Genomic DNA, 266,199 nt, shown 5'->3' on the forward strand with positions numbered 1-266,199 from the left:
TCACTCCATATGGGTGATGGCTACGCCAGGGATGTCCCACCAGTACCCAAGTCCCATGAAGAGGTCACTCCCCAAGGGCACTGGTGGGTGATGGCCACGACAGGGATGTCCCACCAGCCCTCTGATGGACGTGTCACTCCATATGGGTGATGGCTACGCCAGGGATGTCCCACCAGTACCCAAGGCCCATGAAGGGGTCATTCCCCAAAGACAGTGGTGGGTGATGGCCACACCAGGGATGGCCCACCAGCCCCCAAGCTCCATGAAGAGGTCACTCCCCAAGGGCACTGGTGGGTGATGGCCACACCAGGGATGTCCCACCAGCCCCCAAGCTCCATGAAGAGGTCACTCCCCAAGGGCACTGGTGGGTGATGGCCACGACAGGGATGGCCCACCAGCCCTCTGATGGACGTGTCACTCCATATGGGTGATGAGGGACATCACCAGTGTGGTCATCACCCACCAGTACCCAAGCTCCATGAAGAGGTCACTCCCCAAGGGCACTTGTGGGTGATGGCCACACCAGGGATGGCCCACCAGCCCCCAAGCTCCATGAAGAGGTCACTCCCCAAGGGCACTGGTGGGTGATGGCCACACCAGGGATGTCCCACCAGCCCTCCGATGGACGTGTCACTCCATATGGGTGACAACCACGCTGGGGTTGTCCCACCAATCCCTGACCCTGATGGAGGGGTCACTCCTTGAGGGCACTGGTGGGTGATGACCACACTGGTGATGTCCCTCCAGCCTCCAAGACCAGTGATGGGCTGACTTCCCAAGGGCACTGGGGAGGTGATGGCCACGTCAGGGATGTCCCACCAGCCCGTGAGTCACCCACATCCCCAGGGCCGGTTGGGGACGCCCTTGTGGCACCCCGGTGCTGGGGCTCAGCGCAGCCCCTTGGGACACAGCACCCAACTTCACCCATCATTTTATTGTCAAAAATGCGATAAATAGACCACGGCCGTGGCCCCGCCACCGCGCTCCCCGTCAAGCCAAGCCCGGCGCTGCCAACCCGAAGAAGAAGCAAGCAAACAGCAGCCGGGGGGCACCGGGGGACCCTCCGTCGCACCCCAAATCTTTGTTCATTCAGTTCTGTCATGCGCAAGTTCCAGCTGCTCCAGAACGTTCCGGCTCCCGCTGCCCGCGGCGAGGGGCCGAGCAACACCAGGGGACGCGCCTGGGGTGCTGCTCCCCTAGGAGTTGCCACGGTCACCTCGTCCCCACGGTGGTCGTCCTCCATCCCAAGGTGTCCCTCAGAGGTTGTCGGAGGCGGCAGCGGGGTTGGTGTAGGTGAAGGTGCCGCTCCCCGCGCCGTTGCTGCCGGCCACCTGGGGAGGGAGTGGGGGGCTTCAAAACGGGGGATGAGGTCCCTCCCGAGACCCTACCAGGTGTGGGGGCACCAGAAGAAGCCCTCTACCGTGGTGCCATGGACAACATGGTGCTCAGCCAAGAAATTCATCCCCATCTGCATGATGGGTATGGGAGTCACAGGCAACCTGAGCTCTCATGGACACCATGAGACCTCGAGCCTCCATGGACACCCTGAACCTCATGGACACCCTGCACTCCATGGGCACCTTGAGTCCCTATGGACATCCCAAACCCCATGGACACCCTGAACCTCATGGACACCCTGCACTCCATGGGCACCTTGAACCCCTATGGACACCCCAAACCCCATGGACACCCTGAACCTCATGGACACCCTGCACTCCATGGGCACCTTGAACCCCTATGGACATCCCAAACCCCATGGATACCCTGAACCTCATGGACACCCTGCACTCCATGGGCACCTTGAGCCCCTATGGACACCTCAAACCCCATGGACACCCTGAACCTCATGGACACTCTGCACTCCATGGGCACCTTGAGCCCCTATGGACACCTCAAACCCCATGGACACCCTGAGCCTCATGGACACTCTGCAGTCCATGGGCACCTTGAGTCCCTATGGACATCCCAAACCCCATGGACACCCTGAGCCTCATGGACACTCTGCACTCCATGGGCACCTTGAGTCCCTATGGACACCCCAAACCCCATGGACACCCTGAACCTCATGGACACTCTGCACTCCATGGGCACCTTGAGCCCCTATGGACACCCCAAACCCCATGGACACCTCGAACCCCCATGGACACTCTGCACTCCATGGGCACCTCGAGCCCCTATGGACACCCTGAACACCATGGGAACCACAGACCCCATGAACGTCCCAAACCCAATGAATACTTTGAGTCCCCACAGACACCCGGAACCTCATGGACACCCCAAATCCCATGGACACCTTGAACCCAATGGAAACTTCGAGCCCCCATGGACATCTCAAGCCCCCATGGACGCTGCAACCCATGGATGCCCTGCACCCTATGGACACCTTGAACCCTCATGGACACTGCAACCCATGGACACTCTGCACCCTATGGACACCTTGAGCCCTCATGGACACCTCGAACCCCCATGGACACCTCGAACCCCCATGGACACTGCAACCCATGGACACTCTGCACCCTATGGACACCTCGAATCCCCATGGACACTGCAACCCATGGACACTCTGCACCCTATGGACACCCTGAGGCCCCATGGATACCCTGCACCCTATGGACACCTTGGGGGCCCCCCAAGCGGCTCTGGGTGCAGGAGCTGGTGGAGGAGCCCAAGCAGCCCTTGCTACATTCCCTCTCTGCCGGAGAAGCCGGCCTGGCAAGAGCCAAGGTAAATATTTAGCCAGGCTCCGGTGTTTGAGCACGGAGCGCTGCTCGGAGCCCGGCGCTGGCATGCGGGGGGCCCAGAGCACCGGGGCAGCCCCCCCAAACCCCACAGCGCTTGGGGTGCCCTGTCCTGAGCGTGTGTGGGCAGAGCCTGAGGCTGCAGCGGCGGTTGCGGAGCTGCTGGTGGGGGATATGGGGTGCGGGATATGGGGTGTGGAATATGGGGTGTGGAATGTGGGGTGTGGGATATGGGGTGCGGGATATGGGGTGGAGAATATGGGGTGGGGGATATGGGGTGGAGAATATGGGGTGGGGGATGTGGGGTGAGGGATATGGGGTGCGGGATATGGAGTGTGGGATATGGGCTGAGGGATGTGGGGTGAGGGATATGAGGTGAGGGATATGGGGTGCGGGATATGGGGTGCGGGATATGGGGTGCGGGATATGGGGTGTGGAACATGGGGTGTGGGATATGGGGTGCGGGATATGGGGTGCGGGATATGGGGTGCGGGATGTGGGGTGTGAGATATGGGGTGTGGAATATGGGGTGTGGGATATGGGGTGCGGGATATGGGGTGCGGGATGTGGGGTGTGGGATATGGGGTGTGGAACATGGGGTGTGGGATATGGGGTGCGGGATATGGGATGCGATGCGGGATGTGGGTTGTGGGATATGGGGTGTGGAATATGGGGTGTGGGATATGGGGTGTGGGATACTGGATGGGGGATATGAGGTGCGGGATGTGGGGTGTGGGATATGGGGTGGAGGATATGGGGTGAGGGATATGGGGTGGGGATATGGGGTGGAGGATATTGGGTGCGGGATATGGGGTGTGGGATATGGGCTGAGGGATGTGGGGTGAGGGATATGGGGTGAGGGATATGGGGTGGAGGATATGGGGTACGGGATATGGGGTGCGGGATATGGGGTGTGGGATATGGGGTGAGGGATATGGGATGAGGGATATGGGGTGGAGGATATGGCGTGCGGGATATGGGGTGTGGGATACTGGATGGGGGATATGGGGTGGGGGATATGGGGTGGGGGATATGGGATGGGAGATATTGGGGCAGGATTTGGGGTGCAGGATATAGGGTGTGGGATATGGGGTGCAGGATATGGGGTGCAGCATCAGCCTCGGCCACACCTGCACTGCCACAGCCCCAATTCCACCCCCACCCCGTGTCCACGGTTGGAGGACACACCAACCCCAGCAGATGTTGGGGTCTCACTGGGGTGTGGCCGGTGTGGGTGGCAGCAGCCGCCCAAGGTCACGGGGAGCTCCCGGAGCTGGGCCAGGTCTGCCAGCACCGGCCGCGCGCTCAGCACCGCGGCTCCATCCAGGCGTGAAAGTTATGCTCACCTCACAGCCGGGAAGAGACCGGTGTGGGACAGGCTCCCAGGGCCACCTGTCCCCAAGGCCACCAGCTCCGTTAGCCATTAACCCAGCGGCCGAGGGACCTGCCCACCTCCCCGGCTGCACCAAAAGCACCTTCTCCTGCACCTTCAGCCCCAACAGTGGTGGTGGCACTTGGTTCTCACCTGGCTACAGGTGTTGAGTTTGCTGTTGGGTGACACGTAGCGCCCGTGGCTCTGGTACGGCGGGTACTCGGCCATGGGGTGGTAGGAGTCCTTCGTGCTGAACAGGTCCAGCTTCCCTCGGCTTTTCCGGCGACAGGCGCAGGTGATCTGGAGAAGGAGACGGAAGGGATAAGGTGCCTGATGGGGACATGGAGACAGGGGATCCACCAGCAGAAGGTAGGTGGGGACAGGGAACCCACCAGCAGAAGGCAGGTGAAGGCAGAGATGGGGCCAGGGAAGCCCCCAGTGAAGGGATGGGGCCAGAGAAGCCACCAGTGAAAGGATGGAGACAGGAGAGCCACCAGGAGAAGGTGGGTGGGGATAGGGATGGGGACAGCAGACCCACCAGTAGAAGAGATGGAGACAGGAACCCACCAGGAGAAAGTAGATGGGGCCAGGGAACCCACCAACAGAAGGCAGGTGAGGACAGGGATGGGGACAGGGTACTCACCAGCAGAAGGCAGGTGAGGATGCTCAGCAGCACCAGGATGCAGACCAGGACCAGAAGAGCAATGCCCCAACCTGGGACTGCAGGCGCTGCTCCCGAAGATGGTGTCTCCACAGTGCCTGGAAGAAGACCAGAGGCATGTGTGCCCCTCGGGGCTGGCCGGGACAAACAGCCCTGAGAGACCTCCAGGATGGGTCATGAGGAGATGAGCCCACCTCTACGGGGTCCATGTCTGCCATGGGCACTGGGAAACTGCGTTGGATCTGCTGACTTCAAGCCCTGAGCCTGTACCAGCACCAAGGAGCCTCCCTGACCCAGCCAGGATGGAGCAGGGTCTGTGGCCACCACAAAACACCCTCACACGGCTCCATCCACTCTCACACCCAAAGCTCCCACTCACTCTGGATGTCGGCGAGCTGCAGGTCCATGATTAAACCCTTTGGGTCCAGGCTGTTCCTCAGTTGCTCCTCGGCGAAGCTGCCGGTGATGGTGTCGTTGCCTTGCCCAAACACGAGGGTGGAATGGACCTTCACTGAGCCTTGGCTGCCCACAAGAGGAGGTGTTAGCACCCAGATTGCCACCCTTTGCAAGGAGCTCTGCACCATGGAGTTGGGATGCTCCAGATCCACCAACCCACTGACCTGAAACTGAGCTCGCTGCATCCCTTGTAAGTTTGCCTGCCCACGCACCTCGTGCAGCCGAAGACGGTTTTGAACTGGAAGAAAACATGGGGTGATGGCCACCTGCCCAGCAGAAACCACCTTTCTCCCATCTCCTCTGCCTCACGGAACCAGCCAAGGTTGCCAAAGTGAAGGGTGGAGAGATGGAGATGCTGGAGACATGGGCAACACGAAGGGTTTAGAGAAGAAGCCTTGTGAGGAGTCTGGAGGAAAGGAGACTGATTGGAGACATCACCACTCTCTGCAACTGCCTAAAGGGAGGTTGTGGTGAGGTGGGTGGTGGTCTCTTCTCCCTGGTAGCCAGGGAGAGGACAAAGAGAAACGGCCTCAAGATGCACCAGTGGGGATTGAGGTTGGATATTAGGAGGAATTTCTTCCCTGAAAGGGTTTTCAAGCGTTGGAAGAGGCTGCCCAGGGAGGTGGTGGAGTCACCGTCCCTGGAGGGGGTTAAAAGACGAGTAGATGTTGTACCTGGGGACATGGTCCAGTGGTAGACTTAGAAGGGGTGGATCAATGGTTGGACTCAATGATCTTAAGAGTCTTTTCCAATTGAAAGCATTCTGAGGGCACTTTCACGGGAAGCCCCCATGAGAGGCAGCTCCTTCCCAGCCCAGACTGGAGGGTCTTCGTTTGCCCAGAGCAGGGCTGGGGACTCACCATGGCCAAGACCGTGTGGCTCAGGCTCCTGTACTCCTCCGACGTGGGGTCACGCAGGCTCTCGTTGAAGCTCCTGTTGAGGATGCGGAAGGACAAGGGGACACGGAGGAGCAGCTGGACCGCGGTGGGAAGCAGGACCACCGTTTTGCTGGGGTTGGGTCCATCGCTGTTGTCCTGCACAACCGTGGGGGTCTGCCTAGGAGCCGTGTTGCCCTGAGAGGTGACTGACGTCTTCTCGGTGGGGTGGACCGAAGCACTGCTGCTCACATTGCCTTTGGTGTGGGGGATGACCATGCCACCATCCGTGGGCGAGGTGGGAATGATGGAGATGTTGTGCGTTGTGTTGGTACCAGAGGGGGAGACCCAGTTGCTGCTGTTCGTGGTGGCGTTGGCGTGGGAGATGGCGGTGCTGTTGGAGACGGGCACCGTGGTGCTGTTGGTCGTGGCACCTGCGGAGCTGTTGCTGGTGTGGAAGTTGGTGGTGTTGCCTGCGGTGGGGAAGATTGTGGCGTGGGAGGAGCCGGAGGTTGGGGTCTTGGTGCCATTGGTGGTTTTGGAGGCTGTGATGTTCGGAGCAGTGGTCAGGTGGGGTGCGGTGGTTGCCTTAGTGGTTGTCTCCATGGTGGTCGACTCCGTAGTGATGGTCTCTGTCGTCAGCTCAGTGGTTTCCGTGGGGGCCATGGTACACGTACCTGGGGGAAACGCCAGGAGTCAGCGGTGGGGATGGCAGCAACCATTTGGGAGGGTTTTACACCACAGAGCTCCTCATTTGGACGCTCCTCGAGGCCATGAGGTGCTGAGAAGCACCACGACCTCCAAGGAGCCAACCACCAGCAGCTCCCACTGACGATGAATCAGAATCATCGAATCGTGGAATGATTTGGGTTGGAAGGAACCATGAAGTTCATCCAATTCCACCTCCTGCCATGGGCAGGGACCCCTCCCACTGGCTCAGGGGCTCCAAGCCCCATCCAACCTCGCCTTGAACCCCTCCAGGGATGGGGCAGCCACCATCCCTCTGGGCAACCTCAGTGTCTCCCCATGTTCAGCATGAACGATTTCCTCTTGATATCCGTCTGAACCTCTCCCCTTTTAGTTTAAACTCATCCCCCCTCATCCCGTCGCTGCTAAAAAGGTTTTCCCCATCTTTTTTATCGCCCCCCCCCCCCCTTTAAGTATTAAAAAGCTGCAATAAAGTCTCCTCCGAGCCTTCTCCAAGCTGAACAACCCCAAGACAAGACCTTGAGGAGCACCCCACAACTGGGGTTTGGTTGGTGCCCCCCGGGCACTTCGTTCTCGGGGGATGCTGCGACGTTGAAGGGATGGACGCAGCCCCTCTGCCCCCAGAAACCTTCCTTTGCTGTGGGTTGGGAGGATGGGGTGCCACCAGCACCCCATCCTGAGCTGCCTGATGTGGCTGTTGGCCGGTGCCGGAGTCTTCCGGGTGGTTTCCATGTCAGTGCCGGTGGCACTGGAGGAGAGCCCGGGGTCCGGATGGGACACACCTTCATACCAGGCTGCGAGCCCCAGGCGTAGCCTGCTCCAGCTGGCCCAGGCACAGCCCAGCTCGACCAGGTTGGTCCTTTCTAGAAGAGGTCGCAGCCACAATGAGGTCCCCAGTTCCCAGTTTTACTGGGAACAACTGGTCCCAGGGGTGCTGCACCCTGGAGCCACACCGGGAGTGACGCTGATGACTCTACTGCTGTGGTGCCAAGAGCCACCAGCGCTGGTGGCCACCAGTTCCTGCTCAGAAAGCAGCCCAGGGGACCCCCCTCAGCACAGTCCAGGGGACCCCCAGTCCAGCTCAGGGAACCCCCAGCCCAACCCAGGGGACTCTCAGCCCAGGGGACCCTCAGCCCAGGGGACCCCCAGTCCAGCTCAGGGAACCCCCAGCCCAGCCCAGGAGACCCCCAGCCTAGTCCAGGGGACCCCCAGCCCAGGGGACCCCCAGCCCAGCTCAGGGGACCTCCAGCCCAACCCAGGGGACCCCCAGCCCAGCTCAGGGGACCTCCAGCCCAACCCAGCCCAGGGGACCTGTAGCTCAGCCTAGGGGACCCCCACCTCAGTCCAGGGAACCCCCAACCCCACCCAGGGGATCCTTAGCTCAGCTCAGAGGATCCTCACCCCAGCCGAGGGGACCTCCAGCCCAGCTCAGGGGACCCCCAGCCCAGTCCAGGGGAGCCTCACTCCAACCCAGGGGACCCCTAGCTTAGCCCAGGGGACCCCCAGCCCAGTCCAGGGGATCCCCAGCCCAGCTCAGGGGACCCTCACCCCAGCCCAGGGGACCCCTAGCTCAGCCCAGGGGACCCTCACCCCTACCTAGGGGACCCCTAGCCCAACTCAGGGGATCCTTAGCTCAGCCCAGGGAACCCTCACCCCACCCAGCCCAGGGGACCCCTAGCTCACCCCAGGGGACCCCCAGCCCAACTTAGGGGATCCTCACCCCAGCTCAGGGGACCCCCAGCCCAGGGGACCCTCACCCCAGTTCAGGGGAGCCCCAGCCCAGCTCAGGGGACCCTCACCCCAGCCCAGGGGACCCCTAGCTCAGCCCAGGGGACCCCCAGCCCAGGGGACCCTCACCCCAGCCCAGGGGACCCCCAGCCCAGGGGACCCTCACCCCAGTTCAGGGGACCCCCACTACCATCCCCGAGCGCCGTTCCTTCCCCGCGTGCCCGCGCCGCAGCCCAGCACCCTCCGCCTCGAGGCCCCCACTGGTGTCCCCCCCTCACCAGTGCTCAGCACCAGCAGCAGCAGAAGGGCGCTCAGCGCCATGGGGTTCATCCCGGTGGGTCCCAGTTCCTCTCGAGGCGGCGTCTCTCCCTCTCGAGGCGGCGTCTCTCCCGTTAGCCGTGCACCCCGCGATCCAACCAGCACCGAGTGGCGCCTCAACAGCGGCGGAAGCTTTATAGAACACCTGGAGCAGGTGAGGAGGCCCCACCCTACCTCTGCCCCACAGAGGGGGGGGTCCTTCTGCCCTGCTTGGCACAGGGGTGCCGCCTCGCCTATGGGGCCCCTGCGGCATCGCCCCCCCAAGCTGTGTCCCCCATACCCTCCTGACTCGGGGGACACCGCCAGCATCATTCCTTTGGGGGACACACACACACAGGCTTAGGTGGGGGAACAGGGAAAAAACAGTGGCTGGGGGACCCCAAAATAGGGCAGGGGGTGCTGAGCCATGATCCCCAGGACCTGATGGGGAGAATGGGGTGGGGGGAGTGTTAGACACCCCCCCCCCCCATCAAACCCCTTGTGCAGAGGGGGGGCCTCATCCTCTGGCTCAGCCTGGGGTTAATCATTACCGGCGGCCGCTGCCTCACCCTACGCTCAAATAAACACCGGCAATGCCCCCCCCTTCTCCGAAGTGCTTACGCAGGTGGGGCCCAGAGCCCCATGAAATCCCAGTATCTCCCAGTAACCTCCTCCCCACCCCCCAGCACCCCAGTGGGATTCCCTTCCCACTCAGGATGCAGCCCCCCCCCCCCATCCATCCTGATGCTCCGCACCGGATGCTGATGCTCTACCCCAGTGGTACCCGGTGCCACGCGTGCTCCGGGCACAGCGCCTCTGTCCCCCTCTCCGGTGACACCCGCTCTTGGTACAGCCTTTCTGGTCCCTCCCTGCCCTGTGCCAGATCTGGGGGGGGCCCCCGAGATCCTGGAGAGGGCTTGTTGGGGGGCCCTCACCCCTGGGCATCCTGCGTGGCATGGCACGGAGCTGCGACACCGCCCTGGCTGTGTGTTTCCGAGGTGTTGGTGAGAAGGGGAACAGAGAGGAGAAGACCCCACACGGTTGCGGTTAACGGTGGGGTCAGGGATGGGCGGCGTTGGCATCAGGATGGGTGCGATGGGACGCGGTTGCGCCCGTTGCCTTTGGTGCCAGGTGAGGGGGAATGCGGGAAGGAGAAGGGAGTGGGCAGCAAATTCCAGGCAAAAATCTCCCCAAGAATGTCTGCGCGGTGAGGAACGGCAGCTCCGCGTGTATTGATGCTTTCATGCATCCTGCGTGGAGCTGAGCCACCGCTCTGGGCATGGAACCTCATCATCCTGAAGGGTCCACAGCCTTAGTGCCAGGGAAAAGGAATGTGGGCAGGAGCGGGGAGTGGGCAATAAAACACTGGGCAAACATGACCTCCCCCGAGCCCTTCCACTGAGAGGAACCGCAGCTCCACGTGAAGTTCTTCACCCAAAGGGAGGTGGAGCGCTGGAACAGAATCATGGACTGGGTTGGGTTGGAAGGAACCTCAAAGCCCATCGTCCAGTTTCACCTCCTGCCATGGGCAGGGACACCTCCCGCTGGCTCAGGGGCTCCAAACCCCATCCAACCTGGCCTGGAACCCCTCCAGGGATGGGATCTGGGGGTTCTGGTGGACATCAAGTTGGAATCATGGAACCATGAGATGGTTTGAGTGGGAAGAGAGCTCAAAGATCATCCAGTTCCAACCTATGGGCAGGGACACCTCCCACTGGATCAGGGGCTCCAAAGCCCATCCAACCTGGCCTGGAACCCCTCCAGGGATGGGGCAGCTCTGGGCACCCTGGGCCAGGGCCTCCCCACCTTCATCGTGAAGAAGCCATCACAGCCCTGAGCCTGAGCACATTCCAGAAGCATTTGGCCAACACACCCCCCGCCCCACACCTGCCCCACGGCCCCATGCGAGCCCCGTTCCCCCCCCTTGCAGATGCAGCTCTGCCCCACATGCACCCCATGCTCCAAGTGTGCCCTGCCCGTGTGTCTATGCCCCACAGCTGAGCTGCTGGGTCGCCAGCCCCACACGCACCCCACAACCCCACATGACCCACGTGCCCCATAGCCCCACATGTGTGCCACAGCCCCACACACGCCCCATAGCCCCATGTGCCCCACAGCCCCACATGTGCCCCACAACCCCACGTGCCCCATAGCCCCATGTGCCCCATAGCCCCACATGTCCCCACAGCCCCACATGTGCCCCATAGCCCCACATGTGCCCCATAGCCCCGCGCATGTCCTCAGCCCCACATGTGCCTCTTAGCCCCACAGCCCCACATGCGCCCCACAGCCCCACATGTGCCCAACGCTTGTCCCCAGCCCCACAAGTGCCCCACAGCCCCACACGTGCCCCACAGCCCCACATGTGCCCCAAGCTTGTCCTCAGCCCCACACGTGCCCCACAGCCCCACATGTGCCCCACATGTGCCCCACACACGAGCACTGGCGCCCCCAGGCGGTCACAGCCCCACACAACACACGCCCCGGTGAGCGGGACCGGGACCTCTCGCAACCGGCGTGGGGACCCTTCGCCCCCCGGTGGGCGGTCGGTACCGGCGGCGGTCGGTACAGAGCAGTGATGTCCCTGTTGCCCCCCCCCGGGCAGCGCCTTTCCCGGTCCCGCTGCGGCCGCGGGGAGGGAACGGACACCGGGCGATACTCCCCCGGCACCGGGACCGACACCAGCACCGGCGGTGCAGCCCCGAACCCGCCGAGGGGCACCGGGACAGGGACAGGCACCGGTACCCGAGGGGCAGCTCCGAGCCCACCGACCGGGACCGGGCAGGGGATAGTGCTCACCAAGGCACCGGCACCGTCGGGGGAGCCTTGAGCCACCCACCGGGACCGGGCAGCGCACCGGTACCGGTAACGGCACAGGTACCGACATTGGCACAGATACCGCTGTTGTCACAGGTACCGGTATTGGCACGGGTACGGCTACCGGCAGCGGTACCGGTACCGGCGCTGCCGCCCCGCGTTGCCCTTTTAAGAGCGGGGACCGGCGGGGGGGGGGGGGGGGGGGGGGGGGCCGGTGCCGGGCCGGGGCGGGGCGGGAGGTGGCGGAGGTGGTGGTGGGGGGGTCACATTCCGCCGCGTTGCCGGGCCAGCGGTTGCCACGGTAACCGGGCAGTGCCGCCGGGGCTCGGCAGTTCCCACGGAGCGGCCCGAGCGGCGGCGGCGGCGGCTCCGTTCCCTCCGGGACCGGCGGGAGGGACGGGATGCGGTGCAGTGTTGTGCTCTCACTCTACCAATATTGCACTCGTCCCGGCCTCCCGCCGGTCCCGGGCTCCGCCGGTGGCACCGGGGAGGAGGAGGAGGGAGGGATGGGGAGGGATGCGGAGGAGGGGGGGGGGGCGATCGGTGAACCGGGACTCTCCGTCCCCGCGGGCAAAGGATCGGTCGCGTAGTATAGAAAACACTCCAAACTTTATGGCCGGATTTGAGGCGGGGACGGCAGCGCCCGGGGCTCCGCTCGCCCCGAGCTCCGGTACCGGCAGTGCAAAGTCCGCGAGGGGGAAAGGAAAGGGGGGAAAGGGGTCTGCGGAGCCCCCCCGGTGCCGTTGGCGGAGGGGAACCGGGGAGGGAGAGGGAGGTCACTCGCGTCCCTCCAGCAGGAACCGGCGGAAGGGCTCGAAATCGGCGGGGATCGTATCTGCGGGGAGAGAACGGGAGGGGGTGGCCGGTAAGGAGGGGGAGAGCCGGGAAAACGGGAGAGCCCCGGGGAAACGGGAGAGGGCCAGTAAGGCAGAAGAGCCCCGGTAAGGCGGGAGAGGTCCGGGAAAGTGAGAGAGCCCCGGGAAAACGGAAGACCCCCGGGAAAACGGGAGAGCGCCGGTAAAGGAAAAGAGCCCCGGGAAAACGGGAGAGCCCCGGGAAAACGGGAGAGCCCCGGGAAAACGGGAGAGCCCCGGTAAAGGAAAACAGCCCCGGGAAAACGGGAGAGCCCCGGGAAAACGGGAGAGCCCCGGTAAAGGAAAACAGCCCCGGGAAAACGGGAGAGCCCCGGGAAAATGGGAGAGCCCCGGTAAAGGAAAACAGCCCCGGGAAAACAGGAGAGCCCCGGGAAAACGGGAGAGCCCCTGGAAAGGAAGAGAGCCCCGGGAAAACGGGAGAGCCCCGGTAAAGGAAAACAGCCCCGGTAAAACGGGAGAGCCCCGGGAAAATGGGAGAGCCCCGGTAAAGGAAAAGAGCCCCGGGAAAACGGGAGAGCCCCGGGAAAATAGGAGAGCCCCGGTAAAGGAAGAGAGCCCCGGGAAAACGGGAGAGCCCCGGGAAAATGGGAGAGCCCCAGGAAAGGAAAACAGCCCCGGGAAAACGGGAGAGCCCCGGGAAAACGGGAGAGCCCCGGTAAAGGAAAAGAGCCCCGGGAAAACGGGAGAGCCCCGGGAAAACGGGAGAGGTCCGGTGAGGCAGAAGAGCCCCGGTAAGGCGGGAGAGGTCCGGGAAAGTGAAAGATCCCGGGGATGTCAGGAGAGCCCCGGGGAGGCGGAAAAGCCATAGGAAGGCAGGAGAGCCCTGGAAAGGTGGGGAGAGCTCCGGTGAGGCGAGAGAAACCCGGTACGGTGGAAAAAAAAACAGGAAGATGGAAGAGTTCTGGTCGGGGGAGAGAGCCCCGGTAATGTCCCCGGTGGGGCCCGGTGCTCACCGTTGCAGCGGTACTGCAGGTTGGACCAGATGATGTTCTCCTGGGAGAAGCAGAAGACCCCCAACCGCCCTCCACGCATGGTGGTGTCGATGACCACCCCAGAATCGGCCACCAGCCGCGGGCCCTCGAATAGCCGCACCCTTCCGGACAGGAACAACCCGACCCCCCAAGTCACTGGGGGACGGGGACCCCCCGACTGGGACCCCCCGACTGGGACTCCAACACCAGGAGCCCCACACTGCGACTCTCACATTGGGACCCCAACACTGGGACCCCAACACCAGGACTCCCACACTGTGACCGTCCTGTTGGGACCCCAACATTGGGACCCCAACACTGGGACCCCAACACCAGGACTCCCACACTGTGACCATCCTGTTGGGACCCCAACACTGGGACCCCAACACTGGGACCCCAACACCAGGACTCCCACGCTGTGACCATCCTGTTGGGACCCCAACACTGGGACCCCAACACCAGGACCCTCACACTTCGACAATTGGGACCCCAACACTGGGACCCCAACACCGGGATCCCAACACCAGGACTCCCATACTGTGACCCTCCCGTTGGGACCCCAACACTGTGACCCCAACACCAAGACCCTCACACTGCAACCACCTCATTGGGACCCCAACACTGGGACCCCAACACCAGGACTCCCACACTGCGACCCTCCCATTGGGACCCCAACACTGGGACCCCAACACTGGGACCCCAACACCAGGACCCTCAAACTTCGACAATTGGGACCCCAACACTGGGACCCCAACACTGGGACCCCAACACCAGGACCCCCACACTGTGACCCTCCCACTGGGACCCCAACACTGGGACCCCTACACCAGGACTCCCACACTGCGACCCTCCATTGGGACCCCAACACTGGGATCCCAACACCAGGACCCTCAAACTTCGACAATTGGGACCCCAACACTGGGACCCCAACACCAGGACTTCCACACTGCGACCATCCCGTTGGGACCCCAACACTGGGATCCCAACACCAGGACCCCACACTGCGACCCTCCATTGGGACCCCAACACTGGGACCCCAACATCGGGACCCCAACACCAGGACTCCCACACTGCAACCCTCCCGTTGGGACCCCAACACCAGGACCCTCACACTTCGACAATTGGGACCCCAACACCGGGACCCCAACACCAGGACTCCCACACTGTGACCCTCCATTGGGACCCCAACACCAAGACCCCCACACTGCGACCATCCCGTTTGAACCCCAACACTGGGACCCCAACACCAGCATGCCCCTATTGGCACCCCAACACCAGGACACCCCTACTGGGACCCCCATACCAGGACACCCATACTGGGACCTCCTCACCAAGATGCCCCCACCATATCTCCACCGAGACTTCTACTCTGGGACCCCACCACCAGAACCCCACCACTGGTATCCAGGATCCCCACAACAGGGGACCCCCACACTGGGAACCCCACATTGGAACCCCCACACCAGGACACCAATGCTGCGACCCCCAGATCCGGCATCCTGCCCCAGGGATGGAGGGCACAGAGATGGGGGGACCGGTTTGGTGGTGGGGTCACCGTGATGGGGATGGGGGATCCGAGTGGGGGCAACAGGGTGGGGCAAGGACACCAGACTGGGAATGGGAGTACTGGGATGGGGACGGGGGCACCAGGATGGAGACAGTGGCGCTGGGATTGGGCAGAGGGCACTGGGATGGGGACTGGGACACCAGTATGGGGATGGGGGCACTGGGATGGGGATGGAAGAACCGGGATGGGGGCACAGATGAGGATGGGAGCACTGGGATGAGGATGGGAGCACTGGGATGGGAGCACATATGAGGATGGAGGCACTGGGATGGGGGCACATATGAGGATGGGGGCACTGGGATGGGGGCACAGATGAGGATGGGAGCACTGGGATGGGGACACAGATGAGGATGGGGGCACTGGGATGGGAGCACATATGAGGATGGGGGCACTGGGATGAGGATGGAGGCACTGGGATGGGGGCACAGATGAGGATGGGGGCACTGGGATGGGGGCACAGATGAGGATGGGAGCATTGGGATGGGGGCACAGATGAGGATGGGAGCACTGGGATGGGGATGGGAGCACTGGGATGGGGATGGGAGCACTGGGATGGGGACACAGATGAGGATGGGGGCACTGGGATGGGGATGGGGGCACAGATGAGGATGGGAGCACTGGGATGGGGATGGGGGCACAGATGAGGATGGGAGCACTGGGATGGGGATGGGGGCACAGATGAGGATGGGGGCACATATGAGGATGGGGGCACAGATGAGGATGGGAGCACTGGGATGGGGATGGAGGCACTGGGATGGGGGCACAGATGAGGATGGGGGCACTGGGATGGGGATGGGGGTACAGATGAGGATGGGGGCACAGATGAGGATGGGGGCACTGGGATGGGGATGGAGGCACTGGGATGGGGGCACAGATGAGGATGGGGGCACTGGGATGGGGATGGGGGCACTGGGATGAGGATGGGGGCACAGATGAGGATGGGGGCACAGATGAGGATGGGGGCGCTGGTCAGGGGTACCAGGATGGGGCCGGGGCCGCTGGGCCGGGGTGGGGGCTCCGGTTGGGGCATCCCGGGGGCTCCTGGAGGCCGGGATGGAGCCCCCCCCGCCCGGCCCCGCCGCCTTTGTCGGGCGCTTTGCATCTGAAAGGCGCCGGCGGGGTCGCCATGGCGACGGGACAATGGCCACGGGGGCCCGGCGGGGCGAACGGGCCCGGGGAGCCCCCCCCGAGGCCGCCCCCACGGGGGCCTTAAAGGGGAAACGCGCCCCGGACCCTCCCGGTGACCACCATCCCCCCCAACCCCCGGCTGGACCCCTCCCCACAGCCACCATCCCCCCCACTGATGGGGTCCCACCAGGGCTGGACCCCTCCCCACAGCCGCCATCCTCCCCACTGATGGGGTCCCACCGGGGCTGGACCCCTCCCCACAGCCACCATCCCCCCCACTGATGGGGTCCCACCGGGGCTGGACCCCTCCCCACAGCCACCATCCTCCCCACTGATGGGGTCCCACCGGGGCTGGACCCCTCCCCACAGCCGCCATCCTCCCCACTGATGGGGTCCCACTGGATCTGGACCCCTCCCCACAGCGACCATCCTCTCCACTGATGGGGTCCCACCAGGGCTGGACCCCTCCCCACAGCCGCCATCCTCTCCACTGATGGGGTCCCACCGGGGTGGACCCCTCCCCACAGCCGCCATCCTCCCCACTGATGGGGTCCCACCGGGGTGGACCCCTCCCCACAGCCACCATCCCTCCCACTGATGGGGTCCCACTGCATCTGGACCCCTCCCCACAGCCACCGTCCTCCCCACTGATGAGGTCCCACCAGGGCTGGACCCCTCCCCACAGCCGCCATCCTCCCCACTGATGGGGTCCCACCAGGGCTGGACCCCTCCCCACAGCCACCATCCTCCCCTCTGATGGGGTCCCACCAGGGCTGGACCCCTCCCCACAGCCACCATCCTCCCCACTGATGGGGTCCCACCGGGGTGGACCCCTCCCCACAGCCACCATCCTCCTCACTGATGGGGTCCCACCGGGGTGGACCCCTCCCCACAGCCACCATCCTCCCCACTGATGGGGTCCCACCAGGGCTGGACTCCTCCCCACAGCCACCATCCTCCCCACTGATGGGGTCCCACCAGGGCTGGACCCCTCCCCACAGCCACCATCCTCCCCACTGATGGGGTCCCACCAGGGCTGGACCCCTCCCCACAGCCACCATCCTCCCCACTGATGGGGTCCCACTGGATCTGGACCCCTCCCCACAGCCACCATCCCCCCCACTGATGGGGTCCCACCAGGGCTGGACCCCTCCCCACAGCCACCATCCTCCCCACTGATGGGGTCCCACCAGGGCTGGACCCCTCCCCACAGCCACCATCCCCCCCACTGATGGAGTCCCACCGGGCTGGACCCCTCCCCACAGCCACCATCCCCCCCACTGATGGGGTCCCACCAGGGCTGGACCCCTCCCCACAGCCACCATCCTCCCCACTGATGGGGTCCCACCAGGGCTGGACCCCTCCCCACAGCCACCATCCTCCCCACTGATGGGGTCCCACCGGGGTGGACCCCTTCCCACAGCCACCATCCTCCCCTCTGATGGGGTCCCACCAGGGCTGGACCCCTCCCCACAGCCACCATCCTCCCCACTGATGGGGTCCCACCAGGGCTGCACCCCTCCCCACAGCCGCCATCCTCCCCACTGATGGGGTCCCACCGGGGTGGACCCCTCCCCACAGCCACCATCCTCCCCACTGATGGGGTCCCACCGGGGTGGACCCCTCCCCACAGCCACCACCCTCCCTCTGATGGGGTCCCACCAGGGCTGGACCCCTCCCCACAGCCACCATCCTCCCCACTGATGGGGTCCCACCAGGACTTGACCCCCTCGCAGCACTCAGCCTCCTGCCCTTAACGCCATGGCCAGAGCATCACCCAACCCAGAAGCCCGGTGGCCACCGGTGGCCGGTCCACACTCACCTGATGTAGCCCACCTGGGGCCTGTGCATCAACTGCCAACGGTAGGACGTCTTGTCCCGCCAGCCCACGTTGCGCGGATCCTTCCAGAGCAGGCGGACGTGGTCGGGCGTGTGGCCTGTGTGCCACAGCGCGTTGCGCAGATGCTCTCCAGGTCCCGTCGAGGACTTCACCGCCTGCCGGCGCATGGGATGTCAGGGAAGATCTGGCTCAGGTGGTGGCCAACGTAGCCCATGGGGTGGCCAGAACCCACCTTGAGCTGTAGCCCCGGTTCCGCCACGGCACGAAATGGGGTGGCTTGCCAATACGTCTGCTCCGTTTGCTTCCACATCACCACGTAGAAGCTGGCGCTGTCCTGGTAGCTGAAGATGAAGCCGGCGTAGTCATCGTCGGTGATGGTGTTGACGTGGAACGTGCCCTCGAAATCCACCCCGTTAAAGGCTGTGTAGCCTACAGGCGGGCAAACACTGCGAGGAGCCTTCTCGCCCAGCAAGGGTCCCCGGCTCCCAGCCCCTTCCAGCCCCTCTTTCACCCCTCAGTGGGGCAAAGAACCAGCCCCCACCCCACAGAGCAGGGGGCCAGGAGTAAGGGAGCTGCCCCATGGGGTCTACAGGTGGGAGAGCGTCCCTTACCAACAGCCAAGCCTGGGTCACTGTTCATGGTCTGCACAATCTCCATGCCCTGTGGGGGACAGCAGGGTGAGGGGCATCCCCAACAGTCCCTGGGGACCTCCCGGTCCACCTCTGCTCTCACCCAGTCCTCAGAAACACGGGGGGCAGCACCCACACCTGGTTGAGGACAACCCAGTTGGGATCAATCTGGGCATCTCCCTCAGGGTCGAGGATGACCGTCTGGTAGGCGCGGAAGTCAGTCAGCGTCACCTCGGCGCTCTCGGGGCACACATCCAGCTGGTCCACCACTGTGTCATTGTCAAAGTCCTCCTCGCACACATCACCTACGCCGTTGCCTGTGGTGGACACACACACCCTTGTCAGGGCAACCCAAGCCCAGGTGGCTCTGCCTCCTCCCATCCCACCTGTGCTCACCATCTGAGTCCTTCTGGTTGGGGTTGGGGATGAGACGGCAGTTGTCTGGGCCAGGCGGCACGTAGTCAGGGATGCCATCGTTGTCATCGTCATTGTCACAGTCATCCCCCAGCCCATCGTTGTCTGAGTCCAGCTGCGAGCTGTTGGGGATCTCAGCGCAGTTGTCCTTGGTGTCCTGATGCCCATCCCCGTCGCTGGGAGCAAGGATGAGGTCAGAGCAGCACCGCAAACCAGGGACGCTCCTCACCACCCCCAAAGACACCATCACCCCCCTTTGCAGGACCCCTGCTCTGCCCCCAGGGATGGGACAGGGACATGACCCCACCACAACGTGGTCCCTACCTGTCCTCGTTGGTGTCACAGGTGTCTCCTACCAGGTCACTGTCCACATCTGTCTGGAAGAGACCAGAGCCAGAGTTCAGACCCTGGGGCAAGGGGGCCCCCGGCCATGCTGCAGGAGACCCCCCCTCCACCCCAGGCATCCTCCCCAGACCCTCTGCCCCAGTCCACATCGTTTGGCCCCGGCCATACCTGAGTGGGGTTGCTCATTTCAGGGCAACTGTCACAGGCGTCCCCAACGCCGTCCTCGTCCCGGTCCGTCTGCAGGGGGTTGGGTACCTTGGGGCAGTTGTCCAGCATGTTGGGAATCCCTGCAGGGACAGCGCTAGGTTGATCATAGAATCGTAGAACCACGGAGTGGGTTGGGTTGGAAGGGACCTCAAAGCCCATCCAGTTGGAAGGGACCTCAAAGCCCATCCAGTCCCATCTCTGGATCATCTCCCACTGGCTCAGGGGCTCCAAGCCCCATCCAACCTGGCCTTGAACCCCTCCAGGGATGGGGCAGTCACCACTGCTCTGGACAACCTGGAAAGGGCCTCCCCACCCTCACAGGAGAACATTTCTCCCCAAGATCTCATCTCAATCTCCCCTCTTTCAGCTCAAAACCGTTCCCCTCATCCTGTCCCTGCACTCCCTGATCCAGAGCCCCTCCCCAGCTTTCCTGGAGCCCCTTTCAGCACTGGAAGCTGCTCTAAGGTCTCCTGGAGCCTTCTCCAGGCTGAACAACCCCAACTCTCCCAGCCTGGCCTCACAGCAGAGGTGCTCCAGCCCTCGGATCATCTCCGTGGCCTCCTCTGGACTCGCTCCAACAGCTCCACGTCCTTCCTGTGCTGAGGACTCCACAACTGGACTCAGGGCTCCAGGTGGAGCCTCACCAGAGTGGAACAGAGGGGCCGAATCCCCTCCCTCCCTGCTGATCCCACTGCTCTGGGTGCAGCCGAAGACACGGTTGGTTTCTGGGCTGCGAGTGCCCTTTGCCATCTCATGTTGAGCTGCTCACCCACCACCACCACCTCCACGTCCTTCTCTTCGGGGCTGCTCTCAATCCATTAATTTGGATCATTAATGATGCCCTCACCCTCCCAGCCCCCCGTGACAACATTGCAGCTCTGCAAGTATCCCCGGCCCCACGCATGAAGACCAGAGAGCCCCTCACCGTCCCCATCGATGTCGTTATCGCAAGCGTCCCCCTCGCCGTTGCTGTCCGTGTCCCGCTGGTCGTTGTTGGGCACATTGGGGCAGTTGTCACAGGCGTCCCCGAAGGAGTCGGTGTCTGAGTTCTGCTGGTCCTTGTTGGGGAAGAGCCGGCAGTTGTCCTGCGGGGAAGAGGACAGGAATGTCCACGCTGTAGTGGCTGATGGACAAGAGGCCGCAGTCCCGCACGAGTCAGGGCAGGAGGACATCTCTTCCAGAACACACAGTGAGACCACCCCAGAACCCGCTGAGCCCCAGGAGAACTGTCTTGAGGGACAAGTTCTAGGATTCTTAAGCGAGTCATTGAATCATGGAATCATTTGGTTGGAAAAGACCTTTGAGATCATTAGTCCAACCTTACCTGTCCACTACTGGACCTTCTCTGAGCACCTCATGTACCCTGCTTTGAAACGCCCCCAAGGACGGGGACTCCATCACGTCCCTGGGCAGCCTCTTCCAGTGCCTGACAACCCTTCCAGTGAAGAAATTTTTCCCAATATCCAATCTAAACTTGTCCTAGTGCAACTTGAGGCCATTTCCTCTTGTCCCACCACTTGTTACTTGGGAGAAGAGCCCAGCACCCACCTCACTACAACCTCCTTTCAGGCAGATGTAGACAAGCGATGAGGTCTCCCCTCAGCCTCCTCTTCTCCAAGCTAAACAATCTCAGTTCTCTCAGCTCCTCTTAAGACTTGTTCTCTAGACTCTTCCCCAGCTCTGTTCCCTTCTCCGGATGCGTTCCAGCCCCTCAAGGTCTTTCTTGGAGTGAGGGGCCCAAAACTGAACCCAAGATTCGAGGTGCAGCCTCCCCAATGCGGAGTAGAGGGGAAGGATGACTTCCCTGCTCCTGCTGACCACCCCATGGCTGATCCAAGCCAAGATGCTGGTGGCCTTTGTGGCCACTGCTGGCTCACATTCAGCTGCTGTCGCCCCCAGGGCCTTTTCCACCAGGCAGCTTTCCAGCTGCTCTTCTCCAAGCCTGGAGATGCACGGGGTTGTCGCGTCGCATGCGCAGGACCCAGCGCTTGGCCTTGTTGAACCTCATCCCGTTGGTCACAGCCCATGGATCCAACCCTCTGCAGAGCCTCCCTGCCCTCAGCACCAACCCAAAGGACGAAGCCCTCTGCCCAGCTTTGCCCTCAGAGCCACAGACACATCCCACCCGCCCAGTACAGCCACCTCCACATTCTTGATGCCATCACCATCGGCGTCATCATCACACTGGTCGCCAATACCATCGTTGTCGGCGTCCTCCTGCCCTGAATTCGGTGTCAGGCGGCAGTTATCCTGCAGGCACAGACAAGCGTTAAGGGTGGGGAGGAGATGAGGTTTGAAGCACAGCGTTGCCGTGGGCTCCCTGAGCCCCAACATCCCCTGCCCCACGGATGCTGCCCTCCCTCTCCAGGATCCGACCTGCTTGCAGTGCTTGTTATTGTCGATGCAGGGCAGGGGCTCATCCGGATAACCATCCAGGTCTGTGTCTTGCCCACACACGTTGCCGTTGCCAGCCCAGCCCACGTTGCACTGAAGGAAAAAGAAACCAAGAGGCTGGGAAGCAGGGAAGGGCCCTGGCAGGATCAACAGCTCCCCACGCTGATAACCCCCCCCTGTACCCCCCAACTTCGCTGCCCTCCTGCCCCCATCCTCCGCTCACCGCACAGGAAACTTCGCCGTTCCTCTCGAACACGCAGTAACCATTGATGTCGCAGGGGTTGGAGGTGGGAGTGCTGCAGGACCTCTGCAGGACGCAGCCCGATGTTTGATTCCCCGCGAACCCTGACTTGCAGGGACCACACTTGTAGGAGCCCTGGGCGAGAGAGGAAGAGGGTAGGAGCAAGGTTAGGGGAGCAGAGCAGCCCCGAAGACGAGGCAGGGCAGCGGGGCAGCTCTGCTCACCAGCGTGTTGGTGCAGATGGAGTTGGGGTCACAGCCCCCGTTGTTGCCGTCGTTGCATTCATCGATATCTGTGCAAACCTGCGAGCAGCGCGGGAGAAACCGGCACTGAGGACCTCTACCTGCTTGCAGCTCTGGCCGGGAGAGCTGCGTTCCACCGGCATACACAGCATCCTCCACCTCTCCCGGGGACCTGGTTGAGTCCCAACGGCTCCACGCTCACCTGCTTGCTGGCCCTCGCGTAGTCGGCCCCCACGCCAGAGATGATGTTGCCCCGATACCCACGGGGACAGGGCTCGCAGCGGAAGCCTGGGGCCGTGTTGATGCACTTGGAACCGGGGAAGCACGGGTTGGCATGAGCGCACTGCGGCAACGGGCAGAGAGAAAAGCTTCACCCTTGGGTGACCGCTGCCTTTGGGGCATCCCAGCAGGGCCCTTCCCTGGCTTGAAGATGCGTCCAGAGAGAAGCATCCTCTGCCCACCCTGCTCGAGGGTCACCTGCTGCCCTACCCCAGGCACGTGCCCACCTCATCGATGTCGGCGCAGTGCGTGCCGTTGCCCTCCAGCCCCGGCGGGCAGGGTCCACACCGGTACCCGGGGTACTCGTAGGTCTCCATGCAGTCCACACCGCTGAAGCAGGGGTTGGGGTTGCAGCGGGACCGGTGCTCGTGGAAGCCTGAGAAGAGGAAGGATGGGCAGGGGGTTGAGATGGGGCAGCCCTTTGCCCCCTGAGGTGGGAGCAGAGCTTTGCCAGCACTCACCGCAGACCTGGCACTCCATGATGGTGTTGCGGATCAGAGACATCTCCTTCACCTTAAAGGTGGCAGAGCACAGAAGGTCAGGTGGGTGCAGCATACCGGGTGGCGTCCTGCTCTTGGGCAAATCCAGCCCAGGGAGAGCCGGTATTGCCCCCTACCACCTCACCTGGTCTCTAATGTCTTCCCGCAGGTCAGTCAGGACTTGGTTAAAGAGGGTTAACTGAGTGACCAGCGCCTTTGTCTGCTCACCTGCCAGGAGCAGAAAGGACAGGATCAGCCCCAGGGCAGATGCAGCCTCCCAGGGCCACGGGCTGGGGACTGCTCTGCCCCCTGGCATCAAACTGGGAGGGCAAGACGGCTGACGGCCCTTCCTTCTCCTCCTCCGTGGACCCCTCTCCTTGTAGCACATCCCCTCTGATCCACCCCATCCTAGAATCATAGAATCATTTGGTTGGAAAAGACCTTTGAGATCATCGAGTTCAACCTTATCTGTCCACTACTGAACCATCTCTGAGCACCTCGTCCACCTCCAGGGATGGAGACTCCCTGGCCATCCTCTCCCGGTGCCTGAGAACCCTTCCAGTGAAGAACTATTTCCCTGTCGCAACTTGAGGCCATTTCCTCTTGTCCCATCACTTGTTACTTGGGAGAAGAGACCAGCATTGACCTCATTACACCCTTCTTTCAAGTAGTTGTATACAGCGATAAGATCTCCCCTCAAGCCTCCTCTTCTCTGGATTAACCAACCCTGAGTCTCTTAGCTACTCCTTTTAAGACTTCTTCTCCAGCCCCTTCCCAGCTCCGTTCCCTTCTCCAGACGCTCTCCAGCCCCTCAAGGTCTTTCTTGAAGGGCCCAAAACTGAACCCAGGATTGGAGTTGTGACCTCAGCAACGCTGAGTGCAGGGGAACGATGACTTCCCTTCTCCTGCTGGCCACCCCATGGCTGATCCGAGCAGGGATGCTGTTGGTCTTTTTGGCCAGGATGAAATGCCCTGCAGGCACTTGGGGTCCCAAACACCGTTCCCACCCTCACACCAGGGAACGGGAGAAGCAGAGCAGGGACTCACCCAGGATGGAGGCCAGCACGCTTGTCACTGCAAGGAGAGAGGTGAGATATTACCAAGCGCTGCCACCAAAGCCCAGCAATGTCACCTTGCATGGTTGCTCCTGATCAGTACACGCAACGCAGGAGCTCCCACCTGCGTGGGGACACCCGGACTGGGAAAGGCAGGAGCACCTGTGCGGCACAGTGTCACCTTCCACCTCCACGTGCCACAGCACGTAGCATGATGCACGGGTGACCCCCAGCTCGGTGCGCAGCGTGGACGTGCCGTTACCTGCACTGTGAATGGACTCATCTCCTTGGAAAGGGCACTCGCTCAGCGCCCCGACACGGCTCAGGGACCCTCCCAGGATCAGCTTCATCGATTCCACGAAGCCCTGACATATGAGGAGAGACTCAGGCTGGCTCTGCCTGTCCCCAAGGGGGAGGGGATGGGGGTCTCAACCCCCCGGGCACTCACCTGCATCCTCTGGTAAGCCTTTTGCCCCGTGCGCAACTCGATGGATTCCACCTCTGCCAGGGGGATCTCCGAGAGCTCGGGCAGCCCCACGCTGGAATCCATCTGCTTGCAGTCAACGTAGAGCTCCACGCTCAGCATGTCCGCGCGCAGCCCGCTCAAGCGCACGATGATGGTGTGGCTCTGCCCGTCCGCCACATGCGCGTGCTGCAGGTTGACCGAGTGCAGCTTGTTGTCTCCCCGCAGGTAGCGCACCAGGACTGTGGAGAAGCAGGATGAGACCATCAGCTCTTCCCCCACCAGCACCAGCAGCACTCTGGGACCCACACGCACGGTTTGGAACGGGATGGTGGGAACTCAGTTGCCATTTCTTCAAGCCATCAGGGCAAGACCAGGGCCACCGCATCCCTGAGCATCAAGAACCCACCTTTGTTGATCTTCCCCACCACGGAGACCTCCAGCCACCTTGTGTTGTCCTTCTTGGAGTAGAGGCCAAAGAGGGTCCCCCCCTGCTTAGGAGGCAGGCGGAAGGTGGAGAGGAGGTAAACGTCGTTAACGGTCAGGAACTCCATCCGGATCTTGTGCGTGACGCTGGCCATCTGCCGGGCCTCGCTCACCATCAGCAGGTCGATGACTGCGAGAGCCAAACACAGGGGTCACATCCTGACCAAGAGCCACAGGGAGCGCAGAGATGCCGGGTGAGCAGTGCTGGGGCCCGGCCAGACCCAGGGGATGGGGGGTGTCCCTGGACCACCAGCCTGCTGCAAGCCTGGCCGGGCTGAGGGGTGGGGATGAGGACTGGGGGTGTCCCTGGACCTCAGGGGATGGGAATGAGGACAGGGGGTGTCCCTGGACCACCAGCTCCCTGCAAGCCTGGCCGGGCTGAGGGATGGGGATGAGGACAGGGGGTGTCCCTGGACCTCAGGGGATGGGGACAAGGACAGAGGGCGTTCTTGGACCTCAGGGGATGAGGATAAGGACAGAGGGCGTTCTTGGACCTCAGGGGATGAGGATAAGGACAGGGGGTGTCCCTGGATCTCAGGGGATGGGGACAAGGACAGAGGGTGTTCTTGGACCTCAGGGGATGAGGATAAGGACATGGGGTGTCCCTGGACCCCAGGGTATGAGGACGAGGACAGGGGGTGTCTCTGGACCTCTGGCCCACTGCAAGCCCAGTCAGACCCAGGGGACAGGGGTGGGAACAAGGTATCCCTGGACTACCGGCCACCTGCAAGCCTGGCCAGGCTGAGGAGATGGGATGAGGACAGTGGGTGTCCCTGAACCCCAGGAGATGGGGACAAAGACAGAGGGAGCCCTGGATCTGATGGGATGGGGATGAGGACAGGGGGTGTTCTTGGACCTCAGGGAATGGGGATGAGGATAGGAGGTGTTCTTGGACCTCAGGGAATGAGGATGAGGACAGGGGGTGTCCCGAGACCTCAGGGGATGGGGATGAGGACAGGGGGTGTCCCAAGACCTCAGGGAATGGGGATGAAGACAGGAGGTGTTCTTGGACCTCAGGGATGGGGAGGAGGACAGGGGGTGTCCCCGGACCTCCAGCCCCCCGCAAGCCTGGCCAGAGCCAGGGGACAGGGCGCAGGGTTGTCCCCGGTGCCCGGGGGGGCTCCGGGCCCCGCCCAGCCCCGGCCCCGCGCGGTGGCGCTCCAGGACCGGTAGCCGCGAGGGACCCGCGGAGCCTCTACCGCACCGGGACCGGCGGCCCAGCGGGGTCCCCGGCCCCGTGCCCGCCCCCTTCCCTCCCCTCTGGGGTCGCCCCGAGCATCCCGCTACCGGCCCGGTTCCCGCGGGATCGCGGCCGCCCCGCCAAGACACAACGGGACCGGGAGCTCCGGTACCGCACCGGGGAAGCACGGAGAGTCCGGTGCCGCCGCTGCACGGCTGCCCGATTGCACCGTGCAACCGCACCGGGAGGAGCCCTGACCGCGGGGCGAAAGCCCGAGCGCCCACCGCGACCCCGGGAGCCCCCGGCGACCCCCCCGGCGGCACTGGAGCCCTCCCGCTGCACCGATACCGGCGTCTACGCGGGGACAGCGGCTCCGTTCGCCGCTGGAGCCGTTGCCAGGGTAAACCCCGAGCGCATCGTGGCCCCGGGAGCCCCCGCGGTGGCACCGGAACGCTCCCGCCGCACCGGTACCGGCATTCACGCCGGGAGAGCGCCTCCGTTCCCCGGCTTAGCCGGTCCCGTGGGGTGCCCCGAGCTCCGGGGATGGATGTCCCCTTCTGTCCCCGCTGCCGCCACACCGCCCAGGGCGAGCACAGCCGCTGTCACGGACCCCGGCACCGGACAGGGGTTCGCCTCGCCCCGTCGGTGCCCGGTAGCAACCGGCTTACCTTGCAGCCCGGTGCGAGCAGAGCCCGCGGCTCCCAGCAGGAGCAGCGCCAGCAGCGCGGCCAGCGCCGGTCCCCCCGGTGCCGCCGGTGCCGCTGCCCCCATACCGCCGGTAACCGCCGGTTCCCCCCGGTGCGGAGCGGAGCGCGGCGGGGCGGGGTGGCGCGGGCGGGGAGGGGCCCGAGGAGGAAACAAAGAGCCGTCAATCACGGGCGCGCATCCCGGGGATCCCGGTAGCGGCGGCCTCGGCCGTAAGCCACACCGGACGATGGGGCGGGGGGAAAAGGAACGGAACGGGGCAGGGAGCACCGGGAGACGCTGCCTGGCTCCGGTACAGCTCCCGGTCACAGAAATTGAGCGTGGCAGGCGCCGGTTCACCGGGAGGTCAAACAGTCTGGAGCCGCCTCCCTGCGAGCCAGAGCGGCCCCGGTCAGCGCCGGAGCATCCCAGCCCGGTTGAACCGGGGAGGGCGACCGGGGGAGAGGGGCTGCTTTAGCGGGGATGGCAGTCCCCGGGACAGGCGGAGAGAGGCCCCCCCCTCCCTCCCCATCCCCCGCGGTGCTCCCCGGGCGGGAGCGGAGCCAGCCCGGTTGGAGAGCGCTCAGCACCGGGATCCGACCCAACGCAATGAGCTCATCCCGGGAGCTCCTTCTCCTCCACCGCGGGCGTCGCGGAGAGGGACCTGAGGCTCAGGGGGTGCCGTGGGATCCCCTCCTTTACCCGTCGTGATTTCGGGCAGGGCAAAGCCCCGCTGGCACCGCCCGGGATGCCCGCGGCCACCGGAGCCCCCTCCCCGGGATGCTCGGGGCGGAGGAGCCGCTCCCCGCTGAGCTCCGGCCAAGGCTCGCGGATGTGTTTACTCCTGTTTCCCTCCGGTTCCATAACAACGGGGCCGAGCACAGCCCCGGGGCCGCCCCGGCCCCGCACCCCCGGCCCCAGCCCCGCGCCAGGGCTCAGAGCCCCCGGTGGCCCCGGGAAGGTGGGGGGGACGGGGGCTGATCCTGAGCCGCACACGGGGCGTTTTCCATCCCTCCCGCAGCTGTTGGGAAACGTGTGGGGTGATGCGGGGCGGGATGGAGCGGAGCGGGGCGGGGTGATGCGGGGCGGGATGGAGCGGAGAAGTGCGGGGTGATGCGGGGCGGGATGGAGCGGAGAAGTGCGGGGTGATGCGGGGCGGGATGGAGCGGAGCGGTGTGGGGTGATGCGGGGCGGGATGGAGAGGAGAAGTGCGGGGTGATGCGGGGCAGGATGGAGCGGAGCGGTGCGGGGTGATGCGGGCAGGATGGAGCGGAGCGGGGTGATGCGGGGCGGGATGGAGCGGAGCGGTGTGGGGTGATGCGGGGCGGGATGGAGAGGAGAAGTGCGGGGTGATGCGGGGCGGGATGGAGCGGAGAAGTGCGGGGTGATGCGGGGCGGGATGGAGCGGAGCGGTGCGGGTTGATGCGGGGCGGGATGGAGCGGAGCAGTATGGGATGGAGCAGGACAGGATGGAGCGGGGCGAGGTGATGCGGGGCGGGATGGAGCGGAGAAGTGCGGGGTGATGCGGGGCGGGATGGAGCGGAGCGGTGCGGGGTGATGCGGGGCGGGATGGAGCAGAGAAGTGCGGGGTGATGCGGGGCAGGATGGAGCGGAGCGGTGTGGGGTGTTGCGGGGCAGGATGGAGCGGAGCGGTGCGGGGTGATGCGGGGCGGGATGGAGTCGAGCAGTATGGGATGGAGCAGGACAGGATGGAGCGGGGCGAGGTGATGCGGGGCGAGTTGGTGCGGTGCAGGATGGAGCGGAGAAGACTGGGGTGATGCGGTGTGGCGTGATGAACCCGGGGTCGGTGCCGCCGGTGCTGCGGGAGCCGCCGGTGCTGCGGGAGCCCCGGGAGCCGCCGGTGGCGGTGCAGCCCGGAGTCGATGCTGCGGGAGCCCCGGGAGCCGCCGGTGCTGCGGGAGCCCCGGGAGCCGCCGGTGGCGGTGCAGCCCGGAGTCGGTGCTGCGGGAGCCGCCGGTGCTGCGGGAGCTGCCGGTGGCGGTGCAGCCCGGAGTCGGTGCTGCGGGAGCCGCCGGTGCTGCGGGAGCTGCCGGTGGCGGTGCAGCCCGGAGTCGATGCTGCGGGAGCCCCGGGAGCCGCCGGTGCTGCGGGAGCCCCGGGAGCCGCCGGTGGCGGTGCAGCCCGGAGTCGGTGCTGCGGGAGCCGCCGGTGCTGCGGGAGCTGCCGGTGGCGGTGCAGCCCGGAGTCGGTGCTGCGGGAGCCGCCGGTGCTGCGGGAGCCGCCGGTGGCGGTGCAGCCCGGAGTCGGTGCTGCGGGAGCCCCGGGAGCCGCCGGTGGCGGTGCAGCCCAGAGTCGGTGCCGCGGGAGCCGCCGGTGCCGCGGGAGCCCCGGGACGGGGCGGGGCTGCCCCGTGTGGTTCCGGGTCGCGTTGGCGATGGCGGCGCCCATGGAGCTGTTCTGCTGGGCGGGGGGCTGGGGGCTCCCCTCGGTGGACCCGGACTGTCTGGCCGTGCTGGTGAGCGCCGGGGAGGGCACCGGGACCGGGACCGGAGGGGAGGGGGGGGGATATCGCGGGGGGTCCCGTCGAGCTCCGCTGCCGCTCTCTCCCCCCGCAGACCTACGCGCGGTTCACGGGGGCGCCGCTCAAAGTGCACCGGGTCAGCAGCCCCTGGAGGAGCCCCTCCGGTAAGGGACCGCCACAACGGGACCCCATCCGCCGCCCCACTGCACCCCCTGCCCCGGTGCAGAGCCCCACCCCGCCCCATTGCACCCCCTGCCCCATTGCACCCCCTGCCCCATTGCACCCCCTGCCCCATTGCACCCTCTGCCCCATTGCACCCCCCCGCCCCATTGCACCCCCTGCCCCACTGCACCCCCCCGCCCCGGTGCAGAGCCCCACCCCGCCCCATTGCACCCCCCCGCCCCATTGCAGCCCCCCTTGTCCTATTGCCTCCCCCCTCACCCCATTGCCACCCCTGCCCCATTGCAGCCCCCCTTGTCCTATTGCCTCCCCCCCTGCCCCACTGCACCTTTTGCACCCCATTGCACCCCGTGCCCCATTGCATCCCATGCCCCATTGCCACCCCTGCCCCATTGCAACACCCCTTGTCCTATTGCCTCCCCCCCTGCCCCACTGCACCTTTTGCGCCCCATTGCACCCCGTGCCCCATTGCCACCCCTGCCCCATTGCAGCCCCCCTTGTCCTATTGCCTCCCCCCTCACCCCATTGCAACTCCTGCCCCATTGCACCCCGTGCCCCATTGCAACTCCTGCCCCATTGCACCCTGTGCCCCATTGCAACCCCATGCCCCATTGCACCCCGTGCCCCATTGCAACTCCTGCCCCATTGCAGCCCCCCTTGTCCAATTGCCTCCCACCCACCCCGCTGCACCCCCCTCACCCCATTGCACCCCTCTCACCCCATTGCAACCCCCCTCACCCCATTACAGTCCCCCTTTGCCTATCGCCTCCCCTCTCCGTGCCCACAGGGCACCTGCCCGCACTGAAGACGCGGGACGAGGGCACCATCTCCAAAACCCATCAGATCATAACACACCTCAGGAAACAGGTAGAGGGGAGAGAGGGGCACCCGCTGCCCCACGCTGGTGGGCGCTGGGGGGGGTCCCTTTGCCTTATTTGTGGTCATTCTGAGGGATGTGGGCAGGATTTGCCGCTTCCCTGCGGGGTCACAGCTGTTGCCTTTGCTCTGCAGAAGTATAACGCGGACTACGACCTCTCGCCCACGCAGGGAGCGGACACGCTGGCCTTCGTGTCCCTACTGGAAGAGAAACTGCTGCCGGTGTTGGTGAGTTGTGCTCTGGAAGCATCTCAGGGGGAACGCAGGGGGAGATGGGTCTCACCGAGGACTTCATTCGCTTCCTGGAGTCGTGTTGGTGGGCTCAGGTGTGTGCCCGCTGCCAGGAGAGCCAGGGAATCATGGAATGGCTTGGGTTGGGTTGGAAGGGACCTCAAAGCCCATCCAGTCTTACTTCTGCCATGGGCAGGGACACCTCCCACTGGATGAGGGGCTCCAAACCCCATCCAACCTGGCCTGGAACCCCTCTAGGGATGGAGCAGCCACCACTGCTCTGGGCAATCTGTTCCAGGGTCTTCCCATCCTCACAACAAAACATTTCTCCCTAAGATCTCATCTCAATCTCCCCTCTTTCAGCTCAAAACCATCCCTCTCATCCCGTCCCTGCGCTCCGTAATCCAGAGCCCCTCCCCGGCTTTCCTTTTAGCACTGGCAGCTGCTCTAAGTTCTCCCCAGGCTGAACAACCCACATTTCTCAGCCTATCCTCCTATGGAAGATGCTCGGATCATCTTCATGGCCTTATGTTGTAGGCAGCAAAATCGTGGGGGCCTGGAGCATCAGGGACCGGGATGTCAGGGGTCTGTGGGTTGCGCAGCCCGGGATGGGGTCTGATGCCCCCCGTGATGCCCCCTCATCCCCTTTGTGGTCTCTGGAGCAGCCGGTCCTTTGCCAGGCATGGGCTTTGCCATGGCCTGGGAACAGATTGTCCTCTTCTGCAGCTCCACACCTTCTGGGTGGACGCAAAGAACTACGTGGAGCACACGCGGAAATGGTACGCGGAAACCATTCCTTTCCCCCTCAACTTCTTCCTGCCCAACTGCATGCACAAGCGGCACCTGGAGCGGCTGCAGCTTCTGTGGGGGGACGGCTACATGGAGGATGAGGAGAAGCTGGAAAAGGAGGTGAGAAGACATGGTCTGGGCAAAGGGAGCCCTCGGTGGGTGCCCAGAGGGACCCACGCAGGGCCAAAATCTTAATTGGGGTGTGGGGTTCACCCCAGCTGAGCACCCCCTTCCCACTCCCCTTAGCACCGAGGCAGCCTGCTGCGGGCGTGACAACCCCTCTGTCCTCCTTCTCCAGCTCTACCGGGATGCTCGGGAATGCTTGACGCTCCTGTCCCAGCGCCTCGGCTCCCAGAAGTTTTTCTTCGGAGACTCGTAGGTGCCCACAAGGGGAAGGTGTTCCGGGGCCTGAGAGCCCCTCGTGCCCCGGCAGGGCTGAGACCCCGCGTCTCGCTGCCCGGCTGTGGAAGGGATGGACTCATCCTGCCCTCTCCATCCTCGCATTGGGGCTGGAAGCAGAGAGCCCTCGCGATGAGGAGGAGCTGCTTGCTGTCCCAGGGACAGGGGGTGGCTGATGGGTCTGGGTGGCTTTAAGTGGGGACGGTGGGAGAAAGCGGGAGGGACGGTGACCCACGTGCAGGTCTCTGTGCCCCCAGACCGGCCTCGCTCGACGCCTTCGTCTTCAGCCGCCTGGCGCCGCTCCTGAAGGCGAAGCTGCCCAACGGGAAACTGCAGCAGCACCTGAAATCCCTGCAGAATCTGTGCAACTACTGCACCTCCATCCTCAGCCTCTACTTCCCCTGGGACGGAGGTGAGCTGCATCACCCACCCCTCGCCTGGGGGGACTTGGGGTGACCCATCCCGCTCTTCACCCCCCCCGGCTCTGCTCCTCTAGGTGAGCCGCCAGCCAGCGCCCCACGGGCTGCGGGCGCCAGCAGCGGTGAGGTGGAGGAGGACCCCCACAAACGGCGTAAGCAGCTCCTCTCGGTGCTGGTGGGGCTGGTGGCCATGCTGGGCTACGCCTTCCTGAGCGGCATCGTCTCCATCCAACACGGCAGCGTGGAACCAGCTGCCCGCCAGCCCATCACCCTGGAGGACGAGGAAGAGGAGGAGGAAGAGTGAGGAGGAGCTGCGTGCTTGAGTAGCGGACAGGTATGGTAGGACTCAGTCTCAAAGTTCTTTTCCAATCGAGCGATTGTGATTCTCTGATCATTTCTCCTCCGATCCCTGGAACTGATGTTTTTTTCTGCCGGCAGCCTGGCAGCATCGCTCCCCGCAGGCGCTCTACTCTGTCTCCTGGTGGGAATCGCAGCCCTCTCCGCGGGGAGCGTGCCTGCCACGCCAATAAACCTCCCTCTCTTTGCCCTGTTGTCCTCTCAGCAAGCTCAAGGCCCTTCCCAGTTTCCCCAGTTGCACGGGCTGGGGTGTTGCAGTGGGCGCTGATGTGCTGCCCACCGTGCATCCTTCGCGCAGCTCTGCCTTCATCCCCAGTCTTGGGGGTCTTTGGGGGTGGAGTGAACGGGGAACGCAGGGTTTTTTAGCTTCTTAAAAGCATCTGTGGGTGCCTCAGCACCATCCCCCCTCCTTTCTCCAGCAGCCGTGGGGCTGAGCACTCCTCTCCCCCCATCACATCGCTGCCTTCCAGCTGTTGGGCACAGCTGGCACCGGGTCCTGTGGGCTTGTTGCCACGCGGCCACCAGCCCGGCTTCCCCGAGAGCCGCAGCACAGCAGAAACCAGCGGCAAAGGAACCCAGGCTCCTCAGCAGGATGTGACCCAGCCCTCATTCCCCACCTCAAGGCTCTTTGGAGATGGGATAAATATGGGACTTGAAGGTTTTTAGCTTCCTAAAAGCATCTGTGAGCATCTCAGCGGGGTCCCCTGTCCTTTCCTCAGCAGCCGTGGGGCTGAGCACCCCTCCTCTCCCCCCATCGCATCGCTGCCCTCCGGCCGCTGGGCAGAGCTCACACCGGGTCCCGTGGGCTTGTTGCCACATGGCCACCAGCCCGGCTTCCCTGAGAGCCGCGGCGTGGCGAGGAACCAGCCCTGTGCCGGCTGCCTGCCACAGCAGAAACCATCTGCAAGGGAGGCTCAGCTCCTCAGCAGGATTTGACCCCAATTCGGAGGGCGCGAGCCCTCCCCATCCCTCGGAGCCCAGCTCCCCGCTGCGGCGCGAGCAGGGTGGCGAGCGGTGGTGGCTGCAGCAGGAATCCTTCTGGCGCTGACAGCTCTGTTTGCGTTCCTCCACGCTTGCCAACAACAGGGAGTTCCTCGCAGCTGGCACTGCCAAAACCACGGAGCGCGGTGAGCTCCACGACCGGCATCTGAAGGTGTGTGGGCTGCAGAGCAGGGGCTGCCCAGCCCCGGGTGCCCCGGCGCAGCACCGCGGTGGTCCCGTGGGACATCTGGCATGGGGTTCAATCCTTGGCTCGGTTGCGCTGCTGTGGTTTCCTCTGGTTTACGAGCGCGCAAATGGAAAAGCGGCGTGCAGCCAGGCTCGCCTGCGTGCTTGCTGCCGGGCGACACAGCCTGTGCTTGTTCGGCTCTCACCGGTGTCCTGACACCGTGGCTGGGGCTGTGTCCGGTGTTCCCAGCCTGAGCTCCCCGGACACGCACCCCACGTGCCACCCGCATGGGGGTGATGGGTCCTGCGTTGTGCCGCGAGCGGAGCCGCTGCAGAGCCTCCCCCTATACTGGCCCAGTTGGAGGGGCCCCACTGGGATGGGGATGACTCAGTGCAACCCCCCCCGCCACCGCCCCATGCCCGCTCCCCCCATAACGTCACTCGGGAAGTATGTGCCCGACTTTCCCAGTTCCAATTAGGTGGGGGTTGTGGAGGGGTGGGGGGGTGGCTGCTCCGGCAGGAGAAACCGCAGCACGTGGCTGCCTGCTCCGACCGGGAGGAGAAGCTGGAGCTGCTGACGTCAGAGTGCGGTGCTTTAGCAGTCCCCAAAATCCCTGCCAGCTTCTGGTCCTCGTCCTGCTTGGAGGATGCTGCGAAGTGGAGGGAGATGCCACCACTTAGGGTGATGGCTCCTGCCTCCCTGCAGCACCGACCCAGTGCCCCAAGGAGCTCAGGCAGAGGCAGGATGGAGCCCCTGGGGCTCAGCAGGTACCTCCAGCCCCAGCCCTGCCTCCTCCTTTGGCTCCTTGCAAGGGTCGACAGGCGAGATTGTAGAAAACCTGTTTATTTTATGAAAACATCTAGAAAAGAACGGACATTGCAGCCCTCGGATCAAACAGGTCCCGTGGGGCATCGCGGGGCTCTGGTGCAGCTCCAGCCCTGCACAGGGACCCATCCCCAAGCCCTCCACCTGCACCGCGCTCCCGGTGCCACCACCTCCCTCCTGCAGCCGCCGTGGCCGCGCTAGGCTGGCTGCGTCCACAGGAACGTCTGGATGGAGTCACCGGGAGCGGTGGCCTCAATGGAGCCAACCTGTGGGTCCGAGACTCCGAAGGACACGTCCTCGGGGGAGCTATGGGGATGCGAGAAGGGATGCAGGTCAGAGGGGGCAGCTGGGCTTCGAGCCAGGGTGGAGGGCTGAGCCAACTCACCGGTTCAGGACCACCAGGACAACGGCACCATCCGGGCGCAGGAAAGCCGAGTGCTCCAGGTCACAGCGGTGACATTTCTTGGAGACAGAGAGCCCCACGCGCTGAGAGCCCTCGGGGATGAATTTGCTGCAAGGACAAGCGAGGTGTGAGCGTGGTGCCTGGGATGGGGCTGGAGCAGATGGTGGGAGCCGCTCGCCGGCCACCCCTGACCCACCTGAAGTGGCCCAAGTGGTAGAACATGGGCTGCTTGTAGAAGACATCCTTGCTGCTGTCCACGATGACGGGGCTGTCCACATAGTTCTTGCTCCAGTTGGGGCCCCCTTGCAAGTCCAGGGCCAGGTTCCAGTCGGTCCAGCCCGTCACGTAGTTATTGAGGTTCTGTGGGACAGGAGAAGGTGCTGAGCTGCCATCTGGTTGCAGGAGGTGGCTGGGACATCACCGGTCCCCACTCAACCCTACCGTCAAGATGCTATGGCTGTATTTGCTCCCTCGGTCCCAGCCACCCAGCACCACCCTGGGCTCCCAAAAGTAGGAGCCGGTGGAGGCTTCCGTGGAGAGGAGAAAATAGTCTGGGAAGAGGTGATGGGTGATGGAGAGCGTGAGGTCGATGGGCGCAAGGAAGTCCAGGTACCAGTGGATGCCGATGCCGCTGATGTAACCGGCAGCCACAGGGTCTTTCAGAACCTGGCAGGAGAAAAGAGTCACCAACGCCCAAGGCTGGGAGACCCAGCACAGGGCCAGGAGAGCTGCCGTGGGGTCAGGACAGCTGCTGTGGGAACCCACCACTTGGGCCCAGTAGGGCAGCATCACCCTCTGGTCATCCAGGATGATGAGCTGGACGTGGCGGTGGGAGCTGTTGGCCAGCGCGGGGCCCAAGTCCCGTGCGATGAAGTCCCGCTGGTGCTCCGGGGAGAAGCCCAGGCACTGGAAGGGGTAGAAGACAATCTCACCAGCCGTGGGCTCGTTCCCTGCTGTCACCGCCCAGAAGGTCAGGTTGTGTTTGGCGTATTCATCCAGGAACCTGAGTGCAGGGGAGACGGTGAATGGCTCAGTCACGGCAGCGCCAACCCTGGGCACGGCCACCCCGGTGCCCACCGCGCTCACACAGCCGCTCACCGGATGAAGTATTTGGCCCAGGTCTGGTGGTACTTGTCCCCAGGGCTGCCTTTCAGCGTCCCCCTCCCTGTCATCGCGCCGTTGGTCTTCATCCAAACCGGGGAGGTCCAAGGGCTTGCGTATAGCGACAGCGGCCGCTTGGCCACTGCCTGAGCCTCCCGGAGGATGGGGATCTGGGGACAACCAGGGTGGCAGTGACTTCTCTTGGTCTACCCCAGTGCTGGCGTTGGAGGCAGCAGGATGAAGTCCTCTCCCTCCCCACCAGCGAGGTGGTCCCCTTCCCCATCCCATCCTGTTCTGCTCCTCCGTGTCAAGGGACGTGAATCTGCCCCTCTGTTCCTCTCTTGTGAGACCTCATCTGGAAGATTTTGTCCAGATCTGGAATCCTCAATATAAAAAGGAGATGGAGCTGTTGGAACGGGTCCAGAGGAGGCTACGAGGATGATCTGAGGGCTGGAGAACCTCCCGTACAGGCTGAATGAGTTGGAGTTGTTCAGCCTGGAGAAGAGAAGGCTCCAAGGAGACCTTAGAGCAGCTTCCAGTGCTGAAAGGGGCTCCAAGAAAGCTGGAGAGGAACTTTGTATGAAGGCTTGTGGTGACAGGACGAGGGGCAGTGGCTACAAATTGGAGAGGGGCAGGTTTAGACCAGACATAAAGAGGAATTTCTTCACAATGAGAGTGGTGAAGCCCTGGAACAGGTTGCCCAGTGAAGTTGTGGCTTCCCCATCCCTGGAGGCATTCAAGGCCAGGTTGGATGGGGCTCGGTCAGCCTGATCCAGCGGGAGGTGTCCCTGGTCTTTAAGGTCCCTTCCAACCTGAACTATTCTATGATCCCACTCAGGCTGCAGCCTCAGCACCTCGGGCTCACCTTCATCCGCGTGTCCTCCTCCGTCAGGTTGAAATGCTTCAGCTCGAAGTCACCCTCCGAGTCAGCGTAGGTGTAGAGGCGGACGGAGAAGTCGGTGCTGGCCATGGGGACGCGCACCAGGTTGTACTCGATCCCTGGGGACAGGCAGGGATGGGCATCTCTGGGGTGGATTCAGGGACAGGAGCGCTCCCTGCTTCCAGCACCCTCCCAGCCCCTCAGCACCCAAACCCCAAGCAGGGAAGGCTGGATGGACCAGTCCTACCTCCCAGCGGCATCATCCTGTCCAGACTCACCTTCCTCGGAGAAATAGGAGCGGAGCAGATGGTTCTGAGCTTCCTTGGACAGGGACTGGATGTTGATGGCAGCTGAGTCGGTGACTGAGCCACCAAAGCCCTTCACTTTCTGGTACCGCTGCGCCGCGTTCAGGGTGAGGTGGAAATCTGCAGGGGATGAGCAGCATCACAGCCGCTGCGTGGGGACGCGCTCTGTTCCCCAGCGTGCCGGCAAGCATCCAGCCTTGGTGGGTACCTGGGGTTTTGGCGTTGCGTTGGAAGCTCCCTTGGCTGCGCTCGAGGCGTTTGCCAGCCTTGCTGCTCTCATACTTGATGTAGGTCCCCAGAGGCGGCAGGACCACAGGGTCCAGCGTGTCGCAGTACGCGGCGCTGCAGGCGCACACCAGCGAGCCGTGACCGAAGTCCTTGGCATCGCAGGGACGGCCACCTGCAGCAGGAGGAGACACCGGGCAGGCACAGAAGAGGGTTGTGGCAGGAGCCCAGCTCACCCCTTCACCCCAAACTCTGCCTGGGGACGTGGCACCAGTGCTTACCTGCTGCCTGCAAGGCTGCCTGTGCCAGCAGGAGCCAGCGCAGCGCGCCGGCACACCCGGACCCCATGGCACCTCCGCTCTGCGAGGTTCAAATGGGCGTTGATGGCACACACCGGTGCTGGGGGTAGGGCAGCAGACATCAGCAAGAGGCTCTCCTCACCCCATCCCAACCCTGCACAGGGGCAGAGACGCAGGGCAGGGACAGCCCTGGCATCTCCATGCTCAAGAGCCTTGAGGAACACCGGCATCCCTGCCAGGGCTGAGCCCCCACCACCCTGCCTGCTCCCCACGGCCCCAGGTGAGCCCTCACCTTCCCTTCCACCCAAGGGTGGCTCCAACCACATCCAGAGTGGGGCTGCAGGCGCATCGCTCTGCGCCGGTGCCACCCCGTGCCCACCAACCTGGCGTTCCCAGCCGCCCACACCAGCTGTACCCTGCAGCTCTGGTCCCTCCCATCCTCTCCCTCCCACTCCTTCTCCCTCCTTGCTTGTCCTACGGTCGTGCCGTGCCACTCCGCACCCCCTCCGGTGCCCCCTGAGATAAAACCAGGAGCAAAAAGCTCCTGAGGCGCAACTCTTTGGGAGCAGTGGGCAGCGTTTGCCCAGCCAGAGCGGTTTGGGGCTCAAGCTCCCAGTGCAGAGGGGTCCCCCCTTCCTCTCTGTAGGTGCTCCCACCCTCTCCAGTCCTTCCCACGACACCGGGCGAGGAGATTCTTGAGGAGGATACAGGAAAGGCTGTGCAGGCGAGAGTGGGACATCACCAACACCAGAGACCACGCAGGATGGTGACCAGGACCAGGTGGGTTGTCCTGTTCCCATCATCTCCTGCTCACTGCCCGTAGGCGATGCCCAACCAGCACAGTGGACATGGCCTCAGCGTGGTCGTCTTGTCCACACCCATCCCTATTCCCACCAGCTGATTAAACCACTCCGGACCCAGGGTACTCACCTGTGGCTGGAAAACCCTCTCGCGGCGTCTCTGCTGGGAGCAGGGCAGCAGGACCTGCTTTCTGGCTGTGCGTGGTAGGAGATGACAGCGGCGTCTGGTGGAGCAGGAAAGGTGAGTCCTGGAGAGGACATCTCGTGGGATTCTGTGCGCCTGACAAAGAGCCCGAGGATGATTTTGCAACCTTGCTCCAATAAGAGCTTTCAACACTCCCCACAGCATTTGCAAAGCTCTCCTGAAACCTGTCCCAGCAGCCAGAGGGAAGCCGGGGCAGGGGGTGGGATGCCCTCCACCCCCTTCAGCCACCTCCACCCAGCCCCAGTGCAGCCCCCCTCTTGCCAAGACCACCCCAGAAAGCATCTCAAGGGATGCCTTGCTGCAGGGGTGGGGTTGGCCATGACCACCCAGGTGTCCTTACTGGGGTGGCTTTGAGTCCCACCTGGTGGCAGCTCAGCTTTGTGACCAACACCTGGAGCCCCGTGTGCAGCTCTGGAGTCCTCAGCACAGGAAGGACGTGGAGCTGTTGGAATGAGTCCAGAGGAGGCCACGGAGATGATCCAAGAGCTGGAGAACCTCCTGTACGAAGACAGGCTGAGAGAGTTGGGGTTGTTTAGCCTGGAGGAGAGAAGGCTCTGAGGAGACCTTAGAGCAGCTTCCAGTGCTGAAAAGGGCTCCAGGAACGCTGGAGAGGGGCTCTGGATCAGGGAGAGAACAAGGGGAATGGTTTTGAGCTGCATGAGGGGAGATTGAGATGAGATTTTAGAAAGGAATTCTTCACAATGAAGGTGGGGAGCCCCTGGCCCAGGTTGCCCAGAGCAGTGGTGGCTGCCCCATCCCTGGAGGGGGGTTCCAGGCCAGGTTGGATGGGGTTTGGAGCCCCTGAGCCAGTGGGAGGTGTCCCTGCCCATGGCAGGAGGTGGAACTGGATGGGCTTTGAGGTCCCTTCCAACCCAACCCATTCCATGAAGAGCCACCTGCACCCTTTGCCGGGACCCATGCTCTGCTTGCGGCTGCAGCAGCGACTTTCCTGGCACGGGCGGAGGTGCTGCCGGGGCCGCGGGCCAAGCCACAAGCAAGCGGCTGCCGTTGGGATGCCTTCATCCGGTGACGGGCGCGGGGATGGGTACAACGGAGGGGCTGCAGTCGGTGCCCAACTCGTCCCTGTCGTCGGGCTGTGCCCCACGCCCGCAGCTGTGCCGGGTGGAGCAGGATACAGCAGTTTATCATCCGCAAAACAGGTCTGGGCTCAACACCTTCTAATTTAGGATCTGTAATTGCAGGCTTTTGCCTATCAGGAGAAACCGGGGCAAGGAGCAGAGCAACGGGAGAGGTTCCAGCCTGGCCCTGAGGTTCTTCCAGCACTGCTTGTGTGTGCAGCAGTGTTAACGTCTTTTGTCGCAGACACGGAGAGTGGGATTGAGGGCACTCTCAGTAAGTTTGGCGATGACACCAAGCTGCGTGGTGTGGCCAACGCACTGGAGAAAAGGGGGTGTCAACCAGAGGGACCTGAACAGGTTGGAGAGGTGGGACCATGCCGGTCTCAGGAGGGTCACCAAGGAGAAGGGCAAGGTCCTACACCTGGGTCCAGGCTGGGCAGAATGTGTGTTGGGAGCAGCCCTGAGGAGAAGGACTGGGGGTGCTGGAGGATGGGAAGCTCCACTTGAGCCGGCAACATGTGATAACAGCCCAGAAACCACTCGTGTCCTGGGATGCATCCGGAGCGGTGGGATCAGCAGGGAGGGAGAGGATTCAGCCCCTCTGCTCCACTCTGTGAGACCCAACGTGGAGCCCCGTGTCCAGCTCTGAAGTCCTCAGCACAGAAAGGATGTGGGGCTGTTGGAACGAGTCCAGAGGAGGCCATGGAGATGATCCAAGGGCTGGAGCACCTCCTGTAGGAGGACAGGCTGAGAGAGTTGGGGTTGTTCAGCCTGGAGAAGAGAAGGCTCTGGGGAGACCTTAGAGCAGCTTCCAGTGCTGAAAGGGGCTCCAGGAAAGCTGAGGAGGGGCTCTGAATCAGGGAGTGCGGGGAGAGGATGAGGAGAACTGTTTGAGCTGCACGAGGGGAGATTGAGATGGGATCTTAGAGAGAAATGTTTTGCTGTGAGCAGGGAGCCTGTCTGGAGGGGCTGAGCAGAGCCTTCTGGAGAAAAGGTCTCACAAGGAGCGGCTGAGGGACCTGGGGTTGTTCAACCTGGAGAAGAGGAAGCTGAGGGAGACCTCATTGGTCTCTACAACTGCCTGAAAGGAGGTTGGAGCAAGGTGGGTGTTGGACTCTTTACCGGAGTAACAAGCGATGGGTGCATCAAGCCTCAAGGTGCATCAGGGCAGGTTTAGATTGGATATTGGGAAAAATTCCTTTATGGACAGCGTGGTGAAGCCCTGGCAGTGGTGAAGTACTACCCCAGTGAAGCACAGGGCAGTGGTGGAGTCTCCATCCCTAGAGGGGTTCAAAACACGTGTATATGTGGTGCTTTGGGCCATGGGTTTAGTGGTCACAGTGGGGTTGGGCTGACGGTTGGACTGGATGAGCTTAGTGGTCTTTTCCAACCTTAATGATTCTACGATTCTATTTCCCTACACAGGCATTCCTGGAGGCACAGAGCTCTGTGTGCACCTTCCCTGTGTGGCAGAGCTTTGATGAACCTTGGGAAGCGCAGTCCTGGCCCAGCACGACCAAAGAACAGCGATAAAAACACAGAACCCCCCAATGTTCTCCGCGCACAGGGCTGAGACGGAGCCCAGTGCTGCCTTCATGCTTCACTCTGAGAAGACAGCTGTTAAACCTCTTTTTTTTTCTCCTTTTTTTTTCCCCCCACATCAGCAACTCTGCAGCTCACACACACCAGAGGCGTTTGCCAAGGAGTGCTCTGGCTTTCTCATTCCAGGACTTCAAAGATGCTAAGAACGTTCCCAAAGGTTGGAGCAAGCAAATACTGTAAACTGGTATTTAAAGAGAGCAAACAGGACAGCCAGGTAATTATGGGCTGCCAGCGTGATGTCAACCATGGCCAGAATAGAGGGGAGTCTGTCCGGAGGCCACAACGGCTGAGGGTGGTTGGATGCAGCCAGCAGCACAAGCTCTGGAAGAGATGGCATCAACCCAACTCATCCGCAAGGTCTGGTGGATGGGGACACTGATATCATTTACTCGGCTTTTTTCTACAGTCTCTGCCCTGGTGCAATGAGACATTTTGGTTAAAAAAGAAAGAAGCAAACTAGGGAAAACCAAGGGCACATCTGAAAGGAATCAAGAGCTGGCAAGCGGCTGAGCTTGCTCCAGCTGCAGCGATAAACAAGACCGCCACATGCGGACCACAGGGAGGGAGCCCTCCGGGGCACCCCTCGCCCTTCGCTGCCTCTCCAAGGAAAACCGAGCCATTTCCGAGAGCGTAGAGGAAACACTGACAGGGATGGTGCATACCGGAGGGAGCGCGTCACGGCTTTACTTGGCGCTCGAGACATATGTGAAGGTTTCGAGGGAGCCACGTGTGGAAGCGTGGTCCAGGAGACGGCGCAGCAGAAGCCTTCAAGGGGCTGAGGGCGCTTGGGAGGGAGAGAGGAGGTTGGGAGACCCCCAGTGCCGGGGCCACAGGCAACCCCTGGTCCATTCCATACTCCCAGCAGTGGGTCACCACCCCCTTCCATTATGGAAGGATGCTGGAAAGGGCAGGAGAGGAATTGACTGCCGGAGATCCCCCATCTCCACTGTGCCGTCCCCATCCCTGCCCTCGCCATCACTTCCAGCGCCACAAGTAGGTCTGGATGGAGTTGGCTGGAGCCACAGTCTCGATGAAACCAACAGCAGGGTCCCGGATCCCAAACGGCAAATCCTGGCAAGACCTGGAGGGCAAGAGGGGTTGAGCAGGTCAGCATAGCTTGGGCCAAGCATCCCTCACTCGCCCAAGTTGAATCACTGACCTGTTGAGGACCACCAGGACAAGGGCTCCGTCGGGGCGTAGGATGGCCACGTGCTCCAGGTGACTGGCGAGGCATTGGCGGCTGCAGCGCAGCCCCACACGACGAGAGCCCTCAGGGATGAACTTGCTGCGGGAAAAGAAGCAGGAGAGGCATCACGGACCGTGTCTCGGGGTGGGGGCAGCACCCGAGCTCCCCCAGCCCTGACCCACCTGAAGTGGCCCATGTGGTAGAACATGGGCTGCTTGTAGAAGATGTCTTTCTTGCTGTCCACGATGATGGGGCTGTCTACATAGTTCTTGACCCAGTTGGGGCCACCTTGCAGGTCCAGGGCAAGGTTCCAGTCAGTCCAGCCGGTCACAAAGTTGTTCAGGACCTGAGCAGGCAGGGAAGGGACTGAGCAGGGCTGAGCCGGACCCCCGGTCCCTGGTGGGCAGTGCCAGGAGCCGTACCGTCAGGATGCTGTGGCTGTAGTGGTTCCCTCGCTCCCAGCAGCCCAGGGAGACGGAGAAACGGAGGTTGAGGAAGCCGCTGCAGGCCTCCGTGTAGAGGAGAAAATGGTTGGGGAAGAGCTTGTGGGTGGCCCCCAGGCTGCGTTTGGCGGGGACGAGGCTGTCCAGGTACCAGTGGATCCCCACGCCGGCGGTGTAGCGGGCGGCAGTGGCATTGCCCAGCACCTACAGAGAGCAGAGGAGATGCCTCACACCAGGATCACCGGCACTCTGACCCCATGGAGATGGAAACACGGGACCCCACGTGCCTGTGGGGCCACCTGTGCCCCCTTTTGTCCCCTCTTGTGGGTACTACACGCTCCCCTCAGCGCTCACACCCCAAGCAGCCCCCTGACGTGGCTCCAGCACCCGCAGGGTACGGAGCGATGGGGTTGGTGGTAGGTGTCCCTTGGTGGGCTCCTCACCCTGCTATGGTCCCTGCTGCTGCCTGACCCTCCTCCACATCCTCTCGGAGGTGATCTTGCACCACAGCCCTGCCTTGTCCCCAGGTGCTGCCGGTTTGAGGCAAAGGAGGGACGCGCTGCACCCTCCCCTGCAGCTCCAACCTCGCTCCGGGCAGGGGCAAGAGCACAGTTTAGTTTCTTTCCTTTTCCTTGAAGGTCATTCCCATCAACAGCTCTTCAGCATCGCGATGGACAAACCCCATCAGCCAAACCAGAGCAGGAGCTGGTGTGCTGGGAATCTGGGACGTACATGCCACCTCCCGGCCCTGCTTCAGCCTGGCACACACGGAAGCGGTTGCTGCCAAACTAGCTGGCTCCGGCTCGTTCTCCAGCAGACCTGGTTTGGCTTCTGCTCTGTCTAAGACTGGGAGGAGCTGCTGGCTTAAATGTCAGCTAAAACCCCAAATCAGGGTGGGACACCGAGAGGAAGGAGCCAAGCAGGGCAGCAGGATTTGCTCCTCACCACTTTGGCCCAGAGCGGGAGATGGATGCGCTGGTCGTCCAGGATGATGAGCTGGGTGCGGTGGGAGCTGCGGGTGAGCGCGGGGCCCAGGTCACAGACGATGAAATCCCGCTGCTGCGCAGCCGTGAAAACGATGGTGGGGAACACGGGAGGTGTGAGGAGCGCCGCGAGGGGCTCGTTCTGAACCGTCACTGCCCAGAAGGTCACGTTGTGTTTGGCATATTCATCCAGAAACCTGGTGAAGGGAAGGAGAGGGGAGCAGCATCAGCCGTGTCTGCCCACCCTCTGCCCACCCAAACCCGCTCCCAGTGCTCCTCAAGCATTCCAGCCCCATGGGATGATACTTGATGAAGTAGTTGGCCCAGGTCTTGTGGTACTTGTCCCCTGCCTGCCCCTTCAGTGTCCCTTTCCCACAGACATCCTCGTTGCTCTTCAGCCAGGCTGGGGCCGTCCAGGGGCTGGCGTAGAGCGACAGCGGCCGCTTGGTCATAGCTGAGACTCGGTGCAGGATGGGGATCTGCAGAAAGGGGGAAGAGGGTCCAGCTCAGCTCCGCTGTAGCTCCCCAAAACCGTGACGCCCAGGGTGGGAGGAAGGGGAGTACTCAAGGGACCTCTGTAGGGAATCATAGAATCACCAGGTTGGAAAGGATCCACCGGATCAATGAGTCCCACGAGGGAACCTCAGCCTGCGAGCACCACCCTATGGCACAGTGCCGCGGGTCTGCACTCTGCCGGCAGCAGCCAAGGTGTGCCAGGACGTGCCACAAAGGAGGTGCCAGCTCCCACGGGCTGTCCCCACGCACCCTGCCACCCTGCGCAGGGCTCGGCAGCACCTGGTCACAGGGGTCCCGGCATGTACAGGAGCTCCAGCGCGACAGAGGACAGGCGCTGATGGCTTCTGCCTCCCACCTTCATCTTCACATCCTCCTCCGCCAGCTTGAAGTGCTTCAAGTCGTAGTCGTTGGGGACATCGTCGTAGCTGTAGGGGCGCACGGAGAAGTCGGTGGAAGCCATGGGGAGCCGAATGAGGTTGTACTCGATTCCTGTGGAGTGGGGAAATCATCAGGCAGCACTGGAGCAGGTTCCGAGGGATGTCCCTGCGGTGAGGACGGGCAGAGCTGCCTCCTGGGATGCCGTGAGCAGCTCCACGCTGCTGGTGCCCTCATTGCTCACCACTCTCAGAGAAGTAGGAGCGCAGCAGGTTGTCCTGAGCTGGTTGTGACAGAGCCAGGATGTTCAGAGCAGCAGCATCAGAGAGGGACCCACCGAAGCCTTTCACGTGTTGGTACAGCACAGAAACGTTGACTGTCAGCAGCGGCCCTGCAAATGAGACCTTCGCTCAGCTCGCAGCGCTGGCACCCACCGCCCTCCCGGCCGCAGCGGTACCTGCAGCACGCAGGCCGTGCTGGAAGCTCCCCTCGCTGCGCTCGAGGCGTTTGCCAGCCTTGCTGCTCTCGTACTTGATGAAGCTGCCCACGGGCGGTAAGACCACGGGGTCCAGCGTGTCGCAGTACGTGGCGTTGCAGACGCAAACCAAGGCACTGGGGCCAAAGTAATTGGGGCTGCAGGGATTGGCGCCTGGGGGACACGGGGAGGTTGGGGACTGCCGCCAGTGTGGGGACACAACCCTGACAGAGCTCTCCCACACACCCTGGGTGCTGCCTCGGTGCTCCACACTCTGTCCCTTCCCACGGCACCCCAGCTCCTGCGCTGCCACCCCTGTCCCATGGCACCCCAGCTCCTGCGCTGCCACCCCTGTCCCACAGCACCCCAGCTCCTGCGCTGCCACCCCTGTTCCATAGCACCCCAGCTCCTGCACTGCCACCCATGTCCCACGGCACCCCAGGTCCTGCGCTGCCACCCCTGTCCCACAGCACCCCAGCTCCTGCGCTGCCACCCCTGTCCCACAGCACCCCAGCTCCTGCGCTGCCACCCCTGTTCCATAGCACCCCAGCTCCTGCGCTGCCACCCCTGTCCCACAGCACCCCAGCTCCTGCGCTGCCACCCCTGTTCCATAGCACCCCAGCTCCTGCGCTGCCACCCCTGTCCCACAGCACCCCAGCTCCTGCGCTGCCACCCCTGTCCCACAGCCCCCCAGCTCCTGCGCTGCCACCCCTGTCCCACGGCACCCCAGCTCCTGCGCTGCCACCCCTGCCCCACGGCACCCCAGCTCCTGCGCTGCCACCCCTGTCCCACAGCACCCCAGGTCCTGCGCTGCCACCCCTGTCCCACAGCACCCCAGCTCCTGCGCTGCCACCCCTGTCCCACAGCACCCCAGCTCCTGCAGTGCCCCCCAATCCCACAGCACCTCAGCTCCTGTATGGCCTCTGGACTCTTGATCCCATCCCAGGACACACCGGTACCCCTCTGGCACCCCCATGCCATCCCCACGCTCACCTGCAGCCCGGGGCACGGCGCGCAGCAGCAGCAGCAGCAGCATGGGTAGCATCCAGCCCAGGACACCTGCAGCACCCATGGCCCCTCCACGTCCCCCCACTTTTGCTGAGTCTTGGGGTGCTGAGCCTGTGAGAGGGGACACCTTCAGCCGAGGCAGGCATGGGCACAGGACGGGGTGGCGGGGCAGGCTGTGCTCCCCGGGCAGGATCAGTGCCACCCCCTCTGCCCCTGCCACACACTCCATCCTCTCCCCTGACAAAGACCTTCACCTCGAAGGCAGATGATGCGAGTCCAGCTCTCCCAGGAGCCCACAGCCCACCTACCTCCGCTGCGCCCTGACCTGCGCTGCTGCCAGCCCTCCTCCTCCTCCTCCTCAGGCAGCTCCAGCCTCCCCACCTCACCTTTACTGGGAGCTGCTTGGAGACCTCCCTCCACAGCACACCCTCTCCCACCCCCACAGCTCCTCCTTATTCTCCTCCCGGCCTTTACTTACCTCTGGTCTTGGACCATTGTACGTCTCCTGATCCCTCCTCACCTCCTGCCGTCGCACAAAGGCTTCACCTCCCAGTGAGGACTGGGACATCATGCTGGGAGCTCCAGCTACACCAAATGCCCCACCAGCGTCGGGAGATGCAGCTCCAAAAACCCACTGCAATGCCTTGAAGGGAGATCTGAAGTCTTTCTGTTTTCAAGCAAGATCTGGATGAATTCTTGGAGGCAGAGCAGAACCCGTGGGTGCTCACAAACACCGTAGGTTAACGACCTTTATCCACCTTGAGCGATTTATCCATGCCTATTGCCCCAATTGACCTCCAAGAGCTGCCGTGGCTGCGTACCCAGCGTGGGGAGGGTCCAGGATCTCCAGGTGAGGATGGAACGTGTGGGCTGCAGAGTCCAGTGCAGCAAAAGGACCGTCCTGGTGCAGCCACACAGGACCTGGAGCCCCTGCCATGCCATGCCCAAGCTTTTTGCATTGCTCAGCACCCTGCAGCTTGCACTGCAAAAGGCAGCGCCGGCAGCAGTAGCAATAAACTGGCAAATACCCCATCCTGAGGAGCAACTGAGGGCCCTGGGGCTGCTTAGCCTGGAGAAAAGGAGGCTGAGGGGAGACCTCATCGCTCTCTGAAACTACCTGGTGTTAGCGAGGTGGGTGCCGGGCTCTTCTCCCAAGTAACAAGTGATGGGATGAAAAAAAAACAGCCTCAAGTTGCACCAGGGGGAGGTTTAGATTGGATATCAGGAAAAATTTCTTTACCGAAAGGGTTGTTAAGCATCGGTAGAGGCTGCGCAGGGCAATGGTGGCATCTCCATCTCTGGAGGGATTTAAAAGTTGGGTTGATGAGGTGTTCAGAGATGGTTCAGTTATGAACAAGGATGGTTTGACTTCATCTCAAAGGTCTTTCCAACCAAACAATTCTAGGAATCTGGCTCCTGCACAGCCAGGGCAGTGTTTTGGTGTCCAGCAGTGGCAGCCAGGGCTGCACTACCAATCCATAGAGGGGAACACGCTGCCCCGACACCGGCTGTTCCAGGAGCCAAGCTCTGCTCCTCTGTGCCTGGTGACAAAGTATTCCAGTTGCTCCCTGCTCCTCCAAGACAAACCCTCTCAGTCCACAGAGCCAGGGCTGAACCGGGCCAGCTCACCCAGACATAGACACAGTCTGATCCTGGTCACATCACCCAGGACATATCCACACTGCGGACACACGTGCACACACCCATCCCTGCAGGGATGCCCTCAGCATCTTCCCAGGAGGGTGGCCCTGGGGACCACTCTTCTCTGCCTGCCCAAAAGCATCAAACACTGGGGTTCTGTTCCCCTTCACAAGGTTAAACCACCCCGTTAGCTCTCCTTTTCCAGATGGAGACCAATTCATGGCTAGTTTTCTCCTTTTCTGGCATATCAGGTGCAGTTTTGGGGCAAGTCAAGTCATGGAGGTTCCTCCTACCCTCCAGCACTGCTCTGCAATGGTCCTGTGCCTCTGCCCTCCACGTGGGGCTGAGCCGTGGGGCACCCAGGCCACCAGAGAAAGGGCAGCTGGGGCCAGACAGCCCCCAGTTGCCATTCCCAGGGCAAAGAGGCAGCCCCAGAAGGAAGCTCCTGTGTCTCCCACCCTTGGCAGTGACTCACGTATCATCCGGGTGCTACACCCAGGCTAATAAGCCCCAATTTTGGGAAGAGGTTAATCAGTCAGCCCCTGCTGCCCCATGGTGATTAGCTGCCTCCTGACCGACTACCAGCCACCCGAGATGCCCCATAGCCTCCTTCCCACCTCATTTTGGGGTCCGTTTCTGCCTGTTCCCCCCCCCACTACCCCATCCAGCTGCAGCCCCACAGCTGGGTTGGGTCCCTACAGCTCCAGGAAACCAAAACACTGCGGAGGCTGCTGGAGCCCATCCTTATCAACGCTGGCTGATAAGAGCTTCCCGCTGAGCAGGAAAAGTGAGAGCCAGGGGAAAGGCAACGCCTTGTCATGAGAGATGCTGGGCAGCCCCACCAAATCCTCTCAAAGCCACTTCTTGCTGCCATTCCCAGGTTTCTCATGGTATTCCAGATCTGCCCTGCAGCCGGTGGAGAAGCCAGCGGGTAAATGTTATCCCTTCGCCAGGCCAGTGGGGATGGTTACGCTGGGAACACAGATTTAGGGCTGAGCTGCCTTTACAGGGGTCGCGACTCGGAAAACATCAACGCGAGAGGCAGGCACACAGAGCCTCCATGCTCAGGCTCCAAGGTCCAAGCTGCTGGTCCTCAGCCATGAGCATGGTGAGACTCAGCCCTTGGTGGTGGTCACTGGTTCCAGGTCAGCTGCTTGGGGTTCTCATCCTCCTGGTCCAAGTAGCCACCGCGCACCCCAAAACAAGCCAACGCTTAGCACAAGGATTCACAAGCCAAACTCAACGATGCTGGAGATTCACCCCCCTCACTGTTTAACCCGGAGCGAACTGGTCCTTCAGATCCGAGCAGGCGCTGGTGCGTGCCCTGGGATGATTCGGCATCCGGACATCGACTTTTATTACCAGGGCTGGTAAAATGGTAAAGGAAGATGGTGAGTAAAAACCTGGGAAAGAAGCAGCAAGGAGAGGAGCCATCCTGAACCGGGGAATGGGGATGCTGGGAGAGCAGGGCTCGTGGTTGCTGTGATCCTGGAGAAATATTTCCCTCTTGTGGACAAAGATAAACAGCCTCCAGGCAGAGGTGGGATGGTTGTGCCCCTGGGCACAGCCAGCTCGCCCTAAGACTCTGGCATGCCCAGGGTTTGTGGGGTCCCAGGGCTTCCCAAGGGCATCGCGGCACAGGTCGTGCCAAATTCCCCGGGGTGACCCTGCCACGCACTCCCCAGTCACCCCAGGTGCTGCCAGAGCTGGTGCTGGGCTGTGCTCAGCCTACGCAGCACCACTGCTGTCAGCCCCGACGGCTGCATCTCGCCTGCCTCAACCCGACTGACCCAAATTGGCCCAGCAGCCGCAATCACGACCTCCCTGCCCTATTTCTCCACCCAGCACGTGCTGTGAGCTCCCTTCCCTTGTTCTGGGTGTGCCTGCACCCATTCCCGGTCCCGTGCCCGCTTGCTCACGCTGCCTCAGCTCCGTGGTGGGTGCTGAGCCCACGGTGCAGCCCAAACCTTCTCGACACTCCGTCCCAGCTGCCCCATTGCTGGGGGGACAGAGCACCCCATCACAGAGCCACTGCAGCCTGGCCAGCATTCTTCTCCCTACAAAGCCCCCAGAGAAGCTTGCAGACACCCTGTCCCCATCCTGAGCTGGTTTGCGCCCTGAACCCACCATGCTCCGATGCTCCTGGAACTCAGACCTCCAGTCTGAGCCCCAGGAAGCAACCCAGCACCCTGAGCCGGGCAAGATCTTACCCTCCCCAGCCAAGCACCAGGCTGCAATTGGCTCCAGCTTGGCAGGAATAGCCCAGAAAGCTGAAATTTGGCCACAAAACCCACCCAGGGATTCCACCACTGTCTACTGGGCTCCTGAGGATCCTGAAAAGGCTGCAATTGGCTTCTGGGAGTGTCTACAGGACTCCTGGGGACCCTTATAAGCTCCTGGAGGACTCTACACGGCTCCTGGCGACACTGAGAGTCTCCTGGGAGTCTCTCCGGGGCTCCTGGGTCTCTCCACGGGGATCCTGAAAGGCCCCTGTGGGTCTCCGCATTATTCCAGGGGATCCTGGAATGCTCTTGGGAGTCTCTGCAGGGTTCCTGGGGACTCTGAAAGGCTCCTGTGCGTCTCTACAGGGGTCCTAGGGACCCTAAAGGCTCCTGGGTCTTTCTACGGGGCTCCTCTGGATTCTGAGGGGCTCCTGGGGATCCTCCAAGGCCCCTGGGGCTCTCTACGGGACTCTTGGGGATCCATAAAGACCCCTGGGGCTCTCTATGGGACTCCTGGGGATGCTGAAAGGCCCCTGGGGCTCTCTACGGGACTCCTGGGGATCCATAAAGACCCCTGGGGCTCTCTACGGGACTCCTGGGGATGCTGAAAGGCCCCTGCAGGTCTCTAAGCAGCCCCTGTGGGTCTCTACATTACTCCAGGGGATCCTGGAATGCTCCTGGGAGTCTCTGCAGGGTGTCTGGGGATCTTGAAAGGCTCCTGGGGCTCTCTACAGGGTTCCTGTGGATACGTAAAGGCCCCTGGGTCTCTCTACAGGGCTCCTGGGGACCCTTAAAAGCTCCTGGGGGACTCTACATGGTTCCTGGGGACACTGAGAGGCTCCTGGGGGTCTCTACGTGGATCCCTAAAGGCCAGTGGGGCTCTCTACGGGGTTCCTGAGGATCTGTAAAGGCCCCTGGGTCTCTCTACGGGGATCTTGGGGATCTTCAAAGGCCTCTGGGGCTCTCTCTGGGGCTCCTGGTTATCCTGAAAAGCCCCTGCGGGACTCCAAACGGCTCCTGGGGATCCTGAAAGGCCCTTGCTGGTCTCTAAGTGGACCCTGCGGGTCTCTAATTGGCCCCTGCGGGTCTCCACATTACTCCAGGGGATTCTGGAATACTCTTGGGAGTCTCTGCAGGGTTCCTGGGGATTCTGAAAGGCTTCTGTGCGTTTCTACACGGCTCCTAGGGACCCTAAAGGCTCCTGGGTCTCTCTACGGGGCTCCTGTGGATCCATAAAGATCCCTGGGGATGCTGAAAGGCCCCTGCAGGTCTCTAAGTGGCCCCTGTGGGTCTCTACATTACTCCAGGGGATCCTGGAATGCTCCTGGGAGTCTCTGGAGGGTGTCTGGGGATCTTGAAAGGCTCCTAGGTGTCTCTACAGGGTTCCTCAGGGTCTCCACGGGGTTCCTGAGGATCCTGAAAGACCCCTGGGGCTCTCTACGGGGCTCCTGGGGATCCCTAAAGGTACCTGGGTCTCTCTACAGGTCTCCTGGACATCCGTAAAGGCCTCTGGTCTCTCTACAGGGCTCCTGGGCATCCTGAAGAGCTCCTGGGAGTGTCTACAGGGCTCCTGAGGGGTTCTAGAAGGCACTAAAGAGGTCCTAGGGGGCTCTAGAGGGATCCTTGGGGTCCTAGAGGGGTCCTGGAAGGCCTTAAGGTCATCCCAGTGGGCCTAGAAGGGTACTGGAAGGCTTTAAAGTGGTTGCATGAGGCTCTAGAGGTGTCCTGGTGGTCTCAGATGGGTCCTAGAAGACATTAAAGCTGTCCCAGGGGGCACCAGATGGGTCCTGGGGGTCTTAAAATGGTCCCAGAGATCTCTAGAAGGGTCCTGGGAGCCTTAGAGTGGTCCTGTGGGGCCTTAGAAGGGTTCTGGGGCTCTTAAAGAGGTCCCGGAAGGCCTTGAAGGGGTCCCATAGACTTCTAGAAGGGTCCATAGGGTCTTAGATGGGTCCTAGAAGGCATGAAAGAGGTCCCAGGGGGCTCTAGAGGGGTCCTAGGGGGATCCTGGAAGGCCTTAAAGGGGTCGCATGGGCTGTAGAGGGGTCCCGAGGATCTTAGATGGGTCCTAGAAATTCTAATTTCTAATTACGAAAGGAGAACATAGAAAGACATCATTGACAGCAAACGCTTGTGGTAACGTTTCTCTGAAGTTGCCACGTTCCAAACCAATTTTGCTCCAAGACTAAAATACGCAAACCCACAACCGAAACCGCTAACCTGAAAGTCACAGAAGTTTCAATCGTTGCTTCAACGCCAGAAGGCTCAAACGCACCACGAAGAGAAGCGCACGACTGTTCAAAACCCAGCAAAGGAGGGGAAGGCTTTTGTGGCCCCTTCTTTCACGTCATGCTCTGGCGACAGGGGAGACTCATCTCTCGATCAAGAGGCCTTTTAAGGGGCAAACTCTTCACCTCTACCTCATTGCTGACCATGGGCTTAACCAACCCAACGAGTACCATCAGAGGTTTTTGGACAAGACCCACCTTTTTAACAGCCAAACCAGCGTCCCACCTAGGGTGGGGAATAAGAAATTACTCCTAAGTATAAAATGGTGGTGGTTTACTGAAAGTTCAGTGGATGACAGCAACGCCTGATTGAAATGATATAAAATTATCTATGTTATTGAGCCACTAAATGTCAATTATCCTTGTCAAAAACCTGTACGGATTAAAAGGTTCCTCCCATGTTCAGCCACTGAGATACAGTGCTTTGAAGCATATCGATAACACATCCCATATGCTTTACATAAGCGGATTCCCACCCACCATTTAAGTAGAAGTGAACTTCATTATTAAACTTCTTTGATCTGGCTCAGCATGGCGGCGCCCGTGTGAGGTTACTGCGCATGCGTTCCGTACAGTATGGCGGCGCCCGTGTGGCGCTACTGCGCATGCGTTCCATGCAGCATGGAGGAGCCTATGTTGCATTACTACGCATGCGTTCCGTATAGTATGGCGGCGCCCGGGTAAGCTAGCGCGCATGCGTTCCGTACAGCACGGCGGTGCCTGGGGCGGCTCCTTCCTGGTCCCGCCCCATGAGGGCTTTGCCGGCGCTGATTGGCTGTCGCGCTTTGCGCGCCGCTGAGCCAATGGGAGCGCTCTCCGCAGGGCCCGTCCCATTGGCAGTCTGCCGGCACCGAGCGGAGCCGAACGCAGCCTTAACTGAGCTGAGGAAGGCGGAGCCGAGCCGGGGCTCACGGGGCTGTCAGGGGACACAGGAAGACGTGAGGGACACAGTGAACGCGGGCACTCCCGGCAGGACAAGGAGGCTTCGCGGGGGACTGGGGGGTCCCAGCCCCAGCCTGCATCCCACTGGCCGCAGCCGGGGGCGGGTGGAATGGCCTTAAGAGCAGAGCCGAGCCGTGCCGAACCGTGCCGGGCGGAGCCGAGCCGAGCTATGAAATGCACCGCCCGCCCCCAAACTGCAGTACCGCTCTGCGGCCGCGGCACGGCAGCACTGAGTCCCCGCCCCATGCCTTCAATGGATTCTTTCAGGATCCCCAGGACCCCTCTAGAGACCCCCCAGGACCCTTTCAGGACCCCCAGGACCCCTCTAGAGACCCCCCGGGACCCTTTCAGGACCCCCAGGACCCCTCTAGAGACCCCCCGGGACCCTTTCAGGACCTCCAGGACCCCTCTAGAGACCCCCCGGGACCCTTTCAGGATCCCCAGGACCCCTCTAGAGACCCCCAGGACCCTTTCAGGATCCCCAGGACCCCTCTAGAGACCCCTCGGGACCCTTTCAGGACCCCCAGAACCCCTCTAGAGACCCCCCAGGACCCTTTCAGGATCCCCAGGACCCCTCTAGAGACCCCTCAGGACCCTTTCAGGACCCCCAGGACCCCTCTAGAGACCCCCCAGGACCCTTTCAGGACCCCCAGGACCCCTCTAGAGACCCCCCAGGACCCCTCTAGAGACCCCCCAGGACCCTTTCAGGACCCCCAGGACCCCTCTAGAGACCCCCCAGGACCCTTTCAGGACCCCCAGGACCCCTCTAGAGACCCTCCGGGACCCTTTCAGGATCCCCAGGACCCCTCTAGAGACCCCCCAGGACCCCTCTAGAGACCCCCCAGGACCCTTTCAGGACCCCCAGGACCCCTCTAGAGACCCCCCAGGACCACAGAGTCCTTAGATGGGACTTAGAAGGCACTAAAGGGGTCCCAAGGGGCTCTAGAGGGGTCCACAGAGATTATATAATATATATAATCATATATATATAATCATATATAGTATATTATAATACATTATAATAAGAGGAATATATAATGAGAGGAAGCTGAGAAGAAGAGTGCCTTCCTCCTTTCCCCCTGTAGAACCCCTAAAGGCTAATTAGGAGACGTCCAGAACCCTATTGTAGACCCCCAGAATCCCTCTTGGACTCCTAGCATCCTCCAGGACCCTTCTAGGACCCCCAGCAACGCTCTAGAGACCCCCCAGGACCCTTCTAGGACCTCCAGCAACCCTCTAGAGACCCCCCAGGACCCTTCTAGGACCCCCAGCAACCCTCTAGAGACCCCACAGGACCCTTCTAGGACCCCCAGCAACCCTCTAGAGACCCCCCAGGACCCTTCTAGGACCCCCAGCAACCCTCTAGAGACCCCCCAGGACCCTTTTAGGACCTCCAGCAACCCTCTAGAGACCCCCCAGGACCCTTCTAGGACCCCCAGCAACCCTCTAGACACCCCCCAGGACCCTTCTAGGACCAACAGGACCCCTCTAGAGCCCTCCCCAGGACCTCTTGAGGGAACCCCAGGACCCCGCTAGGACCTCGAAGAGCCCACTAGAGGGGTTCTGGGGGGTCTTAGATGGGTTCTCCAAGGCTTTAAAAGGGTCTCGGTGCTCTAGATGAAGTCCTGGGTGTCCTAGAGGTGTCCTAGGAGGCGTTAAAGGGGTCCAATGGTGCTCTAGAGGGGTCCAGGGGGTTCTGCAGGTCCAACAGTGGTCCTAGAAGGCTCTAAAGTGGTACCAGGGGGCTCCTGGGGACCCTAGAAGGCTTCTAGAGGGCTCTAGATGGGTGCTAAGGGTCCTTACAGGGGGTGCTAAGGGCCCTAGATGGCTTTTGGGGGGGCTCTAGATAGGTCCGGGGGCCTTTAAGTGGGTCTCTAGAGGGGTCCTATCAGTTTCTAGAAGGGTCCTGGGAATCCAGAAAGGGTTCTGGGGGGTCTCTAGAGCAGTCCAGAAGGTCCAAGAGGAGTTCTGTGTGTCTTGAAAGGGGTCCTGCAAGTCCAAGAGGGGCCCTAGAAGGCCCTAAAGGGGTCTCAGGGCACTATAGAGTGGTCCTGGGGGTTTTAGAGGGGTCCTAGGAGGCCTTAAAGAGGTTCCAGGGGGCTCTAGAAGGGTCCAGAGGGTCCTAGAGGGGTCCTGAAAGTCATTAAAGGGATCCAATGAAGATCTAGAGGGGTCGTGGAGGTCCTAGAGTGGTCCTGGAAGGCCTTAAAATGGACTCGGGGGCTCTAGATGGGTTCTGGCAGTATTAGAATGGTCCCATGGGGCTCTAGACGGGTCCAGAGGGTTCTAGAAGGATCCTGGAAGGGCTTAAAAAGGTCCCAGAGGTCTCTAGAGGGGTCCAGAGGGTCCTAGAGAGGTCCTAGAAGGCTGTAAAGGGGTACCAGGGGGCTCTAGAGGGGTCCAGAGGGTCCTAGAGAGGTCCTAGAAGGCTGTAAAGGGGCACCAGGGGGCTCTAGAGGGGTTCTGGGGGTCCTAGAGGGATTGTAGGATGCTCTAGGGAGGTCATGGGGGTCCTAGTAGGGCCCTAGGGGGTTCTAGAGAGGCCCTGGCAGTCCTAGAAGAGTCCTGGAAGGCCTTAAAGGGGTCCCAGGGTGCTCTAGAGGGGTTCTGTGGGTCAAGAGGGGTCCTGGAAAGCCTTAAAGAGGTCCTGGAAGGCCCTAAGGGGGTCCTGGGTGGCTCTAGAGGGGTTCTGAGGGTCTTTGAGTGGTCCTGTAGGTGTTGAGGGTCCATAAATGCGTCCGGGGGTCCTGGGAGTCTATTAAGGGATCTTTGGGGTCCCTAGAGGGGTCCTGTAGAGTGCTGAGACTGGGGGCAGTGGGACGGGGAATGGGGGATCTGGGGGCACTGGGAGAAGGACTGGAACCCATTCAAGCCCAGGACCCCTCCAGGAGAACTTTAGACCTCCATGATCTATCTCAGACCCCAAGGACCCCCCTAGGACCCCCAAGGACGCTATTAGAGACCATCAGGACCCCTTTAGGGACTTCCAGGACCCTTCTAGTTACTATCAGGATCCCTTTACGTATCCCCAGGACAACTTTTGGACTCCCAGAAGCCCTTTAGGGACCTTCGTGGTCCATCTCGGACCCCAAGGACCTCTCTAGGACCTGTGGGACCCCATTAGGTACAACCAGGATCCATCTAGGACTCCCAGAACCCCTCTAGAGAGCACCAGGAACACTCTAGGACCCCCCAGGACCCATTTAGGGACACCCAGGACCACTCTAGGAATCCAGGAACCCTTTAAGGACCCTCAGGAGACATCTAGGACCCTCAGGGCTATTTTAGGGACCCCCCAGGACACCTCTAGAGCCCCCAAGACCTATCTAGTTGCCCAGGATCCATTTAGGGAACCCCAAGACCCTTCTAAGGACCCCATTTGGGACCTCTAGGACTCCTGGGACGGCTTTAGGGAACCCCAGTACCTGTCTAGGGCACTGAGAACCCCTTTAGCAACCACCAGGGTCCACCTGGACCTCTTTAGAGAGCACCGGGACCCTTCTAGGACCCCCAGGATCCTTCTGGGGACCCCAAGGACTGTGGCATTGAGGGAACCCTCAACAAGTTTACTGCTGGCACTGAGCTGCGTGCCGCGGCTGATGCGCTGGAGGGAAGGGCTGCCAGCTGAAGGAAGACGGACAGGCTGGAGACTTGGGGAGATGTGAACCTCATGAGGTTCAACAAGGCCAAGGGCAAGGACCTGCATCTGGGTCAAGGCAATCTCAAGCCCAAATCCAAGCTGGGGAGAGAATGGATGGGGAGCAGCCCTGAGAAGAAGGACTTGGGGTGTTGAGAAGCCAGCCACGAGTTGGCAAATCTCCACCGTGTCCTGGGCTGCATCCAGAGCATCGGGACCAGCAGGGAGCGAGAGCCCTGTGTCTGGTTCTGAAGTCCTCAGCACAGGAAGGACATGGAGCTGTTGGAGAGCGGCCAGAGGAAGCCACAGAGATGATCCGAGGGCTGGAGCACCTCCCGTATGAGGAGAGTTTGGGTTGATCAGCCTGGAGAAAAGATGGCTCTGGGGAAACCTCAGAGCAGCTACCAGGACTGAGGAGGGGCTCCAGGAAAGCTGAGGAGGGGCTCTTGATCAGGGAGAGAAGTGAGAGGATGAGAGGGAATGGTTTTCAGCTGAAAGAGGGGAGATTGAGATGAGATTTTGGGGAGAAATGTTTTGCTGCGAGGGTGGGGAGGACCTGGAAGAGGTTGCCCAGAGCAGTGGTGGCTGCCCCATCCCTGGAGGGGTTCCAGGCCAGGTTGGATGGGGTTTGGAGCCCCTGATCCATGGGAGGTGTCCCTGCCCATGGCAGAGGTGGGACTGGATGGGCTTTGAGGTCCCTTTCAACCCAACCCATTCCAAGATCCTGTGATCGCCAGGCTTCTTGGCTGGGAATCAAACACCTTGAGCAGGACGGGGTTTGCATCCGCTGCTGGTTGGGCTGTGGGACAGTGATGTAGGGATAAGTCAGCCCGGCATCCTCCAGCAGTGTTGCCCTTGACCTCACGTGTACCGGATCCTACATACACGGTTTGGGTCGTGGCTGTGCCTGGGGTTGGCAGCACGGCCAGCGTGGCATCCCACCACGCCGAGCTGGCGTTGGCCACACGCTCTCTGGTCCGTGCAGCAGTGAGGAGAGGGGTCTGGGTGCAATGCTCCCCATCCCCTTTGCCGCCTGAGCACCCCTGAGCCCCCATCTGCTCCTGGCGGGGGACGGACGGACGGATGGACGCATCCTCCGCCCGCTGTCCCCGACCTTGGTGTCTCCCGGCCGCAGGGTCCATCAGCACCAGCCTGGCTCTGCGTATCGACAGGACCCAGGGGCTGCGAGGATGGCACCCCCCGCCCGTGGCCCCTCATTAGCTCAGCTGTCGGCTCGGATCACATCAGCCCCCACTCCGTGCTGCCATGTGTGTGTCCCCGCTGTCCCCACCGCCTGTCTCCCCGCTGCCCCCGCTGCCCCTATAGCTGGAGCCCCTGTCCCCAGCAAGCAGTGGGGGCTCTGTCCCTCTACCCCTGTGGCACTCGGGGCTGTCCCTGCCCCACATCCCTCCTCGTTTCCCCTGCGGAGCCCCCAGTGCTGTTCTCAAGGTCGGAGTGTCTCATGGGGGCAAAGGACAGAGCGGAGTGGGGAGAGCGCCTGGAGAGTCCTCGCGTCTACTCATGGCTGGGTGCCACCAGCCGGGTGCCAACAGCCACCCCGCAGTGGGGCTGCGGTCCTGTCCTCGTCACCTGCTGTCCCCAGTGCAGTGAGGGCACATTTGTGCCATGCTGTGCCGTTCTGTGTTGTGCCACGCAGTGCCATGCCAGGCTGCGTAGTGCCATGCCATGCCAAGCTCTGCCATGCCAAGCTCTGCCATGCCATGCTATGCCATGCTATGCTGTGCCATGCTCTGCCATGTCATGCTATGCTGTGCCATGCTCTGCCATGCCATGCTCTGCCATGCTATGCTATGCTGTGCCATGCTCTGCCATGCCATGCCAAGCTCTGCCATGCTATGCTACGCTGTGCCATGCTCTGCCATGCCAAGCTCTGCCATGCCATGCTATGCCATGCTATGCTGTGCCATGCTCTGCCATGTCATGCTATGCTGCGCCATGCCATGCTATGCCGTGCCATACTATGCTGTGCCATGCTATGCTGTGCCATGCTCTGCCATGCCATGCCATGCTATGCTCTGCTGTGCCATGCTATGCTGTGCCATGCTGTGCCATGCCATGCCATGCTGTGCCATGCCATGCTCTGCCATGCTCTGCCATGTCATGCTATGCCGTGCCATGCCATGCTGTGCCATGCTCTGCCATGCCATGCTATGCTGTGCCATGCCATGCCAAGCTGTGCCATGCTCTGCCATGCCATGCTCTGCTGTGCCATGCTGTGCCACGCCACGCCAAGAGGCCGTGCCTGCACTGTCCTGCTCTGGCTTGATCCCCGCTGAAGGACGCCTTCTGTCTGGTCACCACATCCCAGAGCATCCCAACACTGGTGCAGGCGACAGGGAGTTACCTTCTCCGGTCCCCACATGGAGGGGACGCTCCTGGGGATAGGGGTCCCCTCCAAAGCAGGGGGACGGGACAGCAGAGGAGGGCACAGGGGCACAGCCCTTCCCAGTGCCCGCCGTGCTTGTCCTTGGCCAGGGTCACCGTGGCCCCCCGCCCCAGAGCCTGCGGGATGTGGCTGCTCCCCGGTATTGACGCCCCGTTAATGATGAGGAGCATGGCCTGGGGTAGAGCAGGCGTGAGGGACCATCGACCCGCATCGACCAGAGCACACGGTGGCGGAGAGCTGCGAGGGGGCAGGGGACACGGATGGGGGAATCGATGGGAACACGGCCACGTGTGCGGGTCAGGGCTGCCGCCGGGTGCATCTGAGCGCAGCTATAAAGGTGGCCGACGGCCCCTGAGCTGGAGCAGCGAGGAGACCCCCGCGCTGGGCAGGTAAGGATGGGACAGACCGCGGTCCCCTTGGCCCCGGGCGCGCAGGGACGCGTGGGCACCGCTGCTTGCCGTGCCACGCTGTGCCATGCCACGTCGCACCGTGCCATGCCAGTCCACGCCGTGCCGTGCCGTGCCAATCCATGACACTCTGTGTCACGTCGTGCCGTGCTGTGCCATGGCGTGCTGTGCCATGCCACTCTACGCCACGCTGCACCACATGGTGCTGTGCCGTGCCAGGAGGCTGTGCCCGCACTGCCCTGCTTTGGTTTCATCCCTCTTTCAGGACGCTTCCTGCTCGGGTACCAAACCCCAGAGCATCCCAACACCGTCTTTGGACGCCGAGGCCAGGCTTCTGCCTACGTAGTGCCCTGGGACAGATCCTGCCTGGGTGAACCACGCTGGGCTTTCCCCGCTGCTGCGCTCAGCCTCTCTTCACCTTCTCTCACAGGGAGCCGAGCCTGGTCCGACCGCGCCGCCTGCCTCTGTCTGATATGTTTGATATTCGGTTGTTTGATTGGAAACCCAACTAAATATCAAACATATTCTTACAGCGCCAGGGATGCTCAGCACCAACCTGGCAAGACCCTTCCTGTGCCTTCCCGGGGACAGGGGGGGTCCTTCCTGCCCCTTTCTGCGCCCCTTCTTCCTGTGACAACCCCTTTCTGCCCACTCCGCGTTCCCGTCTTTGCAGGGCTGGAGAGGGGGAGCCGGGAGCTGCCATCCCAGGGAGGTTTGGGATGGTGGTGGGGTCAGCGCTCAGCACCTGTCCCTGTGCCTGGATGAGCACAGCACAAAGGCGCGTGGCCCTGTGCCCACCACCGGCTCTGCTGGGATGTGGGGTTATTTATGGATCCCAGGGCACAGAGACACTCGGGGCCCTACGTGGGCATCGGGATCGGGATCGGTCACCCTGTGTGACGATCCCTGCATCCCCAACCCAAAACTTGTCTCAGGGTTATTTGTGGATCCTGCCCTGGGATGGGAACAGTGGGAATCCCTGGGGGATATCCAAACCCAGCTGGTGGGACCAAGGAGGCTGTTGATCTCCAGCTGCATCAGAAGAGCCACCCCCTTCCCCTGCCAATTCCTCCCTGCTCCTGGGAGTTTGCTCCTCTGTCTGCCACCAGCATCTTCCACCTGGGTACCAAGCACCAGCACAGCCGGAGCCGGGAGTGGGGCTCCGCGTGCTCCCGGACGGCTCATCTTGGGTATGGGGCTTTGCTCCCCTGCGCTGCTCCCTGTTGGAGCCGGACACTCTGTATTCAGAGTGGCTGCTAAGCTCCTGCTCCTAAAATAGCCTGGCTGAGCTCGGCCGCCCACGGGCACAGGGATGATGCCAGCCCGGGGGCCACCGAAACATTCCGAGCCCCAGTGGGGTGTAAAGTGGGGCAGCATCACTGCTGGAGACACACGGACCCATCACGATGCCTGCCCGGTGTGGGAATGCCAGGTGGGAGCACAATGTCCATTCCAGGAGGGGGTGTGGGTGGCAGAGACAATGCCAGACCCCCAGTCTGCGCACCCACCACTGCTTTTTATAACCATTCCAGCTGTCCCCAAGAGCCCAAATATGGATGCAGCCACTGGACCCCCTGGCACAGACAATGGATCCTGAGAAGAGACTTTTTGGGAAGGTGGGGAGGCGGCGCGGGCCAAGAAAGGCGAAGCCCCTGCGGTGGCAGTGGGAGATAAAGGGGACAGCGGGTGTGGGGTGGCACAGCCGCTCTGCCCATCCTGCTCATCCCACCGCCCGCATCCACGTCCCACCAAGGATGGAGGCCATCAAGAAGAAGATGCAGATGCTGAAGCTGGACAAGGAGAATGCCCTGGACCGGGCAGAGCAGGCGGAGGCTGAGCAGAAGCAGGCGGAGGAGCGGAGCAAGCAGGTAGGGTGGGTGCAGAGCCCCCAACCCGGGGACGTGCCCGGGGGGGTCCTGATACCCAGACTGGACCATGCTGAGCCGGCTACCAAGTCTGAGAAGGGAGACAAGGGCGTGGGAGAGGCCACTGCCCCACAGCTCCATGGGGCATCCTGAGGGCTGCCCGGGGCTCAGCCTCTGCCAGCTGGGGTTGTGTGGGGCAGGGATGGACGCTGTGGGGCAGAGCTGAGCTGGGGATGGGGCAAGAGGGATGCTATGGGGCAGGAGGGATGCTGTGGGGTGACAGCTGCTGCCGTTGCAGCTGGAGGATGAGCTGGCGGCGATGCAGAAGAAGCTGAAGGGGACGGAGGATGAGCTGGACAAATACTCAGAGGCGCTGAAGGACGCGCAGGAGAAGCTGGAGCTGGCAGAGAAGAAGGCGGCCGACGTACGTACGGGGTTGGGGGGGGGACGACAGAGTGCATGCCCTCCCCTCAGAGAATTCCTGGTGGGAATGCTGCCCTTCCTGCAGCCTTGGGATGGAGGAAAGGGCCCACTGAGCTCCTGGGAAAGCTGTCTGGGAGCAGAGGGACCCCGGGACAGATGGACACGTCCAGCCGTGGCCACACAAAGGACACAGATGCTGGTCCCAGCTCTTTCCTGGGCAGTAGGGGTGTAGGGACAGAGCACCTGGGACCCTCAGCTTGGAGTCCAGGGTGTCCAGGAGCAGAGAGGGACTCCGGGATGGATGGACATGCGTCCTCCCCCCAGACACAGAGGGGACAGAAGAACACTTTCCCTGGTGAGGACATCCCAGGCAGCCTGGGGACAAAGCAGGATTCCCAAATCAGGGCATGGTGTGTCTGGGAGCAGAGAGGGACAGATGGACATGTCCATGTAGGGGACAGAGGAACGCTGGTGGGTGCTGGTCCCAGCTCCTTCCTGGGCCAGGACATCCTGGGAATGGGGCTGGAGCAGCCAGAATCCCTGACTCAGGGCACAGAGTATCTGAGAGCAGAGGGGGACCCCGGGAAGGACAGACACGGCCACCCAAGGCCATGCAGGGGACACAAGGATGCTGGTCCCAGCTCCTTCCTGGGCGAGGACATCCTGGGAACAGGGATGGAGCAGCCAGGATCCCCAACTCAAGGCATGGGGTGTCCAGGAGCAGAGAAGGACTCCAGGAAAGACAGACGTGGCCACACAGGGGGGACAGGGACACCAGTGGGGGCTGCTCCCAGCCTCTTCCTGGGCAAGGATAACCCAGGCAGCCCGGGAATGGGAACGGAACAGCTGAGATCTCCGAATCAGGGCACCAGCAGCCCTTGGAATGCAGGCCAGGGGTTTCATTCATGGCCCTGAGATACTCCGGGGCCTCACTGCTGCTGGAGGAGCTGAGCTCCAGCGGAGGACAGGGTCCTGGCAGCGGGATGTTGGCACAGCGCCGGCACAGCCTGGCTGTTGTTGGCTTCCCGGAAAACAACGACGCACACGGTGTTGGGTTTCCCATCTGGCTGTTCTCCCAGCTGGCACCTGGGCCCACTCATCCTGCCAGTGGCCGGAGGAGCTGGCACCCATGGGGCCACCATGGCTCCGCGATGCTGCCATTCCCTCCTGCTTTCTCCTGGCTCCTTTCCCTCACCGGGCCAAGCTCTGATGTCCGTCCTGGACACTGGAGCCTTCCCATCCCACATCGCCCATGGATGCTGGGCCATCAGGAAGAGCCAGGCTTTTGCCAGCACATCCTGGCTCTGATCTGGATCCAGGGCGGCACTGCGAACGGGGACCCGGGTGGCATCGGGAACTCCCAGTTCCTCCTTGAGTCCTGGGAATTTCACAGCCCCGCAGCTTCAATCCCAGCCTCCGTCTCCAGCTGAGCGTGGCAGCGGCATCAGAGCTTGGAATGTGCTGGAAATCGCAGAGTCTCAGGGAGCTCTTTCTCTCTCTCACACCCTGCCCTCCCTTCCCTCTCTGCTGCCATTCCCACACTCTCCCTACTGTCCCACCTCATCCCCACTCACTTCCAGTCTTCTCCATCCTCTCCTGTCCCTTTAGAGCCCTCCTTACCCAACTCCTGAGGTTCTCCCGGTTTCACTCCGGCTCTGGGAAGCAGAGGGGCAGGAGGAGAGTTTTTGCACCCCACAGCACTGGATGCACAGAGCCACCTCCAGGATCAGCATCTTCGCTTGTGGCTCAAATCCAAGGCTTGTGTTGAGTGCATCCAGCCAGCCAAGCGCATCCCAACACTTCCAATCCCAGCTAACTCATTCCTAGGACCTGCATCTCCCCGGTGCCAAGATTTGTAGGTGGCGGAGTAGGGTTGGCAGCTGGGAGCCCTGTTCCCATTTACCAGCGTGCCCCAAGCGCTGCTGAGCAGGATTGGTGCGGAGCGTGGGCATCACCGTCACACTCGTGGCACAGCAGAACAATGCTCCCGGTGGCGCGCTTGGCTCTGACCAGCGCTGGGGACAATGAGGAACGGTGAGATTGTGCGCAAGGGCAGAACGGGGCACAGGATGGGATTTGGCACAGGGTAGGATTTGGCACAAGGTGGATTTGGCACAGGGCGGGATTTGGCACTTGATGGGAATTAGCACAGGGTGGAATTTGTCACGTGGTGGGATGTCACAGGGTGGATTTGGTACTGGGTGAGATTTGGCACAGGGTGGAATCTGTCACATAGTGGGATTTGGCACAGGGTGGATTTGGCTCTGGGTGGGATTCGGCACAGGGTGGGATTCGGCTCATGCCAGCAGAGCGGGAGCCCAGCAGCAGCGCTCAGCCTCATCCCTGGGGAGGAAGAAAAGGAGCTGGATCTGCCATGGCATCCAGGGCCTCATCCCATCCCCATGGAGCAGGGCCTGGTGACCCCACTCTCCCATGGGGCAGGGTCTGACGTCCCTACACAGAATTCGGTGTCCCCATACCCATGGGGCAGGACCTGGCATCCCCACAGCCCCACGGGACAGAATCTGGTGACCCCACAGCCCCGTGGGGCAGATCTCGGTGTCCCCACATACCATGAGGCAGGGCCCAGTGTCCTCATGTCCCCGTGGGGCAGATTCCAGTGTCCCCACATGCACCTGATGTCCCCACACTGGACCCAGTGTCCCCATAAAGGGCAAATCCTGACGTCCCCACACAGGACCCGGTGTCTCCACATGGGTCAAATCCCTGTGTCCTCACATAGGACCCAGCGTCCCCAACATGGAGCAGATCTCGATGTCCCCACAAAGGGCAGATCCCAGTGTCCCTACACAGGGTAGATCCCAATGCCTCCACATGGGCCAAATCCCTGTGTCCTCCCATGGAACCTGATGTCCCCACAAGGGGCAGATCCCAATGTCCTCCCATGCGACAGGACCCAGTGACCCCCATGGGATCCATTTCAGAGGAAGCGCGGCCAGCAGGTCGAGGGAGGGGATTCTGCCCCTCTGTTCCTCCCTTGTCCTGGAGGATTGTGTCCAGTTCTGGAATCCTCAGTATAAGAAGGAGATGGAGCTGTTGGAACGGGTTCAAGGGAGGCTACGAAGATGATCCGAGGGCTGGGGCACCTTCCATACGAGGCCAGGCTGAAAGAGTTGGGGTTGTTCAGCCTGAAGAAGGCTACCAGGAGAACTTAAAGCAGCTTCCAGTATCTGAAGAGGCTACAAGAAAGCTGGGGAAGGGCTGTTCACAAAGGCTTGTGGGGATAGAATGAGAGGGAACGGGGATGAACTGGAAAGAGGCAGCATTAGGCTTGACATAACGGAGAAACTCTTCGAAATGAGTGGGGAGGCACTGGCACGGGGAAGTGGTGGCTGCCCCACCCCTAGAGGTGCCCAAGGCCAGCTGAGATGTGCCTGCGGCAGTCTGACCCACTGGGAGGAGGTGGAACCACACAGGCCTAAAGCTCCCATCGAGCCTCAACCACCCTCTGCTTTCACTGCCCTCCCCTCCGTCTCCACCACCACGTGGGCGGGGCGCGTGCGGAAGTGACGTCACTTTACGTCTGTCGGGCGCGGCGCTTCCGGTGTCTCAGGGCGGGGCCGGAGCGGGAAGGGAGCGGCAGCGGCGGGTGCGGGAGCGGGAGGATGGCGGGGGCCACCACGATCGAGGCGGTGAAGCGTAAGATCCAGGTGCTGCAGCAACAGGCAGACGATGCTGAGGAGCGGGCGGATCGTCTGCAGCGCGAGGTGGAGGCCGAGCGGCGCAACCGCGAGCAGGTACCGGCACCGGGGGGGACAGGGACTGCGGGGGCCCGGCTCGCAGCGATCGAGCCCTGCCGGTACCGGGGGATCGAGAGGAGCCACGGCAGGCGGGGCTGTGGGGTCCTGGCTCGCAGCGGTCGCGCCCAGCCGGTGCCGAGGGCTGCGGGGTCCTGGAGTCCCGGTTCCTGCGGGGTCTCCGTTCCCAGCGATCGAGCCCTGACGGTGCCGCGGGTTGAGGGAAGCCCGAGTGGGTGGAGCTGCGGGGTTCCCGTTCGCAGCCATCGCACCTTTCCGGTACCGAGGGCTACAGGGTGCCGGGGTCCCCGTTCCCCCGTGGCCCCGGCTCGCAGAGATCGCGCGCTGCCGGTACCGGGGGTCTGGCAGTCCGAGGGTTACGGGGTCCGAGTTCCTGTGTGGACCTGGATCTCAACGACCACATCCAGCCGGTACCGGAGGTCAGGGAGTAGTTGGGGGAGAAGCGGGGCAGGCAGGGCTGCGGGGTCCTGGCCCAGCGTGGCCCTGGCTTACGACGACTGCACCTTTCCGGTACCGGAGGTCTGGGGGAGCCGGGTCTGCGGGGTCCTGGTTCCTCTGTGGTCCCAGCTTGCAGCGATCGAGCCCTGCCGGTAGCGGGGGTGCGGGTCTCTGCTGGGTCTCTGCCCGGTTCTCTCCGTTCCTGCACAGCCCCGGTTCACACCGATTGTGCCTCTGTTAGTACGGGGGGTCCCGGGGCTGCAGGGTCTCTGCCCGGTTCTCCCCATTCTTGTGCCGCCCTGGCTCACGGCGATCACTCTCTGCCGGGACAGGGAGTCGCTCCTCGCCGGGCCAATGCTCTGCATCCCACAGCGGCTCCCGCTGGGATCCCCAGGCCCCTGCCCGAGATCCATAGGGAGCTGGGGGAGGCAATGCGGAGATTTCCATCATGATTATCAGTGTCCCGAAGGGCCGGAGGACCCAGTGCTCCCTGGGTCAGGGTCCTCCTGGCCACCTGGTGCTCCTCTCCAGCTCGGGGTCATGTCCATCCCCCCAACACCCCGCGCCCCCTCCCCGCGTAGTGGTGCCCCAGTCTGGGTTGGGATCTGCGCAGCTACCAGAGAGGAGGAGGAGGGGGGGTAGGCAGCCATTTGCCTTGGCCTCACGTTTGGAGCAGAAAGGTGAAGCGGCTTCGGTGGATGGAGTGACCTCACTCAAGATGCTGGGACAACTCCGTGTCCTGCCCGCATCCCAGGGGGAGCGTGTGGAACAGGCAGGGATGGGCTCGGGCTGGCCGGGAAGGGACACAGAACAGGGCAGGGACCATAGCCCGTGACATGGAACAGGGTGACTGCTCGCATCCTAGCACTGCTGTCTGCCAATTGTGTTTGAAACGTGGAGTGGAAGCTTTTCCAGCCCACCTCCCAGGTCCTGTGGCTGTGGGATGGATCAGGTCCCACTCCCGAGGCCAATGGCAGCAGCTTCTCCCGCTGCGAGGCTGCTCCTAGACCTCAGCCAGGCTCTTCGCTTGCAGCCACATAAGGAATTCTCTTGCCATAGCGGTGTTGTCATGGGAACATGTGTGTTTCTGCCAGCTTGCTGGAGAGAATCTCGCTGCAGGGAGAGAACCAGTGCTCCCAGTGCATCCATGTCTGGTATCGGCCCTTGGCTCCTGGGGAACATCCGTGTGGGATCTGTGTGGCTTGAGGAAGGGGTGGTGAGCCCAAAGGCCGAGACAAGCTCTGCTCTTGGCTTTGCAGGGGCTCCTGGTAGTTCCCTGACTCCAGGCTGCTTTCCGGAAGGAAGCACAGAGTAATGGGAATGTGCTGTCACCCCTGCACTCCTGGGAAGCCTGGCAGTTTCAGCCGTATCCTGTGAGGAGGAGCAAAAAGGGAGGCGTAAGGGCCCTTCTCAGGAGGGAGGGAGGCTGTTCTGTAAGAGCAGGGGTGGTTTTGGGCAGATTAGGGGCTCCTCGCAGGAAATGGGGACTGAGCACTGCGAGTCGGGGGCAGGAAATATCCTGGGCTGCACCCAGAGCAGTGGGACCAGCAGGGAGGGAGGGGATTCTGCCCCTCTGCTCAGCTCTGGTGAGACCCCACCTGGAGCCCCATGTTCAGTTCTGGAGTCCTCAGCACAGGAAGGACATGGAGCTGTTGGAGAGAAGCCAGAGGAGGCCCCGGAGATGATGCAAGGCCGGAGCATCTCCTGTATGAGCACAGGCTGAGAGAGTTGAGCTTGTCCAGCATAGAGAAGAGACGGCTGTTGGGAGACCTTAGAGCAGCTTCCAGTACTGAAAGGAGCTCCGGGAAAGCTGGAGAGAGGCTCTAGGGATCAGGGAGTGCAGGGATAGGATGAGGGGAACAGTTTGAAGCTGGAAGAGGGGAGATTGGGATGAGATCTTAGGGAGAAATATTTTGCTGTGAGGGCAGGGAGGCCCTGGCCCAGGCTGCCCAGAGCAGTGGTGGCTGCCCCATCCCTGGAGGGGTTCCAGGCCAGGTTGGATGGGGCTTGGAGCCCCTGATCCAGTGGGAGGTGTCCCTGCCCATGGCAGGGGGTGGGGCCGGATGGGCTTTGAGGTCTCTTCCAACCCAAACCATTCCATGATTCTGTGAAATGGAGGCTCCATCCTCAGGGAGAAGGAGACAGCTCTCCACCTCAATAGCTCACCATGTCTAACAGGCAAACAATGTGTGTGTGTGCCAAGTGACTCCTTCCCGGTTCTGTTTAATGTCTCAGTCTGTTCCTCTTTGTGCAACCCACTTCCTCCTCCTCTGGAGGAACGTGCCCGCGGGGCTGGCTCGGGGGCGGCTGCCCTTGTGGATCACCAAAGCGGTGTGAGTTTCCCCAGTGGAGAGCAGGGAGTGCTGGCATGGCAGCTTCCCTTTTGCTTCTGCTCCCACAACCTGATGAGGAACCGTGCAGGGAGGTGCCTCGCGCCTCGCTGCTGGCTGTCGGGAAGAGCTTGGACAGCCTCTCCCGGGAACTGAGCGGGATTTGTATCGGGCCTTGCTCTAACACTGGCTCCTTTCATGGCTCCGCTCCTCCCTCCTTGGGAATGATCCGGAGCAGTGTGTCCTTGCAGACTGTTTCGTTACGAGGCACTGGGATGTTCCGTGTGTGTGGGGCTCCGTAGAAGGTCCCTGCAGCCCTGAAATGGTTGCAGCCCTGTCCATCTTTATTCCAGCTCAGTAATCCTGCTGGGAGTGGAGTGCTGGGCTCCCCTGGGGTGGCTCAGGTCTGGTGCTGGTGTCCCCAGCATCCTGTCTTCCCCATAGGCTCCAGCTGGGGCTGGCACAGGCTGGGATGTGAGCAGAGCCGCTGTAACCAGCGTGGCTGAGGTGGTGGTGACCCCTGAGCTTTGCTGCTCCATTGAAGCCTTGGTCTCTGTTGTAGTTGTGCCTCTGTGGCACCTGTGAGATCTCGGGATTGTCACCGGTTCCTGGTGTGGGTCACGAAGCGGAGGCGACTGGGGAAGCATCCTCAGCTTGTCCCAGTCAAATGAGGCCTTTGCTCTTTCTCAGGGTTATGTTGGTTACTCAGGTGAGGCTGCACCTCGAATCCTGGGTTCAGTTCTGGGCCTCTCACTCCACAAAGGACCTTGATGGGCTGGAGCATGTCCAGAGAAGGGACCAGAGCTGGGGAAGAGTCTGGAGCCCTGGGATTGTGGGAGAAGCTGAGGGACCTGGGGTTGTTTAGCCTGGAGAAAAGGAGGCTGAGGGGAGACCTCATTGCTCTCTGCAGCTCCTGGAAAGGAGGTTGTGGTGAGGTAGGTGCTGGGCTCTGCTTCCAAGGAGTAAGTAATAAGATGAGAGGAAACGGCCTCAAGTTGCTCCAAGGGAGGCTGAGATTGGATACTGGGAAAAATTCCTTTACTGAGAGAGTGGTGAAGCCCTGGTAGAGGCTGAGCAGGGCAATGGTGGAATCCCCATCCCTGGAGAGGTTCAAAAACTGTATGGCTGTGGCGCTTTGGGACGTGGTTTGGTCAGCACAGTGGGGTTGGGCTGACATTTGGTCTGGATGAATTTGGAGAGCTTTTCCAACCTTAATGATTCCATGATGGCAGAATCGCTGGGAGGAAGGAAGCTGAGGGCACAGCTGGCTCTCTGGGGCTGCAGGTGCTGCAGCAATTTGCTGAGCACCTCTGCTGCCCCAGCTCGGACGCCCGGACTGCCAGTGCCTTGGCCGAGCGCTGAACCCGGAGCTGATAATCTTTCTCACGTTGCTGAGGAGAGGGCTTGTTTTAAGCAATGCTGATGTGCAGATCAGAGGAGTAAACTGACTCTGTGCTAAATGGTGGCTGTCAAGGAGCTGTGTGGTGGGTAAATCCGCTGAGATTGATGGTCTGGCAGGGTGACAGCAGCTGCAGGGACAATCTGTTTGTGTAAGTCATCTCCTTAGCGTTCATGGCTTCAAATGTCCCTTCAGCTTGAGCCGCCAGGGAGAAGCCAGCAGGATGACAAGCACGTGTGTGTGAAACACTGCGAAGCTTAACACGCGTGTGGCCTCTGGAAGGAAGTGAACGGAGTGCCCTGGCTTTGTTTTGGCTTCCCCTGTGCTGCTGGCCTGTGGGCAGAGCTTAGCTGCTCAGCACCTGCTCAGCAGAACCTGACCGAGCACCCTTGTCTCCTCCTCTAGGCTGAGGCAGAGGTGGCATCTCTGAACCGCCGCATCCAGCTGGTAGAGGAGGAGCTGGACCGAGCCCAGGAGCGCCTCGCCACAGCCCTGCAGAAGCTGGAAGAGGCAGAGAAGGCTGCAGATGAAAGCGAAAGGTGAGCAAGGGCTGCTCTCACTACCTCAGATGCGTTCCTGGCTGAAGGCCCTGTGCCATCAGCCTCTTGGGCTTCCTGGAGGGTGGGAAGTAACTACCACATCAAGGCTGGCTGTGGGAGTTGGTACCTGCTTCTGTGAAGCCGCACAAACAATGCCGTTGGCCTTGAGGGAATATCTGAGAACCTGAGGCTAAGGAGCTGTGTTGTACCACATATCCTCACCTCCAAGGGAGAAGGAATATGTGGGTTCTGGAAGACTGTTAACTGATAAAGGTGGGGAAGCCTCTCTTCCTGCTGCCTTTCCCTGCTGGCAGGCGTCCCCTGAGCTGGTGGTGGGGTCCAGAGGGGAGTGGTCCGCTTCCAGCTGGCTGAGGGGCTTCACCCACTGTAGAGAGCAGCCTGACCCAGCTGAGGTCCTGCCATAAAGATGGACTTGGTTCTTCCTGCATTCCGGCCTGGAACGTGCTTGGCTCAGCCGTGTGGAGTCCCTAAGACAGCCTGGCATGTTCCTCTCGGCAGCATCACATTTCCTGTGGTCTGTGGGCCCAATGAGGTGCTGGAGGAACGCTCCAAGGAACAGTTAATTCTGAGGGATCGAGGCTGCTGTGTTCACACTGACCCAGCAGTCTCTGCCTTCTCTCTGCATTTGGAGGTGTCGTGGCTCCTCAGGAAGCAGCGTGGTCCTGGGGGAGCACTCCTAAAGCTCTGAAAATCATTACACTGCTGGCTCATACAGAATTGTTTTATGCTTCTTCCCTCCCTGTGCTTTCTTTTGGGCAGAGGCATGAAAGTCATTGAGAACAGAGCTCTAAAGGATGAGGAGAAGATGGAACTGCAGGAGATCCAGCTCAAGGAAGCCAAGCACATTGCCGAGGAGGCGGACAGGAAGTATGAGGAGGTGAGGGCCTTGAATGCTGCAGCAGAGCTGACCCTGGCCAGGAGAGGCAGCTCCTCTTCCTGCTGGCAGGGCTTTCCTCAGCAAACCTGGGAAGGAGCCTGGCTCTCGACAGAGCTGCATCAGTGTTCTCCGCAGCCAAGAAACTCTGGCAGCTCCAGTGGCTCCTGCAGACGTTCCCTTCACAGCCTACATCATCTTCCTCTTATTTCTGATTCTTCCTTCCAGGTTGCTCGGAAACTGGTGATCATAGAAGGTGATCTGGAGCGTACTGAGGAGAGAGCTGAGCTTGCAGAGTCGTGAGTAAAATCTGCTCGCTTTAACTGGCACATCCACCTCTGCATGGAACTAACACAGCATTCCTAACCTTGTTACACAAGGCCTGAAACACAGGGTGGGCTGAGATCCTCCGATGAATGAGCTGGAAGCACTCTCCTGCTTGGAACAGCATTAGGGCCAGTGAGGATGCGGAGTTTGCCTTGGGGTGGAGATGCTCTGCCCCTTTACATGGAGGGACTCCCAGGTGGGGAGCCAGGGAATTCTTCTCCACTCGGGATTCACCAGTGCTACTTTATACGTGTGGGCACTGCATCCTTACACGTTGTTAAGGGGCACGGGAGTGCACAGTGCTTGTCCTGAGGCAGCAGAGGCATTCTGGGCCAGGAGCCGGAGTGGCACGTGGGCTGTCTGAGGGCTGAACTGCATCTGAAGCATCTCTGTGGCCTCATCCAGTATTTGCAACAAGCACTACCAACCCATGCACTGCTGAGCAGCGAGCTGGCCTTCCCTCTGCTCGGAGGAGACCTGCAGACTGTGGTGTCTGGGCTCCTTTCACATGTCTGGATGTTTGAGCTGGCCCTGGAGGAGCTGCTCAGGACCCTTCTGTGCTCTGAGCCTTGTCTAACAAAGCTGGTGTGTTGGCAGCAGCCGTGCTCTGCTTCCTGCCTGGACTTGCATGTCGTGACCATGACTTCTTTGTGTTTTTCCCTGCCCCTTTCCTTTGGTGGTGTTGTGTTCTTGGTGCTCCCTTTGACCCTTGCCCCTACCTGGCTTGTGCCGTCGTGTGACCGTCACTAACAGGCGTTGCCGGAAGCTGCGGGATCAGATGCGAGTGATGGACCAGAACTTGAAGTGTCTGGCTGTTGCTGAAGAAAAGGTACTAACCCTTCCCTCCTCAAACTATTAAACCAGAACTCTTGTGGTCTTCTTGCTGCGCTCCTTCCCTCTGCTTAACTGCACCTTTCTCTCTCCTGGAATGTTCTGTCCTCTCTGCCCATACGTATTCCCTGCTGAGGTGGTCTGTCCGTTGGAACAGCTTCCTTCCTGACAGCAAACGAAACGTGCAGTTTCTACATGAAGACGCCAGGTCTGGCAGAAATCTGTGTCCACTTCTCAACTGCTCAGCTCCATGCCCTGCACGTGTGCTGGCGGAAAACTTAAAACATGAACTCGGAGGCGGGAAGGGAACTTGTGTTTCACACAAGTGCCTCAAAGCAGGGTCCCATCCAGCCTGATCCCAGACCACCTCCTAAAGAACTTCCCGGTCTTCCCTGCCCATGGACTCACTCTTTGTCTTTCCTGTCTTTCTCTCCCATTTCTTCTTTTCCTTTTTTTCTCTCCCCTTCCTTTACGAAACCTTGCAGTAAATGTTCCGAGCTGGAGGAAGAGCTGAAGAATGTCACCAACAATCTCAAGTCTCTTGAGGCTCAGGCTGAGAAGGTAGGGCTGCTTCTCCAAGGGCCAGAAACACTTCGGTGTTGCTAGGAGGGGGTGTGACAGCGGAGCACCCACTGGGATGGAAATGATGCAACTACAGCCCTAAGCAAGCAGGGAGAGCAGTGATTGCTCTCCCGGGAGAGCTAATGGGTTTCATGCAGGACTGATGGAGATGTTGAAGCCAGGAGTGTGGGAATTCTGGCTGCACTTCCCTGCCCAGGACAGACTCCATCAGCCAAAGGGTTGATGCTGCTGGGAGGAGAATTTTTCTGCGCCCAAGTCTGTGTTCCATGCATGGTGTGGGATTTGCTGCCTGACCCAGTTCTGTTGGATGAGGGCAGGGATGTGAATGACTCCCAGTTGGAAGTTTCTGTGGACATGTGTGCTGCAGTGAGGAGTTCACCTCCGTCGGGAGCTGTGGGTTCTCTGGAGTGGGAGATCCCTGTGGCTGCTGGTTGCTGACTCCTCTCCTTTTCCACAGTACTCCCAAAAAGAGGATAAATATGAAGAGGAGATCAAGATCCTGACTGATAAACTCAAAGAGGTGAGTGGCCGTGTTGGGATGGCCTCAGCTTGACTGGGGAGATACTGGGAGAGTGGAAGACTCTGTGTCACCAGGCTGATGCTTCTGTAATCCTTTGTATCCTGGAGCTGTTGTGCTGACTGTCTCGCTTCTGTCTGGCAGGCGGAGACCCGTGCTGAATTCGCCGAGCGGTCTGTGGCCAAGCTGGAGAAGACCATTGATGATTTGGAAGGTACATTCTGGGGAAAGAAAGCCAAAGAATACGACGTGAGGAGTGGGGAGCTGAGGAAGGCTATCTCCCAGATAGCTGGAGTGGAGACACGGCTCTGCTCCTCAATACTTGGAGCATGACCTAACGGCCTCATGGTGAGGCTTGGTGACTCTAGGCTCCAGAGTCATGGCAGCAAACTGTTCCCTGACTATACCGGGAAGGTCTCAAGCTCTTGATCCAAACACCTTGCCATATCTGACAATGACAGCCAGCGCAGATGCTGTGTCTTGGTTGTGATGTCCTCAGGAATGTAATTGGATTCCTATACTCCAGCTTCACCCAGTTTAAGGAGTGGTATAGGAAAAAAACTGACTGATCTCAGCAGGAATTGGTTACAATCACATTCCTGTGAGCAGAATCTCATGCATATGGCTGTCTGCCACAGGTAGCATTAATCGGGGGTCAGTGAGTCTTGAAATAGGCCCTGTGAGGACTCAGGCTCCCCAGTGGTCGTTCTCGTTCAGGATTAAATTGCCTGAAGCTCCATCCCTGTTGGCCAGTGCTGGGTTCCATTCTTCCTCCTGTTACTGGGTGCCCAGTATTACAGGAGCACTCCTAGAGTCAGCAGAATCCTACCTTTCCCCAAGCCATGGAAGGAGAAGGTTCCAACTCACTCCTTTAAATCTGCGCCTGTGGCCGGATTCTGCTGAGGCTGGAGTGGTGCTGGTAAAGCAGAACTTCTCCAGGCCTCCTCCTTGTTCATGGCGTGTGCCTTTGTGGTCCTTTAGTGCCAAGTCTTGGAGATACAAAGCCACATCCTCCAGTGTGGAGTCCCTAGAGAGGTTCTTAATCTAGAAATAGCAATAGTGTCAGCTGAGCTGTTCCAGAACCACGGCCAAGCAGGAATCTGAGCCACCTCATCATCCAGGGCAGGCTTTTATGGGAACGGCAGAGACTCCTCCAAGTCCCTGCGTGCTCCCTTTGACACATGTTGATGGAGAGTTGGCTCTGGTCTCCAGCCTTGCTGCTGAAGTGACCTAGTTTATGACAACTGACAAAGTTCTCTGGGCCCCGTGAAGCCGTTAACAACATTCCCAGCTGTACTGCAGCCTCGGCAGCCAGAGCCGGGAGCAGGCTGTGCCAGCTCCGTGCAGGAGCAGGAGTTTCAGGGCCTCCTCCACTCCTGAAGGTGGGGGAGCTGCCCAACCGCTCCATTATCTGATGGAGAACATGGGTGAGGCCTCACCCTGCCTCACTGTGTGCCACAGAACGGGAATTCTCTCCAGCACCCAGCACTGTTCCATGACTGACTGCTCCCGAGCAGGTTTTTGTATTGAGACAGAAGGTGAGAGTGAATCAGCTCTGTCCTCATGCAGCAATCTCCCCAGGTGGATGGAGTTGCCCTTCCCTGCCCTTCCTCTTTCCAGCGGTTCTTGCTGTCCCATCTGGGCAGCTCGTTCATGCAAGCCGATGTGGTTTGAGTTTCTGGCTCTGCTCTCCTCTGAGCTGGCCTGTAATCTTGGAAGGCCCTTGCTGGTCAGATGGTCCTTGGGCATTTGGAACCAACACAGTCGTGATGTCTCCACATCTAATCTCATTTTCTTCTGTTCCTGAATCCCATCGTGCTTTCCCTGCCCCAGGCTGTTGGAAGAACTCCTCTGCCTTCCCTCATTGTTTCCCTTTTGTTCTCCTCCTAAACCTCTTCTAGATGAGCTCTATGCCCAGAAACTGAAGTACAAAGCAATTAGTGAGGAGCTGGACCACGCCCTGAATGACATGACTTCCATGTAAATATGAGCTGGCTGGTGTTCGCCTCTCGCTTCAGCAGACTAGGCTGCCAGAGCTTGCTTGGTTTGCTGTGATTTCCATAGTTGGAGAATCCCTGGCACTGTGATTTCAAGGTTACTTCTACAGATCTTTGCCTTGTGGAGGCTTCTCTGCTGCATGCCGTTCCCTAACTCTAGGTCCTTGTGATCTGCATGTGTAACTCTGGACTGGCCTGAAAGGATTCCCACTTGAACTCTGCAATTCCCAGTCCTGCTGGGAAAGGCTTCCTAAGGTCATGTGGCGTAGTTGCCTGCTGGAGCCGCTGGGTCACGGCCTCAGGATTCCTCCTGGAAGAGGCTGTGGATAGCGCTCCAGTGGATTCCTTAGGAGCTGCCATAACAATGGACTGGATCATGAACTGATCTGTGGAAGTAGCTGATAACCGTGTGTTTCTGCCCCTTCGCTACTCGGCTTTTTGTTCGGGATCGCGTTGGATTCTAACAGCTGCTCTGCACAGCTCTTACCACTAACAAGGAGAGGCCAGGCCCAGGCGCTCCAGAGGAGCTGTAACGCTCGCCTCCGACAGCTCCGTGAGCAGTTTGCTGTGCACAAACACTTAAGCTTCTCTTAAAATTAGTGTCTCCTTCTGTCTCACACAGATAAGTTTTGCGATTCCAAACTCCACCTGGATTTGTCTCTCTGCTTGGTGGCTTGTTCTGCATCTGCACCCCTGCATTCATACTCTCGTCATCTCACTCTGAATTCCAGTACCTTTTTCCAGTTACTGTGCCCAGGGCATCCCTGGAACGAGCGCTGTAAAAGATGCTGAAGCTTCACAGCAGCAGCCGCTTCCCAATTTTGCTGCACTTGCTCCTAAACAAAGCTCCCTTTGTCAGACCCGATGTGCCAGACACTGCTAGGCTCGGAGGGGCTGCCCTTTCCATGTCTGGGGTAGCTGGGAGTGTGTTGTTCTCATCTGCATATCTCATGTAGAGCTATAAAGCTCCTTTTGTATTCCTCTCGCTTGAGCATGATGTCACTTTGAAGGAAAACAGCTCCTGTATGGATTGAATGGAGTGGCTGGTGCTTTCAGAAACGGGTTTGCCGCAGCCACTCACTGCTTTAGAGTAACCGTTGCAGTGCTGCCTTCAAACCCTCCTCACTGTTGGTGGAATACACAGACTCCTTTAATGCACCGGATTATTCCCTCTGTGTCTCCCTGGCTCACGGCTGTGAATTGCAGGCACTGCCTCAGCACACAGCGTGCTCTGTAGGTTCAAATGGGAGGTTGGGGGTTATAGTGGGAAGCCCTTGGGCTGTGTTGGCTTCAGCCTGGCTGAAGATGTTCCTCATGCCTGCCAGCTCAGTACCATTTACCGGCATTGGTTGCTTGCGGTGGGAATTCACCACACCTGATAGGCACTAGGTCACTGGCAGGGTGTGAAAGCTAATAAATACCAGTGAGCGCTGGCTGGTTTCCAGTCGGACAGGACTGGTTGGGTGTGCGGAGCTGCCTGTGCCTGGGGCGGGATGCACGGACCCTTGGTTCAGGAATGGGAATGCATTGCAGCGGGGCTGTGGGCTTCCCAGCCAGGGAATCCCTGTTTTGTGGAGTCCTCCCTTCCCTGTCAGGGTGCTGAGATCCTCCTGGGAGCACAGCGCGGAGCTTTACACCAAGCACTGCGGCACGTGGTGGGGCTGCAAACACTTGATGTGGTCACTGCTGTTCTGTTGCCGAGTGCTGTGGTATCACAAACACCAATCGGCCTTGTGTAAGTGCATGCGCTGCCTCGTGGCAGCTCCTCAAATAGTTTTTTCCTTTCTGGATCGGTTCTTCTGCCACAGTGCCCGGAGAGCCCTCCAGGAGCAGAATTTTGCAGAAATGGGACACCTCCCGTGGTTTCCGCAGGTTTGTCTCGCTCCCTTCTCCGCATGGATGGCACCAGCAGTACGGATAGTCTGAACACACCGAACCACCCCAGACTCTTCTCACTGTGTCTAAGGGCCATCCCCTCTCTCCTGGGTCTGGGTGGGAAGCAGGGAGCATTCCCATAAGGAATTTCAAAGCTTGGAGAGCTCTGGTGAATGGTTGAGCTGACTCTCCTGGAGTATAGGGCGATAATCTGTTCCCTGGAAGCACAAAGCAAGAACCCGTAGCTCCCGAGGAACCCACCCTGCAGCTGGAGACGGGGGTCTGAATCCAGTGGGATGGGCAGGGCTTCTGTCACAAGGAGGCTTCCAGCCCAGGGTTGGGTTTGCAAGCTTTTAGGCAGCGGGAGGTGGCACCATGCCTTTCTGGAAGGGCTTCTCTCCTCACGGGGAGGTCCTGTTGGCTGCAGGTTTATTACAACCTCGCTCTGCGTGGAGCCAGTGATTCTGCTGTTGTGCAGCGGTGTTGCAAGCGATGTTATCAAAAGCTGGGCTGTGGCAGTCTCTTTCCCTGCTCCTCGTGATGGAACTCCACGCTGGGTGGTAAATGGGTGGGTGGGTGATGCAACTTCTGCCCTAGGAGGTGTTGAGAGGCTTCTGGTCCGACTGGATTGCTGGGCTTGTGCTGGCTGGTTACTGGGAGCTGGACTGGTGACTCTGGGGAACTGCAAATGCCAATGAGCTGATCTGGAGGTCCTGGGGTTGCCTGGGTTGCGAGGATGGCCACTAGGGCTGCCCTGCAGGCTGGGTGGAGAAGGGAGTGGGACAAGCACTGGAGAAGCAGCCCTGGGCAAGCATTCCATGGTGAGAAGCTGTTCCTGAGGTCTTGGAAGGGTCGTACTGACCCTTGTGAGAGCTCACCTGGAGCCCTGCATTCAGTTCTGGAGTCCTTAGCACAGGAAGGACAGGGAGCTGTTGGAGGGAGTCCAGAGGAGGCCACGGAGATGATCCAAGGGCTGGAGCACCTCCCGTATGAGGACAGGCTGTGGGAGAGTTGGGGTTGTCCAGCCTGGAGAAGAGAAGGCTGCAGAGAGACCTTAGAGCAGCTTCCAGGACTGAAAGGGGCTCCAGGAAAGCTGTAGAGAGGCTCTTGATCAGAGCGTGCAGGAAGAGGACTGGGGGGGGGAACGATTTTGAGCTGAAAGAGGGGAGATTGAGATGAAATCTTAAGGAGAAATATTTTGCTGTGAGGGTGGGGAGGCCCTGGCCCAGGTTGCCCAGAGCAGTTGCTGCCCCATCCCTGGAGGTGTTCAAGGCCAGGTTGGATGGAGCTTGCAGCCAGTAGTGGCCCAAGTGGCCAGGAAGGCCACTAGCATCCTGGCTTGCATTAGCCATGGGGTGGTCAGCAGGAGCAGGGATGGAATCGTCCCCCTGCACTCAGTGCTGATGAGGCCACACCTTGAATCCTGGGTTCAATTTTGGGCCCCTCACTTCAGGAAAGTCCTTGAGGGGCTGGAGTGCGTCTGGAGAACGGAGCGGAGCTGGGGAAGAATCTGGAGCCCAGGGGTTGTGGGAGCAGCTGAGGGCCCTGGGGCTGTCTAGTCTGGAGAAAAGGAGGTTGAGGGGAGACGTTATCGCTCTGCATAGCTCCTGGAAAGGAGGTTGGAGCCAGGTGGGTGCTGGGCTCTTCTCACAGGGAACTAGTGATGGGACGAGAGGAAACTGCCTCAAGTTGTGCCAAGGGAGGTTTAGAGAGGATATGGGGAACCCCATCCCAGCAGAGGTTCAAAAGCCGTGTGGCCATGGCACTTAGGGACATGGTTTGGTTGTCACGGTGAGGTTGGACTGGCTGAGCTGAGAGATCTTTTCCGACTGTAACGATTCCATGTTTCTATTGGGTTTTGTCATTGCCTGGAGTTCCTCCAAATGCAGGAATTGGAGCTGTTGGGTCAGAAGGACCTTGCCTGTGTTGGCAGGCAGATATAGGTTCTGAGTTGGCGCTTTGCAGTGGCCGGTTGTGGCTGAAAGTGGCCATCCAGCCCTGAGAGGTGACCTGTCCTGGGCGAGTACAGACTGGTTGTCCCTTTCCCTGAAACTGCTGACGAGCCCATGTGCATGGCACCAGCCCTGGGGACACGTGCGGCCCTATGAGACCGTGAGGATAGGACTGTTAAGAAGGTGAGGGCTGTCGGGTGCCGTGGCACTTTGTGCCGCACTCCTGTAGCTGTTCTGGGGCAGACAGAAACAGGAGCCTGTGCTCGAGAGCTTCCTCTGTCCCGTATAGAAGTGGGTCCTGCTGTCAGTCCCGTCTAGGTGAGTTGTTAGCACAGCACAAAGCAATGTCCTTGGAGCAGTGTCCTCCAGGTCAGGCAGGAGATGCTGTTCTTCTGGTGTCCCTGTCCCACTGTTAACCCCCCATCACTCCCGCTTCTGTGCGGTGTGGCTCACTCTGGAAGGTGCTCCCAGCTCAGCTGGGGTAGGATTGCTCCTGCACAGTGCTCCACAGGCATCCCAAGTTTCTCCTTACCTGGATACAGCCCAGCCTGTGGGCTCCTCTTTCCAAAGGGTTCCTCTTCCTTTCTTTGCCTCCGCAAGCCCTTGGCAGCACTTCCATTTCTGCTTTCCTCTGTGATCTTTCTGAGCTGAAACACAAGCTGGAGTGACAGAGCTTTCTTCTCCCAGACTCAGTCCCGAGGCACACATGACAGAGACGGCTGATGTGACGTGCTCATTCTCTACTCTACTAACCTGCCCTTTCTCTCTTTTTCTCTCTTCCTCTTCTTTCCCCTAATCCTGCTGCCACTGCAGAGCACCTGTACAGCCAACTTGAGAAAAACCGCCTGCTCGCTAATGAGCTGAAGTTAACGCTGCATGATCTGTGTGACTGAGAATGGGGCACTAATGCCATTAAACGAGCTTGTTGCAACCACCAGTGCCGTCACCACAGTGAAATCCCATCGTTCTTAACACTGGCAGACTTGCAAACTTGATGCAATGACTGCTGTTTAATGGGGCACTTGAATTTATCCTCTAATTTATTTAAGTTTGGAGGGGTTTTTATAAAGGTAACCTCAATTTTTGGTGAAATAACCCTCAGACTTGGCTGGTTTTTGGGCAGCCCTGTTCACTCGTCCAGGGGGTCCGGCCTGGCTCCCCCGTGGAACCGGAATGGCTGTACCCACCGAGAGACGGGTGGGCTGGAATTAGGCTTACGGCTGCTAGGTGCCTGTCCAATGCTACGGCTTAATTTACTCTTAGCTGACCGACTGTAGGATTTCCTGCTGCATGGAATGATGGCTTCTAACAATAAAGGATGGACCTTGTGGTCTGTGAGACGCTGCACACCTGTAGTGCTTTCCTGTGTAGTTGGGTCCTAACCTGGAAGGGCTGGGGGAAGTGGTTGTTCCCAGTGGAGCTGCAGAGCCCTGGAACACGCTGGTGAGGCTCACGGACACCTTGAAAGTGAAGCCCAAGATCCACAGCACAAAGCTGTGTCTTGAGTGCCTGCAGGGAATCTTGGAAGGCTACAGTTCCCGTGCTCTAGGCAGGCTGGTTCTCACTCTGTGTGCGGTTTCTGACCCAGGGGAGGTTGGGGAGCGGCGTTGGGAACACCTTGTACCTAAAGGCCATCTTTCTGCAGCCTGTCTGTCCGGTGCCCCGGCGTGTGGAGGTCCTCAGTGATATGGGCGGGCTCAGCTTCGGAGTAAAGCCTACCTAGAGCGCTAGACGCTGCTCTGAGCTCTCCTCCTGGCTTAAGAAACATGTGAGAACTGCCTGTAGTCCTGGGCAGAGTTGCGGCACCCTTGCTCCTGCTTCCTGTCTGCCCTTCACTGGAAACCGCCTCTTCCCTGCTGTCCTTGGTCCCCTGCTCCCTGCTGCTGGGTAGTCACGCTCCTGGGGACCAGCTTGGCATCTCTGTCCTGTGCTGGGGGAAGGAGGGGGGCACGACCAACTGTAATTCCGAGTGAGTTCCAAGTGTGTGTTCCCTCTGTGTTGCTCTTGGGTGGCTTTGCTGGGCCACAGGGCTCTGCTGTCTGGAGTGTTGAAGCTCTGGGGAAAGCTGGAGGCACCTGCATGCAAACCACTGCCTAGAGCACCGCCTAAAGGTCCATCCCAACTGGGAACGCGAGAGGCAAGGGCTACACACAAGCCAGGTAACTCCAGCGCTTCCAGCTGCAACTGGCCAGGCACCTCGGTCCGAAGACTCGCTGTGGCGGCGCGCGGGGAAGGGGCTGGTGCAAGCTTTTCATTGTCGATGGATTCTGGGTTGTCTTGACGCTGACTTGTAACTCTTTGCTTCTTGCTTCCTGCCAGATAAACTGAAATCCACCAAAGAGGAGCATCTCTGCACGCAACGGATGCTGGACCAGACCCTGCTAGACCTGAACGAGATGTAAGGGCTCCCTGCCACCGCCTCTGCCACGCGATGCCAGGCCAGCCCAGTGCCGCTGGCCTCTAACCCTTGGGGATCCAGAGTTTACGTCCTATTGCCAATTTGACCAAACACAAACCTTCTCCTTTGCTTCAGGGTTAAAGGCCACCAGGTTGGGCAGAGCTTCAAACAGCGTCATTAAGGGAAATCAAACAATGCAATAATGTTTGGGGAGCACGTTTGAGGTGTACACATTTTGTAACTACCTGTTTTTTGTAGCAACCATTGTAAACATTCCAAATAACTGAGGCTGGTGAGCTACACTTCAGAGCTCTTGGCTTTAAAATTCGGTATTAACTTTCTTTAATCGGCTCTGGGCCACCCTGCTTGGGCAGGGGAGGAAGGAGGGTGTGATGGTTCCTGGCTGTGGGCCACTGAATTGGAGTAGCTGGGCTAGGCATGGAAGCCTGTTGGGAAAACTTCCTTTCCAGGAGCTGTTTGCCAGAAGAGCAGTTCAGTTTCTCAGCTCTGAGGTTAACTCTGTTGTTGTGGAGAAACAACTTGGGGAAAAAGGAGACTTCTTTTTGTTAAAGCCAAGCCTGTTATCTTAACAATTGAACCTTCCTGGGGTTGTTTCCCTTCTCCCCTTCCCTGTTGGCCAATTCCTTTGCTGGTGGGCTTAGAGAAGCTGTGGCCCCTCTAACCCGTTGCTACACAGGGGTTGAATTTGCCTTCACTAAGTGCTGGTGCACCAAGCTTTATCGCTCATCGCTGGGTTACACTTAACAGCTTCAGTTCAACAACTTTGTTTCCTCGGAGAAGTATTTTTGCCTTCCCTGCGGGAGGGAGCCGAGGCCTCCCCTCCCAGACAGGTTGTTCCTTGTGTTTTCGTGAGGCACAAGCCCTCTCGCTGCGCATTGCTGCTGTCTCGGTGTTGTGAGGAGCGTGGAGACGCCACGCTGGTGACCTGTCGCTTGTGCTCGAGCATGCTGCTTGGTTGTAGCAGTTCTAGGGGCCAATCTGGAGAAAAGAAACCCTGTTGAGTGTTTTGATACTAAATTGAAAAGTTGTCTTACTGTCTTTTGAAATAAAACCCGATTCCCCCCATGCTTCTGTGGAGCTTTTACTGGGGGCCAGCATGGAGCTTTACTGGGGCGAGCTGCTCCTTCAGGGCTTGGGGCAAGGGTGGAGGTCGGGGATAAGGTAAGGCTGGGCTCCCTGCTTCTTCTCCGAGCTGGGGCAGGACTGTGGGGCTGAGTTATAGAATCATGGGATGGTTTGGGTCCCATTCAGTCCCACCCCCTGGCTCAGGGGCTCCAAGCCCCATCCAACCTGGCCTGGAACCCCTCCAGGGATGGGGCAGCCACCACTGCTCTGGGCAACCTGTTCCAGGGCCTCCTCATCCTCGCAGGAAAACATTTCTCCCTAAGATCTCATCTCAATCTCCCCTCTTTCAGCTCAAAACTGTTCCCCTCATCCTATCCCTGCAATCCCTGATCAAAAGCGGAAACAAAGGTGGCTCCAGCACAAAGAAATTCCTCACCAAAGAACTTTTAGACCAATGGTGTTGCTTTCTGGAATGACCTCTATTTTCTGTTCTTTGAAACGGGAAATGCTGAAATGCTAAAAAAGAAGGAAAAATGTGCAGCCCCACCTGACTGAAACTATTTTATTGTTGATTTTTTTATAACACCAGTGCACAAATGTTAAAATGTAACCCAGCGGTGGAAGTGTGTGATTTTAATGCGGTGGCTGCTGTAAAGTGCTGATTACTTTATGAGCAAATTAAGCTTTGCAGGGACGGGACACTCCTGGGAATGCATCCTTCGCATGGAGTTATTTGGGATCAGCTTTTCCATCAACAAATTGTGCCAAGGCAAAGTGGGCACCAAACAATGCAAACAGCCCTGAAAAGACTGGGGACCTTGGCCTTGAAACCTACAGCCAGCGGTGACGAGACAGGACCTTCCGAAAGGGGACGGAAGAGCGAAAATGAGATGGATATTATGTTTCAGAGAGATTCACTTGGCTGCCTCAAAATGAGAAGAGAGCAGAGCTTTGGTGGCTCACCAGAATAGAAGGCAAAATTTAGAGAGCAGCAAAATTCCAGCTGAGCCAATTCACCCATCAGGAGGGCGGGGAGAAAAAGGGAAAAAAGAGAAAGGAACAAAAAGGAAATAGCTCCATCCAACGATTAGATCCAGATATCAGAGGTGCAGTCTCCGCCAGGGTAACGGATCTCATGTGCAAGGACCGGCCCATCAGGCTCCTTCCCAAAATCCACTAGGAAGTTTTTATTCGCTTTCAAACCACCTTTTTCAGTATCCACGTCAATCTGCAGCATAACAGAGCCTTCCCTGGAAAAGGGACAAGAAAGCAGATATGGGGAAAAGGATTTGTGTTTGTTGTTTTTCTCTTCCATATTCGGCAGGATTTGTCTTTGTGTAATATAAAACAGAAATAATCTCAGGTTCAAGTGGGAGTTAGGCTGCCTCGGTGAAACCTGCAACCTCTGAGTCCAAATCGAGAGCTGCTGTTAGGAAGGAAGGAGCAGAGCAGCCGGACTCTGCCCTCCTGTGGCCGCCTGCAAGATCATCTCCTTCCTTTAATAAGGAAAAGTAAAAGCGATGCTGATACACCCAGAGGCAGTGTGGAAACACCACGGCTCGCAGAAGGCTCGGACACATTCCCTGGTTTCTTTCCATTCTCATCACCTGTCGAACTTTTGTAGTGTGGGCATCCCCCGGTGGTTTGTGCCTGCTGAGCTGGGACAGATTCTGACAGGGGGGTGGTCGGCTGTCTATAAAGAGTTACTGGGTTCTGTCTCCCGGCGTGGGGACTTTGCTCTGTACGAGCTGGGATACTCATTAAGAGAGAAATGAGCTTGTACCAACACCCTTGTTGACCAAAGTTTTCTTACTTGACAAGATCTGGGTAGAACTGCTTGTCCCATCCGCTGTAAAGAGAGGTACTGACGTACAACCGCTTCCCATCCAGGCTGAGCTGGATCATCTGAGGTCCACCTGCCACCTTCTTGCCCTAAAATGATAACAGAGAGCAAGGTACTCAAGACAAGCTGCCACAGAGGCTGATCAAAAGAAATGCATCAGCAAGGAGAAACGGCACAGTGTGGCAGTTCTGCTACTTAGGGACCATCCAGCACTCTGGGATCCTTGACACAGGAGCATCAAACCCCCTACTGTGGAGAGAGAACAGTTTTTAGTGGGAGTCTCACTCCTTGCTACCAGGGAGCCTCAACACCGTTTCAGAAGAGTTCCATTCAATTCATAGAACCAGCAATAAAGAAGGTGAGGGCTGAGGGTTCTGGTTGTGTGCTGGGATGGGAACATCAAGAATCGAGCAGGAGGTGGTGGCACAGCAGTGTCAAACAACAACACGTCCACACTGCAGCGAGGTCACACCTCACACTGTGAAGAAAAGGAGCAGACGGAACTTCCTGAGTCCCTTCCATGGCCAACAGATCAGTGTCACAGCCACATTTGGTTCCTGCATGTCCCATCAGACTTTGCATAGAGCGCTGCCTTCATGACAATAATATTGATACACATTAATGAAGTCCAGAGACAATTAATGCTCTTCCATTGTTCTGTCACGATGCTGCGTGCCATCGAACTCCTTACACACACACATACGCTGCACAGTGAGCTGATTTAGTGATACGACCATCAAAGCTGCAACCATTGGTTGTTGAACAACTACCAGCAGCAATAACGGCAGCGTGATGAACACAGACTCATTAGCTTTACATTAGCAAGCTCACAACAGCAGGGAAGATGTAATTACACAGGCTTGGGTACACTTGAACAGCTTGTCCGATTCCACCAGGGACCCAGAACACTTCCAAGGATTTACCAGCTCCAGCTCGTGCTGAAATGGGATCCTGGCCGGATCAGCCGGCTCAGGTATGGCTTTGGATGTTCTACCTACAACTGAGGTTTAGAGATATTTCCGAACGGAGCACAATTAGCAGAGCACTGGCAACGCGCATGTTAGAACTTACTTTGATCACAAAGGGGTCTGGCTGACACTGCAGCTCCTTGTCTTCCACTACAGTTACAGGCCCTCCTTTGGTGATGCTGCCTCCCAGGAACACCTGTATCCCAGGGAATGGGAGAGAACGGGCGTCAGGTATGAGGAATGTGAGAGCAATACAATGAGAATTCCAAAGCAGCAATAAGTTTTCGCTTTTCCCTTTTAAAAGAGAAGGAAACAAGAGGACTGCACCGCACTTGTACAAGACAACTTTTCCGATGCTGCCTTACCTGCCCCACCAGCTTGGGCTTGCGGGTGTTGGAGATGTCGTACTGGCGAATGTCTCCGTGCAGCCAGTTGCTGAAGTAGAGGAACCGGTCGTCCAGTGAGATGAGGATGTCCGTGATGAGACCTTCAAGAAAACATTCAGTAGCGGGAAATTCAGTCAGGAAATGCACAGCACCAGCAACAAACGAGACCACAATCTATTGTCTCTCAAAATCCTTGTCTAGTGGCCTCAGAAACATATGCTAAGACATGGGTTAGACAAACACGGTCATCCTTGGAAGCCCAGTGCCTGCCTAAAGGCAGTTCAGGGTCTACTAGCATTCCCAGGACCTTTCCTGGATGCTGAGAGTTCACAGTGAAAGACTGAAACTCCAGATATCTTTCTAGAGGAGCTGACCCAGGCATCGTGCAGTGCAAGAGCAGAGGTCTGGCAGCCTCCTACCTGGTGGCTCATAAGCAAGGTTGATCTGATTACAAAGGACGTGTCACCCAAAGAACCTGAACAGGAATCTCGTGCTTTACAAAGGAAGCGTTTATCACTTAAGGGTAATATTCTGCAAAAAGCTACACTGCACCAGGGCATTGAAGAGGACCACACAGCACCTTCCAGTACTGAAAGGGGCTCCAGGAAAGCTGGGGAGGGGCTCTTGGTCAGGGAGCGCGGGGATAGGACAAGGGGAACAGTTTTGAGCTGAAAGAGGGGAGATTGAGATGAGATCTTAGAAAGAAAAGTTTTGCTGTGAGGGTGGGGAGGCCCTGGAACAGGTCACCCAGAGCAGTGGGGGCTGCCCCATCCCTGGAGGGGTTCCAGGCCAGGTTGGATGGGGCTTGGAGCCCCTGATCCAGTGGGAGGTGTCCCTGCCCGTGGCAGGGGGTGGGACTGGATGGGCTTTGAGGTCCCTTCCCACACAAACTGTTCCATGATTCTATGATTCTAACACCCCCTTTCTTTTGCAAACCTGCTCACACTCACTAGGCATGTCAGGCAGCAGCCATCCTTGCACCTTCTTGCTGGGTACTTCAATCACCTTCTCTGCCGCCCAGTCTCCTTTCTGCAGAAGGCACAAGAGAGAACACAGCAGTGTTATGGCCTTGACATTCGCCGGGAGGGCTCAGCCGAGTGTGACAAAGGGAGGAGAAGCAAACAGTGCGATTCATTTAACAGGTCCTGTACAGAGGTGATACGCACCCTGCAAATAAGTACTACCAGGGGTGAGGATGGGAACTGTAGCGCCAGCAAGAATGTTAATGATTACACCGTCCAACATCTCAAACAGAACGCTGTAACAGAACTGCTGATCTGCAGCTTGGTGTGCTGTTATCACTGAGGACAGGAGAGCTGGACGCAGGGCTGACAGGCCAGCCCTGTGATCTCTTGAGCTCTGCTTCCTTTCAGGATCAGGCTGCTGAGGATTTGCCTGCTGGACAACAGCAATTCGGCTGCAGAGATGCCCAAACCAACTGCAGTCGCTCAAAGGTGAGGGGCTGCACAGCAGCTTCAAGAAGCCATAGCATAGCTTGCAGGTTCACTGCTGCCACAAGGTCTGCTCTCGGACACAGAATTAGGAGCCACCTCTTTTTTTAATCCGAATTCTATCTCCTGAATGGTCAGTGGAGTTTTGACACAACTGGGTTTGAGCTTCTCTGCTTGTCATGGCTTTCGTGACTCACCTCTGTCTTGTAGAACCGATGCACTGTACCGCTCAGAGCACACCCCACAAATCCTTCTGCAGCATCCGGATTGTGGAGGAATCGGATTTCCAAAGGTATGGAGCCCTTCCCCAAGTCAATTTTCTGGATGCAGGTGCGAGTGCTCCAGTCCCACACGTTAACATGGCGGCCATAGTGCCCTAATGGGTCAGGTCGGAAAGAAAGAAGCACAGAGATATTATTTTAACAAAGAACCACTTTGACTTTTGAAAGTTTAAACAAACACTCCCTCACCTCTTTCTACGTCGGCTGGGTTGAACCCATTGGCCAAGACTTTTGGGACTCCCCACTCAGTGCTCATCAGGACGTTGTGTCGTGGCTGGTACCAAAAGTCGTAGCCCAGGGAGGGCACCTTTTCCCCGTTCCCCCAGTTTCCCTTCACTTCGAAGGTCTCTCCATCCAGCAAAACAAAGCTGCCTGATAGAAAACCAGAAAAGACTGTTGGAAAATATTCACACGGATTCACAGCTTTGAATTAGATAAATAATACAGCAAATATTTAAATGTCTATTTTCTAAACACTCTGCAAAATGCAACCTTGTGCTCATAAACACGAGAGGCAATTGTCTTTAGTGATAGATTTGAGAGACTGAGGCATGGAGGCTGAACTCATCAGCAGAGGCTCCACACCAGACCTGAACTGCTGTGCCAGGACAACGTCCGTGCAGCTCCCTGTGACTGAAATGTCTATTCTATCATTACAGAAATGACTGCTGGAACAGATTTATGCACAAAAGCACTGTACACCCCTTAACAATACTTCTGGCTTTGAGCCTGTACTTTGGAAGCACAACATTTCTACACGATGGACACTTTTCCAGAGTACTGAAGGGGATCGATACCTTTTCCATTGCCAGAAGGTTCTCCAAGGCAGCTGATTAAGATGTCACCACTGCCCAGACAGTGCGAGGTGTGAGGATTTGCCACATTGACCTTCCAGAACAGCTCTGTTGGTTCAACAATCTAAAATGAATGCACACACAGCACAGTCACCTTCACTGCCGTTGCTACAGAATACAGTTCCACCCCTATGAATTCAAGTTTCAGAGAATGAGGAAGTGGTGCGAATGGCATTTGTGGAGGAGGATTGTACAAAGAAACCCGCTTCGGTTTTCAAGTACCTGCCATCTCCAGCTCTCCACTCTGCCCGATAACACAGCACCACCCAAGACATGTATTTGTTCTTCTCACAAACACAAAACAGCAAGAGGAGAGTGGTCAGAGTCGTTCCCGCTCGTGCATCAGGGAAGCACTGACATCTGCGTTCGTTTTAATTCCTATCAGTGGCAGAAACACCGCTCATGCAACACTCGGACCTCAGCTCTCAGTGGAACAACAGCAGTTCCGAGGGGAAAACCAAATCTCTGGGGCTTGCCAGCAACTCAGTGTGAAGCAAACTTCACCATGCAAGAAGAGCCCCTCGGGGGTTTTATTCCACTGCGTTAACAGTTAAAGGCTGGCAAGGTTCTACAGAACTAGAAAGTGAACAACTGTGAATGGGAGTGTTTGCAGGCAGGAGAGTGGAAAAATGACCACTTGAAAGTTTCCTTATATTTGACATCACGACTCATATTTCACATTTATTCCTATGACCACTTGAAAGTTTCCTTATATTTGACATCACGACTCGTATTTCACATTTATTCCGATTTCTTTAGTGCAATATTTTTGTGTGTAGTTTATCAATAAACTGTAAGAGTTTCAAAACTCACACGAGTTCCTAATGCTTCACAAAAGTTTCCATAACTGCGCTGCCTCTCCTGTTGCAGTGAAGTTGGAATCCATAAAATCCCCGTTTCTTGGTCAAAATGTAAGAAATAAACCCCCCCAGCTTAAAGTCACCAAAACGCACCTTATGGATTCTAGGAGCTCGCATGTCTGTTCCCACATCCACCACGTAAATTCGAGAAGAGATCAGACTTGGCAGAATCAGACGATTTCTTCTCTTTGTGGCATCCCCAAAGCAGCTGCTACAGGCATTCCACCCGGAATGATGGAGCTCATCCTTAAGGTTCGGCATGGGCAGGCGGTGGATCACCTACACAGTCAGAGAGGGAGAGCTAAGAGTCAGCCTGGTACAGTTTTTCCCCCCGGCAAAGAAATGAGTCCTTATGTAAAAGCATAAATTAATAAAGAGCAGAAGGAAGCTGCTGGTTGTTATTCAGGAAGTGGCTTCAGCCTGAGATACACAGAGCTGAAGTTGTGAAGCGGAGGAAGAAAGCTGGACATCGCGAGCGGAGCAGTTGTTCAATGCAGTGCGCTATTAAATGAATCCAGTTCTTTGAAAGACTCTCTCATTAAGGAGAAACAATACAAAAGCAATCAGTTGTGATGTGCTCCAAGTCTCTGGCTTTACAAGATCAACCTGATCACCCCTGGGCTGCAGCAAACGGACCTGACAGCTTGCACTCTTGCTTCGCATTGTCACTTTTCTTCTGCTTAACCGAGAGCAGCTGACAGGTTACAGCTAAGTTTTGTCAAAGTTCAAGGAGCTTTTTTTCCTTCACAATAAAACCTAAAGCAGCAGCTATTTAAAAAAAGCACAAATTATGAAAATCTTTGATGTCAGACCAGATTTCCTACTCTTTAAAGATGTGAAGATGGAAGGTCAGAGTACCGTCAGTAATTTGAGTCACATAAGCACTGCGTGTCTAAACGCAGTTGCAGGTTCACTGTTTGCAGTAACAGAGCAGCTTAAGGATGTTTTACTAATGTTTTGGTCCTGGTATGTTGGAAGGTACCTCCCTACATCTTTCAGTTTATAAAGGAAATGAATTAGATTTGTAATGCGTGGGATTTCCTGGGGTATGGGACATCCTATGTTACGAACTCTGTAATCCTGACCACCCTGAGGAAACCTCACCTTCTCGAGCTTAACCTGGACAGTCGGTATAAATCAGCAGTGGGGTTACAAAAAGAACCATCAAGGTACTGCTCACAAACACGGTCTGAAGTGCCTTGAGACCATCCAGATCAGTGTTAGCTCTGAGCAACCCAACAGCATAAACAGCAGCAGATTTGATAGGTTCTGCTAGATCTACAAATAATGGCTTGGAAACGATAATGGCCACCCTCGGAAATGGAGCGCGGGAGCCGCTCTGCACGCAGGTACCTGGCAATAGTGCGGAGACTCGGGGTTGACATCCACAGTGGCCAGGAAGTCAGGCTTCTCTATCCCAGTGTTTCTGTAGATACAAGGCAGGTACACGATCTCCTCCCGGGGACCTTTCCAGGCAGAAGTCGGTTCATGCACCAAAAGAAAACATTTGTACAAAAAATCTGTGATTAACTTCAAGAGAATCTTCTCTGGATTTCATCTCTCCCTCCGTAAACTGTGACTCTCCCTGGGCAGCTGCGCCTCGGCATTTCCATTTCAAGAAGGAGCACCAGCGGTGTATGGTGCGAGTGGCCAGACGCTGCTTATTCCCACGATGGCCTGAGTTTAAGCGAAGGTGTTGCAATACTTGCCTTTCATGGCATCCAGAGGACTTGCGTAGCCCGGACCACATCCCCCGCATTTGGCTATTGGGAGAAAAGAAGTGATTTTAATTTCCATATCATTTCAGAGCATTTCTCTAAGAGGACATTGCATTCCAAGACCCTTGTGAGACCTCATCTGAAGCATTGTGTCCAATTCTGGAATCTTCAACATAAGAAGGAGATGGAGCTGTTGGAACGGGTCCAGAGGAGGCTACAAAGATTATATCCTTTTGCTCCTGTTCTCCACAGTGACGCTGTCTGGTGGAGAGCAAAGGAATGGAAATCTGACTGTGCTGAAAGGCTGAAATCCACACACCCAGGAACACCTGAACAGTTCCATCCATAGGACAAGACCCAGAGCAGCAGAGATGCCGGCTGCGCATCCTGCCTGGAGCACAAAGCTTTTCCCAGCTCACAAATTATGCAAGCAGACTTTACCGATCTGATAAATATTGAAGAGCAGTTCAGGACTCGCCCACCCAAGAGCGAACGTCTCCAACCCTGCGCCTCGTTCCTCACCACTGCACTCTGCGAGCAGTACAGTGCAGCTTGCACTGACTCGTTACGACCTCTTCCAGCCTGCCAAGACCCTTCAGATATAGCCAACGTTATCTTGGGTTACAAACTGAAACTCAGGGCTCGTTAGAAAGCGAAGCAGAACAAACACAACTGCACTTTTAGTACCAACATAGGCACGAGAAGTGAAATGTACACTCTGACAGACACTTTGGCTAAGCCCAAATCAATAGTTTTGTCTGTGTATTAATAGCTTTCCCCCCCTGCAAGATCTATGCTTATACACTGCGTGTGAGGTCGCAGGGTAACAGTTTCCCCTTGCAAATCACACAATAATAGATTCACGTGCAAGAAACCTGCCATCTGTTTTAGTGCACCCCGCTGTTTCCTGCCCCTGTATCAAAAAATGAAAGTCCGTACAAAATATATGGTCTATAAAAAAAAACCAAACCCAAGCAAACAGTTAAATTCCAGTCCTCGGTTTCCCAACAATCTTCCCAAGAGTCATTCATGCTCTCAGCGAACCGAAGCAGTAAGTCCAAACCCTGATTTCAGTTCCCAGACGCTGAAGAATGAAAAAGAGACATTTAATGGTGGCACAAAAGGTGTTTACAGAGAGCTTACAGCTCCGTATTTGAAACGCCACGAGTTCAACAGCATAAAGAACCTTTCGGTAGCTGGAGGAAACACTGAACTTCAGCCCCACGTCTCTGCTCACCGGTCCGCTGTACTAACGAACCTGTGAGTGCTAATGAACCCACAGACCCCTGCAGACGAGTTTCCCAGCGCAGAGTTGTAGCCAAAGTAGCAAATCCCGGTGGGATCCACAAGCTGGATCTCTTACCCATGTTGGATCGGGTGTTCCGGGCTGCTTGGTGCGCGCGAGCGGAAGAACGGCTGCCTGGGCTGGATTCTGTGAGGCAAGAGCTGCCTGGAGAGGGTCAGATATAGAGGAGTAAAAGGGGCGGGCAGGAGCAGGGAGGGAGACAGCCAAGGGGAGGATCCAGTGGATGGGGAGACAAATCCAGCTTCTCCTTCTTGGGAGAGCAAAGGAGGCTGCCAAAGTTCTGCTTGGCCCCCATCCTTTGCTGCTGTGCTTCCCACCTGCTCCGTTTTCCATTCCAGAGATGGGTATCTGGGGATTTCCCACCCGAGCAGCCACCGAACACTTTCCAGCAGCAAAGGGGAATCCGTTGGGCTGAAAAACCTCTTGCTCTGGGCAATGTTTCACGTTCTCCCAGTGCCAGCACATGCCAAACCAGCTCCAGCTCCCAGAGTGGCTGATTTGGCAGGCAGTAGTGGTTTTAACACTTCATGGCCCTTGGCAGCTGCCCTGAATATTGGAAAACCTGGATTTCACTCTTTATTCCATCTGGCATTCTGCGAAACTGTCCCTAATAAGAACCAGTCTATTATTTCCCACTGATTTTTTACAGCACAGCCCTTTTTTCCCAGGCAAAGTCACCTCTGCCACCTCTAAAACGTCCTCAAGAGAGGGCAGCACCTTTTACAACCTTTGCCCTTTATATTAAAGCCACCGGAAACAGCAGAAAAAACGAAACGCTGGAGCTATTTCAGCAATCCCCTCACTAAGCCAAAAGTGCCAGGAGAGCTGAGAAACCACCTCTAACCAACCAGTTACTTTGATTTCTGTAGTGAATGGAGTCTTTTCTTCCTGAACACGAACCAGAGGGTAACTTGTTCACCACTCCAGGCTGCCAGCGCAAGATTTTGTGCAAACAAATGACCGCTCCAAAATGCTTTTCTCTAAATTTGGGGCTCACTCCTCCAGGGCTGCAGTCTGGTCGCCTGATGGGCCACCCCAGTCACGTCTCTGATCTCATCTGAGGGATTAACGGCTTCAAAACAAACATTTGCAAGATAATTTCTTCTAAAAAAAAAAGGTATTTTTATTTTTTTCTGCCCACAACTCCTTCATGTCAGTTGGACTATTCTTCTTTGATTAAGTGTCTCACGCGTATCTACCCCTCTTTCTGGTCTTTCCCTCCTCAGGTACAGCCTTGTCTGTCCCACAGTTCCTCCCCTTCTCAAGATTTCATTTTAAAACACCGCTACACCTGAGCCTGAGCCTGTGGGTTTTTAAGCTATTATTAAAAAACATGAGTAATTTATTTCATAGACTCGGGAGACTCTGCTCTCAGGAGATCCTGTGAAACAATAACCGAAGAGCCCCCTCAGTGTTGGAGAGAGAGTTGGGGAGCTCTGATCCCTCACTCGGACCTGTGCATCTGAGAACTCCACGGATGCCAAAGGGACCCCAAGGCCAAAGAGGAGCTCACAGACATCACTTCAGTCTCAGGATCTACGGCTTGAATTCGAGGCAGGGTGGGTGGGAATTCAGCCATTCCCAGCAGTGACCTCCTGCTGCTGCCACCGAAATCACCATGAGTTTCAGCTCTCGAGGTCAGCGCAACAGTCAGGCCTGTCTGCATCTGCTGAGGTCCCGTGCAAGGAATAAGGCAGAGCAGGGGAAGCACATAGTGCCAACAGCACAAGGATGTGCAATAGTTACTTCTGTTTAAGTTATCTGATCAGACAAGGAACGCGCGCTATTGCTCGGGATGGAAATCACATTATATTAATCCATCAATACCCCTGGCTCACACCTCCAGTCAGCGTGGAGGCAGCGGGATTCACCGCACCGCTTGGGATGTGCCCAGCACAAACACAAACCCAGAGAGGCCAAGGTGAGTTTGGGCACACCCGGTGGCTTTGGAACAGCTCTCGGAGGCAGCCGGAAGCTGGGATGTTGCAGAAGCAGTGCTTGAGGTCAAAAGAACTGTTTGCCAAAGGGAACCATTGGGGAAGAGCCTGGTGGAAATGTGACATAGGACTGCATCAAAACCCCTGACTAGCAGCCACAAAGACCTTCTCCTCACTCTTCGTGGGCTGACTTGCACCCTTCAGCACCTTTCATACAGCTCTTCCTGCCGTGACTCCCAAGCTGCGGCTCAGCCTCCTGCAACACCCCGGGCAAATGTGAGCCTGGGTTTGTACCCTGCATCTCACTAAAGGGTCATCACTGAGACTGGCAAACATACTTTGTCAAAGCAGAATGCTTTTATCAGCCCATTGGCGTGCCCTGTCTTGCAAGATGGTTAAGAATCCCTCGCTGGATCTATCATGGCACAAGACGAATACGTAGGGAGGGCCAAGTACATGTGTTCCTGGCCCGTACCTTTTGATGGGATCCAAACTCCAAATTATGCTCCAGGTGAATTCTGATTTGGATCAAAACAACCCGAGTAGATGTTTTATCTTGTCTGTTGCTTCACTCGCCAAGGATTCCCCAAGAGCCTCACTCCTCTGTTCCACGTGATGTTCCTTAAGGGCTGCATGGGACAGAGAACTCGGCTTTCGCCTCACAGCAAGCATGGAAACACATGATTACACAATTTTTGTCCCATCCCAACTTCTCATTACATTTCATGGGCAATGTGGAATGAGTCCAGGTGTCAAAGCCAGGATTTTAAATGCCATTACTTTTCTTTCTCTTTGTGAGGTTCTGTAACATCCTTTCCCAGCAATCCCCCAGCTCTTTAGAGATTTGATTCAGACTCTTCCAAGGTGGATAGAACAGGAAAAGTCATTCTTTTCAATCTCTAGAATCTACACTGGATCTACCAAGTATTATAACAACTGTTTCAGTGACAAGTAGAACAGAACAATAACCTGTAAGCTCTCTGGTTTGACTGCTGTCGTGTATCTCCATTATGGACAGCATGTGGAATATCGTGTCCTTCATCCATTAGTGAGAGCCCTTCTACAAAACCACTACAAAAAGAACAAATGTGTATTAACCATTATAAACTGGATTGGGCATTATCAAAAAGTTCATGTAAAACAACATGAAAAGAGAGTCAGAAATTATTTCTTCACTGCCCTGGACAAATTTCAAGCTTCCATCTGTCAGCCCTTCCGTCTGCCTCACACTTCTTGAACTCAGTAACATGTTTACAGAATTAAGCAACCCAAAGTTATGTGTTTGTACAGTTTGTCCTGCAAAACCTCTTCAGGAGTAGGATAAGGACCTTTACATTGCACTCATATTTCCATCTGCGGCACTGAACAAACACAAATAACATCCCAGCCCTCTCGCCAAAACAAGAACAACAATCTAAATGTCATTGTCAAAGAGCACAGCAACCAGGAATCCCCTGGAGGGCATAGGGCTTGGTTGGTAGTTTGATACCAAGGTTTGATCCCTTTAATGTTTATGAAAACCTTGTGTCAGTTTAAATTAATCTTTACAAAACAGGCAAAACCTTGCAAACCTCAGGCAGAAAAGTCACAAAGGACATTGCCCACGTGCAGGCGATCGCATTTACAACAGCAACGTTATTGCTTTCTTCTCCTGATTGTGCAGAATGCGTCGAAGCAAAGGAAAAAGGAAATGCAAACAAACGCCACAAGTAAAGAAACCAACAAACCAAAAAGCCCAAGAGCGATCCACTGGGACAGATTCCTTCACCTCTGAGGAGGACGAGGAAGGAAAACCCCACACCAGTATGGACACAGGTCTGGATGCTTTAATGCTTTAATCAGGTTGGCAAAGCAATCACCTGCAGCACAAATGCTAAGAGTCACCTTCCACTGTCACTGGTATTTGCAAACCACATCATTGCTCTCAACTGTGAGATAAAATACAGCATCTGTGGAGCAATTCAGCTGGCAACGAGAGTTAAATATTTCCACGTGTAATGACAAATGCTGCTTTTGACAACTTTCAAATGTTCTCACACTCTTACTGCAGAGATTTCTGTGAAACCCACAGCCCTGCCATCCAAAGGGATCGATGTTTCTGTTTGAGAGGCGATGCGCCGAGCCTCATGGTTATGGAGACCTCGTAGCTGGAAGCTGAAATGAATACAAAATCATTTTTAATAATTCCATATTGTTTAAAGAAATTGTGTCATCTTGGAGACCCCGATCTTTTACTTCAGGGTTGATAATAAGGAAATGACAACAACCAGATGTTCAGCAAAGCTGCAAAGGGAAATCTCAGCTGGGACTTGACAAGACAAACAAAACCAGCAATTAAAGAGACAGACATTTTTATAGCCACAACAGCTTCCTGCGGAGAAACATCTTGATTCCAGGCCAAATCCCAGACTTTTGTAGGCTCAAGGGCCCTGACTCTGGTTTTATTAAGCCCTCCCTTGAGTAGGTTTCTTCAGCAGTGCAAGTTATTTGCCTAAAGCTCGCAGTTAGTAGGTAATACTGTCATCCTTTCAGGACCATAATATCAGCTGTCAGTACAATTTGCCATGTCTTAACAGCTTTTGAAGGAAAGGAATCCCATCCCTATTTGTGCCTTGGTTGCTCAGTTGGGCTCTCGCAAGAATAGAGCCCTGTATCCGCCAATGAGCTGGGCTGTGCATTAGCAAACCTCAAATACTTGATGCCCTCTGAAATGAAACGTTTAGGTTCAATCTATCTTGTTATTTACTCCCGTTACACAAAGATACACTGAAATAACAGCCTATAGTTGCAATAATTCCATGACCAAACGGCTCCAAATCTTGCATGTGAACTATGGGATTTCTTTGCTCACAGGGCAGCTGCTTTCCAAAAGGGAAAACAGAACCGCCAGCGCATACCTCTAAGAGTTACCAAAGTCCCCAGGACACTGTAACAGCTCATTTCAGGACATAAGGAAAGGGGAAAAAAAAAAAGGGTGGGGAAAAAAAGACTTAAAAGCTCCCTTGGTGCCCAAACAACAAACAAACAAGTACTGCTTACCTCTCCGCAAGATGTTCAAACAGCTCAAGAGGTTTTTTACCCTAAAAATTGGAAACCTAAGGGGATTTAATGATTCTTAGCCATCGTTTCAAAGACAGGAGCGATGTCTGAGGCTCACACATTAGGTAGCTGTGTGGTTTAACCGTAATCAGTAACTCCTGGTCACCCGTTTCTGTCTGACAGTGTCTACTAGTGTACAGGAACAGCATCAGGCAGGGTGAGAAACTTCCTACGCATCCTATTATCACAGAACAATTTTGGAGAGAAGGGAGAAATTTACAGCCATAAACTAATGAAAATCCATGCTCTGTGTTACACCTTGTAAATGCAAGCCAGTTACCACATATATGAGAATTAAATTGAGCATGGAATCAAGTAAGAAGCATCCTCGGGCATCGCAGTGACCCATTTGTATAAAGCATTAAACATTTAATGTCAGATTGCCCAACCCCAGGTGTTTGAGGTGAAATACCACCCGGATTTGGCTGCAGGAGGAGGTTGGGGAAATAATTTTGGGAAGAGCTGGAGCCATTCACTTCAATGGGTACTGAAAAAGATGAAATACAAAGTTCAGTCAGTCAAATGAAACTTTGACGGTAAATACTCACCACTGTCAACATCCAAATTCCATTTACAAATTTCATTCATAGAATTATGGAATAGTTTGGGTTGGAGGTGACCTCAAAGCCCATCCAGTCCCACTTTTGCCATGGGCAGGGACACCTCCCACTGGCTCAGGGGCTCCAAACCCCATCCAACCTGGCCTGGAACCCCTCCAGGGATGGGGCAGCCACCACTGCTCTGGGCAGTCTGAGCCAGGGCCTCCCCGCCCTCAGAAAGAAGAAATTCCTCCTTATGTCTACTCTGGGGTGGGGGACACACACTCAGGGGAGCACTGAGGGGTTGGGGGGCACTGAGGGATGAAGGGCACTGGGGGACAGCACTGAGGGGTTGGGGGACACTGAGGGATGAGGGGCACTGGGGGACAGCACTGAGGAGTTGGGGGGCACTGAGGGATGAGGGGCACTGGGGGACAGCACTGAGGGGTTGGGGGGCACTGAGGGATGAAGGGCACTGGGGGACAGCACTGAGGGGTTGGGGGATGAGGGGCACTGGGGGACAGCACTGAGGGGTTGGGGGGCACTGAGGGATGAGGGGCACTGGGGGACAGCACTGAGGGGTTGGGGGGCACTGAGGGATGAGGGGCACTGGGGGACAGCACTGAGGGGTTGGGGGGCACTGAGGGATGAGGGGCACTGGGGGACAGCACTGAGGGATGAAGGGTACTGGGGGACAGCCCTGAGGGGTTGGGGGGCACTGAGGGATGAGGAGCACTGGGAGACAGCACTGCGGGGCAGCGGTGGACACTGAGAGGACACTGTGGGGAGGACACTGTGGGGGTGGCACTGTGAGGGGCTGGGGGAGCACTGTGAGGGAGCACTGCAGCCACACCAGGGCTGTCAGGCGCCATTCCCGCCCGCCTTCCCTCACCCCGAACCCCACCGCTCGCACTCCTGCGCCCGCCCCTTCCCCCCTCCCACCCCGGCGGTGACGTCACGGCCCGCGCGCCAATCCCCGCGGCGTTCAGCGAGCCAGAAGGAAATGACGTCACCGTATCCCTCCGCCGGCCGGGCCCCCGTTTTTTGTGTGTGTGTGTATATGTGTGTGGGCGCCTCGCGCGTGTATCAGCCCGCCGGGCGCTCTTTTTTCTCTCCCACGGGGTCGGGGGGTGGGGGGGGAGGCGCACGCAGAGAGGGGACGGGCATCCATCCCTCCTCCTCGTCCGCTGATGCCACCTGCCCTCCCCTGCCGGCGGCCTCGCCCGCAGCGCGGCGGGACCCGTTAGGAGCGAGCGGCGGCGGCAGGAACAGCGCGGCAGAGGCGGCAGGTGAGGCGGCTCGGGGGTGACGGGGGGCGGGTGGAGAAGAAGGAGGAAGGGGGGGGGGTGTGGGTGTGTGGAACCGGATCGAACCAGCGGAGAAAGGGAGTGGGGGCTGCGCGCGGTGGACACAAAGCGGCGGCGGCGGCGGCGGGGGAGGAGGAGGCGGGGGATGGGGAGGAGCCGCGGCGGCCGCGCTGCGCGGGCGGAGGGATACGCTGTCGGGGCGGGCGGAGGGATACGGCAGAGAGGGCAGATCACACAGCGCGTGCCCGCCCCCCTGTCGCCGGGCGGAGGGATTCGTGCGCGCCCCTTTGCGCACGGGTGAGCGGAGGGATCCGCGCGCCCCCCCTCCCCTTTCAGTTTAGGGGCGCCTGTGAGGCGGCACCGACTGCTCCCTCCGCCCGCCAAAGAAGTCCCCTCCCAATACAACCACCACCACCGCTCCGCTGCACATCCCTGGGGAGGGGGCGGCCGCCTCGCCCCGCCGCGCCTCCCCCTCCGCCTGCGCTGGGTGGGCGGCCATGTTAGGCACGGGGATTATTTTCCCTCTCTCTTTCTTAGGCACCACAATGGGGGGGGAAGGGCTTCAGGGGCTGCTGTGGACAAACGGCCCCCTCTCCCCGTTTTGGAGGCATTTAATGCTGAGGGGGGTGTTCCTGGAGCTTCTGTGGGAAAAAAAAAACACCTGCCTCTTTTTGGGGGCAGTTCAGGCTGGGGGGGGGTTGAGGGAGGGGAGATTCCAGGGGTTATTGTGGCAAAATTTGGCCCCTCTTTTTGAGACCTCATCTGAAGGATTGGGTCCAGTTCTGGAATCCTCAACAGAAGGAGGAGATGGAACTGTTGGAACGGGTCCAGAGGAGGCTCCGAGGATGCTGCGAGGGCTGAAGCACCTCCCGTCCGAGGACAGGCTGAGAGAGTTGGGGTTGTGGAGAAGAGAAGGCTCTGAGGAGACCTTAGAGTGACCTTCCAGTACCTGAAGGGGCTCCAGGAGAGGGGCTGTTCATAAAGGCTGTGAGGATGGGACGAGGGGGAATGGGGATAAACTGGAGAGGGGCAGAGTTAGACTGGACATGAGGAGGAATTTCTCCATGATAAGAGTGGTGAAGCCTTGGAACACGTTGCCCACGGAAGCTGTGGCTGCCCCATCCCTGGAGGGGTTCAAGGCCAGGTTGGATGGGCCTTGGGCAGCCTGAGCCAGTGGGATGTCCCTGCCCATGGCAGGAGGTTGGAACTGGATGATCTTTAAGGTCCCTTCCAACCCAAAATGTTCTATGATTCTATGGAAATGCCTGCCCTACCCCGTTTTTAGGGGGTTAACACTGAGGTAGGGGGTGTTCAGGGGCTCCTAGGGAGAAATGCTCTTTGTGCCCCTTTTCAGGGCAGTGAGGGCTGAGCGGGGATCTCCTTCACCGCTGTGGAGAGTGAGGAACCCCCCCTTGTCCTGCTCGCTTCCCACCTTCCCAGCGTGGCTCCCCCTCTCCAGGGCTTTAGTGGCTCCCCTGGGTGGGGGGCTGCTCACCTGCCCTCCTCTCAGTGTCTTCTGGGGAGGAGGGGTCCCTCCTGCCAGCCCCATAGAGGGGCTCTTCCAGCATAGCTGAGCAGATGTAGAGGGGAGCCGCTCACTCCCATTTGTTTCTCTGAGCCTGCAGGCCCTCTCTTTTGGATTCCCATGCCTCTCGCTCGGTTTCGCATCCCTCTGCTTCTGCTTCCTGGCCTGCCCATCCTCTTGCGATGACAAGGAATCTTGGATTGCTCGCTCCCTTGGTCGGAGCGCTCCCCAGTAAGCGGCGTGTTCCCGCTCGCCTGCCCCATTGCCGAGTCAGGAATTCGGTGTAGCAGGCTCTTCTGGAGCAGGGCTGGGTTCCATGAAAGACTTCATGCAGGAAGCCCATGGCTGGTGTTCCTGCCTAGATGCGTCCAAAATCAGATGCGTGGTATCATTGAGACGTTTGCCTGGCCCTTGCGGTGGTCTTGCTCTTCTGAGTATTTGGGGAGCCCAGGCTGCTCTTTTGGGATATCCCTGCTCCCTGCAGCTTCTTCTTGGCTGGGATGTGGCCTAAAGCATGTGTGGAGATGGAGAGGCACGGATCCTGCTGCCCAGCACCCTTCCAGAACACACGCAACCCATGACAACATGCACAGCTTTGTTTTTATTGACTTGGCAGCAGTTGTGGCTGTCACCCAAGATGCCAACTGGGGCAGGAGTGAGGGATCGGGGGGGATCTGTTGCTCCTTTGAGGGAATGCTTTGCCAGGATATGGGAATTGCACATCTTCCCTACTCTGTGTAGACTCATAGCTTCAGGTTGCTGCAATTCTTACCCTTGAGTGTGGAGCCAAGCTGGCTGCATGCACATCTTTTTCAGTTGTCTTTATCTGTGTGTGTAAGGCCATCCTGCAGGGCTGCCTGTCTGGAATGCTCACTCTCTGCTGCGGCTTTAAGCTCCATCCGGGTGCAGGGTTCCATGGATGTCCCTTATGCTTCCTTTGGTCTTTGTGGGTACGTACGGTTATGCTTTTGGTGTACACCATCCCTTGGAGACCAGAGAACCTCCAGCTGTCTCTATGCGAGCAGACTTGCACCCACACTGGCACAAGCAGAGCGCTCAATGCTGTCTCCTCACCAAAGAGCTGGTGGTGGAAGCGTGGTTCTGGATGCACTCCTGCCCTCTAGAAGCTTCACCGCAGCCCCATGCCCACAAAATGCACCAGAAGCATTAACACCACGCTGCAGAGACTCAGAAAGCGGTTTGTTTTCATCGCTCTGCAGCTCAAACTTTAAGGTAGATAACGATCATCATAATTGAGTGTGTAATAATTAGCAGGCATCACGCACTTCAAAGACTTTATTAAAATATGTAGGACTTAAACCGATGGCATTTGTAGGAAAGGTATTGTGCCCTGGAAACGAGCTCAGTGCCCAGCAAAGCCAAGCCAACCACGTCCATCAATAAGGAGTAAATTTACCTTGCCCTGAAGGATGCAACTGTTGAACCCTGGCATTCGCCTGCGCGGTGCTTTTGCCTCCTCTCTTCCGGAAGCGTCGCTCCTGGTGGATCACCATGTAAACAGTGATGAAACCATCATCCAGCGTGTGTTTCATCGCTCAGATTGTATCAGCTTTTGGCTGTGCCAACTTGTTAAAAGCTGCTGAAGAGTATTCTTTCTCTCTCAGGGCATGGATTGCCGCGCGTCTGACAGCGGGAACCTTGATCGTAGGATTCATTTGCATTTAATGGCACCTCGTCAGGTCTCTGGGTTCTGAAAGTTGGCATCTGCCCCTTGCTGTTGAGTACACATTATCGAAAATAAGCGAGAAAATAAGTAATGAGACGGCAGTTGTGTTGAGGCTGCACGTTCACCCTTGGAAGATGGAATGGAGAAAAGTCACCATTCAGAGGGAGAACTCCGATGAGAGAATTTGATTTATGCATTGATTTCGGTCCTGGAGTACATGTTGAATCATCTCTTGGGCTTGTTTGTTGGTCTTCTAAAGACAGACCCTCGGTCTTAGAGCTCAGTTTTCTCTTCTGGACTGTCGGGAGGGTAGGAGGTTGACCATGTTTCTGTAGCAGTGAAGAACATGTCATGGTCAATTAATTAGGAATACGTACTTTTGGATAGGACTGGGGTGTGGATAGCATTGTAACCGTGCTGAAACTGCATCCACAGCAGCAAATCTAGCCTGACGCTAACAGCTGACAGACCTGGCTCAGGAAGGGTAAGGGAAGTTGATACACTTGGTGCTGAAGACGTAATCTGGGCTGTAGTCTGTGCACAACTCTTGCTGCCTTTGCCACAGGATGGAATGACCACGTTCTCGGTGTTTCAGGGAGTTGGGAGGATGCGTTTTACCCTGGTTGTGTTTCTTCCTACCTCCAACATCATCTCTCGTGGAGCTGTTGTGGAGATTCCAACGCGGATGTGTTGCAGGGTTTCACTCCTTGTCCTCTGTGCTTTGTACCGGCTCTGTCCCAAACTGCTCTGTCCCTGCTGCCGGGGGTGGCACCGGGGATAAGGCAGGAACGCTGTGCGAGGGCTTGCAGAAGCCACCCCTGTGCTAAATCCTTGGAGAGATGCAAGGCCCACCTTTAGAGTTAGTGAACTGTTTCCTCACCTTCTTCACTAGTGGTTGTCTGGGAGCGCGGGTGGGAGGCTTTCCTTTAGAAAAGAGAGAATCCTGTGAGTTAACGTCCTGTGCTGGTACTGGGTTTGGTTCTCACTGTGGAGTCACTTGGGGTGTACACTGTGGACTCACACGGAGACGCATATTCTCTCTTGGAAAGGGAATAAGGCTTTAATTGGGGATTTGTGAGGACTTGGTGAGATCCTTTAGGATTAGGGTGCCTGTTATTGAAGGTGACTGAATTTGTGATGGTCAGAGCGTGAATGTGTTTGCTCTGGAGTTCCTTCCTATCCAGGGAAAGGCAAGAGAAGGAGCTGAAGGGGAGCAGGAGGTGGGGAGCGGAGGTTGCTGGGTACTGCATAGTGCTGTCACAGCTTCTGCATTTCATCCATGCAAGGCTGATGAATTCCTTGTTTGCCTGTCAGTGAGGTCAGTGGCTTTATCCATACTGCTGGAGGGAGAGCGTTATGAGGTTCGGGGTGATGGTCCCTGTCCCTACCAGACAATGCTCTGTGGTCCCCATCCTTGTCAGATGGTGCTCTCTGGTCCCTGTCCCTTCTCTTGGTTCCATCTTGGAGCAGAAGTCTGCTGTGTGCTGTACCAAGCTGGCAGAATCTCGGGGTGCCCGTTTATTCGTGCCCTGCTTGTGTGCCTTCAAGACTGAGCGCAGTGCTAGCAATTTCACCCAGAAGGCAGAATCTGGACCGCTGGCAGTGCCCTGATGAGTACCAATGTATTTATACTTTATTTTAATTAAAAACCTTAAAGTGAAGCTTCTCTAGCAAGGGCAGTACATCCCATCATGTGAGTTTTGAGAAACACTGAACGAGTCGTTAATTTGAAGTCCTTTTTCCAGAGAAGTGTGTGTACAGCGTGCGTGTCGGAAATTGTTTGCTTGGTGTCAAACAATACCAAGCTGGGAATGAAACCAAATACACAGCCTGGAGATCCCGCCGGGAGCCACAGCTGCCGTGGGCTGCAGCTGGCCTGGAAAACCTGCCATCCACAAGTGCCTCGGGTAATGCGAAACACACGGGGCCGGTTCCTTTCCGCTTGCATCGCTGAGGCAGTGGGGTCGCTGGTTAAAACTTGTGTTGTGGTAGCGAGTCTGTTGACAAGAGACAGGGGACAGGACAAGAGGGAATGGCCTGAAGCTCCATCAGGGGAGGTTCAGGTTGGATATCAGAAAAAAAATCTTCACAGTAAGAGTCATTGGGCACTGGAACAGCTGCCCAGGGAGGGGGTCGAGTCGCCTTCCCTGGAGGTGTTTAAGGAACGGGTGGATGAAGTGCTGAGGGACATGGTTTAAGGGAGTGTTAGGAATGGTTGGACTCGGTGATCCAATGGGTCTTTTCCAACCTTGTGATTCTGTGTTGTTGGCCACCTCACTTCGGCAGGGAAACCGGGCTGAGTGTGAGGACTGACAGTGCTCGTGGTCTTCCAAAGCAGAGATGTGAGGGGTTCATCCTTCCGACCTGTTCGGTCTTCTCTGGAGGAGTCACAGCAGCCCACAGCGTTTAGATTTGCCCTCTACATGGAAGTGGCTCGTTGCTAAAAGAACGCAATCGGATTGGAGATTCCAGATTTCCATTGGGATTACAAGGGAGAGTTTATTTTGTTGGCAGTAACGCGCAGGGGAGGACTGGGTTTCTCCTCTTCTCCTGACGACCCCATCAAATAAAACCTCCTTGCTGCTGGCTTTGCAGTAGAAGTGGCCGTCCTGTTGGTTAGGGAGTGTAACCGTGTGGTCAGTCGCCTTTGCCGGCTTCTGGTAGCCAATACTGGTGTCTGGTGGCCGATACCAGCGTCTGACGGCTGTTGGCTCTTCCCTTGTACGGCAGTGGTGAGCATGAACCACATTGGCTGACAGAAGATCCAGGGGTTGCGTCCTGCAGCTGTGCCGTTGGTTGTTCAAGGCCGATGAATCCTGGCTCTTCACAGAGGGTCCTGTCCCATTTCCAGCTGAAGGCTTTCTCTCCACGGGGCTCATTTCTCGCCGTGTCTCTGGAACACTTTGTCATTTATTTTGTAAATCATTTGGCATCCATATTCTCCACCAGGCATCTGCCAGCCCCACACTGAAGAGCTAAATGCGGAGTGTTTATCAGCGGGATTCATCATTTTATTGAGCAAAGGCTCCTTACGCACAAAAATATTCAAGATCAAAGCTTGGAAAAACAAAGCTGTTACACTCTAGATACGAGGAGACATTTTCTCCATGCGGCTGATAGGAGAGATGAAATGCTCTGCGCATAATGCGAGCGGGTGTTGGAGGAGGCTTGTAACTACCGACTCCTCAGCGTTTTGTCTTCCCATCTCCTGAATAATCAGGAGGTGGTGAATAATATATATTTTTTTTTTACAATGAATGCAGACTTCCCCATCTCTAGCCCCCGGGCAGGCCCGTGTGTGCTCTGTAATTAATAGAGCAGGTTATTTATCCTGGCTATTTATAGCCCGCCCATCGCTGCAGCGGGAAGGCGCTGCTCCTTGTCCGGCGCGGAGTAATATGATTCCAGACAAATAGTTTCTGCTGTCGGCGTCAGAGCAGCTTTGTCCGAGAGGCTTCAGGGGGGTTCTTTTCTAGATGTTTCCTTGAAGGATGAATGTTGGAAATTATAAATCTGCAAGTATTGGTCAGCCGTGACAGAGATCCTTTCAAGCTCTTGGTGTATCCCACGTCGGATTTTGCTGCTTTTCACTAAGATCTTGTAATTATAAAAAAGTTAACAGGTAGAGAAAATAACCTTTAAGGCTTTTGGATTCCTGCCTTCCTCTGCTGAGCAGATCCCAAGCGTCAGCCTGTACCTTACAGCTCTGTTTCTAGGAATCTGTTTGCTTCCCATTTGCCCTTCAGGAATGACTTTGTCATCTTTTATTTTTTTTTTTTATAACAGGATAGGGAGGAAATGTTAGTTTGTGCTCAAATCTGGGCACCTCCGTGTTTATTCCTGCCCGAGCTCCTTTGCTGCTCCTGGAAGCTTTGCCCTCACTGGATTTCACCACGCTCCCTTTCCCACCTCTGAGAGGAGGTTAATAAAATTCCTTCCACGCTGCAGGTTTTATGGGAATGAAGAAGTGGTGAGGCCTTTGAAGCATGCGGGCGGTGGTGCCATGGAGAATGGGAGCTTTGCCACGCTTAATGCAACACACTTGGTTAATTGCTTATTAAGATTACTACAATACTCTGCTTTTTTTTTTTTTAAATATACGCATGTAATTCGACAACAGGCTTGATTTATTGATTTTTTTCTTTGCCAGCTGTTTTTTCTCATTGATTATGAGATATTTGGCTATAAATCAGCCAAGTTTTAGGTCTGCGTCTCTGAGAACATCAGTGGGGATGTTTAAACAGCTGCTGCTTGGTGCAGTGTTCAGGAGCAAGAATTTGGATGGGGTATTGGGGTGATTTGGTTTAGGCTGTGTTTATCAGTGGTGGTTTGTGTGTTCAGCAAGGTTAAGCCTTCCAGGAGTATTTAATGACCTCGTTGTCAACAACTACGATGCGCTTGCTGGTTTGGAGTGGTGAAGGCGTACCTGGTTGTGTGTGTTCGGTTCCTGGATCACACGATGCTGTAGGAGATGGAACCTGGGCTGTTCCTGGCAGGACAGGCAATCCACCTGGCCTCCCTCCGCTATCCGTGCCCACTCACAGACTCGCCTGTCCCAGAGCATCTGGAGCTGGAGTTCCACGTGTTCTCGGAGCCAGCGGTTGTGATGCAGCAGAGCTGCTCCCATCAGCCCTATTGGTTAAAGACTCTTAAATATATTGTTAAGGATAATCAAAAATTTCCATCAGCATCACTTGTGAGTGAAGCTTGGAAACAGCCGGATCCTGAAACGGAGCAAACAGAGGTCTGGGAGAAAGCTCTTGCCAGGCTGGCGAGCTGTTGGAGTGTGGTTGGCAATGTCTGACTGCTGGTCCGACCCCAGTGATCCCAGTGACCATCAGCTTTTTGCAGCCTTTGGTGGCTGCTTCCCAGCCTCCCGGATCTCCTGTAGGACCTCCAAGGCTGTGGTAATTGTGAATGATCCTCGGTTTAATTCTGGCTTGATGGATTGAGTGTTTAATTGAACTCAACTTCAGCACACGCATACTTGTACATCCCGGAGGTCTGGGTTAGAGCCAGCCCCGGGAGAAAAAACACCTGACTGTCACTGTGGGTAACGCCGTAAAACCGTTCGGGATCAGTAGTGCTCAGAAAAGCAAACAAAGAGGGAAGAGATCTAAAGAGTGGAACAAAAAGTAACACTGCAGGTTGTAGGGTTAAATGTCATTCTACCAGCAGGGATGCACCCCATCCTTACGGAATTACCTGTATTCCCGCTTCCCTGTTTCACACGCATGTTGTTGAAATAGGAATTTTAGCAATGGCTGGCAAGAATGGGAGAGGCTTACTAGAGGAGAGGAAAGAAGCTGGAATTGTCTGATGTCTTTTTTCTTAGTTGAGAAAGGCAGTGGTGGCTGCCCCATCCCTGGAGGGGTTCAAGGCCAGGTTGGATGGGGCTCGGAGCCCCCTGATCCAGCCCCCGCCCCGCTCCTCAAGGGAGGTGTCCCTTCTCATGGCAGGGAGTGGAACTGAATAGGCTTTGAGGTCTCTTCCAACCCAACCTGCTCCATGACTATGAATCTATGATGGTGGTTTTCCACAGCACTGGGTGTGGTGGGACAGGTGAATTGGGTGCTCTGGTCCAGAGATCACAAGAACGTTTGGTTGGTTTGAAAGCCAATAACTGTGGATCTCATCACAGAAACCCCCTTCACTTTTTATTCCTTCGAGCTGATTGGTGATTGATTGTCACATTCCCTGCTCCAGGAAGGTGAGGATATGGAGTCCTTTTTTTACCTTTGGGATACCAGGAGATAAAAGTGTTCATATTTCCGGGTGAATTTTTCTTATCATGAGACTTTTGCCACCTGACAAGACACGGTTTTCCAATAAAGGTTTCTTTTTTTTCCTTTGCAGGATGGCGGACACGGACCTATTTATGGAATGTGAGGAGGAGGAGCTGGAGCCATGGCAGAAAATCAGTGATGTGATTGAAGATTCTGTTGTTGAGGATTATAATTCAGTTGATAAAACTGCTACGGGTAACGAGCTGATTTAGTTTTGAATTATTCCTGTTACTGGTGTTAAAATGGAAGGGAAATGGCAGAGGTTGGTTCTGTCCTATCCAGTTGTAGTTGATAGCGAAAACCTGTTAATGAGTGATGTGAGAAACTCTGGTGTCTGAAGTTGTGGATGGAGCTCTCGAGTGCCAGGCAGAGTGCCGGGAACCTGGGAATCGGAATTTGGGAGGTGAACTCTGTGCAGGAGAAGTGAATGATTCCTGATGCTGGAAAGGGTGGCCTGTTTGAAAACGAGAAGGGAGCTCTGTTGGGCTTCGTCATGTCCTACAGCTGAGGCAGGAGTTTCCTGAAAGCAGAGAATTGGTGGTTTATGTGGTAGGTGATGTATGTTCTCTGACAAGGTGCTTCAGCGCATCTCGGCACTCCGTGGTGACAGGCTCTGGGTCTTTCTGACAGTTTGAAATGAGTGAGGAGCCAGGTATTGGGTTGGGGAGTTGCATTTCCTGCGACTTACCTGACATCCAGGGAGACTGAACGCTGGTTTATCGTTACTTCTTCAGCCCATCATGTGCTAGAACCAGTTTCAGTTGATTTTTTTTCTTGTGCCTATTTTCTGCAAATGGAATGTGCTGACGGGTGACGGTTGGACTGAATGATCTTAGAGGGCTTTTCCAACCTTAATGATTCCATGATTCTTCTCTTGTGCTGCTTGTCGGGAGTGGTTTCTGCCCTGCAGAGCAGGTCTGCATGACAGGGAGGGTCTGCCAAACTTCTCGAGTGGCTCTTGGTCAGAGAGCTGTCCTTAGGCTGCTGGAACATCTTGAGCTTCTCAGTGTGGTTGCTTTCGAGGAGAGCAGGGAGGGAAATGACCTTTCCAGCCACAGAACATGTTTCCTTTCCAACCAGGCAGGATTTATCACCTGGCAGCCTGGCCAGTTAGGTTGGTGTTGTGGAAGCAAAGCGCTCCACATCGTGGTGTGGGCTGTGTGTGGCAGGGTGAGCTAGTGATGAAGGTTGTGTTTCTGTGCTTCTGATCTGCTGGAGTGGAAATGAACTCCGTGTGGGTGAAGAGCAGGTGTGGGTGAAGACCGGCTGCCAGTGGTGCGGGTCGTGTTTGTGTAGTTTTAAGCTGCTGGAGTAGAAATCAGCCTTGTGTGGGTGAAGAGCGGCTGCTGGTGGTGCTGCAGCAGAGGATGGTTTGGCCCTGAAACTTCAGCACCAACGCAAACAAAACTCTTCAGGCTACAGCGCAGCCCCTCTTTCCCAAGAGATGTGTTCACCAGGTTGTTCCCAGCTCCCATGCTGTGCCTTCGACTTGCAGGGAATCCTTCTTGACCTGCTGCCAGCAGGGATTTTGAGTGGCGAAGCACACAAGAATGTCTGTCGCCTCCTTGGTCCCCACCGCCCCTGCTGGCCTGGTAACTGCAGGTCACAGCCCAGTCAAAGCCGTGACTGCAGAACGCTCATGCAGTGAGAGATATCTGGAGTCATCCCAGCTTGCAGCAATCTGTTTTTATGCTCATGGCTGTCAGCTTGCATTTTGTTTTACATTAATTAAGAAGATTTACAAGCTGGGGCTGAAAAAGACCCGTTAAATCTGCCCATTCTCCCTGGGTGCAGGTTTGCTGGAGTTTTGGGTTGGTTTTTTTCTCCCCTGTACGGTGTAACTCATGAGAAAGCCTGGAGGCCTTAATTTTATCCTTTTCTTAAATAACAGCATCCATGTTGGTAAATATTGACCTTTCAAGACCCGACATTAACAGACGTGTTGGATTCTTTAACGGTGATGAACACAAACCACCATTCTCCTGTGACCAACGTTGGCTGAACCAGGCAGAAATGACGTCCAAAAATCTAGAAACAGGATTTCCAAACTAAAGATGGAACATCTCGTAGCTTATCTCTTTCCTTCTTTCTACTGGATCCATGTTTTTCCCTGTGGATTAGTTACAAAATGTCTCAAATTACTGGGACATAAAAGGAAAAACTACTGAAAGCTGAATATATTTTAAGCGACACTCGGCCTAATTTTTGCTTTCCTCGTTTCGTTTGGTAGCTTTTAGCTCTACCCGTGTCCACTCGGACTGGTTTATTGTGCTGTTCAGTCTGCCTGCAGAGCTAGTGTCAGATGTGCGTCTGCCCATTTCCGTGGAGTCTTTGTATCCATAAAAGCACTGACAGAAAAGTGAGGTGGGTTCCATGCCATCAGGCTTGGCCACCCTTTCGCCCAGAGAGTGGCCTTACAGCAGCAGCTACTCCTGGTCCACTCCAAGTGCTTCCTATGTCATGAAGGATATGCTTTTTCTTAGAGCAGGGATCAACCTGCCAGGCTTTGTGGGAATGGATTTGAAGAGCACGGGAGCTGTCTTGCGTTGCTCTTGGGTGCCAGCAAGCAGCAGTGGTAGATGGAAGCCTCCTCTGATCGTTGTTTGGTGCCACACTGGCCCCAGGTTGACAAGAGTGACTGGAAGGCGTTCCTGGTGTGAATTCCTTGTCTGTGGAAACACTGCAAGCCCACTGTGTTGGACAGTGAGAGCTGGTGGAACCAGGAGCACTCGTGGGATGATGGGATCTCGGCTGAAGGACACAGGTGGCCGCCAGCGAGTGTCTGTGGGGCCAGTGTGAGCTGGAATGGCCAGGAGCTGGTGACTGTGGCTTCTCCTGGGGACAGTTGGTGGTCACAGACAGCCCTTGGACAACTGTGCAGAGGAAAACCCTGCGAGAAGGGAAGGCGCCAGGAGGGGAATGGCCTGAAGCTCCGCCAAGGGAGGGTCAGGCTGGATATCAGAAAAAAATTCTTCACAGAAAGAGTCATCGGGCACTGGCAGAGGCTGCTCAGGGAGGTGATCGAGTCACCTTCCCTGGAGGCGTTTAAGGAACGGGTGGATGAAGGGCTGAGGGACATGGTTTAAGGGAGTGTTAGGAATGGTTGGACTCGATGATCCGGTGGATCCTTTCTAACCTGGTGATTCTATGATTCTATGAGAGACAGAGCTTGCTGTTTTCTAGTGACTGAACAGTTCTGCTGGCTGCAGCCTGCCATGAAATCGATATCCGAGGCAGAGCATGATCCATGTGGTTCACAGCTCACAAAGCAGTAGGAGGACTCCTTCATCTGCGGTAAGGGAGAGCGATAGGAACCTCTGGCAGTGGCCATGGGACGTTGGGAGTCAGCGTGTCACAGGGTGGGGTGCGCCTGAGGACAGACCTTCCCAGTGGGGTTACTGGGCAGCCGTAGCCATAAGCAGCACGTCCATACCGGACGTAGACAGAGAAAATGCATCAGGGAATCCCCTCTGGGTGCTGTGGTGGGTCATGCTGGTGTCGGAGCTCCCTGGCAGGTGCATCAGCACAACTGCAGGGAATCGAGGTGCTGCTGCTCCACGGAAAGTGCCAGTTCCTGCCAAACAGGCAAATGCTGAATACAATCCCTTGGTGTAAACCCCCTGCAGGTGTGTTAAGCTGAGTGGTTTTACTTCCATCGGCGCTGGTTGGGAGCACCCACGTGGACCATGGGGTTGGGCTGACGTGGGGTCTCGACAGGGTGCAGTAACTCGGTCATTTGTGATGGCAGAACGCGCTGTTGTAGCAAAGAACTTGTGTGAAACACTTCACTATTGGGCAGTATTAAGCTTAGCGGGTGAAACTACTGCCTCTTCCCCATCTTAAGTGTCTTTTGAAGCAGAACGTTCCCCTTTTGAGTCAAGAGAACCAGCACTTTGAGCTGTTCTAAGGTATACTCATGACCCAGAGCGCAGGTCAGGACTGCAGGGTGCTCCAGATGTTCTCGGTCTCTTAACGCTGCAGTTTGTCTGTCTGCCACGCTGTGCAGGGCCAGTCCTGTGGTCTCCTCTCTCCCTGAGGATGCTGACAGTAACTACGTTACTCCAGAATTCCCGTGTCCCCTGGTCCTTTGTGCATTGACGCCCTCAGCAGAATCCGGTGTCCCTGGTGGTCCGTGATTGCCGATGCCGTTTGGAAACGGTCGGTGTTGCTCTACCTCTGGTGTACATCCCGTGCAGGGGTTGTGGTGGTTCAGGGGGAGTTTGCCCAGTGGTGCCAACAGGTGAACTTTTACTTAATAATAGTGGAAAAGGTGTTTTCTTGCACTGTGGTGGCTCATGCAGGAGTCTGATGTTGCTCAAGGCAAAGGGATGGGAACACCTAGTTCCTAGGCAGCTGGGAAAAATCTCTGCCTAAATAGGAATATGAAAACAATGTGTAGAAGGACTGGATATTGTCACAAGTTTATGCTTAAAGCGTGCTCTGGAAAATGCATTCAACTGCTGACACCTGCGATTGCAGCAGAGGTGTGTGCGGAGAAGCAGCAGCTGTTGTACCACACAGGTGTGATGCTTGCTGTCTCTGTTTCTTGCAGCTGGCAACCCCCTGGTGCAGCAGAGCGGGCAGCCGCTCATCCTCGCCCAGAACCCCACCTCGGGCCTGGGCACGATGGTCACGCAGCCAGTCCTGCGGCCTGTGCAGATCATGCAGAATGCCAACCACGTCACCAACTCCCCGGTGCCCAGCCAGCCCATCTTCATAACCACCCAGGTGAGCGCTCATCCCTGGCAGACTGCTCTCCGTTACGGGATACCCAGATGCCTGTTTCAGTTGTTCTTGTGCGCTTCTGTTACACTTGAGCTGAAATCTGTTTGGGTTTGGGTTTTAATTCCTGTAGATTAGGAATAGCTTTGTTTGGAAGCAGCCTGTGTTCCCAGTTGATTTGTAGGGGAATCAATGGAGGGAATTGGCCGCGTTCCACCCAGCAGCAGGTCCTGTGGAGCTGGCGCAGGGCTGCTGGGCTTCCCGCTGTCTCTTGCTCACAGCCTTGCAGTCGCGCCTGGCTCCCTGCTGCAGGTGAGTCCGTCCACACTGCCAGAATTTGACTCACTGGATATTTAACTGCTTTGTTTTATTTTCCTGGGAAGCTTGCAGGTAATTTTTTGTGTCCACTGGCTTCTTTAAGCATTTCCCTGGGGAAGCACTCCTGCAAAAGCAGTGTCAGGGTTCCTGCTTTTGAGAACAGAAAAGTGAATTTAAAGATTTGTCTTTGTGTGCTACAACATTTTCTCTCCCAGGGAACTGCCTCTGCTTCCAGTATGGATTTATAAATCGTTTAAGGCCTGGAAGAAGGTTTCTGTAGGTGCTTTGGGGAAGAGAGGGTGAGGTGGAGGCTGTGGTGGAACATTGTAGAGCCTGGTGAGGGTGGCCCTGCTGCTGCGCTGGTGCTGGCTGTGAGCAGCGTGGCCTCGTAGCTGGGTCTGGAAATGCGGTGCTAGGGGGATTTCGCTTTGTTTATTTGGTTTTTAGGATAGGAAGCTCAGATTTGAAGTGCTGCAGTTGTGATCGGTCTGTTAACGGTAACGGTGCTGTTTGACTGCAGGGGTTTCCTGTGAGGAACGTGCGGCCTGTACAGAACACGATGAACCAAGTGGGGATTGTTCTGAACGTGCAGCAAGGGCAGACAGTTCGGCCCATCACCCTCGTCCCAGGTGAGCACCAAAACCAAAGCCATGGTTGTGTCTTTCTTAGAGTGCCAAAGGCTAAAAAAGGTATATTTGCTATCTGTGTTTCCAGGGGCTCTAAAGAGGTGGGGTCAGCTCTGTGGTGGGTGAGATTTGTCCCTGCTTGTGGCTGTGGTTCCACTGGTTGGTTTGCAGCAGAGCAATAGTAACAAACCCTTTGATCATGCTAACGAACCGCTTCGCAGTGTAGAAGACTTCCAGCTGGAGGGAACACCGGCCTCACAGCACACCCTATAGTCCAACCTCTTTGCTTAACTTAACTGCAAGATCCCAGCCCTAAGCACCCCTACTTCTCCCTCTCAATCTCTCCATGCCGTGCTGGTGCTCCCCAGCTGCTTGGAATCCCTGCCTTACCCCAAGGGTGAGTTTTCTAGCACTGATTTCTGCTACCAGACCATGTCATGTGCTGGCAGAAAGACTAATGACCTGTGAGGCAGCAGTACCTGCCTTGCAGCAAAGCAGCAAGCCTGGCAGTGAATCACCTTTCACTCATCAGAGCAAATCCTTGGGGCCTCATGTCCTAAACTGCTTTGCAGCTGTGGGATCATCCTTGTTCATCCGTTCGAAGCCTCAGGGGTTTCTGGTGGGCCTAGTGAGGAGGACCGTAAGGCCTGTGGAAGCCAGTGGGATTTATGCTCATAAGCTTGGGCTAAACTTGGACCTTTTGGGAAATTCCACCTAAAAAAAATTGTCGAAACAATCTTCGTTCTGTCTGCATCCACGTTTGTTTTCAGTCTGCTTGGGAAGTTAAATTAAGGAGCTGAACTTCTAAAACTTCCACTGCAATCAGCAGGATTTCTGGGAACTCGACAGTGTTGGAGATGGGTTGTGCTGGGGTGTTGATCTGCTAAGAATGGATTCGATTCCTTGATCTGCCCTGTTTGTTCATTTGTTCTGAAGCCCCAGGTACCCAGTTCGTTAAACCAGCGGTTGGCGTTCCTCAGGTGTTCTCTCAGATGGCCCAGGTGAGACCCGGTACAACCATGCCGGTCCGACCCACCACCAACACTTTCACTACGGTCATTCCGGCCACGCTCACCATCCGGAGCACTGTTCCGCAGTCCCAGGCACAACAGCAAAGTAAGTCCACTCCCAGCACCTCCACAACTCCTACTGCGACGCAGCCAGCAGCACTGGGACAGTTAACTGTGCCGCAGCCAGGGCAGGCCAGTCAAGCTACTAACCCCAAATTAGGTAAGACTCGCCACGGAGAAGCCAGGGTACTCGAGCATGTGGCACTGTCTTATTTGAGCCTCAAACGTTCGTCGTGGCAGCTGAAAAGCAGGAGTTGAGTCAGGAGTTGTGGCGGGGTTGGAGTAACTGTGGTGCCGGCTGTGGCGTCGGAACAGCTATGGTGTTTGTGGAGGGAGTCAGACAGCTCTGCCCTTTGGCCACGGGGATGCTGACAGTCAAAAGATGACAGAAAAGGGCTGTATTGATCCTGGTTTTAACCAGCAGGCAGCTGCCTGCTCGCTCTTCCCTCTCCCTGTTGGGGTGGGGGAGAGAATTGAAGGAAAAAACATAGAATTGGTGAGTTGAGATACAAGAGTTTAATAGGAGAGCGAAGGGGGAGACAATAATAATAATAATAATAATAATAATAATAATAATAATAATAATAATAATGGTAAGAGCGTGCAAAACTAGTGATGTGCGATGTAATGGCTCTCTGCTGCTGGCTGATGCCCAGCCCATTCCCAAGCAGCAATTCTGCCCTGGTAAGTTCCTTGCCCCCAGTTACGTACTGGGCATGACATTGGATGGGATGGAACATGCCTTTGGCCACTTTGGGTCAGTGTCCTGACCGGGCATTCTCCCAGCTTCTTGTGCGCCTGCTCACCAGCAGAGTGTGGGAAGGTGGGAAGTCCTTGGCTTGGTGTAAGCATCACATGGCAACACCTGTAAACACGGTGTGTTATCAGCACTGTTCTTATGCAGAATCCAAACACAGCACCAGTTCCGAGGGAGAAAATGAACCCAATCCCAGCTGGAACTGGGACAGAGTTCCTGGGTTCTGTCTTTGCCTCTGTCAGTGGCTCCAACTTCATCTCCCTTATCTACCTGGAAACAGGATAATCCTGACACCACGTCAGTTTGGCTTGAGAACTGATTAGCTTTTGTTTTGTGGTGTGATCTAACACCATCAATTAGCAGTCCCCAAAAGTGAAAAATCCTGTTGGTTACAATCACTTGTGGGTTTGAAAGATGAAGTTTACATTAGCTCTGGTGCTTTTTTTTTTCTAACGTTGGCTGAATTTGTTAGTGAAATGATTGCTCGAGAACAGAGACGAACAGCTTAAAAAGAGAAAAAGTGCTTCTTCACCCAGCAAGTAACCAGATTATTTTTAGCTTTCAGTGGCCATAATCGCGTAGAGCTGCATTTAGAGAAGAAATACAGGTAATTTGTGTGCCAATCAGTGTCCTGTTGAGTTCATGTCAGGACACACCTCGTATCTTAGAGTGTAATCTGGAAGGTATGGGAAATTAATTCCCTTTCCCAATCCTGCCAGCCTTTGCATGGCTGGGCGAGATCATTGGTGGCTGAGTTGTCTTTGGCGAAGCTTCAAGGTAGAAGAACAAGAGACAAGGCGTGTGGGATGGGGCGGTATTCACACCGTGGATCTGATTGTATTGACTCCTTGATCCCTTGGCAGTGAGTATCGCAAGCTTTGTGACGGTGAAGAGACCCGGAGTGAGTGGTGAGAACAGCAACGAGGTTGCAAAGCTGGTGAACACCCTGAACACTGTTCCCTCATTAGGACAGAGCCCTGGCCCACTGGTGGTTTCCAACAGCAGCCCTGTGCATGGATCCCAGAGATCCAGTGTGTCAGAGTCATCGTCGTCGTCGTCATCAAAAGGTACGGGCGGCAGCGGCGTGATGGAGGCTGCTGAACAGTCAGGAGTTACTTCTCTGGAGTGACAGGGACAAGCGCTTGAAAAGCTTTGCCATTAGTTTCTTCTGCTTTGTTATTGGCCCATTGTAATGCGGTGATTGTGTTTTGTTTGTGGGCGTTTGCTTGCTTGCATTATTTTTCATTTGGAATTATTGGTGCTGTAGCTTTACTACGAGCTTGAAATCTGCAGAAGGAGGCAAGGGGATGAAATCTTTGCTTCTCTTCCTCGAAAGAAAGCACCTTTGTACGGCGTGGTCTCTTTTAGTCTCATTAGTCGTTAAAAGTGCAGCTTTTGAAACCGAAGTATTCCCAGATGCCAAAAAGAGTGCCTGGATTTGGGATGAAGTATGAGAATTATCATTTTTTTTTTCTGTTTTTCCCACAGTCAGTTCATCTCCTATTCCCACCTTTGATTTGCAAGACAGTGGCAGAAAGGTCTGCCCAAGGTGTGACGCGCAGTTCCGAGTCACTGAAGCTTTAAGAGGACACATGTGTGTAAGTAACCCTTCCAGGATGGGCAGCAGGTGCGCGTAATGGAGTGCAAAGAACAGATCTTCTCCCTGGGTCAGGGGCTTCCACAGGGGAGAACGTAACTAGGAGACAGGGAGAGGCCTTTGAAAGACCTTCCACAGTGTCCTCATCTTTATGTCCTCTTGGTGTCAGGAGATACATTTAACTCCTGATCTTATGCATCCCTAAACACTCAAACCAGAACATTTGATGTTGACTCAGCATTGTTCTTCATTTGAGAGTTTCCAAGAGTTCTTCTGCCATTTCTTAGTACTGTTTAGTTTCTGTTTAACAGCATTTCTAGTTCTTCCTAGGTACACTCTAATGTGGGGGGGGGTTGTTGGTTTTGTTTTCCTTCCAGTACTGCTGCCCTGAAATGGTTGAATTCCTCAAGAAAAGAAAACCTGTAGAATCTGAACCAAATAGTCAATCTGCAAAGCCTCCCTCTCCAGAAAAAATAGCTATTGCTTCACCTCCCTCTTCCACCCCTATCCCTGCGCTGTCCCCGCCTGCTAAAGCTCCGGAGCTGAGTGAAAGCATAGTTGACTCATCCCAAAGTAAGCTCATTATGTTGGTGGATGATTTCTACTACGGCAGAGACGGTGGCAAAGTGAGCCAGCTGCTGAACTTCCCCAAGGTTCCAACTTCCTTCAGGTGTCCGCATTGCACCAAGAGGCTAAAGAACAACATACGGTAAGTGGGGAGTGTAGTGCCACATGCACACTCCGCAGGGTTCTGAACACCCCTCATCTGTAGGAAGTGAAAATGAGGTGTAAGCGTTGGTCTCAGGCCCTGCGGCTTCCCTGTGTTGCAGCTTAAGACAGGACTGAAGTGCAAAAGGGAGAGATGTGCCTGTCATGCTATAGTTCAGGCAGGGAAAATACTGTAAGAAGACTATTTGGTTAGAATAAATACGCTTGTGTTCTTCAGCAGAGATGCCTCCTTTGCTCATCATTTGTCTTAATGAGTAGTAGCAAGTAATTATTCTTGAAGAGCTACTCTTTGCATTTTTACTCAATGCTTTTTCAGCAGAGGGAGGAAATTCTTGTATGAAACACTGTTCTGAGCAGGCCGCTGTGGTGTTCGGCTGCAGCTGGACTGTTTATTTGTCTTGCAAGTTGAAATATTTTTTCATCATAAGTGAAACGCCTGGTTGGTGCCAGAATGCTCAAAACAAGTAGCACAGCCCCTGTGCTGCCAAAGCTCTTCTCCTGCTTCCTGTGGACTTGAAGAGTGGGAGGTGGCTGGATAAAAGGGGATATTGCTTGCTTTTGATGGGAAGAGCAAGAACAAAATGTCTCAATGCCGTTAGAAAAATGTGTGTAGCGTTCATAATGCGTTCAGGGTTACAGGTGCAAAGTGCCTGAGTTTCTGTTCATGTGCTATCTCTTCACCTCCCAAAGATTCATGAACCACATGAAACACCACGTTGAGCTGGACCAGCAGAATGGGGAGGTTGACGTCCACACCATCTGCCAGCATTGTTACCGGCAGTTCTCCACGCCATTCCAGCTGCAGTGCCACCTGGAGAATGTCCACAGCCCCTACGAGTCCACTAGTAAGTTGTGTTTGCTGTTGTTTACATTCAAGAAGGTTCTGTGTCTTAATCCCTGGGGATCTGTTGAGGAAGCGGTGTCTGTTCTGCCTCACCCCTTGTTGCGGACCGCCAGAAAATCCATCCAAGCTACAATTCTGCAAACCTCTGTCAAGAGTCTTTTAGAGCTTGAGTTCAATATGATGTCAGAGTGGAATCAAATTTGTCAGCAGGGTGGCATTTGATCTGAAATCACTCAAAGTTCCTTCATTAGGGGCCTCTGTACCTGCTGTTTTGTGTAAGAGACATTTTTCTGCCTTTTGGAAACCTCTCAGAATATATCGCGTTGTCTCCCCAATTTAGAGAGTTCAGAGCTCGTTTTGGGGGAGTTCATTTTGTTTTAAGGGACCAAAGAAACTTGTAATGGGTTTTTGTCCCCTGGCTGTTACCTGCTTTTCCTTTCCTTCACAGCAAAATGCAAGATCTGTGAGTGGGCGTTTGAGAGCGAGCCAATGTTCCTGCAGCACATGAAGGACACCCACAAGCCCGGCGAGATGCCCTACGTTTGTCAGGTATGAAAGCACTTTGGGGGCTGAATTTCATCCATGGACACTGGAGAACGGGAGGAGATCTGGCACCTTCTATGGCTCTTGGGAGTCCAGACCAGACAGGGGCCATGGAACAGGGCTGTGGACCCCACTACGTTTCTTCCCAGGCATGGACTTGGAGAAGACCAACAGCTGTGAGGGTAGCATGGGGAGGTGGATGTTTCCCACCAGATCCCAGCACTCTTGTTTAGCCCTGTTCCCTCTCAAGGCCTGCAGGCAATCGCTGTGCCCTGAGGAGGAGTTGTCACTCTGGGACAGATGAGATTGGTTGCCTGTGTGATGCCTTTTCTTGACACTGTGTTGCTGTGGGCTTTGTGCTCGCGTTGACTCCATGTGTCCTCTCCACTCCACAGTCCTAACACTGTCCCTCCAACTAGAAAAATCAGGGAAGAAACCTGTAAAATATGTTGTGTTAAAGCAGATTATGCTTCAAATTCTGCATTTCACTTAGACCGTGGATAAACTGCTCTTCAGTTTATTCCAGTTGCTTTGCATTGAGCGTCTCTCCCTTTTTTTTTCTTGGATCTGGAGTTTGAATCATCACCACTTCCTTTCTGTACAAGTTGTTCAAAGCCGTTTCCTCAGTCTACTCTGAACATGCACTGCAGTTGGGATAAGCCAGCAGGATCTTCAGGACCAGGCTCCTCAGCTCCACTGATAAGCAGCTCCGGGCATCTGGCATTGTGACGGTGGATGTGAGACCAGTCCCTCTTTTTTCAGTTAACTCTTTCCCTCTGCTTCTTTAGGTCTGCCAGTACCGTTCCTCGCTCTATTCTGAGGTGGACAGCCATTTCCGAATGATCCACGAAGACACGCGGCACCTGCTCTGCCCCTACTGCCTCAAAGTCTTCAAGAATGGCAACGCCTTCCAGCAGCACTTCATGAGGCACCAGGTACCGTGGCAGGCCCGTCGTCTTGTTCTGCTCAAGGTGCTTCCCTCTCCAAGAGATTCGGTGGACGGAAAGTGTGAGATTAGCTGAGTATTGCTTGGAATAAAAACAGAAAGAAAGAAAACGGAGTTGAAAGAGGGGTTTTAGCCGATGTTATATTCACACCGTAAGAAATGCGATTTGCGTGCTGTCATTCTAGATTTTTCGTAAGGATTGTGCTGAAGAGAAGCAGCGTTGCTTGTTTGGGAGCAGCACAGATCGTTGTTCCTTAGCACAGGACAAAGCACTTCTTGATGGACTGTTTGCTTTTTGCAGTCATTGAGTCGACAGTAGGCTTGGCTTGATTGGGTTAAATTTTTTTATCTCCGGGTAATAAATAATTCTGAGCATCATTTGTGAAAAATAGGGTTCCCTTTGGCTTTAGAAAGGGGGAAAGTGGGGTTTTTTTCTTTTGCTTTTTTGGTTTTTTTTTTTCGATAAAATGACTTCTTTGTCTCTAAAACGAAATATATTTCATCTGCTTTTGCTTTAGAAGAAGAGCGTTTATCACTGCAACAAATGCAGACTCCAGTTCCTGTTTGCCAAGGATAAAATTGAACACAAGCTGCAGCACCACAAAACTTTCCGAAAGCCCAAACAGTTAGAAGGATTGAAACCTGGAACCAAGGTAAGGAATCTGAGTTATCAGCAGCTTCTTCCCATGTCCTCAGTAAGTGCCTATGGCCTCTGTATTGGTGTGTGTGGAAGGACACGGAGCTGTTGGAGTGAGGCCAGAGGAGGCTGGAGAGATGATCCGAGGGCTGGAGCACCTCCCATACGAGGCCAGGCTGAGAGAGTTGGCGTTGTTCAGCCTGGAGAAGAGAAGGCTGCGGGGAGATCTTAGAGCAGCTTCCAGGACTGAAAGGGGCTCCAGGAAAGCTGAGGAGGGGCTCTGGATCAGGGAGTGCAGGGAGAGGACAAGGGGAGTGGTTTTGAGCTGGAAGAGGGGAGATTGAGATGAGATGAGATCTTGGGGAGAAATGTTTTGCTGTGAGGGCGGGGAGGCCCTGGAACAGGTTGCCCAGAGCGGTGGTGGCTGCCCCATCCCTGGAGGGGTTCCAGGCCAGGTTGGATGGCGTTTGGAGCCCCTGGTCCAGTGGGAGGTGTCTCTGCCTGTGGCAGGGGTTGGGACTGGATGGGTTTTGAGATCCCTTCCAACCCAACCCATCCCATAATTCTGTGATTCATTAACCGCTGCAAAACTGGTGTTTGCTTCACCTGCACCACTCAAAACCCACGCTTGCTCAAATGGAAAACCACTTCGCATTCTGTCCGTGCTGTGTGTCCAGATAATCATCTGCTTCATAGAAAGAATGCACGAGGGAGAGGAGGTGAGGGTGATGTGCCAGAGGTCAAGCTCTTCTGTGGTCTGGGCTCTCTCTGGGGCTCACGGCCTGAGTCTGCCTTAGGCTGCTGCCTCCTTGTTTCGGGAGCGATGGTGTCCTGGGTGCCGCTGTCTTTTCTCCCCTGAGAGTCTGACTGACTTCTCCAAACGAGGGAGTCTGGATTAGGATTGAACAGTTCTGCCCTTTTTGAGCAGATCTGGGTGATTCTTTTCTCTGCAGGTTACGATCAGGGCGTCCAGAGGGCAGCCGCGGACAGTGCCGATATCCTCCAATGACATGGCGCAGGGCGCTGGGCATGAATCCGCTCCGCTATCGTCTACAGATCCCCAGCCCATCTTCCTGTACCCACCCGTCCAGAGGAACGTCCAGAAGAGAGCGGTCAAAAAAATGTCAGAGCATTTTGCTAAATTCCAAACTAAAAAGGGTTTTAAGGGAAATGTAGTTGGCTTTTCAGTGCCACGGGGAGGGGTAACGTGATCCTTGGCAATGAGCAGCTCTGTCGTAGCAGTTGCCAAGGAAACTTTATGTATAGAGAACCTAACTTCCCCCAAACCCAGGATTAAGTGAGGTTATGAAAGCCCTTGAGGCGAAACTGAAATACAAAATCAGCCAGGTGCTGTTAGAGAAACAGAGGTGTTTCATGAGCAGAAGGGCTTCCTGCCCACCCCATCCTGCTGCCTTGTCTTCCAAATTTATAATTATTTGTATTCATTATCTACTCTTTAATTGGATGCTCCTGGCTGCAGTGAGCAGGGGGTGTTCAGCCTGGCCCCGAGGCACCCTGGAAAGCTTGGCTGTAGGGTTCTGAAATCTTACCTGTGATTAAATTCCCCTCTGTCCTGGCAATTACGGTAACTCCAGAGGTACCAATTCAGGCACTAACGAAAACATCCCTCTTCTCTTCAGGAGCGTCCTAGGCAGGCAGACTTGTCTGGAGTGCAGCTTTGAAATCCCCGACTTCCCGAACCACTTCCCTACCTACGTGCACTGCTCGCTGTGTCGCTACAGCACTTGCTGCTCTCGAGCTTACGCCAACCACATGATCAAGTACGTGCGAGTCCTTCCTGCCTGGAGGTGCAGTTGCACCTCTGTGTCTGTCTGTGCTGTGAGAAAGGGCCATCGGGCAATTCCAGTCCCTGCAGTGGTTTGTAAGGCTCTGGATGTGTTCCGTATCGGCACAGGCATCGGGCGATGGCTTTCAGATGAGATGAGGAAATAGCACAAGAGCTAAAGGATTCATTCCAGGCTGTCAGGGTCGTAGCTAATGATGTGGACCGCGTGCTGCTGCCAAAAACTGGCATTTTCCAGTGCTCCTGGGATTTCCTGCAAAATTCTCATCTTAGATCCAATAATTTAAACATTAAGAACAGGAGGGGGTCCTGTCGCATTCCTACATGGCTGCGGTCTGTGCAGAACTGGGGTTGGCGCAGGAGAGGAAGGCAGAACAGTAGTTCCTCCTGAATCTGAGCATTTCTAAATGATATTGAACAATGTTTTATTTAGACATGGAATTTTCATGTCCTTGAATGCAAGACTGGCAGGTGAAATATTGAAACCAGGACTGGATCTCTGCAAACGGGCTGTACTTTGTGTGCGTTTGTAGCTCCATGAGTACCTGGAATAACCTGGTGTTCCACAAACTCTTTTGTCTTGCAGCAACCACGTTCCGCGGAAGAGTCCCAAATACCTGTCTCTGTTTAAGAACTACACTGCCTGGTAATGGATCACATGTTTTATTTTAATCATCTGGGGATCTCGGGTGTACTCGTGTTCTGATCTTCCAGCTCTGTTCTGGCCCATCCTGCTGAAGAGGCTCTGTTTATTCTTTGCAACGCAGGCAAATAGGTTGAATGAAGGGCAATGTGTTGAGACTCCCATTGCCTTCCAGCAGGAGTTAAGGTTTCGGGTGGGGACGCTGCCTGTGTGTGCTGGAGGTGACTTTTTCCTGGTTGTTTGGGAGGGGGTGGATGTGTCTCATGTCTGATACCGAGCTCGCTTCTCATTTTCTTTTACCTTTTGCCCCCTTCCAGTGGTGTGAAGCTGTCCTGTTCCTCCTGTCTCTTTGTGACATCCGAGGGTGACGCAATGGCCAAACACCTGGTCTTCAATCCGTCACATGAGTTCAGCAACATTATTTTCCGAGGTAAGAGTCTGAATTGGAGCAGAAAAGCCACAAAAATCAATACAGGGTAGAACAGCATCGTTTGTTGATGCTAGGTCAGTACATCCGTGTTTAGCATCAGGCTGAGCGCTCGCCCAGCCCTGAGTTCTCATAAAATGCAGCTTAGCCTGGCTGAGTCTCCATTGTTATGGAGATGGGAGAGCTCAGCTCGCCTGTGTCCAGTTCTCAAGAGATCTTCCCAGGGAGAGACAATGATGGGCTTCAGCGATTTCCTGTGTTCCTCCGGGACGTCATTGTACCTCCCTGACACCCGGAGGCCTTGGGCAGCTGTGGGCGCTGGGATTTGAATGGAGCCCAGAAGCGGCGTTCCAGCCACTTGCTGTGCATTGCAGAGATGGGCTGCCTGTGGGGATACGGCCGAAGCTGGGCTTTCCTGACCGCAATCTGCTTGTTCTAAATGGATGCAAAGTTTTGCTGGCTGGCTGTGGCCATCGGTAGTGCTTTCGCTCTCACTTTGGGTGGTAGAGGACTTGGGTGTGGAAAGAGGCTGGGTTTGAAGGGGTAGATGAGAATTAGCGGTTCCTATGGCACATTGGGATGCCTCAGAGCAGCAGAGGGACTCATCTTCCTCTTGTAAGAGCACTTGTTTGTTTGCTCTGATTCTTGTTTGCCTGCTAAGCCACAAATATTTTTGGTTTTTTGTTTTTCTTGCAGCGCCTGCTTGGATGTCACATTCCAGGTAAACTCTTTGTGAACTCTTCTTTGCCATCAGCTCTTTGTTGGTGGGGTTGGCTTGGGGTTTTTCTTTGTTTTTTCTCCGCAGCTTTGCTGTCTCGGTTTTAAGGCCCTGTGTTCTCTCCCTTCAAGGCACGTCCAGCCCCAGGACAAGAGCGTGAAGAACACTTGCCCTGCGTATTCCCCAAGTAAAGCTGCTACTGTGAAAACAAAGCCTGTGTTGCCAGCAAAAGATGACCTGGAGGCCGAGCTGGCCCCTGCGGCCTACGAGAGGCCCCTGCTCTGCCCGGAGGAGGAGTGTTTACACGTTGGTGCTCCGGAGGATGAGCAGCCAACCAAGGAGCCCGAGCCAGCGAGCAGAAAGGAGCAGCTCTCAGTTAAAAAGCTGCGGGTCGTACTGTTTGCTTTGTGCTGCAGCACGGAACAAGCTGCGGAGCATTTCCGGAACCCGCAGCGGCGGATCAAACGCTGGCTGCGAAAGTTTCAGGCTTTCCAAGAAGAGAACTTGGCGTCCCTGTCGGAGGGCAAGTACCTCAGCCTGGAGGCTGAGGAGAAGCTGGCAGAGTGGGTCCTGATGCAACGGGAGCAGCAGCTGCCCGTGAACGAGGAGACACTCTTCCAGAAAGCCACCAAGATCGGGCGATCCCTGGAAGGTGGCTTCAAGATCTCCTACGAGTGGGCGGTGCGGTTCATGCTGCGGCACAACCTCAGCACGCACACACGGCGGGCGGTGGCCCACCCGCTTCCCAAGGACGTGGAGGACAATGCCAGCTGCTTCATTGAGTTTGTGCAGCGGCAGATCCACACTCAGGACCTGCCCCTCTCCATGATCGCGGCCATTGATGAAATCTCTCTCTTCCTCGACGTGGAGGTGCTGAGCAGCGATGACCGAAAGGAAAACGCTCTGCAGACGGTGGGGACTGGGGAGCCTTGGTGCGACGTCGTCCTCACCATCCTCGCTGACGGAAGCGTTCTCCCAACGCTGGTCTTCTACAGGGGGCGTGTACAGCAGCCCGCCAACGTGCCGGAATCCGTCGTGTTGGAAGCAAAGGAGAACGGATACAGCGACGACGAAGTCATGGAGTTGTGGTCCTCCAGAGTGTGGCAGAAGCACACGGAGTGCCAGAACAGCAAGGGCATGCTGGTGCTGGATTGCCACCGAACGCACCTCTCAGAAGAGGTACTTTCCGTGCTGAGCGCATCCAGCACTCTGCCGGCTGTGGTCCCCGCCGGCTGCAGCTCCAAAATCCAACCGCTGGACGTTTGTATAAACAGGACTGTGAAAAACTTCTTGCATAAAAAATGGAAGGAGCAAGCCAAGGAGATGGCGGACTCCACCTGCGACTCGGACATTCTCCTCCAGCTGGTGCTGTGCTGGCTGGCGGAGGTGCTGCAGGTGATCAGTGACTCCCCGGAGCTGGTGCAGCAGTCCTTCCTGGTGGCCAGCGTGTTGCCGGGGCCAGACGGCACAGCCAACTCACCCACGCGCAACGGCGACATGCAGGAGGAGCTGATCGCCTCCCTGGAGGAGCAGCTGAAGCTGAACGGGGAGCAGCTGGAGGAGGCGGCGGCCGCCGGCCCAGATCGGACCCAGGCCGAGGAGTCAGCGAACCCAGAAATCCTCCACCAGCTCTTCGAGGGGGAGAGCGAGACTGAGTCCTTCTACGGCTTCGAGGATGCCGATTTGGATCTGATGGAAATGTGAGCACTGACCCTGCGCCCTGGGATCCAGAAAGGGTTATTTTTTAAATAAATGTTGGCTGAGACCATTATTCCCTGTGGATTTGTGGGTGTAGGAAATTGGTAGGCGATCACTCCGATCAATAGCCATCGATGCCGTTCATTTCTAAGTTTTGTGCTTTTTTAAAAGGAAAAGAATCACTGTGTTGGTATTTTCTGAAGCTCTCTCGTGGGTGAATATTTTTGCGTTTTCTTTACCTCACTTGTACCATAGTTTTCTGTTTTTATTGTGCAGAAATGTTTTGGATTCTACATCGTCGATGTGACCATTTCTAAAGAAAAAGACGAGTTATGTAGCTAACGAACCCGTACATAAACCTGCTGGGTTGTCTTAACACGGATTTGCTTTCGTTTTTTAACACTTGGCCCAGAGATTTCAGTTTCCAGGGGGGGGAATTTAAACCCGACTTCTTGCTTTAACGTGTGCCCTCCTGCAATCGGCCTGGAGATGGCGGTTGGTTTGCTTTTTCAGTTCGTTCCTTTAAAAATGAAGAGTAATCGTTTGGACGCAGGGAGGAATAGTTTCCCTGTCGGGTTTCCCCGGTGCTGCAGTTCCTCTCCTCTGGCCAGGAATGCGTCCAGCACCCATCCTGCTCCAAAGAGTCGCTGGCAGAGGGGGCGTCAGGGTGGCCGCAATCGCCCTGCGCCGTGGGTAGAACACGGAACGCTGGCCTTGCAGCCGTTAAACCCGCATCCCCTGACGCCGCCGCGTTCCTTGGGATTGGGAATCAAAAAGTGAGCGAAACAAACTGACGTGCACAGAAAGATGATGTTTCTTTTTTTATTTTTCACTGCCAGCTTCCGATTTTTCTACAGTTTGCATGTTTGCGGGTTTTCTAATTGTCTGTAGCGCGGGACGAGCAGAGTTGCGGTGCTGAGGCCAGGGGGCACCTGCACCTTTCTGTGTCCGTAGAGGTTGCGTGAACCTTCCCTGCCAGCCAGGACCGCAGGAGGCAGCATGTGCAGCCCTGTAAATGGTTCATCTCTGAAGTGTACATACGTGGAACATTTAATAAAGCCAGGGAAATGGATTTATAAACACGTGTGTTTATTGTTGGAGCTGCTGTGCTCTTGGGCCACCGTCCTGCTCCGTGGAACGTGTGGCACGGGGGCCACGCATGGTCCTGGCCGCACCAGGGAGCCCCAGCGTGTCTCTACATCACAGACACGTGCAGCTGTTCTATCCCATTTTTTCCACAGCCCCCCACGCCCTCTTAGGGTCAGCGGAGCAGCTGCTCCCCTTGGGAATGGTCTTCCCTTCTGCGGTCGCTGTGTTTACTGTTTCTCTTCATAGCATAAATATGGATTTGCTTCCTCCAAGGTCAAGAACTGCCCAGGATCACGCTGGGGTTCCAGAAAGGCCAACGGAGGCTTTGGAGGCAGCACTCGGGGTTGCCTGTATTACAGCAGACGCAATCCATGCTGCTGAACCCCCGGGATCCGTGAGCTCCTGATGCTACAACGCAGTGGAATTTCCTTTCTGAAGTGGCTCACGTGTGTTTTAACTGCAGAGCGAGTAAATGGGACCCAACCAATCCCGCATCTGCCTCAGCAAACGTTCCTTCTGCCGTATCCAGGCTGCCCTGTGCCACAACACAAACCCTTCCCAAAGGGAGCCAGTGCTGCCCTGGGGTCCCCCTGGCAGAGCAGGGATTGCCCGTGCCAGTCGGAGGTGGCAGGGAGCAACACGACCCCGTGGCTCTGTAGACGCACGATCCTGATCAGAGCGAGGCGAGGGAGGAGGACGCTGTACGTGGCCCCAGCCTGGGTAACGACACAGCTGTTCCTGCCCTGCTCCAGCAAAAATCAGGCCTGGGAGCCATAGTGCCCTTCAGCACCTGGAACAAAGAGCCTTCCCAAAGCCGGTACTTCCAGAACATCCCACAACCTCCCTCCCAGACACAGCATGAACCAGCCTTGGCGTAACGGGTTTATTTTTTTTCCAAAACAAGTCGGATGGGAGCTCCAAAAGGAGCAACAGAATTACAGTGGGGTAAACACGGGCCTGACTGCCAGCAGCAGCTCCTCAGGGTCACGCAAAGCCACTGTGGGAAGAAGGTAAGTTTTGAAAGTCAGGATAACGCACAACATCCACACTAAGCCAAACAGCGATTCTGCTTTCATCCATTGTGAGGCAGCACAAAGGCAGCGAAGCCAGCAGCACAGCCACAAAGAGCCTTCCCGTGTCAGGAGCTCACACCAGCGCTCCCAGAACGGGAAGAAGGGATCCAGGAGACTCCTATTGCCTGTGATGGCTCTGCATCTCGCAGCCCTCCCAACCACTTCACTTTGCACCCGGCAGTGAATGGGAGGAGCGGGAGCTCCTGGTCTCACCTGACCACGTGTGCTATCTCCCAGTTGGCTTCCAGCGTCAGCGGCCCCTCCACCTCTACGCCCTTCTCTGTGGCGATGGCGATTTCATACTGAGGAGAGAAAACACACGAGAAGCTCTCAGCAAAGCCCGATGCCATCCCTGAGGAATCACCCATCCACGAGCCGGCGACAGCAGCTGCCAGAAAGGGGCTTTGCGGTCAAGGCAGCGGAAGCAAACAGAAATGCTTCCAAGATTGCAGCCTTGGGATACTGTAGCGCTGGGAAGAGAATCCCTGGACCCAGTAGGAAGCCAGGGGGAGCATCGCTTGGGCTCAAGTGGCTCTTCCAAGGCTGCGGGACACGAGGGCAGAGTGGCTGCGGAGGACCAGATCTCTAACCTACACAGCACAAGTTCTGCGAGGTTTCCCAAGATCCGAGATGCGCCAAGGGTTAAAGCCTAGAGTAGCAGCTCCCGTCACAGCGTGCCGAAGCTGGGCTCTTACCCTGTTGAAGGATCGAGCGTCTCTGTAATACAAAATCTTCATGCACCGCTCGATCAGGTCACGGGCCTCCTCCTGTGTCAGGTTGGGCTTCTTCTCCAGGACCTCCCTCATCAGTGGCTGCGGAAAAGAAAATAGACCCCACAGCTCAGCAGCGCCGTCACTCCGCGCTGAGGCCACTTCAGCAGTGGAGTGAGCACGGACCCTACCTGCGCCAGGTAAGCTCCGTATCCCGTAGCCACTGTCGGGGCTTCATAGGCGACGCCAAGCATGTCCACGTAACCCAGGAAGCTGCCGGGACAGAGCTGTGAGCGCGGCGGCAGCACCAGCAGGGAGGGATTTGGCTGTGGAATGCTCTCACCCAGCCGGAGACCTCTGCTGTCCTGTGAGGAGCAGCCAGATCCTCACGGAAGGACACGCAGGGACCACAACGCCGCTTGCTCACCTCTCGCCATTGTAGCAGCCTCCGATGACAACAGTGTTCCAGAGCGGATTTATCTTGCACCTCCGGTTGTACATGACTCTGGTCAGCCAAGAATGGATGGCTTTCGGGCTGTAGCTGTGACCGTCTCCCAGCAGCTCCTCGTCGATTCTGATTTAGAAAAAACAGACAGAAATTTATCCCAGACGGGAAAAGCTGGAAGTCACCCAGATAAGAGAGCAGCAGCCCCTCTCCAGCAGGACCATCCAGCCTCCCGCAGGCTCTGTTTCCAAACACAAGGGGAATCGGACACAAAAAGAACTGGGACAGGTTCCCCTCAGTGCATTTGGAAAAGACAGGGACTGCAGGAGGACACAGGGGGTTTCAGCTCCATTTTGTCCCTGCTCAGTGAATGGATCTGGTGACATTCCCGTCCTTTAAGGACTGGGAAGAGAGCAGCCCAGCAGGAACCCCAGCATGACTGCAAGAAGACTTACACCATCTGGTCGATGATTTGCTTGAGGTACTGGAAGTCAGCGTAGTCGCCGGATGCTCCCAGCATGGTAGTGGTGTTCACCTTCAGGAGCCGGGAGATGTTGCGGAAGCGGGCAAGAAAGCCATAGGAACCCATCATGTCGGCAGCAATGATCACTCCCCCGTCGAACTTCACTCCCAGCACTGAGGTGCCGGTCACCATCGGGCTCCTGCAGGCCCCAGCATCAGTTCTGCCCCAGCCTCCCCAGGCCCTCGCCCCGACTCCATGCTCTCCCTCAGCCCCATTCATCCTATCCCAGCCCCTCCCCGGCCTCATTTCTCCTATCTCAACCCCTTCAAGCCAAATTTTTCCATGCACAGACCCCATTTCTCCCTCCCAAGCCCCTCTTTCTCCCATCCCAGCTCCCCAAGCCCCATTTCTCCCCCTCAACCCACAAATTCTTCCCACAAGACCCAAATTATCCCAAGATCCTCCCAAGCCCTATTTCTTCCCCCTCAAGACCCAAATTCTCCCCCTCAGCCCCCCCAAAGTCCCCATTTCTCCCCTCAGCCTCCCCCCAGGCCCAATTCTCCCCTTAGCCCCCTCCAAAGACCCCATTTCTTCCCCCCCCCCAGCCCCAATTCTCACAGCGTGCGGTCGCGGGGCAGAGTCCCGGCAGCGGGGCTGGGCCCGATCCCACGGGGGATGTACGTCTCCCCCGGAGCTGGGCCCTCGGCCCAGAACGGCGGCGGCGGCACCCGGCCTCCCCACACCTCCATCTTAGTCACGGCGAGGCCCGCACTGCGCAGGCGCGGCGGAAGTGCGGCCCCTCCAGACCGAGGAGGGACGGCGCCATATTGGGTGTGGCAAAGGCCTGGCCGGGATGCCGGGCGCCACCTCGTGTATGTGTGGCGAAATTCTCGCTACTGCCGCTATGCATGAAGGAGTGAAAACTGCGGGGCGGCGAAAGGGACGGGGCCGTGGGATGGGCGGGGCTGTTCAAGACCCTGTAGTTTCCGCTACCGGCGCAGCGGCGCCCTCCCCAAAATGGCTGCGCAGCAGGTGCATCACGTGTCTGTCCTCCTAGGGCGGGGCGTTACTGGGATGGGGCGTGGTGATGGGCGTGACTTGGTTGTTTGACCACGCCCTTTCCGCACGGGGCTTGGTGTGATATTGACCAATGAGCGTGGTGGTGGGCGTGGTCGTGTTCTGCGGTCACGCCCCTGGGCGTGGCTTGGTGCGGCGTGGACCAATGGGCGTGGTAAAGGGGGCGTGGCCTGGTCGAAGGTAACAGGTTGCGGTGGGAGCGGCGGGAGCGGCGCGGAGCGGTAAGTGCGGGGTAGGGGGGGCTCGGCTCGGCTCGGCTCGGCTCGGCTCGGCTCGGCTCGGCTCGGCTCGGCTCGGCTCGGCTCGGCTCGGCGGTGCCCTGCCCAATAGCAGGGTCTATAGGGGCTGCAGGGGCCATGGGGCAATAGGGAGTGATGGCCAAGGGGGTGCCCTGCCCCATAGCAGAGCCCATAGGGGCTGCAGGGGCCATGGGGGCTGATGGCCAAGGGGGTGCCCTGCCCCATAGCAGAGCCCATAGGGGCTGAGGCTGTGGGGGCTGATGGCCAAGGGGGTGCCCTGCCTCATAGCAGAGCTCATAGGGGCTGGGGCGATGGGGCAATAGGGAGTGATGGCCAAGGGGGTGCCCTGCCCCATAGCAGAGCCCATAGGGGCTGGGGCCATGGGGGCTGATGGCCAAGGGGGTGCCCTGCCCCATAGCAGAGCCCATAGGGGCTGCAGGGGCCATGGGGGCTGATGGCCAAGGGGGTGCCCTGCCCCATAGCAGAGCCCATAGGGGCTGGGGCCATGGGGGCTGATGGCCAAGGGGGTGCCCTGCCCCATAGCAGAGCCCATAGGGGCTGGGGCCATGGGGGCTGATGGCCAAGGGGGTGCCCTGCCCCATAGCAGAGCCCATAGGGGCTGGGGCCATGGGGGCTGATGGCCAAGGGGGTGCCCTGCCCCATAGCAGAGCCCATAGGGGCTGCAGGGGCCATAGTGGCTGCTGGCTTGGGGGTGCCGTGCCCCATGGCAGAGACCATAGGGGATGGGTCCATCGGTGTTGCCCTTCCTGGGGTGTCCCCCGCCCTATGGTGGAACCTATAGGCGCTGGACCTGTAGAGCCTTTCCTTTGTGGGTGAACTTTGCCCTATAGACGATCCTGTGGGGCAGGTGCTCTGGGGTTCATCGTCCTTTGCATGTGCTCCCCCTGCAGGAGCCCCCACAGGGGCTCTTCTCCCCATAAGTCACCTACCCTATAGCACATCCTACAGGCCCCCCCGGCTGCTCCCAGGCGAGGGACCTGATAGTCCCTGTTCTCCTGACTCCCATCCATTACGGAGCCCCTATGGGGCTGCCTTTCCCTGCTTTATGGGGTCCCTTCCATATGGGACCCACCTTTCCCTATGGAAGCTGCGCCTGCAGGTGCACTGAGGAGGGGTCCCATCCATAGGGTCCCCCCTTTGGGGGGCCACCGGCTGCCGCCCTTGCCGCGTCTCCTCATTGAGGGGGAAATTGTCAACCCCTTCCCAGTCTCCCCTGGAGCTGGGAAGAGCCCTTGGGATGGGGGAGCAGCTTCCCGGGGTGTGGAAGCGCTGGGAACGCCATGGCTCCTGAAACTTTAATGCGAGCGCTGCCCTACTTCGCCAGGGCTCGCGGGGCCGCGTTCGTAGAGGCCACTTTAAACGAGAAAGGAAAATCTGGGGCTCGGATGCCATCCCTGGAATCATTCCCTGCCTCCGGACTCGCTGCGCCCCAAAGTCCAGATGCGACAGGGTCTGAACCCCATCGTCCACCCGCTGCCCAAGGGTTCGGCTGGAGGCATTTGTGGCTTGCTCCAGGCTGGCTCCCCTCACTCCGAGCTGTTTTTCCTCTCCCACTACCCGCAGTCCAGCGGGTTTGGAGCCGGGCTGGGTTTCCATCTCCATCCCTGGATGCGGAGGCAGGGAGCCCCTCGCCCGCTGCATCCTGGCTGCAGCGCTCGGAGCATCCCCTCCCTCTCCCACTCCGTGGCAGCTTTGGGAAGTGGGAGTTGCAGCATCCACAGGTGCCGTGGGGATGAGGATGAGGATTTGGGGTGAAAGCGGAGCACCCGAGCCCTGCGGCACCGGAGACCCGTTGCCACGCACGGATCCCCAGGGCTTACTCCCTGCCTGCGTCCCCCAGGACAGGTTTATCCCCACGAATCCATGCATCAAAATTATTCCGGTTTCAAAGGCTCGGCTTGCTTGGAAACCAGTAAAATGATCCGGTCGGTGTCATAGTGAACCTCACGTTGGCCTCGGGGCGCCCTCGGTGTGAGTGGGGAGTGTGGTTTGGTTATGGGTCTGAGCCCACAGGTCCCCGGGGATTTCTATTTCCGAAGGCCTGGGAGAGGCAGGAACAGGATTTTCCAGTATCTGGGTTGATGATTAACCCGAGGGCTCTGCCAGCGGCTGGATTGGAATGGGAAGGAATTTGGTTCTTATCAGCTCCTGCAGGAGCCTCAGGGGCTGTCGCTTGCAGAGCCACGCATATGCCTGTGGATGCCCCTCTTCCAGCTCCCTAGATATCCCTAGGCATCCCTCTTCCAGCCTCCGGACACCCCTCTTTCAGTTCCTTGGACATCTCTCTTCCAGCTCCCTGGACACCCCTCTTCCAACCACCTGGACGCACATGGATACCCCTCTTCCAGCTCCTTGGATATCCTTCTTCCAGCTCCCTAGACATCCCTGGGCTTCCCTTTTCCAGCCCCCTGGACACCCCTCTTCAGCTCCTTGGACACCCTTCTTCCAGCTCCCTGGACATCCCTGGATGCCCCTCTTCCAGCCCTGGGAGCGATGCCAGTGTCTCGACGTCACGCCGAGCTCATTCCCGCTGCGTGATACAGGCGCACGTGCCCTGGTTTCGGGTCCCTCCGACCCGGTTGCCGGTGCCCAGCTCACATGTTTGGCCAGGGATTTATCACGGTTTCAGGCTCCGGTGTTTGCAGGAGAGCAGGAATAGCCGGTCTGTGCCGGTGATGGGCAGGGCGTAGGTGTTCCCTGCATCCGGAACCAGCCCCGGACTTTGGCTCCAAGCGAAACCAGGGTTGGGTACACACACGGTTGAGCAACCGTCCCTGCAAGGTGGGGCAGAGTTTTGGGGAACCCGCGGTGGGAATCACCCCGATCCTGCAGGAGCCAAACCCCAGGGGACAGCGGAGAAATGCCAGGTTGGGCACCTCCGCTGGCCCCTTCCTGCCGTGTCCGTGAAGTGCTTTGGGATAACCCGGCAGCTCGCTGTGCTCAGGGGGTGCAGCATCCGCGCGACCCAACCTGCTCAGTTTGGAATGACGCAGCTCGGGGATGGAATCCACCTTCACCGCAGCACGGTGTGGCTCTTTGTCGGCATCACGGTGTGCCGTGCGGTCGGATTACCTGGCTGACCTAAGAGGGAGGCGCATCCTGACCTGGCAGCCGTCGCCTTTCCCACCTGTGCAACTCCGGTGCTAGAAGGGAGCAGGGAACCGCTATGAGCCGCGGCGGCGCGGAGCCTCACGCCATATCAGAGCTATTTCCAGCACCACGTACAGATTGCAAAACAACTTTCTGGGTTAACGTCCTGGGCACAAAGGGCTCATTGTGCCGCTGGCCACCCGCCATCCCCGGCAGCGCCATGCCGGAGGTGCGTGACTGCCAGCGAAAGCCCTCTCCTGCCGCTTCTCCGTGGTTCTCTGCCCGCTCCGGCATCTCCGCTCCCACCTTGACCACGCATGGGACCCCACGGTTACCCCTCGCCTGCTGCGCCCTGTTGGGCTGAGGTGTGGGGATGCCCCAAGGCCAACACTTGCCTATTTTTAGCCCCGATTCTCCATCCCTCCCGCTTCCAGGCTCCTTCCCTGTGGTTTCCACTGGAATCCCCTCCTGGGGCTGTGTTTCCAGCACGGGGTTGGGTGTTGCTCTCCCACACAGGAATGTGATCTGGCTCCAGCTCTTTATCTGCAAGCTGGAGCCTTTCCAGGAGTAGGGCGGCATTCCTGGCGTTATCGGCCAGCCTGGCTCACCTGCCTCCTCCCGGCTGCCCAAATGCTTGGCTGCTGCTGCCGGACCCCCTGCGAGCAAAGCACCTCGAGCCAGAGCTCCTTTAGAAAGAGCAAACCCTCCTCTTCCCAGTCCGGTTGGGTTGGAGCCCGGTGACATCCCCACCCGCATCCGACTCCCGCTGTTATCCGCTTCCTGCTTGTGCCAGGGCGGAGGTGGCAGTGCTGGCACGGCGGGTGCTTCGCTGGCAATGCCAGGGGAGGATGCTGCGATGCCGCGCTGCCACCCATCCAAAGGTTTTCCCAAGGCGGGAGCTGTACCCAAGGCTCGCGGTTACCACCCTGATAGCCGAGCCCTCTCCCCGCCCCATTGTCAGACACATTTCGGACACTGGCAGCATGGAAAGTTCTGGATCATGCTGCCGAGGTCCGTTCCCGCTGCTCCCTTCGCTGCTGCCCTGTTCCCCTGTCTCCGTGGCGCTTGGATGGATAGGACTGATGGGATTTGCTGTAGGGGCTCTCGCTGCGGGCGCTGTGCTCTGGCTGTGTTTATCCCGGCTGGTGTCCATCGCTGATCTCATTAGCGTATGCCATGAGAAGATAACGAGCTCAGGAGATGAGGGCTCTTCTCCTATCCCTGCCCTGGCTCCTTCACCTCCGGAGCGAATCCCTGGTCCCTTGCCTGCAGCTCCTGGTCACTGCCTGCGCCACAGGGTCTGGGCAGAGATGAGGAGAAACCCAAAGAGCTCATTGGGGTTCTGGGAAAATGGAAGAGCCGTCACTGCTGGGTTTAGGGAGGGAACGGGAGCAGACGGTGGCAGCGGGGAGCTGGCAGGGCTCGGGGAAGCAAACGGCTCATCCTTCCTGGCTCTGCCCATCGGGTCTGCACAGCACCTGTTGTTGCATCCGACCCACGCTGCTGCTCTGCACTCCGCATCGCCGACGCCTGCTGCAAGCCAGGTCCCACAGCGGCAGCTTCTTCCCCGAGGTGGGCACGGGAGGAGATGTGGGCTCAGGGTTGACACAAGGACATGGGAGAGCCCAGTGGTGCTGGGCATCCCACTGCCCCATCTGCATCCGTGCTCCATCCCTGCCTGCTCTGGGCTGAGCATCCCACTGCCCCATCCCCATCCGTGCTCCATCCCTGCCTGCTCTGGGCTGAGCATCCCACTGCCCCATCCGCATCCGTGCTCCATCCCTGCTCCATCCCTGCCTGCTCTGGGCTGATCATCCCACTGCCCCATCCGCATCCGTGCTCCATCCCTGCCTGCTCTGGGCTGAGCATCCCGCTGCTCCATCCGCATCCGTGCTCCATCCCCTGCCTGGGGGATGACGTCCGTCACTGAGCTGAGAACCAAAGGCACGGGGTTTTGGGGGTTGCTTTGCCATTTTTCTCTGCACACAGCATGTATTTGAATGCCCCCCAACCACCTCAGGGTCCCCTCACATCCCAGGGGTCTCCTGGGGACAATGCTCGGCACCTCGCATCCCTCCCAGCATCCTTTTTCTTTACAGAAGAGGAAGGGGCTGCCACTGCTCCCGCTGCGCTGCGGGGGTGAGAATGTGGGGCTCGGGGGCTGCTCAGGGGCTTCTCCATCACTGAGCCCCCCCAAATGCCTGGAGGGGAGCTCACCCCCCCCCGTGTCCCTGACGTCGCCCTGGGTGCTGAGGTGGCTGCTGGGGTTGGGGGAAGCGGTTCATCACGCTGTTCCCAATATGTCACTGCTCATTTCTGTCCCGTCCCCGTGGAACGCAGGCGGCTGCCTGTGCTGCGGGGACACCGGGTGCTGGGGCGATGCTGAGAGACGCTGACTCCGGCTGCAGCGCGGCTGCAGCGTTCCGCAGGCAGCAGGAGCAGAGCCCGGCTGCGGAGCTGGGCTGGGATCTCTGCCTCGTCTCTGCACCCCTGGGCTCCAGGTGCCAAGGCAAAGCGGCACGAGAGGTGGTGAGGGTCTGGTTGCTGAGGTGGGATGCAGGGGGAGGGGGGGGTTTGCTCTCTCACCATCTCCCCTGGAGCAGCCAAGCGATGCCGATGCTGGCACAGCAAACCTTGCCCGTGTCCTGTCGTGGGGACGCTGCAGTGCTGGCACTGCTGTCCCCTGGCGCTGATCCTTGTGGCCAAGAGCGCCATCTCCGAGCCCAGGGGGACTCCAATTCCTCTCTTTGCCCCCCCAGGACTGCGGTGCTGAGCCCCAGGGATGGAGTGGCCAGCGAACACAGCGGAGAAGCAGAACCCTGTGGACTACGGCGTCCAGATCCGCTTCATCAAAGACTTGGAGGAGCCGCGGCGGCCCCCGAAGCCCCGCGGCAAGCCCGGCTCCTACGGGGTGGCGGTGCGGGTGCAGGGCATCGCCGGGCAGCCCTTCGTCGTCCTCAACAGCGGTGAGAAAGGCAGCGATTCCTTTGGGGTGCAGATCAAGAGCGACGGCTCCTACCCCAACCCCACCGCTGGCCCTCGACCATCCGGCTCTGTCAGCTCCGACTCGGATCTGCCGGAAAACCCTTACGCTGGACGGCAGCCCCGGCACGGCTCATCCTACAGCACCTCAGACGAGGAGGCAAGCGGTGGCGCGGTGACCTCCGGGCATGAGCCCAAATTTTCATCAGGCACACGGCCGCCCGGTGAGAAGCTGCGGAGGTTTCAATCCCATGGGGATCTGCTCGGCGCTGCCACGGATGAGCCGTTGGCCACCGGTGCTCCTTGGGCAAACAGTAGCCGGGATCTGCCCAGCGGCAAAAGCAGCAGCTTGATGGACATCACGCTGGAGCAGAGCAAAGCCACCGGCTCGCGGACCACGGCCAAGGTCACCTCCTCAGACACAGAGGCCGCAGTGGGCACCGGCGACGTGGACACCAAACCGCTCTCCTCAGTGGATTCGCTCATCAGTAAGTTCGATGGGAAAGTGCAGCAGCGCGGACGAGCGGCCAGGAGGGGCCGGATGCCCTCGGAGGAGAGGAAACGCTCACAGAGCCTGGACGGCCGTGTCTCCCACCGTGATGTGCCGAATGCCAGGGAGCTGAGCGGTGCTCAGCGCTGGGCCAGCGGCGTTCATTCCCAGCCCGCAGTGCCCGCCGGCAGCCTGAGCCGCCCGCGCGCTGCTGCAGGAACAGAGGAGCAGGGCACGAGGAGCCAGCGGGCAACGCGGGGCGCGGAGGAGCCCGTGGCTGAGCAGCTGCAGAGCAAAGCCCGGGCAGAGCTGCAGGTACCGGGGCTGCATCCTGCCAGGATCACAAATTCCATAACTGGAGTGGCGCCTGCACTGGCACCACAGCGAGCGGATGAGGGGGGATTTTGTGTCCTTTCTGGAGCTGAGCCTTTGTGTCCTTCACAGCACCTCAAATCCACCCCAGACCTGCTGCGGGACCAGCAGGAGGTTGCCCAGCCCGGCAGCAGCGAGCACCCCAAGGAGCTCATCTACAGCATCCTGAAGGAGGGGTGAGCCCCTACAGACCCCCGTCACTCCCGGGCTCCGCTCCGTGTCCCCCCCCACCGTTCCCAACCGCTTCCCCCTGCTCTGACCCTGCAGGAGCAGCGAGAGTGAAATTGCCCTGAAGAGGAAAACCGCCCGGCTGCTGGAGAAGATGCAGGAGCTGGCAGTGAGTCCAGGCTGACCTGGGGCTGCTCCTTTCCCTTCCCCTTTCCCTCTCCCTCTCCCTCTCCCTCTCCCTCTCCCTCTCCCTTTCCCTTTCCCTTTCCCTTTCCCTTTCCCTTTCCCTTTCCCTTTCCCTCTCCCTTTCTCTTTCCCTCTCCCTTTCCCTTTCCCTTTCTCCTTTCCCTTCCCCTTCCCCTTCCCCTTCCCCTTCCCCTTCCTCCTTTCCCTTTCTTTCCCTTTCTTTCCCTTCCCCTTCCCCTTCCCCTTCCCCTTTCCCTTCCCCTTCCCCTTCCCCTTCCCCTTCCCCTTCCCCTTCCTCCTTTCCCTTTCTTTCCCTTTCTTTCCCTTTCCCTTTCTCTTTTCCCTTTCTTTCCCTTTCTTTCCCTTTCCCTTTCCCCTTTCCCTTTCCCCTTTCTTTCCCTTTCCCTTCCCCTTTCCCCTTCCCCTTCCCCTTCCTCTTCCCCTTCCCTTTCCCCTTCCTCCTTTCTCCTTTCCCTTTCTTTCCCTTTCCCTTTCTCCTTCCCCTTTCCCTTTCCCTTTCCCTTTCCCTTTCCCTTTCCCTTTCCCTTTCCCTTTCCCTTTCCCTTTCCCTTTCCCTTCCCCTCTCCCTCTCCCTCTCCCTTTCCCCTTCCCTTTCCCTCTCCCTCTCCCTCTCCCTCTCCCTCTCCTTTTCCCTCTCCCTTTCCCTTTCCCCTTTCCCTTTCTTTCCCTCTCCCTCTCCCTCTCCCTCTCCCTTTCCCCTTCCCCTTCTCACGCCCCCCCAGCAGCTCCTGCCCTCCCGGCACCGTGTCCTGGGGTGGAGACCCCGGTGGTGCGCGGCCGAGCACGGAGCTGTGCTGTGGGGGCTGGCGGTGCCTGAACCCCCGCACTGAGCACGGGGGTCTCTGCAGGGGCCCAGGGACGCTTGTTCTCAGCCCCAGCACAGGGACCTAACTCGGAAGGTGGAGGAGCTGCAGGAGAAGCTCGACGAGGAGACCAAGGTGAAGGTTGGGGGACGCGGGGGGACGCGGGGGTGCTGTTGGCATCCCTGGGATGGGGAAGCACAATGGGTCCCTGCTCAGAGCCCGCTTCCTTGAGGCTCGGGTGCCAAGGAGAGACCAAACCTTCTCTTGAGCTCATCTACAACACACTGAGGAGTTTTGGGGATGCTGGCATGCGGCTGCCTTTGCCATCCCATCCGGAGCTGGGGGAAAAGGGATGGGGAATATCGCTGCCATCACTCTGCCCCAAGGAGGGGATGTAACTCGTGTCCCCGCAGCTCCGCCAGAAGCTGGAGCTGCCCAGGGAGCCAGCGAGGAGCGGTTCGGCTCGAGCGCTGGAGTCGCGTCTACGTGAGGCCGAGGGGGAGAGCGAGCGGCTGCGGGCAGCCCTGGAGAAGAAAAACCAGGAGCTGCAGAGAAGCTTACAGGAGTGAGAGCTGCGCCGGGAACGTGTGGGGTTGGGGACGTTTGGTGCTCTGGGGTGGTGTGGGGATGGGGATGGAGATGCAGAAGGGGCTGGCGCAGCGCAGGGTGGGTGGCTGTCACCCCACTGTCCCCAACCCCTGTGCCGGGAGATGCTCACGGGTGTGTGCACAGGGTGGGTGGCTGTCACCCCACTGTCCCAAACCCCTGAGCCAGGAGATGCTCACGGGTGTGTGCACAGGGTGGGTGGCTTTCACCCCACTGTCCCCAACCCCTGTGCCGGGAGATGCTCACGGGTGTGTGCACAGAGTGGGTGGCTTTCACCCCACTGTCCCCAACCCCTGTGCCGGGAGATGCTCACGGGTGTGTGCACAGAGTGGGTGACTGTCACCCCACTGTCCCCAACCCCTGTGCCAGGAGATGCTCACGGGTGTGTGCACAGGGTGGGTGGCTTTCACCCCACTGTCCCCAACCCCTGTGCCAGGAGATGCTCACGGGTGTGTGCACAGGGTGGGTGGCTGTCACCCCACTGTCCCCAACCCCTGTGCCGGGAGATGCTCACGGGTGTGTGCACAGGGTGGGTGGCTGTCACCCCACTGTCCCCAACCCCTGTGCCGGGAGATGCTCACGGGTGTGTGCACAGGGTGGGTGGCTGTCACCCCACTGTCCCCAACCCCTGTGCTGGGAGATGCTTACGGGTGTGTGCACAGGGTGGGTGGCTGTCACCCCACTGTCCCCAACCCCTGTGCCGGGGATGCAGATGCTCACAGGTGTGTGCACAGGGTGGGTGGCTGTCACCCCACTGTCCCCAACCCCTGTGCCGGGGATGCAGATGCTCACAGGTGTGTGCACAGAGTGGGTGGCTGTCACCCCACTGTCCCCAACCCCTGTGCCGGGGATGCAGATGCTCACAGGTGTGTGCACAGAGTGGGTGGCTGTCACCCCACTGTCCCCAACCCCTGTGCCGGGGATGCAGATGCTCACAGGTGTGTGCACAGGGTGGGTGGCTGTCACCCCACTGTCCCCAACCCCTGTGCCGGGGATGCAGATGCTCACGGGTGTATGCACAGGGTGGGTGGCTGTCACCCCACTGTCCCCAACCCCTGTGCCGGGAGATGCTCATGGGTGTGTGCACAGGGTGGGTGGCTGTCACCCCACTGTCCCCAACCCCTGTGCCGGGAGATGCTCACGGGTGTGTGCACAGGGTGGGTGGCTGTCACCCCACTGTCCCCAACCCCTGTGCTGGGAGATGCTCACGGGTGTGTGCACAGGGTGGGTGGCTGTCACCCTTCTGTCGCCATCCCCCTCGCCATGCCTTGGCTGTCCTGCAGGCTGAGCAAGGTGAAAACAGCCAAGGAGGAAGCAGAAGCCCAGCTGGGCGACTGTGAAGAGCGGCTGCTGGCCACGCACCGAGAGCTCGACCACCTGCGTGAGGGCTCTGGCGCATCCCCGGACGCCGAAGCTTTGTATAAGGTACGATGCCATTCGCGCCGTGGCATGAGCATCCCCCCAGTGTCACCTCACTGCTACTGAGCCTGCTGTCCCCTTCAGGAGCTGCTGGAGACCAGGGAGGAGCTGGAGGAGGCCCTGAGCTCCAGACAGCGGCAGGAGGAGCAGCTGCGGCTGCGGGAGCGGGAGCTGACAGCGCTGAAGGGAGCTCTCAAGGAGGAGGTAGCCAGCCACGACAAAGAGCTCGACCGCGTGCGGCAGCAGTACCAGAGCGACATGGATGAGCTGCGGCACAGCATGGAGGGCATCACGCAGGTCTGGCCGTGCGAGCGGCTGCCAGGCAGCACCAGGGGTCTACGGCTTGGGGAGGGTCTTGGCTTGAAGTCCGCATCCTTCGTTCCCTCTTTGAGTGGTCCTGAGCTGGCAGTGGGGTTTGTGTCTTGCCCAAAACTCACCCCATCAGAGTATCCCTCTACCCTGGCTCTCGCTGGGATGCAGAGGGTGAGCGGAGCCAGTTTCCAGAGATGATGGGGGTCCCTGCACGGGTTCCCTGGGCTGGTTTTGGGAGGATTAACTGGATCAGGACCTCAGCATCCTCGGAGCATCCTGTAGGGATGCTGCTCTGTGGGTGAACGCTCAATGCTTCCATCCAGGACCAGGCCAACCTGGAGTCGGAGAGGCAGAAGATCAACGCCGTGGTGCGGAACCTGCAGCGGGAGCTGGAGGAGAGTGCGGAGGAAACGGGGCATTGGCGGGACATGTTCCAGAAGAACAAGGATGAGCTCCGTACCACCAAGCAGGAGTAAGTGCTGCAGCACGAGCAGCTTTCATGGAGGTCCAGCTGCTCACCACCACCCAGCATCTTTATCCAAACCCTGTTAAAATGGGATGGCAGCTGGAACGGGGCTGGTTCTCCTCCCTGGGCACACAGGAAGGCGATGGCCGAGCTGAGTGCCGCTCTCCGAGCACGCTGGGACCTGGAAACAGGGTTGTGGGACCGGAGGACACAGGGATGGGTTTGCGTGGCCTCATCCTGCCCCTTTCCAGGCTGTTGCAGGTGAAGCTGGAGCGGGAGGAGTTTGAGGAGGAGCTGCGGGAGCTACGGGAACGCTTCGCGGCTGCCAAGGAGGAGGTGGACCAAGCACGGAGCAGCACAGTGGACCCTGGCGAGCTGGAGGCCCTCAGGAAGGTGGGAGTCGAGGGAGGAGGCGAACGCAGCACAGGGGATCACATCCAGCACCGAGGACCCCTGAGCCCCTTCCCCCTCCATCCAGGAGTTGCGGGAAGCGCGGCAGGCGCAGCGGGAGCTGGCGGCGGAGAAGGAGAGGCAGGAGGAGCTGCTGCAGCAGCGGGAGCGGGAGCTGGCAGCACTGAAGGGCACCATGCAGGAGGAGGCATCCAGCCGCCATGGGGAGCTGGAGCGGTGTCGCCGGGACGTGCAGCAGCTTCAGGAGGAGCGGAACGAGGCCACCAAGGTGCGTGGGGACCAGGGGAAGGGGTTTACCCCCACCCAGCCATCCCGAGGGGTTCAAGTCCTCTGTCCACCCCATGCCGGGGCTGCATTGTAGGCAAAGGCTTCCCTGGAAAGCGCATTGGAGGTGTCGGAGCAGGCGAGGAAGGCGGTGGAGTCCAGTCTGCGGGAAGTGCAGGAGCAGAACGATGACTTGAGGAGGAAGGTCCTCGGGCTGGAGACGCACCTGAAGGAGTATGAGCGCCTGGGCAAGAACTGGGAGGGCTCCCAGGCACGGCTAAAGGAGAAAGTCACCAAACTGGAGGTACGGGGTGGCCTGCGGCCATTCCTGAGCTGCGCTGCACTGTTCCCGGTCCACGGGAAGGAGGTTGAAGAGCCCCATCTTCACAGGCAGAGCGCAAGCAGGCGGAGGAGTCGCTAGGTGAAGCCACGGAGCGGGAGCAGGAGCTGCTGATGGCCAAGCGGACGCTGGAGACCCACCTGGAAGAGACACAACGGAGCCTGGCCCGGCTGACGCAGGAGCACCAGGAGCTGAGCGTGTCCTACCAGGATGAGCAGCGGCAGAAGGAGCAGCTCAAGCGCGCCAAGAACGACCTGGAGGAGCAGAAACGCCTGCTGGATCGCACCACGGAGAAGCTGAACAAAGAGGTTGGGCCACCTGGGGGAGGTCTCTGGGGCTGTTGACACCCTCTGGACCCCATCCCGTGGGGCATTGTGTGCTGTGACACCCGGTCATTGCACCGCGGGATGGAGATGTCCCCTTGCTGCGTTAGGGATATGGGACTTCGGGTACGGATCTGCGGAGCCGGTTGGGACTGATCCTTCCCTGATGTCTCAGGAGGCTCCATAAAATCCCGCTGTCCCCAGGGATCAGCATTCCCCGGTGTCCCAGGGCAGTGTTGTCCCCAAGTGGCTCCTGCAAGAGCCCGGTGCCTGCTCGCAGTCTGGGGTCCTCCAGGTGGCTCTGGCAGGGCTGGCACCCCTTGCCGTGATGCTCCTGAGCTCACAGGGTGGAAATGTCCCCCCAGCTCCATATCCATGAGCATCTTCTCCCACCATGAGCCCTATCAGCTTGGGATGGGGAGCCCGGGCTGGTCCCCCAGCTCCTGAGCCACCCCTGCTCGTTGGCAGCTGGAGCAGATGACGGCAGAGTCACACAACTCGCTGGCCGTGCTGAAGTCGCAGCTGGAGGAGTTCAAGGAGAAGTCCCGGAAGGAGATCACGGACTCCCAGAAACAAGCCAAGGATCGGGGCGCCGAGGTGGAGAAGATGCAGCTCAACGTGGGGCGGCTGCAGGATGAGGTGCGGTGAGGGCTGGCGGGTCAGGGTCCCCTCGCCGTCCTTCCACAGGGACACGCGGGACCGCATCTCATCGAGGCACCTTTTTCGCAGGTCTCGCGGCTGAAGCAGGCGCTGCAGGACAGCCAGGCGGAGCGGGAGAGCGCGCTGCTGGACAAGGAGGTGCTGCTGCAGCGCCTGCACAACCTCGAGCAGGAGATGGAGGCCAAGAGGCGCTCGCAGGATGACCGCTCACGGCACGTCAAGGCGCTGGAGGTGAGGAGCGCTGCGCTGCACCCCGAATCCGCTTATTCTCATCCTGCAGTGCTGTGTGCTAACGGCAAGGGGCAGAGCTGGCCCAGGCATCCTCCATCCCGCAGAGGATGGGTGGGAATCCCTTACGCAGCCCGGCAGCGATATCTAATATTCATATTTACTAATTGCCAGCAGAGGCGGCTTTGTTTCAGCTCAGCCCAGCGTTGCCCCCGCGCTTCGGCACGCCACAGGCTGTCCCTTTGTGGTGGGCATAGGGGGGTCCCAGCAGCATCGAGGTGTCATCTCCTATCCAAACATCTCCCTTCTGCCTCCCAAGCTGCGCTGGAGGTGTTGATGGTGCAAAGCCCCCTCCCCAGCCACTCAGCTTGCCCATCACAGCTGCCTCGAGCCCCTCTAGCCCTGTCCCCCTCACCCGCTGGGACCCCGGAGGTTCACGCTGACCCTTCTGGTCCAATCTCCACGCAGGAAAAGTCCAAGCGCCTGGAGGTGGAGCTGGATGAGGAGAAGACCACGGTAGAACTGCTGACCGAGAGGGTCAACCGGAGCCGGGACCAGGTAGGATGGGCAACGCTGCCCCAAATCCATCTGCTGCCGTGGCAGAGCCGCCTCGGCTGCAGCAAAACAGCGCTGGGTCACTGAGGTCCATGGGTACCATCGGTCAGAGGAGCTCAAACCCCATGAATGAATCGTTAGCGAGCATCCCAGCCGCTCTGTGGCTCTAAACTCAATCGAGGTGGCGGTGTCTGCAAAGCCGGTTGGGGCACGAAGGGCAATTATAGGAGCTTGGCACAAACGAACCCAAATAAATCCCCTGGGATTGCAGGGCAAGGTTGGTGTTTGTGTAGGAAGTTGGGGCATAAATAATGCCGCTTGCTCGCCCAACCCGCCCGCTCCTTCCCTTCAAAGCGGCCGGGAGCTCCGCAAGCGGGCGGGAGCCGTGCCGAGCCTCCCAGCATCAGGTGGAGCTGGGTTTTACTGGGATTGATGGCTCCTCTAGTTGTAGCCCATCACTCTCCTGGCCCAGCGGAATCCAGCCTGGACTAACAGCCAGGGGCAGAGCTGGCCCCAGCCTGGAGCTTGGGAATAGGGATTCCCACCCAGGCGATGGCCACTGGCCCCCAGGGGCCAACGAGCCAGGACCGATGGGTGCTTTTCCCAATTTCCTATCTGGGATCCCGGAGGTGACCCCATGGAAGCCCTTTCTGGTAAATCCTGATGCTGTTGGAAGCTGTAGAGCAGGGATGGGTGTGAAAACACAACGGGGTCCAGCTCAGATGGAGCTGCTTGAATAAACTTCAAGCCACTTTCTCCTAGAAATCCCAGTTTCCTTCATGTTAATATACAAAGCGCCATATTTCACCTCAGGCAGCCCCAAAGAGGCCCCTGGGGTGGCTCTGGATTTGCTCTGTCATGGATCAAACCCATCCCGGCTGTGCCCTGCGGTGCCGGGCAGAGCTGCCAGCACAGCCGAGTCCCCAAATCCCAGTCCAACTAGTTTAAAACTTTGGAAAACCACAGCCCTTGTCTCAATCCACTCACCGGAACGGCAGTGATTGATTGGGAATCAGAATCCTCTCATTAGGGTTTTTGGTGCCTCCGAAGCTGGCTGTTGGGTGCGCTGAGCCCACCAGTGCTCTGCGGCGGTGGTGGCCCTGATCTCTTTGCCGAGCGGACGCAGCGGCAAAGGATGCGGCAAAGCTAACCGGCACTGTGTCCCTGTGCCCAGATCGACCAGCTGCGGGCAGAGCTGCTGCAGGAACGCTCCAGCCGCCAGGACCTGGAATGCGACAAGGTCTCTCTGGAGAGGCAGGTGAGGCTGAGCCACGGAGGGACCGGATCGATCCCGTGGCCGTGGCGCGGCCATGGGGACTCTTTGGTGTGAGAAGGATGCAGGGCAAAACCTCTTGGTGCAGCCCCGCTGCTCTCCTAGGAGAGGCACCTATTCCCGAGGGGCTTTTCCTGCTGTAAAACCATTCCCCCTCCTCCTTCCTGCTCTGGATACGGCCCATCCCACCCTCCCCATGCCCTGTGCCCCCACCCCATGCCCTTTTCCACCCTCCCCATCCCCTGTGCGCCCTCCCCGTGCTGCATCCTTGGATGGAGCATCTTGGAGCCATCCGGTGTCTCCGCAGGGTGGCATTCCCGTGGGAATTCCCCCCTTTCCTTATGCTCCCCACCAGCCTACCTGGGCTTGAGCTCTGAGCCCTTCGTTACCCAACTCCACGCTGGCTCGTAATGAGCCAGGGGGATGGAACCAAGCTCCGTGAGCTGTTCCTGGTGTGGAAAAACACAGGATCCCAACACGGCAGCGCCCACCGTCACCACGTTGGGTGATGGTGAGAGAGGGTCTGCCCTGCTTTTGGAGTAGAAGTGGAAGGTTTTATCCAACGAGAGCCAAGAGCAGAAGTTGAAGAGCGTCATTGAGCCAGCAGAGCTCTTGCACCCAGTGGTCCCCGGCGCATCCATCACTGTCTCCGGCCTTGCCACCTGCCCCAGCCGTGCCAGCATTGCTAATTGTCCTAATTGCCGTTACATAACCCAACTCCTACGTCTCCTCCTTGGGAAAGGGTTCCCGGGCCCTGACTCACCACCCGCGTTTACATAAGTGGCACTGAGCCTCTCCCACCCGGGAGCACCGCGGCTGACGATGGCTCTGAGCACCATGGCCGGTGATGGCTCCGAGTACCACAGCGGGTGATGGGATGGCTCTGGGGTTTTCTCTCTCTGCAGAACAAGGAGCTGAAGAACCGCCTGGCCAGCTCGGAGGGGCTGCAGAAGCCCAGCAGCAACATCTCACAGCTGGAGGCGCGGCTGGAGGAGCTGCAGGACAAGCTGCAGGTGGAGGAGAGGTACCAGCCACCCAAACCCCCACCTCGCCACCCATCGCCCCGGCACCGGGCTGGCTTCTCCATCACCCATTGCTTCTCCATCACCCATTGCTTCTCCATCACCCATTGCTTCTCCACAGGGAGAAGAGCGTCCTGCTGTCCTCTAACCGCAAGCTGGAGAGGAAGGTGAAGGAGCTGACCATCCAGATCGACGACGAGCGGCAGCATGTCAGCAACCAGAAGGACCAGGTGGGTGGGATCGGAGCCCTCGGAGACACTGAGCGGAATCAGGATCTGCCTTTGGGTGCTTGCCCTGCATTGGCCATCCCCATCTCGTGGGAATTGTCCTCTCTGCCCACAGCTGAGCCTGAAGGTGAAGGCCCTGAAGCGCCAGGTGGATGAGGCAGAGGAGGAGATCGAGCGGCTGGAGGGCGCCCGCAAGAAGGCGCAGCGCGAGCTGGAGGAGCAGCACGAGCTCAACGAGCAGCTCCAGACCCGCATCAAGGCACTGGAGAAGGAAGCTTGGTGGGACACCGGCGGGGATGGAGGGAGGTCCCAGCACCGTTGCCAGGTGCACGCTGACCCCTCTTCTCCATCCCCAGGCGCAAAGCCGCCCGCACGGCCGCCGACACCTCCCTGCAAGACGACCAGCTCAGCTCGGACGAGGAGTTCGACAGCGCCTACGGGCCCTCGTCCATCGCCTCGCTGCTCAACGAGGCCAACCTGCAGACGAGCTCCTGCTGATGCCCGTCTACGCCGGCCCAGAGCGAGGAGCCGGATACGGCCACTGCCGCTCTACACAAAAACTCTTCTCACCCCAAGGATGTGAAGGAAGGCGTCGCTCTAGCCGCGGCACGTGGGGATCCCCTGCCGGCTGCCTCCCCTCTCCATCTCCATGCAAGGATCAGAGTGGGTCGTTGCCAGGATCCCACCAGGATGCCGCGGTGCCGGGGTCCAAGCAGGGGGATCATGGGAGGGGCCACTGGCCACCCCAGGTTATTTTTCTGGGTGGACGCTTCCCCCCGCAGCCCCCCAGGGCGGGGTTCAATAAACCTGATTTCAATAAAAATCAAAGCATTTCCAAGGACGCGGCTCCTGCTCGGTGCGGGGCCGGCACAGCATCCGGCACATGAGGCTGCACGGCACCGGCTCCTGCCCGGCGCAGGGAGCGCAGCTTCCCTGGATCTGGCCTGGAGATATATCCTCGTTATCGCTAATTAACAAGGATGGGAGCATTGCCAACTGCTAATGAGTGCCATGGCGTTGATTGGCAGGTGGTTGCTGCCGTTCCCCTCCGTGGCCTCAAGCCGGGGCGATGCCTGGGTTCCCACTCAGCCACAGCCCTGCTGCCTCAGTTTCCCTTCCCGCACCCTGGTGATGTTTAACCAGGATGGCACCAGCAGGGATGGACGCAGTGATGGCACCAGGGTCTCCACTGTCCCCTCTCTAGTCAGTGCTGTCTGTGTTTGTGCCAGGCTCGGCGTGCCCAGCACCAGTCCCAGCACCCATGGCATCCCCGCTGTGGCTAAGCCGGGCCGGCACAACCGGTTCTGCCCTCAGCTCCTCCCGGACACGCATGTCGGAGCCAAGGTCAACCACTGTCCCCACCCAGTGCCTTGGTTTCCCCTGCAGCTGCTTGGCCTGGTGAGGCTGCCAGGGCTCCACGTACCTCAGTTTCCCCCATGGGCACCGCAGCGGCCGGGGGTGCCCAGGGCAAAGAGGTGCCAGCTCTTGTGGCTGAGCGTGGCCGTGGCTCAATCCAGGTGACCTCATGGTGCTGAAGCGTGGCCGTGGCTCAATCCCGGTGACCTCACGGCGCTGAAGCGTGGCCGTGGCTCAATCCCGGTGACCTCACGGCGCTGAAGCGTGGCCGTGGCTCAATCCCGGTGACCTCACGGCGCTGAAGCGTGGCCGTGGTTTGGCCCCCCGTGACCGCATGGTGCTGGAGCGTGGCCGTGCTTCAACCCCAGTGACTGCATGGTGCTGGAGCGTGGCTCCGGCCGCAGGCTGAGGCCGGCTGAGCTCATCACACCGGTATGTGGCAATTGGCTCTGGCAAGGCAGTGGCACCGGCATGCCCAGGCCAGCCGGCACAGGCACCCTGGCACAGCCCTGGTGGGCCACAGAACCAACCGTGCTGGACCCTGCGTGCTGGCGGTGACCCCGGTGTGGCGGGAAGTGGCCTTGGCACGGTTTGGGACACCATGGCATGGCACCACTCTAATGGCTCTGGCACGGCTGAGACTGCCAGGGGAGCATGGCTAAAGCGAGGGGGCGTGGCCAAATTGAAAGGAGGCGTGGCTAACGGCCAGTGTTCTGCTAGGTGGGGCGGGGCTAGGATAGAGGGGGCGCGGTCACAACGCCCAGTTGTTTGCTGGGGGCGTGGTTAAGACGATAAGGCGTGGCTAATGCCGAGGGGGCGTGACCAGCGCTGAGGAGCCCGCAGAGGGGGTGTTTTCGAGAAGGGGGCGTGGCTCTTCGGCTGTATTTGGGGGCGGGGTGGGCGTGGCCGGGGCGTGGGCGTGGCCGAGCAGGGCGGGTGTCTATAAAAGCGGCGGCACCGCCCCTCCCGTGCGCATTCGGAGTGATGAACGGGTGGTGCGCGGTGCTGGACGTGCGACCGCACGGCGAGAACCCGGTGAGACGAGGGGAGTGCCTGAGCCCTCCCAGGGGCCCCCAGTCCCTGTGTCCCCCTCCCTCCGCGATGGGGCGAGGGTTCCTGGGAGGGGGCATCCCGGTGGGGCGGGGAGGAAGGGAGGATGGGGGGGGTCCCAGGGTAGCAAGGGGGTCCCAGGATGGTGATGGGTGATGCCCCAACCGGTCCCGTGGTGCTCAGGCTTTGAGGAGGGTCTGGTGTCTGCAGGAACGCAGCAGCCCCTCTGTGTCCCGGGGGACTCATGGGTCCCCATTGTCCCAGTCTGTGGATCCACTCCCCAGGGGCTCCGGTGCCCCTGGTGATCCCCACTGCGGTCACTCCCAGGAGCTCGGGGATCCCCATTGTCCCAGTCTGTGGATCCACTCCCCAGGGGCTCCGGTGCCCCTGGTGAACCCCACTACGGTCACTCCCAGGAGCTCGGGGGTCCCCACTGCGGTGGGTGAGGGTGGCAGAGCTCCCCGAAGGGGCCTTCAGCATCGGCATTGGGGTCCCATCATCCCCTGTTGCACTTATGGAGGGCTTTTGGGAATCCCAGGAATCCTGGCTGGGATGCAATCGTCAACCTGTCCCCAGTAATGTGATTTTTTTTGGGTGATGCAGCCCTCGAGTGGCTCATGGGGCCGCGGTGGTGGGAGATGCTGGCACTGAGGCTAGTTTGGCATGAGCGTGTTTTGGTGCTTTCTCCTTCGCTTACGGCAGGACCTCGCGTTTTTCCCTTCCTTATCGTTCAGCTTTCCCCATCGTGCCAGCCGCTGGGCCATGGCGCGAGGATGGGTGCTGGGTGGAGCTGGCAGCACCCAATGCCGGCAGCGCCACCAGCTCCCCGCTGAGGGGGTGAAGCCGGCATGGTGTTCAGCCATCCGGTGTTTTGCTTTGGTTTTGGCAACCGGAGGGACCCACCGAAGGCAGAAGCACCGTGCCGGCACTCGGCCGCCTTCCTCTGCGCCGTAGCCGACAGCTCCCGGTGACTCAGCTCTGAGTCTCCTTAGGAGAGTCCCAATTCCCTGCAGCTTTCCAGCCTTATAAGGAGCGATTGCAGCGTTGGGCTCGTCGGGTTGATGGTTATTACGGTGATAAGCGCCTCTGTAACGCCAGCGATGCCAAACACTGGAGCTGTTTGCTGCTGATCCCTTGCGATACCCTCCGGGTCAGGTCAGGCCTGTTCCTATCCCACAGTCGGGACGGATGGACGATCGCCTTCCCTGCGGTTGCAAAATGCCGGCGTTGGGATCGCTGGCTATGGGTGCTTGGATGGTGCCGCCTCTTCTCCTCCTGGGACGTGGTTGGGATTTGCATGGTTCTTTCTTTCCCAGGAGCGCAGCTGATGCCTCTCCCTCCAGCCAGGCTTTTCCCAAGTGGGATTTTTTGGGGGGCTGGGTGATGCAAAATTGATAAAAAGGTTTCAAATCTGCTCTGGTGCCACTGGAAGCCCATCTGTCGCCATCCTCGCCGACACTGCTTGCCCTCATAACCAGGGTCATGGTTGGACCCAAAGGGCTGCTGGAATTCTGGGAACGCCTCCCTGGAGGCTGCTGGCTGGGAATGTGGCCAAAAAATCTCCGACCGCTGGTGCTTCACTGCAGCCATCACCCAAACCCGGCCCAGCTCTCCGAGTCTCAACTGATTCCTGAAACTGGGAATAGATACCATGAGCACGCGCTGCTGGGCTGGAGTGGCTCTTGGGGTGCTGCGGGGCGCATGGTTGGGGCGTTAAAGAGGTGTTTTCTGTGCAAGGTGGTGTTTTTCCAATGAGGGAAAGTGTGAGGACTCCATCGTCTTCCCAGCATCGTCAAAACCCTCTTGTCTTCCCTGAAATCCGCTGTCCCCTCTGCTCCGGTGCCGTGAGCAGGAGGTGAGTGTCAGCAGAGCGGATGCAATGCCAACCGGGAGGTAAAGGAGCAAGGAAAGGGGGTCCATGCGGCTCCTCTCCTCCTGCTCCGGTGGAGTTTGGCACCTCGCAGCGGGAGAACTGCTGGCTGCGGTGTCCTGCTGCGCTGAGCTGCTTCTCCGGGAAACCATGGATGGTGAGAGCAAAGGGGCCTGGCAGTGTGGGAGCGGAGAACCAGATTCCGTGTCTCCTCTCCTCCGTCTCCCGGCCAGGCTGCAGACAAACAAGCTGGGCAGGGAGGGGTTCACTTTATTCCGGCTGCGCTTCCGCCTCCTGCACCTGCGTCGGTCTCCCTAAAAGCATTCGCCGCACCCAAAAAGCTGTTTTCCTCCCCCGGTGGTCCAGAGCATCTGGGTCCAACGCCCAGCTCGTGTCTGGGCATCCCTTGGCCTCTTCGGTGCAAAGAAGGACAGATTTGGTGCAGCCTCGCCCGAGCGGTGTGTGTCTGGGTGTTTTCCTGGTGGTTTGACCCAGGTTTGGCAGCACCGGTGCCGGGTGGGAAGGCACTGGCTGCTCTTTGCTTCGTGTCCCGAGCGATCCGTGTCAGCTGGGTGGTGGGGGTGATCCAGGAGCCAGGGGGTTTTGGGGTCGGCTGGGATGGAAAGCACCCACATGCCATCTCTGGCTTGATTTTTTGGCTGCGGATGTGGCAATGGGCCGGCGCTTGTTCCTTATCGCAGCAAGCAATTTCCTTGGCAGCGTCCCACCCTCACCTGGGCTTGACAGGATGGGGAGGGCGAATTCAGATCCCAGTGCTTGTAAACAAAGCTGCGAGTAAGAGCACGCGAAGGGATTGCCGGCGGCTCTGCTGGGCTTGTGCTGTGCCGAGGCTGCTGCCCTGCATCGCTCGCCGCTCCGTGCTCCTACCCTGCATCCCGTTCGCTTTAGGCAGCGCGGAGGTGCTGGGCGATGCTCTGCATGCGGGAGCTGCCGTGAACCATTTTCCCTGCTGTAAAACCACGAGTGCTTCTTCCATCTTCCCAAAGGCTTGGAGAACTTCTGCTTCCTGACTAAAATTTCCAACTTCTTGGGTCTTGCCATGGAAAATACTCCCTGGAGTAAAAGTATCAGTGGCCGGTGCTGGTGAGAGCTGGCAGAGCCATGGGAGGTTTCTCTTAGATCACGGTGCAGTTGTGGAGCCCTCAGCACAGGAAGAACATGGAGCTATTTGAGTGAGGCCAGAGGAGGCCACGGAGATGATGCGAGGGCTGGAGCACCCCTCGTATAAGGATAGACTGAAAGAGTTGGGGTTGTTCAGCCTGGAGAAGAGGAGGCTGCGGGGAGACCTTTAGAGCTGCTTCCAGGACTGAAAGGGGCTCCAGAAGAGCTGAGGAGGGACTCTGGATCAGGGAGTGCAGGATTGGAACGAGGGGGATGGTTTTGTGCTGCAAGAGGGGAGATTGAGATGAAATCTTAGGGAGAAATGTTTTGCTGTGAGGTTGGGGAGCCCCTGGCCCAGGTTGCCCAGAGCAGTGGTGGCTGCCCCATCCCTGGAGGGGTTCCAGGCCAGGTTGGATGGGGTTTGGAGCCCCTCATCCAGTGGGAGGTGTCCCTGCCCATGGCAGGGGGTGGGACTGGATGGGCTTTGAGGTCCCTTCCAACCCAACCCATTCCATAACTGCCTGGACAGGGCAGGACGGGGTCTGGGCACGTGTTTGCGAGCCGTAGGGGAGGGCTCCTTGTTTCCTGGGAGCCCGCGCTTGTGCGAGCAGTGTACACAAAATATTTTGGAAACAAACAGCTGGCTTGTCGAGACTTGGATGCGAGGAGAGCGCCTGGCAGAGGGCAGCAGGAGCACCTTGACGTCACTTTTGGAGCGCAGGAGGCTGACGTGGCCAAGGTGTGGTGAGGGGCGGGCGCCTGGCACTGAGCGGGCACTACCCTGGCTGCTGCTCGAGAGCCGCTGCCATCGTGCACCGAGCAGCTCCTGCCTTCAGGGTCACGTTGATAAGGACCATGAGCGACCGAGGCGCCAGCGAGGTCTGTCCGAGGCAGGAGGGTTGAGGTGTGCTGTGGGTGCGCGGTGCCGAGCTGCAGACGGAGAGCGGGGTGCTCCCCGTGGAGCATTTTGGATGCCTGTGCGCTCCTTCAAGGCTCTCTCTGCGCTCCAGGCTTTTCCACGGAAGCTGCTGGAGCTTTGTGTTGTGCTGGATGGGGCTGTTTGGTGGGTGGCACTGATGGGAAGGCTCTGGGTGAGGAGTTAACCAGGTTCTAGCTGGAGTTGCCACGGATGCTTGTGCTCACGAGCCAGCGAGTGCTCTGCCGCTGCTCTTACCGACTGCTGCCAAAAAAAAAAGGCTCTGCTCGGCCAGGGCTGCGCCGGCATAGGATGAGAAGAACCGTGGGTGCGTGGCCATAGTGGCAGGGCAAGGAGAAGGACGGATCTGGCAAGGTCCCAGCGCATGAGCTGGGAACGGCTGCTTTCATCCTCCTCTGGGGCTGCCGCCGAATGCCGCGCTTCGGCTGTGCCGTAGCGGACCGTGACTCCTGGCAGAGGAGGGCATGGAAACAAGCCCGGCAATTGCTTTCCAGCCCATCTTGCGTTACCTCAGCCTGGCTGAGCCACGGCTCCTCCGAGCCCCGGTGGGTTTGATAAACAGAGCTATCGTATGCTCACTGTGACTCACGGTCATCCCAGCGCCGCTTCACAGGTGGCAGCTCGCCCGCGCCGATGCTGACCACGCTCTGGAGCTGGATGTAAAAAGTCTTTTGGAGAGATCTAAAACTAAAACCCACCTCTTGTTTTAGGAGAGCGTGAAGGTGCTGCGGCTGACGCTGCCCAATGACCTCCTGGGCGACCGGCGCGAGCAGGTGAAGCAGAAGGTGGGTCCTCCCTGTTTGGAGATGAAAAATACCGGTTTGTGGGTTAATTTAGGGAAGGAGGAAGGGGAATTCGGTGGAGGATCGGTTGCTTTGTGCTTGGTGAGCTAGAAAACTCGCCTCTTTGCCGCTTCGGTGTCGGCTCGCGAGGTGTCGTGCTGGGTGCCGCAACCCTGTGAAGGTGCCTGGTGCTCATTTGACTGGAGCCGGGCGAACTGTTCCAGCCAGTCTCGCCTCTCTGAGAGCTCTGCTGCTTCTGTCTCTGCAGCCGGTGGGAAAAGCCTTTGCCATGGTGGCTAACAGATCCAGCAATGGGCACTCCCTGGCCTCCGAGTGCATCAAATCCAACGATGGCGATGAGGAGATCATCAAGGTGCGGTCCCCCTGGCTTTGTGGCAAAGTGATCTTGTTTCATCATAGGGGCTGGAAAAAAAGGGTTTGTGTGAAGCTACAGTGGCAAAAAGGTCCTGATTGCGTGGTCAGGAGGATGGGTGTAGCGTTGGCAGCACCAGCTCCGGGGGCTTCCCGAGGGGATGGATGCAGTGGGAACCCAGGGGTGGGTCTGGGGTGTGGGAGTCCCCAGGAAAGTGGTGGAGTCCCCATCCCCAGGGGAGGATTTAAAAGCTGTGGAGATGTGGTGCTGAGGGCCACGGTTCAGTGGTGGTTGGGCAGTGCTGGGTCAAGGGTTGGACTCGAGGAGCTTAAAGGTCTTCTCCGACCTGAATGATTCTGTGACCCTGGGGTGGAGCAGCCAGGGAAAGGGAAACCACAAAGAGGAAACCAGTGGACAAAGTGGCTTGGGAAGCGGTGGGATCTGGTGTCCTGATCTCTGCGCTCGCTGCTGGCGTTGGGAGACTCTGACCCGCTGCTGCTGTCTCTCCTGGGCAGGTTTACCTCAAGGCACGGGCTGAGGGTGGTGTGAACCACGAGGAGCACGTCAGCCAGTTGAAAAGCGAAGTTCGTTACATCCAAGAGGTAATTAATGTCCGCGTGGCTTGCACAGTGCTGCCTGCACCCATGGGGGCTTGTGGCAAGGATCCGGGGCGCTCTGCTTGCCGGGTATCCCGTGGGCTTCCGCGTGGCAATGCCAGTGCCAGCTGTGGCACCCGAGCCCCGGCTGAGCCCCAACCGCTCTGCCAAACCCCAGCAAGCCCAACTCTCCAGTTTGTTGACTTGCCTGTACAGGGCAGTAGCCTAATCAAGCTCCATAAATTAATTCAGCCTGACTAATTGCTCTGCTATATGGACTGAATTTGAAGAGAATTGTGTGCTGCCTTTCCCCCAAGGCTGTCCCCTGCGTGCCTGGGCGAGGCCAGCCCAGCCTCTCGTTAAAAGGCAGTTTCTTTGGAATGTCTCATCTCCCAAAGTAAACTGGATGAGGAGGCTCCGGGAAGATTAACCCTTTCCTTTGCTCCTGGTGGGGATGTTATTTCTGGAGAGCTGGTTGCAGGGCACAGGAGTGGTTGCATGTGTGTTCTGGACTGGGTAGCTTCATGTCGCCTTAAAAAAAAAAAAAAGGAAAAAGGGGATAAAATCCCATTGAAAAGTGCGTTTTCTCTCCTGGAGGGGTTTCTGTGCTGGGTGGCGGGGAGCAGCAAGGAGTGGATCTGGTGGGGCAGCTTCCACATCTTTGCCATTAGCCTTCCTTCTCTGCCAAAATGCATAGTTTCCCCCCCAAAAGAATCCAGCCCCTTTCCGCTGCCTCCTGCACCCAGACCTCCGCGGGCTCCAGGGTGCTTCTCACTGGGACCCGATCTCACAGAATCACAGAATCACCAGGTTGGAAAGGACCCATTGGATCATCGAGTCCAACCATTCCTAACACTCCCTAAACCATGTCCCTAAGCACTTCATCAACCTGGATGATCCTTCCTCCTCCTGAGCCTTCAGCTTCAGCTCTTCTGATCCGAGCTTTCCCGCAGCTCGGATGGGAACAGGAGTCAGAGTTTTAAACTCTTAGCAATAGTGGAGCGGGACATAGCCCCTGCCTGGCCCGGAGGCTGCGTGGAGCCGTGCCAGAACGGCTGCAGCAGCATAACCGTGCAGCGCCGCTTAATCCTGCATGGGAAAAGCAGAGAATAAGCTAAACCAGTAAGTCCCGGTGGTGGTACCAGTCTGTCTGCATCCAGGAGAAGGGTCCTATGCTGGGTCATGGTGTAAAACCCTAGGGAAGTCTTGATCCAGCTGGATCAGAAAGCGGAATGGCTCTCCCCGGGTTAAGGGCTTGGTTGCTGACCTGAGAGCCTCATGCCACGCTCTCACCGTGCCCCTTGTCCTCCCGCTGCTTGCTCTCCGGCAAACTGCTTCACCCCAGCGCCTCAGGCATCTAAAAATCAAGGGGTAGGGACGAAGCCACGCTGTTAGTGCTTTGAGAAAGCTGTTCTTTGAGCAGCGTCGGGGCAGCGTTTGCCATGAAAGCCTGTAAATCATTCCTCTGGCTCATTGCTCTGACTAATTCAAGTAGCTGCGAGTCAAGACTCTACTTGTCGGCGTCTCGTGGAGTGGGAGCCGGTGAGCAGCAAGGGTCTTCCAGCACTTCAAAGGTGAAGCCGATGACTAAGGCAATGAAAAAAATCAGCATCCGTGCCAGATTGTTGCTCGTTTTCACCAGTTTTCCTTCCCACGAAGGTGTGGGGTGTCTGCCTGGCCAGGGTCGCAGCCGTCGCTCATGTGTCGATGCAAGGCAGCGTCGCATGGCAGCATCGCAGCCTGCGCGTGGTTTCTGTTGGGCTGAGTGATGCTGCCCGTGCAGCCCAACCTAAACTGCCTTGCCTTTGCCAGGCTAGAAGTTCTTTGAAGAAGCTGCGGGAAGACTTAAGTAGTAAACTTGAGAACAGACAAGGAGATAAACAGCGCGCACAGGTAACGGGAGCATTCTCGGGCATTGACTTATTTAAAAAGGTATCACCTTTGGGTCTGGAAGAGGATGGAAGGGGCTGTAAGGATTGAGGCGCTTGTGGCAGATGAAAGCCGCGATGGCCCCGTTTACAGGGAAAGTGTGAGCCTTTGCCCGAGTTGGTAACGAGGAGTCGGGAAGCAAAAGGTGCTGGCTGCCCAAATGTGCTCTTGCATGTTCGTTTGCGGGAAACTCCTCAGTCTGGAGTTGCTGTGGGGAGCCCTCGAGCTGACTGCGTGCGACGGCTCTGCGTGGCGGTGTTGACCAGCGCTCCATCCCGGTCCATCTGTCCTTTTGCATAGGTTGTGCTGGAGGAGCAGAACGGGAGCTGGTTGTGCCCCGAGAGGCTGCGCGCTGACTCCTGGGAGGATGAGGTATGGAAATAGAGAGGGAATTCCAACACTATGGAAAGAAATATCAGAGTTGGTTTAGGCTCTTCCTCCCAGCAGGTGACTCTGAACCCGTTCATTGTGTGATCAAGCAGCAAACTCTAGTCTTTTTATCAGGATAGGCTCAGGAATGGAGTGTGGCTCTACTAGAGCAATAAAAATGTGCATAATGGGGCTTTTAAACCTTTGCACACAAGAGCTTTTTAGCAGAAGAAATAACAGGAATCTCAAAGTGGCCAATATTCCTCCAGCTCTTCCTCTTCCCACTGGCTGAGGCGGATGCTCTGGGCTGGGCTTTCGGGTTGGGTCGCTGCGGACCTGATTCGCGTTGCGCGGGGTTTCGGGTTGCCCAAGTGCGGCTCAGGATGGCAAAGCCCTACAAACAGGGCTTGGAAGGCAACCAAAGGATAGCACGCGTTATCTTGAGGGCTGGAAGCTGCTGCTGCAGTGTGGGAGGTGAGGACAGGAGCACCTCATGTTGTTTCAAGCCGAGAAGGGATGTCACCAGGTTCTGTCACCAGCAGTGCTGCCCACGTCAGGGTGGAGGGCTCCTTTGATGCCTCCCGACTGCTCATCTTGCCCTCTTCTTGTCTCTGCAGGAGGAGGACTGCTCAGGTGAAGACCTGGAGAAGATCCGACAGACAGCAAAGAGGCTCTTCACAAGGCTGCAGGAGGCGGAGAAGCGCCATCACTTGGAAAGGAAAGCCTTTGAGGTGACCACGCTGTGCGCTTCTCTGCTGGGAGAGCGTGAATTTTTTGGTTCATTTTGGTGGTTATTTTTCTTTTGGGGAGTCTGAGGAGTGGTGTGGGCATGCGATTTGGGCTGCTGGAGGTGGTCTGGCTTCTCCTTGCAGAGCGGTGGTCTTGGTGGGTACTGTTAGAACCCATTGTGTGGGTCTCCTTGCCTGCCGAGCGGTGCTGACAAAGCTGCTGCATCCACTTCTCTCCCTTCTTCATCCCTGATGATTAATGGTCCCCTTCGGTGACTGCTCCCGGATGGGCTGGGCCTGACTGCGTCACCTACAGCTCCAAGCGCTGGTGGCAGCGGTGACATCCTGGCTCCCATCCTGTCCCGCAGACCAAACTGGTCCTGCCCAGCCTTGGGGGGGGAAAGGGTTCCCCTGCAGCAGGACAGGGGACAGCATCCGCTGGCAAAGTGGGTTGGAGCGGTGACCGCTTCCTCGGGCATGAGGATGTCCACCCACCTGCAGCGGTGGCACGTGCCCCAAGGACATCCATCCTTGCGTGTAGGAAGCCACTTGGTTTGGTGGCATTTTGGGGTCATTGGTCAGCTGAGATGCTGAGGTTCTGAGCCCAGAAAGAGATCCCGGGGATGGCAGGGATGGGTGTTCCAGCAGTTATTGGTCCTGGCAGCACTGCCCAGATGTTCCTGGTGCCTGAACTGGTTCTCCTGCTGCCATGGGGACACTCTGGTCCCCTCTTGGCTCCTGAGCCATTGATGCAGGCGTGGGGCTGGTGCTGAGGTCTATTCCCTGGGCGCGTGACCAAGAGGAGCCTGCAAAGAGCCCAGAGCACACGTGGTTGGGAACGAACATCTCCTGCATTTGAGGAGCCTTTGTTGCTGCAACATTTAACGCTCGCTGCTTTGAAGCCAGGGAGCTTCCTGAGGAGCTCTTCTCTCTGAACCATGACGGGCTGTTTGCCGAGGTGCACGGTGGTGCCTTCAACCAAATCCACCTGCCAAGGCTTTGAGCACCGTTGTGGCTCCACAACATCGCTCCGGTGGCTCGAGTGCGTGAGGGTTGAGGGTAAAAGTGTTTCCATCTCATTTGCAGAAGGCTGTCTCGCAGTACCAGGAGGAAGCGGAGCAGACGAGCTCTGCCCTGCGGAGAGCGGAGAAGAACATGATGGAGAAGGAGGTGCAGGTGGATGAGCTGCAGAGGCTCCTGGCTGGGATGGAGAAGGTATGGGAAGGATAAGTGGAGCTTCCTGCTCCCACTCTGCTTGGGAATGGTGGTCGCAATGAGTTTGGCAGTGCTCAGCACAGACCTCGCAGCAGGTCCTGGGCTTCCCACCATCCTGAGGGTTTGACTTTTCAGCCAGGTTTAAACCAAAAGCGTCGCACAAAGCCACCGGCTGGAAATCAGTTTTACGCTCTCATTTCTCAGGTCTGGCAGATCTGTGCAAACTCTTCCAGGTATCCTGGAAACAAGTGCACGGTCCAGCCAGCGCCCGGCCCCTCTCGCAGGGGCATGAACACCTCCTCGAGCCTGGAGTGCTTTCTTTTTGCAGCTGTGGTCTGCTCCGAACAACATTAAAGTCATAAATCTACCAGCGCAGCGTGAGCGCGATCTGGCTCTGCCTTCCCTGCGCCGACAGCGGGGAGGGAGCCAGGCTGGTGCCATGCCTGTATCCTAGGGGTAAAAGAGTGGGATGTCGGCTGTCGGTCACCTTTGCGGCTGCCCGTGTCTGTCTGTCTGTCTCTCACATGTAAATTTACTGCCAGTGAACACAACCTGCAGATGGAGGGGGAGGCCGAGCCCAGCCCGCACGGCTCGTTGGGCGTTTGCCGCGCAGCGGAGGCTGAGGCGCATGTGTTGCAACTTGTTTCCCTGCTGCAACTTGGCCTCTTGCTCTGCCGCAGGAGCACAGAAGTTTGCTGCTGAAGATGAAAGAAGGCGAAGCAGAGCTGGCGAGGCTGCGAAGCGTAGAAGGTGACAAGCTCGCCGAACAAGACCGGTGAGCCTTGGCTTGCGGCTCGGCTGCCAACTCCGGAGCAAGCCCACGCCGCCGGGTCGGGGTGGCAGCTCGCTGGGGCATGACTGCACATTCCTGCGAAGGGCGTGCTTGCGCTCTGGCTTGCAAAACAGCACCCTGCTCCCAGGAGCTGACTCATCACCAAAATACCTCCCGCAGTTTTGCTTTGCTCCAAGAGCTCCATAGTTGCAGAGCTGAGCTGCCCCGGAGACCTCTAGTGGCCCTGCTGTGGGCTGGGAGCTCAGGGCAGAGCTCCAGGAGCCTCTGGAGCAGCCAACTTGCCCCGTAATGTGGGATTCATTCTGCCCAGCCGGTATCCTTGTGCTCCAGGGGCTAATTGGGAATGGCTCGTTTCTGGAAGGCCTTGTTTGTGGCCTGACTCTTCCTGATGTTCCTGTGTCCCGGCAGTCTGTGGTTGCTGCTCATCTTTGTGGCTCCTGCTCGAATGGGTTTTGTCTCTGCCTCTCCTTAGCTCACCTGCAAGAAAGCTGGGGAGGGGCTCTGGATCGGGGAGTGCAGGGTAGGACAAGGGGAATGGTTTTCAGCTGAAAGAGAGGAGATTGAGATGAGATCTTAGGGAGAAATTGTTTCCTGGGAGGGTGGGGAAACAATTTCCAGGTTGCCCAGAGCAGCGGTGCTGCCCCATCCCTGGAGGGGGGTTCCAGGCCAGGTTGGATGGGGCTTGGAGCCCCTGATCCCGTGGGAGGTGTCCCTGCCCATGGCAGGGGATGGGTCGAGATGGGCTTTGAGGTCCTTTCCAACCCAAACCATTCCATGCTTCTAAACACTTGGAGATGTGTGTGGTTGTAGAGGAGACCGGGCTGGGGAAAAAAGCTGCTCTGGGCACATCTGGGTGGGTGCTGCTGTTCTTGGAAGCCGTGCAATTGCTCCTGGACTCCATCCTCTCCTTTTCCCAGGTCAGCCCAGCTGGAGAAGGAGGTGGCCATGCTGCGGGAGAAGATCCACCACCTGGACGACATGCTGAAGAGCCAGCAACGCAAAGTCCGCCAGATGATCGAGCAGGTGAGCGGAATAAGACTGGATCGGGAGGATGGGAGCGTGACCAGGGTGGGACAGAGCAGGCAGAGCCTGGAAGGACTCAGAGGGGGCTTAAAATAGAGAATGGAGAAAAGAAAAGTCTCTCTTGAGCTGCTTGGGAGCAAAGAATTGCTGGGGTGTGGGGCTGAGTGTCTTTGCAAACCAAAGGTGGCCCAGAGCTCTGTCCTTCTGCGGGGTGACAGCTCATCTGGCTGCGGCGAAAGGGGAAGAGGGCAAAAGGGGGATAAAAAGAGGGTAAAATGAGTGTAAACCGAATGCTGTACACCCAGTGTGGCTGCTGGGGAGGCAGAATCTCACACTGTGCGAGCAGAGACTCTGTCACCCCAGGCTCAGTTCAGTTAGAGGCGGTTTTTGACTGGTTTATGCAGCCCTTGAGCTGGTGCTGGGAGGGTAAAAGGTGGAACGAACTGCCCTTTCTCCCAGCTGCCGTGATCTTTTCCAGCTCCAGAACTCCAAAACAGTGATCCAGGGCAAAGACACCATGATCCAGGAGCTCAAGGAGCGAGTCGCTTACCTGGAGGCTGAGGTGCGTCTTTGGTGGGGCTGCATGGGGTCTGCTTCTAGCTCAGACTCTCTCAGGTGGCTTTGCCCACCCATAGATCGTGGCTCCCTCGTGGTACTGAGCGTCACTCTGAGCAAAGCAGCTGCCAGCAAAGCCCTTCCCTGACGCTGGCACTGGCTTTGCATCGGCAAACCTGCCCTGTGCAGTGCTGGGGGCTGTACTGCTTTCCCTGGCTGCTGCGATAGCTCCCAGTGCAGCAGGAAACTCGAGCCGAGCCCAAAATAATCTCATCAGGCGCATTTCTGTGGTAGGGCAAACCCCGCTTGCTCACAAAGCTGCAGCTGGGAGCGTGTGTCAGAAATTAGAGCTGCGTTCCAGCCTCCGGGATTGTAACGAGTGTCAAGTCGTTTGCCTTCTTTGGAAGAAAACCGAGTCTATATTGGCATTTCTTGGACTTTCTTCCTTCCTCGGTGATTTATTATGCCCAGAGCAGTGGTGGCTGCCCCATCCCTGGAGCTGTTGAAGGCCAGGTTGGATGGAGCTTGGAGCCCCTCTTGCAGTGGGAGGTGTCTCTGCCCATGGTTGGAACTGGATGATCTTTGAGGTCTATTCCCACTCAAACCATCTCATGGTTCCATGATTCCAACTTGATGTCCACCAGAACCCCCAGATCCCATCCCTGGAGGGGTTCCAGGCCAGGTTGGATGAGGCTTGGAGCCCCTCTTGCAGTGGGAGGTGTCTCTGCCCATGGCAGGGGGTGGGACTGGATGGGCTTTTGAGGTCCCTTCCAACCCAACCCAACCCATTCCATGATTCTAGGATATTGCCAGTCCTGGCACAGGGAGGCTGCGTGTGAGTACACCCAGCTGTGAATCTGGGTGGAAAATGTGCATGGCGAGGGATTGTGTGCCGGTGGGTTTCTGTGCCCGGTGCTCAGCAGGACTCACAACCCATTCTGTCCCTCTCCTGCAGTCTCTCTGCAGGGTTGGATTTAATTTCCCTCTAAACTGAGCTGCCTCAGGGCAAGAGATCCTGCTGGGGCACTGCTTGGCCAGTGGGGTGCGTGCCCAGCCCGCCCGTCCTCAGCTCCTGGCACTAACGTGGCTCCATCTCTTGCAGAACCTGGAGATGCACGACCGCATAGAGCATCTGATCGAGAAGCAGGTCAGTCGGGGCGGCCCCAGCTCCAGAGTACGCTCCAAGTCGGAATATGTGAGCAGGTACGTGGGGAGCACACGGCCTCCAGCAATCCTGGCTGCCTGGTGGCCTCAGCTGCAGGTCCATGTCCTGCCTGGGGCGGTGGGAGCTGCGGGGTGGGAGGAGATACGGGACGTGGGAAACACAGAGTGGTTGAGGTTGGAAGAACCCTCTGGAGCTGATCCAGTCTAACCCCCTGCTGCAGCGGGGTCACCCAGAGCAGGCTGCGGGGTTTGGATCTCTCCAGAGACTCTGCACCCTCCCTGGGCAACCGGTTCCCATGCTCTGTCACCCATGCAGTTTTATCTCCTGTTCAGGTAGAACTTTCCAGGCTCTGGATTGTGCCCGGTGCCCCTTGTCCTGGCGTTAGGCACCGCTGAGCAGAGTCTGGCCCCTCCTCCAGTCCCCCACTCATCAGATATTTGTGGAATCTCTGTCTCCTCCTCTCTGGGCTGAGAAGACCCAGTGGTCCCAGCCTTTCCTCCCAAGAGAGACACTCCAGGTCCCTCCTCATCTCCGTTCCCTCTGCTGGACTCTCGCACCTTGAGTCCTGTGTTCAGTTCTGGGCCCCTCACCACAAGAAGGATGGTGAGGCTCTGGAGTGTGGCCAGAGAAGAGCAACGAAGCTGCTGAGGGGCTGGAGAACGTCTGACGAGGAGCGGCTGAGAGAGCTGGGGGTGTTTAGCCTGGAGAAGAGGAGGCTGAGGGGAGACCTTATTGCTCTCTACAACTGCCTGAAAGGAGGTTGTGGAGAGGAGGGAGTTGGGCTCTTCTCCCAAGGGACACGGGACAGGACAAGAGGGAATGGCCTGAAGCTCCGCCAGGGGAGGGTCAGGCTGGATATCAGGAACAAATTCTTCATGGAGAGAGTCATTGGGCACTGGAACAGCTGCCCAGGGAGGGGGTTGAGTCGCCTTCCCTGGAGGTGTTTAAGGAACGGGTGGATGAAGTGCTGAGGGACATGGTTTAAGGGAGTGTTAGGAATGGTTGGACTCAATGATCCAGTGGGTCCCTTCCAACCTGGTGATTCTATGAAGTCATTCCTGGACTTTCTGGAGCTGGGGAGTCCAGAACTGGACACAGGACTCGGGATTTGGCATCTCTAGAGCAGAGGGGCAAGAGAAACCCCCCTTGCCTCTGCTCCCTGCACTCCTCTCCAGGCACCCCAGGACACCCTTGGTCTTCTTTGCCACCAGAGCCCAGTGCTAGCTCATGGTTATCTTGGTGTCCACCAGGATCCCATGTCCTTCTCCACAGAGCTGCTTTCCAGCTGGTCAGCTCTGACCTGTCCTGGTCCATGGGGTTGTTCCTGTATCCCTCCTTCAGGGGAGCACAGGAGGCAGAGGCAGAGGTGCCTCCTGTTGGGTGGCTTGGGGTTTGCCAACCAGCGCAGGACCTTCTCCTGCAGTTTTTCCCTTCCAACTCTATCATACAGTCCATCTGCCTGAATGAACCTTTTCTCTCTTGCAGCAAAAGGCTGTCGGGTCCCAAGCCGCTGCCTCTCATTCGAGTAGTGGAAACATGAGTTCCGAGGGCCAGTCCGAGCTGATGACTCTCGCCTTGTTATCGTTGACTGGATTTCCCTGCTTGACTGCCATCCTCTGGCCTCTGTGCTCCCGGAGTCCCCCCGGAGCTGTTGGCGAGGGCTGAGCCCTGCAGAGCTGCGGCAGCCAAGGGTAGATGGAGCCGGGGCCGTCCTGGCAGAGGAAGGAGGTTTGTGAAGCGCCCACATCGCTGTCCCCACTGGGTCCTGAGGTCATACGGATGCCAGTTTGGAGGGTAGGACCTGGCCCCGGCGTGGACACGGCGGCTCTCTGGCCGGATAGCCAGACTCGCTTTCCCTGGTCAGTCTGGGGGTCGCTCCGTGAGAGCAGCCGCTGCTTCTGAAGGGCTTCATCCGAACAGAGCCCCCGCTTCAGCTTGCACCTTGCCAACACGGACTCGGCGTTTAACCTTTTTGTGGTTAAAAAAAAAAAAAAGAGAAAAAAAAAAGTCCCTCTTCCAAAGCAGAAAGAAATCCTCCCAAAACTGGAATCCTTCCTACACCACTGCCCAACCCGTGACAAGTTGGGAGCCTCCACCTCCCGTCTCCAGCACATATCTGGCTACTCCGGACTTGGCAAAGGCTCAGGTGGCCCAAAATTCACTATCACCATGCTTTTCGCAAGAGCGTAGAGAAATTGTACCCAACGCACGTGTAGTGTTTAAACGCAGAGGTGGTTGGGTTCGTTACCTGTATTTATTTCAATAAATTATTAGTGTTTTCTGCCGATATGGTGACGGGCACGACGGCGGCTGTCCACCACCTCAGGAGCGCGGCGAGGACTGCCTGTCGCACACTTGAACTGGAAAACACCATCCTGCGTCCTCAGGGCTTGCCGGTCGGTGCCTGGCGCGTGCGCGCTGTGCTCCGGGAAGGAGCTTGGGTGCAGCGAGAGGAAGGGTGCTGGTGTCTGTACCGGTGTTCACACGGAAATACATGTCTTAACCCCGCCGCCTGCAGTCGGTTGAATGGATGGCAGCAGTGGGAATGAACGGGGAGGGGTGTTCTGGCCTTCGGGCTGCGCTCCCTGCGTCTCCTTCTCTTCTCCTCTTGCTTTCCTTGAGGGTGGTCAAACACCGCCCATCGTTCTTGGCCTTTGCTCCATGGGCTGTCCCATCCCTGGAGGGGTTCCAGGCCAGGTTGGATGAGGCTTGGAGCTCCTCATCCAGTGGGAGGTGTCCCTGCCCATGGCAGGGGTGGAATGGGATGGGCTTTAAGGTCCTTTCCAATCCATATCACCCCCTGGTTCTATCTCAGCAGCGCCAGGGCTTGGCAGGAAGGCGAGGATTGAGTGCTACCACCTACAAGTGCAGGGATAATTAGGTTATTGATGTAATTAGGTCTTGTTTTCTTAAGCCCAAGATTATTTGGGTGCCCAGCAGTGTTGTCAAGTGCCAAACCTGCCGCCTCTGCCCTGGAGCCGTTCTATTGCTCGGGGAAGGTCGAAGGCTTTAGGGACCTCCTGCATGAGGACAGGCTGAGAGAGTTGGGGTCGTTCAGCCTGGAGAAGAGAAGGCTCCGGGGAGACCTTAGAGCAGCTTCCAGGACTGAAAGGGGCTTCAGGAAAGCTGAGGAGGGACTGTGGATCAGGGAGGGAAGGGATGGGATGGAGAGAAAAGTTTTGAGCTGCAAGAGGGGAGATTGAGATGAGATCTTAGGGAGAAATGTTTTGCTGTGAGGGTGGGGAGGCCCTGGAAGAGGTTGCCCAGAGCAGTGGTGGTCTGCAACTTCCAGGAGGTGTTAAAGACCTCCCTGGAGGTGTTAAAGACCGGGTTGGATGGGGTTTGGAGCCCCTGATCCAGCGGGAGGTGTCCCTGCCCATGGCAGGGGTGGACTGGTTGGGCTTTGGCGTCCTTTCCAACCCAAACCACTCTGTGACTACAATTCCCGTCGTCCCTCGCGCTCCCAGCGGGGGATGGGGCTGCATTTCCGGTCTCCCCGTACTCTTAGCGTGACGGGACTACATTTCCCGTCATCCCTTGCGCCCCATAGATGGGGCCTCCATTCCTGAGATTCCGAGACTACATTTCTCGTCCTCCCTTGCGCTTCTGTAGGACGGGACTCTATTCCTGAGAGGCCGTGACTACATTTCCCGTCGTCCCTCGCGCTCTCATAGGTTGGGACTGCATTTCCCGTCGTCCTTTGCGCTCTCATAGGTTGAGACTGCATTTCCCGTCATCTCCTGCAATCCCACAGGACCGGACTCCATTCCTGCTAGTTCGGGACTACATTTCCCGTCGTCCCCCGCGGCCGGAGGGGAGGGGGGCGGGGCGGTGTCCTACGGTGGCCGGCGTGGCCCCGGTCCCGTGACAGCGCGCCGGGGCGCTGCTGCCCAAGATGGCGGACGAGGAGGGCGAAGCGCGCTCGGCGCCGGCCCCGCACCGCAACAACGGCGGCGGCAGCGACGGGGGGGGACCCGTTGTGCCCGGCGGCCCCCGCGTTGTCCGCATCGTGAAATCCGAGTCCGGTTACGGTTTCAACGTCCGCGGGCAAGTGAGCGAGGGCGGGCAGCTGCGCAGCATCAACGGGGAGCTGTACGCGCCGCTGCAGCACGTGAGCGCCGTTCTGGGCGGTGGCGCCGCCGACCGCGCCGGGGTGCGCAAGGGGGACCGCATCCTGGAGGTGTGAGTACGAGGGGGCCGCCCCGCTGCCCCGGGTGGCTGAGGGGAGGGAGGCCTGAGGGGGGGCCGGAGGGTCTGGGAGGGGCCCCTCGGGGAGCTGAGAGGGGTCCTGAGGGGGCTGAGAGGGGTCCTGAGGGGGCTGAGAGGGGTCCTGAGGGGAGTCCAGAGGGGGCTGAGAGGGGATCCTGAGGGGGCTGAGGGGAGTCCTGAGGGGCTGAGAGGGGTCCTGAAGGGAGTCCAGAGGGGACTGAAGGGAGTCCTGAGGGGCTGAGGGGGATCCTGAGGGTGCTGAGGGGGGATCGTGAGGGGTCCTGAGGGGGGTGCTGAGGGGGGGTCCTGAGGGGGCTGAGAGGGGTCCAGAGGGGGCTGAGAGGGGTCCTGAGGGGAGTCCAGAGGGGGCTGAGGAGGGTCCTGAGGGGCTGAGGAGAGTCCTGAGGGGCTGAGGGGGGTCCTGAGGGGTTGAGGAAAGTTCTGAGGGGGCTGAGGGGAGTCCTGAGGATGCTGAGGGAGGTCCTGAGGGGGCTGAGGGGGGTCCTGAGAGGGCTGAGGGGAGTGCTGAGGGGGGTCCTGAGGGAGCTGGGAGGGTTGGGGGGAGCTGGAGTGTGTAGGAGGGACTGAAAGGTCCGGACTGGGCTTGGAGCGATGGAGAGGGGCTGAGGGATCTGGGGGATCTTGAAGGGGATCTTGAGGGGACTGGGGGGGACACGAGGAGGGTGCTGAAAGGTCCTGAGGGGGGGGCATAGGGACCTCTTGAGGTGACTTGGGGGAGTCCTGAAGGGGGCCTAGGAGAGTCTTGAAAGGTGTTCTGTGGGGCCTGGGGGTGCACGAGGTGGCTGAAAGGTCTTGAGAGGGGTTATGAGGGGTGTGGAGGAGCCCTGAGGGAGCCTGGAGGAGTGCAGGGGGGCTGAAAGGTCCTGAGGGGGGTGCGGAGGGGTCTGGGGGCGGTTCTGAAAGGGCTGGGAGGGTCTTGAAGGGGGCCCTGAGGGGTTTGGGAGGGTCCTGATGAGGGTTCTGAGGAGTCTGAGTAGGGCCTGAAGGAGCTGAAATATCCTGAGAGAGGGCTGAGAGGGGTACTGGTGGGCTTAGGGGGGTCTTGAGGGGGCTGGGGGTTCCTGAGGAAGATCCCGAGCAGGGTGCTGTGGGGATTGGGGGGATCCTGAGGGTTATAAAGGGGATGATGGGGGTTCCTGAGGAGGCTGGGACGGTCCAGAGGGGGGGTCCCGAGCATTGCTCAGGGAGTGGGGTGTCATTATGGGGCATACTGAGCCTTTTTGGGGGAGCCATGGAGGGGCTGAGCAGCCTCCCTGGGGAATTGGGGTGTCCAGGGGTGGGCTGGGATGAAGCATGAATGCCCTCTGGGATGAGGCAGGGATGGTCTCCGGGATACACTGTGGGATGAGGCAGGGATATGCTCTGGGACGAGGTAGGGGTGCGGTCTGGGTTGAATGGGGCAGGGATGCACCATGGAATGTGCTCTGGGATGGATGAGGCAGGAATGTACTCCAGGATGGATGAAGCAGGGATGCGTTGTGGGATGAGGCTGAGATGCACTCTAGGATGATAAATAAAGGCAGGGATGTGCTTCGGGACGAGGTGGGGATGTGCTCTGAGATGAATGAGGCAGGAATGCTCCATGGAATGTTCTCTGGGATGTGCTCTGGGATGAGGCATGGATGTACTCTAGGATGAACGAGGCAGGGATGTGCCAAGGGATGAGGCAGGGAAGAAACAGGGCCACGCTGTGGAGCTGGTGGCCCAGCCTTCCCCTCTCAGCGTGTGGCAGAAGAGCTGGGAATGCCAAGGTAGCGGCAGTGGGAATGCGTGCTCAGGGATGGGACCGTCTGCTTGGCTCTTCTCCCTCTGGGCCATGGGCCCGTGCGTTGTCCGGGCCTGTGTGGTCGCTGTTTCTTGACAGCAGGAACTGGGATGTGAGCTTGAAAACGCCTCCCCCTGGGAATGCTTCAGCTTTTCCACCAAAACCCCTTAAAGTGGGATCCGTGCTTTGTGGACCGACGCCAGATAAACCTCTGCAGGGCGACCACGGCCTCAGCTAGGCGCTTTCCTTAGCACGTTCCTCCGTCTCGTGGTTCCTGGGCTTGGTTTGCCCGTGCGGAGCTGTGCGATCCTTCCTGACCCCAGTGTGTTTGTACCTTGTGCTGAGCTGCTGGAGTTCAATTAGTGATTAATTACCGGGATTTCGCAGCAGCAGGAATGCCTCCCGGCTGGCCCTCGTGTGCTGTCAAGGACGACAGCGTGTCTAGGCTGCATGGAGGAGCTCTGTTCCAACTGGCCCATGGCTAGCACTGGCCATGCCCTGCAGGGAGCTGGCTGTGGGATTTGGCAGCTCCCGGGTGACCCAAATACTTCCCATTTGGATTTCTCCATGCAGAACAGTCCAAGGCTAAACCCTGCACCTGGAGGATCTGCTTGGGAGGGCAGCGTTTCCTGGTGAGGGGAAGGGTTTTGTCTGTGTCACAAGGGGCCAAGGTGGAATTCTCCCTCATACCCACCCTGGGGAAGCGCTGAAAGGGCTGTGTTTGGAATCCTAGGTGGGATTTGAGGCCATGCTTGGATTGGAGTTCAATCCCGGCATCTCGGCCAGCACGAGATGACGAAGTGGCATTCAGTCTGTTCCCAAACCACGGGTGATGTTTGAAAGAGTTGAGACCTGTGGATAACAATGGTTAAGGAGGGACACAAGGAGGTTGCTCAAGGCGCTCCAGACCCCTGACATCCCACTCGGTGGGGCCCGGAGCAGCAGCAGCCGGAAGGATGTGGGATTTCCTCTCTCTGTCAGCCCGTGCTCATCTCCTGGGAGAAGCTTTTAATGTCTCCGGGTTCTCCCTGTCGTGCTGCCAGCTTCGCTCTCGCTCTTTTCCAATATCAGCTCTCGCTTTTATTAACCAGGCTGCAGTAGTCGGCCCAAAAAATCCATAGTGCAGCCGCATCTTGGGGGGGCCAAGTCCCTTGGGTCTCCACACACCCTGCCAGGAGGTTGCAGGTTCTCCTTGGACCCATTAAAATCAACCTCCTGCAAATAAATCCTAGCACGGTTCTAAACTGGAGCAGAAAACAATAAAACAAGACTCTAAAAATAACTCCGTTTTCCCTTCCTTTCTGGAGCAGCACCCAGCACAATGGTGGGGTGGGGTTCCCCGGGCAGTACCGGGCCTGGCTGCCGTGGCTGTGCCTAGCGATGCCGGGTGCCCTAATTGCCCGGATCCACAGCGATGCTTTGCTCAGTTTGACCAGAGCCACAGTGATGCTAGTGCCCAGTTTGCCCAGACCCATGGTGGGCCCAGAACGCTGCGCTGTGGGGAGAGGACCTGGTGCTTCTGTCAGGGTTGCTGCCTCTTCTTGGCATCTTTGCGGAGCTCGTGCCATGTTTGAATGCCGAAAGCACGCACAGGTGAGGTGTCTGGTTATTTCCAAGCACGGCTTTGCTTGCACCTTCTGCGGCTCTGACAAAACTGGTCTGGGAGAGAGGTTTTTGGAGCAGGAGCCTTTGAGACGGGATCCTTTCTGGCCTTAACCAAAGTCCTGCAGCTGCTGCCATGGGGTACCAGGGCACAGAGCATGCCTGTCTGCAGGGTCCATTTATTCCTAGCCCACTCTGGGCATGCACGGTGCTGGAAGACCCCCATCCCTGTGGGGCTGAGTGCTCCGGCCCCGGGGACAAGAGTGGGATTCTCCTCTGCAAGGTGGCGTGCAGCCCTTTCCTGTGATCCAGAGCCAGTGGCTGCCTCTGTGCTGTCCAAAGGGTTCCTCCAGGGTCCTGTCATTGCTGTGGGGTCCATCCTTGGCTGTATCCAGCATCAGGTTCCGAGCTTCTGCTTTCAGAAGCTGGATCTGTAGCCCTGGTGCTCTAATCCTCTTAGCGTGTGCGTTTGTGGGTGCCGAGGGCACTGGAGACAATGGGAGCTAATTCAGTTCTCGATTATCGCCCTGAGTGACAGTCATGGCTAATTCTGATGGGGAAGAAAATCCTACCTGCGCTCGCTCCGCTTGCGGGGAAGCTCGTGCAGGAATAATGGAGCAGATAAAATGGGATTTGTTCCCGGTGTTACCAGTCAGGGTGCAGTGGGAGCCTGGTCTGCTCCAGGTGTAACTGCAAGGACAGGAATCCCAAACCAGAGGGGGGGTCTCCATCGCTCCACCCTGCATCCAAAAAACAGCCGGAACGGCTGCAGCACTGGCTGGTTTGAGGGAAGGTGCCATAACCCTCGGTACAGGTCCTAGTGGGATAAACGCCACTGGAGCCGGCTGCTTCCCAGCCCTTGTGTGGGAAGTGACTTAGGCCCCATGTTCCTGAGTTTCCAGAGTGGATTTGGTGCAGGTTTGGTATTGCAAGTGGCCAAAATGTTCCTTTTTCAGCAGGGCTGACAGCTCTCCAGCGTGTTTCCTCCTTAGCAGCGTTTGCGTTTTAACTCTCTGAAACGTTAATGTTCTTTGTCTTCTCCTGGAGTGTTTATTGTGTTAATAAGTGTTAATTTGCAGGGAATCATTGCTTTCCTGGTGGAGTGGGGAACGGCAATCGCTCTGTTTGCCAGAGCAAAGCGTATCGACACACACAGGGACATCCAAATGCCCCTAAATGTTGGGAAAGCATTGGTGGAAGTGGCAGTTCTCCCAGCTGCCGTCTGGGCTCTCCCACAGAGAATCATAGAACTAGGCTTGTCCTTTCCCAGGTTTGGAAGAGAACCTACCAGAGCCCTCTTTGCTTTGAAATCAAGTTGTGGGTCCAGCAGCTTTCCAAGCTGGCCATTGAATGGTCCATATCCTCTGGGCAAAGCAGGAGGCAAGCATTGTTAATGACCCAGAGTTTGCAGGAATGCTCTAGAGGTGGCTTAGGTCTTCACAGCTTTCCTGGGGCTCCTGGAAGGTTTGGGATGAGCTCTTGGGATCTGGTTGGGTCAATGTAGGAAGTAGGAATGCAGCGGCGGGTGATGTGAGGAGGCAGAGCAGTTTGGCTGGAAGTGACTGAAGCCGACGTGCATCTCTCTTATGCTGTGGCAAAGTGGGTGTGCTGTTGGTGCCATGCCTGGGTGGCACAGATGTCACCAACCTTTTGCTGTCTGAGCCTACTAGGGGCTTTCCCATCCTTGTTCATCTAGAACCTTCACTTCAGATTTAGGGAAATCTGCGCACGGTTTGGAGCTGGAGAGGACTGGGAGTTGAGCTTTGCCCTGGCAGAGTAGCGTGTAGCGCATTCAGTGTCTTCTCAGAATCATGGAATGGTTTGGGCTGGAGGGGACCTTAAGACTCATCCAGTCCCACCCCCTGCCATGGGCAGGGGCACCTCCCTCTGGATCGGGGGGGCTCAAGGCACCATGCAACCTGGTCTTGAACACCTCCAGGGATGGGGCAGCCACCACTGCTCTGGGCAACCTGAGCCAAGGCCTCCCCACCCTCAGAGGAAAATATTTCTTCCCCAATTCTGTGGTCTCCTCGCACTTGCTGTTGGCTGATGGGGAAGGGCTCGCTTTCCGGTTGCAAACGTGCTGCGTCGTTCAGCTGGGAAATGGGAGAAACTGCAAAACTCAGTCTGAATGTTGAAGGGCTGTGTGAGCCTCTAAGAAGTTTCAGTTGGGTATGAAGTCGTTAAACATAAATCAGGAACAAATAACCTGAGAAATCATCGACAAGAGAAATTGGTGAAGTTTGGACTGGAGCAGAACTGGAGCAACCAGAGCAGTTGAGGCTGTGGAGGGGTTTAAAGGGAAGCGGACACAGGGTGGATCTCTGGCCTAGTGTGGCTGGAAGGCCTTGTAGTCACCTCTGCCTCACGTGCGGCTTTTCTGGTCTCTCTTCCGCAGGAATGGGGTGAACGTGGAAGGCGCAACGCACAAGCAGGTGGTGGACCTGATCCGAGCCGGTGAGAAGGAGCTGATCTTGACGGTGCTGTCCGTGCCGCCCCATGAGGCGGACAATCTGGATCCTAGCGATGACTCCTTGGGGCAATCCTTCTACGACTACACGGAAAAACAAGCCGTGCCCATCTCCATCCCCACCTACAAGCATGTGGAGCAGAATGGCGAGAAGTTTGTGGTCAGTGTCATGACTTTGTGGTCAGTGCCCTTTGGGTGAGCTGGGATCACTCCAAACCCTTCACTTGAAAGCAGGATGGCGTTTGGGTGAGCTGGGACTGCTCTGAGCCCCTGCCTGGGGGGCAAGATGGGGTTTGAGGGAGCTGGGACCGCTCCAGGCCCTTTGAGCTGGTGTGGGTAAAGGCCGTGACTGCTCCATCAGAGCCTTTCATGAAAGGTCTGGGTGTTTTCCTCTCCTTTTGGAGCAGAAAGGCACTGTGAGTTTGTGCTGACCCTGCTGCTGTCGGATTGGGGTGGTGGCTGCGACATCCCCTGGCTCTCAGGACTGGCAGCGGCACAGTTCAGTGTTTGCACCCAGTTCTTGCTCTGGCTCAGGCCCTCCTCATTCAGTCTTGCGCTGCCTGTGCCTTCGGGAAGGCAGAACCACGCCAGTTTGGATTCAGAAAGCTTTACCCACCCCAGTGAGCCTCTTCTCCTCACTGCAGGTCTACAACGTGTACATGGCTGGCCGCCAGCTCTGCTCCAAGCGCTACCGGGAATTCGCCATCCTGCACCAGAACTTGAAGCGGGAATTCGCCAACTTCACCTTCCCACGTCTCCCAGGGAAGTGGCCGTTCTCGCTGTCGGAGCAGCAGCTGGACGCACGGCGGCGAGGCCTGGAGGAGTACCTGGAGAAAGGTACGGAGCTCGAGCCATGCACCGCCTTCCTCGTAAGCACAGAGAGACAAATCCTCTGGGAACATCCTTTACCTGCAAGGGAGAGGAGCTCAGTTGTAGCTGGATTGGATTTTCCGGCTGTAGTGGTGGGGGAGGCTGGCTACGTCTCAGAGACGATGGGATTCAGTCCAGGGCCAAATGATTTGCTGAAGTTGGCCTAAATTCCCAAGCAGTCTCAGTCCCTCTGAAATAACTACTTTCTTTAGAGGCAAAAGTACTCTTTATTAAATTCTTGCCCACTTCTAAGTGTAGCTTAAACCTCCTGCTGGCCTTGAGCCTAGGGCCTGGATTTCACCCACAGGGAACATCTCAGGGAGTTACTCCACACCGCGGTTTGCGGGGATTCAGACTGGATCAGTCTTTGTGCCAGGACACCTGGTACAGCCCTGGAGAGAACTTGCTTTGAGGATTTTCCAAGCTGGAGATGCCACCCTAGTTTCACACCGCCTGTAGAACAGGCAGTTATTTCCACATCGCCATCAGGCTGGTCCCGGGAGAGGGGAGGGCTCCCTGCTCCCCAAATCCCCGCTAAGACGTGCTCTCTGCCCCGCAGTCTGTTCCATACGCGTCATCGGCGAGAGTGACATCATGCAGGAGTTCCTGTCGGAGTCGGATGAGGTAGGCATGCAGGTGATGGTGCTGGACCTCTGCCGCGACTGTCCTTGTTCCAGAGGCTGTAGATGCTTGATGAAGCTGGATCAGAGAGCAGAGATACTCCCTGCCAAAGCCTCGGCACATTGGGTAGAGAACCATGGCAAGAAATCAAGGCTGCAGCGTGCTGGCTGCTGGGGCACATGGGGAACCTCCTCTCCATAGCTTTGCTGTTGCTCTCTGAGGTGTGCATGGTGCGGAGCCAGCTGCAAGGCCTCATTGTGTACCTGGCCAGGGGAGACTTGACAGAAAAACCCCGTTCACTGCCTCTGCTGCTGGTTTCTGTGCTAATGGCAGCCCAGTAGCTGGGCATTTGTGTTTATATTCAGCAGAGAGGCAGCAGGCACTCTTGAGTACCAGTCTGACTCCTGTGATCCAAGTTGCCGTTCGCTGTCCTCTTTTTCCAACCTTCCCGGGATGCGTGAAGCTGCTGTGACCCAGAGCTTCCTCTTGCTCTTCCCTAGCACACCCATGCATGGAAAATCCTGCCCCATCACGGTCTAAAGAGTTTGCTCAGCTTCCTGCTCGGAGCAGAGCTCTTTCTGTCAGAATTCCTTGGGTGCAGGCTGGAATGGGGTTCTCGGGGTGTCAGGAGTGACCATTTTGATTAGCACAGTAAGTGGTCTGTAGAGCTCAGGGCCCAATTCCTATGGTGCCCATTCCTGTCTTCTCCCCTCCCTCAGAATTACAACGGTGTATCTGATGTGGAGCTCCGAGTAGCGTTACCAGATGTAACATCAGTGACAGTCCGGGTCAAAAAGAACAGCACGACAGACCAGGTCTACCAGGTGAGTTATTCCTTTTCCTCCTTTGCTGGAAGATCAACACAACCTGGGCATGAACTGAGACCCTACGGGCACCGGCATGCTTCCCTCTGACCCTCTCGCATGCGGGTGGGCATTGGGAACGCTGCTTCGCCGCAGCAGAGAGGACAAGGGTGCTAGAAAACCCTAACCGTATGCCTTGCTGACGCAGGACTTTCACTGGCAGCCTGGGCTGCAAGGACAGAGTCATTGCTGAATTAATTTTCTTATGATATAATATCTTAATGCTGGCGGATGGCTGTGAGCGTGAGGCAGGCTGAGTGTTAAGGCTCGTGGTGGAGGAGCTGGATCCCAGAGCTGCCTGCAGCCAGCACGCCAGGCTCGCTGTGGCTGTGCAGCGAGACAGCGAGTTGGATATTCAGGGTAGGGACCCGTTTGGGCAACCCTCTGGCCTGGCCAGAGGTTTGTGAGTGGCTGGAGGCCCAGGGCCATAAGTGGAAACTGAGGACAACTTGAATTGAGAAGCGGGAGCTGTCAAGGAATACAGGAAATCTGGGAAGGAACTCTTGATCAGGGAGCGCATGGACAGCATGGGAGTGATGGTTTTGAGCTGAAAGAGGGGCGATGGAGATGAGATCTTAGGAAGAAATGTTTTGCTGTGAGGGTGAGGAGGCCCTGGAACAGGTTGCCCAGAGCAGTGGTGGCTGCCCCATCCCTGAAGGGGTTCCAGGACAGATTGGATGGCGCTTGGAGCCCCTGATGCAGTGGGAAGTGTCCCTGCCCATGGCAGGGGGTGGGTCTAAATGGGCTTTGAGGTCCCTTCCAGCCAAAACCATTCCATGATTCTACATACTTGGAAGTAACCACTATGGAGCCAGCCTTGCCCCAAAGCAGGTCCTGCTGGCTCCTTCTTTGCTCACCCTGTGTTCCCGTTCGGTTGCTCCTCAGGCTGTGGCTGCAAAAGTTGGGATGGACAGTATTACCGCAAACTATTTCGCCCTCTTTGAAGTGATCAGTCGCTCCTTCGGTAAGTGTTTTAATCACTTCTTCGTGAAGTGTTTTAATCCCCTCGGTGGCCCAGTGCCACTCTTGCTTAGGTCTTACCTCTCCTCACAAGATCAGAGCCCGCAGGAGGGCTCAGACGGGTACAGTGGGCTCTGATAACGAGGAGCTCTTAAAATTTCACGACTTTCTTTGCTACCGCTTGATTTTCTGTTTCTTAGGCAGGTCAAGGAGATGAGGGTTTTGTTAAACCAGGACTCATTTTAGTTCAGTTCAAAGGATCCAGGGAGCTTGGAAAAAGCGGGCAGCGTCACTGCAGCACAGCCGTCTCTGGACAGAGGGCACGGCAGCACCTTGGGATGGGTTTTTTTCCTTTGCTGGAACAGAAAGCAGATTGAGGGCAGAGTCAGTCCGTGCACCATGGTTGTGGGTGGTGACCAGGCCCTGGAGGGGGTGCACTGTGAGCTGCATTGTAGCTACTCATCCCTCTTCCCTGGTTGAATCCTGGTGGTGTTTGAGGCCTGGCTGTGGGATTCTGGGATCATTTGGGCACTTAAGTAATTGCTGTCTTTCCTGCAGAGTGTGCCGGGGTCTCCTGGCTGCTGCTCAGGTCTCGGCCGCAGCCAAGTTGGCTTCACTGAAGCTGTAGAAAGGCTGAAATGTCGTGGTTGGGCCACGGAATGGGTGCAGTGGTTGGTTTGTGGTTTATTTTTCCTTGTGCTGGGTTTTAAGCCAAGCTGTTTCTCATTCCCAGCTGAGTTCCTTCGTTTCTGGGTTGTCTTCTCTGCGTGCCTGGCAGCCTGCCAGGACCAGAGGGACTTTATCCTGTCCCTCCACACTGTGAGGACAGTGCAGAGGTCCAGGATGCTGAGATCCAAAGTCTTGGGCGGGGTGGGCTTCCCTGGGGATGAAGTCAGGCTGTGCTGGTGCCCAAGAGCTGTGCCGAGCTCTCTGATGGCCAAGAGGGGTCCAGTCTCCCACAAATCCCTGCCTGCGTGCTAGAAGCGATTGCAAGGCACCAGTGTGGTCCGACACTGTAGGAGGAGGTGTTGTAGAAAGCTATATTTGGTTGAGGAGGAGAAGGAAGGGTCTTGGGGCAGAGCTGGGGCCCCAATCCTGGCTGGCTCAGCCAAAGGACATCACTGGTGTTGGTTTTTACAACCCTTCTCTGGTCATGGCACTCTGTGGGGCTGTGCACTTACCTCGCTGTCCTTTTCTCTTCCCAGTGCGCAAGCTGGCACCCAATGAATTCCCCCACAAACTCTATGTGCAGAACTACACTGTAGCCGTGCTGGGAACATGCCTCATCATCCGGAAATGGCTCTTCACTACAGAGGAGGAGGTTCTTCTCAACGACAATGACCTGGCAGTCACCTACTTCTTCCATCAGGTGAGTGCCTGGGGCTGTAAGGCACCCAGCACCTCTCTGAACTGCAGAGATCCTCTAGCTTGAACTCTTGGGTTCCCTCTCTCTGTTTAGGCTGTTGATGATGTCAAGAGAGGCTACATTAAGGCGAAGGAGAAGTCCTACCAGCTACAGAAGCTGTGTGAGCAGAGAAAGATGGTGATGGTGAGTTATCCTGCCTGTCGTGTTTGCAAGAGGCCCAGGTTGCCCAGAGCAGTGGTGGTTGCCCCATCCCTGGAGGTGTTCAAGGCCAGGTTGGATGGGGCTTGGAGTCCCTGAGCCAGTGGGAAGTGTCCCTGCCCATGGCAGGAGGTGGAACTGAATGGGCTTCAAGGTCCCTTCCAACCCAAACCGTTCCATGAGTCTACACACACAGCCTGGAAAAACACCTCTTTCTTGGAAAGCAACAACCCTGGAGAGCCATGGGGTGTGGGCTCAGCACAGGAGGGCTTGGCAGGGCGTACGGATGCACAGGAATGCCAGGCACAGGGCTGGGCTTTGCCCGAGGGTCGGCCGCTGCACGAACCCGAACCGCCCCTCGTGCCCAGCACGTCTGAACAACGGCTCATCCTTGGCAGGATCAGCCTTCGGCTTGGCTCCAAACAAGGCAGCGATAAAACTCTGTGGGTTCTTGCTGGCGTTGAAAGGTGAGGTGCTCAGCGTGCAGTGTAGCAATCCGTCGTTGTCAGCCTTTGGGGACGGCTCGCTCTTCCCAGGAACTGGGAGGCCAAAGGTCTCTCTGCCTCAGCCTGCTCCAACGTGGTGATGCTGGGCTGGGTCCTGGCCTACTCATCACGTGAGTTGCTGCCCCTTCTATGCCTTAGTTTTGTCCAGCAGAAGAATTCCTGGGTTGCAAATCCTGGGACAGGGCTCGCTGTCTGGTTTAGGGACTTTCTGCCTCTCATCACCACCCGGCAAAGGCCTGGGAGTGCGGTAGGAGCCAATGAACCTGCCTGGCATGGACAGGGGAGCAAAGGGGATGTCCTGAGTTCATCACCAGGTGCAAGCTTGGCTCGAAGACTAAACAGCAGAAGAATCCAACTCGTAAATAACTTGGGGTGCCGATAGGAGTGGGCGCAGGCTGCCCTTTCTCTGGCCTGCTGCCTTCTCCTGTCCAGTGTGGCTGCTCTTGGAGAGCAGTGGCTTTGGGATTGTGTTCCGCAGCTTAGTCAGGCTCTCCTCAAAGCCCGTTTTGTCAGCAGTGGCTCCAAAGGGTCCTTGCTGTGGGGCTGCCTTAGGGCGGACCTAGAGGGGCCACCTGAAGTGCCCAGCCCAGGAGGTTAATAGTTAACTAATGATCAGGATCAGTAAATAGAGCTTCTTCCTGTGGATTCTCTCAGGGCTCTTCGGTTCCTGCCCCTCTTGATGGCTTCCCAGTGGCCAAAGAAGGATCTAGATCTTTGGAAAGGATTTATCCCAGCACAGATACACACACAGAGATATGTACACACACAGACACGTGCAGCAGGTGCTGCAGGGCCCTTGTTCTGCAGGAGGCCAAGACAATGATGTCTTTGTCCCCTAGAGCCCACAAAGTCAAAGTTCTTCATCCTCTGCCTCCCCCTGTCCTGCCTGGAGCCCAGCACTTGAGACTTTGGCCCCTTCCTCCGCTCAGGATGTGGCCTCTTCCTTGGTTAAAAAGTCACTTCAGCCTTCTTTGTCATTCTGCACTGCATAAACTGTTCTCCTGCAACGAGAGGCTGCAGGGCTCTGCAGCACCCAACCCTGGAGAAGCTCTGGCCTTCTCCCACATCCCTGAGCTGTGACTCTGAGCTTGCAGCGCTTCTCCAGTGTGCTGGCAGTGCAGCTTCGTCTGAGCTGCAACCAGAAAGACAGAAATAGCCAAAATACCTCTTTGGACCTTTTCCATCTGCATCGCGTGACTGAGAAATGTGGGTCCCACATCTGCCCAACAGCCCCTTTTTCTGCTCTCATCTCCAGTCTGTAGGGATCTGGAGGATGGATTGGGAGGATTGCTGTAGCAAATGTGGGGTTTTGATCCCGGGGCTGCTTTGGCTGCTTGTTCGGATCTGTGCCCTTCTTGGAGGAGCATGGTCACACTGATCGGCAGCTCCAGCTGCACCAGCTCTCCTGGAAAGGGCTTTTGGCATTATAGGCTATGAGGAGCTCTGTGCCTGGATGAATCCACGTTTTGCGAAGGGAATTGAGCAGCCGGAGGGGGTCTCCTTCCATCCCCTCAAACAGCCCTGCTGTCTGTGGGGTTTCGGTGTCTGTCGGAGGGGATCCAGCCTCCCTGCGCTGGGGTGAAGCCAGAGGTCTCCAGGGCAATGATCAGCACTGGGTGTGCAAGAGATGGAGCTGGGTGAGAAGCAGGAAAATGCCGGGGTCCCTTTCCCTTCCTCTGAGCGACCTCACACCCATGGTTTTCTCTCTGCAGTATTTAAATATGTTACGGACGTGCGAGGGCTACAATGAGATCGTCTTCCCCCACTGCTCTTGCGACTCGCGGCGGAAGGGACACGTCATCACCGCCATCAGCATCAAGCACTTTAAACTCCACGCCTGCACCGAGGAGGGCCAGCTGGAGGTGAGCGTGTTCACCGGAAGGGCCCAGGAAGGTGAGCTCCACCTCGGCTGTGCTGCAGGGAGAGAGCACCAGCACTGCATCCCCGGAGCTCTGAGGCTGCTGAGGGATTTTGGAGTGGTTGGGAGCGCAGGGGCTTATCTGGTGGCTCTGTGAGTGTTTCCACTGCTGCTTTCTTGGCTTGTACCTCTCTGTGCTGCGAGGCTGTCCGAGGAATCCTCGTTCCCCTTCATGGGGCTTTGCTTTCTGCCTTAAAGCTCCCCTTCCTCACAGTCTGCTTGGCTCTGGCCTCACCTGGGTTTCCTCTCCCTTCAGAACCAGGTCATAGCGTTTGAATGGGATGAGATGCAGCGGTGGGACACAGACGAAGAGGGAATGGCATTCTGTTTCGAATACGCACGAGGAGAGAAGAAACCTCGATGGGTTAAAATCTTCACCCCCTATGTGAGTAACCCAGTTCTTCCTAGATCTGCTAAGCCCAAACCTGCTTGTTTCCCTCCTGGAAGCTGGAGGAGCAGCACCCTGTTCTCTCTGTAGTGTTTGGGGCGGGAGGTGACACAGGAACTACTGGCCACCAGGAGGAGCCGGTGGCCACTAGGAGGAGCCGGTGGCCACCAGGAGGAGCCAGCAGCACGGGGAGCTGCAGGCAGGCAGCCAGAGCCAGGCTTTCTCCGGCTGGAAGCCAGGGTGGCTGCCTGAGGCCACCGGCTGCTCTGAGCTCAGCCTGCTTTCTCTTTGCAGTTCAACTACATGCACGAGTGCTTCGAACGGGTTTTCTGCGAGCTCAAGTGGAGGAAGGAGGTAAGAAGCTATAAGTGCAGGGAAAATGCTTCCTTTATTATGGCAGGCTTTTAGTGCGAAGCATTTCTGCCGGGTTTCTGCCTTACCAACAGCGTCTATGGGGATGATGGGATGCTTAGAGGAGCGATACCCTGTCTCCAGGAAGCGCAGAGGTGGACCATCTGCCTCCAACAACCTGGGCTTGTAGCGGGAGGGTGTTTCATGTTGCGGTTCAAGCACAGAGCTTCCAGTGCTGGGAAAGGCTCACGCAGGCGGGACTGATCAGGATAACCAGTTCCCAAGCCCAGACACTGGCTGGTCACTCCCTGATGTCTGCTCTTGGATGCAAATGGCAAAAACATCCTCTGCAGAGCTTACGCAGGTTGCTGAATTACTCAGAGGTTTTACGGGTGCAAAGCTGAGCAGCACAGCAGTGTCGGGGGTCTGGATCCCAGCTTGAGGTACCTGCTCAGCTGCGCTTGGACCTAGTTCTGAGCCCCGGTGGGAGACGCACACGTGCCAGCCTACCCTGCCTTATCCCTCCCCGCTGCCGCGCTTCCCCTGGTCTCTCCTCCCACTTGAGGGAGACATTTCATCACCTTGCATCCGTCTGCTGCTCCTCCTTGAGGCCGCCCCACGTCTCCCGTCCCCAGGGACTGCTCCCATCAGCTTCGCTTGCAGGGAGGAGGCAGAGGGCAGATAGAAACCCCGCATGCAGTCAGCTCGCTTGGCCTGGCATCATTATGGGATTGCCATCCCTTATCTCTGCTGTCCCGAGGTGTTGCTCTCCTTCGCGGGGTCAGCGATGTGCCGCTGTTGGAGGCTTGATCCTCTTCTGTTGCCCTTGATCTGATCAGTGCTGTTGGCATCAGCCCTCCTCTTCCTGCTGGTGGCTCATGGCTGCTGGCTGATGGATTTGGGTGCCTAAAGCAGGGCTTAAACACAGCAAGCCTTTACTTGATGATCCAGGAAAATCTGCCCTGCAGCTGCCTGGTCGTGGAGGCTCCTGAACGGGAAGGATGCCTCCGTCTTTCTTTACCTGCTGGGCCTTCGCCAGGGCAGGGGTGTCGGGGCTCATCCTTGGCATGGCTGGGGTGTGGGAGGCGTGTTGAAACACGCCAAGAGCACAGGGTCTGGGCCATGCAGCTGTCCTCGCCACAGGAGGTACCAGTGGCATGGAGGAGCATAAACCTGGAAGAGGTTTCCAGGACATAAGAAAATGGGATCGTTGGTGTTCCTTAGCTTGAGGGGTGGAAGCTGAACCTCCCACAAGTGACCAGGGACCTGCAGGCAGGGGCAAGGAGACCTCCTGGTGCTGGGCTGCACTCTGGAGCTGCGGAGCGCCTGATCAGCCCATGTATCCACTGGATGATCACAGGAGCAGCAGTCAGGATTGAGTCTGGACCCACTTTGTCCTGGTCCTGAGCCTTGCAGGAAGGAGGCTGAGCGGCTCAGTAGCATGTGATGATGCTGTTCGGCTTCGTAAGCACCAAGCACTCCCTGTGCTCCATGAGGAACTGGGCTCTGGGTTTGTGTCCCAGCTGGGAGTGACGTCTCTGTCCCTCCTTGGAACGAAGTCTCCATGGCTCTCAGGTTTGTTTCATGAAGTAGAAGCTGCCTGAGTGGGTTGCCTGTCTTATTCTCTGCATCCCAGCTCCTCTGTAGCTCTCCTCGTGTCCGACGTCTGTGGAGCGCCCGGATCCCATCCCGCTGCTCTCCCACCTGCTCCAACACCAGCTCTCCAGATTCCTCCTGCCCCCCCTCAGCTCTGCGGTTTTATTTATACCCTCTTTATTTCTTTCCCTTGTAAAGGTGGAGGAGGAAGCCACAGACAAGGATAACAAGAACTGCAGTAAAGACAATATGTGCAGCAAGGTAATGGGGCTGAAACCAAACAGCGTCTGTGCTCTCTGAGCCAGCCTGGCCACGCTGCTGCGGACGCAGCCTGTCTCCTGCTTCTCTGCTCCAGTTCCTGTTAGCGTAGGACATTTCTCTTCCTAGCGGCTTCTCCCTGGAGGGAACCCGCGAAGTCAAATCCCTACTGCTGCTTTTCGTATGGGATAGAGATGGCTTTGTGCTTCAAGGCCTCTTTCCTGGTGATAGAAACATTTGGTCCTGCCTTGCCTGTCTCCTGGACTCTGCCAATGACCCGGAATATGATGCCGCAGCTGATGGCTGAGATCCGAGCCGCGGCTCCCTTCGCCTCCCCAGAGGAGGGGGAGAAAGGTGCGGGTGTAAAGGGGATGGACGCTTTGGCTCTGCAGCACTTTTAAAGGACCAAGGACTCGATCGTGGAGGACGCAGGCTGGTGGCATGTGCGTTTCCTCCTGTTTTTCGGCAGTGGTGGATCAAAGACCTTTAGAGCAAACGCAGCGCTGCTTTGATAGCAAGGAGCCGCCCCACTAGTGTTGTAGCACCTTGCAAACGCGCCTCTCCTGCTGCTGCCGCTCTGCCCAGCTGCTTTCCCATTCAGGATATAAAGCTGAACATTTTACTCTGCTTCAGGACACACCGGGAAGCATCTGTGAATGTCTCCTGTCTCTAGAACATCCCCTCGTAGGCTTCTATCCCAGCCCAGACAAGGCTTGCGGAGTCACCCAAGGCTGGAATACCCTGGCATGGCACTGCCTGCCAGGAGCTGCAGCCGCTGCGGGTGCCTCTCCGCAAGCTGGAGTCCCGTAGCCGTCCTCCGTGGGGATGCAGCTGTGCCTTTCGACTGCTGCGGACCCCGCGCTTTGCCATCCTCCCACTTCCAGTTGTACCGCTTTGTTCCAGCATCGGAAATAGCTGCGGGTTATTTAACTTGTAAGAGAAAGCACCATTGCGTGTAGCGAGGCTGAAAGTTGTTAACCCCAGCGGTACTGGTGGGTGTTCCTTTCGGGCAGGAGCTATGTTGTGTTGGCTCGAAAGTGTTGGACATCAAAGCGGGCAGGAGCCCCCGTCTGGCTTTGTAGAGCGCGGTAGCAGACGGTGTGGGACGTGTCACCTGCTCAGGATGGAGCTGTGGAGTGCGGGGGCGTGGGAGCCTGCCGCCCGGTGTAACACTTCCTCTGCCAAGCAGATCCACGCCCCGCGATTGCGCTGCGTAAACCCTTGAGTCCCGAAACACCGAGCGCGTGCCGCGTGGGGCGTGTTCGAGGAAGAACCCACAAGGGTTTGCGTGCAGTGTCATGCGTGTGTGCCTGTGTTGCCACTGCAGGCTTAAAAGCGATCTTTGATGTCTTGTCTACAAAGCTGGGAGACACCGAGAGGGATTCGCTCACGCCGCGTTCCCATGAGCAGGGTGTCTCGGCAGCAACACGAAGCTGCTGCTCGCCTTGGCTGTGCCGCTGCTCTGCCTCCCTTCACCTTGCTCGGGGCAGGCACCAAGGATTCTCTGGCTCTGGAGACAAAACAGCCTTGCCTGGCAGTGTGATGGAGCAAGGGAGCTGCGCTTGGAGCTGCCAGCTCCCAGGGACTGTGGAAAGCTTATCCTTTGCTTCTCCCCGGCAGCAAGAAGACCGGTTTGCCTCCGGGGAGACGGTGGTGGTGAGGGCAGCAGATCCCCATGGGAGGATTTGTCACAGTCGGCAATGCCAAGGAGTGAGCTGGGACCACAAACCATGCGCTGGGCTTTGCGCCGCAGCGTTTGCATGCAGCAAAACCTGCAGGGAGCAACCTCTACCATCGCTCCCCTCCCCAGCCTCGCTGTAGCCCCGGTGCTGAGCAGCCCACAGGGAGTGATGGGAGCCGAGCGGCCATGACCCGCAGTGCCTGCCCGGCTCCCAGTGGCACAGGATCAGGCTGTGGGCTGTGCAGGGCTCGGTTCTGCTTCCTGCCAGGGCTGTGCTTGCTGAGCATCGCCTCTGCTCTGCAGCCCGTGATGCCTTCCCCGGGCTGCAAGAATGGATCTGGAAATGGAAACTAAGGGAATTGCTTTTCCTTCCTTCTTGAAGCAGTTGATCCTCAGTACTAAACTTCCCATTGCTTCCCTGCCAGGGACACAGGGTTTTAGCCCACTCTGGTTTTATGCCTCTGCATGGTTTTACTCGATGTGACAGGAGAAGTCCTTGGCCTCAGCTCCCGGGTGGTTTTCCCCCTGACTATGCTCTGAGGGTCACCCCCAGCTCCCCTCGGGGCACCGTGCTTCCCCCCACCAGCGCTGTGGTTCCTGCCGATCCCTGTGGTTCGCACCAATCCCATCACCAGTGTTAGGGGAGAGGAGCTTGTTTCTAGATCAGAAGCATTTCTCAGCGTTTGCCCCGTGGCTCTTCCTCTCTCTTTTTTTTTTTTTTCTCTCTTCCTTTGTTTTTTTTGTAAAACAAAGATGGATGAGGTCTGGCAGATGCTTCACAGATGTGTTTGGGGCGTTCTGAGCCGCTGCCTCCCCTCCCAGCCCACAGATGCTGTCTGGTAGATCTGAGTGCCCTCAGGAAGAGCAGGTTTGAGGCTCAGCCGAGCTGTCAGCTCACTGAGTGATGAGAGTCCAGCTCTTTGTTGGCCCCTGTGGTCTCTGCTCAGGCTGGGCGCTGTAAGGACGTAATGGCCCCCATTGTCTCCCCTCTCAAAAGAGGCTGAGGCTGCAGGTGTGTGTGTCCTCTCTTGAGAGGACTGTTTGGGGACATAGGGGTGGCACAGACCTTGGAGGTGAGGCTGTGGGAGGGAGGTGGTGCCCTGCATGTCCAAGCGAGGCTAGAGGAGCGTGGAGAGATGGCTCCGTCCTCCTTTCGCAGGAGCTGAGCTGCCGCTTGGCACAGCTTGGCTCTTGCCAGTGTAATTTGGGTTACGTGCAGCCTCTGGCCCTTTTCTAGAGGGAGGAAGGAGAGATTGGGGCTTCTTAGGGGGGGATCCATCCAATTCCCACTGCTGCTCCTGGCCTCCTTCCTGCCCTCCTTTAATCTCCAGCTTCAGCTGTGGGGCTGAGCTGCTTTCCCGCAGGGCATTGTTTGCCTCCTCATCCGGCTGCAGCCCTGCATGTGCAGGGAGGATTCATTAGTGCCAGAGAAGAGCTGGGATGTGCTGGATCCTGGGCTTCCAGCAAGGACTGCGGCTCTCCAGAGTGACAAACCCAGGACCAGAGGTCCCTGCTGTGTCTAAACCCTCAGCTCATCCTTCCCCAGCTCCCCCGGAACACAATGGGCGTCTCCACGGCATCCCCGCATCTGGTGGGATGCTCCAGACTGGAGCTCTAGAAGCTGGAGGCTGTGGCAGGGCAGCCAGAGGGTGTCCAGCACCCTAGTGTGAGGCTGAGCAGGCAGATTAAACACCAACAAATCCCTTCCAGTGGCTGGAAGCGGGTGTTCTGCCTGGGCTGGGGGCAGTGGTGATGGGATCTGGCACTGCACACACAGCAGCGTGAGCTAGAATGCAGCAGGACTGCCTCCACTTTGCCTTCTGGGATCTCCCATTTGGGATCAGAGCCGACCTGAAAAAGGTGGGCAGCATAATCATCTCGGCTTGGCCTGGCGCGTGGCTCCTAACCCGTTCGAAACCAGTGGCAGATCCTGTCTGGAACTGGGGTTTGAATCCCAGCTGCTCCTCCCAAGGCCTGGCTTTCTGCCGCTCTCACTGCTGGGAGCAGAAGGGAGCTCGCAGCTGTGTGTGCTGTGGGGTCCCGTCCCCTCCTGTCACCCCAGTCTTTGGCAGGGGGGAGTAGGTGCCTGGAACGAGTGCTGTACATCCGAGCTGGGATGGGTGTTGGTGCTGGGATGTCTCCTTGCTCCCACAGCATCGCCTTGCGGGAAGCTCCCAGTGATGTGGACTGCAGTTTGGCTACAAGCTATGGGGCTCTTCCTGGTGGGCTCAGGGCGTGAGGGGCTCCGAGAGCTGCAGGCGGTTTGTTGGGGGCCCCTCAGCCTGCAGGGAGCCCCTCGCTCCATCCTGGGAGCCCCTCACCCTTCAGGGAGCCCCTCACTTCATGCGGTGCCCGTGGTGGGACCAGGAGCCCTCCTGGCCACCCCAGGACTCCCACGCAGAAGCCCCAGGTCCCCCCTGTGCGTTCTCCCAGCTCGTCCCTGCTGCCATCGCGCTGTTAATGTCCTTTCTCTTCTCTTTCAGAACATCTTTCAGATGGTCAGGTCACAGCAGAGGGACACGGCCACTTAGCGCCTCGGCGTGGACCAACGTAACCCCCTTCCCTTGCCCTGATTAACACTTAAAATTCTGTTATTGTATTAAAGCCCTTAAACTAAATATTATTAATAATAATGCCGTTTGTGAACATCATCTTTATGGAATTACGCAGCCAGGACACAGGGCAGGCTTGGCCAAGGACGGAGGAGACATCGAGTGGAACGGCAGAGGAGCCACCAAGGGTGCCCACTGCCACCTCCCACTCCCGAGGATGGGCTCTGCCTCGATTTTTTTATGACTGAAACGAGAAAATTCTTCCCTCTGCTCTGTTCCAGCGTGTAAATATATGAATGTATAAAAAAAACCCCACCCCTAGGGAGCTCCAGATCCGGACACACACGCTGTTATGTTCCTTTTAACCTTCTGCAGCGCTGTTTTCCCCTTGCATTTCCACATGGATCTCTCCTCCTGACCCATCATAGGGCTTAAAACCCAACTTTTTTTGGGGTGGGGGGAACAAAACAGGAAAAAAGGAAAAAAAAAAAAACCAAACCCCAACCCCAAAGCAGCAGCGGCGTGGGGTGAAGTCTCCTGGCACGTGTCCTGTGCTGTTCCAGGCTGTGTTTTCCTGTGGTTCCTCTTGGTTTTGGGTGTTCGCTCGCAGACTTCAAGCGCCGTCGATGTGTGAGATCCCCGAGGCAGGGTGGGTGGGTGCCAGGCTGAGAAATAAGGGCAAAAAAGCCATTTTCCCTGCTTTCGGGCAGGTGTGGGGCTGGATTCTGTGCCGCTCCCCCAAGCAACCCGGAGCTTGGGATGGGATTTGGGAGATGCTGGTCCCGTTGCTCCTGCATGAGGCTGTTGTGGAGCTCATCCGGCGTCTCGGTGCACTGGCATCACCCAGCGCCGCGGTACTGGGAGGGAGGCAATGCCGATGGAAGAAGCCGTGTGTGGTTCCCCATTCCCGGCTGTATTTTGGGAAGGGGTTTTCCTGCCCCAGCTGGCTTGGGAGAAGCCATGGGGTGAGGATGGAGCCGGCACATGGTCCTGGAGGAGCCTTTACCCGTTGCAATCCCTGCTCTGATCCCGCTTTGGGGTTGAGATTCGGGCATCTTAAAATCCCGGAGACCCTTCATCCCAACCTCTGCCCATGGTTTGGGTTCAATCCCGGTGTAAGCGGGGAATCATCCTGGTTCCGTGGCTCCCGAGCAGCTTTGGCAGCCGGAGATGCCAGGAGAGCGAGCGCCAGGGCTGTAATCGGAGAATTAACGAGCCCAGCGCCGTGCTAATTGGATTTGCGCCCGGCCAAGGCCGGTGTCCTCGGGAGCCCCCGTGCCAGGGGGGTAGGATGGGGTGCAGGGGCCCCTCTGGCCTCGCTGCAGCTCCATCAGTGTCACAAGTGCACCCGGGCTCAGCAACGATCCCACCCGTTGGAAAAATGCCCATCCCGCTCCAATCCCACATCCTTTTTTGCTTATTTGGGAGAACTTGCCTCGTCTTCTCCCTGCACTCCCGGGGGGGGGCTTCTTCTCGGTTGGAGGCCGAAATGGGAAAGAAAAATGGTCAAAACCTCCAAATGGTGAAGAAAAAAAAATGACCAAAAATAACTACAAAGAAGAAAAAGATTTTCATGGAAAGGGTCATCGGGCGCTGGAACAGCTCCTCGGGGAGGTGGTGGAGTCACCATCCCTGGAGGTGTATAAGGGGTGGATGGAGGAGGCGGTGAAGGACGTGGTTTAGGGATTTTTAGGAATGGTTGGACTCGACCCAGTGGGTCCCTTCTGACCCAGTGATTCTATGATCCGATGAAAAATGCTCCCCCAGTCTCCTTCCCTTCTGCCCCGGCTGCTCCTGGTGTTCACCCCTCAGCCTTTCCCTGTGCCGCTTGTTCGGTAAAGTCACTCCGTGTAATTAATTGTAACATATTCTTTTAAATAAATTGATTTATTGATGAAACGGCTGAGATTGGTGGCTGCGCTCCCTCCCTGGGGCTGAGACACACACACCCCCCAACACCCCCCTGAGCTGCAGAGGCGCTGAAGGCTTTGATTTTGGTTTTAACTTATTTTATTTAGACAGAAAAAAAAAAAGAAAAAAAAAGGAAAAAAAAAAAACCCAAAACCAAAAAAAAAAAAAAAACCAAAAAGAAAAAAAGAGGAAAAAAAAAAGGGGGAAAAAAAAACCAACCCAAGGAATTATCCAAAGTAACCGCAATAAATAGCAAAGAAGTGAAGCAGCGGCATTGCAGCCGCAGACGTCGACTCCCGGGGGTCCGCGTCCCCCCTCCCGCTAACGGCCGCACGCCCCCCACCCCGTCCCACCCCAAAACCCATCAGCAGGTACCAAACCCCCCAAAAGGGGGGGAAGAGAGAGAGAGAGAGACCCCCCCCGTGCCCCCCAACCCCTTATTTACAGCGGGGAGCAGCGGGTGTAAACGTGGGGCTGGGGGGCAGCCGGGGCACCGGCACGGATTTGGGGGGGCATGGGCATGGTTTGGGGGATGCTGTCGGCACTGCTCCTGTTTGAGGGGCACCGTCCCAGTTTGGGGGATGCCGGGGGTGCTGTCCCAGTTTGGGGGGGGCACCGTCCCATTCGGGGGATGCTGGGAGCATCGTCCCTTTTTGAGGTGGCACTGTCCCAGTCTGGGGGGTGAGTGGGGGGCACCATCCCAGTTTAGGGGATGCTGAGAGCATCGTCCTGATTTGGGGGGGCACCGGCTCCATTTGGGGGGCACCGAGAGCACCATCCTGGTTCTGGGGGTGCCGAATGCAGCCCCTTTTGGCTGGTGGGTGCCAGGCGCACCCCAGTTTTGGCCACTGTGGGTCCAGGCAGATCCAGAGGCATCACGTCCACCCGGAGCATCCCTGCATCCACCCCGCTCCTCCGGCTGCTCCCGGTGCCTCGATGTCAGCCGTGTCCCAGATTTCCCTGGGTTTTGTCCGGCTTTGGTCGCTCCATATCCACCTGGAACCTCGTCAGCTTGGCTGTGTGCAGCGCCAGGCGCATTCCCGCAGCAGAGCATCCCGGTGCCGGAGCGTCCCAACAGCAGAGCATCCCAGTATCCGAGCATCCCAGTGTGGGAGCATCCCAGTGTCGGCACATCCTGGTACCAGAACATCCCAGTATCAGAGCATCTTGGTGTTGGAGCATCCCAGTATCCGATCATCCCAGTGTGGGAGCATCCCAGCGTTGGAGCATCCTGGCGTGGCAGCATCCCAGTATCAGAGCAACCTGATACCAGAGCATCCCGACATTGGAGCATCCTGGTGTGGGAGTATCCCAGTATCCAAGAATCCCAGTATCCAAGAATCCCAGTATCCAAGCATCCCAGTGTCAGACCATCCTGGTATCAGAGCATGCCGGTATCAGGGCAACCTTATACCAGACCATCCCGACATTGGAGCATCCTGGTGTGGGAGCATCCCAGTATCCAAGAATCCCAGTATCCGAGCATCCCAGTATCCAAGAATCCCAGTATCCGAGCATCCCAGTGTCAGAGCATCCCGGTATCAGAGCATGCCAGTATCAGAGCATCACAGCACTGGAGCATCCTGGTGTCAGAGCATCCCAGTATCCAGTCATCCCAGTATGGGAGCATCCCGGCATTGGAGCATCCCTGTATCCGAGCATCCCGCTGCCGGAGCATCCCAATCTGCTCCGTGTCCATGCAGTGTCTGGCACACTCCAGCCCTGCCTGTGCCCCCCCTCCCCAGTGCCGGTGCAGCTGCCGGTGCCCGTGGGTGAGGAGGGAGGGGAAACTGAGGCAGGGTTGGAGGTGGGGGAGGGGGGGGGGGCAAAGCGGGGTGGCAGTGTGTGTGGGGAGGGGGCTCCGCTGCCCCCCGGCGCAGCCACCCTGGGGTCTGGGGGGGAAGGGGGGGGGCGGTGCCCCCAACCCCCGGTGTGTGTGTCCCCCCCCCCATGACGGGACCCCCGCCCCCCCCCGGCTTGGAGCTGGATTTGGTCCTGTTTGGTGAGAAAAAAGCTCCAAGCAGGGTCCTGGGGAGGGGGGGGGGAGAGAGGCAGGGGGTGGGGGTCCCCCCCAGGGCTGATCGGACCCCCCCCTGCAGAGATGCTGGCACCCAGGGCCCCCCCCAGCCCTGCCCGGGGGGGGGGGGTCCGGATGGAGCCGGGGGGGGGCAGTGGATTTGAGGGTCCATCCTTCCTGAGCGAATGGGGTCCATGCCCCCCCCCCCCCCCGCGGGCACCGGGGGGGTTGAAAGGGGGGGGGGGCAAAGGCTGCTCTGCACTTTGGGGGGGCTGGGGGGGGGCACCCAGAGGTGCAGCTGCAGAGCCTCCGGACCTATGGGGGGAGAGAGGGGGACATCAGGCAGGGCTGGGGGGCCCGGGGGGGGGATTCCAGGGGTCCCAAGGGATCAGGGGGGGGTCTTGGAGGATCTATAGGGTCCCAGGGGGTGGGGGGGGTCCTGGAGGGTCCCTGGGGGATGGGAGGGGGGGGGATTCCGGGGATCCCAAGGGATCAGGAGGGGTCCTGGAGGATCTATAGGGTCCCAGGGGGTGGGGGGGGTCCTGGAGGGTCCCTGGGGGATGGGAGGGGGGGGATTCCGGGGATCCCAAGGGATCAGGAGGGGTCCTGGAGGATCTATAGGGTCCCAGGGGGGGTCCTGGAGGGTCCCTGGGGGCCATTCCATGGAGTCCCAAGGGATTGGGGGGTGGGGGGGGGTTGGGGGGTCCCAGGGGGTCCTGGAGTATTCCAGGGTGTTGGGGGGCGGGATGGGGGAAGGGGATTCCAGTGGGTCCGGGGTGGGGGGGGGGGTGGGGGGCAAGGGGGTCTGGGAAGAGGGTATTCCAGGGGGTCCCAAGGGATTTGGGGGGGGTACCAGGGGATCTGGGAGGGATCCAAGGGGTCTGGAGGGGGCTTGGAAGAGGTTGGGAGGGAATCTGGGGGGGAATCTGAGGGGGGGGGGGAATCCCAAGGGGTTCCAGGGAATCTGGGGGGGTCACGAGGAGGAATCTGGGGAGTTCCTGGGGAGGTTCTGTGTCATCTGGAGGTCCTGGAGGGTTCCAGGAGGATCCCAGAGGGGGGCGGGGGGGGTGGGTCTGGAGGGATCTTGGGGGGCTCACAGGATATTCCAAGGAATTTAGGGGGATTCCTGGGGGAGTCCCGGGGGGTCTCACCGGGCTCAGTAGGGTCGGTTGGCGTCTTTGGGCCTCTTGAGCTGCACCTTGAGGCGCTTCATCCCGATCTGGAAGCCGTTCATGGCCTGTATGGCCGCCTGCGCGCTCGCCGGGTTGTCAAAGCTGACAAAGCCTGCGGGGACGGTGGCGACAGCGGTGGCCACAGCCAAACAGCCCCGGAAGGGGGTCTGCCCCGGCACCAGGTGGCCCCATGGCTCGAGCGTGGTGTCTCCAGAGCCCAAGCATGGTGGCCCCGAGATGTGGGGGCTCTGGCCGGGGTGTCCCCATGACCTAATCGAGGTGGGCCTGGCCATAATGTCCTCTGCGTGTCCTGGACATGGTGTCCCCAGCTGTGGTGGCCCTGGTCAACCATGTCCCCATGCCCTGACCATGGTGTCCCCAGCTGTGGTGGCCCTGGTCAACCATGTCCCCATGCCCTGACCGTGGTGTCCTCAGCAGTGGTGGCCATGGTCAACCATGTCCCAACTGTGGTGTCCTCAGCTGTGGTGGTCCTGGTCACTATGTCCTGAAACCCTGACTGTGGTGTCCCCATCTGTGGTGGCCATGGTCAACCATGTCCCAACTGTGGTGTCCTCAGCAGTGGTGGCCATGGTCAACCATGCCCCCATGCCCTGACCATGGTGGTGTCCTCAGCTGTGGTGGCCCTGGTCAACCATGTCCCAACTGTGGTGTCCTCAGCTGTGGTGGCCCTGGTCACTATGTCCTGAAACCCTGACCATGGTGTCCCCATCTGTGGTGACCCTCATCAACTATGCCCCCATGCCCTGACCATGGTGTCTCCATCTGTGGTGGCCCTGGTCACAATGTCCCAAAGCCCTGACCATGGTGTCTCCATCTGTGGTGGCCATGGTCACCATGTCCCCATGCCCTGACCATGGTGTCTCCATCTGTGGTGACCCTGGTCAACCATGTCCCCATGCCCTGACCGTGGTGTCCCCATCTGTGGTGGCCCTGGTCAACCATGCCCCAACTGTGGTGTCCTCAGCTGTGGTGGCCCTGGTCAACCATGCCCCAACTATGGTGTCCCCAGCTGTGGTGGCCCTGGTCAACCATGTCCCCATGCCCTGACCGTGGTGTCCCCAGCTGTGGTGGCCATGGTCAACCATGTCCCAACTGTGGTGTCCTCAGCTGTGGTGGTCCTGGTCAACCATGTCCCAACTGTGGTGTCCTCAGCTGTGGTGGTCCTGGTCACTATGTCCTGAAACCCTGACTGTGGTGTCCCCATCTGTGGTGGCCATGGTCAACCATGTCCCAACTGTGGTGTCCTCAGCAGTGGTGGCCATGGTCAACCATGCCCCCATGCCCTGACCATGGTGTCCTCGGCTGTGGTGGCCCTGGTCAACCATGTCCCAACTGTGGTGTCCTCAGCTGTGGTGGCCCTGGTCAACCATGTCCCCATGCCCTGACCATGGTGTCCTCAGCAGTGGTGGCCATGGTCACCATGTCCCCATGCCCTGACTGTGGTGTCCTCAGCTGTGGTGGCCCTGGTCACAGTGTCCCAAAGCCCTGACCGTGGTGTCTCCATCTGTGGTGACCCTGGTCAACCATGTCCCCATGCCCTGACCGTGGTGTCCCCAGCTGTGGTGGCCCCGGCCATGATGTCCCTATGTCCTGGCCATGATTTCCCTGGTCATGATGTCCCCAGCTGTGGTGGCTGTGGTGGGAATGTCCTCTTGCCCCAGCCATGGTGTCCCCCACGCCCGTGTCCCCATCCCGGTGTCCCTACCGAAGCACTTGCTCTGGTTGGTGGCGCGGTCGACGAAGACCTTGGCGGAGATGACGTTGCCGAAGGGGAGGAACATCTGGAGGATCTCGGTGTCGGCGAACTCCTGGGGCAGGTGGTAGATGAAGATGTTACAGCCCTCGGGGCCTGCGGAGGGAGCGGCGTCACGGCGGGCGGGGGCTCCGGCCCCGCGCCCCAACCCGGCCACGGGCACCCTAGAACTTCCACCCAATCCATGGGGACCCCAAAACCTGGATCCATCAGCCTTGGATCTCTAAACTCAACCCCCCAAAACTTGGACCTATGGGACCTCACAACCTGGAGCCATGAGCCACTGGGACCCCAGAACTTGGCCACGTGAGCCATGGATCTCCAAACCCATCCCCATGCACCCATGGAACCCCCAAATCCTGGAGCTCCAAACCCATCCCCACGCACCCATGGGACCCCCAAATCCTGGAGCTCCAAACCCATCCCCACGCACCCATGGGACCCCCAAATCCTGGAGCCATACACCCATCCCCATGCACCCATGGGACCCCCAAATCCTGGAGCCACACACCCATCCCCATGCACCCATGGGACCCCCAAATCCTGGATCCATACACCCATCCCCATGCACCCATGGGACCCCCAAATCCTGGATCCATACACCCATCCCCATGCACCCATGGGACCCCCAAATCCTGGAGCCATACACCCATCCCCATGCACCCATGGGACCCCCAAATCCTGGATCCATACACCCATCCCCATGCACCCATGGGACCCCCAAATCCTGGATCCATACACCCATCCCCACGCACCCATGGGACCCCCAAATCCTGGAGCCACACACCCATCCCCATGCACCCATGGGACCCCCAAATCCTGGAGCCACACACCCATCCCCACGCACCCATGGGACCCCCAAATCCTGGAGCCATACACCCATCCCCATGCACCCATGGGACCCCCAAATCCTGGATCCATACACCCATTCCCATGCACCCATGGGACCCCCAAATCCTGGAGCCACACACCCATCCCCACGCACCCATGGGACCCCCAAATCCTGGAGCCATACACCCATCCCCATGCACCCATGGGACCCCCAAATCCTGGAGCCATACACCCATCCCCGTGCACCCATGGGACCCCCAAATCCTGGAGCCACACACCCATCCCCATGCACCCATGGGACCCCCAAATCCTGGAGCCACACACCCATCCCCATGCACCTATGGGACCCCCAAATCCTGGATCCACACACCCATCCCCACGCACCCATGGGACCCCCAAATCCTGGATCCAGACACCCATGGGACCCCCAAACTGGTCCTATGGACCATGGATCTTCAAACCCAGCCCCATGAATCCATGAGGACCCCAGAACCTGGACCCATAGGACCCCAAAACTTATCCCCATGAGCCCATGGGGACCCCAGAACCTACATCCATAAGCCCATGGGGACCCCAAAACCCAGCCCCATGCATCCATCCATAGGACCCCAAAACCCGGACCCATGAATCTTATAGGGACTCTGAAACCAGTCTCATGTTCCCACGGGGACCCCAAAACCCAGCCCCGTGCAGCCATGGGACCCCAAAACCCATCCCCATCAGCCCATGGGACCCCGAAACCTGAGCTCGTGAGCCCCTGGATCTCCAAACCCAGCCCCACACCTGCAGGGACCCCAAAACCCAGCCCCACGCCCCCCTAGAGAGCCCCAAACCCAGCTCTGGGTGCCCAGTGGGACCCCAAAACTATCCCCATGCACCCATGGGGACCCCAAAACCCGGACCCAGGTGCCTCTGGGGACCCACAAACCCCAGACACCCCCAGAACCCCCAAACCCAACCCCATTCACCAATGGGGACACTTCCTGCTCCCCAGGACCCCAAAACCCACATCCCCATGGGCTCCCCCAGCTCACCCTTCCCTATTGGGGTCCTCTCAGCCCCCCCCCAAAGCCCCCGGGGGCACCCTGAGCCCCTTGTCCTGGGGGGGGGGGCCTGGGAGAGGGGGGGAAGGTGCATTTGGGCTCCTTTTGGGGGGTCCCTGTGGGAGAGGGATCCCTTGGGGGGGTGGGGTCCCTTTTGGGGTCCCTGGGGGTGCTCACCTTCACGCTGCTGCTGCTGCGGGGGGGGCGGGGGGGCGAGCAGGGGGCCCGGGGGGGCGAAGGCTGGGCTCACCAGCCCATAGGCGGCGGGGTAGGCGGCTGCGGGGCGACGGAGGGGTCACCCCAATGTCTCTAGGGGTCCCCCCAGCAATGCAATGCCCACGGTGCCCCCCCCCCAGTACCCCCCAAGTCACGCAATGCCCCCAGTCCCTGCCAGATGCCCCCATTGACACCCCCCAGTGCTTCCAAGCTTTCCCCAGTACCCACCAGTGCCATGCAATGCCCCTCCAGTACCTCCCAGTACCCACCAGTGTCCTACAATTCCCCTCCAGTATCTCCCAGTACCCACCAGTGTCATACAATTCCCCTCCAGTACCTCCCAGTCCTATGCAATTCCCCTCCAGTACCTCCCAGTCCTATGCAATTCCCCTCCAGTACCTCCCAGTACCCACCAGTGCCATGCAATGCCTCTCCAGTACCTCCCAGTGCCATGCAATGCCCCTCCAGTACCTCCCAGTATCCCCACTTCCTCCCAGTTTCCCTCCCAGTCTTACGCAATGCCCCTCCAGTACCTCCCAGTTGCCCTCCCAGTGCCATGCAATGCCCCTCCAGTACCTCCCAGTGCCCCCCAGTGCCATGCAATGCCCCTCCAGTACTTCCCAGTGCCCACCAGTGCCCCCCACTTCCTCCCAGTTGCCCTCCCAGTGCCATGCAATGCCCCTCCAGTACCTCCCAGTGCCCTCCCAGTGCCATGCAATGCCCCTCCAGTACTTCCCAGTGCCCACCGGTGCCCCCCACTTCCTCCCAGTTGCCCTCCCAGTGCCATGCAATGCCCCTCCAGTACCTCCCAGTGCCCTCCCAGTGCCATGCAATGCCCCTCCAGTACCTCCCAGTATCCCCACTTCCTCCCAGTTTCCCTCCCAGTGCCATGCAATGCCCCTCCAGTACCTCCCAGTCCTCACCAGTGCCCCCCACTTCCTCCCAGTTGCCCTCCCAGTGCCATACAATGCCCCTCCAGTACCTCCCAGTATCCCCACTTCCTCCCAGTTTCCCTCCCAGTGCCATGCAATGCCCCTCCAGTACCTCCCAGTGCCCTCCCAGTGCCATGCAATGCCCCTCCAGTACCTCCCAGTATCCCCACTTCCTCCCAGTTTCCCTCCCAGTCTTATGCAATGCCCCTCCAGTACCTCCCAGTGCCCACCAGTGCCTCCCACTTCCTCCCAGTTGCCCTCCCAGTGCCATGCAATGCATCCCAGTTGCCCTCCCAGTACCCCCCAGTGCCTCCCAGTGCCCCTGCAGACCTGTGTAGTGCTGCATCCCGGCGTACGCCTGCTGCAGGGGGTCTGCGGGGGCGGCGGGGCTCTGGGCTGGGGGGCAGAGGGGGGGTTACTGGGGGCACTGGGGGGCAGAGGGGGGGTTGCTGTGGGAGTTGGGGTCTTGGGAAGCACCTGGGAGGGGGGGCAGAAGGGATATGGGGGGGCAGTGGGGACATTGGGGGGCACCTGGGGAGGGGGACAGTGGGGACATGGGGGGTCAGAGGGGACACTGGGGGGACAGAAGGGTGTCGGGGGCACCTGGGGAGGGGGACAGTGGGGACATGGGGGGGCAGAGGGGACATTAGAGGGTCAGAGGGGACATTGGAGGGTCAGAGGGGACATTGGGGGGGCCAGAAGGGATATGGGGGGCACCTGGGGAAGGGGTCAGAGGGGACATGGGGGGGCAGAAGGGATATGGGGGGCAGTGGGGACATTGGGGGGCACCTGGGGAGGGGGTCAGAGGGGACATTGGGGAGCAGTGGGGACATGGGGGGCACCTGGGGAGAGGGACAGAGGGGACATTGGGGGGTCAGAGGGGACATTGGGGAGCAGTGGGGACATGGGGGGCACCTGGGGAGAGGGTCAGAGGGGACATTGGGGGGTCAGAGGGGACATTAGGGAGCAGTGGGGACATTGGGGGGCACCTGGGGAGGGGGTCAGAGAGGACATTGGGGGTCAGAGGGGTGTCGGGGGCACCTGGGAAGGGGGGGACTCCCCCGGCGTAGACGGCGTCGGGCGCAGGAGGCCCCGCGGGCTGCGCGGGCACCGGGCTGTACCCGTTGACGCTGAGCGGGGCGGCGATGGCGGGCACCGGCGTGGCGGCCATGGCCGGCGGCGTGCTGGTTCCTGCAGGGACACCCCGGTCACAGCCCAGGACATCCTGATGTCCCCCATTCCCAGGAGGCCCCCATAGCTCATGTCTCCATCCTTTTTCTCCCCTATTCCTGGTGTCCCCCATTCCCAGGTGTTCCCATCCTTGGTGACCCCAAATCTTTTATCCTCTCCATTCCCTGATGTCCCCATCCTTGGTGACCCCAAGTCTTTTATCCCCTCCATTCCAGATGTCTCCATCCTTGGTGACTCCAAATCTTTCATCGCCCCATTCCCAGATGTCCCCATCCTTGGTGACCCCAAATCTTTTATCCCCTCCATCCCAGATGTCTCCATCCTTGGTGATCCCAAATCTTTTATCCCCTCCATCCCAGATGTCTCCATCCTTGGTGACCCCGAATCTTTTATCCCCTCCATTCCCAGATGTCCCCACCCTTGGTGACCCCAATTCTTTTACCCATCCTTGGTGACCCCAAATCTTTTATCCTCTCCATTCCCTGATGTCCCCATCCTTGGTGACTCCATATCCCATGCTCCCATCTCTGGTGTCCCCATCCCTGGTGACCCCATGTCCACCCCATCCCTGCTGTCCCCCCTTCCCGGTGCCCTGTGTCCCCCACGGTGCCACCTACCTGAGGAGGGGGGCAGGGGGGTGGCAATGAGCCCGTTTGGGTTGACCGTGCCCATGTGCTGCATCTGGACGGCCATGGTGGCCATGGGGCTGAGGTAGGCCGAGTGGGCGGCCACCAGGGCCGCCTGCTGCTGCATCAGCTGTGGGGACAGCACTGGGCGTTGGGATCCTCCCCACCGAGGGAGAACCCATGACCCACAGCTGCTACCCCACTGCCCAGCACCCAGTGCCACCACTCTGGACCATGGAGATCCACCATCTCCAGCATCCATCACTTTGATCTCAGATTCTGAACCATGGGGTCCATCACCTCCCCATCCCCATCACCCAATGACCCTTCCTTGGACCACAGGGTCCATCGCTTCCCCATCCCCATTACCCAATGACCTCTCCTTGGACCACAGGGTCCATCGCTTCCCCATCCCCATCACCCAATGACCTCTCCTTGGACCACAGGGTCCATCGCTTCCCCATCCCCATCACCCAATGACGCCTCCTTAGACCACAGGGTCCATCGCTTCCCCATCCCCATCACCCAATGACCTCTCCTTGGACCACAGGGTCCATCGCTTCCCCATCCCCATCACCCAATGACCCCTCCTTAGACCACAGGGTCCATCACTTCTCCATGCCCATCACCCAGTGACCCCTCCTTGGACCACAGGGTCCATCACTTCCCCATCCCCATCACATAATGACCCCTCCTTGGACCACAGGGTCCATCGCTTCCCCATCCCCATCACATAATGACCCCTCCTTGGACCACAGGGTCCATCGCTTCCCCATCCCCATCACCCAATGACACCTCCTTGGACCACAGGGTCCATCGGTTCCCCATCCCCATCACCCAATGACCTCTCCTTGGACCACAGGGTCCATCACTTCCCCATCCCCATCACCCAATGACCTCTCCTTGGACCACAGGGTCCATCGCTTCCCCATCCCCATCACCCAATGACCCCTCCTTGGACCACAGGGTCCATCACTTCCCCATCCCCATCACCCAATGACCTCTCCTTAGACCACAGGGTCCATCACTTCCCCATCCCCATCACCCAATGACCTCTCCTTGGACCACAGGGTCCATCACTTCCCCATCCCCATCACCCAATGACCTCTCCTTGGACCACAGGGTCCATCGCTTCCCCATCCCCATCACCCAATGACCCCTCCTTAGACCACAGGGTCCATCGCTTCTCCATACCCATCACCCGGTGATCCCATCCTGGACCACAGGGTTCATCATCTCCAGTGTCCCTCACTTTGGTGTCCCATCCCGGACCATAAGGTTCATCATCTCCCTATGCCCATCACCCAATGACCCTCCATCCATGGTCAATAGCATTCATCATCTTCTAGTGTCCACCACCAGACAGACACCACCCCAACTATCTCATCCTGGACCACAGGGAGGTCCAACCCCGTGCCCACCTTGTCCCCCCAGTGTCCCCCCAGTGTCCCCCCAGTGTCCCCCGCCCACCCTACCGCCTGTGTGTAGGCGCTGTAGGCCCCGAACTGCAGGGCGATGGGGCTGAACATGCCCAGCTGGCTGGCGACTTGCTGCATGCGCCTCAGGCCACGTTCCTTCTCCGTGTCCGCAAACTTCACCACCAGGCTGGAAGAGGCGCCCTGCAAGGGGACACGACGTCACCCGGAAGGTGGCACTCACGTCGGGCTGAGGGGACCCCCAGGGTGCCATGGGGTGGGGTGGAAACGTGGAGGATGAAGAGCAGGATGGTGGGGATGGAGGTAGAGGTGGGGACAATGATGGGGAACGACGATGATGGGGACAGTGGTGGGGACAATGATGATGAGGACCATGGGGAGGAGGACAGTGATGGTGATAGGGATGATGAGGACGGTGGTGAAGATGATAACAGTGGAGATGGTGATGGTGGTGGGACCGGTGGTGGGGATAATGAAAGGAATGAGGAAGAGGATGATGGGGATGACAACGGGAGCAGTGGTGAGAAGGATAAAGATGATGGCGGTGGAGTTGATGATGGGGATGATGATGTTGACGGGGCTGGTGGTGGGATGACAATGGGGACAATGATGGGGACAGTGGTGAGGATGAGGAGGATGGTGGTGGGACTGATACTGAGATTGATGGTGGGAACGATGACGGTGGCGAGGAGGAGGATGATAGAGATGATGATAAGGATGATGGTGAAGGAGATGGGGCCAGTGGTGAGGCCGATGATGATGGCGGTGGTGGGTCCAGCGTGCCCGTCTCACCGGCAGCGTGCGGCTCCCGTGGAGGGCGGCGATGGCGGCTTGGGCCTCCGCGTGGCTCTGGAACTTGACGAAGGCGCAGCCTGGGGACGAGGGGTCAGCATGGGGAGGGGAGCACCTGCCCCGGGGTGGCCCCCAAGGTCCCTCCACCCCCGGTGTCCCCGTCCCCACCTTTACTGGTGCCGTCGGGGCCGCGCAGCACTGTGCACTCGTCGATGGTGCCAAAGGGTTCGAACATCTTGCGCACGTCCTCGTCCGCCTGCTGCTTGCTCAGCATCCCCACAAAGAGCTTGCGGTCCTCTGGGGATGGAGGCACACGGTGGGGTCCCACTCCGGGGTTGGGGACACCGGGATGGACTCGGAGATGGGGACACCAGGATGGGCTGGGACAGAGGGATGGGGACATGGGGACACCAGGATGGGCTGGGACCACCAGGAATGGAGTCATGATGGGGGGACACCCACTCCAGGATGGGGTCACCGGGATGGGATCTGGAGACACTGGGATGGACCGCAGCCACCAGGAATGGGGACACTGGGATGGGCTGGGACAGAGGGATGGGGACATGGGGACACCAGGATGGGCTGGGACCACTGGGATGGGGACACTGGGGTGGACTGGGACACAGAGGTGGGGACATGGGGACACCAGGATGGGACCACCAAAAATGGAATCGGGGGGGGAGGAGGGGGAAGGTGTGACCAGCTCTGGGATGGGGACACCAGGATGGGACCCCAGGGATGGGGACATGGTGACATCGGGATGGACTGAGACCCAGGGACAAAGACATTGGGATGGACTGGGACCCAGGGACAGGGACACTGGGACCCAGTGACGGAGACACTGGGATGGACTGGGACCCAGGGACAGAGACACTGGGATGGACTGGGACCCCAGGACAGGGACACCAGGGCTCGGGGTGCCGGTACCTCCTCGGCTCTCACTGTCCGCTGGCTTCACCTGGATGGGCCGGTTCATCTGGTGGGGGGCAGAGGGGACATGGGGACACAGACACCCCCCCCAGGCCCCCCCCCCAGGGGCACAGATCCAGTCCCCCCCAGCCCCAGCCCCCCAAAGATGCTCCCGTCACCATGGCAACCCCGGCCTCGCATCCCGTTACCCGGCAACGGATGCTGAGAGCTGCCCGGGGGGGGGGGGCCCGAAGCCGCGTTAATGAGCAACACCGCCCCCCCGCCGTTAATTAAGGGGGCATGAGCCCCCCCCCCCCCCCAGGCCCATAACCCCCGGAGACCGTGGAGAGGGAAGGGGGGGGGGCGCGCAGATGCCCGGTAACCATGGCAACGGCAGAATCTGCTCCATGGCAACCGCCTACTCAGCCCCAATTTACCCATCCCGGTTGCCTAGCAACGGCGCTGACGTCATCAGCCTCGCTATAAACAATGACGGGGATGGGGGGGCGGGGAACGAGGGGGGGGACACACAAAGGGGGCTGTGACCCATGGTGGGGGGGGAAGATGGGGGGCTGTGCCCCATAGCAAGGGGGGAAATGGGCGGCTGAGCCCCACTGGGGGTGGGGATGGGGCCGAGGGGGGTACGGAGGGGTATGGGGGGGGGGTCTGCCCCATAATGGGGGTCGGGGGGAAAAGAGAGGGGGGGGCTGTGCCCCATAGCGGGGGGGGGGGGCAGGAGGGCTGAGCCCCATAGGAGGGGGAGATGGGGGCGCTGTGCCCTATAACGAGGGGGCGGGGGGGGGGGGGTTTGGGGAGGCCAAGAGAGGGCTGAGGGGAGGGGGATAGAGGGAGATGAGGAGGCTGTGCCCCACACCTGGGGGGCAGGGGGGAGGGGGGGAGCAGGGGGGGGGGGCCATTGCAGCCCCGCTGACCCCAGGTGCCCCCGTGTCCCCCCCCCCCCCCCGGAGAAAGCGAAGGTGCCCCCCCCCCCCCCCCCCCCGCCCCAGCTGGTGCTGAGCCCCGCCTCAGCCCTGATCCCCCCTAATCCCCCCCAGGCCCAGCTCAGCCCCACAGTGGGGGCACGGGGGGGGGGCTCCAGGCCCCCCCCACCCCAAAATTCCCCCCCCCCCAGCATCCTCATTTCCCCCCCTCCGGCCTAGCGATGCAGGAGGGGGGGCTCTGATCCCATTCCTGTCCCCACCGTGGGGGCAAAGCTCCCCCTAATGTCCCCTCCCCGAGCAAATTCCCCCCCCCTCACCAAATACCCCCCCCCCCCCCAAGGATTTAAGGCTCCCAAATCCCCGGATTATCCTGGCGAAGCCAAATCTGCCTTGAGGCTGGCGGCAAATGGGGGGAGCGCTGCCCCCCCTAACCCCAGAGACCCTCAAACTGCCCCCCCCAACAGGGGAACCCCCAAATTTGCCCCCCTACACTGCCTGGGACACCCAAAACCACTGCCCCCCCCCCCAGGGAATCCCCCCAAATGCCGTCCCTCCCAAACTGGGAACACCAAAACTGTTCGTCGTCCCCCCCCCCAAAATGAGAACCCAATCCTGCCCCCCCTCCCACCGCCTGGGAACCCCAAAATTTCCACCCCCCCACACACCTGGGACCCCCTCAAACCCAACCTCACACTGCTTGGTATCCCCAAACCCATTGCCCCCCCCCCCCGCTATGGGAACCCCCAAAACTGACCACCCCCCCTACGAACCCCCCCCAACCCAACGCTATGGGGCCCCAGCACCTAAAAAAGGGTGAATTGGGGGGGGGGATGTGGGTGCTGCCCTCCCCCCAGTTGGGTGTCTGCCCCCCCTCCGACCTGAGCCCCCCAATATCACCCCCAAGGGGTCTCAGCTGCCCCAGGATTCTGGGAGGGAGTTGGGGGAGGTTTAGGGGTGCTGCCCCCCGCCTTGTTAGCTCAGCTGCCCCCTGCACCCCCCTCGCCTGGCAACGCTTCGTTAGCGACAGCTCGTTTCCAAGCGACACCTGTTATTTATAACCCCCCCCAGGTGTTTGCGGGGTGCCCCCCCCCCCCCGAAAAATAAAAGTGGGGGCTCAGACACCTGGGTGCACCCGGGGAGGGTCTCAGTGTGGAGGTGCTGGGGTGAGGGGGTCATTATGGGGGTGTCATAGGGTGCCCCCCCCCCAAAAAAAAGGGGGATGGGGGGGAGGATGGCCTGGTCATGGGGGGGGCGGATGGGGGGGTGAGAGTGCTGTTATGGGGGTGTCATAGGGTGCCCCCCGCCCCCCCCAAAGGACACCTGGGTGTATTATGGGGTGCAGGGGGGTGGGTCGTGGCGGGGGGACGACGACAGTGGGGGGTGTGAGGAGTGGAGGGTCCTGGAGGGGGAGCAGTCAGGGATGTCTGGGATGCGGGGTGAGGGTCTCATTATGGGGGTGTCGGGGCGGGGGTGTGTGGGGGGGTGTCCCTGGGAGGGGTCCCTGGGGGGGGGTCCCCGCTCACCCCCGGGAGGGTTTTCTGCTCGTGCAGGGCGCTCTGCGCCTTCAGGGCCGACTCGCGGGCGCAGTAGGTCAGGAAGGCGCATCCTGGGGAGGGCAGAGGGGATGGGGGGAATGTGGGACCCCCATGGAACCCCCCACGCGCGGCATGAGGCCCCGGGTACCTCCCAGATCAACACCCCCCCCCCCCAATAGCACCACTCTCCTCCATAGCACCCAGAGCCCCCCCAATAGCATCCACACCCCCAAAAGCGCCCCCGGTGTCCCCCCAATAGCATCCAGTCTCTCCCCCCCTCCCCAGAGCCCCCCCGTAGCCCCACCAATCAGCGCCCTTCTACAACCCCCCCCCCTACCCTTCCACTCCCGTCCCCCCAAACCCTCTCCCTCCCAGTGTGTCCCCCCCCCCCGCAGCCCCCCCCGGCCGCACCCTGATCCCACTCCGACCCCCGAGGCTGCTCCGGGGCCTCGGGCTGCACCGGGGCCGCTCCCGGGGCTGATCCCGACCCCGGTCCCCGTTGGCGTTGCCGAGGCTGCTCCCAGCCCCTGGTCCCGGTGCCGTTTCCTCGGTCCCAGGGCCGTTCCCGAGCCCCGCGGCTGTGCCCACCCCCCCCTCCACCACCACCCTCCCGGAGCTGTTGCCGTTCCCGTTATTCCCGGTCCCATTAAACCCATTCCCAGTGCTCGTTCCCATTCCCATTCCTGCTGATGCCCGTTCGCGGTGCCATCTCCGTTCCTGGTGCCTCTCCCTATTCCCGTTTTCCCGGTGCCGCTTTCTATTCTCATTCCCGTTCCCGATGCCGTTCCCGGTGCCGCCCGCTCCCGTACCCTTGTGCATCCCGGTGTACTTGTCCTTGATGACGGTGAGCTCGTAGATCTTCCCGAACTGCTCGAACAGCGGCTTCAGGTCTCGCTCCTCCAGGTGCCGCGGGATCTGCCCCACGAACAGCTTGATGGCGTCGGGCTCCTTCATGGGGCCGGGGGGGCCGGGGGGCCCCGCGCCGCTCCCGGTCGTGGCCGCCGGTGCCCGGTGCGCGGTACCCGGTGCCGGTGCTCTGTATCGGTGCCCGGAGCCGGCCTGGCCGCGCCGCACACAAAGGACGCGGCGGCCCCGGGGCTCGGCGCGGGGATGGGGCCGGGGCGGGGGCGGCGCGGCCCGGGGGGCGGTGCTCCCGGTAGGGCCCGGCGGGACCCGGCAGCTCCGGCACCGCCCGGGGGGGGCCCCGGGACCGGGGAGGGACTCAGCGCCCTGCCCGGCCCATGGCGGCCGCGCTCCCCGACAGCCCCAGCAAAGCCCCCGGTACCGGTACCGACAGGGCCAGGCCCCGAGAGCCGCTTTTCTTCTTCCCCGCCCCGCCCGGCGCTGATGTCAGAGCGGCACCGGGACGGCGAATTGGGCACCTGGTACCAGCAACCGAGTACCGGGACCGGGACTCGGTACCAGCAACCGGTACAGACACCAGGACCAGGCACCGGGAGCTGGGGGCCGGTCCCGTTTACCAGACACTGGGCCTCAGTACCGCACGGACACCGGAATCAATGGAACGGTTCCCGGTACCGGCAGCGCCGCGCCCCGGGGTTGCTCGGGGCCGTTGCGTGCGCGCCCCCGCCGCTGTCCAGGGTGCTGAACGCGCCGCTGTCCGAGGTGCTGAGCTTGCGGGCGCGGCCGCAGGGGCGGGGCCGGAGCGCGGGCACGGCCCCACGGGCACGCGCACCACCGCCCACACCCCCCCCAACCTCCCCCCTCCTTTTCGTTGCCACGGCTACACGGCTACCGGCCTCAGCCGAGATGGCGCCGCCGCAGCCCCGGCAGGTACCGGGGGCTCTGACACCCCCCTGAGGACACGGTTCACACCCCCTATGACCGTTTCTCCCCACTCCCGGTGCCCATTTATCCCTCCGTGCTATCCCCTCCGTTGTCCGTTTCCTTCTCGTTGACCGTTGTCCCCCCACTCTCCATAACTCTTCTTCCGCCACAACGACTGCTGTGCCCCCCACCCCGGTGCCCGTTACCCCCTCGGTAACTTCCACGCCTTCAATGACCACTGCCCCCCTTCTCTCCTGGTGCCCGTTCCCCGCTCCGTGACCATTTAGCCACACCACCCGGTGGCCGTGTCCCCCCCTCCCGATGACCATTCCCCCACCCTCGATGCCCGTTTCTCCCTCGTTGACCGTTGTGTCTCCCTCCCACCTCCGGTGACCTCTCCCTCCACAATGCCCGTTCCCCCTCTGTTGACCACTGCCCCCCTCCCGGGTGACCATTTACCCTTGCCCATTCCCTTCCTTCCCCTGTGACCCTGCCCCCCCGCAATGCCCGTTGTCCCCCCCCAGGCCGTGTTCCGGGCCAGCACACAGCGGTTCCTGCGAGCCCACCCGACTGTGGAGCGGCTGCTCCGAGGTTTCTTCAGGTGGGACTCACCACCCCCTCCCCAAATCCCCACCCTCCAGGAACTCCACAAAAACAATGGGATTCGGGGTTAAAATTTCCCCATTTTCCACCATGGGAAACCCCCAAGAACAGCCACTTTCACCCCAAAATGCCATTCCAGGGAGCTGCTGCTCCGGCGTCCAGAAAATGTCCTCGAGTTCGCTGCAGGTGAGGGGAGGGCACAGAGGGTCCCAAAGGGGGAGAAGGGCACGGGGAGGTCCCCTGGGTGTGTGGGGACACGACACGGAGAGCCCCCCCCCCCCCAAAGATGGAGACACGGACTGTCCCTACATGGGGAGGGGGACACAGGGTTCCCCAGGGCACGACGGGCACAGGGAGGGATTCTGAGGATGAGGGGGTGCTGCAGGGGGTCCCCCCAGGGCAAAGGGGAACACAGAGGGGTCCCCAGTTCCCGCTCACCACCCCTTGCTGTCGTCCCCCCCCCAGAATACTTCACCAATCCGGAGCTGCCACGCCAGATCCAGGAGGAACTGGGGGGGCCAGGAGCAGCAGAGGAGGGGCAGAGGCCAGCCCCCCACCCTGGGGGGATGTAGAAGAGCCCCCCCCCCCCCCAATCCTGCACACCTCCCCCAGCCCCAGAAGGGACCCCCACCACACTTCGCTCCACTCTGAGCCCTTTATTCCATGCTGGGGAACAGCCTTGGGACCCCCCCAACGCCCCCCCACCCCCCCCATTCTGGATGGGGTGCTGGGGGGGCCCGGGGGTGGGGGGGCCAGCTCAGAGCAGCGCTTCCCTGTGCGCCGCCAGCTGTGCCTCCTGCTGCCGCAGCCAATGCCGGTAGCGCCGCGTCTTGGGCCGCAGGAACTCCACCACGTCCATCGGCACCCGCACCGTGTCCAGCCCATTCACCTGCACCCCACAGCACAGCACCAATTGGACCCTGTGCCTCGGGACCCCCCCACCCCCACCCCCCAGGGACCACCTGAGCCCCCCTGGGACACCCCTACATCCCCCAGGGTCACTCTGGCACCCCAGGACCCCTCTGTACCCCCTCAGGATCCCCCACTGCCCCCCCCCCCAGGATGGGGAGAGTCCGGGCTGCTCACTCCCATTCCTCATCCCTAAACGTTCTCCAACCCTAAATCCTGGGGGTACTGGAGCTGGGGAAGCAGCGAAGAGAAAGCTGGGAACTGGGAGGGAACTGGGATGCCCTCGCTGTGGGAATTCAGCACAGGAAGCGGGACCCGACACAGATCTGAGAGGATGGATTTGGGGGTCAGGAGGCTCTGGTGGATCTGGGGTGCAGGGAGGGGGTGTTTTTCTTCCTAAATAAAGCATTCCCACTCCTCGCATCCAGGTTTTTCTGGTGCGGGCACGACGGCCGGTGTCAGAGCCTGGGGAGCCATGGGGACAGGTACTCTGGGGCACAGAGAAGAGAAACTGAGGCACAGGGGGAGTGGACTGGTGGAGCTGGGAATGGGGCAGGAGGGGCCTGGGAGCCAGAGAACTGGGCCTGCAGAGCTGTGAATAGGACAGGAGGGGACTGGGACAAAAGGATCCGTGCCTGTGGAGCTGGGAATGGAGCTGGGAAGGGAATAAGGCCCAGGGAGACGTGCCTACGGAGCTGGGAATGGAATTCAGAATATGACAGGAGGGTACCGGGGCGCAGGGAGCCAGGAACAGAGCTGAGAACGCATCGGGAGCCACTCACCGTCACCTCACACCAGTACTCGCCCCAGCGTGTGATGGGCTCCTTCGGCAGCCGCAGCGCGTGGGGAGGAACATGAACGCGCAGCTGGAACAAAGCCGGGACAGATCAGGAGCAGAGCGGTCAGCAGCGACACCCCCGGATCGGCGAGCGCAGAGCTTCCAGGCCTTGTGTGCCCAGCACTGTGCCGGCGGGGAAGCGGCTTCGCCTCCGGCTTTATCAGTCTCCTTCCGTAATCTCTTTAAGGTCCTAAACGCCGTGCTGAGCCGCTCCGGCACGTGCCCCGGCTGAGCCCCACACCGGCCACAGATGCACTGCCAGCTCCTCACACCCCTCCCAACACTAATTCCCTCCAGAACTACAGCCTCCAAGACCAATTCCAGCAGCTCTGCTCACACCCCCGAGCTCCCAGCTCTGCCTCCCCGCTCCATCTGGCAAGGAGCTCCCAGCTCCAAGACCCACTCACGTTTTTGAAGAAGTGGCGGGCGACGATTTCAGCATTCAGCTCCCACTTGACATTGTTTTTCATTCCCACCTCGAGACGGCAGTTCTTGAGGAATTTGATGGTCTGAAAAGAGAGAATGCAGGCCAGGAGGCTTCAGCTGAGCCTCGGAGCTTTCCAGACTCCCAGATTGCTCTGGAATGCTTCAGAACCCTGGTGCCGCTTTGCTCACCTTCTCCCCGCTCTGGGTCTGGATTGCCTCCAGCTTCCCCTCCTGTCGCAGCTGCAGGGACGAGAGGATCCAGGGAATAAACACTGCTGTGTGCTGGCAGCCTGGAAAAGGGTTCTCCCACCATCCCAGACTCCGCAGAGAAATCCATTAATAAGTGGGGCTCACGCAGGAGCAGACTGGATGCAATTAGCACCTCTCACTCCAAATATGAGGGACACGGCCAGCCCTTTTTAACCAAATCGCTGCTCTTTCCTTATAATCTCCTGACTCCCAAGCATAGCCAAGAGAAAACCACCCCAGACAGGCTGGGAGCGGCCCCGGCTCACCTTCTTCTCCTCCTCAAAGAGTCGCCGGTTCTCTGGTGAGGCGTAGACCGCCAGCCCCTGCGGCAGCAGCTTGTTCCGCCCCAGGTTCTTCTTCACACTGACCACGTCTCCTCTGCTGCCCAGGTCTGCGAGGAGCCGGAGGCGCCGTCAGCGCGGCAGGAGGCACAGAACGGCACTGCCCCCACCAGCAGCGGCTCCCAGGCTCCACTAGAAGGAAAATTGAGACAAACAGAACCAAAACGCCACATAATTCTTGCTTTGGAGCATCCCAGACCCCGAGGGACAGATCCCAGTCGCTACCACGTGTGGAAAGGGGACTTATCAGGGGAATCCCGTCTCTCCCTGTGTGGGGAAAGCAGGATAGGACGCAGATGAGTTCTGAGCGGGCACGTACTCTCAACAGACTGGGTGAGGATCAGCTCCAGTGGGGCCTTGGGGAGGTGCTTGGTGTCCTCCACCAGGCGGTAGATGCGGTGCCGGCGCGGGTGCAGGCGCGGCGACCGCCCCTCCTTGCTGAGCGGAACCTGCCACCACCGCTCCACCACCACTGTGCCCTGTGGGGGAAGGAGCCCCACCTCAGCTCCCGGCTCTGGCTGGGGGAACAACGGTCCCAGAGCCCCCTCCAAGGCGCTGCCCCCTTAAAATCCTCCTTTGGACACCCTCCCATTCTCCAGGAAACGCGCCCTGCGCCCTCAGGTGCTCCCAACTCCCCTGTGCAGACATCACCCCCCGCCACTTCCCAGCAGCTGCCCCCCAAGTGCAATCCCCCCAACTCCGCACACAGACACCCTCTCAACCCTCTCCCTGTTTCCCCCCCCCCAACCTCCCCCTCTCCCGAACAACCCCCCTACCCCTCTCTCCACCTCAACCGCCTCCACACTCCTTCCCCAGACACTCCCTATCCCCGTTCTCCCCCTTCCCAACACTCTGGTGCCTCCTCCCCCTCAAACACCTCCGTACTCCTCTTCCCGTACCCCCCCTCCCCTTTTTTCCTTCGTTGTCCACCATCTCTCCCCTCACGGACAATCCCCTCCGCTCCGTTCCCCCTCCCAAGGACCCCCGTTCCTCCCTCCTCCACTCACGGGCACTCCCGTACCCCTCCCCGTTCCCCCTCCCCCCCTCACGGACACCCCCCATTCCACTCCCCCTCGGGGCCCTTCGCTTCCTCCCACCTCACAGACATCCCCCCTCCCGTCCCCCCGCTCCCCAAACGCCTCCCCAGCCCCCCGCCTCACCCGGCCGTGGCTCAGGCTCAGGGCTCGCCCCGCCGCCCGCAAAAGGCCCAGGCCCGCGCCCGCCGCCGCCGCCCGGCCCAACATGGCGGCTCCTGACGAGCGCCCCACACCCCGAGGACCCCGCCGACTCGGGGGGTGGGGGGGGTAGTCTACTGCGCGCCTGCGCACAGAGCTTGAGGCCCCCCAGAAGACCCCCCCTGCGAAGGGGTGTCCGCCGCGCGCCTGTACCCAGCGCCACCTGGGGCTGCCCGCCGCGCGCCTGCGCCCCACGGGGCTGGATTGAGGACCGGGACCCCCAACCACATCCCCCCCTCCAGGACTCAACCTCACTGGTGCCCCTAAATAAACACCACCACCCTCAAGTACCCCCAACTCCTATCCCTGCATCCTTGCTTTCCCCCGAAATGAGGGGCCCCCACCCCAGTACCCCCAACTCCCCCCAATCCCCACTTCCCTGCTTCCCTCCCCCCCCCCCCAAACCAGGGACTCCCTGGCACCCCAAAACCCCCCCTACTCATCCCCCTCGGTACCCCCAGTTCCACCCTTCCTGTATCCCCCCCAAGGTAGCCCACCCCCCCTTTATCCCCACCCCCCCAGTACCCCAAACACCCCTCTGGGGTCCCTGCTTCCCCCCAAAACAAGGGACACCCCCCTCCCCCCCCCCAGTATTCCTAGCCCCCCCCACCCAGTGGTCCCAGTTCCCCTCAATATATTCCCCCCTTGCTTGACCCCAAAAGTGTGGGACCCCCCCGAAACAAGGGACCCTCACCGGGGTCCCCAATCCCCCCTGTCACCCCTCAAGCCTCCTGGTGGTCCCTACTTCCCCCCAAAAGAAGGGACACCACCCCCTCGCTTCCCAAAACCAGGGGCTCTGCGCCATCCCCGTACTCCCCCCTCGGCTCCTGGTGGGTATTCCCAGTGTTGGGAATGTGGGTATCCCAAACAGCAGCACCGACGCTTGCCGGGACGCTGTGGCTCCACCAAAACATTCCATTTATTGAACCAGGAGACGCAGGTGGGTCTTTCCCGATGCTGCGAATCAAACCTGCCGGAGAGGGGAGATCCAACGGATACTGGCTGCCCCAGCACAGACAGAGAATTGCCGGAATCTCGGTGGGATCAGCCGTCAGCAGGAGGTGGGCTCCGTCAAACCGTCATCTAGGGGGTCAGGAACATCGCGTGCCACTCCCGCGCCTTCCTCCTGGGCAACGGCATGGCCGAGCCGCACCAGCTCGGCACCGATATCCAAGTTCTGCACCAAAACACAACCGGGGCTGGAGCACCGGTGGCTCCGGAACACGGCGTGGGAGCAGGATTGAACCACGGCACATGGCTTACCTCTCCAGCGAGGACGTCGTACAGCTGGACGTTGAGCCGGGCGCCGATGCCGGCCGCGGCGTAGCTGGCGATGCGAGCCAGCAGCGGTTGCCACGCTGCGCAGTGCGTCAGCCGCGCGAAGGTTTCCAGCGCCGCCTCATCCCACTCGGTCCCTACGGATGGGATCCCACCGGGAGCGCAGTGCCAGTTAGGAGCGGGTGCCGGCACAGGAACGGGCACCGCCGGAGCCCCTGGCAACTTGCCGCTCACCGGCGGGCACAACGCCGGCCAGGCTGCACTCGATGGCTTGGAATGGCAGGCTCAGGAAATCGCTCCTGCGGGGAAGGAAACGCACCGTGATGCCACTGCCGGTATTCCCATGGAAGCCACCATCATCCTGGCTCCATCCCCGTTATCCTGGGATCCCGCACTCAGCACGTGGGGAGGTCAGCCCCTTGTCCTAGGATGCTGTGTTCCATCCCCGTGATCCCACACTCCTCATGGGGTTGGGGGGCCACTCTATTATCCTGGGATCCTGCTCCGTTATCCCATGATCCCGCACACCCTGCCAAGCTGGGGGCTTTCTCATTATCCCCGGATCCTTCTTAATTATCCCAGGATCCTGCAATCCTCATGGAGTTAAGGGCCACCCTGTTATCCCGGGATCCCGACCTGTTATCCCAGGATCCCGTACTCCACAAAGAGTGGGGGGCTTTCCCATTATCCCAGGCTCCTGTACTTCCCACAGAGTGGAGGATGCTCCGTTATCCCAGATCCTGCCCCGTTATCCCAGGATCCTGTCCCGTTATCCCAGGATCCTGCCCCGTTATCCCAGGATTCCATCCCGTTATCCCAGGATCCCGCACTCTTCATGGGCTCAGAGGGGCCACTTTGCTATCCCAGGATCCTTCCCCGTTATCCCGAGATCCCTCACACTCCGCAGAGTGGGGGATGCCCCGTTATCCCAGAATCCTGTCCCGTTATCCCAGATCCTGTCCCGTTATCCCAGGATCCCATCCCATTATCCCAGGATCCCACACTCTTCATGGGCTCAGAGGGGCCACTTTGCTGTCCCAGGATCCTTCCCCGTTATCCCGAGATCCCTCAAACTCCACAGAGTGGGGGATGCCCTGTTATCCCAGGATCCTGTCCCGTTATCCCAGATCCTGTCCGTTATCCCAGGATCCTGTCCTGTTATCCCAGGATCCCGCATTCTTCATGGGCTCAGAGGGGCCACTTTGCTATCCCAGGATCCTTCCCCGTTATCCTGAGACCCCTCACACTCCGCAGAGGTGGGGATGCCCCATTATCCCAGAATCCTGTCCCGTTATCCCAGATCCCGTCCCTTATCCCAGGATCCCATCCCGTTATCCCAGGATCCCACACTCTTCATGGGCTCAGAGGGGCCACTTTGCTATCCCAGGATCCTTCCCCGTTATCCCGAGATCCCTCACACTCTGCAGAGTGGGGGATGCCCCATTATCCCAGAATCCTGTCCCGTTATCCCAGATCCTGTCCCTTATCCCAGGATCCTGTCCCATTATCCCAGGATCCTGCCCCGTTATCCCAGGATCCCGCACTCTTCATGGGCTCAGAGGGGCCACTTTGCTATCCCAGGATCCTTCCCCGTTATCCCGAGATCCCTCACACTCCGCAGAGTGGGGGATGCCCCGTTATCCCAGAATCCTGTCCCGTTATCCCAGATCCTGTCCCGTTATCCCAGGATCCCATCCCATTATCCCAGGATCCCACACTCTTCATGGGCTCAGAGGGGCCACTTTGCTGTCCCAGGATCCTTCCCCGTTATCCCGAGATCCCTCAAACTCCACAGAGTGGGGGATGCCCTGTTATCCCAGGATCCTGTCCCGTTATCCCAGATCCTGTCCGTTATCCCAGGATCCTGTCCTGTTATCCCAGGATCCTGTCCTGTTATCCCAGGATCCCGCATTCTTCATGGGCTCAGAGGGGCCACTTTGCTATCCCAGGATCCTTCCCCGTTATCCTGAGACCCCTCACACTCCGCAGAGGTGGGGATGCCCCATTATCCCAGAATCCTGTCCCGTTATCCCAGATCCCGTCCCTTATCCCAGGATCCCATCCCGTTATCCCAGGATCCCACACTCTTCATGGGCTCAGAGGGGCCACTTTGCTATCCCAGGATCCTTCCCCGTTATCCCGAGATCCCTCACACTCTGCAGAGTGGGGGATGCCCCATTATCCCAGAATCCTGTCCCGTTATCCCAGATCCTGTCCCTTATCCCAGGATCCTGTCCCATTATCCCAGGATCCTGCCCCGTTATCCCAGGATCCCGCACTCTTCATGGGCTCAGAGGGGCCACTTTGCTATCCCAGGATCCTTCCCCGTTATCCCGAGATCTCTCACACTCTGCAGAGTGAGGGATGCCCCATTATCCCAGGATCCTGTCCCTTATCCCAGGATCCCATCCCGTTATCCCAGGATCCCATCCCGTTATCCCAGGATCCCGCACTCTTCATGGGCTCAGAGGGGCCACTTTGCTATCCCAGGATCCTTCCCCGTTATCCTGAGACCCCTCACACTCCGCAGAGGGGGGGGGGATACCCCGTTATCCCGACTCCCTCACCGCAGTGCCCGCAGAGCCTCCGGAGGAGCTTCTCCGATATCCCCAAAATCCACGAAGCGGAGGCGCAGGTTCCCTCCCGGCCGCTCATCCAGGACGCGGGCGCGGTGCCAATCCCCTCCATCCAGGTACGGAGCGGCCACAATATCCCCGGGCTGGGGGGCTCGGAGCTCCGTCTGGGGGGGGGGACAGCAGTGAGGGGCTGGGGGGGGACAGGGAGGGGGGACACGAGGGGAGAGAGGGGGACAAAGTGGGGACACACAGAGAGAGCGGGGGGGGCACGAGGGGAGAGGGAGGGGGAATGGGGGGGGACAAAGGGAGATGGGGGGACAAAGGGGGGGGCACACAGGGAGAGGTGGGGGGGCACGAGGGGAGAGGGAGGGGGAATGGGGGGGGGACAAAGGGAGATGGGGGACAAAGGGGGGGCACACTGGGGGAGATGGGGAGAATGGGGGGACACACTGGGGGAGATGGAGGGACACCCTGGGGAGATGGGGGGACAAAGAGGGGGGAAAACTGGGGGAGATGGGGGAACAAAGAGGGGGCACCCTGGGGGAGATGGGGGGACAAAGAGGGGGCACACTGGGGGAGATGGGGGAGAATGGGGGGACACACTGGGGGAGATGGAGGGACACCCTGGGGAGATGGGGGGGACAAAGAGGGGGGAAAACTGGGGGAGATGGGGGAACAAAGAGGGGGCACACTGGGGGAGATGGGGGGACAAAGAGGGGGCACACTGGGGGAGATGGGGGGAAAAAGGGGGGGCACACTGGGGGAGATGGGGGACACACTGAGGGAAATGGGGGGACAAAGGGGGGGCACCCTGGGGGAGATGGGGGGCACATGAGGGGAGATGGGGCACAAAGAGGGGGGCACACTGGGGGAGATGGGGGGGCACGAGGGGAGAGGGAGGGGGGAATGGGGGGGACACAAAGGGAGATGGGGGGGCAAAGGAGGGGGAACACCCTGGGGGAGATGGGGGGACACAATGGGGGGGGGGACATGAGGGACACGTGGGGAGATGGGGGGGACACTATGGGAGATGGGGGGGCACTAGGGGAGATGGGGGGGCACTAGGGGAGATGGGGGACAAAGAGGGGACAACCTGGGGGAGATGAGGGGACACAAGGGGAGATGAGGGGTAGAACGCGATGCGGGGACACAGTGGGAGATGGGGACACAGTGAGGAGACGCGGAAGAGGAGGATAAGGGAACGGGAAGGGTCCCATCCGTGAGGGGAAGTGGGGGAATCTGCCCCGGGGGGTACGGGGGTGTGGGGGGGGGACAGGGACAGGGGGGTGGTCACCCCGCAAGCGCCGCTCTGGTAGAGCTGCCGCATCTCGGCCGTCAGCTTGTCCAGTTGGAGGCTGCGCTGTCCGATGAGTTGGATCCAGAAGCGGTCGGGGCTTTCCGCGGCTGAGACGTAAACCTCCAGGTGCTCATCCGGCTGGAAGCTGAAATCGGGGCTGGGAACTATGGGAGAAGCACAGGAGCCCCAGTGAGAGCCGGACGGGGCCATCCCAACCCACAGATGCCGCTCGGAGCATCCATGGGATGAACAACCCCGGCAGGAGTCCGCGGTGCGGTTCCGACCCCTGGAGCAGGGATGGAGGGAGGGAGCCCAGAGCTGACGCCGCAGGAACCCGAACAGCGCTGAAACGGCTCCAAACGCTCCGTAGGTCCCCAAGGAAATCCGTTTTCCAGCACAGCTTTTGTGCTGCATCCAAGGAACCACTCAAACACTTCTCCCACCTTCAAATTTTGGCACCGCCACCTCCGGCTCCTCTGCCTCATCACTCCCATCCTCCAGCTCCTCCACCTCCTCGAAGGGCGCCTGGCTCCGGTGTGAGCCTTCATCCCAGGATGAGTCTTCCTCCTCCTCTTCACCGGGCTCTGGCATCCGAGCTCCGGCATCTTGGCATCGGCATCCCGGCTTGTGCCACCTGCCCAGGGGCTGCTTGCGCTGGCACCGCGCTGCCGTCGACTCCGCCAGCTCTTTGCGGAAGGCGTCCTCTTCCATCAGCTTCTCCAGGATGAGTTTCTTGGGTGGGAAGAGAGGAGGACGTTGGGCGCGGCGGCCGAGCTGAGTCCCCTCCGCGCTGCATCCCGCTCACCTTGGCAGCCGCCACCTCCTTCCGCGTCCCCGAGAGCTGGATGACCCGCATCGGGGACAGCCCGGCATCGCGCTCGCAGAACACTTTGGCCCCTGAGCTGCGCCGGATGCTCCGTACCGTCTCACCGCCGCGGCCTGCCGGGACACAGGGAAACTGAGGTAGGAATCAGCCTCCAGCTCGCCAGGAAGCGGAGCAGGATGGTACCTCCCGCTGTGCCAAGGCAGGTGGAAGGGGTTGGCGGTACCGATAATCCTGCCAACGGCTCGCTGCGGCACGCAAAGCTGCTCCGACACCAGCACGCTCTCTGTCACGATCTGGTGGACGGCGGCTTTCGCCCGGCACACTTGGTTGGGGGAGCCCGAGATCAGCAGCGTCGCCTCCTCGTCCTCATCCTCTTCCTCCACGTTGATGCGGGCTCCCATCTCCCGGCGTAGCTGCGGGCAGGGGACGGCAGGAGACCATTCGCTGAAGCTCCCGGTGAACGTCCAACTGGAGCGTCTTGATCCTCTCCCGTCCCCACCAAGGCACCTCAGTCCTCCTCTCCCACCCCACCAGAGCACCTCAACCGTCTCCCGTCCCCACCACAGCACCTCAGTCCTCCTCTTCCATCCCTACTGGGGCACCTCAATCCTCTTCCATCCCTACTGAAGCACCTCAATCCTCTTCCATCCCTACTGAAGCACCTCAATCCTCTTCCATCCCTATTGGGGCATCTCAATCCTCTTCCATCCCTACTGGGGCACCTCAGTCCTCCTCTCCCGTTCCACTGGGGCACCTCAATCCTCTTCCATCCCTACTGAAGCACCTCAATCCTCTTCCATCCCTACTGGGGCACCTCAGTCCTCTTCCATCCCTACTGGGGCACCTCAATCCTCTTCCATCCCTATTGGGGCACCTCAATCCTCTTCCATCCCTACTGAAGCACCTCAATCCTCTTCCATCCCTATTGGGGCACCTCAATCCTCTTCCATCCCTACTGGGGCACCTCAGTCCTCCTCTCCCGTTCCACTGGGGCACCTCAATCCTCTTCCATCCCTATTGGGGCACCTCAATCCTCTTCCATCCCTACTGAAGCACCTCAATCCTCTTCCATCCCTACTGGGGCACCTCAGTCCTCCTCTCCCGTTCCACTGGGGCACCTCAATCCTCTTCCATCCCTACTGGGGCACCTCAATCTCCTCCCAACTCCGCTGCGAGCCACCACCATCCTTTACCTTCTTGATGGTGGCTCCTTTGCGGCCGATGATGGATTTCAGGGCCACCCGGGGCACTCGCACCTTGAGTTCCAGCTCCTTGTCCCCCACGAAAGTCGGCTGCTCCTCTGCAAAGCGAGACGATGACAGATCCTCCATGCGGGGTGACAAAAAGACCCCCTTCCCGGGGGGCAAAACCACTCCGAGAGCCTCCCCATCCCATAGGATGGCTCGGAAAAATCCCAGTGCTCCCCATCTCAGCGTTCCAGGGATGCGAGGGGAGTTGAGATGCGGAGGAGATGGCTGAACGCTCAGCATGGGGAGGGTACGGGGGGGTCGCGGCACTCACCTCGGCTCTCCCGGTACCGGCGGTACAGGATATAGAGGATGGCAGTGCCGGCCGGGATACCCAGGAGCACGGCGGCTTTCTGCAGGGGGGTCAGGCTGCTCCAGGAGCCCCCCGATGCCATCGTCCCCGCAGCCTGAGGGACCGGGGGGGGTCACCAGGAGCTGCTCCCCAGCAAAACCCCTTGGTGGGATGGGGGGGACCGGGAGGAGCCCCCCCTGAGCCAGGGAACCCCTTGCCCGGCTCCCCTTATCCCGGTACCACCGGTATGGGCGCCAATAAGGGATAACCGGGAGGGGGTGTCAGGGGGGTGCAGGAGGTGTCATGGGGTGATGAGGGGGTGACAGGAGGGCAGGAAGGGACAAGAGGGTGGTGAGGGAGAACAGGGGGTGATGGTGGTGAGGGACTGGGGGACGGAGGGTGATGGGGGGGAACAATGGGGGAACATGGAGTGATGGGAGAGGGTGACGGGGGGTTAAAGGGATAATGGGGGTGATAGGGGGGACAGGGGGTAATGAGGGGGACAGGAGAGGACATGGGGTGTTGGGGGGATGTGGACACAGGGGGTGCCAGGTGGAATTCAAGCTCCCTGGAGAATCCGGTACCGGCAGTGCCCCCTCAGACCCGTGCAGCCCCAGATCCCGGTTCCCATCCCATTCCCGGTCCCACCGGTACAGACATCACCTTCAGGGCAGCTGCTGCCTCCCAGGTGGGACCGGAGATCCTGGGAAACCCCGTACCGGTACCTCCAGACCCCGGTTCCCCCCGCTCCCAGTAGTACCGGCAGTGCAGCCCCCAGACCCCGCTTCTCACAGAGCTCCCAGTCCCACCGGTACAGCTGCCGGGTGGGACTGGAGCTCCCGGGAATCCCCGGTCCCGGTGGTGCAGCCCCCAGATCCCGGTTCTCATCCCGTTCCCGGTCCTACCGGTACCGGCAGTGCCCCCCCCAGACCCGTGCATACCCCAGACTCCGGTTCCCATCCCGTTCCCGGTCCCACCGGTACCGGCAACACCTCCGGGGCAGCTGCCGCCTCCCGGCCGGGACCGGAGCTCGCTGGAGATACCGATACCGGTAATGGCAGCGCCACTCCCACCGCTCCCGGCTCCCTCCCGTTCCCGTTCCCAGCGGTACAGCCACCGCCTCCCGGGTGGGACTGGAACTCCCCGGTGTCCCCGGTCCCGGCGCAGCCCTCGCACCTCGTGCGCCGCCAACTCCTCCCGCGCACAGCAACGCTGCCCCGCCCCCCCGCGCGCCCCTCGGACCAATCAGAACGCGCCTCTCCCGCCTCATCCAATCACCGTGCGCTCCGGCCCAAGGGGGCGCGGTCATAGGGCGTGGCCAGATGCCAGCTGGGGAATAAAGTGTCCAATGGACGGCGAGCGGCAGCCCGGCCGCAGCCAATCAGCGAGCGGCGCCCTGGGCGAGGCCCCGCCCCCAGAGCGCTCTCGAGGGGGGGGCTGGAGCTGCCCCTCCCACAATGCCCCGCGCCGGGGGGGGGCGTTCCTTGCGCTTCCGTCCTCCGCTTCATCCTCTGCTCCCCCCCCCCCGTCCCCTCTCTTCACCCTCTGTCCCCCCCTTTCCCCTCCCTTCTCCTTCTGTCCGTTCCTGCCCCACTTCACCCCCCGTCCCTCTGTCGCCCTCTGTCCTCCCCGACACCCCCAGTGGCCACATCAGCCCTGCGGCCCCCCCCCCCCCCCCCCCCAGCCCTTATTCCAACCCCTCCATCACCCCCCGGCCTTTCCTGCCCCCCCCTCATGCCCATGTCCCCCCCATTAATCCTCAGTCCCCCCTATTATCCCTTGACCCCCCCCCCGTCCCCTTGCCACCCCCTCCCATCACTGCATGTTCCCCCTTGTTCCCCCCCCAGCCCCCCTCATAACCTCCTGTCCCCCCTCATCACCCTCAATCAGCCCCTTGTCCCCCCTTGTCACCCCCTCTGCCCCCCCTCCCTTGACACCCTGGTTATCCCCTATCCCCCCCCCATTACTCCCTTCACCCCTATCCCCCCATCACCCCCTGTCCCCCCCATCACCTCCCAGCCCCTCTGTCCCCCTAGCGTCCCCCGTGCCGTCACCCCCCCCATGACACCCCATGCTGTCCCCCAAAATGTCTTTATTCCACCTCGGTTCAGCCACAGTCCCCCCACCTCCACCCTCCCATCACCCCAAACCCAGCTTTTGGGGTCCCAGGGCTCAGCAGGGGCTGCTGGAGGGTCTCGGTGCTGGAGTCTCAGTGGGTGCTTTTTGGGGGTCCTGTGTCTCAATGGGCGCTGTTGGGGTTCCCAGGGGTCTCGATGGGTGCTGCCGAGGGTCCCCAGGGGTGCTAGGGGCTCAGCGGGTGCTGTTGGGGGTCTCAATGGGTGCTACTGAGGGTCCCAAGGGTCTCAATTCTGGGGTCTCAGCAGGCTCTGTTGGGGGTCCCGGGGGTCTTGTGTCTCAATGGACACTGTTGGGGGTCCTGGGGGTCTCGATGGGTGCTGCTGGGGGTCCCGGTGGTCTCGGTGCTGGAGTCTCAGCGGGTGCTGTTGGGGGGTCCCGGGGGTCCTGTGTCTCAATGGGCGCTGTTGGGGGTCCCAGGGGTCTCGATGGGTGCTCCCAGGGGTCCTGGGGGTCTTGGTGCTGAGGTTTCAGTGAGTGCTGTTGGGGTTCCTGGGGGGGTCTCGGTGCTGGGGACTCAGCAGGCTCTGTTGGGGTTCCCAGGGGTCTCGATGGGTGCTGCCGAGGGTCCCCAGGGGTGCTAGGGGCTCAGCGGGTGCTGTTGGGGGTCTCAACGGGTGCTACTGAGGGTCCCAAGGGTCTCAATTCTGGGGTCTCAGTAGGGGTCCTGGGGGTTCTGTGTCTCAATGGGCACTGTTGGGGGTCCCAGGGGTCTCGATGGGTGCTCTTGGGGGTCCCGAGGGTCTGGATGGGTGCTACTGAGAGTCCCAAGGGTCTCATTTCTGGGGTCTCAGTAGACTCTGTTGGGGGTCCCGGGGGTCTTGTGTCTCAATGGGCATAGTTGGGGGTCCCAGGGGTCTCAATGGGTGCTGCCAGGGGGTCTCGGTGCTGGGGGCTCAGTGGGTGCTACCAGGGGCCTCAGTAGGCTCTGTTGGGGGGTCCCGGGAGTTCTGTGTCTCAATGGACACTGCTGGGGGTCCCGGGGGTCTTGATGGGTGCTGCTGGGGGTCCCAGGGGTCTCGATGGGTGCTGTTGGGGCGTCCTGGGGGTTCTGTGTCTCAATGGACACTGTTGGGGGTCCTGGGGGTCTCGATGGGTGCTGCTGGGGGTCCCGGGGGTCTCGGTGCTGGGGTCTCAGTGGGTGCTGTTGGGGGGTCCTGGGGGTTCTGTGTCTCAATGGACACTGTTGGGGGTCCCGGGGGTCTCGATGGGTGCTGCTGGGGGTCCCGGGGGTCTCGGTGCTGGGGTCTCAGCGGGTGCTGTTGGGGGGTCCCGGGGGTTTTGTGTCTCAATGGACACTGTTGGGGGTCCCGGGGGTCTCGATGGGTGCTGCTGGGGGTCCCGGGGGTCTCGGTGCTGGAGCCTCAGTGGGTGCTGTTGGGGGTCTCGGCCTCGGGGGCGAAGAGCTCGCGGTAGAGCGGGGGGAAGGCGGCGGGCAGCACCCCTGGGTGCAGGCGGCCAAAGGCCTCGAGCTGCTCCACGTGCTGCGAGCACAGCGTGCGCAGGCGTCCGGGCGGCGGCAGCTGCACAACACGCGGAGTCACCAACTGCCACGCGGGGACACGCAGCGTGCATGCAGGGGACACGCAGCGTGCATGCAGGGGACACACGTTGTGCACACAGGGGACATGCAGCACGCATGCAGGGGACACACGTGCACACAGGGGACACGCAGGGGACACACATTGTGCACACAGGGGACATGCAGCGTGCATGCAGGGGACACACGTTGTGCACACAGGGGACAGGCAGGGGACAGGCAGGGGACACACGTGCACACAGGGGACAGGCAGGGGACACATATTGTGCATATAGGGGACATGCAGCGTGCATGCAGGGGACACACGTTGTGCACACAGGGGACATGCAGGGGACACACATTGTGCACACAGGGGACATGCAGCGTGCATGCAGGGGACACACGTTGTGCACACAGGGGACAGGCAGGGGACACACATTGTGCATACAGGGGACACGCAGCACGCATGCAGGGGACATGCACTATGATGACAGGGGACACGCAGGGGACACAAGTGGTGCACACAGGGGACACGCAGGGGACATGCATTGTGCACACGGGACATGCAGCATGCATGCAGGGGACATGCACTGTGCACACAGGGGACACGCAGGGGACACATGTGGTGCACACAAGGGACATGCAGCGTCCACACAGGGGACACACAGGGGACATGCACTGTGCACACAGGGAACATGTATGATGCACACAGGGGACACGTATGTCACATCCAGAGAGGGAACACACGTGTCACACAGAGACGGGACATGTGCACACACACAGAGAGGACACACATGTCACACACTGAAGGAGGGGACACGCGTGTCCCCCGCAGCCCCCCCGGCCTGTGCCCACCCTGCTCAGCAGTCCCTCGCGGTGCGTCCGGCGCAGCAGCAGCCGAAGAGCGGCTTCCAGGTGTCCCTGTAGCCCAGACACCCTGTCCCTGTCCTGGAGACACGGCCGGCCTGGGGACAGGGACAGGGACAGCAGAGGAGTGGGGACAGGGATGGGGACAGGGACAGCAGAGGAGTGGGGACAGGGATGGGGACAGGGAAAGGGACAGCAGAGGAGTGGGGACAGGGATGGGGACAGGGACGGGGACAGCAGAGGAGTGGGGACAGGGATGGGGACAGGGATGGGGACAGCAGAGGTGTGGGGACAGGGATGGGGACAGGGACGGGGACAGCAGAGGAGTGGGGACAGGGATGGGGACAGGGATGGGGACAGCAGAGGTGTGGGGACAGGGATGGGGACAGCAGAGGAGTGGGGACAGGGATGGGGACAGGGATGGGGACAGGGAAAGGGACAACAGAGGAGTGGGGACAGGGATGGGGACAGGGAAAGGGACGGCAGAGGAGTGGGGACAGGGATGGGGACAGGGAAAGGGACAGCAGAGGAGTGGGGACAGGGATGGGGACAGGGAAAGGGACGGCAGAGGTGTGGGGACAGGGATGGGGACAGGGAAAGGGACGGCAGAGGAGTGGGGACAGGGATGGGGACAGGGAAAGGGACAGCAGAGGTGTGGGGACAGGGATGGGGACAGGGAAAGGGACGGCAGAGGAGTGGGGACAGGGATGGGGACAGGGAAAGGGACAGCAGAGGTGTGGGGACAGGGATGGGGACAGGGATGGGGACAGGGATGGGGACAGCAGAGGAGTGGGGACAGGGATGGGGACAGGGAAAGGGACAGCAGAGGTATGGGGACAGGGATGGGGACAGGCAAAGGGACAGGGAAAGGGACAGCAGAGGTGTGGGGACAGGGATGGGGACAGCAGAGGAGTGGGGACCGGGATGGGGACAGGGAAAGGGACAGCAGAGGAGTGGGGACAGGGATGGGGACAGGGAAAGGGACAGCAGTGGAGTGGGGACAGGGATGGGGACAGTATGGACAGGGACTGGATGGAGAGAAGGATGGGACAGGGACAGTGGGGGCATGGGGACAGGGATGGGGACAGGGATGGGATGGGGACAGGGACAGGATAGGGACAGGATGGCGTGGGGACAGGGATGGGATGAGGACAGGGATGCAATGGAAACAGGGACAGCAGGGGTGTGGGGACAGGGACGGGCTTGGCACGAGGACAGGGACAAGATAGGGACCAAGACAGGCATGGGGACAGGGATGGGGTCAGACAAGGATGGGGACAGGATGATGATGGAGATGGGGACGGGATGGTGACAGGGACGGTGTCCAAATGCGATGAGGACGGGGACAGGGTGGGGACCACTACAAGGCCAGGAATGGGGACAGGGAACGGGACAGGAGGGGACACTTCAAGGATGGGGTTGGGGGGGGAGCACAGAGCCAGATCGGGACACCCGAGCCCAGCCCTCAGCCCCCCACTTTAGGGAAAAACCATGGGATTTGGGGCAAACCGGGGTCCCCACGGTGGTGGGGAGGGAAACTGAGGCACGGCGGGGGGGACGGGGGTCCCTCACTGGCATTGACGAGGACGATGGCGCTGAGCAGGGCCACCTCGCCCTCCGAGAGGTGCAGAGCGCAGAGGCTCTGGGCGAAGTCGAAGATGGAGCCGATGAGCTCGTGGCAGCCTGGGGGGACCCCTGTCACCGCGTGTCCCCACACATCTGCCCCTTTATGTGTCCCCCCCGGTGTCCCCAACCCTACCCAGGGACCGGAAGAGCTCAGCGCCGGCGAACTTCCCCTCGAAGAAGACCGTTCGGTTGTCGGCGTTGAAGGCTCGGCACATGCGGACCAACACCACCTCCATGGCACCTGGCACCGCCACGGGATGGGGACAGGGACGGTGGCACCAACCCTGGGGGCCGTCACCTCCTCAATGGGCTCAGGGTGGCCCTTGGGGACCCATGGGGGCTGTCACCTCCTCAATGGGGTCAGGGTGGCCCTTGGGGACCCGTGGGGCTGTCACCTCCTCAATGGGGTCAGGGTGGCCCTTGGGGACCCATGGGGCTGTCACCTCCTCAATGGGGTCAGGGTGGCCCTTGGGGACCCATGGGGCCGTCACCTCCTCAGTGGGGTCAGGGTGGCCCTTGGGGACCCATGGGGGCTGTCACCTCCTCAATGGGGTCAGGGTGGCCCTTGGGGACCCATGGGGCTGTCACCTCCTCAATGGGGTCAGGGTGGCCCTTGGGGACCCATGGGGCTGTCACCTCCTCAATGGGGTCAGGGTGGCCCTTGGGGACCCATGGGGGCTGTCACCTCCTCAATGGGGTCAGGGTGGCCCTTGGGGACTCATGGGGCCGTCACCTCCTCAATGGGCTCAGGGTGGCCCTTGGGGACCCATGGGGCTGTCACCTCCTCAATGGGGTCAGGGTGGCCCTTGGGGACTCATGGGGCCGTCACCTCCTCAATGGGGTCAGGGTGGCCCTTGGGGACCCATGGGGCCGTCACCTCCTCAATGGGGTCAGGGTGGCCCTTGGGGACCCATAGGGCTGTCACCTCCTCAATGGGGTCAGGGTGGCCCTTGGGGACCCATGGGGCCATCACCTCCTCAATGGGGTCAGGGTGGCCCTTGGGGACCCGTGGGGCTGTCACCTCCTCAGTGGGGTCAGGGTGGCCCTTGGGGACTCATGGGGCTGTCACCTCCCCGATGGGGTCAGGGTGGCCCTTGGGGACTCTCACCTCTCCAATGGGACCAGACCATTCCGTTGCTGATGGACACCAGGGCTGGGGACATGGGGGCAGCAGGGACTGTGGGCTGGGGACAGGGGACAGAGTGGCCCCAAAGCTGGGGACGAGGCGATGGGGTGGTCCCAGGGGTGGGGGACAGGGTGTCCCCGTCCGTACCTGCTTTGAGGAGGACAATCTGATCATTCTGGCAGAGGTCCATGAAGCCGCGCAGGCGCTTGGCGAACTCCACCACGTACTGGATGGCCTCGGTGACGCGCGCGGCACAGCGCTGCCACATCTCCTGCATCGACTGTGCCACCGGTCATCACCCCAAAGCCCCCAAGAACGTCCCCATCGCTCTACAAGCCCCACACCTGGCCCTTGGCATCCTCCGGCCACCCTGGAGACCATCACGTCCCCTCCTCTGTCCCCATCTCAGTGGAGCCAGGTCCCACCGTTGAGCACCCATGGGTGGTGGAACCAGCTCCAACCACCGAGCAGCCATGGGTGGTGGAACCAGGTCCCACTACCGTTGAGGATCCGTGATGCCTCACCTTCTTCTGGTAGGCACAGACCTCTTCACGGGTGAAGGTCTCCCAGCGCCGGAGCTGCAGGTCCTCGGCACGGAACTGGCAGGTTTCCCGGTATGACCTGAGGACGTTCTGGGTGAGATGCTCTGTGGGGACACGGAGATGGGGGCTTAGGGATGGGGACAGGATAGGACAAGCAGTCCTTGACCATGTCCCCGATAGGCAAGGTCCCACCAGTATCCAACACCCATCAGTGATGGAGCCAGGTCCCATCACCATGAAGCACTCCTGACTGATGCACCCAGGTCCCACCACCATTGAGCACCCATGAGTGATGGAATGAGATCCCACCACCACTGAGCACCCATGGGTGATGGAGCGAGATCCCACCACCATTGAGCACCCATGGGTGATGGAGCGAGATCCCACCACCACTGAGCACCCATAGGTGATGGAGTCAGATCCCATCACCATTGAGCACCCATGAGTGATGGAGTCAGATCCCACCACCATTGAGCACCCATGGGTGATGGAATGAGATCCCACCACCACTGAGCACCCATGGGTGATGGAGTGAGATCCCACCACCATTGAGCACCCATGAGTGATGGAATGAGATCCCACCACCACTGAGCACCCATGGGTGATGGAGTGAGCTCCCACCACCATTGAGCACCCATGGATGGTGGAGTGAGATCCCACCACCACTGAGCACCCATGGGTGATGGAGTCAGATCCCACCACCATTGAGCACCCATGGGTGATGGAATGAGATCCCACCACCGCTGAGCACCCATGGGTGACACCCGCACACACATGGCACCCCATGCCTCACCGATCTCCACGCCGGCAGACACGGATGACTCCAAGAGGCTGCCGACACCTGGGTGGGGGTGGAAACCAGGACCCCCCCTGTCCTTGTCCCCATCCGGACCCCTCTTGGTCCCCTCCGGCTGCGCTGCGGTGTCACTCCCCACGTGGGCTTTGCCACCTGCGGTGCCATGGCGGGTGCCGGGGCGCCCCGGGGTGCCGGGGGGCGGCGTGGGGGTCCCCTCGGCTGCGCGCTGCGCCAGCTGCTGCTGCACCTCCGCCTGCAGCCGGTCCCGCTGCGTCTTGGACATGCGGCCGAACTTGACGGCTGTGGGGAGAGGCGGCGGTTGGGGACACGCGTGACACACGCGTGACACACGCGTGTAGGGACCTCAGCTCCCCGTGACCTACATCGTCCCGAGTTTTCCGACTCCACGGCCCCGTTGGGTACCCAGAAGGGGTCAGGGGGGACCCAGAGTTAAGGGGGGACCCAAGTATTGAGTTAGGACGGCACCCAAGGCTGGGAGGGGACAAAGATGGGGGGTTTGGGGTGCACCAGCATTAGGGGGGACCCAAATGTAGGGTTAGGGGTGCCCCAGGGTGGAGGAAGAACCAATGTTTAGGGGTGCCCCATGCTCACGGTCCTCAGTTTCCTGAGGTTTAGGGGTGCCCTATGCTCAGGGTGCCCTGATATGGGGGTGCCTGAGGTTAGAGGGGACCCTGATTTGGGGGTGTCTCATGCTCAGGGTGCTCTGGTTTGGGGGTGTCCCGGATTGGGGGTGCTCTGTGCTCATGGTCCCAGGGCTTGAGGGTGCCCCATGCTCACAGTGCCCAGTGTTGGGGTGTCCTGTATGGGGTCCTCTGGGTTTGGGGGTGCCCCATACTCATGGTACCCAGTTAGGGGTGGTGGTGGGTGTAGGATGCCCTGGTTTGGGGTGCCTTGTGTTGAGATGCCTGAGTTCGGGGTGCCCAGAGTTAGTGATGCTTCTGATTTGGGGTCCCCCGGCTTTTGGGGTGCCCAGTGCTGGGGTGCCCAGTGTTGGGGTGCCCAGGGTTAGTGATGCCCCTGGGTTTGGGGTGCCCAGTGTCGGGGTGCCCAGGGTCAGTGATGCCCCTGGGTTTTGGGGTGCCCAGTGTTGGAGTGCCCAGGGTTAGTGATGCCCCTGGGTTTTGGGGTGCCCAGTGTTGGGGTGCCCAGGGTTAGTGATGCCCCTGGGTTTTGGGGTACCCAGGGTTAGTGATGCCCCTGGCTTTGGGGTGCCCAGTGTTGGCGTGCCCAGTGTTGGGGTGCCCCTGGCTTTGGGGTGCCCAGTGCTGGGGTGCCCAGTGTCGGGGTGCTGAGGGTTAGTGATGCCCCTGGGTTTTGGGGTGCCCAGTGTCGTGGTGCCCAGGGTCAGTGGTGCCCCTGGCTTTGGGGTGCCCAGTGTTGGGGTGCCCAGGGTCAGTGATGCCCCTGGGTTTTGGGGTGCCCAGTGTTGGGGTGCCCAGGGTTAGTGATGCCCCTGGGTTTTGGGGTACCCAGGGTTAGTGATGCCCCTGGCTTTGGGGTGCCCAGTGTTGGCGTGCCCAGTGTTGGGGTGCCCCTGGCTTTGGGGTGCCCAGTGCTGGGGTGCCCAGTGTCGGGGTGCTGAGGGTTAGTGATGCCCCTGGGTTTTGGGGTGCCCAGTGTCGTGGTGCCCAGGGTTAGTGGTGCCCCTGGCTTTGGGGTGCCCAGTGTTGGGGTGCCCAGGGTCAGTGATGCGCCTGGGTTTTGGGGTGCCCAGTGTTGGGGTGCCGAGGGTTAGTGATGCCCCTGGCTTTGGGGTGCCCAGTGTTGGGGTGCCCAGTGTTGGGGTGCCCAGGTTAGTGATGCCCCTGGCTTTGGGGTGCCCAGTGCTGGGGTGCCCAGGGTTAGTGATGCCTCTGGGTTTGGGGTGCCCAGTGTCGGGGTGCCCAGGGTCAGTGATGCCCCTGGGTTTTGGGGTGCCCAGTGTCGGGGTGCCCAGGGTCAGTGATGCCCCTGGCTTTGAGGTGCCCAGTGTCGGGGTGCCCAGGGTCAGTGATGCCCCTGGGTTTTGGGGTGCCCAGTGTTGGGGTGCCCAGGGTCAGTGATGCCCCTGGGTTTTGGGGTGCCCAGTGTTGGGGTGCCCAGCCAGGGTTAGTGATGCCCCTGGGTTTTGGGGTGCCCAGTGTCGGGGTGCCCAGGGTTAGTGATGCCCCTGGGTTTTGGGGTGCCCTCACCCTGGCGGGACATGCCGAGGCGCAGGCACTTCTGCAGGCGGCAGTGCTGGCAGCGCGTGCGGCTGCTGCGGTCGATGCTGCAGTTCTGCTCGCGGCTGCAGGCGAAGCTGGGCCCGCTCTGCTGGCTGCGGCGGAAAAAGCCCTACGAGGGGGTGACACCCCGAACCCCCAAACCCTGACCTGAGCCCCCCTGAGCCCCTGAACCCCCCTGAACCCCCCTCTGAGCCCTCAAACCCTGATCCGCAACCCGCGGCCCTCCCGTGAGCCTCCGAAGCCCCTGACACCCCAAACCCCTGAACCCCCCAAACCCCCCTGAATCCTCTGACACCCCAACTTGCAACCCCTGAACCTCCTCAAACCCCCAAACCCCCCTGAATCCTCTGACACCCCAACTTGCAACCCCTGAACCTCCTCAAACCCCCAAACCCCCCTGAATCTTCTGACACCCCAACTTGCAAGCCCTGAACCTCCTCAACCCCCCTGAACCCCAACCCCAACCTCTCGAAGCCCCTGAACCCCCAACACCTCAACCCACACCTCCTCATCCCCAGAACACCCCAAACCCACACCCTGAACCCCCCAAACCTCTCAAATCCCTCAAAACCCCCTCGAGTCCCAACCTGAACCTCCCAAACCCCCGAAACCCCTGACACCCACACCCCTGACCCCCCCAGCACCCCAAGAAACCTCCAGCACCCCTGCACCCTGAACCCCCCGCACTGCCCGACACCCCCTGCCACCCTCTGCACCCCCAAACCCCCCCTGCACCCCAAGAGACCCTCAGCACCCCTGCACCCCGATCCCCCAGCACTGCCCGACACCCCCTGCCACCCTCTGCACCCCCAAACCCCCCCTGCACCCCAAGAGACCCTCAGCACCCCTGCACCCCGATCCCCCCTGCACTGCCCGACACCCCCTACCACCCTGTGCACCCCCAAACCCCCCCAGCACCCCAAGAAACCCCCAGCACCCCTACACCCCAACCTCCCCCAGCACTGCCCGACACCCCCTGCCACCCTGTGCACCCCCAAACCTCCCCTGCACCCCGACTCCCCCAGCACTGCCCGACACCCCCTGCAACCCTCTGCACCCCCAAACCTCCCCTGCACCCCGACCCCCCCCAGCACTGCCCGACACCCCCTGCCACCCTCTGCACCCCCAAACCCCTCCTGCACCCCAAGAGACCCCCATCACCCCTGCACCCCGACCCCCCAGCACTGCCCAACACCCCCTACCACCCTGTGCACCCCCAAACCCCCCCTGCACCCCGACCCCCCCAGCACTGCCTGACACCCCCTGCCACCCTCTGCACCCCCAAACCCCCCCTGCACCCCAAGAGACCCTCAGCACCCCTGCACCCCGATCCCCCCTGCACTGCCCGACACCCCCTACCACCCTGTGCACCCCCAGACCCCCCACCCCAGCACCCTCTGACACCCCAGAACCTCTTCCCTGGCTCCCCAGCACCCCTGACTCCCCCCCCCGGCCCCTCCAGCACCCCATTTCTGACCCCCCCCCCCCCAGGACCCCCACCTTGCACCCCTCGCAGGTGATGACTCCGTAGTGGATCCCTGAGGATTTGTCCCCACAGATCTTGCACGGAATCGCCTCGATGGGGGCTGCAGGGGGGGACACGCGTGTCCAACCGTGTCTGTCCCCTGTGTCCCCCCGTGTCCCCCCGTGTCCCCCGCGCCCCACATTACACAGGGGATCCCCATGTTCTCCGTGTCCTCACTGTCCCCATGTCACACATGGGCTCATGTGTCCCCCGCGCCCCCACATTACACAGGGGATCCCCATGTTCTCCATGTCCCCCATGTCCTCACTGTCCCCATGTCACACATGGGCTCCCGTGTCCCCCGCGCCCCACATTACACAGGGGATCCCCATGTTCTCCGTGTCCCCCATGTCACACATGGGCTCATGTGTCCCCTGCACCCCACATTACACAGGGGATCCCCATGTTCTCCGTGTCCCCCATGTCCCCATGTCACGACTTGGGGTCCCGTATCCCCCGGTGGCCTCACGTGTCCCTTGTGGGTTCACGTGTCACCACCCGGGCTCCGGCGGCCGCCGTGGGCTCACGTCCCCCATGGGTCCCTGCGTCACAGCGCGTTCCCGAGGGCCCCACAACCACAAATGCCACCCACGTCCTCACTGGGTCCGTGGGCTCACGTGTCCCCTGCGGCACCAGAGGCCCCGATGGGTGCCCTGTGGGCATCAGAGTCCCCTATGGACCCCCATATCCTCTATGGACCCCAATGTCCTCAATGGACCCCAATGTCCTCTATGAACCCCAATGCCCTCTATGGACCCTGATATCCTCTATGGACCCCAATGTCCCCTATGGACCTCAATGTCCTCTATGGACCCCGATATCCTCTATGGACCCCAATGTCCTTTATGAACCCCAATGTCCTTTATGAACCCCAATGTCCTCTATGGACCCCGATAGCCTCTATGGACCCCAATGTCCTCTATGGATCCCAATGTCCCCTATGGACCTCAATGTCCCCTATGGACCCCAATGTCCTCTATGGACCCCAATGTCCCCCATGGACCCCGAGGTCCCCTATGAACCCCGATGTCCTCTATGAACCCCAATGTCCCCTATGGACCCCAATGTCCTCTATGAACCCCAATGTCCCCTATGGACCCCAATGTCCTCTATGGACCCTGATATCCTCTATGGACCCCAATGTCCCCCATGGACCCCGAGGTCCCCTATGAACCCAAATGTCCTCTATGGATCCCAGTGCTCCCAGTGCCCCCAGTACCCCCAGTACCCCCAGTGCCTCCCGGTGTCCCCGCACAGGGTGGGCACTGGCAGCCGCCGGAGCTGCTGAAACCACAGCGGCAGTGAACGCTGGTGAAGCCACAACTGGGACACAGCCCCACCCGGCAGGAAGGCACCCACCGCCCCAGCACAGCCCAGCACGGCCCAGTATAGCCCAGTACAGCCCAGCATGGCTCCAGTACAGCCCAGCACTGCTCCAGTACAGCCCAGTATGGCTCAGTACAGCCCAACATGGACCCAGTACAGCCCAGCATAGCCCCAGTACAGCCCAGCATGGCCCCAGTACAGCCCAGCATGGCTCAGTACAGCCCAACATGGACCCAGTACAGCCCAGCATAGCCCCAGTACAGCCCAGCATGGCTCCAGTAGAGCCCAGCATGGCTCAGTACAGCCCAGCATGGGCCCAGTACAGCCCAGCATGGCTCGGTAGAGCCCAGCATGGCTCAGTACAGCCCAGCATGGCTCCAGTACAGCCCAACATGGCTCAGTACAGCCCAGTATGCCCCAGTACAGCCCAGCATGGCTCCAGTACAGCCCAGTATGGCTCAGTACAGCCCAACATGGACCCAGTACAGCCCAGCATAGCCCCAGTACAGCCCAGCATGGCTCCAGTAGAGCCCAGTATGGCTCAGTACAGCCCAACATGGACCCAGTACAGCCCAGCATAGCCCCAGTACAGCCCAGCATGGCCCCAGTACAGCCCAGTATGGCTCAGTACAGCCCAACATGGACCCAGTACAGCCCAGCATGGCTCCAGTAGAGCCCAGCATGGCTCAGTACAGCCCAGCATGGGCCCAGTACAGCCCAGCATGGGCCCAGTACAGCCCAGCATGGCTCCAGTAGAGCCCAGCATGGCTCAGTACAGCCCAGCATGGGCCCAGTACAGCCCAGCATGGGCCCAGTACAGCCCAGCATGGCTCCAGTAGAGCCCAGCATGGCTCAGTACAGCCCAGCATGGGCCCAGTACAGCCCAGCATGGGCCCAGTACAGCCCAGCATGGCTCCAGTAGAGCCCAGCATGGCTCAGTACAGCCCAGCATGGGCCCAGTACAGCCCAGCATGGCTCGGTAGAGCCCAGCATGGCTCAGTACAGCCCAGCATGGCTCCAGTACAGCCCAGCATGGCTCCAGTACAGCCCAGTATGGCTCACTACAGCCCAACATGGACCCAGTACAGCCCAGCATAGCCCCAGTACAGCCCAGCATGGCTCCAGTAGAGCCCAGTATGGCTCAGTACAGCCCAGTATGCCCCAGTACAGCCCAGCATGGCTCCAGTACAGCCCAGTATGGCTCAGTACAGCCCTCACACACGCAAGTGCTCACGCACACTCGTGTGCTCGCACGCACCCATGCCTCCGCCAATGCCCCCACGTGCCCTCGCACGCACGTGTGCACCTGCCAGGGAGCAGCAGTGGGTGCACACACGCGTGTTCGTGCCCACGCGCCTCTTCCTCCCGAGGCCGAATCCGCTTTGTCGGCGTTTTCCACGCCAGACGTGGGGCGCGGCGGCCGCCCTCGCATCCGGCACTCGGGCACCGACGACCCCGCGGCGACACCGGCCAAAACCCCTGGGAATTGGGGGCGTTGAGTCACCGTGCGCCCGGCACCCACCGCGGCTGCCAGGAAGCACCCGCTGCTTTCGAGTGCCGCTCCTGCCGGGAACCCCCAGCGAGAGGTCGACGAGGTCTCGCCAAGCGTCCCTGACGGCGCCTATGGCACCCACTGGTGCCCCCGGCACCCGCCGGCAGCCACGGGTACCCATCATCCTCCCCAGCACCCAATGATACCCATCGTCTCTACCTGCACCCACCAATATCCACCAGCACCCACCAGGATCCACCAGCACCCATCATCTCCACCAACGCCTACCAGAACCCATCAGCCCCACCAGCACCCACTGGTATTTGGCAGCCCCACCAGCACCCACCAGCGCCCATCATCTCCACCAGCATCCACCAGCACCCAACAGCTCCCACCAGCATCCACCAGCACCCACTGGTCCCTGGCAGCCCCACCAGCACCCAATGATACCCATCAGCCCCACCAGCACCCACCAACCCCCACAGGTACCCATCGTCTCCATCAGCGTTGACCAAACCCACCAGCATCCAGCAGCACCCACCATGGGGACCCATCAACACCCATCAGGACTCACCATCTACACCTGCTCCACCAGCCCCACCAGCACCAGGGGCACCCACCAGCACCCATCACCTCCTTGGGCACCCATGGGTCCCCATCAGCCTCATGGGAACCCATCAGATCCACAGGGACCTACTGGTCCCCACCAGGCCCAAAGGCACCCATGGGTTCCCATCTGCCCCATGGGGACCTATCAGCACCCATCAGCCCCACAAGGAACCATGGGGCCACACCAGCCCCATGGGGACCCATGGGTCCCCATCAGCCCCATGGGGACCCCTCAGTACCCACCAGCCCCACTGTCACCCATGGGTCCCCATCAGACCCACAAGGAACCATGGGTCCCCACCAGCCCCACTGTCACCCATGGGTCCCTACCAGCTCCATGAGCCTCCAAGGTCACCCCCAACTCCGAGGCCCCCCCCACACCCATGGGTGCTGACACCCCTGCCTCAGTTTCCCCAGTACCAAAGCTGAGGGGGGAGGCGCTGAGTGGGGCCACCTGCGCATCCTCTCCGTGTCCCCCTCCGTGTCCCCCTCCGTGTCCCCGCGGTGCCACCTGCGCCGCAGCTGCCGCCCCACCACATCTGAGGGGCAGGTGCGCAGGGGCACCCATGGGTGCTGGGGGGGGGGGGCCCAACACGTGTGGACACCCTGCGAGGCGTGTGCAACCCCTCAACATGCGTGTGCCCCATGCAGGACACATGCAACCCTTCAACACCCTTGCACACACACGTGTGCACGCTCCTAAGAGCTCCCACCCACTTGCACACACATGTACAGGCACTGTGAGCTCCCACGCCCTTGCACACACGTTTGCACACCCCTAAGAGCTCCCACGCCCTTGCACACACATGTACAGGCACTGTGAGCTCCCACATCCTTGCACACACGCATGCACACTCCTGTGAGCTCCCACCCCCTTGCATACACATGTACAGGGGCTGTGAGCTCCCACCCCCTTACACACACACGTGTGCATACCCCTAAGAGTTTCCACGCCCTTGCACACACAGAGGTGCACACTCCTGTGAGCTCCCACCCCCTTGCACACACATGTACAGACTCTGAACTCCCACGCCCTTGCACACACACATGTGTGCACACTTCTGTGAGCTCCCACGCCTTTGCACACACACATGTGTGCACACTTCTGTGAGCTCCCACGGCCTGGCACATACATGCATGCACAGTCCTATGAGCTCCCACCCCCTTGCACACACGTGTACAGGGGCTGTGAGCTCCCACGCCCTTGCACACATGCGTGCACACTCCTGTGAGCTCCCACAGTCTCGCACACACATATACAGGCACTGTGAGCTCCCGCGCCCTTGCACACACATGTACAGGTGCTGTGAGCTCCCACCCCCTTGCACACACACACATGTGCACACTCCTGTGAGCTCCCACACCTTTGCACACACATGTGCACACTCCTGTGAGCTCCCACGCCTTTGCACACACACGTGCACACCCCTAAGAGCTCCCACCCCCTTGCACACCTGCGTGCACCCCCCCGCGTCCCCTCTCCCCAGCTCCCCCGTGCACACCTGCAGGCTCTCTCTCACACGCGTGCACACACACGCATGCACACACACGTGTGCACACACACACACACTGCCCCCTCCTTGCACACGCGCGCCCCTCTCCCGTGCTTCGGCCTCGCCCGCGTCCCCACGCCTGCACACACGTGTGCCGTACCTCGCATGGTGGCGGCGGTGCCGCGGGCGCTGCGGTTGGGCGTTATAAGGGCGCGGGGGCCCCCCCGGCATCCTGCCCCCCCCCCCCCCGGCACCCTGCCCCCCTCCGGCTCCACGCACTGGAAATTTCCAACTTTCCACAGTGAGGCCTAGGGGAAACTGAGGCACGAAGGTGCCCCCGCCCCACACACACACACACCCCACCCGGTGACCCCAGTGGGGACCCGGGTGACAAAGGACACTGGAATCACAGCCTCGGGGACCCCCACGGGACCCCCCCCCCTGCCCAGCGGTCAGACCCAAGGGCACCCCAATATCATCACCAGCTTTGGGGTGCAGCCATGGGGACCTCCGGTGACCCCAATATCACCAGCTTTGGGGTGCAGCCATGGGAACCTGATGTTCCCAGCTTTGGGGTGCAGGCATGGCCCCCCACAGCACCCCAACATCCCAGCTTTGGGGTGCAGCCAGGGGACCCCAATGTGCCCAGAGCTGGGGTGCAGCCACAGGAACCCAGAGCACCCCAGTGTTCCCAGCTTTGGGGTGCAGCTAGGGTGCCCAGAGCACCCCAATGTCCCCAGCTTTGGGGTGCAGCCATGGGGACCTCCGGTGACCCCAACATCACCAGCTTTGGGGTGCAGCCAGGGGACCCCAATGCGCCCAGAGCTGGGGTGCAGCCACCAGAACCCAGAGCACCCCACTGTTCCCAGCTTTGTGGTGCAGCCATGGGCTCCCACAGCACCCCAATATCACCAGCTTTGGGGTGCAGCCACGGGAACCCAGGGCTCCCCAATGTGCCCAGAGTTGGGGTACAGCCAGAGCACCTCACCTGTCCCCAATGTCCCCAGCTTTGGGGTGCAGCCATGGGGACCTCCAGTGACTCCAAGACACCCCAAAACAGCCCTATACAGCCTCTAAGGACCCCATATAGCCCCTAGGGACCCTCAGACACCCCAAAACAGCCCTATACAGCCCCTAAGGACCCCATATAGCACATAGGGACCCCCAGACACCCCAAAACAGCCCTATACAGCCTCTAAGGACCCCATATAGCCCCTAGGGACCCTCAGACACCCCAAAACAGCCCTATACAGCCCCTAAGGACCCCATATAGCACATAGGGACCCCCAGACACCCCAAAACAGCCCTATACAGCCCCTAAGGACCCCATATAGCCCCTAGGGACCCCCAGACACCCCAAAACAGCCCTATACAGCCTCTAAGGTCCCCATATAGCCCCTAGGGACCCCCAGACACCCCAAAACAGCCCTATACAGCCCCTAAGGACCCCATACAGCACATAGGGACCCCCAGACACCCCAAAACAGCCCTATACAGCCTCTAAGGACCCCATATAGCCCCTCTGTACAGCCCAAAACAGCCCCTACGGACCTCCTACAGCCCCTTCTACATCTCTACAGAACCTATAGAGCCCTCTCACAGGCCGGTACGTGCCTATAGAGCCCCCTGCAGGCTTCTCACACCTCTATAGAATCTATACGCCCTTCCCACACTCTCGTATGGGCCTATAGAGCCCCCTGCAGGCCTTGCACGCACCCCCTAAGTGCTTTGAGGGTACCCGGAACCCCTATACGGCCCTGGGCAGCCCCTGTAGCAGTCCTATGCACTCCCTATATAGCCCCTATAGCGGCTCTGAACGCCCCCAACCCTGTGCCCAGGCTGCCCTATAGCCCCAAACACCCCCCCCTATAGATCCCCATAGCCCCTATACAGCCCTGTACACCCCCATATTCCCATATGTGTCTGTGCTCCCCTGTAGACACCCACAGCTCCCTATACACCCCCATATAGGCCCCCATAGCCCCTACACAGCCCCGTACCCCCCTATAGACCCTCATACACCCCTATAGCGCCCTGTACAACCCCATACACCTTCATGGTTCCCCGTAGACCCCCATAGCCCTCTATACACCCCCATACTCCCTATACAGCCCTATAGGCCCTATACCCCCCCCTACAGGCCCCCCCAACCCCTAGTATATGCCCGTACCCCCATTGAAGGGGACCCCAAGGCAATGGGGACCTTGGGGAAACCTTGGGGTGATCAGGACCTCATGGCGATGAGGACCTTGGGGCAATCTTGGGGCGATGGGGACCCCAAGGTAATGGGGACCTTGGAGTGATGGGGACCCCAAGGCAATGGAGACTTTGGGGCAACCTTGGGGTGATGGGGACCCCATGGCAATGAGGACCTTGGGTTGACGGGGACCCCAATGCGATGTGGACCTTGGGGTGATTGGGACCTCAAGGCAATGGGGACCTTGGGGTGATGGGGACCCCATGGCAATGAGGACCTTGGGTTGACGGGGACCCCAAGGCGATGTGGACCTTGGGGTGATTGGGACCCCAAAGCAATGGGGACCTTGGGGTGATGGGTACCCCATGGCGATGAGGACCTTGGGGCAGCCTTGGAGTGATGAGGAGCTCAAGGTGATGGGGACCCCAAAGCAATGGGGACCTTGGGGCAATCTTGGGGTGATGGGGATCCCATGGCGATGGGGACCTTGGGGCAACCTTGGGTTGACAGGGACCCCAAGGTGATGTGGACCTTGGGGTGATAGGGACCCCATGGCACTGAGGACCTTGGGGCAGCCATGGGGTGACAGGGACCCCATGGCCATGGGGACCTTGGGACGATGGGGACCCCATGGTGATGGGGACCTTGGGGCAACCTTGGGGCAATGGGGACCTTAGGGTGATAGGGACTGTGGATCAACCTTCGGGTGATTGGGACCCCATGGCGATGAGGACCTTGGGGTGATGGGAACCCCAGGGCAATGAGGACCTCCTTGGGGTGATGGAGACCCTCGAGTGACCCCAGTGGGGAGGGTAACCTCAAAAACCAACACAGCTCCAGCGTACTAGAAAACAGCTTTACTGGAGTGGGGGGGCAGCACCCATGGGGGTCAGGGCAGCACCCAGGGGTGGGGGGCGGCCCCTGGGGAGGTCATAGCAGCCCCCCTGAGTGCTCCCCTCACTTCCTGCCCTTCTGCTTCATATGCACCACGAAGTAGTCGTTGCAGGCGATGGTCAGCCCGGCCACCAGCGAGAAGAAGCCCTGGAAGCCCACCTTCCCGTCCCGGCACTGGTCCAGGTCCTTCATGATCTTGTCCAGGGCCATGGGGTCCCGCTGGTTCTGGGGGGGACAGAAAGGGGTCAGCACCCCCCCACACCCTGGTATCACCTTCGGGGTCCCCTGGGGCATCGGGGTGGGGGGCTGGGGGGGTCCTGGCCCTGCAGGGAGGTGTGGGGCTGGTCCTGGGGGTGCTGTAGGGCCCAATCTTAGGGTGCTGTGCTCCCCATCCTGGGTGCTGTGACCCCCTGGTTCCAGGGTGCTGTGAGGTCTGATCTTGGGGTGCCATGGGGCACAATCTTGAGAATGCTGTAGCCCCCCATCCTGGGCACTGTGGGGCTTGATCTAGGGGTGCTCTAGGGTCTGATCTTGGGGTACCATGAGGCCCGAGCCCGGGGATGTTGTGTTCCCCATCCTGGGTGCTGCGGGCTCTGATCTTGGGGTGCTGTGGGGTGTGATCCTGGGGACACTGACCCCCCCCCCCTCATTCCAGGTCTGTGAGGTCTGAACTTGGGGTGCCACAGGGCCTGATCCTGGGGTGCTGTGGGTCCTGATCTTGGGGTGCTTGGCCCCACATTTCCAGGCACTGTGGGGTCTGATCTTGGGGTGCCATGGGGTCTGATCTTGGGGTGATATCTTGGGGTGCTATGGGGCCCAAGCCAGGGGATGCTGTGATCCCCCATTCCAGGTCTGTGGGGTCTGGTCTTGGTGTGCCATGGAGTGCAATCTTGGGGTGCCGGTAGGTGCCATCTTGGGGTTCCGTGGGGACTGATCATAGGGATGCTGTGCTCCCCAACCTGGCTGCTGTGTGGTCTGATCTTGGGGTGCTGTGACCCTCCAATTCCAGGCCTTGTGGGGCCCAATGTTGGGGTGCCATGAGGTGCAATTTTTGGGTGCTCCAGAGTCTCATCTCGGGGTGCTGTGGGGCCTGATCCTGGGGACACTGTGACCTCCCATTCCAGGTCTGTGGGACCTGATCCTGGGGTGCTGTAGGGTCTAATCTTGGGGGGTACTTGACACCCCCTCCCCCCCATTCCAGGTCTGTGCGGTCTGATCTTGGGGTGCCGTGGGGCCCAATCCTGGGGATGCTGTGACCCCCTATTCCAGGTCTGCGGGGTCTGATCTTGGGGTGCCGTGGGGCCCAATCCTGGGGATGCTGTGACCCCTTATTCCAGGTCTGCGGGGTCTGATCTTGGGGTGCCGTGGGGCCCAATCCTGGGGATGCTGTGACCCCTTATTCCAGGTCTGCGGGGTCTGCTCTCGCAGTGCCGCGGGGCATGATGCCCCCCCCCCCTCTTTCTGGGGTGTCACAGGGCACAATTTCGGGGTGCCACAGGGCAAGATTTTGGGGTGCCACGGGGACACACCTGGAGGAAGCCGGGCAGCTCGCTGTCCATGAGGGCGCGCAGCTCCTCCTTGCTGAGGTGGTTCTTGTCCCCCGCGTACTTGTGGAAGGTGAACATGAGCGTCTCCATGGCGTGCTCCAACGGCGATGGCATCGTGGCCTGGGGGGGGGGGACACGTGGGGGACAAATGAATCACTTGGCAGGGGGGTCTTGGGGTGGCAGGCAGGGGTACGGGGTACCGGGGAGGAGGGCACACACATAGGGCACTTTGGGGCTTCCAGCGGCGATGGCATCGTGGCCTGGGGGGGGACACACGTGGGGGACAAATGAATCACTTGGCGGGGGGGGCTTGGGGTGGCAGGCAGGGATACGGGGTACCGGGAGGGGGGCACACACATAGGGCACTTTGGGGCTCAGGGCACCTGGGGGGGGGCTTAGGGCACTAAGAGAGGGACATATGGGGCAGCAGGAAGGGACACAGGTCACCTGGGGGGGGGGACACATGGGGCATTGAGGGGGCTCAGGGCACTAGCGAGGGACATGAGGGGGACACAGGGGACACACAGGGGTCACCTGAGTGGGCTTGGGGAAACAAGGATCACCGGGGGGGGGGGGACACAGGGCAGCAGGGAGGGGACACACAGGTCACTTGGGGGTGCTTGGGGGGGGGGGACTCGGGGCACTTGGGGGCGGGGGGGGGCATGGGGCAGCAGGGAGGGACACGGGGGGGGGGTGACCTTTGGGGGTGCGGGACACAGGGCATGGGCTGGGAGGGCTCAGCTAGGGGGGTGGGGTGCACAAATTGGGGGGGGGGCATGGCTCAGGTTTTTTTTGGGGGGATCACAGCCTGGGGCGGTGGGGAGGGGAAAGGCAGCTGGGAGGGGCACAGCCCATCTGTGTGTGTGTGTGTGTCCCCTAAGCTGAGGCCGGCGCCGCTCATCACACATGTGGGCGCTTTTCCAGCCGCCGGCAATGACTCAGCCTGGGCTGCGGCCGCAGCGAGGGGGGGGGGGAACACATGTCCTGCGGGTGTGTCTTGTGTGTGTGTGTCCCCCCCCCGCCATGGGGGACCCTTGGGAGCCCCATGAGTCATGGAGGGGGGGGGGGGCAGGGACCAGAACCCCTCCCTGGGTGGGGCTGCGCTGCCTCAGTTTCCCCATGGCTGAAGGGTCCCGGGGGGGGGGGGTTGAATCTCCCCCCCCACTCCGGTGCCACCGAAACAGGAATGTCCCCACCCGCCTGGAAACTTGACAGCCCCCCCATCTCGGCGGGGGGGGGAGGGCAGAAAGGGGGTCCCCTCGAAGGGGGGAGAGGGGGGGCAACTAAATGAGAGGTGCAGGATGGAGACCATCCTCAAAGTGGGGTGTAAGAATGGGTCCCCGCCCAAATCGGGGTTCAGGGATAGAGCACCCTCCAAAGGTGGGTTCAGGATGGAGCCCTCTCCCAAAGCGGGGTGTGGGATGGAGCTCTCCCTCAAAGTGGGGTGCGGGATGGAGCCCCCCAAAAGTGGGGTGCAGGGATGGAGCCCTCCCTCAAAGCGGGGTGAGGGATGGAGCCTCCCTCAAAGTGGGGTGCAGGGATGGGTCCCCCCAAAACTGGGGTGCGGGATGGGTCCCTCCCTCAAAGTGGGGTGCAGGGATGGGTCCCCCCAAAAGCCGGGTGCAGGGATGGAGCCCCCCAAAAGTGGGGTGCGGGATAGAACCCTCCCTCAAAGCGGGGTGCGGGATGGGTCCCTCCCAAAGCGGGGTGCAGGGATGGGTCCCCCCAAAAGCCGGGTGCAGGGATGGAGCCCCCCAAAAGTGGGGTGCGGGATAGAACCCTCCCTCAAAGCGGGGTGCGGGATGGGTCCCTCCCAAAGCGGGGTGCAGGGATGGAGCCCTCCCCCAAAAGCAGGGTGCAGGGATGGAGCCCTCCCTCAAAGCGGGGTGCGGGATGGGTTCCCCCAAAAGCAGGGTGCAGGGATGGGTTCCCCCAAAGCGGGATGCAGGGATGGGTTCCCCCAAAGCGGGATGCAGGGATGGGTCCCCCCCAAAGCAGGGTGCAGGGATGGGTCTCCCCAAAAGCGGGGTGCAGGATGGGTTCCCCCCCAGGATGGAGCCCCGCACTCACGGCTCAGCTCCGCTCGGCTCTGCGGGACGCGGCGCCGCCCGGGAAAGGCACTTCGGGGCGGGGGGGGGACCGGGAAGGGGGGAGAAAGGGGGTGGGGGGGGAAGGACGGTGACTCACCGCCCGCGTTAACCCCTGCCCCGCCGGACCCCGCACCCCAGGAACCACCGCCCCCCCCAACACTGCTCCCGGGACCCACCCAAGCCCCCCCCGCACCCTCCTAACCCCCCACTCTGAACCCCCCCCTTCCTGAAACCAAGGACCCCCTCCCCCTTGCTGCCACCCCGAATCCTCCTGACCAACCCCGGTCCCCCCTCTGACCCCACCCCCGGGTCCCCCCAGTGCCCCCCTAGACCCCTTCCTGTCCCCCCCCCCCGACGCCCTTCCTGCCCCCCCTCCAATCCCCAGACACCGGGGTTCCCCCCCATTCCCCCTGGGGGGGCCCCGCCCCGGCGCGTGCGGGCTAATTAAAGCACTAATTGGGTGCGTAGGAGTGGGGACGCCCTGGGGTGGGGGCGACCTGCCTCAGTTTCCCCACCGTGATAGGGGGCAAAGGTGGAGACGAGGGGGGCAAAGGTGGGGTAGGTGGGGTCGAGGGGGGCAGGGCAGGGGCGGAGCTTTGGGTGCACCCCTCAATCCTCAAGGGACACCGCCCTCCTTGTCCCCACAGTCCCCTCAAGACCCCTCCTTCCAGAGAGGACCCCCAGCCCCTCCTTGTCACCATGGAACCCCCTGTTTGATCCCAGAGCCCCCCCAAGACCCCACCCGCCAGAGGGGATCCCCCAGTCCTCAAGGGATCCCCTTGTCCCCATGGACCCCACTTTGTCCCCATGGATGCCCCCAGACCCCTCCCTCCAGAGGGGACCCCCTCGCCCCCCCAATCCCTAAGAGACCCCCTTTGGCCCCATAGACACCCCCTTGCACCATATACCCCCACTTTGTCCCCATAGCCTCCTCTCTGTCCCCAGAGCCCTCCCAAGACCCCTCCCTCCAGAGGGGACCCCCCCACGCCCCCTCAGCTCCCGGAGCCCCCCTCTTGTCCCCAGAGCCCCCCCCTCTTGTCCCCATGGACTCCCCTTGTCCTGCCCCCCCCTCCCATCCAGCCAACCTCCCCCCCCAGGACCTCTTCTCATCCTCACAGCCCCCCCTTTAACCCCCAGGGACACACACACACCCCCCTCCAAAGCCCCCCTCTCAGTCCCCAGGATCACCCCAAGGAGACCCCATATCCCCCCTCCCCTCCCTCTGCTCTCAGTCAAGATGGCGGCGCCCCCTCACGCCCCGCAAAGGGCGCGAAGCCACGGACCCCGCCTGCCCTCTCCCAAGATGTCGGCCGCGCCCCCACGTGTCCTAAGGGCGTGGCGGCCTTGCCAGTTTGCCCTCACCCAATATGGCGGCCGCGCGCCAATGCTTCCGAAGGGCGCTGAAGCCGGCGGCCAGTAACCCGGATGGACCCGCCCCCCTGCCCTTATCCAAGAGGGCGCCGCGCCTCCCGGCTTTCTCAACGGAGCTGAAGGCGGTAGGGGGAAGAGGAATGAAACCTGGAAGTGGGCGTGTCCTCACGGCCGGAAGTTGCGTCACGTCGGCCGCCCGCAAGCGGGGGAGCGGATCGGACGGAGCCATCATGGCGGCGCCGAGGCTGGCCGGGCCGTGACGGGGGAGGTGGCGGCGGCTCATTCGGCCCCGCGGCCCCTTCGGCGGGGCCGGCGCAGCGCAGCGGCAACCGAGCCGGCGGGGCATGGCGGGGGCGGCTTGAGCTGGGCCGAGCCGCTCGCTGTGGGTGAGGGGCAGCCCTGGGTACCGCCGCCCCCACCTCGCCTCAGCGCAGGCCCCGGGCCCCGGAGGGGGGCGTTTAACGCGGCCCCGCCGCCTCTCGGCCGCCCCTGGGGCCTCTCGCCGCCCTCCCGGCACCGCCTTGCCCCTCCCGGGGTCTTGCGGGGCCGGACGGGGCTGTTCCCGAGCGGCTGCGAGGAAGGCGGGGAGGGGGGCACCCCTGTAGCCCCGTTTTTTTTGGGGGGGACACACCCCCGTAACTCTGTTTTTGGGGGATTTGGTGCTGTTTTGGGGAGATTTAAGCTCAGTTTGGGGTAGAATCAAGGGGATTAGTTGGGGGATCCAGAAGAGGGGCGGCTGAGCTTGGTGCTCTGAGGAACCGGGAGGAGAAGAGCGTGAGTCAGCGGCGGGGAAGGCACGGGCTGGGCTTTAAAGGCTCAGCCCGGTTCAGTGCCCTCCTCTCGGCTCTTTTATCAGGGTATTTTCGTTTATCCCGGCCTAGTTTGCCGAGGAGTCGCTCTCCTAAGGAAGCAAAGTGAGGCTTAAGGCGGCCCTGCCCGTTGCCTGGGCTTGCGTTAATTCCTGCTGGTAAGGAAGGAAGGAAGGGGGATTCGTTCTTCAGGAGTGGTAGCTTCGCAAAAAGAAAGGACTCGGAGAGTGCAGGGTGGGCTCCAGGCTTGCCTTCACCTCCTGCCTGTGTCTGTAAATTATTAAATAGGGAAAAAAAGGAAAGTTTAAAGGGGAAAAAATAATTATTGGGTGGCTTCTGGCAAGTCGAGAAGCTTTAAAAGTGACGGCCCAGGACCGGTGCTGGAAGTTCGGGTTCCCCGCTGCAAGATCCGAGCGTGAGATTCCCCGTTGAAGCTTTCCGGGGTGGTTTATTTAAAAGTCCAGGAGGAAAAGGGGGTCGAAGCCTTGTGGAAAACGCTCCGGCTCGGCCGCTGCTGGAATCGTGGCGCTAAGCAGGACCACAGGAGCTCGCTGAGGTGGGTTTCCCTGCGCCGGGTTGTTAATCGTAGAATTATGGAATAGTTTGGGTTGAAAGGGACCTTTAAAGATCATCCAGTTCCAAGCCCCTGCCATGGGTAGGGACATCCCACTAGATCAGCTTGTTAATTTGCTCACGAGCTGCTGGTACTGGGATGGATTGGGAGAGACTGGGATTTGTACCTGAGGTCCTGGCTTGGAAAAGCCTGGGCAGCGCAGCTGCAGGTGCTTCCAGACTGGGCATCCTTCCCTCTCATGGAAAAGGTGGGATCGTTGAGGCGCAGTGCCTTCCCACTGAGCCACTGGGTGCGATCCAGGGCTCTGGACGTCCCTGCCTGCGCGTTTGCTGCCCATTCTCCCATTTCTACGGCTCGAGCCTTGCGTGCTGCCATGCGCCGGCACAGGGAGAGCGGCTGCAGCGCTGTTGGGAGGTTTGGGGGTTTCCTCTTCTTTTCTTGCGGCTCGGACACTGTTCTTGGCTGGAGGCCAGTGCTCTGACTCGGCACCTGGAGTTGGTTCTCTGGGATCCCGGTGCTGGTCCAGACGGGTGTTACCAATTGAGGCCGTGGTTGTCCCTCAGTGGCAGAAATTAGGCTGGGGTGTTAATTGAGGTGGCAGAAGTGGGATGAGCGGAAGGGAAAGGCACTTCCTGCCCTGGAAAACAAAATTCCCCATCCCCAGCCAGACCCATGCACCCCACATCCCCCCATTTGGCCCCGACATGATTCCAGAGGATCCGTGCTTGCAGCTGGCTCCTCCGGTGGGGACACGGATGCTCTGCCTGGTGATGCAGCGTGGCTGGACACCGCCTCCTCAGCCTTCCTTGTAGCATGGCATCCAGAGAAATCCCTGTTTTCCGGCATCAGGACCATGATTTGATGTCAGTGGGGGTTTTCCTGCCCTGCGGCCTCATCAGATCTGCTGATCCTGAGGTCCAGACCCTTCCAAAGGGGATGAGTATGGATAAATCCCATCTCTTCCCAGCTCCTTGTAGTGGCTTCGTCCTCTATGGAGAGCGAACCCTTTCTATCCTTGCTTTCCTTGTTAATCCATCATGCAGTGAGGTTGTGGGCCAAGGTTCCCTGTCCGGAGGTGGGATGCCTTGGGACATGTCCCTCCGTTGGCCACCCGGGAATCGGGGAGCTCTGCCATCCCTGGGGCTGGGGATTTGATCCCACGAAGAGGCAGCAGTCGTGACGAGCAGCTCCTGAGCTCGTGGTCCATCTGGCACAGTCCCAGGCTCCACAGAGAGGAGATTTAGGGCCGGGACTGCATCCAAGTGGGATCCATGCAGTGATCTGTGTTCCGGAGAAGGTGTTTGGTGAGACGGTGGTGTGACTGGCTTGAACCAAGCGACCAGAATGACTCGGGACAATGACAAAAGGAAGGAATCTCCCAGTGAGCTGGTGCGAGTGGAGAAATCAAAGCCATTCGGCCGCTCCTGTTTATGTTTCCCTCTCCTTGCTCATGGAGCACATTGGGAAAGCCGGGTTGGTTCCGCCTGAGGCTCGGCTGGCTCTGCCGCAGCCGGTGCTCGCCATGCTGGGCAGGATTAGATCGGCTCTGTGGTAACAGTGCGGCTGCCATGCGTCGGATTGCGATGGGATGGGTCAGCTCTGGAAAATTCCCCTCAAAGCCTCAGTTTGATTTGGGTTTTGTGACTTCTATGCCCGTCTGGGCAGGAATGTGGGGCTGGAGGGACGGTCGGGGCGTTGAACTGAACCTCAGGGGCCGGAATACCCTGCATTCAGGTGGGTTATGTCCAATGTGTGCAAAAGACTCAGCCCGATGACCCTCAGAGACACCAAAAGCTCGGTGTTCTATTCCTCTGGAATGGTTTTGATGATCTGGGAAGGTCTCTTCCCAAGGGAATTCTCTGGGTAAGGCCTCTGGGATGCCTGTGTGGGGTCCATCCGGAACAGGAGAGCCAGGGCGGCAGCAGCAGCAGCTCCTGCAGGAACTCTTTCCTGCCCCATGCGCTCCCCACAGGGCTGTGCCTTGAGGCAGACCCAAGGATTTTACTGTGTTTTTTAGTGTTTGTGTCCAGCATTCTCACCCCAGGGAGAGCCGGGACGTGGGGATCTTTCCTGAGTAGTGCCTGCTGGAATTCCCTACTGGAAAACAAACATCCTGACTCAGAGCAGCTTCCCACCCCAAATCCCTGCTCCTGAATTTTGCTTGCGTTGGGGCAGCACAAAGTCCGGTTGCTCTTTTTTGCCCCCCTAGAGTCAGAAATTCCAGGCTGTTGGAGCTGAACAGGGAGTGGGGCTGCCCTGGGTTTATGGGATTTGGTGCTGGCAGAGCCGCCTGCAGGGAAAAGGTGGTGATGGAACGGATGTGTCTCCAGCCGAAGGGTCCGGGGAGGAGCGGCGCTGGGATTTGGGCCCCTCCTGGGTCGGAGGAGTGGAACAGGCGCTGCTGTGGGGCAGAGAGTTGGGCGGAGGATTCCAAACACTCCCAGCAGGCACTGGACCGGGGCTGGGGACCAGCAAGTGAGTCAGCGCCAGCAATTCCAACCCCTCTTCCCAGTTTATGCCACCTCTGTTTTGGGAACGGTATCCAAGTGGAGCGGGATGAGGGGAGCTGTGTCCTGGTGCCAAGCCGTGTCCCAGTGCTGCTGGCTGCGAGGCCGAGCCTTGCCTGGGAGCCTCGGAGTGCAGCTGCGGCCTCGGCACAGCTTTGGGCTCAGACAAATGGACAGGGGCCCTGTTTTAGGGTATAAACCCTAAAATCGTGATTTAGGAGCTGTGACAACAGCAGGGCGCTCCCGTATGGCACGCGTGCCGGCTCACCAAGGCCGTGCTGCCCCAGCCCCGTTGCTGGTGTTTCCATGGACTCTGGGGTGTGAATTCCCCTCCAAGCATCCTCAGGGTTCGCTCCTATCCCGGTTGGTGTTGCCAAAGGGCTCGTCACCAGTCCCTGGCAGTGGCATGGCGCCGTCCTTGGCATGGGACACCCCAATGACATGGTGACAGCGCTCGCTTCCATGAAGCAGCCTGGACAGTCCATGTGGGTCCGTCCCCTTCCCATCCGGATGCCCGACTCCATGCGGCACTTGGTGAGGAACCAAGGCTGCCAGGAACATCCCCGGGGAAGCCATAACCATGCCAGAACCCACTGGGATGGGGAGGGCAGGCCCCACGTCGGCCGCTGGAGCCAGTCCGACGGGGCTCGTGCACCTCCGGCTTTGAAGCCAAACAGGTCTGGGCCTGCTGAGTGGCCGGTTTGGCTTCTCCCTCCATACCATGGCGCGATGCCGGTGGCTGTACCGATTGGCTCTAGAGGCTCAGCGCCCGCAGGGCATTCATCCCAAGGGATGCGGAGGTTTGGTTGGTTGGGGTGGAGAACATCGGTCTGGAGCCGCAGGGATTTGTGCCTGGCTGAGTTTGTGTTCATGACGAGCGTGGCAGAGTCGGTGCCATCGATCCAATACCTGAATCCAGCACAGGATGCTCTGGCAGCAGCGAGGATGAGCCACTGCCAGGTGCCTGGAAGGATGTGGAGAGGGATTCGGAATGATGTGAGGATGGGGAGAGGATTGAACCCTGTCGGCCCTCTCTGTCTTGTAGGGTTGTGGCACTGAGCGGAGCCGCCAGCTCGTCGCGAGGGTGATGGCCGCCTTCAAGCGGAGCCGCGCGCAAGCCTGGCCGGAGGAGCGGGACGACCGCAAGCACGGGCTGTACAGCCTGCACCGCATGTTCGACATCGTGGGCACCCACCTCACCCACCGGGACGTGCGCGTCCTCTCCTTCCTCTTCGTGGACGTCATCGACGACTACGAGCGCGGGATGATCCGCAGCGGCCGGGACTTCCTGCTGGCGCTGGAGCGGCAGGGCCGCTGTGACGAGACCAACTTCCGCCAAGTCCTGCAGCTGCTGCGCATCATCACGCGCCACGACTTGCTGCCGTATGTCACCCTCAAGAGGCGCCGCGCTGGTAAGTGGTGCCGGGCCTGCTCCTAACAAAATCCGCTTTATTATCCAGTCATCACCCTCTTCCTCCTGTGCGGAAGGGCCGGGATGAAGGACCCTAAGGTTCGTGTGGCAGTTGGGAAGCGCAGGTGATGTCGTGTTCAGCAGGAATGGTGTGCATGGAGGCTGAGGGACACCTTCCTATTGGGGCATGAGGGTCAGGATGGATCCCGTTGCTTTCAAAGCATCCTCTCGGAGGATCATCCAGAAGTGTCCGAAGTCCCGGACCTGGCCGATGGCTTCGATTATGGGATAGGAGGTGTGTCTGAGCCACAAGTCAAAGTCAGCATCACTGTGAGGTTCCTCTCTGAGACTGGTACCTGCAGAGTTATTGCCGCCTGCCTGGAACCATCAGAGGGACAAGTCCGAGATGCTAATTCATAGGGAATTTACTTGAAATGAGTTTGGGATTGAGTTTGGGGTGGCGGTTGATAAATCCACTGTGTTAAGGCTATAGGAGATCACAGTCGGTCAACAATGCTTGCGCCCATTAACAATCGAACTGCAGTTGTAGTCGTTTTCCCAGGAACATCGGCAGTTAGAGGCGCAATTCCCACCCAAGGGGTGCCCCCTCCTTTGGGGGAAGAGCTCCAACCCTGCCAGTCCATCCCTCAGGCTCACAGGCACTCTTCTTCCCCAGATAAAGGGTTTTCGGTGCCAATTTTATACTTTTGGAAATGGTTTGGTGCCTCGGGTGGGATGGAGGCAATTAGCGAGTGTTAATCAACCCAAGGGTGTCGGCAGGAGCAAGAGTTGTGGCTCAGAGATGCGCGGTTCCCCTCGCCTTCAGAGCAGGGAGCTCGGTCCAAGCTTTTCAGGGTGGTTTCGCTCTAAACTGAAGCGCCATCGGGCTGTGTGAACACCCCCGGTCCATCTGTCTCGTGCGTTGAGGTTGTTCCTTGTTCCGGTAGAGCTGCTCCCTTTTGGAATCCCACAGCAAGTTTGGCGTTTGCTGCCCACGAGGCCCCCCGAGTCCGTTATCGGGCAGGCGGAGAGGGAGATGCTGGTTTACAGGGGTTGAGATCGTCACAGGCAGCAACACTGTTAAAGACTCCCTGGTTTTGAGGTGGGGACAAACCCCTCAGCTGTAACCGTTGCTGGAGCAGAGTTCTCAGAAATGAGATGGGGTGGATTGGGAATGGACAGGGTCAGTGCTTAACTGGGATTGGGACAGGGACCGGGATGCTCTGCTTAGTGGCAGTTTGCTGGTCTTGATTTAGTGCCAAAGCCCAAGCAGAATTTGGTGCTGTAGCTGAGCCACGAGCCCTCCCCGTGCCAGGTTTTGGCGACGGATGAATTGGGGTGATCTGGGATCCCATTCCTGCAATACCTGCAGTCTTCTCATGGGTTCAGTTTAATTACCAGCATTCCGAAGGCACGGATCTGTGCAGGGGGACTGGCTGGGTAAGGGAGGTCTCCTCCGGATTTAACTAGCCAAGGCTTGTTCCGAGCTCCCATGTCCTTCCAGACCTGACCTGGCCAGGTCTCCTCTCCTCTTGCATCGTTCGCATTCTACAATGGAGCAAAACCCCATCCCGAATCATCGTGATGCAGCCGGCACCGGCTTTGGTCTGGCAGGAATTGGAAGGGATCCGCCCCAGGCTGTACAGACCTCTGAGCTTGCCAAACAGGACAAAAACAGCCCTGAAAAACATTCTGGCCCCAAAAACCATCTCGTTTCTCCCCATAACTTCCCTCAACCGTGCGACTCTGCAACCACTGTGTCCTGCTGGTGTATTCCTGCTCCGCTCAGATCTGCTGAACCCGGCACATCCCAAAGCATCCCGAGCAGCCAGGTCCATCCCAGGGCCAGGAGATGCTGCTCTCCCCGGCTCTGCCCTGCTGGGGTGGCGGCAGCGGGAAGCGTGACCACGGCTCCAGACCTTTGCTCCAGCCAGAGCCGACAGGAGCTCGGGATGGATCCAGGCTGGGCTGAGCGATGCCGGCGCACCGTGCCGGGAGCAGGGCTGGAAGCATGGCCACCCCGGCTGGAGTTTGTCTGGGGGATTGCACGCGTGCTCTGCATCTGCTTGTTGGGAATCTGTGGTAACAAATGGAAAAGGCTGGGAAGCACTGGCTTTCAACCGGGATTGTCTGAGAGGCCTGGCTGGAAAAGCATCTGCTTGATGGGATGTGGAGCAACTTAAGCACGGATCTGTTCCTTCTGTCCCATCCGAAAGCACCTGTGTCCCCTCTGTTTCCCCCAGATGGATCCCACATCCCCTCAGTCCCCTTTGGTGGATTCCGTGTCCCCCGGATGATCCCGCATCACCCTCAGTCCCCTGTGATGATCTGTATCCCCTCTCTCTCCCAGTGTGTCCGGATTTGGTGGACAAGTACCTGGAGGAGACGTCCATCCGCTACGTGACGCCCCGGGCGCACAGCGAAGCGGAGCATGGCCTCGGCCACCCCCATAAATCAGGTGAATGCTGGCGCTGCCGGGCCCTGGGGTTCAATCCGGGAGGGGATTTAAGCTGGGAATTCCTCGGCACCGCCTGGCTGTGCTGTGTCCATTCCCTCCGGGAGTGCGGGAATTGCCTCTGGGGGTGACGGGTGGGTCGCTGCTGGAGTTGGGGACATCTCTGCCAGATTGGGAGACGATCGTGTGCCAGGTTCGGAGTCCTTTCCCAAGGAAGGCTTCTCGCTCCCGGCTGCCGTTTGGGATCCCCCTCTCCGTGCCGGCGCGAGCTCTGGCGCTGCCGGACACCCCTTGGGACGAGCATTGTGGGATGGGGGGACAATGGGTGGTGACAGCAACACGGGAAGGCGGTGGCAGACGGAGGTTGGGACTGGAGCGGGAGTGCCAACATGGATGCGAGCGAGGCCAAGCGGCCCTGGAGCACCAGCGGGGCCTGGGATCAGCATTCCAGGCTGCCGGCTGGCTCGTCCTGACACGCTGTCCCGGCGCAGTGCCTCCCCACCACCCCGTCGTCTGCTGCTCTGCCGCCGGCCCCCAGATCTGCGCCAAGCGGCCTGGCCGCGGTCGCGTGCCCCTCAGCACCCAGCGCAAGCGGCGGAAGTCAGCAACGCCAGATCCGAAGGAGAAGCAAACGTGTGGTGAGCGCCGGTGGGAAGCGGGTCTAAGGGGGGGGATCCGGGATGGGGAATCCATGGCATCCGCCGCGCTCACCGCCTTCCCGCAGACATCCGGCTGCGTGTGCGAGCCGAGTACTGCCAGCACGAGACGGCGCTGGAGGGCAACGTCTTCTCCAACAAGCAGGACCCCTTGGAGCGTCAGTTCGAGTGCTTCAACCAGGCCAACACCATCCTGAAATCCCGGGACCTGGGCTCCATCATCTGTGACATAAAGTTCTCAGAGCTCACCTACCTCGACGCCTTCTGGCGCGACTACATCAACGGCTCCTTGCTCGAGGCCCTCAAGGGCGTCTTCATCACGGACTCGCTCAAACAGGCCGTGGGCCACGAAGCCATCAAACTGCTGGTCAATGTGGACGAGGAGGACTACGAGGTGGGGCGACAGAAACTCCTGAGGAACTTGATGCTGCAGACGGCTCCCTGATGCCCGCGCTCGCTCCCGCTCCGCGCCGCCTCTCCCTCCAGTTTTGGGGTTTTTTTTGGGTTATGTTTTTTTTTTTTTTTGTCGTCTTTCATTTTCTAAAAGAAAAAGAGAAAAAAAAAAACCACACACACAAAAAAGAAAAAAAAAGAGCTGTCGGCAGCCGGCGCCACTCCGGGGGCGCTCCGGATCCCTCTCTCGCTTCCTTTTCCTTTTTATTTTTTCCTCTTTATTTTGTACCCATTAAAACAAAAAAAAAATAAGGCAAAAAACTCCCGCTTGGGGCACGACAGTGGGGGGTGGCAGGGCCTGGGGGAGGCTCTGAACCCTCCGTGACAGCGGCTCCATCCCCTTTAACCCCAAATCCCTCCTTTTCTCTTCCTAAAGTCCTCCCATTTCTTCCTTTTGTCACCTCTGGTTTCTCTGGAGCAAATCCGGCCCCGGGACCATGTGCCTTCGTGTCCCCCTCCCCAGGGAGAGGCCGGGTGCTGAGGGAACCCCAAAACCTCTGCCTGGCACCTCCCCAGCCGGTAACTGGGATAAACTGGGACGCGGGGCAGTTGGAGCGACGCGGGGCCGGGGCTCCCTGTGCCCGCCGAGCCCGGACTGGCCGTGCTGGGGTGTAGGGACGGGGTTCGTTTCAGCTCCATCCCAATTTGTGGGTGGGGGGTGGCACCCCCGGCTTCGAGGGGTGCTTGAACCCGACAGACTATTCCGGCACAACTTTGTGTAATTTCTGTGACTTCTGTATTTTTTAATCCTCGATTGTTCATCTTCCCTGTGTAGCTCTCGGGTTTCTTGGAATAAACATCTACCGCAGCGCCCGGCTCCTTCCTTGTGCCCAGAATTCCCGGCACGGAGAAAGTGGCGGGGGGGGACCTTCCCGGTGGTGCCGTGGTGAGCCCGGAGCTGCTGGATTTGGGGCAGAAAAAGTCAGAAATGGGCCCTGCTCTGGATTCCACGGCGCTTTGGAGGGGCTCACGGTGCCGGCGCCAGCCCCGCGGCCTCCACGGTGCCGTAGAGGTCGGGCCGGCGGTGGCCAAACACCGGGATCTCCCGGCGGACACGGTGCAGGTACTGGAGGTCGATCTCGGCGTAGCAGAGCCCGGGCCCCTCGCGGCACTGGGCCACCACGGCGCCCCAGGGATCGACCACCAGCGCGTGGCCGTAGGAGACGCGGCGCTCGTGGTTCTGCCCGGTCTGGGCGGCCGCCACCACGTAGCACTGGGTCTCGATGGCGCGCGCACGCAGCAGGACCTGCCGGGAACACGGCACTGCCAGCGGTGCTGGATCGCAGCCCCCAGGGCCGTTAGTGGGGCACAGAGTGGGCTTCAGCGGGGAATCATTTCCCTTAAATACCCCAAAAAGAGGCTTTTTATCTTAAAATCTGCCCCTCCGGGCTGCTGCTGGGCTCAGGTGAGGGCTCACCTCCCAGTGTGCCGAGCCGGTGGGGACGGTGAAGGCCGAGGGGAAGGTGAGGATCTCGGCGCCCGCGCGCCGCAGCGCCAGCGAGAGCTCGGGGAAGCGCAGGTCGTAGCAAACGGAGAGGCCGAGCTGGTGGGGACGTAGAGGAGATGTCAGTTGGGACGTGGGGGACAGTGGAGGGGACGCGGTGCTGGGGGTGCTTTCACCGCGCAGGGACTTCTGGGACTGCCTTTACCTTCCCCGCCGGCGTGGGCACCGGCGCCACCAGCTCGGTGCCAGGGTTGGTGAAGCTGCTCTCCCACATGGAGACGCGGCCCTCGAGCTCCACGTCGCACAGATGGGCCTTGCGGTAGGCGGCCACGAGGCGACCTGAGGGCAGGGGACCTTAACGGGAACTGGGGACATCCGTGGGGACTGGGGAGTTGGTGGAGACTTTAATGGGGACATCGGTGGGGACCGGGGACATCAGTGGGAAGTGGGGACATCGGTGGGGACCAGGGACATCAGTGGGGACCAGGGAACCGATGGGGACATCAGTGGGAAGTGGGGACATCAATGCGGAATGGGGACATCGGTGGGGACTGGGGACATCAGTGGGGACCAGGGAACCGATGGGGACATCAGTGGGAAGTGGGGACATCAATGCCGACTGGAGACATCAGTAGGGAGTGGAGACATTGGTGGGGACTGGGGACATTGGTGGGGACCAGGGAATAGGTGGGGACATCAGTGGGAAGTGGGGACACTGGTAGGGAGTGGGGACATCATTAGAGACCAGGGAATCGGTGGGCACTGGGGACATTAATGGGGGCTGGGGACGTCATTGGAGACCAGGGAATTGGTGGGGACATTGGTGGGGACATTGGTGGGGACAGGGGACATCGGTAGGGACGTCGATGGGGACTGTGGACATCAGTGGGGAACCAGGGAATTGGTGAGGACACCAGTGGGGACTGGGGAGTTGGTGGAGACTTTAATGGGGACCGGGGACATTAATGGGGACCAGGGAATCGGTGGGGACATTAATGGGGACTGGGGACATCAGTGGGGACCAGGGAACTGATGGGGACCTCAGTGGGAAGTGGGGACATCAATGCGGACTGGAGATACCAATAGGGAGTGGAGACATTGTTGGGGACTGGGGACATCATTGGAGACCAGGGAATTGGTGGGGACAGGGGACATCGGTAGGGACGTTGATGGGGACTGTGGACATCAGTGGGGACTGGGGAGTTGGTGGAGACTTTAATGGGGACTGGGGACATCAGTGGGGACCAGGGAACTGATGGGGACATCAATGCGGACTGGAAACATCAGTAGGGAGTGGAGACATTGTTGGGGACTGGGGACATCGTTGGGGACCAGGAAATCGGTGGGGACATCAGTGGAAACTGGGACATTGGTAGGGAGTGGGGACATTAATGGGGGCCAAGGAATTGGTGGGGACATCGGTGGGGACATTAATGGGGACTGGGGACATCAGTGGGGACCAGGGAATTGGTGAGGACACCAGTGGGGACCGGGGACGTCGTCATGGCCTGGGGACACCGTGGTGGCTGTGGTTCTCACCGTCGTGACCCAGCAGCGCGTGGCAGTTGTAGATGCGCTGCGTGGTGGCCCAATCGTGGCCGCGCTCGTGGAAACCGCCCAGCGAGAGCCAAACACCGCAGTCCCTGCGGAGTGCGACCCAGAGTCACTGCGGCGCCACCGGGAATGGGGGACCTTACAGGTGGTACCACCAGGAACGGGGACCGCGTGGCTGCGGTGGTGCCGGTACCTGGCGAGCTGAGCGTAGCGGCCCATGAGGTCCCCATCGAGGGGTTCGGCCATGCTGAGTGTCTGTGCGGCGTCGCGGCCGATGAAGTCGAAGGCCTCAGGGAGGAAGACGAGGCCGGCGCCGCGCTCGGCTGCCTCGCGCACCAGCGCCACGCATGCCGCGAAGTTCTGCTCCTTGTCTGGCGTCGAGGTCACCTGGGCCACCGCCACCAGCGGCTTCAGCGCCGGCGCAGATGATGCCATCGAGGAGCTGCGGTGCAGAGCAGGCGTCACCGAGGCCACCAGTAGCCACCCAGGGCCACCGGTAGCCACTCAGGGCCATGAGCATCTCCTCCGGGCCACCATCAGCCCCCCGTGGCCACCATCAGCCCTCCGTGGCCACCACTGCCACCCCTCCCCGCATACCCTGGGCTTGCGGAGCTGCAGGGGCATCTCAGGGGGCGCAGGGGGGTCCGGGGCAGCACCCGCAGCCTAGAGGGACCCGGGGTGGGAGAGGGGCACACAGCCCCAACTGCCCCAGCCCCCTCCCTCAAACTGCCCCCAGCCCCCCTCAAACTGCCCCCAACTGCCCCATCTCCCCCAAACTGCCCCCAGGCCCCCCCAAACTGGCCCAAGCCCCTTCAAACTGCTTCAGCCCCCCACAAGCTGCCCCCAGTCCCCCCAACTGCCCCCAGCCCCCCTCAAACTGTCCCAGCCCCCCAAAACTGTCCCCAGTCCCCCCAACTTTCCCATCTCCCACAAACTGCCCCCAGCCCCCCCAACTGCCCCAGCCCCCCTCAAACTCCCTCAGCTCCTCCAAACTGCCCCCAGTCCCCCCAAACTGCCCCCAGCCCCCCTCAAACTGCCTCAGCTCCTCCAAACTGCCCCCAGTCCCCCCAAACTGCCCCCAGCCCCCCAAAACTGCCCCCAGTCCCCCTCAAACTGCCCCAACCCCACAAAAACTGCCCCCACACCTCTCAAAACTGCCTCAACCCCTCCCAACTGCCTCATTTGCCTCAAATACCCCCTCCCCACCCCTCTGCCCCCCCCCTTTTTCCACTGCCCCCCATCCTCGTACATTCCCTGCCGGCGGCACCGAGGGGACACGGGCAAAGTCCCGCCCGCAGCAAAGATGGCGCTGTCCCCGCTTCACGCTGCCCTCTTCAAAGATGGCATCACCGCCCCGCTGTCCTCTCCCAAGATGGCGCCTCCTTCGCTTCACTTTGCCCTCTTCCAAGATGGCGCCAAGCCCTTCCCGCTCACGCTGCCCTCTCCCAATATGGCGCCCCCCCCGTTTCAAAGATGGCGCACAGAGCTCGGGGGTGAGGGGGTGAGCCCCCTGTTTCCGGTTTGCGCCGGAAAACTCCGTATCGGGGCGGGAACATGGCGGACAGCAGCAAGGGTCGCGCCGCGGCGGCGGCCGGGAGGGGCCTGGTGGCGGAGCAGGTCCGGGGGGGTCCTGGGCACTGGAGGGGGCTGGATAAATGGAGGAGGGGTCCTGGGGACTGGGGGGGGGGGGCTGGATAATGGGAGGAGGGGTCCTGGGGACTCGGGGGGGGGGGCTGGATAATGGGAGGAGGGGTCCTGGGGACGGGGGGGGGGCTGGATGATGGGAAGAGGGGTCCTGGGGACTGGCGGGGGGGGGTCTGGATAATGGGAGGAGGGGTCCTGGGGACTGAGGGGGGGGGGCTGGATAATGGGAGGAGGGGTCCTGGGGACTGGGGGGGGGGTCTGGATAATGGGAGGAGGGGTCCTGGGGACTGGGGGGGGGGAGCTGGATAATGGGAGGAGGGGTCCTGGGGACTGGGGGGGGGGTCTGGATAATGGGAGGAGGGGTTCTGGGCATTGGGGTGTGGCACTTGGGCACAGATTGGGGGCGTCCTGGGTGCTCGGGGGGGGGTCTGGGCACTGGGGGGGGTTGTGTGGACAATGGGCCATGGGGAGTCCTGGATATATGGGGGAGCTCTCAGATATTTGGGAGCATCTCAGGCAGAGCTTTGGTTCTGGAGAGGGGATAGAGAGGAGGCACAGGGCCTTGCCGGGGGGACAGTGGGCACTGGGGGGTTCCCTTGTCCCTGAGGGGGGGTCCCCATTGCCCCTGGAGGGGTCCCATCGCTGTCCCCGTCGCCGCAGGTGGTGGCGCGGTTTAACCAGCTGCGCCAGGAGCAGCGCATCCTGGCTTCGAAAGTGGCGGAGTTGGAGCTGGACCTGAACGAGCACAGGTGGGAATGGGCTGAGCGGAGATCTGGGGGGACCCCGGAGGTGGGGGGGGGGGGTGGGGTGAGCCTTCATTTCTTCACCCCTTCTTCCTCTTCCTCTTCTTCCTCGCAGCCTGGTGATCGAGACCCTGCGGGAGGCAGATCCCACACGGAAGTGTTTCCGGATGGTGGGAGGCATCTTGGTGCAACATACGGTGAAGGAGGTGTTGCCGGCGTTGGAGAGCAACCGCGAACAGGTGAGGGGGTGTTAGGACCCCCCCCGGGACCCCTGGATTTCCCCCTCGGGACAGTCTGGGCCGCCTGAATTCTCCCCCAGGACAGCGCAGGACCCCTGGATTCCACCCCTTAGGGAAGTGCAGGACCCCAGCGTTCCCCCCCAGGACAGCCTGGGAGCCCCGTATTCCCCCACAGACGTCCCCCCCAAGCCCCTGGACTTGCCCCCCAGGATTCCTCTGTTCCTGCTGAGACTCCTGCGTGCCCCCCGGCACCCCTGGTTTCCCTCCAGCACCCCTAGATTCCTCCTGGATTCTCCCTGGCAACACCCAAGGATCCTTCAGATCCCTCTGGATTCCCCTCAGGAGCCCTGTGTTCCCCTCAGATGCCCCCCCAGGACCTTTGGATTACCTTCAGCACTCCCGAACTTCCCCCAGGACCCCTTGTTTTTTCCGGGGACCCCCTGGATTCCTCCCAGGAGTGCCCTGTATTCCCCCTGGGACCCCTGGATTCCTCCCAGGACAGCACAGGACCCCAGCATTCCCCCCCAGGACAGCCTGGGAGCCCCGTATTCCCCCACAGACCCCCCCCCAAGCCCCTGGACTTGCCCCCCAGGATTTCTCCGTTCCTGCTGAGACTCCTGCGTGCCCCCCGGCACCCCTGGTTTCCCGCCAGCACCCCTAGATTCCTCCTGGATTCTCCCTGGGAACCTTCAGATCTCCTTCAGATCCCTCTGGATTCCTCTCAGGACTCCTGTGTTCCCCTCAGATGCCCCCCCAGGACCTTTGGATTACCTTCAGCACTCCCGAACTTCCCCCAGGACCCCTTGTTTTTTCCGGGGACCCCCTGGATTCCTCCCAGGAGTGCCCTGTATTCCCCCTGGGACCCCTGGATTCCTTCCAGGAGTGCCCTGTATTCCCCCTGGGACCCCTGGATTCCTCCCAGGACAGCACAGGACCCCGGCATTCCCCCCAGGACCACCTGGGAGCCCTGTATTCCCCCACAGAGAGCCCCAAACCCCTGAACATCCCCCTGGATTTGCCCCCCCCCGGATTTCTCCGTTCCTGCTGAGACTCCTGCGTGCCCCCCGGCACCCCTGGTTTCCTTCCAGCACCCCTAGATTCCTCCTCGATTCTCCCTGGGAACCTTCAGATCTCCTTCAGATCCCTCTGGATTCCTCTCAGGACCCCTGTGTTCCCCTCAGATGCCCCCCCAGGACCTATGGATTACCTTCAGCACTCCCTAATTTCCCCCAGGACCCCTTGTTTTTTCCAAGGACCCCCTGTATTCCTCCCAGGAGTGCCCTGTATTCCCCCTGGGACCCCTGGATTCCTCCCAGGAGCGCCCTGTATTCCCCCTGGGACCCCTAGATTCCGCATGGGCTCCCCTGAATGCCCCCTCTCCTTCCCAATTCTGGGATCCATTGCTGACCACCGCCTTCCCGGCTTTCTTCTTGGCCCCCCCCCATAGATCACGAAGGTCACAGAGTCGCTGTCGCGACAGCTGCAGGCGAAGGGTCGGGAGCTGAGCGAATTCCGGGAGCAGCACAACATCCGCTTGGTGGGCGAAGACGACCCCAAACACTCCTCGAAAGAGGGGGCCGAGGGGGGGGCCAAGGGCGGCAGTGCCGGTGTTTTGGTCTCCTGACGCCCCCCCCCCCGTTGTTATTTACTGTTTGCTCCTTTCCCCCCAGTTCTCTTCTTTGGTTAAATTAAACTCATTTCAGTCACTTCGGCAGCTGCTGTTTCCTGGGGGGGAGGATAGGGGGGGAAGGGGGGGGGAAAGGAAAAGGGGGTGCAGCCTTCACCGCTGTCCCTGTCACCAGGGGGAGGTGACACTTTGGAGTGGAAGGACAGCTTTAAGTTGGGCTCGGCTACTGGATTCTTGGTGTGGCTACTGAAAATGCTCCAGGGGTGCAGTGTTGTTGCTCCTCTGTCCTCCGTGTCACCCCCCTGTCCCCAAATCACCCTCCTGTGACCCCTCTGTCACCCTCCCAACCCCCCTGTTACCCTGGCCATCAGCCCTGTGTCCTTCTGTCCCCAAATCACCCCCCTGTCACCCTGGCAATCACCCCTGAGCCCCCCCGTCCCCAAATCACCCTTCTGTCACCCTCCCAACCCCCCTGGCACCCTGGCAATCACCCCTGAGCCCCCCCCGTCCCCAATTCACCCCCCTGTGACCCCTCTGTCACCTTCCCACCCCTCCTGTCACCCTGAACCCCCTTGTCCCCAAATCACCTCCTTGTCACCCGCTGACCACCCGTGTCACCCCCCTGGTCAACCGTGTCACCCTCATGACTCCCCCCATCAACCCTGTCCCCACATCACCTCCCTGTCACCCCCCCGTCCCCTCCTGCTGTCCCCCCATCCTTCCCTGTCACCCCCCCTTCACCCCCTTTTGTCCCTATAACCCCACCGTCCTCCTCTCCCCATCGCTCTGTGTCCCCTCTGTGTCCCCCATCCCTCCTGTCACCCCCCCACACCTCCCCGCTCCCCTTTGTCCCCTTGGGACATGGCGGGGGACGTATGTGACCGTCACGGTGTCCCTGTCCCCGTGTCCCCAAGCCCGGTGTGTGCCGGCGTGTGCCGGTGCGTGCCGGTACGTGGCACCCAGACTGGGGGGGACCGGGACGCGGTGTTGACTGTAAACAGCCCCCGCCCGTGCGTCACCGCCACATCCCCATATAACGGGGGGGGACACACTGGGCACACAGGGGACACTGGGGACGATGGTGGGGGGCACGCGGCTGGCAGAGGCTGAGCGAGAGGCCATGCTGGGGGCCGTGCACGGCGTCTCGGGGCCTGGTATTGTGGGGGGGGGACAGGGGGACATGGGGGACGTGGGGGGACAGGGGGACATGGGGGGACAGGGGGACATGGGGGAACAGGGGGACATGGGCAGGGGGGGACATGGGGGGACATGGGACATGGGGGGGCAGGGGGGGACATGGGGGGACATGGGACACGGGGGGCAGGGGGGGACATGGGGGGACAGGGACATGGGGGGGCAGGGGGGGACATGGGGGTACAGGGGTTGGGGACAGCAAAGCTTGGAGACGGGAGATGAAGGGATGGGGTTTGGGATGGGGGAAATGAGTGAAGGTTGTGGAGAGGGGACAGGGGACAGGATTGGGGACGGGGGTTGGGGACATGGGACAGGGTTGGGGACAGGGGACAGGGTTGGGGACATGGGACGGGGTTGGGGACATGGGATGGGGTTGGGGACAGGGGACAGGGTTGGGGACAGGGGATGGGGTTGGGGACATGGGACAGGGTTGGGGACGGGTTGGGGACAGGGGATGGGGTTGGGGACAGGGGACAGGGTTGGGGACATGGGACAGGGTTGGGGACAGGGGACAGGATTGGGGACGGGTTGGGGACAGGGGATGGGGTTGGGGACAGGGGACAGGGTTGGGGACATGGGACAGGGTTGGGGACAGGGGACAGGATTGGGGACGGGTTGGGGACAGGGGATGGGGTTGGGGACATGGGACAGGGTTGGGGACATGGGACAGGGTTGGGGACAGGGGACAGGATTGGGGACGGGTTGGGGACAGGGGATGGGGTTGGGGACATGGGACAGGGTTGGGGACATGGGACAGGGTTGGGGACAGGATTGGGGACGGGTTGGGGACAGGGGATGGGGTTGGGGACAGGGGACGGGGTTGGGGACAGGGGATGGGGTTGGGGACATGGGACAGGGTTGGGGACGGGATGGGGTTGGGGACATGGGACAGGGGTTGGGGACATGGGGGACAGGGGTTGGGGACAGCAAAGCTTGGAGATGAGGAGATGAGGGGATGGGGTTTGGGATGGGGGAAATGAGTGAAGGTTGTGGAGAGGGGACAGGGGACAGGATTGGGGACAGGTGACACAGTTGGGGACGGGGGGGAAAGGGGTGGAGGGGACAGGGGAGGTTGGGGGTGGCACTGGTGGCTGAGTCAGGGCAACGGTGGCTCTATTGGGGTGACAGGGACTGGGTCGAGGTGCTGGTGGCCATGCGAGGGTGACATTGGCCGTGCAGGGGTGACAGTGGCCACAGCAGGGTGACATTGGCCATGTGGGGGTGACAGTGGCTGTGCTGGGGTGGTGATGGCTGGGTTGAGGTGACATTGGCTGTGTCAGGGTGACGGTGGCCACACTGGGGTGACGGTGGCCGCCCTGGGGTGATGGTGGCCACACTGGGGTGACGGTGGCTGCCCTGGGGTGACAGTGGCCGCCCTGGGGTGACAGTGGCCGCCCCGCAGTGGTGACGGCCACCCGCATGGCGGGGGCGGCCATGTACGAGCTGGTGCGCGTGGGCCACGCGGAGCTGGTGGGGGAGATCATCCGCCTGGAGGGGGACACGGCCACTCTGCAGGTCTACGAGGAGACCTGTATCCTGCCCACTGTCCCCAATGTCCCCAAGTGTCCTCCCCCGGACCCCCAACCTGCCTCGTCCTCCCATCCTGTCCCCCCCCGTTCCCCTCATCCCACTGTCCCCATTGTCCCCCATCCCACTGTCCCCAGTGTTCCCCATCCTACCCCATCGTCCCCATCCCACTGTCCCCATTGTCCCCATCCCACCCCATTGTCCCCATCCCACTGTCCCCATCATCCCCATCCCCCTGTTCCCATTGTCCCCCATCCCACCCCATTGTCCGCTGTCCCCATTGTCCCCATCCCCCTGTCCCCATTGTCCCCATCCCACTGTCCCCATCATCCGCATCCCCATCCCCCTGTCCCCATTGTCCCCTATCCCACCCCATTGTCCCCATCTCCCTGTCCCCATTGTCCCCCATCCCATCCCATTATCCGCTGTCCCCATTGTCCCCATCCCACTGTCCCCATTGTCCCCATCCCACCCCACTGTCCCCATCCCACTGTCCCCATCCCACCTCATTGTCCCCATCCCCCTGTCCCCATTGTCCCCATCCCACTGTCCCCATCATCCGCATCCCCATCCCCCTGTCCCCATTGTCCCCTATCCCACCCCATTGTCCCCATCCCCCTGTCCCCATTGTCCCACCCCATTGTCCCCATCCCACTGTCCCCATCATCCCCATCCCCATTGCCCCCATCCCCCTGTCCCCATTGTCCCCATCCCACCCCACTGTCCCCATCCCACTGTCCCCTATCCCACCCCATTGTCCCCCATCCCACCCCATTGTCCCCATCCCACTCCATTGTCCCCATCCCCCGGTCCCCATCATCCCCATCCCACTGTCCCCAGTGTTCCCATCCCACTGTCCCCATTGTCCCCCATCCCACCCCATTGTCCCCCATCCCCCTGTCCCCATTGTCCCCCATCCCACCCCACTGTCCCCATCCCACTGTCCCCATTGTCCCCCATCCCACCCCATCATCCCCAGCCCTCCCATCCCCATTGTCCCCCATCCCACCCCATTGTCCCCAAGTCTCCTGTCCCCCCCCCCCCGTCCCCTCTCCGTCCCCGGTTCCTTTCCTGAGCGGGGACAGCGGGGGTACGCGTCGGTGACCCGGTGCTGCGCACGGGACAGCCGCTCTCGGTGGAACTTGGCCCCGGGATCCTCGGCTCCATCTTCGATGGGATCCAGCGCCCGCTGCGCGACATCGCCCACCTCACCAGCAGCATCTACATCCCGCGCGGCACCAACGTCCCCGCGCTGCCGCGACACCTCACCTGGGACTTTGTCCCCAACCAGGCCCTCAGGGTACGTGAGCTCCTGGTGACACGCGAGGACCTCCCCATCCCATCCCCATTGGGGTCCCTCATCTTCACGGCCAACCCTTCCTCAGGTCGGGAGCCACCTCACCGGCGGTGACGTCTATGGCACGGTGGCCGAGAACTCACTCATCCAGCACAAGATCATGGTGCCACCGCGCAGTAGAGGCACTGTCACCTACATCGCCCCACCCGGGAACTACAGCGTCTCGGTGAGGGGCTGATGGGTGGTGGGGCAGCGGAGTCGTGAGGGATGGGTGGTGAGGTGATGGGGCATCGAGGTCATGGGTGATGGGGCATCAAGGTGATGGGTGATGGGGCATCAAGGTCATGGGTGATGGGGTATCAGGGTCATCAGCGATGGGTGGTGAGGTGATAAGGTGATGGGTGATGGGGCATCAGGGTCATCAGCGATGGGTGGTGAGGTGATGGGGCATCAAGGTCATGGGTGATGGGGTATCAAGGTGATGGGCGATGGGGCATCAGGGTCATCAGCGATGGGTGGTGAGGTGATAAGGTGATGGGTGATGGGGCATCAGGGTCATTAGCGATGGGTGGTGAGGTGATGGGGCATCAAGGTCATGGGTGATGGGTTGTGGGGCATCAAGGTCATGGGTGATGGGGCATCAAGATCATCAGCGATGGGTGGTGAGGTGATGGGGCATCAAGGTCATGGGTGATGGGGTATCAAGGTGATGGGTTGTGGGGCATCAAGGTCATGGGCAGTGGGGTGATGAGGTGATGGGGCATCAAGGTCATGGGTGATGGGGTATCAGGGTCATCAGCGATGGGTGGTGAGGTGATGGGGCATCAAGGTCATGGGTGATGGGGTATCAGGGTCATCAGCGATGGGTGGTGAGGTGATAAGGTGATGGGTGATGGGGCATCAGGGTCATCAGCGATG

At 59.5% G+C, this 266,199-nt stretch overlaps 21 protein-coding genes and 1 long non-coding RNA gene across 60 annotated transcripts in view; 11 read left to right on the top strand and 11 right to left on the bottom strand.

Moving 5' to 3' along the window:
• Positions 1-929: 929 nt before the first annotated feature.
• THBS3 (thrombospondin 3) lies at positions 930-28,239 on the bottom strand. 2 transcript variants are annotated; one of them, XM_054051095.1, is made up of 28 exons: positions 27,116-28,233; positions 25,191-25,397; positions 24,767-25,023; positions 24,581-24,683; positions 24,311-24,337; positions 23,409-23,491; positions 23,246-23,297; positions 23,012-23,160; positions 22,708-22,848; positions 22,488-22,565; positions 22,246-22,398; positions 22,005-22,115; positions 21,771-21,878; positions 20,554-20,713; positions 19,590-19,708; positions 19,401-19,453; positions 19,059-19,252; positions 18,801-18,979; positions 18,645-18,693; positions 18,266-18,462; positions 18,016-18,188; positions 13,481-13,620; positions 6,088-6,779; positions 5,392-5,465; positions 5,151-5,293; positions 4,754-4,869; positions 4,264-4,410; positions 930-1,331 (listed from the first exon to the last, which is right to left on the bottom strand). In XM_054051095.1, the coding sequence occupies exons 1-28, from the start codon at positions 27,216-27,218 to the stop codon at positions 1,257-1,259; spliced, it is 4,083 nt and encodes a 1,360-aa protein (XP_053907070.1). In that variant the 5' UTR covers positions 27,219-28,233; the 3' UTR covers positions 930-1,256. The 2 variants fall into 2 exon arrangements, with proteins under 2 accessions (XP_053907070.1, XP_053907069.1); XM_054051094.1 differs by lacking the exons at positions 930-1,331; positions 4,264-4,410; positions 4,754-4,869; ... (1 more) ...; positions 5,392-5,465; positions 6,088-6,779 and adding an exon at positions 12,261-12,487 and having other exon boundaries at positions 27,116-28,239.
• Positions 28,240-28,801: 562 nt separating this feature from the next.
• MTX1 (metaxin 1) lies at positions 28,802-34,043 on the top strand. 3 transcript variants are annotated; one of them, XM_054051105.1, is made up of 9 exons: positions 28,802-29,607; positions 29,708-29,777; positions 30,581-30,660; positions 30,805-30,897; positions 31,627-31,809; positions 31,988-32,064; positions 32,346-32,500; positions 32,585-32,841; positions 33,284-34,043. In XM_054051105.1, the coding sequence occupies exons 1-8, from the start codon at positions 28,909-28,911 to the stop codon at positions 32,809-32,811; spliced, it is 1,584 nt and encodes a 527-aa protein (XP_053907080.1). In that variant the 5' UTR covers positions 28,802-28,908; the 3' UTR covers positions 32,812-32,841; positions 33,284-34,043. The 3 variants fall into 3 exon arrangements, with proteins under 3 accessions (XP_053907080.1, XP_053907083.1, XP_053907081.1); XM_054051108.1 differs by having other exon boundaries at positions 33,287-34,042; XM_054051106.1 differs by lacking the exon at positions 33,284-34,043 and adding an exon at positions 32,946-33,238.
• An 814-nt stretch (positions 34,044-34,857) lies between these two features.
• LOC104058744 (lysosomal acid glucosylceramidase) lies at positions 34,858-39,155 on the bottom strand. Of its 4 annotated transcripts, none has more exons than XM_054051110.1 (11): positions 39,001-39,103; positions 38,053-38,224; positions 37,755-37,946; positions 37,520-37,666; positions 37,227-37,360; positions 36,359-36,531; positions 36,026-36,263; positions 35,702-35,926; positions 35,457-35,620; positions 35,243-35,368; positions 34,858-35,163 (listed from the first exon to the last, which is right to left on the bottom strand). In XM_054051110.1, the coding sequence occupies exons 2-11, from the start codon at positions 38,117-38,119 to the stop codon at positions 35,055-35,057; spliced, it is 1,575 nt and encodes a 524-aa protein (XP_053907085.1). In that variant the 5' UTR covers positions 38,120-38,224; positions 39,001-39,103; the 3' UTR covers positions 34,858-35,054. The 4 variants fall into 4 exon arrangements, with proteins under 4 accessions (XP_053907085.1, XP_053907087.1, XP_053907086.1 ...); XM_054051112.1 differs by lacking the exon at positions 39,001-39,103 and adding an exon at positions 38,727-38,867 and having other exon boundaries at positions 38,053-38,170; XM_054051111.1 differs by lacking the exon at positions 39,001-39,103 and adding an exon at positions 38,363-38,465 and having other exon boundaries at positions 38,053-38,170.
• On the top strand, positions 38,230-41,901 carry LOC128849391 (uncharacterized). Its single transcript, XR_008447370.1, has 6 exons — positions 38,230-38,350; positions 38,717-38,850; positions 38,968-39,111; positions 40,278-40,428; positions 41,106-41,256; positions 41,580-41,901. It is a non-coding gene; the product is annotated as an uncharacterized LOC128849391 (long non-coding RNA).
• Positions 41,902-42,091: 190 nt separating this feature from the next.
• On the bottom strand, positions 42,092-47,531 carry LOC104058889 (lysosomal acid glucosylceramidase). Of its 6 annotated transcripts, none has more exons than XM_054051099.1 (11): positions 47,221-47,531; positions 46,728-46,853; positions 45,791-45,908; positions 45,504-45,650; positions 45,240-45,373; positions 44,675-44,847; positions 44,331-44,565; positions 43,365-43,589; positions 43,125-43,288; positions 42,916-43,041; positions 42,092-42,837 (listed from the first exon to the last, which is right to left on the bottom strand). In XM_054051099.1, exons 1-11 carry the CDS (start codon positions 47,311-47,313, stop codon positions 42,732-42,734), a joined length of 1,647 nt encoding a protein of 548 aa, XP_053907074.1. In that variant the 5' UTR covers positions 47,314-47,531; the 3' UTR covers positions 42,092-42,731. The 6 variants fall into 6 exon arrangements, with proteins under 6 accessions (XP_053907074.1, XP_053907075.1, XP_053907077.1 ...); XM_054051100.1 differs by lacking the exon at positions 47,221-47,531 and adding an exon at positions 47,051-47,181 and having other exon boundaries at positions 42,110-42,837; positions 45,717-45,908; XM_054051102.1 differs by lacking the exon at positions 47,221-47,531 and adding an exon at positions 46,997-47,038 and having other exon boundaries at positions 42,115-42,837; positions 45,717-45,908.
• Positions 47,532-60,834: 13,303 nt separating this feature from the next.
• On the top strand, positions 60,835-83,515 carry LOC104058755 (tropomyosin alpha-3 chain). Of its 16 annotated transcripts, none has more exons than XM_054050739.1 (13): positions 60,835-61,715; positions 61,816-62,151; positions 62,447-62,572; positions 70,923-71,056; positions 71,837-71,954; positions 72,180-72,250; positions 73,032-73,107; positions 74,149-74,211; positions 74,353-74,422; positions 76,110-76,188; positions 78,014-78,077; positions 81,678-81,800; positions 82,352-83,515. In XM_054050739.1, the coding sequence occupies exons 1-12, from the start codon at positions 61,596-61,598 to the stop codon at positions 81,753-81,755; spliced, it is 1,335 nt and encodes a 444-aa protein (XP_053906714.1). In that variant the 5' UTR covers positions 60,835-61,595; the 3' UTR covers positions 81,756-81,800; positions 82,352-83,515. The 16 variants fall into 16 exon arrangements, with proteins under 16 accessions (XP_053906714.1, XP_009558622.2, XP_053906713.1 ...); XM_054050738.1 differs by lacking the exon at positions 73,032-73,107 and adding an exon at positions 73,595-73,670 and having other exon boundaries at positions 60,850-61,715; XM_054050740.1 differs by lacking the exons at positions 73,032-73,107; positions 81,678-81,800; positions 82,352-83,515 and adding exons at positions 73,595-73,670; positions 80,846-81,671 and having other exon boundaries at positions 60,851-61,715.
• A 522-nt stretch (positions 83,516-84,037) lies between these two features.
• Positions 84,038-93,531, bottom strand: LOC104058825 (methanethiol oxidase). Its single transcript, XM_009560411.2, has 13 exons — positions 93,501-93,531; positions 93,241-93,327; positions 91,869-91,922; positions 91,513-91,625; positions 90,253-90,438; positions 89,243-89,363; positions 88,635-88,817; positions 88,362-88,540; positions 87,664-87,742; positions 86,693-86,814; positions 86,431-86,523; positions 85,330-85,448; positions 84,038-84,766 (listed from the first exon to the last, which is right to left on the bottom strand). The coding sequence occupies exons 1-13, from the start codon at positions 93,514-93,516 to the stop codon at positions 84,604-84,606; spliced, it is 1,515 nt and encodes a 504-aa protein (XP_009558706.2). The 5' UTR covers positions 93,517-93,531; the 3' UTR covers positions 84,038-84,603.
• A 6,303-nt stretch (positions 93,532-99,834) lies between these two features.
• POGZ (pogo transposable element derived with ZNF domain) lies at positions 99,835-127,266 on the top strand. 2 transcript variants are annotated; one of them, XM_054050736.1, is made up of 18 exons: positions 99,835-100,047; positions 109,134-109,258; positions 113,616-113,791; positions 114,624-114,732; positions 115,666-115,959; positions 117,420-117,623; positions 118,045-118,154; positions 118,531-118,862; positions 119,573-119,727; positions 120,175-120,275; positions 121,058-121,204; positions 121,734-121,868; positions 122,806-122,975; positions 123,493-123,633; positions 124,243-124,302; positions 124,617-124,729; positions 125,423-125,447; positions 125,576-127,266. In XM_054050736.1, exons 2-18 carry the CDS (start codon positions 109,135-109,137, stop codon positions 127,146-127,148), a joined length of 3,969 nt encoding a protein of 1,322 aa, XP_053906711.1. In that variant the 5' UTR covers positions 99,835-100,047; position 109,134; the 3' UTR covers positions 127,149-127,266. The 2 variants fall into 2 exon arrangements, with proteins under 2 accessions (XP_053906711.1, XP_053906712.1); XM_054050737.1 differs by having other exon boundaries at positions 99,838-100,047; positions 115,666-115,845.
• A 138-nt stretch (positions 127,267-127,404) lies between these two features.
• PSMB4 (proteasome 20S subunit beta 4) lies at positions 127,405-131,708 on the bottom strand. Its single transcript, XM_054050752.1, has 7 exons — positions 131,541-131,708; positions 130,915-131,121; positions 130,442-130,588; positions 130,206-130,287; positions 130,000-130,116; positions 129,518-129,606; positions 127,405-129,228 (listed from the first exon to the last, which is right to left on the bottom strand). The coding sequence occupies exons 1-7, from the start codon at positions 131,669-131,671 to the stop codon at positions 129,216-129,218; spliced, it is 786 nt and encodes a 261-aa protein (XP_053906727.1). The 5' UTR covers positions 131,672-131,708; the 3' UTR covers positions 127,405-129,215.
• Positions 131,709-132,153: 445 nt separating this feature from the next.
• Positions 132,154-149,303, top strand: CGN (cingulin). Of its 3 annotated transcripts, XM_054051139.1 has the most exons (22): positions 132,154-132,220; positions 138,109-138,315; positions 138,541-139,136; positions 139,266-139,369; positions 139,461-139,530; positions 140,417-140,506; positions 140,785-140,936; positions 142,261-142,402; positions 142,481-142,693; positions 143,032-143,180; positions 143,426-143,567; positions 143,653-143,853; positions 143,947-144,153; positions 144,240-144,497; positions 144,981-145,151; positions 145,242-145,403; positions 145,869-145,958; positions 147,130-147,213; positions 148,134-148,252; positions 148,372-148,480; positions 148,593-148,756; positions 148,834-149,303. In XM_054051139.1, the coding sequence occupies exons 2-22, from the start codon at positions 138,132-138,134 to the stop codon at positions 148,973-148,975; spliced, it is 3,549 nt and encodes a 1,182-aa protein (XP_053907114.1). In that variant the 5' UTR covers positions 132,154-132,220; positions 138,109-138,131; the 3' UTR covers positions 148,976-149,303. The 3 variants fall into 3 exon arrangements, with proteins under 3 accessions (XP_053907114.1, XP_053907111.1, XP_053907112.1); XM_054051136.1 differs by having other exon boundaries at positions 138,109-139,136; XM_054051137.1 differs by lacking the exon at positions 132,154-132,220 and adding an exon at positions 137,187-137,878 and having other exon boundaries at positions 138,109-139,136.
• Positions 149,304-150,793: 1,490 nt separating this feature from the next.
• On the top strand, positions 150,794-166,860 carry TUFT1 (tuftelin 1). 4 transcript variants are annotated; one of them, XM_054050702.1, is made up of 13 exons: positions 150,794-150,868; positions 155,523-155,597; positions 155,863-155,967; positions 156,483-156,569; positions 158,376-158,456; positions 158,793-158,864; positions 159,479-159,592; positions 160,676-160,804; positions 161,485-161,579; positions 162,515-162,620; positions 163,099-163,182; positions 164,278-164,378; positions 165,826-166,860. In XM_054050702.1, the coding sequence occupies exons 1-13, from the start codon at positions 150,818-150,820 to the stop codon at positions 165,878-165,880; spliced, it is 1,155 nt and encodes a 384-aa protein (XP_053906677.1). In that variant the 5' UTR covers positions 150,794-150,817; the 3' UTR covers positions 165,881-166,860. The 4 variants fall into 4 exon arrangements, with proteins under 4 accessions (XP_053906677.1, XP_053906679.1, XP_053906680.1 ...); XM_054050705.1 differs by lacking the exon at positions 150,794-150,868 and adding an exon at positions 151,082-152,038; XM_054050703.1 differs by lacking the exon at positions 150,794-150,868 and adding an exon at positions 152,091-154,754.
• A 1,337-nt stretch (positions 166,861-168,197) lies between these two features.
• Positions 168,198-189,155, top strand: SNX27 (sorting nexin 27). Of its 2 annotated transcripts, XM_009560524.2 has the most exons (13): positions 168,198-168,522; positions 174,336-174,567; positions 175,052-175,244; positions 175,837-175,901; positions 176,618-176,722; positions 177,647-177,725; positions 178,927-179,090; positions 179,181-179,270; positions 181,504-181,653; positions 181,966-182,094; positions 182,392-182,451; positions 184,243-184,305; positions 188,467-189,155. In XM_009560524.2, the coding sequence occupies exons 1-13, from the start codon at positions 168,236-168,238 to the stop codon at positions 188,512-188,514; spliced, it is 1,665 nt and encodes a 554-aa protein (XP_009558819.2). In that variant the 5' UTR covers positions 168,198-168,235; the 3' UTR covers positions 188,515-189,155. The 2 variants fall into 2 exon arrangements, with proteins under 2 accessions (XP_009558819.2, XP_053906676.1); XM_054050701.1 differs by lacking the exon at positions 184,243-184,305.
• Positions 189,156-192,658: 3,503 nt separating this feature from the next.
• On the bottom strand, positions 192,659-207,198 carry CELF3 (CUGBP Elav-like family member 3). Its single transcript, XM_054051013.1, has 13 exons — positions 206,671-207,198; positions 205,850-205,932; positions 203,404-203,452; positions 202,645-202,773; positions 202,477-202,556; positions 201,724-201,867; positions 200,240-200,378; positions 199,473-199,622; positions 198,762-198,827; positions 197,461-197,559; positions 195,362-195,505; positions 193,615-193,747; positions 192,659-192,778 (listed from the first exon to the last, which is right to left on the bottom strand). The coding sequence occupies exons 1-12, from the start codon at positions 206,813-206,815 to the stop codon at positions 193,620-193,622; spliced, it is 1,356 nt and encodes a 451-aa protein (XP_053906988.1). The 5' UTR covers positions 206,816-207,198; the 3' UTR covers positions 192,659-192,778; positions 193,615-193,619.
• Positions 207,199-207,608: 410 nt separating this feature from the next.
• Positions 207,609-208,946, top strand: RIIAD1 (regulatory subunit of type II PKA R-subunit domain containing 1). 2 transcript variants are annotated; one of them, XM_054051016.1, is made up of 4 exons: positions 207,609-207,655; positions 208,174-208,250; positions 208,392-208,438; positions 208,718-208,946. In XM_054051016.1, the coding sequence occupies exons 1-4, from the start codon at positions 207,632-207,634 to the stop codon at positions 208,822-208,824; spliced, it is 255 nt and encodes an 84-aa protein (XP_053906991.1). In that variant the 5' UTR covers positions 207,609-207,631; the 3' UTR covers positions 208,825-208,946. The 2 variants fall into 2 exon arrangements, with proteins under 2 accessions (XP_053906991.1, XP_053906990.1); XM_054051015.1 differs by having other exon boundaries at positions 208,392-208,946.
• Positions 208,947-208,961: 15 nt separating this feature from the next.
• On the bottom strand, positions 208,962-212,329 carry MRPL9 (mitochondrial ribosomal protein L9). The gene is made up of 7 exons (XM_054051014.1): positions 212,176-212,329; positions 211,335-211,494; positions 210,941-211,065; positions 210,615-210,665; positions 210,407-210,508; positions 209,944-210,027; positions 208,962-209,141 (listed from the first exon to the last, which is right to left on the bottom strand). The coding sequence occupies exons 1-7, from the start codon at positions 212,257-212,259 to the stop codon at positions 209,010-209,012; spliced, it is 738 nt and encodes a 245-aa protein (XP_053906989.1). The 5' UTR covers positions 212,260-212,329; the 3' UTR covers positions 208,962-209,009.
• Positions 212,330-212,991: 662 nt separating this feature from the next.
• Positions 212,992-220,972, bottom strand: TDRKH (tudor and KH domain containing). 2 transcript variants are annotated; one of them, XM_054050797.1, is made up of 11 exons: positions 220,943-220,972; positions 219,749-219,881; positions 219,421-219,527; positions 218,451-218,640; positions 218,207-218,340; positions 217,845-218,133; positions 217,399-217,565; positions 216,096-216,268; positions 213,763-213,827; positions 213,514-213,665; positions 212,992-213,427 (listed from the first exon to the last, which is right to left on the bottom strand). In XM_054050797.1, the coding sequence occupies exons 2-11, from the start codon at positions 219,867-219,869 to the stop codon at positions 213,302-213,304; spliced, it is 1,524 nt and encodes a 507-aa protein (XP_053906772.1). In that variant the 5' UTR covers positions 219,870-219,881; positions 220,943-220,972; the 3' UTR covers positions 212,992-213,301. The 2 variants fall into 2 exon arrangements, with proteins under 2 accessions (XP_053906772.1, XP_053906773.1); XM_054050798.1 differs by lacking the exon at positions 220,943-220,972 and adding an exon at positions 220,750-220,892.
• Positions 220,973-223,162: 2,190 nt separating this feature from the next.
• On the bottom strand, positions 223,163-232,178 carry RORC (RAR related orphan receptor C). Its single transcript, XM_054050799.1, has 9 exons — positions 232,104-232,178; positions 230,571-230,695; positions 228,376-228,678; positions 227,565-227,686; positions 227,188-227,320; positions 226,048-226,155; positions 225,861-225,971; positions 224,277-224,386; positions 223,163-223,425 (listed from the first exon to the last, which is right to left on the bottom strand). The coding sequence occupies exons 2-9, from the start codon at positions 230,581-230,583 to the stop codon at positions 223,267-223,269; spliced, it is 1,059 nt and encodes a 352-aa protein (XP_053906774.1). The 5' UTR covers positions 230,584-230,695; positions 232,104-232,178; the 3' UTR covers positions 223,163-223,266.
• A 7,909-nt stretch (positions 232,179-240,087) lies between these two features.
• S100A10 (S100 calcium binding protein A10) lies at positions 240,088-243,812 on the bottom strand. Its single transcript, XM_054050776.1, has 3 exons — positions 243,757-243,812; positions 241,669-241,806; positions 240,088-240,364 (listed from the first exon to the last, which is right to left on the bottom strand). The coding sequence occupies exons 2-3, from the start codon at positions 241,798-241,800 to the stop codon at positions 240,203-240,205; spliced, it is 294 nt and encodes a 97-aa protein (XP_053906751.1). The 5' UTR covers positions 241,801-241,806; positions 243,757-243,812; the 3' UTR covers positions 240,088-240,202.
• A 1,528-nt stretch (positions 243,813-245,340) lies between these two features.
• DEDD (death effector domain containing) lies at positions 245,341-254,017 on the top strand. The gene is made up of 5 exons (XM_054050775.1): positions 245,341-246,512; positions 250,083-250,449; positions 252,799-252,906; positions 253,395-253,541; positions 253,628-254,017. Exons 2-5 carry the CDS (start codon positions 250,125-250,127, stop codon positions 254,002-254,004), a joined length of 957 nt encoding a protein of 318 aa, XP_053906750.1. The 5' UTR covers positions 245,341-246,512; positions 250,083-250,124; the 3' UTR covers positions 254,005-254,017.
• A 387-nt stretch (positions 254,018-254,404) lies between these two features.
• NIT1 (nitrilase 1) lies at positions 254,405-258,383 on the bottom strand. 4 transcript variants are annotated; one of them, XM_054050771.1, is made up of 6 exons: positions 258,260-258,383; positions 257,204-257,452; positions 256,996-257,099; positions 255,662-255,795; positions 255,430-255,555; positions 254,405-254,913 (listed from the first exon to the last, which is right to left on the bottom strand). In XM_054050771.1, exons 2-6 carry the CDS (start codon positions 257,443-257,445, stop codon positions 254,410-254,412), a joined length of 1,110 nt encoding a protein of 369 aa, XP_053906746.1. In that variant the 5' UTR covers positions 257,446-257,452; positions 258,260-258,383; the 3' UTR covers positions 254,405-254,409. The 4 variants fall into 4 exon arrangements, with proteins under 4 accessions (XP_053906746.1, XP_053906747.1, XP_053906748.1 ...); XM_054050772.1 differs by lacking the exon at positions 258,260-258,383 and adding an exon at positions 257,608-257,688; XM_054050773.1 differs by having other exon boundaries at positions 254,774-255,258.
• Positions 258,384-258,488: 105 nt separating this feature from the next.
• Positions 258,489-261,336, top strand: PFDN2 (prefoldin subunit 2). Its single transcript, XM_054051005.1, has 4 exons — positions 258,489-258,627; positions 259,315-259,403; positions 259,513-259,636; positions 261,084-261,336. Exons 1-4 carry the CDS (start codon positions 258,565-258,567, stop codon positions 261,258-261,260), a joined length of 453 nt encoding a protein of 150 aa, XP_053906980.1. The 5' UTR covers positions 258,489-258,564; the 3' UTR covers positions 261,261-261,336.
• Positions 261,337-262,315: 979 nt separating this feature from the next.
• The window catches only part of LOC104058994 (V-type proton ATPase catalytic subunit A-like), an 11,667-nt gene continuing 7,783 nt past the window's right edge, over positions 262,316-266,199 (top strand). The window contains exons 1-4 of the mRNA XM_054050770.1: positions 262,316-262,417; positions 263,860-263,988; positions 265,070-265,284; positions 265,370-265,507. Of these exons, the coding sequence (XP_053906745.1) occupies positions 262,342-262,417; positions 263,860-263,988; positions 265,070-265,284; positions 265,370-265,507 (558 nt within the window). The 5' untranslated portion in view covers positions 262,316-262,341. The remainder of the gene's footprint in view (positions 262,418-263,859; positions 263,989-265,069; positions 265,285-265,369; positions 265,508-266,199) is intronic.

Source organism: Cuculus canorus, chromosome 28, assembly GCF_017976375.1.
Source record: "Cuculus canorus isolate bCucCan1 chromosome 28, bCucCan1.pri, whole genome shotgun sequence".
Classification (NCBI taxonomy): domain Eukaryota; kingdom Metazoa; phylum Chordata; class Aves; order Cuculiformes; family Cuculidae; genus Cuculus; species Cuculus canorus.

Coding starts and splice junctions, on each gene's coding strand:
- THBS3 (XM_054051095.1), bottom strand. CDS start 27,218: ATGGGGGCAGCGGCACCGGCGGCACCGGGGGGACCGGCGCTGGCCGCG. Junction 20,714..21,770: donor ATGGCATCAAGAATGTGGAG/GTGGCTGTACTG, acceptor TCTTCCCCGCAG/GACAACTGCCGGCTCTTCCC. Junction 19,253..19,400: donor TGTGACACCAACGAGGACAG/GTAGGGACCACG, acceptor CCTTGCTCCCAG/CGACGGGGATGGGCATCAGG.
- MTX1 (XM_054051105.1), top strand. CDS start 28,909: ATGCGGTGTGGCGTGATGAACCCGGGGTCGGTGCCGCCGGTGCTGCGG. Junction 30,661..30,804: donor TAACACACCTCAGGAAACAG/GTAGAGGGGAGA, acceptor TTTGCTCTGCAG/AAGTATAACGCGGACTACGA. Junction 32,501..32,584: donor CTACTTCCCCTGGGACGGAG/GTGAGCTGCATC, acceptor CTGCTCCTCTAG/GTGAGCCGCCAGCCAGCGCC.
- LOC104058744 (XM_054051110.1), bottom strand. CDS start 38,119: ATGGGGTCCGGGTGTGCCGGCGCGCTGCGCTGGCTCCTGCTGGCACAG. Junction 36,532..37,226: donor AGGAGGACACGCGGATGAAG/GTGAGCCCGAGG, acceptor GGTTGTCCCCAG/ATCCCCATCCTCCGGGAGGC. Junction 35,164..35,242: donor GTCCTGGTGGTCCTGAACCG/GTGAGTTGGCTC, acceptor GCATCCCCATAG/CTCCCCCGAGGACGTGTCCT.
- LOC104058889 (XM_054051099.1), bottom strand. CDS start 47,313: ATGATGTCCCAGTCCTCACTGGGAGGTGAAGCCTTTGTGCGACGGCAG. Junction 45,651..45,790: donor CCCGTGGGCAGCTTCATCAA/GTACGAGAGCAG, acceptor TCTCATTTGCAG/GGCCGCTGCTGACAGTCAAC. Junction 44,566..44,674: donor TGGGCCAACTACTTCATCAA/GTATCATCCCAT, acceptor TCCCTTCACCAG/GTTTCTGGATGAATATGCCA.
- LOC104058755 (XM_054050739.1), top strand. CDS start 61,596: ATGATGCCAGCCCGGGGGCCACCGAAACATTCCGAGCCCCAGTGGGGT. Junction 72,251..73,031: donor AGAGCTGAGCTTGCAGAGTC/GTGAGTAAAATC, acceptor CGTCACTAACAG/GCGTTGCCGGAAGCTGCGGG. Junction 78,078..81,677: donor ACCTCCCGTGGTTTCCGCAG/GTTTGTCTCGCT, acceptor ATCTTTCTGCAG/CCTGTCTGTCCGGTGCCCCG.
- LOC104058825 (XM_009560411.2), bottom strand. Junction 89,364..90,252: donor GAGCTCCTAGAATCCATAAG/GTGCGTTTTGGT, acceptor CATTCATTTTAG/ATTGTTGAACCAACAGAGCT. Junction 87,743..88,361: donor ATCGGTTCTACAAGACAGAG/GTGAGTCACGAA, acceptor TGCCTTCTGCAG/AAAGGAGACTGGGCGGCAGA.
- POGZ (XM_054050736.1), top strand. CDS start 109,135: ATGGCGGACACGGACCTATTTATGGAATGTGAGGAGGAGGAGCTGGAG. Junction 117,624..118,044: donor GTCGTCGTCGTCATCAAAAG/GTACGGGCGGCA, acceptor TTTTTCCCACAG/TCAGTTCATCTCCTATTCCC. Junction 121,869..122,805: donor GATTGAAACCTGGAACCAAG/GTAAGGAATCTG, acceptor TTTTCTCTGCAG/GTTACGATCAGGGCGTCCAG.
- PSMB4 (XM_054050752.1), bottom strand. CDS start 131,671: ATGGAGGTGTGGGGAGGCCGGGTGCCGCCGCCGCCGTTCTGGGCCGAG. Junction 130,589..130,914: donor CAAATCATCGACCAGATGGT/GTAAGTCTTCTT, acceptor TTTCTAAATCAG/AATCGACGAGGAGCTGCTGG. Junction 130,117..130,205: donor ACGGAGCTTACCTGGCGCAG/GTAGGGTCCGTG, acceptor TCTTTTCCGCAG/CCACTGATGAGGGAGGTCCT.
- CGN (XM_054051136.1), top strand. CDS start 138,132: ATGGAGTGGCCAGCGAACACAGCGGAGAAGCAGAACCCTGTGGACTAC. Junction 143,568..143,652: donor AGCTGGAGGCCCTCAGGAAG/GTGGGAGTCGAG, acceptor CCCTCCATCCAG/GAGTTGCGGGAAGCGCGGCA. Junction 144,498..144,980: donor CGGAGAAGCTGAACAAAGAG/GTTGGGCCACCT, acceptor GCTCGTTGGCAG/CTGGAGCAGATGACGGCAGA.
- TUFT1 (XM_054050702.1), top strand. CDS start 150,818: ATGAACGGGTGGTGCGCGGTGCTGGACGTGCGACCGCACGGCGAGAAC. Junction 156,570..158,375: donor AAGTTCGTTACATCCAAGAG/GTAATTAATGTC, acceptor TGCCTTTGCCAG/GCTAGAAGTTCTTTGAAGAA. Junction 164,379..165,825: donor AAGTCGGAATATGTGAGCAG/GTACGTGGGGAG, acceptor TCTCTCTTGCAG/CAAAAGGCTGTCGGGTCCCA.
- SNX27 (XM_009560524.2), top strand. CDS start 168,236: ATGGCGGACGAGGAGGGCGAAGCGCGCTCGGCGCCGGCCCCGCACCGC. Junction 174,568..175,051: donor AGAATGGCGAGAAGTTTGTG/GTCAGTGTCATG, acceptor TCCTCACTGCAG/GTCTACAACGTGTACATGGC. Junction 179,091..179,180: donor TCACCTACTTCTTCCATCAG/GTGAGTGCCTGG, acceptor CTCTCTGTTTAG/GCTGTTGATGATGTCAAGAG.
- CELF3 (XM_054051013.1), bottom strand. CDS start 206,815: ATGAAGGAGCCCGACGCCATCAAGCTGTTCGTGGGGCAGATCCCGCGG. Junction 205,933..206,670: donor GTACACCGGGATGCACAAGG/GTACGGGAGCGG, acceptor TGCCCTCCCCAG/GATGCGCCTTCCTGACCTAC. Junction 199,623..200,239: donor CCCCCTGCCCCCCTCCTCAG/GTAGGTGGCACC, acceptor GTGTCCCTGCAG/GAACCAGCACGCCGCCGGCC.
- RIIAD1 (XM_054051015.1), top strand. CDS start 207,632: ATGGCGCCGCCGCAGCCCCGGCAG. Junction 207,656..208,173: donor CGCCGCCGCAGCCCCGGCAG/GTACCGGGGGCT, acceptor GTCCCCCCCCAG/GCCGTGTTCCGGGCCAGCAC. Junction 208,251..208,391: donor CTGCTCCGAGGTTTCTTCAG/GTGGGACTCACC, acceptor ATGCCATTCCAG/GGAGCTGCTGCTCCGGCGTC.
- MRPL9 (XM_054051014.1), bottom strand. CDS start 212,259: ATGTTGGGCCGGGCGGCGGCGGCGGGCGCGGGCCTGGGCCTTTTGCGG. Junction 211,066..211,334: donor CCTCACCCAGTCTGTTGAGA/GTACGTGCCCGC, acceptor GGCTCCTCGCAG/ACCTGGGCAGCAGAGGAGAC. Junction 209,142..209,943: donor AGTACTGGTGTGAGGTGACG/GTGAGTGGCTCC, acceptor TGTGGGGTGCAG/GTGAATGGGCTGGACACGGT.
- TDRKH (XM_054050797.1), bottom strand. CDS start 219,869: ATGGCATCGGGGGGCTCCTGGAGCAGCCTGACCCCCCTGCAGAAAGCC. Junction 218,341..218,450: donor AGCCGTTGGCAGGATTATCG/GTACCGCCAACC, acceptor GTGTCCCGGCAG/GCCGCGGCGGTGAGACGGTA. Junction 213,666..213,762: donor GGCCGGCGTTGTGCCCGCCG/GTGAGCGGCAAG, acceptor TCCCATCCGTAG/GGACCGAGTGGGATGAGGCG.
- RORC (XM_054050799.1), bottom strand. Junction 226,156..227,187: donor GATTGTCCTCCTCAAAGCAG/GTACGGACGGGG, acceptor TGGCGGTGCCAG/GTGCCATGGAGGTGGTGTTG. Junction 223,426..224,276: donor GCGAGGGACTGCTGAGCAGG/GTGGGCACAGGC, acceptor CGTGTTGTGCAG/CTGCCGCCGCCCGGACGCCT.
- S100A10 (XM_054050776.1), bottom strand. CDS start 241,800: ATGCCATCGCCGTTGGAGCACGCCATGGAGACGCTCATGTTCACCTTC. Junction 240,365..241,668: donor AGCTGCCCGGCTTCCTCCAG/GTGTGTCCCCGT, acceptor TGTCCCCCCCAG/AACCAGCGGGACCCCATGGC.
- DEDD (XM_054050775.1), top strand. CDS start 250,125: ATGGCCGCCTTCAAGCGGAGCCGCGCGCAAGCCTGGCCGGAGGAGCGG. Junction 252,907..253,394: donor CGGCCACCCCCATAAATCAG/GTGAATGCTGGC, acceptor GTCCCGGCGCAG/TGCCTCCCCACCACCCCGTC. Junction 253,542..253,627: donor GAAGGAGAAGCAAACGTGTG/GTGAGCGCCGGT, acceptor GCCTTCCCGCAG/ACATCCGGCTGCGTGTGCGA.
- NIT1 (XM_054050771.1), bottom strand. CDS start 257,445: ATGGCATCATCTGCGCCGGCGCTGAAGCCGCTGGTGGCGGTGGCCCAG. Junction 257,100..257,203: donor CGCTACGCTCAGCTCGCCAG/GTACCGGCACCA, acceptor CGCACTCCGCAG/GGACTGCGGTGTTTGGCTCT. Junction 254,914..255,429: donor CCGGCTCGGCACACTGGGAG/GTGAGCCCTCAC, acceptor CCCCAAATCCAG/CAGCTCCGGGCTCACCACGG.
- PFDN2 (XM_054051005.1), top strand. CDS start 258,565: ATGGCGGACAGCAGCAAGGGTCGCGCCGCGGCGGCGGCCGGGAGGGGC. Junction 258,628..259,314: donor GGGGCCTGGTGGCGGAGCAG/GTCCGGGGGGGT, acceptor CCGTCGCCGCAG/GTGGTGGCGCGGTTTAACCA. Junction 259,404..259,512: donor CTGGACCTGAACGAGCACAG/GTGGGAATGGGC, acceptor TCTTCCTCGCAG/CCTGGTGATCGAGACCCTGC.